General features: G+C 45.3%; 2 protein-coding genes, 1 long non-coding RNA gene and 2 pseudogenes across 3 annotated transcripts; 2 read left to right on the top strand and 3 right to left on the bottom strand.

Moving 5' to 3' along the window:
* Positions 1-38,058: 38,058 nt before the first annotated feature.
* Positions 38,059-39,713, bottom strand: LOC148759139 (midkine pseudogene; annotated as a pseudogene).
* Positions 39,714-44,620: 4,907 nt separating this feature from the next.
* On the top strand, positions 44,621-78,345 carry LOC148759138 (transcriptional enhancer factor TEF-3-like). The gene is given in 12 exon segments (XM_088802092.1): positions 44,621-44,704; positions 57,276-57,340; positions 57,843-57,905; positions 61,001-61,129; positions 62,201-62,244; positions 62,724-62,779; positions 65,255-65,394; positions 66,476-66,649; positions 76,780-76,920; positions 77,787-77,845; positions 77,847-77,937; positions 78,053-78,345. Coding segments are annotated over 12 exon segments (1,134 nt in total). The 5' UTR covers positions 44,621-44,646; the 3' UTR covers positions 78,167-78,345.
* Positions 78,346-100,887: 22,542 nt separating this feature from the next.
* LOC148759136 (uncharacterized) lies at positions 100,888-217,191 on the top strand. Its single transcript, XM_088793015.1, has 20 exons — positions 100,888-101,351; positions 106,362-106,428; positions 115,876-115,949; positions 163,342-163,456; positions 163,612-163,785; positions 169,419-169,525; positions 170,850-170,987; positions 173,085-173,155; positions 175,621-175,654; positions 178,132-178,204; positions 183,259-183,298; positions 186,144-186,237; positions 189,937-190,007; positions 192,924-193,655; positions 195,028-195,180; positions 198,403-198,473; positions 198,814-198,907; positions 212,358-212,406; positions 213,529-215,486; positions 215,775-217,191. Exons 1-12 carry the CDS (start codon positions 100,888-100,890, stop codon positions 186,176-186,178), a joined length of 1,392 nt encoding a protein of 463 aa, XP_088649141.1. The 3' UTR covers positions 186,179-186,237; positions 189,937-190,007; positions 192,924-193,655; positions 195,028-195,180; positions 198,403-198,473; positions 198,814-198,907; positions 212,358-212,406; positions 213,529-215,486; positions 215,775-217,191.
* Positions 136,546-144,484, bottom strand: LOC148759137 (uncharacterized). Its single transcript, XR_016022868.1, has 3 exons — positions 144,437-144,484; positions 138,819-139,015; positions 136,546-137,639 (listed from the first exon to the last, which is right to left on the bottom strand). It is a non-coding gene; the product is annotated as an uncharacterized LOC148759137 (long non-coding RNA).
* On the bottom strand, positions 157,787-160,800 carry LOC141570013 (patched domain-containing protein 3-like; annotated as a pseudogene).
* Positions 217,192-256,115: the final 38,924 nt, after the last annotated feature.

Here is a 256,115-nt window from a genome sequence, read left to right as displayed (position 1 = left end):
CCACCCCTCACACAGTTCTGTAATAATTTTCATAACGTGGCTACATGGAACTGTTCAGTTCTTTGAAGCCATGGAAGTGTCACCATAAGCTTTCATCCCAGGGTCGAACCAGGAGCCTGAGAAGTCTGATTCCGGAGACTGCCTACACTCCCCACACACATTTTACCAAGAGTTCTGGAAGGATGACGGAGCCAAGAAGCACGCAGAGAGAGGGCTGCAGAAGGATTGATCTGGATGCCTGCACTGGTCAACCTTCTGCGTCATCTTTCCTGGTACTCCTTACTGATTCAGCAGAAAAACAAATACCTCCTAGTGAAAAAGACCCTGTCTCTTACCATTAAGTGTTCAGGTTTTAAAGCTACCTTATATGGACAAGTTGAAAGAAGTATGCGTTCACAAGTGTGCGTTTATTTACTGGGCTTTGCTGCTCTTACTAGTGTGATACTCACAGTGATGAGTCACATGGAAAGAAGCAGGAGGAGCCTAAAACTCATGGTGAGAGCTGGAGTCAGGGTTTACTTCTTACAGCTTGATTTTGCTTTTCACATTCTTTGTGGCTAAGATGCATGGCTGGCCAAACAAGTTATTTGTGACATAGTTTTATTCATGTTTCAGTGACCAGAAATAATATCAATAGTCATTGACATGAAAGATATCATCAAGTATTATTTAAAAAAATCTAAAACAGATCTTGCAAAAGGCTTTTTTAAAAAATTTTTATTAAGTTTCAGGTGCACAAGACAAAGCAATACTTAGACGTTTATCATTTATATCCCTCCCACTGTGTGAACCCCCCTCCCCCCACCCACAATCCCTCTGACATCGCATAGAGCCATTACATTTCCACTGTCTCTATTCCTAATGCTGTACTCCGCTTCTTGTAAGTATATACATACATATATATATATATACATATATATATATAAAATTATAGTTGGCATTCATTATTGTTCAGCTTCAGGTGCACAGTGCAGTGATCAGGCATCTACATCATCCCTGAGGTGGTCTCCCTAATCAGACAAGTGTCCATCGGATACCCTACAAAATCTTTACATTATTGATTACGTTCCCCAAATTAATTTCAAAACCCCGTGGCCATCTTGTGGTTACCGACTGCTTTCTAATCCCCTCACCTTCCCCCTTATCCCCACCCCCCCGCCCATCTAGCAACCCTCAGTTTTTCCTCTATGTCTCCAAAACTGTTTCTGATTAGTTCATTCACTTATTCTTTTCTTTAGATTCCGCATATAAGTGAGATCATATGGTATTTGTCTTTCTCTGTCTGACTTATTTCACTTAACAATGTTCTCTAGGTCCATCCATGTTGTTGCAAATGGTAAGATTTCTTTCTTCTTTATGGCTGTGTAATACTCCATTGTATAAATGTACCACAGTTTCTTAATCCAGTCGTCTACTGATGGGCATTTCGGTTGTTTCCAGGTCTTGGCTATTGTGTATAGTGCTGCAATAAACATAGGAGTGCATAAAAATTTTTGAATTGGAGTTTTGGATTTCTCTGGATAGATACCTAGGAGTGGGATTGCTGGATCATAAGGTAGTTCCATTTTCATATTTTTGAGAACCTCCATACTGTTTTCCATAGTGGCTGCACCAATCTGCAATCCCACCAACAGTGCACCAGCGTTCCCTTTTCTCCACATCCACGCCAGCACTTGTTTGTTGATTTATTGATGATAGCCATTTTGACTGGGGTGAGGTAGTATCTCATGTGGTTTTTATTTGCATTTCTCTGATGGTTAGTGAGGTTGAGCATTTCTTCATATGTCTGTTTGCCATCTGTGTGTCCTTTTTAGAAAAATGTCTTCATATCCTCTGCCCATTTTTTAATTGGGTTGTTTTTTTTGGAGTTGAGTTGAGTGAGTTTTTTGTAAATTTGTGATATTAACCCCTTATCAGATATATCGTTGGCAAATATTTTTTCCCATTCAGTAGGATCCCTTTTTGTTTTATTGATGGTTTTTAGTTTGATGTAATCCCACATGTTTGTTTTTTCTCTTACTTCCCTCGCGCGAGGGGATATATCAGTAAAAATCTTACTCCGGGTAACGTCTGTGAAATTTCTTCCTATATTTTCTTCTTGGAATTTTATGGTTTCAGATCTTACATTTAAGTCTTTAAGCCATTTTGAATTTATTTTTGTATATGGTGTAAGGAGTTGGTCCAGCTTCATTTTTTTGCATGTGTCTGTCCAGGTTTCCCAGCACCATTTATTGAATAGACTGTCTTTACCCCACCGTACATTCTTGCTTCCATTGTCATAGATTAAATGGCCATGTAGGCATGGATTTATTTCTGGACTCTCTATCCTGTTCCATTGATCTGTGTGTCTGTTTTTATGCCAGTACCATGCTGTTTTGATTACTGTAGCCTTGTAGTATAATTTGATGTCAGGTATTGTTATACCTCCCACTTTGTTCTTATTTCTCAAGATTGCCGAGGCTATCCGGGGTCTTTTATGGTCCCATATAAATTTTAGGATTATATGTTCTATTTCTGTGAAAAATGTCATTGGTAGTTTGATAGGAATTGTGTTGAATACGTATATTGCCTTAGGCAGTATGGACATTTTAACCATATTAATTCTTCCTATCCATGAACATGGTATGTGTTTCAATCTATTTGTATCTTTCATTTCTTTCTTCAGTGTCTTATAATTTTCTGAGTACAGATCTTTTACTTCTTTGGTTAAATTTATTCCCAGGTATTTTATAGTCTTTGGAGCAATTGTAAATGGGATTGCTTTTTAAATTTCTCCTTCTGATGTTTTATTATTGGTATATACAAATGCAACTGATTTCTGAATATTAATTTTGTGTCCTGCTACTTTACTAAGTTCATCTATCAGCGTTAATAGTTTCTTGGTGGAGTCTTTAGGGTTCTCTATATATAGTATCACATCATCTGCATATAGTGACAATTTTACTTCCTCCTTACCGATTTGGATGCCTTTTATTGCTTTTTCTTGTCTGATTGCTGTGGCTAGAACTTCCAGCACTCTGTTGAATAGAAATGGAGAAAGTGGGCAACCTTGCCTTCTTCCCGATCTTAAGGGGAATGGTTTTAGCTTTTCCCCATTGAGTATGATGTTAGCTGTGGGTTTATCATATATGGCCTTTATTATGTTGAGATATGATCCCTCTATTCCCACTTTCTTAAGGGTTTTTATCATAAATGGCTGCTGGATTTTATCAAATGCTTTTTCTGTGTCTATTGATATGATCATGTGATTTTTTATTTTTCATTTTATTAATGTGGTGTATCACAGTAATTGATTTGCGGATGTTGAACCACCCTGGCATACCAGGGATGAATCCCACTTGATCATGGTGTATGATCTTTTTAATGTATTGCTGAATTCTGTTTGCTAATATTTTGTTGAGGATTTTTGCATCTATGCTCATTAGCAATATCGGCCTGTAGTTTTCTTTTTTTGTGGTGTCTTTGTCTGATTTTGGGATCAGGGTGATAGTGGCATCGTAAAAAGTGTTTGGGAGTCTTCTCTCCTGGATTTTTTGAAAGAGCTTGAGGAGAATAGGTGAAAATTCTTTTTTGAATGTTTTGTAAAATTCACCTGTAAAGCCATCTGGTCCAGGGCTTTTGTTTGTTGGGAGATTGTTGATTACTGATTCAATTTCCCTGGTGGTAATCAGTCTATTCAGGGTTTCTGTTTCTTCTTGAGTTAGCTTTGGAAGGTTGTACACCTCTAGAAAATGGTCCATTTCTTCCAGATTGTCAAATTTGTTGTCATATAGTTGCTCATAGTAATTTCTTAAAATTTTTTGTATTTCTGCAGTGTCTGTTGTCACTTCTCCTCTTTCATTTCTGATTTTATTAATTTGGGTCCTCTCTTTTTTTTAATGAGTCTGACTAAAGGTGTGTCGATTTTGTTTATCTTCTCTAAGAACCAACTCTTGGATTCATTGATCTTTTGTATTGTTTTTCTGGTTTCTATTTCATTTATTTCCGCTCTGATCTTTATTATCTCCTTCCTTGTGCTCCCTTTGGGCTTATTTTGTTGTTCTTTTTCCAGATCTCTTAAGTGTGAAGATAAACTGTTGATTAGTGATGTTTCTTGTTTCTTTAGGTATGCCTGCAATGCGATGAATTTCCCTCTTAGGACTGCTTTCGCGGCATCCTATAGATTTTGGGTCATCATGTTTTCATTTTCTTTTGTCTCGAGATATCTTTTGATTTCCTCCTTGATCTCCTGCTTGACCCATTCATTATTCTGTAACATGTTATTCAGCCTCCATGAATTTGTGTGTCTTCCAGATTTTTTCCTGTAGTTAATTTCTAATTTCCTAGCACTGTGGTCAAAGATAATTGGTATGATTTCAGTTTTCTTAAATTTATCAAGACTTGTTTTGTGGCCTAACATATGGTTTATCTTGGAAAATGTTCCATGTGCGCTTGAGAAGAATGTGTATTCTGCAGCACTGGGGTGAAATGCTCTGAAAATATCGATTAAATCCAAGTGGTCCAATGTATCATTTAAGTCTGTTGTTTCCATATTGATTTTCTGTCTGGAAGATCTGTCCCTTGTTGTCAGAGGTGTGTTGAAGTCCCCTACAATGATAGTGTTACTGTTGATCTCTGTCTTTATGTCAGTCAATATCTGTTTCATATATTTAGGTGCTCCTATGTTGGGTGCATAGATGTTTACTACGGTTATGTCCTCTTGTCGGATCGATCCCTTTATTATTATATAGTGCCCATCTTGTCTTTTAATATATTCTTCATTTTAAGGTCTATTTTGTCAGATATAAGTATTGCAACTCCAGCTTTTTTCCTCATTTCCATTTGCATGAAATATCTTACTCCAACCCTTCCGTTCAGCCTGTGTGTGTTGCAAAAGGCTCTTCTTGATCAGAAGTTTAGTAGACCATAAAAGAAATCAACGAGAATCCATTCCCTTCCTTTAGATAGCATCAGAGGTGCAGAAATAAAGCGATGGTTTGACTGAGGCAAGACCCCTGGGCCCTTTTCCTGCCAGTGATTAACCACATGCCGCTTTCCTCACCTGTAGATGGAGAGGCTTTGAATTGCATCATCTTCAATTTTTGAATTCCACGATTCTCCCCATTCACACGGGCAACGGTCTGGAATTCCTGTGTTTTGAATCGAGCTTTCTGGTTACCCTATGGACAGCATCTCGTTCATGGCTGGAGATTACTGCTCGGAGGAGGACATACAGACCTCCCGAAAAGATCATGGATGCTTGAGCTAAGGAATTAGAAGGGAGATTCTGAACATGTGTTTTGTTGGGAGATTTTGGGATGGTGGGAATGCACGATGTGGGAGAAGTACGAGCTTATGCTGAGGAAGCACAAGACCTCAGAGCTGCTTTTTTTCAACCACTGGTGACATCTCGCTGCATGGAGAAAACCTAGGAGTGTTGCAAGCTGCCCTTCTCCTCAGCCTCTACTGCTCCTCTGCGGGGTGGCTCCTGCCTGTGTCTTCGTCATATGCCTGATATCTGCTGCTTTCCAGTCCATGGCCTTTTTCTAAACTTCCTCGTGTGGACCCCAACTAGGGCTTTGCCAAGCATTGGGCCAGATTGTCCACCCTTCAGGCACATTTCTTGACTAACAGCATGTTGGGTTGTTTTGCCTTCTTTACCCACTTTGGTCTCCTAGTTATCATAATCAATGTATATTCTTTAAAAGTCTCACAGCCTTCTTTATAAACGCATAATTTTTTGTCCACAAAAACCTAAGGATACCACCATAAATGCTGGATTTTCCATTGCTGCTGTCAGAACTTCAGGCAAGCCCTTAATTATACCACAGATGGTTTCATTGCACCACCTACTGACCAAGGATACACATTACAAGTGCCTTAAAATGAAAGAGCACAGATTGTGTAAAACATGGAGTCACAAAGGGCTCGGGGTGACTTTGGCAACGGGACCGGGTAATGTACCTACTAAGCACCCCTGTGCTATGGTATGTCTCTGTTATGAAGGTCTGAGAACTGTAATATTTCTGGAGTTTAGAAACTGAGGTATTTCAGGTAAAATGCCTGGGATCTGGCCCATATTAAACATTCAGTATCAATATTATCATTTTTATTAATATGCTTTTAAAATAGGATAAGGCATGTATCAATGGACTTTTTCACTTACACAGACTGGTTTATCAATGCTCATAGAGCAATTTTAGATGGTTTCCAGGGACTATGATGAGAGGAACGATAAACAGCGTGGCTTGTCTGGGTAACTAAACATCTGTGCTCTAGCCTCAGTCCTGACCCTACCTCACAGTCCTTACTCTGTACCTGTCTCTGTTGCTACTTGAAGGAACACCTGGGCAAAAAACAGCCCTGATGTTAATGGAAGGTTTTAAAATACAGAATGGGCCTCCCCGATTGGTTCTGGCTCTGCCTGGTCTTTTGGTTCATCAGGCCCTAGCTCTTCTGCACGTTGCCTTCTAGCATGGCTGTGGCTCAGGAGTGGGGGTGCAAGAAAAGAGAGTGAACCACATAGAGGGTGAAGCTGGGGGTGGGGGGGAGAGCAAGGTGGGAGTGGCAGTAGGCGTGCTCCTGGTCCGTTACCATCTTTCATTACACGTTTTGGTTTGATATCGTGGTTCTGAAGCCTCAGGGTTTTAACAGCTAGTTAAGCATTTTCTATCCAGATTTTGTCCCTTACAATTTTCAAGGATTCCAAGAGTAATAATCCAGTAGTTCTCTCTCTTCTGTATTCTGGGGGCAGGCAGGAAGGTTAGGAAGAATGGTCTGAGAGGAAAAGAGGCTGACAGGCAGAGGAGGGCTAGGAATTAGATCAAGATCTTAAAAGTGGGGTCTACGTGTCTTCCTAGGGTATTAATGCGTGCTCAGGACAGACTACGTCAATGTAAGGTAGGAACATGACCTTAAAAAGATGTCCTGATTTTGCCTTTGACTAGTCTTTTGTTCCGTATCAGATATATAGATAGATATGAATTTTGAATAGTAATAATTTCATATGGTTAAACATTTTTTTTAAACATGTACTTTTATAGCCGCCTTCCTCATCTGTCCCCTCTTCTGTTTCCCTTCCTGTGTCCTATTCTTATAGTTAACCTTTTAGTTTTTTTACAGTGTATCTTTCCAGTTTCTTAATGCAAAAATAAAAATGTTTGCATAATTTCCCACCCTTTGTGCACAAAAGGTAGCATATCAGATACTAGGCTCCGTAGCTTGCTTTTTTCAGTTAATATATCCTGGAGACATTCCCATGTGAATAAACAGCCCTTCCTCATACTTGTTTATGCTCCACAGTATTTCATTGTGTTTTTAACTAGTCCCCTACACATGGACAATTCGCACATTAAGAAATTGTATTGTGTTTTGAGTATATATAGAATTCTAGAGACCCGTGTTATTTTCCCCTCCTTCTTCTGCCTTCCCACCCCTCCAGTTCAAGCCATTGTTTCTCAGTCTAGGTGTGTGGGACACAGCTCCCTGGCCCATGCTGGTATTATGAGCTTGCGTTCCCCCGGCTGAGATAATTGGTCTCCAGGTGTTGGTCGGCCGCTCTCAATAGCTCACGGCAGCTCTCACCAGCTGCCGGCCACTCATGGCAGCACACAGTATCCCACAGCAGCCCACAGCTGCTCAGTGCTGGCCGCGGGCCACTCACACTGGCCGCCGGCCCCTCCTAGCAACACACGGTAGCCCATGGCAGCACAGCAGCCCTGCGTGGCCTGGGCAGCTCACTGCAGCTCAAGGCAGCCCAGCTCCAGGGAGAGCCGTTGTTCACAATTTTAGCTGTAGAGGGCGCAGCTCATTGGCCCATGTGGGAATTGAACCAGCGACCTTCGGCATTAGGAGCACAGCGTTCCAACCACCTGAGCCACTGGGTCGGCCCCCTTGTTATTTATTGTAATGCTCTTCTTTTTCACTCTTCATAACAACTCCCACAACATTGCACCTTCACACTTGATGTCTCCCAGAGTTCTGAATTCTTCCTTACCTCTGCAAGTGGTCCACAGCTGTGCTGTCCAGCGCCACAGCCACTAGTCACATGGAGCTATTTAAATTTAAATGTAAATGAATTAAAACTCAGTTCTTCAGTCAGACTAGCTAAATTCAAGTTCTCAATACCCACATGAGGCTCGTAACTACCACATTGGACATAGTAGATAAAGAACATTTTGTCATTGCAGAAAGTTCTGTTGCAGAGTGTTGGTCCACAGAAATCTCAACTTCAGGTTTTCAAAACTTAACTATCTTTTTACCAATTCTCCTCCCACGTGGAAGTTGTTACTTCTCTAGTTCCCCCATTAGACTGTTAATTTGAGGGGCAGAGATTGTGACTTTTCTGTTTATCCCTGGTGCCCACCTAAGCACATCCATCCACGCTCAATAAATATGGGATGAACAGCTGAGTGATGAGAAAACTGAGGCTTATAAGTGTCCCCAAGGTCATAATTAGTGTGTGGCCAAGCTGTTATTTGAACCGAGTTTGTTTAACTCTCGAGTAAGGTTATAATACATGACTTATGTTAACTTTTCATTTTTAAAAATATTGTATCAGTTACTGGAAATGAAAATTTTAAATAAGGCAGGAGTAGGAAGCCTTTCCTCTTTTGATATTTTTGTTTTTAGGAAGCTCTGAGATATCTGATCCCAAAGACCCCCTGGGAACCTCAGAGAAACTCTGGGAATCATGTGGAAATTAACCGCTGGGATCTGGAAACCAATCGTTTTGTTTCAGTCTGGAATATACTGTATTAGTTTGCTAGGGCTGCCGTAACAAAATACCACAGATGGGGTGGCTTAAACAGAAATTTATTTCTCCCAGTTCTGGAGACCAGAAGTCCAATCATGGTGTTGACAGCTTTGGTTCCTTCTGAGGCCTCTCTTTGGGCTTGTAGATGGCCCTCTTCTCGTGTCCTAGCCTGGTCTTTCCTGTGTAAGTTGTCTGCATCCTAATTGCTGCTTCTTCTAAGGACACCAGTCAGACTGGATTAGGGCCCACTCTAAAGATCTGATTTTAACTTAATCACCTATTTAAAGACCTTATCTCCAAATTCAGTCATATTCTGAGGTCCTGGGCATTAGGACTTTAACATAAAAATTTGGGAGGGGGCACAGATCAGCCTGTAGCTTATAGTGTGCCCTAGATAGTAGACCTAGAGTCCCCTCTCTTCCACATTTCTCTTTGATGAAGAGACAGCAGAACTAGTATTATGCTTATTAAATTACAGACTGCTTTTATTTTAGAGGGGAAAAAAAACTCCACACAACTTTGATAAAAGTCTGTCTTATCCTTCAGAGCACAAGATACAGTTCAGTTTGATGGAGTGAAGAGTCTTAAGGAAAAAAGCAAATGGAAATACAGTCTGGGAGGTTACACAAGGAAGCTGCGAGTCACAGACGACCAAGACTACAGTGGTCGGCATCACACTTGTGAAAGTGGGGCGGGCAGCTTGGGGAATCTCCAAAGCAGATTCGCCTTCTACCTGAAGGCTAGGAAATAATCTTTCTTTGACTCTGTCTTACTCTGCTTCTTGTTAGGCTATTTAATTCAGTTGTAGGTGTTTCTTTTTTTTTTTTTTAATGTGGAAAAATTAGGAAAGGGTTAGATATAGAGTTCTAGTCACAGTTTCTTCGTCTGATTATAAAAGAAGTTTGTTATAGAAAATAAATAATAAAAATGGGAAATTAAAGAAATCCTCTTGGGGCCGGCCTGGTGGCTCAGGTGGTTGGAGGCCATGCTCCTAATGTTGAGGTCACCCTGAGCGGCTGGCGGCCCGTGTGAGTGGCCGGCAGCCGGCAAGAGCTGCCGTGAGCTGCTGTGAGCGGCCACTGATGACTGGCGACCAACTGCCTCAGCCGGGAGCGCAAGGTTCCTAATACCAGCATGGGCCAGGGAGCTGTGTCCTACACAACTAGACTGAGAAACAAAGGCTTGAACCAGAGGAGTCGGGGTGGAAGAAGGGGGGGGAAATCCTCTCAATCTTCAACCTGTGAGAGATAAATCACTCAACTTTTTTTTCAATTTATTTTTCAAAAACAGGATCATCCTATACTGTTTTTTAATTCCACTTTTCCACATATCATGAATGTTTGGTTTATTAAAAACATCTTGTTATTACTAGCTGCAAAGAATTTTATCACATATATGTTGTTGAATTTGTTTAACACAGTATCACATGGATAATTTGTTTAACTATGACCATGGAGATTGGAAAAACAAAATTAAAGAAAATACAAAAACAATACCTGATAAAATTAATATGATTTTTGACTTTCATTTTGGAGTACAGACAACACAAATACTCTCCGCACATCAAAATGGGCTCTGACCACACCCCTGTCCTCCATCGCTCATCATCAGGCTTGAGTGGGGATCCATTTGTAGGACTAGGTAGTGGTCTGGATCACTAGGAAGTGAGGGGAGTTGTACATTATATGGAGTCATTTGAGGGGAGCCATATGTATATGTTCTAGCTTGATCCAGAGAAATGAAGTATCTCCGCCAATAGATTCATTCCTGAGGGTCAATGAATGCAAGTCATGTCCCTTAAGAAATGTAAATGCCCCTGGTGAGAGCAGGATGTGTCAGTCTTTAACCCTCCAGAATTTCCACATCTAAGAACTTTCCCCAGAGGGACCTGAACAGCTTAGGAACATGACAAGCCTGAAGGCACAGAACTCTCTAGAAGCTTGTAAGGGTATGGACCAGGAGGCTGACGTCCTGAAGTCACACCATTCCAGCTGGGATCATTTATGGTCTTGGATAGTTAAACTTTGGAAGGAATAGCCAGTCTCATCTCCAAATTTCCTCTCGTGAGTCTGTGCTGAAGTGACTGACACTCAAAGGTTGTTTTGTCTCCATGTTGAAGTCTGTCCTGCCTTCCTCTCAATCCTCCGAACCTGGCTGGGCCCACCTTCCAACTCAACCTCTTGCTCCTTTTGTTTGAGTTCGTCTTATCTCAGTTAATGGCACCTCCACTTGTTCATTTGTCAAATTTAGTGATTTTTGTTTCCTCTCACCCTCACAGCCAACCTAGTCACTAGTTCTTGCTGATTTTGCCTCAGGACTGTTTCCTAGACCCTTTCCCTCATCCTTAACCTCAGGACCACTGCCTGAGTTTAGGGCCCCTGATTCTCCAAACCAGCCCTAACACTGTGGCCACAGGGATCCTTCTGATGCTCGTACTGATTGTGTCACACCTGTGTCTAACGGGCCTTCCTGATGTCCAAACTCTTCACGGGATCCAGTGATCTTCCCAACCTGCACCACGTACTGTAACCTATTCTCCCCATGTCCCGTTCTCCTGCCGTACCAGTTTACACGACTTCTCTTAACCCCTTGTGTACACGCTATCACACCTTTGTGAGTAGTCCAGTCTTAATTTGGCAAACTCTCATTTATCCTTTAAGAGCTAGTTCACATGTCACCTCCGTGACTTGGATTTTATTGTTCCTTAGGTTTCCCACTGAACTTTGTAAAATTGTCTCTGTCTTCCCATCTGATGGCAGCGCAGGGACCTACCCCCACACTTAGCACGGTGCTCAGTCAACAGACACAACAAATGATGGTTACAGTAAACAGCAAGTGCTTACAGTTGGTACTTCATTTGGTCTGTATACTGTCCTGTACTGCATTCTTTTCATGTATATGAGATGTTACCAGGCCCTGGTGAGTGTGACTCATTATTTAACAAGCATACCAGAATTTATAAATGCAAATGAGCTGCTGCCTTCAAAGCCTTCCCCTTTGAGACTGGATACTTCCTCCAGTGATGCTGTCATTGTTCAAAACACCTTTGGAACACCTCTCTTGGGAACAACGTCAGCATTTCTTTTCAGTATCTTCTGTGATAGCGATTTTTTTTTCATATTTTCAATATTTTTTATCCACTTATCTACCTGAAGCACCAAGCTGGTGCTGGGTGCAAGATAAAATGCGTCAGGCATTCCTCAGTCTTCAAGGAAGTTTCTGTTTGGTGAAGGAGATAAGAGCTGGACAACCACTGCAAATCAAGGTTAAGAGATAACACTCCATAGATGTTGGATGTGATTTTTGAAAAAAGCCCAAAGTCCTTCGGTTTCAACTTCCCAACAAGGTGGATGACAGATGTTTGTGATAACACACTGCTTTAAGCCAGTGGGTTCTGGAGACTTCCAAACGGGAGCCCAGTACGTTTCTAGCACCTCTCTCCCCCCAAGAGACTAAACTCTTCTGTTTGTTTAAAACCCAGACGTCCACTTCACAGCAACGCTCTTCATGTACAATCTTCCCAGCTAAATGTTAAGCTCTTTGAGGGTAGATGCTGAGGTCTTATCCTTCATCATCAGGGTGGCGGTTTGCACGTGCTGGCTGGATATTAGAATGAGCACCAGAGGCTTGTTGGAAATACAGACTCCTAGGTCAGCCCTTGTAAGACCTGAGTTATTTGGAGGTGCCGCTGCTGGGGCCACGAAGAGGCGTCAGCCACGGTTTCTGATCTCAAAGACCTTGCTTTCTACTGGGAGGCTCCAGAGGCTGTACCCTACATGCCACTGTGACCATGGAGTTGGGGATGATGTGTCTGAGTCAAGAACCGGGGAGCACAGGATTGAGGGACGTCCTTTGTAGATGAACTCCCTTCCCCGAGCTCACCTGTTCACAGTCAGGGAGGATGGGGCCTAAGCCAGCCCACCCAGAGGGTGCTGCCGCTGGGTCTGCCTCGTCCAGTTGAACCCCTGAACTTCAGCTGGGTGCTGGGGCTCAGCCAGACTGGTCTGTTCCACCCACACATCTCACATCAGGCCCCCTGTAGTCTTGGTCCTGATATGGCCCAATCGTTGGTACCCTTGTACTGTTGTCATGTGAGTCCATTTCTCAGGCCCAGTGCCTGTCGCACTGGCCCCACTCCAGCCGCCAAGTGTAATTCTAGCTCCTAGTGGAGTACTCGACATGCGTTGGCTCATGTGTTTCTCACAAAAAATTTATGATAGGCTGTTGCAGGTATTAAGCAGCAGTGATATGTGCAGGTCACCTCAGGTCACTGGGCTTATTGTAAGGCTGCAGAAGGAAATAGGCCATGTGGGCAACAATCTAGCTCGTAGTCTCATAGAGAATTGGACCATCGTGGGAGCCCAAAAGGGCCCCCGTGACCAAACACCAACTCTAACCACGAGTTTGGTCTCTATATGCTTCTAACACTCGCTGTCTTTTTAATTTTTTATGGCTTAATGACCCCCCCCCCCCCAGTGTACCTTGTGGCTTCTTTGCTCTCCTGTCAATATCTCTAAGTTTCTTCTAACTCCTTACGAGGGTGGATAAGGTTGGGCTCTCAGGGCAGGTCCCCAGCAAGGCCCCCACAAGGGCTGCTCTTTAGCCTCAAGGGGGCCACTATTGGCTCAGGCATGAATAATTCCAGGCCCAAACTTTCGCAGCCAGGGTGGTGGTGTCACAGGGTACAAAGCATGGTGACCAGTGTGCAAGGAACGGCCTGTTGGCTGCTTCCTTCAGATCTGGGCATGTACTCGAGAGGGAACAGAGGTTTTAGGAATAGCCTGCCCGGGGGCATGGTGAGAGAGCTGTGGCCTAGGGCCCGGTGCAGAGCCTATCTGACGCTCTGCTCATAACACCCACCCAGTCCTGAGAGGTAGCCATCCACACCTCTCCGCCTGGGTGTGGAAAAGCCTCAGGACATTTCCCCACAGGTTAGGAGAGGTCCTCACACATGCCCACCAAGGGCCCTTCCCAGACTCGCAAAACATGGAGCTGGAAAGCATCGCAGTCGCCACATGCAGTAACCCTCCCCGTCCCATGTCACGCTGCCTCCAGAGCTTCCAGGACCCAAATGCCTGCATCAAGTCCCCTGCTCTCCCCCTACCAACTCTGGCTCTTGATTCAGATATGGGCTCACTGACTGAGGCTTCTCCCACTTGCCTTTTAAGGCCTCGTATGGGGGTGGCAGGAGGCAGCAGGAACCAGAGAGGCGAGGCTGCCACGCCATGGCTCCCTTCAAAGTCAGAATTACTCATTCCAGAGGGGAATATTTAAAGTTTGATGGGAAATGAATCATTGATCTTAATGAAAGCCCACATTGTGTGAAGGCGCTGTAGAGGGGCGGGTGAAGGGGGCTGGAAAGGAAGAGAAACCCACCACAAAGGAAGTCATTCATGGCTTAGCATTTGAGGAGAGGGGAGGACAGGGGGAGGAGAACATTTGACATTTCTCAAGTGGGAAACCAAGTTGCAAGGGAAAGAATGGCTCCCAGTCCCTCACCAAAACATTGGGATTAACCACATCCCCCCTTGTGGCTGGCAGGATAGAAGTGGAGGATGGAGGTGGGGAAAGTTGCCTCCAAGCCTGGGGCTGGGGGATGGAAAGCAGGAGCCGATGAGGATGCTTGGGCAGGACAGAGGGAGAGGGTGAGCTGTTCAGAGGTGGGGTACTACCCTTACTTCTGCTTCTGCCCTCCTCTCCCTCCCCTTTGTCCTTGCCGCCCTGAACAAAAACATTGCCACTCACTTAAGCAGTGAGGAGGCTTTCACGCACGCCATGTGAGCGCTGTTCGGTGGGTGTGTTAGTGTAGCAATTGCACCTTGCAATCCGCAGCCTTTCTCCTCATTTGCATCTGAACCACCGCCCCCATTTACAGAGGGGAGGTAGTGACATCACCTGCTCTCTTGGCTCTGTGCTTACTGTGGGCACACCTGGCCGGTGGCCTTAACCTTCAGCCACTCTTCTGATGGTGGAGGGTGAGGGGAGGGATGGTGGAGCCGAGCCTGCTAAACTGAATTTGGCCAAGTCCTCTGGACTGCACCCCCTTAATTGCTGATTGACAAATAGCCAGACAGGTGGAGGGGAAGGAGGCCAGACTGAATTTCCAATTTGCCCGTACGAGAACCTGAATCTCCAAGAGGTTAGGTGACATGTCTGTGTCCTCCCCACACCCTGCTAGGGACACAAGAGATGTGACAAGGCTGCAGAATATAGTGGAAAGAGCATGACCTTTGACCATGCCGTCCTCGTTTTGAATCCAGTACTGTCTCTTGCCAGCTATGTGACACAGGGGAAGTTCCTTAACTTCTCTGAGCCTGTTCCCTCATCTGTAAAATGAGGATAATAAGTTTCACCTCACAGAGGATGTGTGAGGATGAAGCAAGAAAATGTATGTAAGCTGTTTGTTCCAGCTCCCGGCCACGTACTAGTTGCTCAGCAAATGTTGGTTTCCTTCCTTCCTTGAACCACATTTCCCAATGACCATGTCAAAGTATGCTAGGGCTCTCATAGCACACCCCACCCCCAGGAAGGGATGGCAACCTCCCTTTGAATGTCCTCCCTCTGGCTTCACCATCCTCCTGGCCCAAGCTACAATTTCTGCTGGGATGGCTAATCTCTGTCTAACCTGGGGGACAGAGCCATTAGATGAAGTGTTCTTGACATTTTTCTGGATCATGGACCTCTTTGAGAAGCTAATGAAAGCTTTGGAACCCCCTCCCAAGAAAAAAATAATGAACAACCACACATTCACCCATGCCAGAATCTCTTGCAGTCACACGCAAAACTTCTCTACCAGTTGGAAAATCAGGACATGGAAGCATAGACTCAGCCTCATGAGTGATTAGTTGAGTAGCCCAGTCATTCCCTAGTTCATAGAAAGTCTTTCCTTCGTGAAATGGCCAGGGTGATCCTTCTGAGTCTGTCCAATGGGGTAGGAATAAAAAGTCAAGAAATGTGAGTGGATGGTCAAGAAGGTGACTCCAGAAGGAGCATTGAGTTGGTTTGGCCTGGAGAAGAGGGAGCAGTGAGGACAAGATGATAAGGGGCTGAAAAACTGATGGCGGCCACCACCTCTTTCCCTTGACTGAGGATTGAATGAGAGAGAGAGAAATATATATAAAGGAATGTTATCAGACAGAAAGAATTGAAACCCTCTGGCCGGGAAAGTAAGTAAACAACAGAACACAAGCCGTGGGCTCTCTTAACTTTTAAAAAGTAGGACAGACTTGTATTTTCTTGGTGTTGCTCAGGCCCCAACCATGTGAGGTGAACTGGCCTCGCTGACCATACCTGCCATGGAAACACTAAGGCCAGAGAAATAGAGTCCCGGTGGGACTGTGCCAACACATTTTAGAGAACAAAGAAGCCCTCTCTAAGCTTGTTTGTTTGTTTGTTTGTTTGCAGAGGAAGTGTCTCATAAAAATGGGATGCTATTCGATGTCTTTGTTACCACTATCTGAGTGCGCTCTGCAAGGGAAGGTGGGGGCCCTCGAGTCTGGCCAGCACTGCCACACTCCTGGAGCTGCAGGAGAGCAGAAGACAGGCCTACCCGGCTCTGATGGAGCCCCTGGCTCTGGCCAGCGTGGGTGCCAGACTGAGCCGTGAGCTCTGCATTCTCAACTCCTGTTCTAGGAGCATGTCCCGATTTTTCTAAGCGCACGTCCCTTTGGCTCTTCAACAGCCACCTTGCCCGTGAGCTCATCCTTGTTGCATCACAAATTCTTTTTCAAAAATATAATTTCAAAACCACACATAGTAGAAAAATTGGAGAATATAGAACACCGTTACAGGAAAGAATAATACAGAAAACCAATACAGAAAATACAATAAAAATCACCTGTAATCCCACCAGCCAGATTTAAGCACTGTTACCCTTTGCTCAGGTCTTTCCAGTTAGCCTTCTCCTCCCCTGCCCCCCCACTATTCAGTAGCATTTTAATCATATATTCCCCAATTTACTGGGGTTTGGGGCTCAGTGCCTCAGTTTTCCTGTTTAGAAAATATAGCTACCTGCTAACAAAATTACCCAACTGCTTTCATGTGTTTATCTCATCTATGTAGCCACGAGGGAGGCATATGCATCCATTATAGGCAAGGGGAATAATGGGCACAAAGCCACATAGCAGCCGGCAGAACCCCAAGACACCAAATAACGTAGGTGTACGATGAATGTCAACTGTAATACATACATAGTCACAGGATGTGGCTACAGTGTAGGGAATAGAGTCAATGGAATTGTAACAGCTACATATGACGTCAGAGGGGTAGTAGATTGGGAGAGGTTATCACTTTGTGAGGGGTGTAAATGTCTAGTACATTGTTTTGTACACCTGAAACTAATTTTAAAAAAAAAGTGTCACTGAGATGAGAGTGGGCACATACACCAGCCTGCTAGGGCCATGCATGACAGATCCACCCAGGATTTGTCCAGACCATGCCTCTGTGAGACAAAGGAGGGACAGCAGATAACCCCAACAGAGAGTTTACAATGTGCTTTTTGAGTCAATCAGAAGTTCAGACAAAGCTTCCTCTTGTCCACACCATTTCTGTCTGGTTCCCCTTCAGTTTGGCCAGTCTTCTTGACCTTTCTTAATGGCATGCGACACTCTCCTTGTTTGGCAAATAATAAACTCAGCGTCTGCTTTAGACCACTTTGCTGGTCTTTGTGGATATTTTCTTTGTTGTGGGTCTCACTCCACGTATCCCTGTGGTCAGTGGATACTTCCTTTCTTTCCAAGTTGTAATCGGAACCCCTCTTCCTGTGTGGTCATCACAGGAAGTTTTCCTAAGCCTCCTGGGGGAAAGTCAAGGCCTGGTTTACTTTCCAGGTTGCTCAGAGGGTCTCTGCGTGCACATGACTGGCCCCACTCGTTTGGCACTCATCCACTTGCTTTTCTAGTTGAGAATTTTTCTCTTCTTAAATTATGTATGTGTACAGTATGAATGAGCATAGTAATTCACTTTTATTAAGGTGGCCTGAGAGCTGACGGCAAGGGCAACTGTTCTAACCTTCATATTTCAGTCAGATACCTTCCTTTCCTGAACCGTTCCGGGATCGGTTATTTTGGAAATCAGAGCCTGGTTTGACTGTGTAGAACCATAAGAACCGGGGTAGTCACCAATGACTGAGTACTTGGAGTGAACACGTCTGGACTTGGGCTCTCGGCTGTCCTTCAGGGCTTCCTCTTTGGTGGAATAGATGAGCTCTGCACTCCTCCCCCCTCCTCATTCTCTCTCCACGGCGCGGCAAAGCTTTTCTAACCTATTAGGCATGACTTCAAGCCAACATTGAAAGAGCTGCAGTTTCCTGGGCCTCAGTGTTGTGGGGTGGTGCAGAGCGTATGGACTGCTGCTGGGGCGTCCCGCCTAACACAGGCAGTGAGCCTCCCCCAGGACTCCATAACAAATCAGGGGTGCTTTCCCAAAAGCAAATGCGGTCATTGTGTTTTCTGTTGCACAATTGGAATCAGGGCCTTTTGAACCCTACCTGCAAGTGTATGCGAACAATATGCAAAAGTTTGTGACAAAAATTGGCAAAGGACCTTTTGCAGATGAAGTGCAGCCAACACTTAATACCTGGTGGGAGACTGGGGTGGGGGTACAGGTGAGAGTCCAAGTTGAGGAGAAGGGGCAGGGGCTTGATTGGTGTACACAGCAAAGGAGGAAGACCTTAGTGTCTCCCCCCTCCTATGCCTTCCAATTTTGGAGTGGCCAGTGAAGGGCCAGAGAGAGTTGGGGTTCCATTTCTTCTCCCTATGGAGGCATCTTCAGAGCTGGAGTAGGGGTGGAATCTCCTGGCCTCCCCTCAGATTATTCCAGATGCTACGTCTGGTGCAGAGAAAGAGATTGAGAGGGCCGAACCCTCTGACCTCCCCATGCCATTACATTTTCATTAAACTACACCACTTTATAATTAATTCCAAATTAACACCTTTTTATTGTTCCTCTGGGCAGTGGAGCTTTGTGTATTTTACTTTTCCAACTTCCCTCTCTATCATAGAACCATTTAAACCTTAAGTCTTAAAACTTGAAGGTGCTTTTAGCGAGCATCTAGTCCAACCCCTTCATTTTACATATGAGGGAACTAAGACCCTGACAAATACAGTGGCTTTCCCCAGGTCACAGACCTGGACTGTCATGCACCTCTCCAGGTGACATTACTGATTTCACAGCAGGCTCTCAGCAGTCTAGGTGCTGTTTGAGATATCCTGGGTGCAAAAAATACTTGCCTTCTTTGAAAGGGTCCTGAGTTACTTTATGAATACACATCTCTATCATTCTTAGTAATCTATGTGGGCTGACGGACATCACTAGCTTCTAATTGTGCTTTTCAGAAGGCCAGGCAGTGGGTCAGCCTGCAGGGCTTGCTCTTACACTTGTCAATAACTTCCTTACCGTCCAAAACTACTTAGGTTTTCTGATCACTCTACTCTAGGCAATGACGTGATTAGAAGTTATGGAGAAGAAGAGAAAGAGGGGGGTGCAAGATTAGTAGAAACAAACACTTATTGCACACTAATGATGTTCCTGATATTATCCTTAGTGCTTTACCCAATATTATCCCCATTTTACAGATTGAGGAAATTGAGGTTTAGAGAGGTTAAGTAATTTGCCCAAAGTCTCAACATCTAATAAGTAAGAGGACCCAGGACTCAAATTTGGGGCTTCCTGGTTTCAGAGCCCAAGCTTGTCACTACCCCACTCATGGGGTGGTGGTGTAGGGACAAAGCCAGGATTCCAGGAAACTTCTCAATGGCCACAGCAAAGAATGATTCTTTTATATCCTGCTGTTTCTCTTTTGATGACTGGCCTTGATGGGATTTTTAGCACCACAGTGGAAGGGAGGGGAAGAAGAGAAGGAGGGAAATTCCCCCATATTAGCCTTGTTTAGGGCTTGCTTCCTCTTGCCCACTTTCCCCTGGGGCTGAGAGACTGGCATTTTCCCTGAGGATGCTGGGGCTTTCTTAACTTTAGTGCTGATAAAGACGCTTTTTAGGCTCAGAAAAAATTTCATTCCGTTTTTTATTTATCCATCCAACAAGCACTTATTAAACACCTCCCCTGTCAACTCTTGAGGTAATAAGTTAGCGAGGTCACTGACCCAACAAACCTAGCTCAGATTCAGAGGTCCATAACCTAATTCCAACAAAGCTTCTCGCAGATTCGCTAGGGCAATTTTGATAACCCTTTATCTTTCCCACTCCTCAGCTATTGCTTTACCAGCAGGGACCTCTAGCATGAAGGAATGGGAAAGGACGGACAGTTGGGCTGCTGAGCAAGTGGGAAGGATATGGAAGCCAAAGGCTAACAAGCGGTTTTGGCATTATTTGTGAATAACCTTCCGCTGCTATCCCATCTCCTTGGGCACAGACTAAGCTCGCGATGTAAGGGCCAACTGTTGACTTATAAACCCATCCCAGCATCCTCAGCTCAACCTTAGAACTCACTGCCAATTGCTCGCCCCAACTGAATTAATGGAAGCTGCCAACAGCCTGCCCTGACCTCACTGGACAGAACCACGTCCTTAGCCGACATGAGTCCCTTTCTTCTGAGATCACCTCCCTCCTTCCTTGGACAGGAAGTCCTCTCATGTACAATCTAAGTTTCAGAACAGAAGGGAGTCGAGGCCGTCCATGTGTTCTTATCAGGAGTCCCATCGTGTGCTTCAACATGAGTATCTATGGGGAGCTCCCCGCAGGTACAGAGAGACGCCAAGGAAAAGGTGTGGAAAGCCCAGGGTCAGCAGGCCCCTGACAGCGACCAACATCAAAAAGCACTGTAACTTTGGGCGGAACTGGTAGAAGCCAGTTAAGTCACACAAATGAGTTAACAGTCATTTGTCTAAATGATTTAGACAGATCTGGCTAGTCCTTTCCCCTGAGATCTGGTAACATAGCTGCAGGCAAATGGAAAAGACCTGGAAAGCCTTAATCACAGCACACGTTCAGGCATCCGTGCCCCTGGGAGGGAGCGGTGGAAGTGCCCGGAAAGTGTGCATACAAAGAGCGAAATTAGCAGAAGAAAGGTCCCAGCATTCAGGGTTTGGTTATAGCAGCATCAGAGACACCTGGGAGGATGGAGAAAAATCCAAATCATAAGTGGCCTTAAAAGTGAGACTTCATAACTGAGACAATGTTACCCTGAGAATTTCTTTCTAGTTTCTGGCTTCAGATTTAAGGTTATGATTGATGGGTGAATGCATGCACACGAAGGTATGCACGTGTACCTGTCTGTCTTGGACTTTTGGAAGGTTTTCTGTCGGCTGAGGATTGTTAGTGAGGTTAGGATATCAAGGAAGGTTATAGCTGCTTTTCCTCCATGTTGTCAGGAAGTTGAACTTCCGTAACACTCTAGTGGGGGGGCTGCTGCATCACAGAGGAAGAAGCATTGGATTTAAGTTTTAATCTCGGCCCTTCAAAGCTGTGTGCTCTAGGACAAGCCATCTAACCTTTTTGGCTGTGCTCTAGAGGGTAACACCTATCTTGCAGGACACTGTGATTGATTCTGAGGGAGAATAACCAGGAAAAAGCTACGTGAAGTGTAAAGAGCTGTCCTTACCTTACGATGGTGATGGTGGTGATCTTCATACTCCTGGGGCATCGGGGAACAATCTCGTCTAGAGCGACTGAATGCTCAGACGTGCTAGTGTTAGGATTCTCACAGTAAGGCTAAAGGATGCCCTCATACCTGGTGTTCACCACAGCCCGACCCACACCTGCTGCTCTATCCCAGAAGCTATGGTGCAGAAGGATCCTGCGTTAGCAGCACTCAGGACCTTGGTTACAAATAAGCAAGTTAATATGAATGGCAAGTTATTTTTGTTCAGGAACAGAAAACAAACAACAGTAGCGGTGAAAAGAAGGCCAACCACATCTTGGCTATTTAAAGCAATAAAAGAAGTGAACAAAATTACACAGGCAAAGAGGTTCTTTTGTTTCCTCAGCCACTAGTTCTGGTTAAAAAGTGCACACAAACCACAAAGATAGCACCCCCTCAACTCCTAATATAGTGTGTTCCTTATTCTTTAGTGTACTCCTTCAAGAAAAAGAAACCCTAAAAATCAAGCAGTGCCACGTTTTCATCAACTTGCTATCTCATTTGAGCTTTATGCTTATAGTCTGTTGAGAAAAATCTCAAGACATTATCTGTTTTCTCTTCAGTAGTAGTTGATTCTCCCCAGGCCTGGTGGGGGAGGGTAAATGTAGTTTATCTAAGCACACATTGATTTACTCAATATGGATTAAGACCTTCCACATGCCACGCTCTCTGCTAGGTGGGGATAACAAAACAAGAGAGCTTTCCCTTAAGGGAAGAAAAAACATATATCCCAGTATCTGTACTTGGGTTGAAAGTGCTTTGTCAAGAGAGAGTTAACATGTTGGGGGTTCAGAAAGAGGAGTGGTTATTTCCCTTGAATCTGATTTGCGGGAGCTAGACTGAGTGCCTGAAGAGGAAATAGTGGGCATCAGCACTAGAGGTAGATTTAAATCAGACCACAGGTAGCCTTGGATAATAGGTTAAGGATTTGTGACTTTATTTGGAAGGAATAGGAAATAATCAAAGTTTTGTTGTTGTTGTTGTTGTTTTTTTTGGGTTTTTTGAGCAGGGGAGTAGCATGATTATCTAGCTATGAATAGATCATGAAATTTGGAATCTCAGTTTTGAGAATGAACTTAGAAGAGAGTTGCATGGGTGGATTTAAGGATGACATGAGACTGTTTAAAAGGGAACAGCAGTCTTGGCTTGCCCTCCTGCTAATGTTGAATTTGCTGCTTTCTCACTATTTAGCAGGGAGAACTATGCACACAGGAGAGTTGAATTGTTTCGTAATTTATCTCTGTGGCCGAGATAGCCTCATACACATGAGAATTCCACAGGATGCTTCTAGCTAAAATGCCAAGAGAGAAATTTCATGTGGTGAAAGGAAGAAACTGGCCTCTCCAGTGTGGGGCTGTTTCTTCCTACGTGGAAGGGCTCTGCAGCAGAACACAAAAATATGCTCCAGCAACCAGGAAGATGACTACACCTGCCGCTGAGGAGGGTCGGAAGTTGCAGTAAACCGAAATACAGTGATCTCGGTTCCAGTCTGGATATTGCCATTAGTTTGCTGTGTGACTTTGAACAAGTGTTGCCATTAGTTCGCTGTGTGACTCTGATCGCTTTTCTTCTCTGGGCCTGAGTCTCCTCATTTGTCAACTGCGAGGTTAGACTGGAGAGTCTCGAAAGTTCCTTGGAGCGCTGACATTCTGTGGGTGTATAGGATGGAGTGAGGCTGCTGGTTGCTCTGGCATGGCAAGAGTGATGATTCCCGTTTCTCTTCTTTCTCAGGGATGCTGAGGGAGGCAACTCTATAGGATGCACTTTTCTCAGATCCCTGGCCAGGTCTTACAACCTGAGTTCCAAGTTCTAGCCTTGCTATAGGTTAGCAGTGTGAACTTGGGCGAGTCGCTTAACCTCTATGAGCCTCTGTTTCCTTTTCTAAGAAATAAATTAAAATGTCAATGCCCTCCAGCCAAAGACTCTTTCTTTTGGCCAAGAGAGACACAGTCAAGCCGTGGGACATTAATCTTTGACATCCAGATCTTTCCCATTGCTGAATTTTTGCTAATCAGGGTCCAGAAGGGTATTCAGAGAATGCAGTGTATAGTTGGACTAAAAGTCAGTCTTCACTCTGGTTCTTTGTTGCAAGATGAGTTGTTGGCTCCTGTGACTTGACAATGGCTACACAGTAACATCAGAGACCCTGGTGCAAAATATATCAACCAACTGCAACACAGACAATCCTTAGAAACAAAAGGATGATTAGTTCTTGCAACAGGCCTCAAAGCCAAGGGGCCTAGATTCTAAACCTCAGACAATAAAAACATGTCCCAGAATCCATCTGGGTCTGCTTTAGAGAGCCAAGTGGCTTTCTCTTTACCTAGTCACACTGTCCTACTTTTCCTGTGGTACTGGCATGGGGAGAGCAAGACATGTTTGCTATACTATAAATTTCTCTCTGACTGTCTAAGAAGAAATTCAGGGCTATGTGATTGTCCATGAGTGGCCAACTCTGGCTAATGAAGTTTCAATTGATCTGCTGGATTTTTAGAGCAGAAGTCACTGTCATTTGTGATACCTGTTAGGGTCAGAAACAAGGTTGGACTACCTTTCTCGGCTATATTCATCTCCACCATGGGAACTGTAGCTCTCAGAGTAAGCATGAAACGCTTTCTGCCTGCCTCTTTTGGAGGTTTCTGAGCATACTTTGCAGGGAAACTTGATCCAGTGGAAAGGTGGTAATTTGAAGCATCTGAAAGTCTCTAACAGCTGTCCTGAGTACCTAGGGTAAGTAAGTGTGTTGGCAGGGGCTGAGCCTGATGTCTGCATAAGAAGTAATCCTCTTGTGGGGCACTGCATTGGGAGAATCAGTATCATTTAGCACAACAGGAGTGGGCCAATGTTTTGTCCCTCGAGGCGGGCAGATTCCAAGAGTGGAGTCAAATAGCTCCCGCAAAGCAAGAACAGACTGGCTCTTGTAGCTGGAAGAGCCTCAATATTAGTTCCCATTGCCAATAGGCTAGGTTTCACTGACAGGTTTGTACTAACCTGAGCAGAAGCATCTTGTTGAAGTGTGGGGTCAACGCTCAATTTTTAAAGACTCAAGTTTGGAATCGTGAGGGAAACTTAAGAACCACAAGCGACCTGTAGGAGGAAGTCTACCTTTTTAAATGTTTAAAGAAGAGTTATTTTGTCAAAAATCAGTTAAATTTATAGCAGTAGCTAAGACCAAAGAAAAACACAAGAGTTTTGTTTTTTCTTAAGCGGCGGAAGACCATGGGGAGTCAAAACAAGAGAAAGGTGAGGGGGCTCATATGGAGAAAAAAGATGTGTCCAAGTACAGCAGTCAGCAGTACATGACACGCACTCGAACCAGGGTCTCCAAGTCCTGCACCGTCCACCAAATGAGCCAATGGCATGATTCTATTCAGTTGAATGTCATTTCACACATATGTATACATAATTTTTATTTTTAAACATGTATGGGAACAGTGTAACTTACATCACAAAACCAAAATAGAAAATTTAGGAAGTTTGAATCATGAGAACTTTAACTATGACCTTGTTCAGAGCAAAATCTTGTACTGACATCATCTGAATATGGCAAAATAAGTTTTTAAAGACTGAATCAAGCCCAAGACTCTTCATCTTGGAGCTAAAACCTTTTCTTACTATCTCAGAAATGCAGTAAAAAAACACAAAACAAAAAAAAAAACCACACACACAACTTCTCAGTGTCCACAAGAAGAAACACAATTGAATAACTTCCTTTTCTGGCAATTTTGACAATGTATCTGGACGGTAGCTCCTCCTAGATAGCGCACACAACAACTGAGCGGTACTCAGTTTGGTACTGAGTACCTTGGATTTTGGCATGTACACTGGAAAAAGAATGACATTATCCTGTTTTTAGACAATAACTTGGGCCCTTGGCAGTTTTATCAAGCTGTATGATAGAAAAACCAGCACTCATTAAACCCCAGAGTAAGAAAGCAAAGGAGAAGAAGTCGTCTCCTACATTAAACGGAAAGGCCTCTCTTTTAGGCAAGACGAGCTTTTCATGAGCATTTCTTCACCTTCTGCATGGTAATCACTAAAATGAACAATCTTGTTCATGTCAAATTCCCCCAAGTAAGTGGCCATTGCAATTTCAAATTATCTCTTCAATTGTGTTAGAGAAATAAAGGGATGAGTTCACATGACAGAGAATAAGAAAGCAGCAGGCGCGTGGCCCAGAAGAGTAAGAAGACTCCACGAGGACCAGCACGGCCTGTAAGGGGACTTTGTGTCTCTGGAGCAGAGAGAGGCTAAAGGCTGATTGTTGCCGGTCAGAGGCCAGCCCCATGTCCTCCAGATTCCAGGCAGATAGAAGTTTAAAGAAAGCTGTTCCCTGGAACATGAAGGCAAGACTGGGGAAGAAGCCTTTGTAAGGTTTTGAAATGGTGACCTGGGGTAAAGCTTGTCCCAAAGTGTGCTGCTCTGAGGAGAGCTCCTGAATCCCTCTACCCAGAGGCCAGCTGGAGGATGGACTTCTTGGCCTGTGTCTGTGCTGTTCCTATGTACTTTTCCACCTAAGGACTACAATTAAGACCTTAGACAGACAGACAGACATAGGAACAGTTATTAGAAGGCTAGACAACAATTTCACCAAGAAACAATCCAAATTTGAACAGATAACCAAGTCCCATAGGACGTCATTCCTAGGAAAATAAAATGAGCGGAAAGCTGCAGGGCCTCAGGGAAATACTGGAACTCAGTTCGCCCTGTGCTTACCTGCTAGGTATGGGCCACGCAGTCCCCAAACAGGCAGCAATTCAAGAGATTTCAGATGTGTGCACCATAGTGGAGGGGCGGGTCTCTTGGTTCAAGGCCGTGAGGGTTTCTGCTGACTCCCGGTGGAACCTTCATTTCTGCCAACAACTTCCAGTTAAAAACCCAATAAGAACATGCCTGTCATCAAACAACGTTGGGTTTATGAATTTGTTGCAAGAAGGAAGAATACACATCAGTAAAGAGGGTGTTAGAAAGAACTTAAGGAATTTGAGCTCGTGCCCGGTGATTTTGGGAGGGTATAGGAAGGCAGGGCCTTTTTCTTGGTTGAATATTATCAGTAAGCAGGGGTAATATTATGGTTGTGCATCTTAATTATCTAGAAGGTGGGAAGAATGAAGCAAAGCTCAAGCTGTGGTTGGTAAAGAAACAGCACTGTATATGAGCTAGGATGGGGAGATGCTGGAGGTTTTTGTGATTTGCAGGAACCTTATTTTTGTCCATTCTTAGGTTATGAAGTAGTCTTGTTTCTTGTTTCCCTTGTGGTCGCGAAGTGGCTGTGTCCAGGCTTGGTGCTCTGTGAGACTGCATCCAGGACAACACAGTGACCTAGTGCCCCAGGCAGTTTCAGCATCGGGCCATTGCCTGGATCAGGGGCCACTCTTCTCTTTTATATAAATAGATACCAGTTCTTCGGTTCTGCTGGGGGCTTAAAATAGAGAATAGTTATGAAAGGATTTGTCAAAATATACAGCACCATGGAATTGAAATGAACAGTTCTTATCTTGACACTTTTCTTCTCTGGGACCCACTTATCCAGCAGCCTTGGCCATTGAGAAAATAGCCAAGAAACTGGAAGCTAGTGGGCAACACTTCCATGCAGCTGAAATCAAAGCCCTCAACACCCCACATTTTACAAGAACTCAGGGTTTTACACAAGATCTAGCTACTCCATTTTGCACACACTTCCAATACATTTTGTTATCATGCACACAGAAGATTAAACTGCAGTGGAGAAGGTGAGGGGACGTGCAGAAGCAGGATTAGGAAAGGGTAGCAACAAGTCGTGACACATGGATGGCCCTTGAAGACATTGTATCAAATGAAAGAAGCCAGATAACAAGGACCACAGAGAGTTTGATTCCATTTGTAAAAAGATCCAGAAGCGGCAAATCCAGAGAGACAAAAGTACATTAGTGGTTGCCAGGGGCTGGGGGAAGGCAGATGGGGAGTGGCAATTGATGGGTATGGGATTTCTTTTTGGGGGTGAGGAAAATGTTTAGAAGTCGATAGTGGTGATGGTTACATGACTTTGCAAATATACTGAAAACCACCTTAAAAGGGTAAATTTTATGACATGTGAATTGTATCTCAATTTAAAAATGTTTAAAAGAAGAGCATCTGACAACCTGGTACCTGATAGCAAGAGAGGATTCCGGTACTAACGGAAGCTTTACTCCACCCAGTGGCAAGCTCTGCCTGCCTCGTGACCTGTGACCTCTGTCGGCATTCGTCAGTGCAGTCCCTCCTGGGCTCCATGCCACCCTAGGTGTGAGGGACACAAAGACAACTGAGACACGTCCCCTGCACTCTGGAGGGATTACATCTCCACACGGCGATGGGCAATCACAGTAGTGACCCCAAACAAGTGATCATGAAAGGGTCACATTATTTTCAAAATGCTTAGTTTAAGAAGGCAGAGGAGTGGGGCATAGGAAATAAATTTGTCAAAAATATTTTTTTTTCTATCAAAATTGCCAAGATTTTAAAGAACTATTAAAACCTCTGGTGTGAAATTTCAGTTAGCTAGAACGATAATGCGTGTGGAGCAGCTCATTTCCCAGAGAAGCCAGAAAATGAGACGCTGCTGAATCTACGTGAAGGCAAATGTCCCCACACACCTTGGTAGCCCTGGGAAGTGGGTGATTCAGAGTGTTTCAAATCCTCCAGTCTCCTGGGCATCTGGGATCTCATGGCAACTGTGCCATGAGATTTAGTTATGCTAAATTTGTCATTTTTGTAGAAGACTCAATGTGCCTCTTACTGAGAGGGCTAAGAACAGCAAGTACTAAAGCTAGCATGGAGGGAAAGGGGCCACATGGGGGACGGGCTGTGGTTGGAAGCAGGTCAGGAGAGGCCTGATTCTACCTGCCGCTTTCCAACAGGCTCTTGGTCATAGCTTTTTAACTCAGTGACGGGCAGATATGTGTGTGCCTTACCTCCATGTTATGGCTGGGAAACCATCGCTGGCAGGGACGTATCTACTGGCATTTTCTAGGTGGAAGAAGTGAGCACCCATTGGTGCAAAAAGAATTGTGGTCTTTGCAATTTTTAACCTTTAAACCACAATGACTTTTGCACCAACCTGATAGAATTGGAATCTCAGAATGTAGGAACTATGCACAGTTGTCAATCACTTCCTCTGGTGGACTGCTGTGCCCAGGGCTGGCTGAGGAGGGAGCCTTAGGGGGAGAGGGATAGGAGAATGGAGGCCCTCTTTCAGCTAAGCATCAGCTAGTGATTTTGGATAAGCTCCTTAGCTCTCAATCTCCATTTCTATACTCAGGGTACTTCAAGGGATCTTAGGTTCGGACTTGCCACAGGTTTTGGGACACAGAGCCTGCTTTTTAAAATAAGCATTTAAGAGTTTTTAAAGACATGGGTTCAAACTTGCTACTGGAAAAGATACATGTAAAGGGAAGAGCTCCCCTTTAGTGCTCTGGCTTTGCACTGGGGCCATGCTTGGTGAAGCCCAGGGGTTGAAAACAAGGAGATGGTGACTTATGTCTTGAGTTCTGGGAGACTAGAACTAAGTTGAGTGTCCACTTGGGGAGTGAAGGAATGATGGTTTATTCACAGAGAAGCACGTGGTAGTGACGGAGGGACTTGGGGACGGTTTCAATGGCTGCACTGTCAAGACACTGGCCAGAGAGCTGAATCCTCGGCCTGGCTGGTGCGTCCTGCTGTGCTTTTGGAAGGAAGGATGAGGCAGAATGGAGTGAAAAAAAATTGTCAAGAGTCTGGGTCTGGTGACTTCCCCTTGCTCCCAGCCCTGCTCCATCCTCTGCCTGTGAACCCCTATAGGGTTAGAGACCTTCTCGGGTTACCGTCAGTAATGGGGTTTTATTGTAAGGACACTTCTGGAAATTGGGAGGCCACCAAGCCTCAGGGAGGGCAGATTGCCTTCTAGGACTTCGGGACCAGATTCTGGATCTGCAACAGCAGCAGGGGGCTGGTCATCCGGTCCCCTCAAAGGCCAGATGAGGTTCCGCAGTCATACCACTTGGCTCTCCAGCCCGTCTCGGCCTCTACAGATCCTGCTGTTGTCGGCCAGCATGTGGCTGCTGCTGCTGCATGGCTGCTGCTTGCTTGTGGCTTCTCTCAGTGTGCCTTTTAGCTTCTAGGCACACACCAGCTGCCTTTTATCTTCTTGAGAGAATCTGATTAGACCATTGTCACCATGGCTCATGTTCATAGCCACTCCTGGGCCAAGTGGGCTGTCCTTAAGTCTGATGCCATCCAATCAGTTACAGCTTGGATTGCAGGACAGCAAGTGGCAGCCTCCTTTCCTAGTGGAAGAGGCCTGTTTGTGTTGGTGGTTGGATATGTGTGTGTGTGGGTGGGGTGAGTGTGTGTGGGAGGGGTGTGTGTGTGTGTGGGGGGGGTATAGCACATCTAAGACTTGGTTTGTCTGAACTTTTATCCCAACAATAAAAGCTATGAAGCACTTGAGGGTCCCTTGAAAAGATTCCAAAGGCCTCTACAGTGTACGTGGGAGAGACCCCAATGCACTGTTTACCTGGAGTCAGGTCTCCCACCGGGTTTCAGAGTGGTGGGCTTGGAAGGCACTGCCTCGTTCCTCCTCCCCGCCCCCCTCTCTGCCTTGTTTTGGTTCTGTAAATGAGAACCAGAAAAGGTGACTGGAACTGTGTCAGAGCTCTTTGCGGCTACAGGAGATGCTCTGCACGTTGCCCTAAGTAAGACATGGGTTTCACTGTGCCCCCGCTTACCTGACAGCTCAGCTCATTCGAACCTTCTCTTCTTATGCTGAACTTCTAAATTTTGAAGTAGTGTTTGGAACCTAGTAAGTACTGAAATGTTTGATAAATAAATGAATAGATAAATGAATGAAAACATGAATTTGCCATCAGCCCTTTAAGGAAGGCTAGGAGAAGGTTCAGGTGCGTTGGAAGAAGAAAGACCTACCTTTGAACCCTGGCTCTGCCTCTTGCCAGCTGTGTGACATCAGGATAAGTTACTTAACTTCTCTGAGCTTCCCTTTCTTCAACTGTAATACCCGCTTCAAAATTCTCTGGGAAATCCAAGTGACTGTATTTCCTAGCACAGGATCTGACACAGAGTGCTCGAGTTTTGAGAGCTATGATTATTAGGCTGGCTCATGGGGACCGGGACGTAGAAGCAGCTCATTCGCCACATGTAGACACGGGTGCAAAGGTCCGTTGGGAAATAACTGCTTGACCGTGGCTATGGAGATGGGACACGAAGGGCAGGCCCACACCTTATCTGCTTGTCTCATCTTCACCTTTATGAGTTAGCGAGGCCGCATGCCAGGACTAAGCTACAAGTCTGGCAGGCAGGGGCTGTCCCAGAAGCCCAGCCTTGGAGCCTTGGGACAGAGCTGGGCAAGACCAGGATCGAAGATGATGGTAACAGCAGCAGTGTCAAAATCCACCAGGGTAGATGAAGGCATAGAGTCAGAGACCAAGCCTGAGGCAACAGCCGGAAGCCAGCAGGACCTAGAACAAGGAGCCCAGGGATGGGAGGGGGAGGCTGCCATGTTGCTGGGAGGGTGACCTCTGACTGGAGGCCAGGAGCGTTTCCTTCCTGTCTACCCCTCACCCATCTGCAGTCCAGCGTGTGCCAGCTGTTGCCAAACAGGTTGTTAAGGTCTGAGTGTGTGATGCAGTGTAGACAGGGGTGTGTGAAAGGCAGGTTCTGGGTGGGGAAGGCACTGGTCCCCAGGCAGGCTCCAGGGATGACAGCTTGCTGAATGTGAGTGCCTCCTGCTATGCGCTGCTGGAGACAGCACTGCCCTAATTGAGACTCTATCACGCCAGTAGGCAGCACTCTCTTCCTCCTTCATACCCGACACTGCACGCCTCTCAAAGCTGATCAGTTAGTGTGTGTTCCAGCCCAACATCTTGTCCTTGCTGTTCTCTGCCTTGTGACCTTGAGGTCTCACCCAACATCTAGGACTTAGCCTTTCCATTTCCTCCTAAGAGTCCCAATGAGTCCCCTTGTGTCATCACTTGCTTCTTTATGACCTAGGGTTTCCAGGCGGGAATTCCTGCCCGTTCTCAGGAATTTTTTTCGATTTCCCTTCCCCAAATCCCAAGATATAAACTGTTTTCTGGTCTCCACGATGAATCGTTTCCACAAAGTGACAACCTGGGTTCAAGGAGCCGATTTTCCTGATTTCCCGACCAACTTTTCTCGGGATTTGGGAACGGAAAAGCGAAAAAAATTCCTGAGAACGGGCAGGAATTCCCGCCTTGAAACCCTATATAACCATCATATCAACCGCTCCTGCAGTATTTCATCCCCTTTGCGCCATTGTCTGCCCATTTAGGCTATCAGTGCAATCAGTGTACGTGGCTCAGTCCACGTACTTGACTCAGTCTAGCTGGATGCCTTCTCTGCTCCTACTTGGGACGCCTGCGAGCTGCGGAAGAACCCTCAGCTTCCCGGACTCAGGCCAGCCCCGGACTAAGAAGCACCTTGCTGCTTCCTCGCTGCTGCCCCACAAGCTGTTCCCTCCGCCCTCGCCAGCTTTACATCCTGCCTCCACAATAGCTATGGCAAGCCCTCACCCGTCTCCTGCAGCTTTCATTCCTACTGACGCAACTATCTCCAACCCCAGCTCCAAGCAATCTCACCTACTTCAAGGTGAAAGTAAAGTTCAATCTATGTGTGAATCTTTCCCACACTCCTGCCCACTCTCCCTGGCAGCTCTCCTCCCATGACACTGGTAAGGGCTCTTCCTTTTGAGGAAAGCTAATATATGCCCCCAGCTCTGAGTCCCATCTCCTCCCTGTTCTCGAGGGAGCTTATCCCATGTACGGCCCTTTTCTCACAGCCTAAACCTTTTCCTCACCACCAGCTCTTCCCCGGAAGTATTTAAACATGCTGCTGGCTCTTTCAATAACGATTACAACAAAACCTGGGTGCCTATGAATCTATGGCCTCGTCACTGCTTCTCCTTAGAGTCAATACTCTTGAATGTACTGTATTCATTTATTGTCTCTATGGCATCCCTTCCTGTCCACGTACGTCTCTACCCCACAATCTGGCTTTCACAGACTCCCCCCTCCATGAACTTTCCGTGCAACCCATCTGGCTGCAATCCCTTCTGACCTCAGGATCATGAAGCCCAGTGAACACCGCGTTCAGTCAGTAGCGCTCAACCTTGAAGGCTCCTCAGTGTGAGGCCACTGATCACCCCTCCCCTAAGATGCTCTCCTGCCTTGCCTTCCCTGACAGTGATGTCTCCTGGGTTTCCTTCTGTCTGTCTAGCTGGCCTTTTTCAGGCTTCTTCCTTGAGACCCTCTTCCTCTGTTCCACGACCTACACATGGGGGCTTTTCTGGAGTTCCATGTATACTTTCTGCAAGTCCCATTCATCACGTTCTCCTTGGGTAAGCTGACTCTCTGCAAGGGTTCACATGCTCCTGGGAAGCTGATGAGTGTCAGCTGGAATGGAAGCCCAGCCTGATCTGTAGAGCCACCTGTCGGTGGGGTATCTCCTCTTGCTACCCCCGCAAACTGAATTCCTCCCCTCACCCCCAATCTGCTTCTTTTCCTTTATTCCCTATCTTGGGAAATATTGTCTCCAGCCACCCAACTGGCTAATAGAACCATTCCATGAGGCCCAACTCTGACTCAATCCAACTGGGTGCTTCCTCTGCTCCTACTTATCTCTGCTGGTTCGTTCTCCTTTAGATCCCACCCCAGTCTGTCACCGAGTCTCGCTGATTGTACTCTTCCCACCTGTGGAGTTCATCCTCCTCCTCCACTCCTCTGCCTCGACTGTCCTCCAGGCCCCATCATCTCATGCTGGGACCTACGCAGCAGCTGCCTTGTTGGTGGGCCCCTCTCACCTGTTCTCCAGAATGAGCTTCCAAAAATGCGAATTTTCTCAGGCCATCCTCCTGCCTAAAATTCTCAGGGCTTCCTGCATGCCTTTGGGGTAAAGTCCAAACTCCTTAGTGGGGTGTCCAAGGTCCTTCACGTCCCGTGGTAATTATGAGCATGACTCGGATAGACTTGTGTTCAAATCCTGGCAGCATTTCTGCTGTGTGACTTTGAGTAAGTTACTTACCCTCTATGAACCCGTTCTTATGTATAGAATGAGGGTAATATGCCTGCTTCACAGGGTGCTGTGAGGATAAAATGAAGTAATGTACACGTGTTAGTTTTTGTATTTGTCTCTTTATCCCTAGCAAATTGCCTTGCTCAGTACAGGCACGCAGCCAGTGGGACCGAGTCTCCTCCCTATAGCACTCCACACTGTGTCTCGGCTGTCACGTCCCCCGCCCCCACCCCAGGCATGGCCCCCGCTCCTTAGGCCTGAGCTGCTGTCCTCCCCAGAAGACCCACACTTCCGTATCTCCACCCGTTTACACTGTCTGCAGCCCCTGTGCCCACCCGCACGCCGCCGCCTCTTTGTCTGACTGACGCCTCATTACTGTTGAGGGTTCTTCTCAGGCATGATGTGTTGGAAGTTTCTCCCGAGCATGCCAAGACTAGTTGCTGCCCCTAAATGCTTCTGCAGCAGTCCTGTCACGCTCCCATCAAGGCTCTCTCTTCACCACCTTGCCATTACCTTCTCTCTCAAGTGTTCTTCCCTTTGCCAGTCATCTCCTTGAGATAAGGATCGTGTCTTATTTTTCTTTATATCCCTAGGACCTGGCACAGGCTCTTGGGAACGCCAGGCTGTCAATAACCACTGGCTGAATGAACAAATTTAAACATGGAATTCTATCCAGGTGGTATTCAAATTCTTTCCCTCATTATTTACTGGTTCACAATACTCTTCTTCTTGTTTATTTTTCTGTTTCTCTCTGGAGTAGGGGCTGTCACCCCATCAGAGTGTAAGCTCCCTGAGGGCAGGGTCCCTGGCTGGCAGAGTGGTGCCCTGTGGAATTATACATGGATAATTGCCTGGTCTCTGTCAGAAGGTAACTGACATGAGTGAACGAGAAAAAGTGAACACATACACTGGAAAGCTGGAATCCCTAGAGGAGAGGTGTTCTCACCTACAAAGTGAAAATACATTGCTTCAACAGCAACGGGATGATGCTCGCAACAAAAGTCACAATGAAAAGAGAGTAATTAGTATCCAAGACCAGTTTCAGGATACCATAAAAATATTTCAAGCTCAAACTGAGAAACTAGATTGTATGCTGGTCGCAGGGTCCTCTCCGTCCCCTCTGGCCCTACACACATGCAGGCCTGGCCCTGGCCCTGGCCGACCCCACCGACTGGCCCAAAGCCACGGGGAGCCACCCATGCCACCAGGGTACAGCAGCTCCAGTCTGCCGCCACCCTTTGTTACACAGCCTTCCATCTGTGTTTCTTGGTGTCCTCTGCCCATTTTTTAATAGAGTTTTTTGGTATTGAGTTGAGTTTTTAAGTAAATTATGGCATTAACCCCTTATGAGATATATCATTGGAAAATACCTTGTCCCACTCAGTAGGATGCATTTTTGTTTTATTTATGGTTAAGATTCCCGTGAAAAAACTTTTCAGTTTGATATAGTCCCAAATATTCTCTTTTCTGTCTCCTGACTGTGTTGGAATACAGCAAGCTGTATTGTGATGGAATAAGAGAAAACAATGGTAAAAACATTACATCAAGCTATTCGTATATGATATGCTATTAATAGATATTCAGATGATGCTGTTAAATAAGAGAACACTGAATTTAGAGGACAAAGGAATTTTCTTTTAGTTTGTTTTTTTTTGAAAAATTTAAATAAACCTCCAGTAAATGCATACACACACACTCACACACACACACACACACACACACACACACACACACACACACACAAAGTGGTTTCTTAAGCAGTTATAATGTGGAACCTGAAACCACATTAATGAACTCTTTCTATTCTGTGACATTAAAATATATTAGTTTATCTTAAATTTTAAATGGATCTTTTACTCATGTGAGATTTTTGTAACATCATACGGTACTTATTTGGAAAATGTTTATGCAGGTCTTTTCAATGTTGATACATCTCAGTATACAATATAAAATAAATTATATTTGTTACTATTAATCTTATTGAAAAAATTTTCAGTACTGGGAAGTTATCAAAGTCACAGTGGCTGATCTGGGTTTTCCAAAATTCAAATTTCTTTTTGAAAGTTCAAATTTTGTCACTGGCAAAAAATACTATGAATTGTTTTCTTTGAAGTGACCGGCTCACTTATTTTGGAAAAAATGGCTGCCACATACCAACGTCTACATAATCATAGACTATGAATTGTTCTTTCAAGTAAAAGTAATGTTCCTAGAAAGTGGTTAGTGCAGCCTGTACCTCACACAACTGCACAGGTGTTTTTCCTCAAGGCGACAGCCTTATACTCATAGGCACCTCGAAGTGCCTTACGTGTACTTCCCTTTTTGTCACAGAATAGTTTAAAAAGCATACTCAGGAATTGAGACTTAATGGAATTAATGTCTGCTGCTTCATCCAGGACGTTGCTGAGCGGAACTGGCTTCCTTTTCTGTGCCCGGGCCCCCAGCGCGAGGACGCGGCGGCCAGCGCCGGTGGCTCAGGCTCGGCTGCATCCGCGCAAGTGTCAACAAAGGCCAATGACATCTCAATTTTATTATGAAAATGGTTGTGCTCCTGCTGACCCCAGAAGGGCTTTGGGACCCCAGGGGTGACAGACCACATTACTGTTCTATACCAGTTTGTTTTACTTCCATCACGAAGGGCAACTGCTGCAAGCGACAGTCCTGAGAGAACAGGAGCTCTATGTGATGAGCTCGTGAGCGCCAAGGAAATCCTCACGGATTCCCGATTTCAGGCTGGAAGGGCCCGTGGAGATGGTCGAATCCAGCCCCTTTAGTGTATAGATGAGCGCTCGGAGGCCCAGGGAGGGGGAGTAACTCGCCCAGAGTCTCACAGCCAGTGGTGGCAGAACCAGACCTAGAACCCAGGTCTTTTGATTCCCAGTCCAGTGCTCTTTCTACCTCACCCCGGAGCTCTCAAGCTGGCAAAAAGATCCTTGTTACACTCAGGGTAGACAAGGTTTTACTATTGTTGGCTCATGAGTGTGTTTTTGCCCTGCCACCATTCAGCAGACTGCTTATTTTCTCAAGTTGCTTGGCCTACAACTATTTTAATTGGCTACCAGGTGTACAGAGGTGCTTAGTCATGCCTTTGTGTTAGACCTCCAATACAGTTGGCTAACCAGGAGAAGTCTGTGGAGTTTTCCAATTAGGTCACATTGCAATTTGTGATTACTTAAGGACTCCACGTTTCCACCTGCACCTTGACTCACTTAAAAGAAGCCTCTGGAACATTTTTCACGGGAACTGCCTTAACTGGGTTGCCTTGACATTGCTATTTCCTTGACCCCTGTAATCACATTGATCTATTGTGCCTTATGGAATTTCGGAAGAAAACTGTGGCCATTTTTCTCTGTCTGGCAGCTGGCAGTAGAGAAGATGTCACCTCTCCACATAAATAAGATGCAGAACACCAAATTGGAATTATTCATGATGGTTAAGATGAAAACCTCTGCCCAATGGCCTGCAATTTTCCTCAAGAAGAAAGTGCCAGGCCTGCTTGACTTTCAAACAGCTGAGCTGAGAATATGGGGATCCTTTCTTTTAGGTTGCATTCAAACACCTTGAAGAGAGAACATACTGGCAAAATGCAAGAGCACACCATATTTTTAAGAGTCTGAAATGGAATTTGAAAATTATTTCTAGCCACATTTTTCTTGTCTCTTCCTCACCAAATAGATCCGAGACTAATACCATGACTGGTGTCCTCAGAAGCTGCCCTGCGCTGGGGTTCTCCTGCCCAGCGCCAGAGCCTGGACCTGGCGGTTGCTTCCAGCACTCTGGTCTGTCCACCACATTAAGGGCCCACATCAAGGATTGTAACACAAGGGGCAGCTAAGTGGCTTATTTCACAAACACTTGTGCTGCAGTTTTCCCTTCCATGGTGTCCCAAATCCCCCAGGCTTTGGAATGAGATCTGCTGTCTTCTGGGCCTCTTCCCGGGACTCCTGCCTCTCCAGGTTGGACTTCCCTGGTGGGGCAAGCCTCCCAAAATGGTGAAGCCTGGGCCGCAAAACTGCCTAAACTTGGCAACTGTGAAGAGCAGGGGAGAATTAAAGGCACAGCCTAAACTCAGAAAAGACCCGCAGTCTTGGGAATCAAAAACATACAGCAGAAGTGTAAGCCATGGATGGGCATCTCCCATGGGGTATGTACAGCACTGAAAAAAGAGAGGTCAGGTCATAACCCTCATGAAGACATTTATGGAATGGGTCTGGCAAAATTCGAAGCCAGGGAGAGGAAAGGAAGAGTGAAGACGATTTAGACAACTTGAGAACGGCCTTGGGTCTCCCATGTGTTTTGAGAATCAGCTTTTTAAGTTTTGTGAAAACCTTATGGGATTTTTAATTAAAACTTCATTGAATTTATGATTTATTTGTGGTGATTCAACATCTTTATATTTTCCCAATCATGAACATGCAATTTCCTCTCCATTTATTTAGGCATTGTAACTGTCTTTCAAAACAGTTTTCTCTGTAAAGATCTCAACTATTGTTCTATTTATCACTAGATAATTTATGGCTTTGGTTTCTAATGGAATATTGTTAAATATTTTATTGGTTTTTATAATTTGTAGAATCTTTTCAATCTTCTATCAATTCTTTAGAATAATGACAGTTTTACTTCTCCCTTTCCAATCTTCAGATCTCTCTGTCGTTTTTTAACAGTAAAAATGTTTATGTTTAGAATTAGCCTGATGGACTCGGTTTAGAGGATCCCATTTTGTTGGCAACATCCAAAGCATCGTAGTCAGGAGCCCGCCAAACAGACGTCTTCTCTCCGTCAGGCCTGATCCGGGTGTTGACCTTGGCCACGTCAATGTCATAGAGCTTCTTCACGGCCTGTGTGATCCGGTGCTTGTTGGCCTTGACATCCACAGTGAACGCATGCGTTGTAGTCTTCTGTCTTCTTCGTGGCCGACGTGCTAGTCAGGGGAGCTTGCTGAGGGCAGGGTGGTCAAGCTGGTTTCTCCTGGGGGTGCTCTTCCCAGGATATGCGGGCTGCCTTCTTCGCTTTCGGCGCCGTCTTAGTGAAAAGCCCAAGCTTCCCATCTCTTTATCTTGTCCTACTCTGTTGGCTAGGACTTCTGTGACAGTGTGAGCTTAAATGTTGAAAGGGAGATGATTTATCTTATTACAGAGGTAATACTTTTGGTGTTTAATCATGAAATGTTGCATAGACAAAAGTTCTGGTCAGCAATTCCAACGTGTGTGTGTTGGGGTTCCCACATCAACGAGTGAGCCTCTAACAGCAGCTGGATGGACTGTAATTCAGCTCAGTCCTGACACTAGCTGCTCAGAGATGGTTCCTATCCCACAGCTTAGGGGCTCAGTCTCACAAGACTGCTTCCCCCTTCAGATGCCAATCGCAAGCCTAGGTTATCACAGGCTATAGATTAGAGGTTCCAACAACCCCCTCCTTGGGTTCAGTTACCTTGCAATTACTTTGCTAGTGTGGCTCACAGAACTCAGAGAAATGTGTGACTTACTGTGTTACCAGTTTGTTCTGAGACTATATCTCAGAGACAGCTGCATGGAAGAGATGCATAGGGCAAGGTTGGGGAAAGGGCGTGCAACTTCCATGACCTCTCCAAGTATGCACCGCTCTCCCCAATCCCTACGTGTTCACCAATTTGGAAGCTCTTCTTTTTTTTTCCCCCTTTAATTAAAAGAAAAGCTTTTATTGGGAAAAAAAAGTGAGAGTGTGTTTTGTTTCTTAGTAATGGCATCATTGTGGGGAAGAACAAAAGGGGTCTGGGGAATCAAATCCCTTTGAGGAGAGGCTCAAGCTACCCAGAATCCCTCTCCCTCCACACTTTGGGCCCTGGGGGTGGGTGGGGGTGGGGGAGGGGAGTGAAGGGATGAAGCAGGGCATGGTAGAGAAGGCTGAAGAGCAGACAGAGGCAGTGGGTTACATCTTGGGCCTGTGGGACAGAGGCTGTGGACCTTGGCTTTGATCTTGGGGGTGCAGGGCTTGGTCACCCAGATGGTGTCCTGGCACTACACATTATATTGTGCCTCCTTCAAGGGGTTTGGCAGGCTTTGGTGCCTGTGCCACTGTCACACACTCCCCAACTCTCCAACTTCTACTTGCAAAGGTTCCAAACTCTTTCTTCCAGTTGCAGGGCACCCTGCACTGAATGCACTGAGTCAGGGCCCTGCAGGTACCCTCACAGAAACCCACATACAGACCTTGCCGCTGGGAGTGCAGGACTGCCAGGAACACTCTCTTGCACTTGCTGTCTGGGCACCTTCCTTCACTTTGTCTTTCCCTTTGGCCGTTACACAGGTGAGCGCCAGCAGGATGAGGAGGGCGAGAGAAGGAGGAAACCCAGGTGCTGCATCTCACTTGCTGCCCGTGTCCTCCCCCAGGCTGTCCTTTGGGTTTTTATGGAGGCTGAGGCATGACTGATCAAATCATTGGCCATAGGCAACTGATTGAACCGTCAGCTCCTTCCCCACCCCAGAGATGGGTGGGGGAGCCCGAAAGTTCCAGCCCTCTAATTGCAAGGTGGGTTCTCCTGACCACCAGACCCCATCCTTAGGTGCCTTCCAAAAGTCACCTCCTTCACATAATAGGACACCTCTGTCCCTCTCGTCACATAGGAAATTCCAAGGGTTTTAGGAGCTCTGTGCCAGAAACCCGGACAAAAGACCAAATATCTATTATTATAAATCATGGTATCACAGTAGGTTTTTGGAAGATACCTTTTGGCAGATTAAGGAAGTTCCTTTAGTTTCTAGTAGTTTGCTAAGAATTTTTATTGTGAATGGGTCTTGAATTTTATCAAATTCATCTTCTGAACTTACGGTCAGAAGTACGGTTTTTCTATGCGTGCTGCATGTGTATATCGCGTGGCCAAATGTCATCGTCGTCGTCGTCCTTATTGTTTTTATATAGTTAGTATTGTTGAGCTTCATTCTTATTTTTACCAGTTAACGTTTCTCACCATTCTTCCATGTGTGTAATGCTTTCTTTTCATATCAGTTCCTTTTATTTAAAAAAAATACTTCCTTTACTGTTTTTTTTTTTTGTTTTTGTTTTTGTTTTTTTTTTCCCAGTGAGGATCTGTTAGTACCAAATTCTTTCCATCTTTGTCTGAAAGTACCTTTATTTAATGTTCAGTCTTGAATGATATTTTGCTTGGGTTTTAAATTCTGGGTTGACAGTTATTTTTCTCTCAACAATTTGGAGACGTTATTTTGTGTCTTCTAGTGTTACTGTTGAAAAGTCTATTAGCAATATATGCAATCAATATAATAGTCCTCTCTTTTTTGGTGCTCTGTCCTTTTTCATTCTGGATGCTTTTAAGATCTATTCTTTATTTCTGCAGTACCTCAGATATGTGTTTATTTCATTTGAATTTATTCTGGTTAGGATTCAGAATGGTTCCTGAATTGGAGGATTAATGCATTTCATTAATTCTGGAAAATTCCCTGCCATTATTATTTCAAATGTTCTACTTCATTTTCCATATTCTCTCTTTCTGGAATGCTAATTGGAGGTATGTTGAACTGCCTTATTTTGTTCTCCTTGCTCTTTATCATCATTTAAAAAAAAATACGCATCTCTGAGTAATGTCCTCAATCTATCTTCCAGATTGTTAGTTCTTTCTCTAGCTGTATCTAATTTGCTGTTAATCTTAACCGTTGAGTTTTTAATTTCAGTGAGTACAAAGTTTATTTCTAAATGTGTTTTTTTTTGTTCTTTTTACAGTCTGCTTTGTGTGTGTGTGTTTTTTTTTAATAAGATTTTATTATTGGGGAAAGGGAACAGGACTTTATTGGGGAACAGTGTGTACTTCCAGACCCTTTTTTTTTTTTCCCCAAGTCAAGTTGTTGTCCTTTCTATCTTAGTTGTAGAGGGTGCTGTTCAGCTTCAAGTTGTTGTCCTTTCAGTCTTAGTTGTGAAGGGCGCAGCTCAGCTACAAGTCCAGTTGCCATTTTCTAGTTGCAGGGGGCACAACCCACCATCCCTTGCGGGAGTTGAACCGGCAACCCAGTGGTTGAGAGGACGGGCTCCAACCAACTGAGCCATCCGGGAGCTCAGCGGCAGCTCAGCTCAAGGTGCCGTGTTCAGGGGGCGGAGCCCACCATCCCTTGCGGGACTTGAGGGATTGAACTGGCAACCTTGTGGTTGAGAGCCCACTGGCCCATGTGGGAATCGAACTAGCAGCCTTCGGAGTTAGGAGCATGGAACTCTAACTGCCTGAGCCACTGGGCCGGCCCTGCTTTGTGTTTTGATAGTGTCCAATTCTTTCTCATGTTTCCAATTCCTTGTTAATAGTTTTTAATCTGAGATTTCAAATATCAGTAGTTCTTGGGGATCTAATCCTGTTAAATCTGGATCCCAGTGGATTGTTTTTTATATATGGTAATTTGGGATTTTGAGATCCTCTTTAGCAAGTTATTATTTTTGGGAATTCTCTGCAGTTATTCTCTGCAGGAATTCTTTGGGTTAAGATTGTCTTTTCGAGATTTTTTAGCCTGGGACCACTGTTTATTTTTGTGGTTTGGCTGGGAGTTCCTAAGTAATATAAAAATCATTTCTGCTTAAGGGTAGGCCCTTTGGTACAAATTCTTAGGAAAGACAATTCTTTTCTATACCTAGGGCTTAGACCAAGACAGGCAATCTTCCCTCTTTTATGTTGTTGGAGTCTACCTTTTCTCTGAGGATTGAGGTATATAGTTCCCTGTCCGAACCTCCTTGTATCTCTTATGTCTAAGGTCTCATCTCTGAATGTCCATTAAAACCAGTGGCTTTATGACTAAGATTAGCTTCACTCTGGCCTCCCAGAGCTACTGTTGTAACAGCTCATTTGCTTATTGCTATAGCTTAGAGTTCTCTCACATTGGGCCTCTAGGCGTTTACTTTCTTTTGAAGTCAGCTATGCATTTAAAAGTGTATTTGTTATATTTTATTTATCACTTCTAAGTTCCTTTTATAGAGTGAGAGTTTTTAGGTCATCTTTATTTACTATATTGTCAGAAATTAAAGTTGACAACTCTTTCAAAAAGTTTATTTTGGAAGGTACAGAAGAATGCTTCAATGCTATGGTAGAATCAAGACCAGAATTTCTGGTGGAGAATAAACTTCATTTTTTTCAGATCAAGTGATCCCCTAAGACACACTTTAAGGAAACCTTATTTTAACAGCCACAGAGAGGAAGCCATTTGTTATGCTAAAAGTCCTGGGACACTGGGGGACAGCGATCAAGACCCAGCTGCTTTGTTGACTTGCTATGTGACCTTGGGCAAGTCCTTAGGCCTTTCTGGGCCTCAGTTTCCTCATCTGCAAGCTGAGGAAAATGGGTTAGGTTTCCCTAGTTTTCCTGCTTTCAATTTCAAGGGTTTATCCTCCTTCCAACTAGACACCTGTGCCCGCAGTCTGGCCAAGCTCCTTGGCACCTCCACTCCCTCCCAGTATGTGCCACCCCCCACTCGGCTCCACCCCTCCCTTTGCTGGATATTGACCACACTGACCCTCATGCCCACCTGTCTGTGAAAAACTGTTCCTATAACATGCCTAGTTGGGTGAGTGAGAGGTTTCGGGCATGAGGAAGGGAGAAAAAGCGAGGAATGCTATGGGAAGGTCTTATCTCAGAGGGTCCTGGGTGGAAGTGGGTTAGAACTCAGGTGTTTAGACTCCTAGTCCTGGGTTTGGGCTTCTGGGGGTGTTCCTCGTGGCTACGGGGGGAGAAGGAAAGGGGTGATATGTGAAGTGCGTGATGGGGATATGTGCTCCGTGGCTGGGGGCCTCGGGAGGGCTGTGGGAGGTAAGTGGTCCCCACCTGGTGTGCATAATCCACAGGCTGCTTTAAGGTTACTAGGATGTCCTGCTCCTCCCCTAACCTGCTCCTCCCATGTGTTCAGAAATTGGCAGCTTGGACAGTTGGAGCCAGGAGGTCACTGCATTTGTCTCATGCTGGTGGCAAGGACAGGGCTGTGTGGTCAGCTTCTGGAGACTAGCAAGTCCGCGCTGCCATGGCCCCAGCATGGGAGACTCTTCCAGGCCTAAAAGTTTTTTCTTTAGAAAGAGCTCAAGCTGGGATGGAAGAGAATAGTGAGCCGCATTTTATTTTGCATCCTTTTTTTTTCCTTTTTAAATTAAAAATTTTAATGGTGGTAAAAACCACATAAATTTTGTCATCTTAACCATTTTTAAGTGCACAGTTCAGTGGTGTTAGATGTATATTCACATTGTTGTGCAACAGAGCTCCAGAACTTTTCCATCTTGCAAAACTGAAACTTTATACCCATGAACACCAACTCCCCATTTTCTCCTCCCACCAGCCCCTGGCAACCACTGCTTTCTGTCTCTATGACTTTGATGACATTAGATACCTCAGATAAGTGGAATTATATATTATTCGTCCTTGTGTGTCTGGGTGATTTCACTGAGCATTATGCCCTTAAGAGTCATGTTGTAGCACGTGACAGAATTTTCTTCCGTTGTTGGCATAGACCACATTTTGTTCTCTGTTCATCCATCAGTGGACACGTGGGTTGGCCTTGGCTGTCGTGAGTAATGCAGCTGTGAACGTGGTATACAACTAGCTCTTTAGGGCCCTGCTTTCAGTTCTTTTGGATACATACCCAGAAATGGGATTGCTGGATCATAGGTAGTTCTATTTTAATTTTTTGAGAAATCGCCATACTGTTTTCCACAGCAGCTGCCATTTTATATTCCTGCCAACAGCACAGTGTTTCGCATCCTTTGTGTCCATTGTTGATTTAACGCCAGACCATGCTCAGGCACTTGGTGCTTGTCTCCTACTTCCCAGCCCCATCTGGGTTCTTAGAGCCACGATCCGAGAGTGTCCAGGTCACTGTGACAGGCGGGAAGCTGAGGTCTGCAGAGTGCAGATGGCCTGCTGGTTCCCAGGCCTCCTGACCGTCCTGGACCTTTCACTTTGCTGTTGGTCCCCTGCAGTCCCTGGCCTTTCCCCTCCAAGCTCCTGTGCCGTGAGTGGCCAGGCAAGGAAGAGCAACTGGTTCTAGGGCTTGGTACCCCCTGGGCATCCCCCTTCCCACAGTCCACATAGTTCTTCCAGCAATGCCATGGTTTCTTCCCACTCAGGTCCAACGGGCGCTCCTCCAAGCGGAGCCTTGGAGGGCAAGGCCGGCACCATTACCTCCAACGAGTGGAGCTCTCCTAACTCCCCTGAGGGGAGCAACGTCTCTGGGGGCAGCCAGGCATTGGACAAGCCCATCGACAATGACGCAGAGGGCGTGTGGAGCCTGGACATTGAGCAGAGCTTCCAGGAGGCCCTGGCCATGTACCCACCCTGCGGCCGGCGCAAGATCATCCTGTCGGACGAGGGCAAGATGTACGGTAAGCAGCCTGTTGGGCAGGACAGCAGGCCCCTGACCTCAGGGTCCTGCTCTGCAAATAGAGCCCCGGCGAAGGGCGAGGCACAGCAACCTCGGGGGTCCCTCCAAGGGACGGAGGGGGAGAGATCTCTTGGGGCTTCTAGCAAGTGGACCCTGCTTTCTTCTGAGCTGGGTTCCCAAGGATGGGAGGACATCTGAGGAGAAGGCTTTGAGTGGGTGAGGAGCTGCGGCAGTGGGAGATTAGGGAAAGTGGTAGAAAACTGGACAAATCCACAGGCCGTTCCCCAGGCAGACGCCTCATCTTCTCCCTGTTTCCTACTGGGCTGTGAAGGGAGGTCCGGAAGGTGGCTGCTGGCCTCATTCTCTCCTTCATGAGCCTTCTGGGTGCCAGGTTTGGGAGAGGAGGGGGCGGGCAGATCTATCCTTGCTCATATTATGATGGGTGAGCACACAAGTAACTGACTGCAAGGCAGGCTGAGGGCCCGAGGAAAGAGCCAAGCAGAGGGCGGTAGACCTCACTCAGGAAAGATCCCCTCCAGCTGAGCGTGATCTGGAAAGGCTTGGTCTCCCGGAGTGGCTGAGGATGCAGACATACAGATACAGAGATACTTTATGTGCAGGAGCCATGCGGGAAGACCAAGAGGTCTGCCTAGGGCTGTGCTGACTTTGGGATGGAAGAGATAGTATCTGGGAAAGTGAAAAACAAAAACTGAACAGCTAGTGGAAGGCCCAGGTCAGGTTTCCATTCCCATTGGAAAGTCCCCTGGAACCTGCAGCTTGAAACACTAGTCTTGGGCAGGAGCTAAGAGTGTCTGTAACTGGCTGAAGCCCCTGAGAACAGAGAGCCCCCCCACTGCCCCCACCCCCAGCTCCCAAGAGGATGACTCCAGGCCAGTCGCCTACCTCCAGGAGTTTCCATTTAGCTTCTCTCCTCCCAGTCAACACTGGTGCCTCTCCCCCAGCACAGATGCCCTGTCAGCTGTTTAAAGAGCACCGTGTGAGGGGCTGACTGTATTCATCTCCTAGGGCTGCTGTAAGGAATTACCACAGACAGTGCGGCTTAAAACAACAGATGTTTATACGTGAGGCCAAAAGTGTGAAATCAGACTGTCCTTGGGCCACTTCCCTTTGGCTCTGAGGGAGAATCTGTTCCATGCCCCTCTCTTAGCGTCTCGTGGGTGCTGACCGTCCTTGGGGTTCCTCAGCATGTAGCTGCATCACTCCAGTCTCTGACTCTTGTCACATGGCCGTGTTCCCTCTGTGTATGTCACTACATGTTCCCCTCTCTTCTAAGGACACCAGTCGTTGGGTTAGGGGCCCACCCTAATCCAGTATGACCTCATCTTAACTAATTACATCTATAGACCCTATTTCCAAATAAGGTCACATGCTGAGGTTCTAGATGGACAAGAATTTTCGGGGGGCAACTATTTCACTTAATTGAACTGACTAAACTCAAATCTGGTTTGTTACCAGCCCAGGGAGTCAGAGAGGTCTCACAGCCCCTCCCACTTCATCCTCCACCCACAGCCTTCTCTGCAAGGCCAAATGAGGCCGCCTTTTTTGCTTGTTGGGGAAGCAAACTCCTTTGGAGCTAGACCCTGGGTCTGCTCCTCCGTCACCATTAAAACTGCTCATCTCTCCTTACGACCCTCTGCCGTGGCTTTGCTCGGTTCCCACGGTCTCGCTTATTTCTGTGGGCACCCATGCCCAGGGTCGGCCCCCTGTACCATTCCTACTGTAACCACTTCATGTTTGATGGTTACTTCTTACTCCTGGCTCCAACGGAAGCTTCATGGAGGAGACAGCTGGTGTGTATGGAGCACCTGTTGGGTACCAGGTGTGGGACGGGTGCTTTACACAGGTCATCCCCGTGGGGGTGGTGAGAAACAGGCTTTTCCTGCTACTTTGGTGTAAAGTGGGGTGGATATTGACCATGAGCTGAGGTGAGAAAGGCCCAGGGGTGTGCAGGGGAGGGCGAGTGGTTCAGCTGCGAGCTGGCGGGGTCCCTGGCTGGGAAGCCATGTGTGTGCCCAGGACACTTTGCAGGATAAGTCTTCTTGCTGCAAAGGGACAAATTGTCTGACAAACAAGTGTGCAAGTGGCATTTAGCAAAGGGAGAGAACTGAGGTTGCTGAGGGGTCTGGGAAGGCCCGTAGATATGGCAGAAGGTGGCAGAATCAGCAGACATTTATTTCAGTGCCACTGTGCCCCCAACTCCGGTGCTGAGCTGCTCCTTTTTGTGTGTGTGGCAAAATATATGTAATATTTACCCTTTTAGCCATTAGTGTACAGTTCAGTGGCATGAAGTACATTCACATTGTTGTGCAACCATCACCACCATCCATCTGTCTCCAGAACTTTTTCATCTTCCCCAGCTGATGAACTCCTGGACCCTTTCAACACTAACTCCTCATTCCCCCATCACAGCCCCTGGCAGGCACCACTCTTCTTTCTGTCTCTTTGGATATGACTGCTCTAGGCACCTCATATAGCTGGAATCCTACAGTATTTCTCTTTTTGTGACTGGCTTATTTCACTTAGCATAATGTTCTCATGGGTCACCCATGTTGTCACATGTGTCAGAATTTCCCTTCTTTTTATGACTGAATAACATTCCATTGTATGGATAGACCACATTCATTTATACATTCATCTATGGACATTTGGGTGGATCTTAGTTTTATGTAGTTGTTATGGGCAAATATTTCTATCCTCACTTTACCTATCAAGGAATTGGGTTAAGAGACTATCTTCGGTCACCAGAGGATTGTGACTGAGCCAGGGTTTGGGAAGTCCGAGGCTGTGGGCTTCCAGCAAGCCTGGGGCTGGAAATTCTGTTTGGCAGGAGGGGAGCTGTTGGGTGTGTGTGTGTGTGTGTGTGTGTGTAGCAGGATGGAACGGTGCTTGGCAAACTGTCCGGACCATGTTGGTGTCCCTGTGCAGAAAGCCAGGGAAGGGCACAGGGTGAGGGGATGGCGCAGAGAAGGACCTAGGAGGAGGAGCGGGGAGAGGGGCTGAGCCAGGAGTCTCTTACGTATTATGAGTGAGACAGGAGTGCCCAGTGGCCTCTGACATCCATCATCTCTTCAGTCTTTTTGAGGGAGGAATTATAACCTCTGCTTGCAGATGCAGAGAGAAGCTCAGAGAGGCCGAGTTTCTGCCAGAATCTCTCGGGTAGTAAGCAGGAGAGCTGGGCCTACAACCCAGTTCTCCTGCCTCCTTGCACAGCGCGTCCCCATTGCTGAGTGGCCTTTGTGAGCTGTGCAAAGCCTCCCACCTGCTCCTCTCATCCCCGCAGCCCCGCCTTCTGCTTGGGCCCCAGCTCCAGGTGGGTCAGGCTCTGGGCAGGGGGCTGGAGGCCGCTCCACTGTGTTGATGACTCGCCCAGCCCCCACAGCACCTGTCCTGTGTGAGTACAGAGCCTGCTGAGGTCCAGACGCTGGTTTATCCTCATCTCTTCTTACCAGGCATGGGGTCTGGGCCAAGGCAGGACTGCACAGGGAGTGGATGGAGGGGCTCTCAGCAGGGGCTCCGGTCCAGCTGGGAGGTATATATAGCTCTGAGCTCAGCCCCAGTGTGTGGGAGGGACCCCAGGGAGGGAAGGGAAGAGGGCCAAGCTGCCAAGCTGACTCAGACCTCATCTCACACTTGCCATCCTCCTGTGCCTGAGCCCCCGAGAGCCCCGGTCTTTAAACTCCCCCTCCTGCTGCATCCAGAGGCTGTCGTTTGTTTTCCAGGTGGGCCAGCCTGCTGGGGCCCAGGGTGGGAACCAAGAACAAGCAGGCAGGTAGCAGGCTCAGGCCGGGGAGAGCAGAGTGACTCCAGTGTGCCCAGAGAAGGAAGGGGATTAGACGTGCTCTCAGCCGCGGTCCAGTGCACACAGAGCAGGACACACTGATGGTGGCCAGACAGACATGCACATGACAGGCAGAGAGCTGCACAATGGATTAGCACCTGTTATTTCTGCGCCCAGCCTCCCACATTTGTGGACTGGCTCCCAGGCCGGGGCTGGTAGGCCTCTCTTGCTCATATCCACCTTCATTTTTGCCCCGTCACTGTGTGTCCCTTGCCCTGGCACTGACACAATGGTCATTCTGACCTCCTTGGGCCAGCCTGGCCTCTGGCCCCGTGGGCAGGTGTGGGAGGTGAGCATGGGGCAACTTCTCTCCCCCATCTGCCCTCACACACGGCCTAACCCTCTCCTGACGGCTCCGGCTGGGCCCTGCTGTCTTGCTTTCTCCCTCCTGCCTGCAAGAGGCTGTGGCTGGCTCTGTCTTCCGCTGTGCGGTCCTTTCTGCCTGCCATGCCGCTCGCCCTCCTAGAGCTTGCCCTTCAATCTCCCAAGTCTTTCTGCCTCTCTTCTCTCTCTGCTTCTCCTCTCATTGCTCTCTTCTTTGTCTCATGGGGTGGCTGTGGCCTGGGCTGCCCAATCCTGTTAACAGTTCTTATCAAGAGCCTACCATTCTGAACCAGGCTGGGCTGAGGGCTGTGGGCTCTGTTCTCTATGGCTTCACGGTTGAAGGGGAAAAACAGGAGAATTATCTTTGGAAAGGAAGCCAATGGCGCTTGTGTTGTAGACCGCCAGTAAACCAAAGGGCTGGGTTATCTTGGAAGTTTTCTGGAAGGAAGTGGAACTTGAGCTAGTAAAGGCGGGAAGCAAGGGGAGAGGGTGAGTGTTGGCCCAGAGGCGGGACTTGGCGTGGCGGTTTTGGGGATCTGGGCAGGGCCCCGTGATAACAGACTGTCAGAGGTGGAGGGGTCCTCGTTCTGGGTGAGTCACACAGCTGATGTGAGAGAGTAGGGGCTGGCCTGGGGTCGGGGCTCTTGTCACTGAGGTGATGGGACACAGGTCAGGGAGCCTCCTCCCAGCTCCTGTCCCCACCGCACCATGTTCCCTGCGTCCTCCGCTGCCCTTGGCACCCTGTGCTTTCCAGCTCCTTCCATGCTTTCCCTTCTGGCCCAGATCCCTGACTTTGTGCTTCCGGAGGCCTGATGTGAGCCTAGTTTCAAATCCATTCTCTGTCCCAACAGCCAGTGTGACCTTGGTCAAGTTGATTTAACCGGTCTCAGCGTCAGTTTTCTCATTTGTAAAACGGGGATGATAATGACACTACCTTTTTGTTGTTATGTTTATTTGTTTTATGTGGGAAAATATACATCACATAAATTTTACCATTTTAAATATTTTTGGAACCATTTTAACCATTTTTAAGTGTATAGCTCAGTGGCATTAAATATATTTACATTGTTGCACTGCTGTCACCACCATTCATCTCCAGAACTTTTTCATGCTCCCCAACAGAAACGCTGTAACCAGTTAAACGCTAACTCCTCGTCCCTTCCTCCCCAGCCCTGGGTAACTTCTGTTCAATGTTCTGTCTCTGAGTTTGCCCATTCTAGGTACCTCACAGAAGTAGAATCGTACAGTATTTGTTCTTTTGAGTCTGGCTTATCTTACTGAGCATAATATCTTTAAGGTTCATCCATGTTGTAGCAGGTGTCAGAACTCCACTCTTTTTCATAGTTGAATAATATTTCATTGTAAGGATATATCACATCTGGTTTATCCATTTATTTATTGACGGACATTTGGATGGTTTCCACCTTTTGGCTATTGTGAATAATGCTGCAGTGAACAAGGGTTTACAGGTATCTGAGTTTCTGTTTTCAATTGTTTTGGGGACATGCCTAGAGGTGGACTTGTTGGAGCTCATGGTGATTCTATCTTTAATGTTTTGAGGCACTGCCAAACTATTTTCCACAGAGGCTGCGCCATTTTACCAGCAAAGCACAAGGGTTCCAGTCTCTCCATCTCCTTGCCAAGACTTGCTATTTTCCTTTTTTTTTTTTTAAATAGTCACCCTTATGGTGTGAAGTGGCATCTCATGGTTTGGACTTGCGCTTCCCTAATGACTGGTGAAGTGAGCACCTTTTCATGTGTTTGTGGAAGAAGACACGGCCTCGTAGTGGCCCTGCCAGGACGAGCACCCCGAAGAGGTGCCCAGTGGGCAGCACTGGATGCAGAGCTGAGTGGCCATGTCCTGTGCCCTCAGGAGCCCCTAGTGCGCTGAGGGGGTCCGATAAGGACAGTGAGAAAGGCACGGCCCTGCGCCCGGGGGCTCGGAGGCAGGAGTGGGCTCACCCACGTCGGTGGGCATCAGGAACCTTGGGGTGGTGGCCTTGAAGACTGGGTGCGGTTTCACCAGCAGCCTCAGCCCCCCAGGGACAATGGTGGTAACAGTTCAGATGTCAGGCGTCACCACTGCCTTCTCAGGCTTTAGGCAGAAGGTTCTTCCCCACAAATGGTCTCCTCCGCCAGCTGCAGGTATTTGGAGCTTCAGCGGATCCCTGATATCGGGATTAGCGCCGGGTGTGGAGGGAGGGGTGGCCTCCGCCCCATCCCAACCTGCAGGGGTGACATGGAGAGCTCGTGGAAGGGGCTCGCTCCCCCTGTGGGGCGTGCACATCCCTCTCCTGCGGGTGGGGAGGCTCCTGCCCTCGGGTCTTAGCCCGTGCCACTTTTTCAGACTAATAACGTCCATTATCACAGCAGCTTATTAACGATGTGAACAATAGCTGACTTGGCTGACCTGCTCGGTGGCAGGCAGGTGCGCCACTTACTTTACACCATTTAATATGTTTGTGGCCCAGAAGGAGGGCTGGGGTAGAGATGGAATGGGTACAGAGAGAATGGGCTACAGAAGTGACCTGTCCCAGGAATTTGCAGAGGGGATAACAATTTTGTGGTACTGCGTGGCTGAGGTAAAGCCTGGGGTGGCTGGCAGGGTGAGAAAGTGATGGTGACCTCTGTGGGCCCTGCTCTAGAAAGGCCCCACCCTCAGCCTGTGCTTGGGCCAAGGCCCCTTCTCCATCGGCAGTCGTCCCCCTGGTGGGCTGGGGTGGGGCTGTAGATGTGAGCTGGGGGCTGTTGGACACATGTCCCCTGACAGATGTGCCAGTTTGGCAGGGGTGTCCTTCCCAGCCCCACCCAGTCCCTCTCGGGTTGGCCGAGGCCACCTGCCACACTGCGATGTCCAGCTGCCCAGCTAGCCTCCAGCAAGGCCCAGGCTGGCCTCCTGCTGCCCCAGCATGTGATCTCAACCACCAGACGGGAGAAGGCCTGGCTTTTGACAGCTGGTGGCAGAGCTGGGAGAAGGATACGGGTGTCCTTCCCTCCCACTGACTCGTAGATGTTCTGTTAGCCCCTGATGGCCCTTGCTGCCCTGGCTGACTTTCACTGTGGTTTTAGGGCGCACACTCCCCACTTCTCTCCGCTTCTGCCACTGACGCTTCTGCCTGATCACTCAGGGCCCATGGGCTTCCCTCAGCTCTGGGTACCACTGTGCGTGACAGTGACAGCAGGTCCGCAGGCTCTTGGGCCCAAATAGTTGTCTCTCCCTGCAGGACCTGGGTCAGGGCGAGGGGCAGTCAGACGTCACCAGGACTGGCTCATGCAGGGACCCAGGGGGTCGGGGTTGATCCAGAGAGGAGGAGCAGAAAGATGTTCTGCAGAGGAAATGGCCAGCCCACTCGGAGAGCATCATAGGAAAGAACAGTCCTTGTGTGATAGTCACAAAGCCTTAGAAATGGAGGTTTCGTGGTCCCTGGGACACCAGCAAACTGTGTGACTTTGAACAAATCACTTGCTCTCTCTGGGCCTCAGTTTCTGCTTCCTTAGGTTAAATAGGACCTGTGGGGTCAACTGGTCCAGCCCCTGCTCTGACAGAGATGGCCCCAAATCCCATGTGAAATACAAGTCATGCTGTGCAATGGGAGGCTCTGCAGCCACACTGCATGGCTTTGAATCCCCAGCACTTGCTGGCTCGTGACCCTGAGCAAGCTTCTGAACCTCTCCGTACCTCGATCTCCTTGTCTGTGGCGTGAAAATGACGGTACCAGCTGCGTAGAGCCATTGTGTGGATTGAAAGAGTGATGCAAATGGAGCCGTTAGAGTGTACATTCTGTTTGCACAAGTACCTGGCACATCTAAGCGCTCCATGAACGTTCATTACTGTTACCGCTGTTGTAAGAGTGGAACAAACCACAGCCGTTCCCTGTGTACATGTAAAGCCCGGATCAGATGCCAGCTAGCCTGGAGGCAGTAGAATGGCCAGGTTGACCTCTGGAAGACCTCTGGTTGTGGGAAGGAAGCTGTTTGGTCCCTCTTGGCTTAGTACACCCACAGAAACCTGGCATTTCACTCCCACTCAGGAGGGAATTCTCAACTGCTGGCATCACCTCCGATAAGCAGAACGATGGATGGAAATGATCTGAGATGAACCAGCAAGGGAGAGGAGGGTGCAGCTCCAGAAAAAGGGAGGGAGGAAGCACAACCTGAGAAATACACAGGCAGCGGAGCCAGCCTGACAGCCCGTGGCCCCACTGCCGGCCTCTGGCCCAGGGCTAGCTGGCCTGTCTGGTCCGGAGCTGCCAAATGCTGCAGCAGAGGGCAGAGGAAGTTGTGGGGCTGGTGGGGGGCACTGTCCGCATGATCCGGGGCTCGTTGCACAGGTGGTTTGTCAGCAGGGATGTCTGCGGAGGGTCTCAGCCCGAGGTGGGCACGGGCCTCCTCAGCTGCTGCAGAAGGAACACCACTCTCTGGAGGGCCAGGACGCCGCCCGCTCTGGGAGTGGAGCTCCCATTCACTGAGCGTCTTCTCCGGGCCAGCTACGTGCTGCGTGCAGTGGCTGGGCTGGGATGCAAACCCATGCAGCTAGTCCTTGATCTGCGGTGGGTGATGTGGGCGAGATTTTCTGACCTGAGCTTCCTCGTCTGGCGAACAGGCGTCATCGCCTTCCTCACTGGAGGAGGAGGTGCCTTTCTTGTGAAGTCAGTGAGGCTCAGTCTTCAGGACCCCTCCATGCACGGGCCCCTTCCAGGTCCCTGGACTTCTTATTTAAATTTGTAAAGTAGAGTTATTGAAGTACAGTTGCCGTACAATGAACTATACGTACTTGAAATGGACAGTTTGAGAAGTGTTGACAGATGTATTCACCTGTGAAGCCATCACCACCATCACACGTGACCACCTCCATCTCAACCTAAAGTGATCTTAACCTAATTTTGTAGTTTTAATTCTTTTTCTCAAAAAGAGCTTTCCAGGGCCGGCCCGGTGGCTCAGGCGGTTAGAGCTCCGTGCTCCTAACTCCGAAGGCTGCCGGTTCGATTCCCACATGGGCCAGTGGGCTCTCAAGCACAAGGTTGCCAGTTCAATTCCTCGACTCCCACAAGGGATGGTGGGCAGCGCCCCCTGCAACTAAAATTGAACGCGGCACCTTGAGCTGAGCTGCTGCTGAGCTCCCGGATGGCTCAGTTGGTTGGAGCCTGTCCTCTCAACCACAAGGTTGCCGGTTCGACTCCCGCGAGGGATGGTGGGCTGTGCCCCCTGCAACTAGCAACGGCAACTGGACCTGGAGCTGAGCTGCGCCCTCCACAACTAAGACTGAAAGAACAACAACTTGAAGCTGAACAGAACCCTCCACAACTAGGATTGAAAGGACAACAATTTGACCATTGTTCCCCAATAAAGTCCTGTTCCCCTTCCCCAATAAAATCTTTAAAAAAAAAAAAAAAGAGCTTTCCAACTTTCAGATGCTTTAGTCCCCATAAGAATCCGGATTTGGTCCTGGATAGGGAGGCTGGCGTGAGAGGAGGGCAAGGAAACACTTTCAGAATTCTGTTGTGCGGATTAGAGGAGCTGTTGCCCTTACTTAACTCGCGTCTTTCCCATAGCAAGCTGTGGGACGTCTGACAACATGTTTTCACTCCCTTGTCGTTTGTTTAACAAGTATTAATACTTATTGGCAGCCTACTATGTGCTGGTGGTTTCTAGGTATGGGGTATAAATAACTAAATAAGCAGACAAAACCCCCTGTTCTCAGGAGCTTTCCTCTGATGGGGCCGGGGTGTAGACAGTGCTCTAAATGAGTGAATCGATCATGTGGTGCGTTAGAAAGCACTACGGAGAACAGTGAAGGCGCTAGGCCGTAAAGGGTACATGGGAGGTGATCTCAGCTTTCAGTGGGGTGTTCAAGGGAGGTGTCCCCAAAACAAAGGCATCTGAGCAGAGAAGCCATCAAAGGTGTGCAGGTGGTGGAGTGGGTCATGTGGGTCGCTGGGCAGAGAACAGGACATGCAAAACCCGGGGTGCGAGTGAGCCTGGCACGTTCCCGGAGCAGCCAGAAGACCCAGTGACGGTAGTGTAAGATCAGAGAGGGGCTGAGCTGGGACCAGGTACACAGATCCCCCAGCCATTACAGTGGCTTAGACACTGTGACCTGTGGGAAGTGGGCAGCCACTGGGCAGTGTCTGAGCCACAGGATCACTGGCCACTGTGCTGAGAACAGACTGGGGGCAGGGAATCCAGAGGGAAAGCTTTCATCATAGTCCAGGCCAGAGAGGAGGGGGAGCTTGGCCCATGGAGGGTGAGGTGGTGAAAAGTGGCCAGATTCTAGATATAGTTTGAGGACAGAGCCTTCAGGATTTGCTGGTGGACTCATTCATTCATTCGTTCATTCCTTCATTCAACAAATAGGTGCCAGGTTTTGGAGATGCAGACCTGAGTGAAGATGTGGCCCCTTCCTCTGTGGTGTTGAGAACCAAATAGGAACAGACAGACAGAGAATTGATAAGCTGCTCCCTGTGTGCAAGGTGTGGGCTGGGGGAGCACCTCTGGAACCATATCTCAGGGGGTCTCTCAGGCCCCTCCAGACTAAAGTGTCCCCCACTTTCCCAGTCCCTTCAGCTTTCCCGCCAACCCCAAGACTCCCCAACTCGTCCTTGCCAAGACACCCGCCAGCACTAACCAGCCTTCTGGCTCTCAGGGACCGCCTCTCTGCCCTCACGCTTCCTTATGCCCGGATTGGTCTCTGAACTAGACTGCTTCCAGGGGCCTGGAGCGTGTTCATTTTACTGAAAGGAAACTGAGTCACACAGAGCTCTCATTGAGCCAAAGTTAAGGTCTGTTTCCTAAGTCTAAAAATTAGGTTGGAAAAATCTGGTGCGAAAACCTTTAAATGGCAGATTCAAGGAGTGAAGGCTGGCTGGAGGTCCACAGAGGAAACTGACTTGCCGAGGTCCCATAGCTCACATGTGGAGAAACTGGCTTCCAACTGCTAGTTCTGTGACCTGTTTTCAGGCACCAATGGTGATGACGTAGACTCTCTTGCCAGTGAAAACAGCATTTCATAGCTGCAGCCTGAGCGCCTCGACTGAGACATCGGGACATTCCCTAGACTGTGAAAGGAGCCTGTGGAATCCCTTTCCTTGGAAAGCTTTGAAGACACGTCTTGCTGGATCATGGTTTTGGGTGCAGAACAGCGCTCAGGCCGTGTCCCCAGGGTCTGGCCCTCCCCCACTTCTTCTCCTGTCGCAGGCCAGAGCTCCCAGGCCAGCAAGCCTGTCTGGCAGATGGAGCCTCCTGAGTGTGGCCTCTTAATTGAGCCTTGGCAGTGGGGAAAGGTCAGCTGGGGGGCCAGCATGGCCTTGGCTGTGCTCTCTTTTTACAACCCAGGTAGGTGGCAGAGAGCCACCTCCCCCTGCCCATCAGCAGCTTCCTTGCTCAGCCACAGCCCTGCAGGCTCAACAAGGCCCAGCAGGACAGCACAGGCTGGTGGCTGTGCCCTTTGGCCCAGAGACGGAGCAAGGAAACGTTAGCTGCCACTCAAACCCTCTCCCCGACCCAATACCCTTGTCTATGGTTGAATCCTACACAGTGGTCAGGTCCAGCTGAAGGCTCACCCGACTGCCCAGCCTGAACTGACCCCTCATCCTTAGAACACACTGCATGTTGCCTGTCTGTAGCACACGCTGGAGCCATTGTGTGGGTACATCTCACCTCAGCTAGGTGGTGAGCTCTGAACACCGGGAACCCCTTCCATAATCTCATTTATGATAGAGAGGACATGGTGGCTCCTTATGGCTTTCCAGGATCTCAGACACGGCCTCAGCCTCTCGGAGGCGGGGCTGGGGAGCATAGCATCACCTGTCAACTCATCTGGTCAGAGCCATGCAGCTGGAAGTGTGGTTGGCCTGGGTTTTCTTTATCTGAGTTAAGGCCTCAGGCCTCCTCTCTGGGGACACTCGGTGTCTCAGCCCTGATGTCCCCCATTCCCCCTGCCGCTCAAGACAAGACATCTTGTACGGGCCTCCTCACTTATGGCAATAGTGGCACTGTGGGGGTTGCACAGGGGAAGGGCCAAGGCCAGGCACTTCCCGGCAGCCTCTAAGTATGTAGAAGGCCCCGCAGAAGATGGGAGCAGAGAGGCAGCTGTCAGGCTGCTGTGGGGCAGAGGTGTGTCAGGAGCTGGTGTGGATGAGGAGGGAGGCTCTGGGGGGGTCTCTCAAGCTGGACACCAGCTGGAGGCCTGTGGCCCGGTCACCTCTTATTCTCAGGTTACCAGTCCCCCAGCGAGGCCTCAGCTTCCTGTTGCTGCTGGGAGGTCCCTGGGATCCAAGGATGGCAGGAGGGCACAAGGACCCACTCAAGGTGGGCAGAGGGTGTAGGCAGGGACCGCTCAGACTGCCTTTTGTCCTCCTCCTCCCGCTGATGGCTGTTGGTGTCTCCGCAGGTCGGAATGAGCTGATCGCCCGCTACATCAAGCTCCGGACAGGGAAGACCCGCACCAGGAAGCAGGTGGGCCCTGGCAGATGGGCATGGGTCCCGGGGGCGGGTACCTGCCACCAGCCTGCTCCCGAGGTGGGCCAGACCTTTCGTAGCACCAAGCATGGGCTCTCGGTGGTGCCGGCTCAGTGGGTTATCTCTTCTGGTGCCACAGACAGTTCAGTTTCCCTGCTGCCATCACCTGGGAGGAACCCCCTCGCATTCCTGGGGAGTCAGCAGCCCCCTCCCCATTCTTCTCCAGGATGCCAGAGAACATAAAGCAAAGCAATGGCACTGTGCTTTTGTTTATTGCCAAACTCTGGATTAGCCAGGACTGAGGGCCCATCATTGACTGGCCCATCCATCCATCCATCCATCCATCCATCCATCCATCCATCCAGTCAGTCAGTCAGCCAGTCAGCCAGTCATTCCACAGTGTGGATTGAGGACTGGGGGCACTGAGGGTAAGGGAGCCAGCGTGGGGGGCACAGGCCGTCTGGAAAGTTGGGACAGGAGCCCTCTGTTCCTACCATAGGTCTCCAGCCACATCCAGGTGCTGGCTCGTCGCAAAGCACGTGAGATCCAGGCCAAGCTAAAGGTAAGGCCGAGGGCAGCAGTGGAGGAAGGACCGAGGGCCCAGGGGGGGCTGCTTCCTGGAAGCTGGGACTGTTTCTCCAGCAGGAAAAGCCTTCCGTTTGGGTTTAGGGGCTGGTTGCTTGTGTGTGGATCCAGCATGCTTCTTGGTGTTGATGAGAGTGGTGTTTAAACTATAACCTCTCCTGTCCACGCAGCCGGGGACACTTGACCTTAGAGCCATGTGTGTGACTGCCAGCCGCCATAGAATCCTGGGGCCACGGGCCAGTCTCCTGCTGTGCTCCCTTCCCCTGCCGTGCCCTCCCCAGATCACAGCGGGTTTGCCCTCCAGACCCCGTTCGTTGAGCCGCTGGCTAGTGCCATCAGCTGCAGCCTGCCGGGTGGTCTGCTGTGGGGGTGGGTTGGACACCACTGCGAGAGCAGGTGGAATTCCTTCCCACGCCCTGCTCTCCGGGACTGGCAGTTCCTTCCTCTCCCTGGATGAGCCCCACCTTGGAGACCGCCTGACAGGTGATGCTCTGTGGAGGGCCAGCTGCTAACCGCATTCCCTTCTGGCCAGCCCTGCTCCCACAGGACGCAGGCCTCTCAGAGTCTGGAGCCAGAGGGCCCTTTTGGTGAATACTAGGAGGGAGCGGGCTCTGTATCCTGAAGCTGTTAACAGCAGAGCCTGCCCAGCTACCTGGTAGGAAGAGCTAACATTTGGGGACATTAGACTAACAGCAGCCATTTATAAACATTTTTTCTAAAGCTGTTTTCTAAAGGCAGCCCCTTTTGTGTTTTGCCCTCAAACAAAATATCACCCCAATATGTTCTCAAAGGAGCTACGCTGGTCAAATCTAGGTGGGTGAGAAACAGGCCAGAGGCCAGAGGCTAGAGATCCCCGCTCCTAGTCTCCTCTCGCGCCCATGGCTCTTGAACCTGAAAGTAACCCAGACCCCAATTGAAAAGCCCTGGATTGGATGACCTCAGAGGTCCTGTCTGGCCCCTGCAGTCTCATGGTCCCGGCACTGGAGGCTCCAAATGAGTGGGTGGGAACTCCCAGGAAGCCACAGCCCACTGCCTGCTGAGCTGTTCCTTGTGCCATCGGCCCAGCTGTCCCCTACCCACTTTGTCCCAGGACAGCTGGCTGGCCCTCAGCTGTTGATCCCTCCCTCTTAGGCTGGCACATGTACTTCGAGACACCCCGTGGGTGCTGGATCCCTGCTTCCTCTTCATTTCCCGTCTCTTTCTGCCTCTGACTCACTGGGACCCTGGGCGGCAACCAGAACAGAGAACAGACTTTGCAGTGTTCTGTTTAGAGTCATCAAGGGGAACTTTCAATTCTGTCGGGGCCCGACTGCCATGGCTCATACTTGCTTCAGTGAGTTGCACCGATCCTTGCCCACAGGCTCTAGCTTGGTGCCTAGGGACGGCCTGCAGTAGATCACTGGACAGACAGACATCAGGGGGATTTTCATGTATGTGTGTTTTCCTGCTGCGATTGGTTTGGTGATTTTGTCATTCTCCAAGGGGTCTCAGAGTGAGGTCAGGGAGAAATCCTCTAGGTCCTGGGTTTGGTGTGGCCTGGCTCTACCCTTGTACCCTGTGGGCTTGGCGAGTCACTGCCCCTTCTTGAGCTTCATTAAGTCTCCCCATCTGTAAATGACAGGGCTAAGCGAGGTGGTATCTGAGGTCCTCTCCAGCTCCTAAATTCATGGACTCCCTGGCTCTCTAGCCACGCACTGATGTCACTCCCTATAATGGCCTTCCCACTTCCCCTGATTCCTGTTCCACCCGCTCATTTCCTGAGCCCCAGTGGCTTGTTTAGATCAGCTGTCCGGGGAGGGACGCAAGTTGCTTGCACTGAGCACACCGTGCTCTCCGGCCTCATGACGTAGCTGTAACCGCAGACTTTGCGGGCTTTCTGGGGTACCTCCTGCTGCATCCCTCATGGCCTCCTGGATGGGGAGAGCCTGGACTGGCTGTCCTGGGTGGGTTTGGCTTTTCCCTCTGAATAGTTCAAGGGTCCTTGGGAAGAGGCACAGCTTCTGCTGACTAGCTCCCTCTGGTTATCAGACCACCTCTGAGACCAACACCCAAGTGCGGCCCCACGTGGACAGTGGGTTGGGCCTGACCCCACTGCTCTCTATGTTGGACACCCGTGCTATCCAATCCCAACATACCCCATCCCTGGTTTGCTCTGCTTCCCCGGGCTTGCAGAGGCCCAGAGGTGAGCTGATGTCCAACCTGGACCGAACGCGCAGGGCCGGCCATCACCGCCATCAGCACCCCAAATTCTGTGCACCTCAATTTCTTCATCTTGAAATGGGGATGCTACTGATCCTGCCAGCCTCACATTGGAGGGGGAATCTGACAAATAATTGTGTATCATCTGCCACAAGCCAGGTGCCACACCAGCTACCCGTGGTGTGGAGTTGAGCAAGCACTAAAAGGTCTCTGTTCTCAGCTGGTGGTCGCCAGAGGGGTCGGGGGTAGGGGGACGGGCAGAAAAAGGTGAGGGGAAATAAGAAGTATAAGCTTCCAGTTATAAAGTGAATTAGCCACAAGGATGGAGGGTACAGCACAGGGCATGTAGTCGATGTCAGCCGGCCTGGGACAGGTGGGTACTAAACAGGTGTGGGGATCACATCGTAAGGTGTAGAAATGCTGAGTCACCATGGTGTACCCCGAAACTAGTATACTGTTGTATGCCAACCGTACTGCAATAAAAAGAATTTTTTAAATCTCAAACATTAAGTAAGTAAGTAAATACATAAACAAAAGGTCCCTGTTGTCAAGGTATCCCCGTGGTTAGTACTTTGAAAGACGTGGTCTGGCAGATGGTCTCCAAAGTCCCTTTAGGCTCTAATAAAACAGGCAGGGCAAGTGTTATGCCTCTTTGACAGATGAGAAAACTGATCCAAGAAACCGTGTGACTTGCTCACTGTCACCAAACAAAACAATATCATTGCAGGGACATAAGCCTGGTCCCCTGGGGCCCAGTCCAGGGCTCCGGCCGCTGGCCGTGGGACAGCTTCCCTGAGCACAAGCCCGCCCCGCCTCACCTCAGCCTGCCAGCGAGACCAGTCTGAGGTCGTCCCTTCCGCTGTCTCCCCCCAGGATCAGGCAGCTAAGGACAAGGCCCTGCACAGCATGGCTGCCATGTCGTCCGCACAGATCATCTCCGCCACAGCCTTCCACAGTAAAATGGCCCTCGCCCGGGGCCCTGGCTGCCCAGCAGTCTCAGGGGTAAGTGGGGCAGCCTGGAGCCAGAGGCCACACCAGCCCGCCCCTTCTCACTCCTCCCCCGCCTGCCGGGCTGGCAGCACTGGCCAGACCACATTTCTCTCCCTCATCCTCTCAGGCCAGGAGAGCCAGGGGGAAGGAGGGACCAAGGACCAAGGGGCCATGCTGGGTCACGGCTCAGCTGGTATTGGAACCACCTTCCTGGGGGCCTTGGCAGGGACACAGCAGACCTTTCACAAGGGACAAAGCTGCCCCCAGTAGCCGACTACCCGTGAAGCTCCACACAGTTGGCCCAATTTACAGATGGGAAAGCTGAAGTCCCAGGGCCGGGGGCTGAAGCCAGGGCTTTGGTGCAGCACCACGCATGTCCCTGAGTGTCTCCCACTCGGCCTCATCCCCACTCCTCCCTCGGGCACTCAGCACTGCCCTCTTTCCAGTGGGAGGGCTGCCATTCGGAGCAAACTTCTGTGTCTCGTCTTAGCCATGGCCAGGGTAGTCACACTTTCAGAATGGTCCAGAAAGCTCCTCCTTTCCAGGGCTCTGTCCTCACAGGGTTTTCTTGGCTGTAGGGACTAAACGGGTCGTCAAGATGTACCTGCAGTGCTGCCCTAGGGGCAGTGACAGGCTCTGTGCTCGGTGAGCCTCTTCTCTAGCATGTTTTTCAAAGTGTTCCAGAGAACACTGGGCTACAGGATGCTAAGCAAATACGACAAATCGATTCTGTGCATACGTAAGTTGGGGGCACTTAGAACTCAATAGGTTTCCTGACTCTAGGACTGCTCAGCCTGACGTGGTGCTGCTGTGCTCCGCGTCTCTGCGGGAGGGGTATGAGATGCTGTGGCTACCAGACCTGGGTGTTTCTCCCATGGGGAGCCTTAGCGACAGACTAGAGTTCCTTGAAACACACTTTGGGACGCTGCTGTACCTCCGTACTAGACAGCAGCATTAAGCCTCTCCCCCAGCCACTGGGCCAGGCTCCAGCCTCGCCCGCCAGCCTCGCCCACTGCACTGTCCCCGTGCCCCAGGCCTGCATGCACATGGGCTGTGCTGATGCTGCACTTTTTGCCTCCTCAGTTTTGGCAAGGAGCTTTGCCGGGCCAAGCCGGAACGTCCCACGAGTGAGTATGGCCTGCTACCAGTTTGCTCCCCGGACTGAATTTGAGCCCATAAACATGCCGTTGAGCTCGGCCCCCAGGACAGCCTCGAGCTTGGGGATCAGGTTCTCGTGTTCTCGGGCAGCAGCTCAGTCTGCAGTGTGGACACCCTGGGGTGGCATTTGCCGAAATGCCAGTGTGTCCAGCGTGTAGCAGGGCCAGAGCTTTGGAACCCAAGGGAAGGGGGCTAGGAACCAGCCTCTGGGTGTCCTGGGAGGGAGGGCCGAGGGAGGGGTGGATTTTCCCTACAGACGTGTTGCTTCTGTGGGTCAGTCAGGGAACCTGAGGGAGTTGGCAGGAAAGGAGTGGGAGGCCAAAGCCCACCAAGGCCATCGGTGGCCAGACCGCTAGGGCCTGCCGCACAGAGAGCAATGGACACTGCTTGAGGCTCTGGGGCTGCACCCTGCCCAAGGCTCACACTTCCTCTCTCTTGTCTCCTACAGTGTGAAACCTTTCTCTCAACAAACCTACACTGTTCAGCCTTCGCTGCCTCTGCCAGGTGGGTCGTCAGTGCACGGCTCCCTCGCATGTCGCACCCCTGCAGCCCCTGTCTCCGGTCCCAGGCCCCTGACAGCCAGACACCTCCTGCCCCTCTTAGATGCCACCTTGGCATGTGCTGAGACCGTGCATCCGTCTCCTGGCTCCACCCCATTCCCTGCCCAGCAGGCGCACCTTTCCATGTGCAAGGCCCTTCCTGCCCCTCAGATTGCCTGCCACCTCCCCCCCAGCCTGGGCTCAGGCTTGCAGGGGTGCACACAGTTCAGAGGCAGCGCCTGTGCTCAGGGCACCTGCTCCACCTGCCACCCCTGTGTGCAGCATATACCTTAGCTCCTGAGAAGGCTTCCCTCTTGGTGACCCTGTAATCCTCTCCTTCAAACTTTCCAGCCTGGAAAGGGAACCCTCCTTACAAGAGGGAACCCTCCTGGGAAGAGGCCTGGAGCATGAGTAAGGCAGGTGAAAGTCCAGCCACCTGGGCCAGCACAGGAGCTCCCCTCCTTGCACTGCCAGGTGACCGGCTCTGTCCTTGGCTCTTACTCAATGAGGGCCCCTCACCACCTTCCATTGCATGGCGACACAGGATCCTGCTTTTCACCACCTTTCCTGGCTTGGGGCATGACCCCTGCCTTCATCTGGCCTGGCTCTTCCTGCCCTGGGAGCAGCCCTGCCACCCGCCTCAGTTCCTGATTACTGCTTTCTCCCAGCCCCACGCAGAGCCCCTCCTGTCGATCCTCACCTCACTGGCCTCCCTGTCTTTGCTCAGGCCCCTCGATCTTGCCTGGATCACAGACAAGAGGCAGCAGCCTCTTAACCGGCTCCCCATCTCCAGTCTCTCTTCTTCACCCTGTAACCCACCTACTCACCCATCTCACCACGTTGCTTCTAGGCTTACAACCCTCTAAGGGATCCCTGGTGCCTTCAGGATACAACCTAAACTCTGTGGTAGGACCTCACCTTTCTCCTCTCTCCCTTCCGTCCGTCCCTCCCTCCATCCTCGCCTGTCCTGCATCTGGGCTGTGGCTCAGGCTTCCCTGGTCTCTCAGGTTTCTCTGCCTTGGCCCTGCCCAGGTGTGGCCCCATGCTGCTGGCACCTGGGTGCTCTGTGCACCTCACTCTTCATTGTCATTTGGGCGGATGGGGCAGCGTGTGTGACCGATTTGTCTGTCTTCCATGCACCCGATGCTGTCTGGCACTCAGTAAGCAGTGTTTGACTGACTGACTGAATGAATGAATGAATGAATGAATGAATGAATGAGTGAATGATGACTCAGCTGATGCGTTAAGCACCGGCTCACGTGTCCTGCACGGCCCTCTGACTACTGTCTGCCGTCTCCTTACTCTGAGTCGCCTGAGTTTCTTCCTCAGCACATGGGGCCTCCGTGCACCGGCGGCGTCATCTGCAGTCCAGCCTCCCTGCTCTCTCCCATGTCATCTGTCACCAAAGCCTGGGGTTTTGCTCCCTTCATATCCCTCCTGTGTCCCATCCTCATCGCTGCTGTAGTTCAGGTCCTGCAGGGAGCATGCTGGCCTGCCTCACCCCTGCCCAGTCCTTCCTCAAAATGGCACAGACCTTTCGGAAACGCACATCGGAGCATTAAGCTGCTCTGCGTCAAGTCCTCAGTCACTCCCGAACTCTCGGGCTCAAGTTCATCGTGCTTGCGTGGCGCCCGCGGCCCATCGCTTCAGCCTGTTTCCTGCCACTGGCACACACCTGCCCTTCTCTCTGTTCTACCGCAGACTTGAGCTTCCAAACTCAGGGAGCCCCTCACAGCCCCTGGACCTTTACCTCTGCCACATCGTCTGCTCAGAATGTCTTTTCCCTGGCTGCACCTGCTGCCTCCTACTTCATAATTTCTTTCCAGCATCACCTTCTTCGGAAAAACCTTTCCTGGCCGCTCCCGAGTTAGACTAGAAATTCCTCTTTGGTGCTGAGTGCATACCTTGTCAATTTTTACCCCATTCATTTCTTCGTTTATTAACAAACCTGAATCAAGTGCCTGTTCTGGGCCAGGCACTGTTCTAGGTGCTGGAGAGACAGCAATGAACCAAACAGGAAACTTCCTCTTCTCGCAGGGCTTGCATCATTGTAATTCATGATTTGTCTGGTCATCTCCCCCACCGGACCAGAAGCTCCTGGAGGGGGAGAACCTAGCAGTTGGTGCCTGCTCTAGAAGCCCTCAGCTCGGCAGGATCTGGCCCCCCATCCAGCATGCAGTTGCCCTTGAGTGTAGCTCTGGGGGGCGCCGAGGGGACTGAGTTGTCCCAGGCTAAGTAAGCCCTCCCTGCCAGGGCTGCTCCTGGACACATCAGCCAGTGCTTTGCACTCCCCTCCACCAACCCTGTTGGGACCCCTTTAGGGGAGAGAGGAGAGCCCGTAGCCAGCATGGTGTGTCACTGGTGGGCCTGGGGTCCTCAGGGGGTGTTGGCAGGGAGGTTGTGTGTGAACAAGCTCCCATGTGCCTCCCACTGCATGCAGGGTTTGAGTCTCCTGCGGGACCCGCCCCATCACCCTCAGCACCCCCGGCACCCCCGTGGCAGGGCCTCAGCGTGGCCAGCTCCAAGCTCTGGATGTTGGAGTTCTCTGCCTTCCTGGAGCAGCAGCAAGATCCCGATACGGTAGGTCCCAGCTCCCCTCTGGCCGGCTCTCATGCCCTTTCCTCATTCCTGGATGCTCCAGCTCCCTCACCTTGGGAAGCTCTTTTCCCACTTGCTTCTGGCTTTCTCGCCCTGCCCTTCTGCCCCGCTCATTCCTTTCCAGCCTCCCCCTTGACCCTCCCGCCCCTTTTCCTTTCCTCCCTCAAGCTGCCTGTCCTTGCCTCCTTCACCTTCCCTCTCTCCCTGTGTAGCTATCGCTCCCCTCCCAAAGCCTCCCCACGGTTTCCTTGCCTCGCCCCTGTTCTCTCAGGGCCTCTCCTTTTCCTACTCCCTCCCTGACCTCTATTCTTCCCTCCATGTTTTCTTTCTACCCAACCCAGCCACCTCTTAGTCCAGTCTTCCCAGCCCCACCCAGGCTGTTCCGGCCTTCCCCCTGAGCATCCTGTGTCGGACGCACATCCTGGGAGCCGAGCGGAGCAGAACCCTGCCCCCACCCGTCCCCGTCCGTGTCCTGTGTCCTGGGTCAGCAGCATGACCTGCAAAAGTCAGAGTAGCACTTGGGCATTTGGAGGAAGCTGGGCCAACGGGACTGCATGGACCATTTCACTCTGACATTTCCAAATTGGCTTTTTAGCTGAGAAACCCATTAATGCAACAAGCTCTTCCTCAGAAGCCCAGTGTGTACAACGAAGGAAGTATATTTAGTTTGGTTGTAGCAACAGAGGCAATCAGCCCCCGTCTCCAGGGGTGGAGCACAGTTTGAAAACACGGTATATAGGTCAGTGGTCTTACCTCACAGATGAGATACAGAGGCCCAAAGGTAGAGTGACTTGCCTAAGGATATTTAGTGACAGAGGCAGGACTAAGAATAATACAAGCAACTACAATTTGTTGAGCACCTACTGGGTGCCAGGAACTGTATCAGGTGCTTTATAAACCATTACCTTTGCTTTACAGTCAATCCTTGTACTGTCTCCATTTTACCAGTGGGGAAACTGAGGCCCAGAGAGGTGAAGGTGCCTTGCTCCAGGTCACGTGGCTAGGACCTGAGCGCTGGCCTGCTGCCCCCACCTGCCCCTCAGACCAGCTGTTCTCTCCACAGTACAACAAGCACCTGTTTGTGCACATCGGCCAGTCAAGCCCGAGCTACAGTGACCCCTACCTCGAAGCTGTGGACATCCGCCAGATCTATGACAAGTTCCCAGAGAAAAAGGGTGGACTCAAGGAGCTCTTTGAACGGGGACCTTCCAATGCCTTTTTTCTCGTGAAGTTCTGGGTAAGCCTTCAATAGACTCTGCCTTCCTACCGTACCCCTAGTCTGTCGATGCAAGAGGGGAGAAAAGAGGACGAAGAGGCATAGGTGCCCTTGCCATGGCGGAGACCTGGGGAGGGCAGGCCCATTGACAAGGGGAGGAGCAAGCATCAGAGGCCGCCCACTGGGGGAGCTGAGACCCAGCGGGGCCAGAAAGCTGGGCTGGTCTGAGGCCCTTTTCTGATCAGGGTAATGACAGCCACGCCTGGGCGGGAGTTCAGCCTTAGGAAGGTGTAGTACTGGAAGCAGACATGCAGGCGACACGGGTAGGTGAAGAGCGGCGTGGATCCCCCCGAGTGTTTGAATGGCAAGGCCTGAATTGGTTTCAGGGCCTCAGGCACGGCAGTTGGTCCATTTTAAAAGCTCATCTGCAAGTCAGGGCTTGGAGAAGTGAACCTGTAGAGTTAGGAAAGGTCATCCCAAAAGAAAGAGCTGCCCAGCTTTTCAAACAGCCCAGCCGGTAGATTTGGTCTCACCTCATCCCTGGCCAGGTGCTATGTGAGTAGAGCCCCTCCTTTCAGAACCTCTCCTCTAAGACCAGGACGCATAATTAATACCTGCTCTGGAGCTTCCCTTCCAGGGGGCCCAGTACACACCGAAAAGGGCTGCAGGGAAGAGAGTCAGACACGTGCAACGTAACCCGGCAGCAGGAAGTGCAGGAAATCCTCTGGCTGGTGGTGGATCCTTGAATATGTCCGCGCATTGACAGGCCTGGGTGGCCCCGCCCACGTGCCTCTCCCTGGCACCCTTGGCACCTTGCAGCTCTGTTAACACCCAAGAGGCTGCATGCGCTGAGAGTCTTACCCTTCACATGGTTCCAAACCACTGAGTATCTGAAAGCTGTACTTTTCCTAGAAGTAAACGTATTCACACAAAATTTTATGTGTGATTGCAGGTGGCGTACCGGCCCCTGGCTGGGAATCGCTAGCCTCTGTAGCTCTTACCCACAGCCACACTTGTGGGGCTGGCTCTCTCCAGAAGAGGCAAGTGCTGGAACTGAGACCCAAGGCCCCTGAGCTGTAAGGTGCTTGTTTTGCACTGTGCAAGGCTTATTCTGTGAGCAGGGGGAAGTGGGACCTGGGCCTTTCGGATGAGCAAGTTCTCTTCGGCAGAGATGGGGAGAGGCTGTGACAGCCTGGCGGGGACGCCCTACGGAAGTGGGCTCTAGAGGGGAAAGTCCTGGGTACAGGAGTGTGAGCGGGAATAACGGAACATAAAACTGCAAAGGCCAGTTTGATCCTGGAAAGCGCTGCTCATACAAACGTCGGTGTTGATCTATGCTGGGTGAAAAATTGGTCATCGTTTCTTTTATTTGGCCTTATTTTTAAATCAGTGCAGGTTCATAGTTATGTTCCTCATTAATACCATGAGGCTCATAATGAAAGCATCAGGTTCTTGGCCGCTGCCTCATGCTTGTACTGCTGTCTGTACCTTGATGACGTAACTAAGACGTTCGTTCTCATGGTAGAAAAAAATTAACTCTGTTATGCCACTTGTCCCCTCATCATCCCAATAATAGCATACCTAATAAGTCACATAATTTATTCAGAGCAATAAAAGTTTATATATATATATTTTAAATATTTATATTTTTGACAATGTATGTTGACCACCAAAGAGCCAAGAAGTGTGTTGTGATTACATTTCATTTCTTGTGCAGCTTTTTGTTTTTTCCTACAAAAAATGAATGGCCTTCTCAGTTACACATTTTTAAATAAACCTATTATTAAAATGTTATAGATTGCTCCATTGTAACTACCATATAAAATTAAAAAAATTTTCCCCCCAGATATTCAAACCTATCAGATAATTTGTCGATTCCCCCATTCTCCTGGAGACCTTTCTCCTGATGTCTCTGTTCTGCTCCAGTTTAAACTGCTTGTCCTCCAGGACTTTTGTCACCCTGAGACCTCCTTTATTGAAGCTCTTCTTCATTGACTCTACAGTTTCCTAGATCTTGTATTTCTCTCTGTTTTGGTGTCCCCCGTCATTTTGCTGGAACACATTGTCTAGTATCCTCCTCAGACAAGATAACATGGTAGATAAATATTCTGTCTTTGTTTGAAATGTCATATTTTTTGTACTTGATTGATAATTTGGGTATAGAATCTAGATCATAAATCATTTTCACTAGAAATGATTTTCAAGAATCATTTTTTAATGCATTGCTCTATTGTCTTCTAACAGGGGTAGTCTAGTAGCATTTTAATTCTCTACCCTTTCTTATGTAGCTTGTATTGGTGGGTTTGTTTGTTTTTTGTCTCTAGAAGTTTTGCATTTTCTCTCTATCCCTGATGTTCTTAAATTTCACATTGATGAGCTTTGGGGTATGTGTTACTGACTTCTATTTTTGAGCTGGGCACTTAGTAGGCATTTTTAATAGTGAGATCAGAATCTGTTAATTTGGGGAAATTTACTTGTATTATTTCTTTCCCTTTTTAAAATCTTTTCCAGGATCCCCTATTTGTCTGATGTTGGATCTCCTGGACTTTTATATTCTATGACTTTTACCATTTCTTCATTTTCCAACTCATTTTATTGGAGATTTCCTTAACTTTATCTTGTAATTCTTCTGAATTCATTAAAAGTATATCTGAGTGCATATTACACAAAACTCAAAGTAACAATGGCATAAATTGGTTTTCTTTCATGTAAAGTAAGTCTGGAGGTAGACTGTCCAGGGCTGGTCTGACAGCTCCATGAAATACCAGGGACCTGACTCCTGTCTGACTATCTGCCATCCTAAGTGCATGGCCTCCGTCCTCAAGGTCATGGCTGTTGGAGTTCCAGCTACCATAATCACATTCCAGGCAGCAGGAAGGAGGAAGCCTACTTAGTTCCTCTTCAGGGGCCATCCTAGAAGTCCCACACAATACTTGGTGGTACGTTGCACCGAGCTACAAAGGAGCCAGGGAAATAGACTCCTTTCGTTGAATAAATTGCCATTCTGAATAAAATCAGGGTTCTGTTAATATAGAAAAAGATGGATGAGTCTTTCAGTTGCTGGTGTGTAATGATTCAGTTGATGGCATTTTTTTCTTTTTAAAAATTTTTTAATTGGGGAATATTGGGAAACAGTGTGTTTTTCCAGGATCCGTCAATTGTTGTCCTTCAATCTAGTTAGTTGTGGAGGGTGCAGCTCAGCTTCAAGTCTGGTCGCTGTTTTCAATCTTAGTCGCAGGGGGCACAGCCCACCATCCCATGTGAGAATTGAACCGGCCACCTTGTTGTTAAGAGCTCGCGCTCTATCCAACTGAGCCATCCAGCCACCCCTCCGGAAGCTGAGCGGCAGCTCATTGTCTTCAATCTACTTCTGAGGGTACAGCTCACTGGTCCATGTGGGAATTGAACTGGCAACCCTGTTGTTAAAAGCTCAGGCTCTAACCAACTGGGCCATCCGGCTGCCCCATTTTTTCTTTCTTAGTGGCTCATACAATCACGGTGCATTGTACAGTTAACGGCAAATTAGATTAATGGGATATGGTAGCATTCTCTGTCACACCTTTTGTCCAATATTGGATTTTGATGATTTTTTTTTTTTTAATTTTTAAGAGCTCCTTTTATTCTTTGATTACGTCCTGATCTTGTTCAATGCATACAATTTTTATCTTTCTGGGACTATGAGGTAAAGGTTATTTTTTAAGTTTTCTTCTGCTCCCTTCTTTGTCTTTGTTTCCCTTTACTCTTTTTTTTTTTTTTTTTTCCTGTCTGTTTTGGACTATGTCTTTCAAGTTGGAGGGTTTTCTCAAATATCTATAATCCTTGGCCATATTTTACGGCCCATATTTTTTAAAAACAGCTTTGTTGTCATACAATTCATTTACCAAACATTTCACCCACTTAAAGTGTAGAATTCAATGTTTTTTTAATATAGTCACAGAGTTGTGCAGCCAGTCAATTTTAGAACATCTTCACCACCTTATAGGTAAACCTGTACCCCAACCCCCACTCCCTCAGCCTTAGGCAACCATTAATCTACTTTCTATCGCTATAGCTTTGCCTTTTGGGGACATGTCAATAAATGGAATCACATGTGGTGTTTTGTGACTGGCTTAATTCATTTAGCATGATATTTTCAAGGTTCAGCCAGACTGCAGTAGGTACCAGCACTTGGTTCCTGTTTAAGGCTGAATACTATTCCATTGTGAGGACACACCACGTTTTAGTTCTCTGTTCATCAGTTGATGGACACTTGGATTGCTTCCACTTTTTGGTTATTATGAGTAACGTTGCTGTGAACATTCCTGTACAAGTTTTTGTGTGGACATATGTTTCCAGTGCTTTTGGGTATATACTTAGGTGTGGACTTGCTGGGACATACGGTACCTCTGTGCGTACCTTTTTGAAGAACTGCCAGACTGTCGTCCAAAGTGGCTGCACCCTTTTACATTCCCACCTGCAGCACGAGAGGGTTCCAGTTTCTCCACATCCTCCCCAGCACTCGACATTCTCTGTGATTATTGTATTCTTATATCTTCTTTGGAGAAGTGTCTGTTCAGCAACTTTGCCTATTTTTAAATTGGGTTATTTGACTTTTTAAATTGGGTTGTTTGATTTATGAGTTCTTTAGAGTTTATAGACACAAGCCCCTTATCAGATGTATGATGTGAAGATATCATCTCCCATTCTATGATAGTGTCCTTTGAAGCACAAAATTGTTCATTTTGATGAAGTCCAGTTTATTCTTTTGTTGTTTGTGCCATTTCTCCACGTTTAATAGTGACGGGAGCTCTGTGTATGAGGCAGGATTCGTCACCTGGTGGGCTTCTCTTGAAGGTGATTGGGGTTGGGGAACCAGCTCTTTTATTGGGGAAACCAATAAATGTCAGTATGTTGACTAGACTTTTCTTTTTCCCCCTGAGGTGGTTCAGTTTCTCCAGAGAAGACTCCGTTCATCCCCTGCCCCCTGGAATGGCTATACTTGATCAGTAGAATTCTAGGAGTGGGGCAAAGGAGAGAGCTAGGGGGTCCCACCATCCTCATGTAGGTTTCACTTAATTGTCCTGTTTTCATCCCTGTCTCTTCCCATCTTCTCAGCCTGCTGTTTAGTTTCTGCAGATGCTTGCCCTTTGTCCTCTTCTGAGGGGCAGCGAGGTCAGCCTGGAGGCACGCCCACCCTGTGTCAGTCTTTCAGCCAGTTCCTGTGTCATATCCTGTGCGTCCCCTGGCCCATTGTCCTGGTCCCTCTAGTCCCAAGCCGCTTAGGGCTTCTCTCAAGTACATCAGCTCACTTCTTATCTGTTACCCCTCTCAAGGCACATTTGGATTGTAATTTCCTCTGCTTCCTTTCCCCGACAGAATCCATTCTAGTTCTGACCAGACTTCAGTCTTCCCGAACCTGAACTCTCTGGTCATTTGGTCTCTTCTCCATCTTCTTCGCCTTTGTGGTGGGCAGCACGTTTTTAAAAGTTCTTTGCTATCATTCCAGTTGGTTCTCTGGAAGGGGAAAATGAACTTGAATGGTCAGTCTCCCATGTTATCCAGATGGCCAGGAAAATGGGTTTTCACCTGAGTGCCACCTGCAGTGGACTGGTAGTCATGGTTTGGAATGCTGGGTTGAGAGAAGAATCTAGAGGGAGAAAGCTGGATTGACTGGTAGTGTCTGTCTTGGCTGTAGCAGGGGATGATAGTGGCACATTTACTGCATATTTGCTGTCCCTTCTCTTTAAGTAATGAGGAATCATTGAAGTTTTTTTGAACAGGGCATGACATGGCCAGAGCTGTGCTTAGTTGGAGAAATCAGCCACCCAGACTGGAAGGAAGTAGAAGGCTGCTATGATACAGGCCAAGTGAGAGACAGCAGCCTTCTGCAGGACCGCAGCCAGAAAGGGCTTCAACAGTCTCCCTTCCCTTTTTCCTCTCCCTACTCTCCCTTGCAGCCCTGGCCCTGGGAATTGGAACCAGGAGTCAATTAACATTGTTACTGTCCAGCCAGCAGTGGCAGCTCCACTTCCTGCTGTGTGCATGGGGAGGCTCCTGGCCTTGACTTTGGGGAAGCCGACACCCTCTCTTGAGTCCTCCTTCCCCTCCCCTCAAACCTGTCCAGGTTTAGCCTTGAGTTGGAAAAAGGAGCTTGGGTGCGGTGATTTGTGGCTTTTTCCCGGCACTGGCTCAGCTACCCTGAGGGTGTAATTTCGGGTCAGAAGGGAGGACTTCTTGGCAGGAGGCATTTATGGGAACATGACCCTGGAGTGGGGTCCTTTTCACTGGCTCCTGCCTTTTAGCTGGATAATATTCTGTATTCTTCCAGTCACCATACAGATGTGGACCATTTTAGGCCCCTAGTTTCACAAATGGGGGGCAACTGAGGCATGGGGTAAGGAAGGGCCTGGCTTGTGAGTAAGGTGAGCCGCTTTTCCATGGTTGTTCCTGTTACATACATGCAGTGAGGAGCGTCAGGGCGGTTGGTGAAAGAGTAATTACATCAGGCGCTGCTCTCACCACGTTACATGTATTAGCATGTTTTATCCTTCCCACACTCCCAGCCTCATTCCATGGAGGGGCAACAGGCACAGAGGGGTAAAATGACGTGCAGGGGTCACCGAGTTCATAGTGGCAGAGCCAGGGTTCAGACGTCTGGCGGCAGCATGTGAGCTGGAAACATTATACTACTGTCTACCTTGCAAAGCATGTGGGGTTCCCTCCAGGCAGGATCCTGGTGCTCCCCCTGCTCCTGTTGGAGAAGGCTCTGGATGGCCTGGAAAAGGATCCCCAGTCCCCTGAGGAACGGCAGACGTGGTGGCATGGGGAGAGCAGACTTAACTCGATGCTGTCAGTATGGAGTTGGGCGGTTGGGCTTCTTGGATTTTCTAGAGCCCAGACTTCTCTTCCACACAATGGAAGAGATTGCCCCCCATTTGTGAATCCCCCATTTCTCTTCCTGTCGTCCAACCTTGCCCGTGGCTCATGTGCTCTGTCATTCTGACTCTGTGGGTAGGTTGGAGGTGGAGACTGATGGGAGAGGAGAAGGGGCGGAATAGTGGGGGCCGAGGAAACACGATCGGGCAGGTTCCAGGTACGGCCTTTGTGCGCTGGCCGTGGGCTCTGCACACCACCTGTGCCGTGTGGCCCCAATGTCTTCCAGGGGCTCATGTTCTGAGTGCAGAATCCAGAGTGGATCTCAGGGCCCTGGGGCAGAAACCCCAGGGGTGTAGGAGTGTGGCCGACGGGCTACCAGCCAGGCCCTCCCAGTGTATCCAGGAAGCACAAGGTGGGCAGCGGGGGCCCGGCTGGGACGTGGAAGCCCCAGTTCCAGAGCTCTGTCCTGAGCCAATCTCGGCTTCCCGGACCTCTTCCTCCATCTGAAAACTAAGCAGTTGTTCTCGCGGGCTTGCAACAGGCTGTGTCTCGGAGGCACTGATGTGCGTGGGGTCAGCTGGCAGTGCAGGGAGGCTGTGTGCCCGCTCCACCTGAGCTGGGCCCTCTCTGCAGGGCAGAGGCTTGGACAGGAGGCCAGGAAATCAGAGATGGGCATGTCTGCGGCCAGGGCACCTTGGCGGGCATCTCGTCTCCTGCCTAGGTTGGGCAGAGGCGTCAGGGAAGTAAACTCTGTGATGTGGGGAAAGAAATGCTCCTGTGTGCTCACCATGAGACTTCTGGTCACACACGGGTCCTCACAGGCAGCTTGGCCACTCCCTCCCCGGCCATCCGCTGGTGTGAGACTGGCCACACGCAGTGAGGAAGGCGAAGAAACAGTGCCGCCCGAGCCGAAGCCTTCCTCGCTTCTGCCTGGCCATTTTCTGGGCGTGCTGGGATTTAATCACAGCCCCCTTGGAGTGGGAGGAGGACTTTGATGTCCCCAATCCAGCTGCCCGGTCCCCCCTCACTGCAATTACTGTCCTTATTGGTGGGATTGCAGTGGTACCTCATAGGCTCGTGGACTCCAGGACAAATTGTTCCCAGCTGGAAGCGGCATCTGGGTGCAGGAGAGGTTGAGTTGTGAGGCTGTGCTCCGTCTGATTTGTACAGTGGGGCTGCAGCAGGACTGAGAAGCTGAGACCCCTTCTCTCCTCACCCAGAACATGAGACCAGCAGAGGCCACCTCTGTCCTTGGGGGTGGGGGGAGAGGGCACCCTTGGACACTGATGGCCATTAATGCATCTGCCAATTTAAAATGCTGGGCAGAGCTGAGCTGAGGCCATGGAGGGAGGAGAGTGCTCCAGCCTGCACCCCCTCCCAGCCTGCCCCCCCAACTTGCCCCCCTTCCCAACTTGCCCCCCCTCCCAGCCTGCCACCCCCTCCCAGGCTCCTCCCCCCCAGCCTGGACTCCCCTCCCATCCCAGCTTGCCCTCCCTCCAGCTTGCCCTCCCTCCCAGCCTGCCCCCCTTCCTGCCCCCCTCCTGCCCTCTCTTCCCAGCCTGCCCCCCCAGCCTGCCCTCCCCCCCCAGCCTGCCTCCCCTCCCAGCCTGCCCTCCCCTCCCAGCCTGCCCCCCCCAGCCTGCCCCACCCCAGCCTGCCCCACCCCAGCCTGCCCTCCCATCCCAGCTTGCTGTCCCCTTTTGGGCCTGACATTTCTCCCAAGCACATACCAGCACATGACAATGAATCTGAGCCCCTCTAGCCCCCACACCCGAGCTAGGGCTGTCCTGGCTCATCTGTCAGTCACCCGATCCCATACACCTGTTCCAGGCACAGCCTGTGAGCTGCCCACCCGCACCACAGCTATGAATAGGGTGGAGGATGGGGAACAAGGGGGCATTCTGAGGGCAGGAGGACAAGTGGGGGGGCATCTCTCAGGGTAATATGGGGGCAGCTTTCCTCTTAGGATGAGAAAGTAGAGAAGCAAACTTGTTTGGGGGAGGCGCTTAAAGTGGGGGGATACATGGTGGAAAGGAGTAAGGACTGGGTTATAATTAGAAGGCTGGGACACTGAGGCACGATGAGGCACGGGGGGTGCACTCGGCATCACTGGCCAGCATCCCTGGGTCTGTGCAGCATCACCACAGGGCAGCTTTGGGGGCAGACTTTGGATTGTCACTTGCGGGATATCCGTCTCCCCCAAACAACCAGCTCACTTATTCTACTTGCTCTCCCACAAGTTATAAATTCCTTGAGAGCAGAGACAATGTCTCGCCCTCTGGGCCCCCACTGGCCCTAGCGGTGCTGGGCTGGGGCAGGAAAAATGGGCGATTGACTGACTGATGGGGAGGGCCAGGTGAGTGAGAGGGGGTCAGGGAAGCCCGCAGAGTGTGTTTGAGATGGGGGCAGAGCCAGGTCCTTCCTGGGGACCCAGGGGCCTCTCTCGTCTCACCTGGCGCCACCCAGAGGTGAGAGGCGCAACCGCCACAAGTGACCTTTCCTGCAGGCCCATCCTGTACGGGGCACTGTCCAAGCCCTGGGGAGAGCTTAGTTTTAGTGTTTGCCTCCAGAGTGCTTACCATCTGGAAGGGGCAAGGCCTCCTGAACAGCTCCTGCCAGAATGGGGTGGTGAAGGGCAGATCAGTGTACTGGGAAGAGCCTGGGTGGGTTGGGCCGGTCCCACCCAGGCCTGGTGTGTAGTGTTCTTTTAGGTGGAACATGAATAAACATTTCTTCTGTAATCATTATGTAATTATTTTCATATATATATTAGAAAAGTAGAATCCCTGATTTCATGGCCGTATGGCTTAGAATGGAGTTAATGAATAAGAGTGAGTTGATTTAAAAGAAACCGTCAGGGACATGGTAGGACGTGGTAGTGGTACGTGGATGTGCATTAATCACGGGGAGGCCAGCAGTGGCTGACGTCTGAGAGGCCTCATGTTATGACCTGGCCGGGCCCCTTGGATGTCCACCCCCCACGTGCAGATACCTGCCCTTCCCAGGCCGCTGAGCTGCCTGCCAGCTTTTTTCCAGGCACTGTCCAGTTTCTGCCCTGTACCTAGTACAAGTCCCAGTGTTCTCGTTTTCCATTACGTAGGTAGCACAACCTGATTGTATACGAGGCCTGGCTGTGGAGAAGGGGGGAGGTTTCCAGGACCCTGCTGCCCAGGTTCTTTGTAAGCCCTCCCGATGGCGTCCGGGCCCCAGAACCTGGATGTGTGGCCCTTGGCTCCACCCCCAACAAGCTGCCTGCCGACTTACTGTCCGGTCTTGGCTTCCCCCTGTCTCTCCAGGCAGACCTCAACACCAACATGGAGGACGGAGGCAGCTCCTTCTACGGGGTCTCCAGCCAATACGAGAGCCCTGAGAACATGATAATCACATGCTCCACCAAGGTCTGCTCATTCGGCAAGCAGGTGGTGGAGAAAGTGGAGGTAGGGGCACCCGTGCACTTGTTGAACTAGAACTTTCCACGTTTGAAGCTGGTCTGCGTTGCTGTCCTCCGCTTCCCCCCAATTTGTCTGAATCAATGAAGCCTCAGTCTCACAGTCTCTTAGTTATCGATAACCCACCGCATGTCAAACATGGGCAGGTGCTGGGCTGGGGAGGAGACAGAGAGGACACATCCCTTCCCACTGTTCTCAAGCCTGGCTGCACCTTACATCACTGGAGCTTTCGAAACACACCAAGGCCCGAACCCCACTTCACAGCCCTTAACTCAGAATCTCAGGATGGAATCTGGGCAATAGCTGTTTGTAAACAGCTCTTTTAGAGTTACTTATTTTAAGTTAAACTTTTATTTTGAGATAATTGTGGGTCCCATGCAATTGTAATCCCATGTAGCCTTCACCCACCCAGTGGCAACATTTTGCATAATGGGAGTGTAGCATTGGCAGCCAGGAGGTTGACGTTGATGCCGCTCACCAATCTGATTCAGATTTCATTGGTTTGCACACACTCAGTTACACGAAGCGTGTGTGCAGAGGTATAGATACAAATACGCGACAGTTCCGTGACCACAGGGATCCCTGTGCATCCTTCCCTCATGTGTGTTAGTGTGCAGCCAGGACTGCGTCATTGTCTGTCCCTCTTGCCTGTTGCTATTACTCTCACGTCTTGAAGCTCTCCTCTGAGACCCAGCTTCTGCCTGTCGCTGAGAGTTTGTTCTCAAGGGTGTCCAGGCTTCCTGCCTTTTCTTCCCACTTAAGACTCAGTGGGTCATGGAGCTTCCCCGCAGTTGGGCCTGGGCTGGATGTGGTCAAAAGAGATTCTAAGCCCTGCTGCCCCCTGGGTCCTGCAGACAGAGTATGCCCGCTATGAGAATGGCCACTACTCCTACCGCATCCACCGCTCCCCCCTCTGAGTACATGATCAACTTCATCCACAAGCTGAAGCACCTGCCCGAGAAGTATATGATGAACAGCGTGCTGGAGAACTTCACCATCCTGCAGGTAGGGGGACCGGTGCGGGGGCGCTGCAGGTGTGGGGCGGAAGTGGATTGGTTCCGAGAGGAAATGGCATGTCCTCTTCTGGGGCCTTGACCCTCAGCTTTTCTCTCCCCTGCAGGTGGTCACCAACAGAGACACGCAGGAGACCTTGCTGTGCATTGCATATGTCTTTGAAGTGTCCGCCAGCGAGCGTGGGGCTCAGCACCACATCCACCGGCTGGTGAAAGAATAAGAGACTCGGGGAGCAGGGAGGGGGAAGAGATGTCGTGTGCAGGGACACGGGGCGGGGACCGGCAGGGGCAGCCCCCGGAAATGCCAAGACAGCTGAAAGGTCATGACTCTTCCTACCCAGGAGCAAACTGTGCCTGAACCTACAATGCCCCCAATAAACCCAAGATTTGTGTATTTTCAGAGGACCTGATCTGACTGTATGAGCCTTGGCAGGGGCTGTGGGAGAAGGGGGGGCAGGCTGGGAAGCAGGCCGGAAGCAGCCCCCGAGAGGCATCACTGGCAGTTCTGAAGTCATTGCCCTGATGGACTCAGCCAGGAATGTTGCCAGACGCGGAAGCTCAAGATGGGACGATTCCTCTGCTGCCACTCGAGTCCCTGCACCCTGAGGGGCCTGAGGCTAGGCGTGTGGGTTCTCCGTTCTGTGCGTGCTTCTGTGTGCGCCCTGGTCCTTGCGCGTGACGCACCTGCACTCCCTGGCCACCTCCGCTGCCACTGCCACAGGACAGCAAACAGGGAGGCCAGGGGCTGGATTTTAGGTGTGGAGGTGACTGAGTTGTTGGAAAGGTTGGAAGGGGGCACAGTCAGAACTGGTTAGATAGTTTTTATCCATCTCTAGTGTTGTGGTCTCTGTGGCCCTGCTGGCTTGTTGTGGACACTGGTTCCAGATCAGAGGAGCCCGGGACGGGGAGGGCAAGAGGGGCAGTGCTGAATGCGGCCTGCGGAGTTGAGGTGCTGAGGCTGGCGTCACGCAGCATCCTTTCTGGTGGGGAAGGCCAAGCACGTTGGTCAGGGGTCTGTGGTGGACCAGTGCTCTCTGAGACCATCCAGTGCTGACGTTCTGTGAGCCTTACCTCAAACTGCCTCGCAGCCCAGATGCCTGTTAGGGGGTGACTGCCTGAGAACCAGCTCAGGACATCCACTCCCTCCCCAAACAGTATTATCTGTGCTCCCTGGGGATGGAGGAGGAGGGGCATGGAACCCACTCTAGGCCTAGAGGCAACCACGGAAGGGGTTCCCTATATTTCTCCTGCGAACTGGCAGGGGCTTTGGGTTTCAGCCGTCCTCGGTTCATCCTAGTACCCATAGCTGCCTGACCTGGGGCAAATTTCTCCACCTGTCTGAGCCTTTGAAGAGGGCAGGTGATGGCACCTATCTTAGAAGGCCTTAGTGAGGAGGAAAGAGAATGTCTGCAAAGCTCCTGGTGCAAGATGCAGGATGCACTAAAACATTATGGCAGTTTGTCTACCTCCCTCAGCGAGTCCTGGGCCTGGCTCTTTGCTGCCATCTAGTGGCTCTTTGGTATCATCCCTAATGGGAACCACAATCCCGGGAGCCTGGGTTTCAACCTATAGGTGTGGGCTGTGTCCCAGCAGAGCCCTCAGGGAGCTAGTGTATGGGAATACACAGATGAGGAAGGCAGCATCTAGGATGGGGTACAGAGTGCTGGGTAGGAGCAGGGGCTCTGGCATCAGACCACTAGGATTGGAATCCTGGAGCTGTGTGGCCTGGGGGCAAGTTACTTAATCTCACTGTGTCTTGGTTTCCCCATCTGTAAAATGGGTATAATAATAGTACCTACCTCGTAATGTAGAGTGCCAAGCATAGTACCGAGCACATAAATGTGTTCGATAAATATTATGAATATTAGGAGCTTGTAGTCCAGGGAGTCAGATTGGAAAACTTGTACGTGGGCCTGGCTGAGCCTCAGAGCAGCTGGAGCTCAGAGACAGCAGAGAGTGGGCTGTGGAAGATTCAGGGGAGGTGCCACAATGGAGAGGGGCTGCCCTTTAAAGGATGGGCATGGTTTAGATAAGCAGACAGGAAGAAGGCTGGCCGGCATTCCACGTGGGGGAAAGAAGCCAGCTATCCAGTCGCCCTCTATCCTCTATAGGCCAGCACCCTCTCTTCATAAAAAAGTAACTTTAGCAAATACCTCTGGATTGCTGCTAGACTTCATGCCAAGTTGCTTAACTCTACTGTACATGGTGGGTCAGCTCTCATCACAAGATGTGATGTGGAGGTGGGCGGTGTGGTCCCTGTGTTCCTGAGTGGGGTGGCATGTGCTCACATGTCTGTGGGAGTCTGTGTCTGTGTGAGGCTGCCCCGCCCCTCCCCCAGTCACCCGCACAGCCCTCACCTTTGCCCCTCTCCCCTCTCCCCTCCCCCCTCCGCCTTCCCCTGTTCCTGGGCTATTTGGATGAAGGAGCTCATGATGCCTGCGTTGCTACTTTGAGAGCCTCTAGATCAGGGGTGTCCAAACTTTTTTCAACGTTTTTCACCAAGGGCCATATGTGGTAAAATACACAAACAGCCGGGCCACTCACTGGAGGTGAAGTACGTATTGCTTCACCTGGTTTTTTTAAGTAAACTAAATATATTTTTGGAATTTGCTGCGGGCCAATTAACAATGGATCATGGTCCGCAGTTGGCCCGCGGGCATCAGTTTGGACACCCCTGCTTTAGGTGCATGCTCATGAACGATGTGTGAGCAGCCCCTTGGCCATGGGGCAAACGCACCAGTTAAGGAGATGATGTTTTGGTGTCATGGGTGGGAAGGAGTCTGCAGGTGTTGTTGGGGCCAGGTGTTGGCTGTGAATTTTCCCTTCTCTTTAGGAACTGACTTCAGTGGCCTAATGGAGAGTCACGTACTTATAGCTGGAAATTCCAAACCAGTCAGCTGTGGGGGACACATGACACGTAGGTGCCTGTCCCACTGGTGTAGTGCAGACTGCGACCCTCGAGGCAGATGGGAGCCCTGCCCTCCCCTGCTACCCTCTCCAGCAGCCTCAGCTGACAGCCCTGCGCTTTCTGAGCCACTTACCCTTCCCAGTATGTCCCCCTGGCCGTTCAGCCTTGGCACTGCATGTTTCCCTGGCCCTCTTCTCCCAGTGGAGAACTGTTTCTCATTTTTCAAGAGCCAGCAATGGAGTCACCTCTTCTCATGAAGAGGGTTCATCCCTCCTGCCCCTGTGTGGCAAAAGCGCTCCATTCATGCCCTGTGAGAGCACCTGCTCCGTGGTACCAGAATACGGCACCTGTCATCTCTGCCAGTGCTCACCTGATGGGTACTGTGTGGTCCTCGTGTTGAAGATGAGGAAAGTGGAGGATGCAGCAGGGAGCTAGCTTTCTTGGCGTATTCATGCATTTATTTACTCACGTAGCATGTATGGACTTTACTTCTGCGTTGGGCCAGGCCCTGGGAGCGTACTGATGACCAAGATGGACAGGTCCTCAGGAAGCTTACATTTTGCTGAGGAAGAAAGACAAAGTGAGCAAGGAAACAAGACGTGTCGACTGTGATACATGCTGTCAGGTTGATGAGAGGACGCTGCCGTTGGGCGTCCCTGGGGACGGAGGGGCAGGAAGGTGACTGGTGTGTCCCAGGTACAGAGAGCAGGGTGTGTCAGGAATACAGAGGGAGAGGCGAGTGGACTAAGGTGTGGAGGCAGGTGGGGGCTAGGTCCTGCCCAGGTCAGCCGTCCAGATGGGGAGGACCCAGTGATCAGCTCCCTCGCCCACAGGCCAGCACCTCCTCACTCGGGAAGGACTCTGGATTTTGCTCTGTGTCCTGGGAAGGGAGGTCCTGGAAGTGTTTTAAGCACGGGAATAAGTCTGATCTGATCTTTAGAAGACAGCACTGGGGCTGCCGTGGACTACAGAGAAGCACATGTAATTGTCTGCCTCTGAGTCTCTTTCCTCCTGGACTCAACTTCTGTGGGTGGAGACTATGAATTTCCTGGTCTGTTACTTTCTGTAGACCAAACACCACGTCTGGAGCCTAGCGTGCTCAGGACACGTGATGAATGAGTACCTGTGCACAGGGCTTGGGGTCCCTGGGAGGTGAGGAGGGGTCCCTGAGTCCTCTGGGATGGAGCCCCTTGCCCTCCTGACATGATCTAGAACTGGCAGGCAGCGTCATCGAGATGGGGATGTGGAAACAGATCACCTGTGTCGTGGGGTCTGATGATGGCCAAGCGGCCTGTGTCCCAGTGGCCACCAATGAACGTCCATAGAGTGGGGTGATCCTCTAATGAAGGAGTTAGAGGTGCGTGTGCACGAGTGTGCTTGCGTGTGCACGGGCTCTGCCCTTTCAGGACTGAAGCCGGGGGGTGGAGCCGGGGGCCGCCGTGCTGTGGCCTGACTCAGCACGCTGTGTGCATTCGTGCATCCCATGCTCCCTCTCCCTGACTGCAGAGTTCAGAGGACAGTGGGCAGGGTGGTGACGGGCTGGAGGTTGGAGGGCTAGCGTCTCTTGTGAGCAGGAGTGGTGACAGCAGGGAGCTCTGACAGCCACAGGCTCGGGCTGACCTGGCTTCTTACAAGTTGTGTGATCTTGGGCAAATGACTTACCTTCTTGAAACCTTCATAAACCCATTTGTGGAATGGAAACAAAATGGCTTTGACTTAAGGTCGTTGGTGGGAGGAAGAAAGGTGGTAGTACATATGAAAGGGCATCTCCATTCCCAAGTCAGTGAGCGCTCAGTGTTACTTACGGGTATAAGCACTTTCCGGACTGCTCTTCCACCCCTACCACACACACACACTTTAGACAACAAAAAAGAAATCAGTTAAGGAGGACGCCTCAAGGCTGAGAAGGGTCCCAGGGCCCCAGGGAAGGGTCGCGAGAGTAAGGACAGGACAAATGGCGGGCTAAGCCACTCTGAATAGGAAACTGTCCGGAATTCGGGTTTTGTTTACTTCCTAAGGGCGGGGAGAGGTGGTCACATGCCTTTGTGGAAGGGTGGACGGCTGGAGTCCAGTTAGTGGAAATAGCTACGGGTCTTTTTAATCTCGTGGATGTCTAACACTCAGCTAAGGTTTTGTGTTTTTGCTGTGAAAACCTCCTTTATCGCTCTGAAGCCCCAGTAAAGTCGGCTATGTACACCAAGGCCTTTGTGCGAGTGATTTCTTTTCACGGAAACGAAAGTCTCACCTGTTGGTCGAGCAGCAAAAGCAGCCGCAGCAGCATCCGAGTGGAGCCTGCAGGCACGTCACGGAACCAAGCCTGGAAGCAGGAGCGCAGACACGTGAGTCGCCTGCCCGCCAGACCCGTCCTTCCCAAGAGAACTGAAAGCACTTGGGGGTGCCTGCAAAGGGATCCAGTACAAGCCAGTGTCACTAGCCTATCAGAGAGCAAGTGCCTTGGCTGCTGTCTGGTTACGTAAACTCCTTAACCGCTTTTGAAGTGAGGAAGTTCTGGTTCTGTGAGCACTGCAGTTTTAGAAGCATGGCATGAGGTACTTCAACAGAGGGACACAAAACCACTGGATTTGAAAGTGGTCAAAGCGAGCGGTTCAGGCGGGGCTGGTAGGATGTGGTCCCTAGCTTGGCATCTTACGAACTTGATTTTAGCCCTGGGGCAACCCAGGAGTGAGCAAGCCCACAGGACTGGCGTGCACACCAAAGTCAGGGCCCTGTGATCAGTAAGCCCACGTGCCACTTCATTAATTCACATTGGGCACTGCCACGTCCAGGTCAGGGGACACCTGTGTGTGCTTGTTAGCACGGCCTTTCCTTCGTAGGGAGCCCTTCCTCCGTGGGAAACCAGATCGCTTGCGTCTGGTGGCTTGTGCATGTGTTCAAGCTTTGCTGGGCCAGCTTAAAGGACTGTGCTTGCAATGTTGAGAGTCTGGTGCCCCGTCTCCATTTGGGGGACCTGAATTCTCCCATACAAAGATCAAGGAATCTCTTTTTTCTGGACATTCGTTAGAGATGGCTCCTTTTTGTAACCACGAGTCCCATAACATCACGTTGAAAAGTTCCAGTGCGTGTGGATATTCGCCCAGTTGGCATTCCTCAGACTACTGAGCACCTAACCATATTAGCTACTGTGCTACGCTCACTCTTACTCGTTTGTGGTTCAGAGAGGCATAGGTCTAAAGCTCCATTTACCTGGCGCAAATCCCCCTCCTCCTCCTCTCCCTCTCAGCGTGGTGAGCAGGAGACCCCGCCTCGGTGACAAGGCCTGCCTGTCACAGGCTCAGTGGCCTGACACTACCCCCTTACGTTAGGTCTAGGGGCACAGAGGACAGGTAGCCTTAGACTGGGCTTTTCTTGGCTCCCAGGTTTGTGGGGAGCCCTGGGCATCACAGATGGACTTACAACTTGGGATTGAGGAAATGAAGGAAGAAGGAAAGAGCAGGAAAATGTGAGAAAGGGTAAGGCAGGAGCCATGTGGGAGTGGCATTACTGTCCCCCGAGCTTGTTCTTTCAGGCCCTGCCAGCAATCGTTGCAGTACAGAGAGAACACTTATTGAGCACATGTTGTATGCCAAGCACTATTCTAGGTGCTAAGCTGCCAGGGGAGAGTGCAAAGGTCCTCGCTCTTACGGAACGTCCATTCTAGTAGCAAGCCTGATAATAAGCAACGAGAAGAGGTATATAAACAAGAAAACAGCAGGAACTGATTAGCGCTTTGATGAAAATAAAACGGGATGATGTATCGGAACAGGGTTTGGCCATATCCAGCGCCCCACCTGGTTTCTTATTCCCAGGAGCTAAGAATGGTTTTCATGTTTTTAAATGGTTGAAAAAAACGTCAGGAGGAGAATAACATTATGACCTGTGAAAATGATACAAAATTCAGGTTTCAGTGTCCATAGAGTTTTATTGGAACACAGCCACCGTCACGTGTCTGCGTGCTGTCGGTGGGGTGGCTGCCTTCCTGCTGCAGCGTGGAGCCGGGGGTGGTGACAGACCACGGACAGCTCGCAGTGCCTGAAGTACTTACTGCCTGCCCTTCACAGACTCAGTTTGCTGGTGGCTGTCAGTGGTAGGCAGTGGCCACAGGGGCTTCTTCAGAGTGGGTGGTCATCGAGGGCCCCCTGAGGTGACAGTAGGAGCCAGCCAGGTGAAGACATAGGGAAGGGAACCCTTACTTTGAGGGTGCTGAGGTGGGGAAGAGCTCCGCGTGTTCAAGCAGCAAGAAGGACCGAGTGCGGCTGGAGGAAGGTGCTGTCCGTTTCCTGGTGGCCATGTCTTCCCTGACTTACCTGAGGATCGTCATGGTTTCGGGCATGTGGTTCATCTCCCAACCGGCTGTTTCCTCCCAGGTGCTTTCACCTTGGCTGGTTTCGGTCTTGTCCTTTGTGTTAAAGCTTTTCCTCAGAAGCCCGGTATTGCCAGTTGTCTGCTTCTACTTACGAGGGTCACTGAGAGCCCAGGGGAGGCACTGACCAGGTGGGCAGGTGTTGAAAGCCGGCTGCGCTCAGACAGTTGGTGGGGCTCCTACTTTAGGATGTGGATTTTTTTAGGGCATTTCTTCCTGGCCTGATCAGATACCATGAAAAGTGTTCCTCCAGTTTCTTGCTGGAGAGAACTGTCTGGCCACCAGCATTCTGGGAACCAAGTGGGAGAAAAGTGCCAGGGACATCTTAACAGTCCTATGGAAACTCACCAGTTCTGTTTTCTGCACACTCCTCTTGTGTTCACCTGGACCCGGTGTCCCTGGCCTGGAGACACCCAGCTTCCCCTCTCCTGGGGAAAGAACTCCCGGCTTCTGGCTGAGCTGGGCGGTCCAGCCCCAGTTGCATGGAGTCAAGGAGAGGATTTGGGATCTCTCTTCTTTAACTCAATTTGAGCAGTCCCCTGTCTTTACTTCCATTTCCAAGGATACCTGGTGCCATCAGTCGTGACTGTGGGGGTGTTTGGTGGTACAGTAGTACCTTGGTTTTCGAACATCTCTGTTGACGAACATTTCTGTTTACGGAGGCCGTAAACCCGGAAGTAAATGCTTTGGTTTTCGAACACGCCTCGGAAGTCGAACACGTCATGCGGCTTCCGCTGAGTGCAAGATCCTGAGGCCTAGCTGTTGGCTGTTTTCCAACATTTCAGAACTGGAACCGTCTTCCGGAATGGATTATGTTCGAAAACCGAGGTACCACTGTATAAATCATGTTCCCTTTTCACTTTCTCTGGATTAGGATTCAGCTTTCTTGGGTCTGCTGTCAGTTGGCACTCGTCCTTCCGTTTTCCAGCCTCTGAATTTCTGTTACTATTATTTCCTCTCCTATTCTCTTTGTCCTTTAGAGATACCTTCTAAAAAATCCCTGTATGGTCATTTTAGAAGGGTTTCAAGAGGGAACAAAGTAGATGTGTTGAATCTATCACCTTTGTCATGACTTATTTAAAATATCACTCTTGTCATTGTGTACAGACAGATAAGAGGAGGGCAGGAGTGGAAGCAGGAGACCCAGTTAGGGGGTTCTGCAAAGGTCTAGGTGAGAGATGCCGGTGCTTTGGACGAGAGTGTAGTGGTGGAGATGAAAGAAAGTGGATGACCTTGAGATACGTTTTGAAGGTATGTTATGACTTCCTAATCACTTGGGTGTAGGGTGAGTGGGAAAGTGAGGCGATCAGAGTAACTCCAGAGTTCATGGCTTAAGTCATTGGTGTCGTTTACTACAACGTGAACGTCTTGGGGAGGAGCAAGTCTGTGGGTGGAGATGGAGAGTTAAGGTTGTAATACCTATTAGACAGCCAAGTAGACATGTCCAGTAGCAGCTGCATATATGATTCTGGAATTTAGGGGAGAGGTCAGGGCTGGATTTAGAATTCATTGGCATCTGCATTGGCATTTAAATCCTTGGGACTAGATGAGATTACTTAGGAGGAGAGTATGGATGGAGAAGAAAGAGGTGTCCCCAGGACTGCCCTGAGTCATTCCAACATTTAAGGGTAGAAGAGAGAGAGGAGGAGGAAAACCAGAAAGGTGTGGTTTTCTTCTCAGTAGTAAAGAGAAGAAAGTGTTTCCGCAGGGAGTGGTGACATGTGACTGGCAGGTAGATTGAGAAGAGGATGGAGACATGACCATTTGTGGTGGAGACTTCCTGGCCTCCCTTGATTCCTGAGTAATAGGGACCCCTCCATTTCAGCTGAGCACCTGGTCACTCAGAGTAAAAACCATAGTTCCTAGTCTCCTTTGCAGCTAGATATGGCCAATGGCAATACGCAGAAATACAGTTTCCAGAAGTGTCCTAAAAGGGAGGGGGCATGTTCTTCTTCATCTCTTTTTCTTTTCAGTTGACTGGATTGTGATGTAATGGCTGGATGTCCTGTCCTGCAGCCTTTGTTGACCATGAGATGACCGTGGAAATGGAAGTGACCTGTGGTAAAGCAACAGAAAAAAGGCTCTTGGGTCTTTGATGACAGACCACTGTGACAGATTTTATATGAGAGAAAAATAAACCAGCTTGTTTAAGTCACTTTTAGCCTGTGTTTTTTGTAATTAGTGGCCAAACTTAATTCTAACTGATAGATCGTTGGATCTGGCAACACGCATTAGAGGCATGGTGGATGAAGCATGAACAGCTGTAAAGAAACCGAGCTGCAAAAAAACGTTCACATTGTAGTAAATGGCACCAATGACTTAAGCCATGAACTCTGGAGTTACTCTGAACGCCTCACTTTCCCACTCACCCTACACCCAAGCAATTAGGAAGTCGTAACATACCTTCAAAACATATCTCAAGGTCATCCATTTTCTTTCATCTCTACAGCAACAATAATAATACCACTGCTGACTATAGTGCTTTCCAGTTTACAGAGCACTTTCAAATACGCTGTCCTGCCAGGTGTTTACAGCTTTACTGTGATACTGGAGACATTCTCCTCACAGATGAAGAAACAGGCTCAGAGAAATCACTAACTCATGTCACCTGGTTACTAAGTCGCAGGTTTTATACTACTTCTACCTGGATATTCTGGCTCCTCTCCCCGTGCTCATGAATGTAGGTGGATAAATATAAGCTTCTACCCCAGAGTTTGCCTGACACTGGGCAGGGCAGTTGGAAGTTAGCCCCCAAAAGTCCCAGAGTGCTGGCTTTAAGGAGAAAGCTTTTTTTTTTATTGTGCAGCAATCAAAGCTTTCTCACTTTTCAGGAAAATGCCTCTGTTTCTATCAGGGCAATGCGGGGTACAGGAGGTTGTGGAGAATAAAGGGAAGTGAAAGTTAGCCAGCCACCAACGCTGGAGGGAAAATGTGTTTGCCAGCTGACATGCCAGCGATCCCCGTTTGGAAGTAATCGGGTAGCGATCAGATGTTCAGGAGAGTCTGCTGAGTGTCCTGTGACCATATAAATGTTTTCTTCGTATCAAAGGGATCTGCTTCTCTTCGCAGTCTCCCCTCCTCAGCGGCCAAGCTGAGAACTTTGGAAGTTTGGCACGATTCTCTCCTTCTGCTTTTCCTCTTCAGTAACTACTTTGCTGACTTTTTTCCAATTTCTAAATCCCCTCCGATGCTCATGCAGACCCTTGGTGGGGGGCTGTGCCTCATGTCGTGTTGGGGAGCTGCAGGCTTTAAGCTGATGAAGGGTTTGTGCCTTCCTGACAGCAAGCAGAGGTGAGGTGACTTTTAGGGAGCTCGCTCAAGGTCACACAGTCAGGAAGTGGGAGCTGGGATTTGAGGCCCGCCTGTGACAGACAACTGTGCTGTCTCCCCAGCTTTGATCTTAGAGAATTAAGAGCTCCTTGGGAAAGACCATTCTGCCCATCCCCCCCCATGGCCCCCTTTAATCTTGTGTGACCCACCCTGCTAGCTCCTGGAGGCACATTAAAGCAAGCCTGCCATGCCGGCCTCAGGGAGGCCCCTCCCTAGTTACCACTTGCTCTTTATCTCCCTGGATTGTGGATTCCTGGCTGTAGTCCCTGGCTTTGATATTTGCTTCTACTTCTGTGGAGTTTGGCAACTCATCACATTCCATTTGCAGCTTTTCGGGCTTCAGGTTTTCTTTTTTCGTTAGCCCTCTGCTCTGTTCCTGCTTCTGATTTTGTCTCCTTCCATGGCCTGGGGTGAGGAGCCCTCTCCCTCTGGCCTGTGCTCTGCAGAACCCCGCAGCTGGGCCAGAGATGGAAGTGGCATCGAGATGGCATTATCACAAGGGGCATAAGAAGACTGCAACGCTGCCCTTGGCCACAGTTCCCCTCCCTCAAAGGAGACACACGCACAAGAGGATAAGAAGGCACTTACCAGTGTCTTTATCAGGTGAGACGTGGACCCCAGTGTCAAATTCCAGAAGGGTTGGCTCCAATGCCTAGAGCCAAACAGGCCTCATTCATCCCATAAACACTTCCTGAGCTCCTAGGACTGGCCAGCACTGTTCTCTTTCCTGGGGATGCAGAGGTGAATAACATAAAAATCCTGGCCCTCCGAGAGCTTATATCTAGTGGGGGGAAATCACACAAAAAATAGACAAAATTACGTCAGCCTCCTGTTCTGTCTCTTCCCCCACAGCCATACCCAAGCATCTTGGATCTGATCTCGGATGGGGGCAAGGCCACCCTCACACCGGAGATCAGCACAGGGAGGGTAAGACTTGGGGGGTGGGGGGTGGGGGGGCACAGCTGCCTCAACTCCCACATAGACAAAAACCCCCTACCTCCCACCCCGGGCCCTGCTACAGTATGACAGCAAAACCATTTGCTCTGTCCACAGAGAAAACGCAAGAGAGCGCAAGCACACGCGTGAGTGAGAGCTCTCTCCTCTGGCTTAGGGGGCAACTCCAGGCCTTGGCAACTGGTCACTGGAGCCCTGGAAAGGGCCACACACATGCGTGCACACGTGCAGAGCGTGTACTTCATGGGCTTCAGTGCGTGGTACCCAGGAGGGGCAGCAGGAGCTCAGCAGAAATGCATTCTCATTCCACCCATCCCAGTGGTTCCCATGCACATTAAAGCTTGAGAAGAAACAGGCTAGACTTTGACCAGGTGCAAAGAAAAGCTCCACCCCCAGATGTGACCAGTATTAATTCCTCTTGGAGCTGGAGTAGGAGAGGGAGCATGGGTGGAGTATAGACTGCTTCCTTCCCCGGGAAAGGTGTGTATTTGGAGCAACATACGTGCATGCGTCATTGTTTGTAATAATTAGTTACTGTAAATAAAATCATCAACATCAATAAAAAAAGAAGAAAAGAAAATTAACTTAAGTCCAAAAAAGGATGCTTCCTTTTAATTTGACTTGTAGTATTTGAATTGTAATATTTTCAACTGTCAAAATTTCAACCAATACATGCCATCTTCTACTTTGTATTGGTGTGTAAACTACTAAGGCAACATCGATTGAGTTTTTAATGTCTGGGGAACTTTTATGCATGGAAAAGAATACTAAAATTATTTGTGTGTATTAATTTTTTTCAATTGATCAAAATTGTAAATTTTAAAGCCTGATTTTATTAAGTTCAACTTACAAATCTTGCTATTTTGTTCATAGGGCTCGTAATTTTATGTTAAATGTCTTTTACGTGCTCCTTAATGTCAGTTAGCTTATAAATTCTGTAAACCTTTAAAATCACTTACAACCTTGATTAATTAAATGCTTAGGTGGTTTAAACTACAATTAAGCATCTAACAAAGCAGACTTACAAATCTAACAAAATCTTAGACGCTAAGAATTTAAAAACTATTCACAAAACATAGTAAGTCTCAACTTACAGATCTAATCAGATTTATTTAAGCATTTAACCTTTAAACTTAATGCACCTAGGATTACATTAACATCACAAGTCTAATATGTCACATGCTTTTATACTTTTCTGACACATTAAAAAGCAGTTAAAAATTATAAGCTTTAAAATGGTTAATTTAGTGTTATGTGAATTTGTAAAACAGTTAAATTTTTAAAATTACCAAAAAGAACAGATAAAGTATAAATTATCCCAGTGAGTACAGCAGTTACTACTACACATACCTTTAAACCTATCACAAGAGTGTTAATATATGTTTGCTTCATTCATCATCTTGATATTTATTTTCAAGCTCCTATCCAAACTTTCAAGTTTCTATCCAAATAAAGCAGGCAGAATCAGCCTCACTGGGCTACTATGACTACAGTGAAGATTTAGGACTTGTATATACATAAGATTGGGCTTTTGAGCTCTATATTTGGAGCTGCCATTCTGTTATAGATATGGAGAGACTCCAGGAGATTGGGAGAGTCTGGGCGTGGGGTCTGGAGGTGCCTTCTACAGTAATTTTGCCAGTCTGGCAATTATCTGTGGGAGTGGCTTTCTGTAGTCAAATTTGTGTGCCACAATAACAAAATTCATAAAACCCTCACTTAAAAATAATACAACCCATTGCATCTTTCATCCCGGATTGTTACCCTGCCTGGATATAAATACAAGAAATTCACAGCTTCATTACTAACCAGAACATGCCTGTGGTATACACATTGTTTGAATGGTTGACATTTAGGGGGAACTTGCCCAGACCTTTTATTGTCTAACCCATATTCAATATCATTAAGGGCTCAGGCTTTTCACAAGACTTGTTTTCTTTCTGATACTCAGACTGTTGCCACTTTGCCTTTTTTTTTCTTTTTCTGTGTTCCTTTTCCTCTTAACACTGTTTCAAACATTTTTAAAACTAACATGCTTCTGGCATCATCTGGCAGACTTAGGTCTGCTTTGACTTTTCTTGCCCTGAGTACGGAATCCCCTGGTCTCCAAGGAGCTCTGCTTTCCTTCAGTGGTGACTGTTATTAGGTAGCAATCTGGGTGCTTGTGGTGTGACTCAGATTATCCACATGAGAACGGAGGGCAAGGAGGCATGTCCACCCCGGGCCACGTCAGTGAGAGAGCCTGAAAATGAGTTCACTGTAATGTGTCCTTTAGAACTCCAACCCTAAGTCCTTTAGAAATGTATGGGCTACTGTAACAGCTTTTCATTTTATCCTTCCCTTTGTAACCGCCAGCTTTCAACTGCCAGCTGCTGCTGCTTTTTTAGAAACAGCTTTCATGTCATGCTATATATATTTTAATGATAATATTGATGAACCTTTCTGTGTCATAATGGACGTATATCGACTTAGATTCCAAACGTCCTGGCCAGGGCTGCAATGTGTCCCTCGTCGCTTTTATGATGCTTGTGTGTCTTATCAACCATCATCCTCTGGTCATTTTATTGACAGTCACACATTTCATTTCACTCAACTCTATTGAATTCACCAGGCGCGATTCCAATTTCAGAGCATCAGCGTGGTTCTCTCCTTTCTCCTGGAGCAACCTTTGCCTTCTGGCTTTCCTCTGCCTCTTATACTGGAGATGGGTTGTCACTTTTTTTCTCCCTGTTATCGTCAAGACTCCTCTCACGCAGTCTCAGTGGATGTGCCTCAACCATTCGCTCTTTAACGAGGCCAGCCTTTCAGAGGAAACAAGTCAAAATATTTTTGGCACCATTAACCTATTTAACACAACGTTTTTATAAGTAAGCAGATTTCTTTCCCACAGTACATGTGACAGAGAAAAGCAGAGAACCCAGTTTCCATCAGCTTGTGCCCAACGTCTGTGCCCCTCTCCCTGTCACTCCATCCGTTCTCTGCCAAACCGTCATCCTCAAGTGCTCGGCATTTCCTCACTCTGACTCAGCTCCCACCTCCCACCTCCACCCACCACGCTGCCCTCTGGTGACCAGCAAGCACCCCATATCCCCAACCCTTCTATGGAGGACAGACCCCAACTCTTGGTGTTCACACCTTTGTGGGCTGCCCTCCCATTGAGCACATGTGCACCTGTGACTTGCTTCTAATGGATGGGATATGGCACAGGTGGTGGGACGTCACACCTGTGATTAAGTTACGTTCTATAAGACTCCCGTCTCGCTAACACATTTGTCCTAGAGATTCTCTTTGCTGGCTTGATGAAATAAGTGGCTGTGCTGGGGGTAGCACACTTGGCTAAGCCCGAGGGTAGCCTCCAAGAGCGGAGGCCAGCCTGCAGCAGCCAGCCAGCAGGAAGCCATCCTCAGCCACACAGCTGCAAGGAAGTGGATCTGACCACAACCTGAGTGCGCTGCAGGGATTCTTCCCCATTAGAGCCTCCAGGTGGCAATCTGGCCTCACCCTGACGGCAGCCCCGTGAGGACCCAGCTAAGCTGTGCTAGGACTGACTCGTGGAAACCGTGAGATGAGAAATGGGTGCTGTTTAAAGCTGCTAAGTGTGGTCATTTGTTGTGCAGCCATAGATAAGTAGTACACCTGCAGACACTGCTCCTACTGTGGCCCTCCCACCTGGTGGCTGGTTCCGTTCTCCCATACCAGGCGTAGACGCTGGGAGGTAGGGGGATGCTCTTCCTTCCTTCCCTCCTCCCTCAGACCACTTTTCCGAGCCTCAGTGGTGTGGCTCTGCATCCTCTTCTCTTGAGAGCCTCTGCCATTTACTCACCCCCTGGTCCCTTATTCTTCAAAGATCTGAGCCACTGTCTCATATAATCCTTTCATCCTAGGTAAATTCAGGGTTGTTTTGAGTGGACTGTCAGTCTCTGGACTTGCTTCTCTCTGAAGACCATCTATCTCTGTTCTCTCTAAGCCACCCACTCCCACAATTACAACTGGGGCTTTGGCACCACTGGAAGCTGTTCCACTCTAAAATCGCTGAGGTGGTCTTTTACCTCCTCTGCCTCCCCTTTCAGCTCTCTGGTTCAGTTGTTCCCACTGCCACAGTTTCCCCCTTATCAGCACCTCTGCTCTGTTGCTCTCTCTAATTATCCCCATACTAGCGTACTACCTTCTGTCTCTCTTCAATCACTCTTTTAAACGGAGAACAGAAGCCATCAAATGAAAATCTCCATCTGGGGCATAATCGACCTGTTTGCTCCCATTCTATCCTCTTTTCCCTCCTATTGCAATGCGAGAGCTAGCATCTTTCTGCCTCAGTCAAATCTCTACACTTACAATTTGGATTCGATTCCCCTCCCTCCTTCTATAAAAACGTTTTGCACCAACCTACTATTTGTGTTCTCTTATCTTTCCCATATATTCAACCTCTTTCTCTTAACTGGATCCTCCCCATAAGCTGTTTTTCTGTCCCATCTTCTCTTTCTGGGATTTCAATTACCCACATATTAGACATTTTCATATTGTCCCATAGGTTCCTGTGACTCTGTTATCTTTTTTTCTTTCTGATGTTTTTTCTTTTTCTTTCAGATTGATTACTTTCTATTGATCTATCTTCAAGTTCATTTTCTCTTTGCACTGACATCTTTATTTGGCCATTAAGTCCATCCAGTGAATTTTTAAATTCCAGATATTTAGTTCTAAAATTTTCATTTGGTTCTTTTTAATATTTTCTATTTTTCTGTTGTAGTTTCCTATCTGTCCATTTATTATAAATGTATTTGTCTTTATATCATTGAACATAGTTATAATAGCTGCTTTAAAGACTTTGTCTGAGAATTCCAACATCTGAGTTATCTTGGAATTGGCCTTTGTTGTTTGCTGTTCCCTTGAGAATGGGTCGCATTTTCCTGGTTCTTTGTATTCTGGGCAATTTTGTATTATATCCTGAGTATTTTGAAGATTATGTTGAGGATTCTATTTTATCCTTCAGAAAAGTGTTGATATTTTTCTTTTGTCAGGTAATTAACTTGATTATGCTCAAACTACAAACTGTTTTACCTGTAGCACGCAATTGCTCGAGTCTCAGTTTGATTTTTTTATCTTTAGCTGGGATTCTGCTCATGTGTGGTTCAGGCATGAGTCAGAGACTTAGGCAGAGTTTATACAGAGAATTTTGGGTTTCTGTTCTCTTTCCAGGACTCACCCCTTATTCAGCTCTGGGCTTTATCTGCTGGTTCCTCTGCCAGAAAGACAGTGGGTTTTCTATTGGAATTTTAGGCATCCTATGCTTCGCTTCTTCCACATTTTGAATCCCCTCCAAAATCTATCTACTTGGGTTCACTCTCCAGAACACTCAGGTAGTTGAAGTAGTTCTTTTCTTTTCTTTTTTTTCAGGAATTTTTTTAAAAAAACTTTTTATTTATTTTAAGTGTGTTTTTCCAGGACCCATCAGCTCCAAAACAAGTAGTTATTTCAAGCTAGTTGTGGAGGGCGCAGCTCACACTGGCCCATGTGGGGCTTGAACCGGCAACCCTGGTGTTATGAGCATTGTGCTCTAATCAACTGAGCTAACTGGCTCCCCCCAAGTTTTGGTTTTTGGTGTTATTGGTAGTGGGGTTTTTTTTATGTTGTGCAGAGTGTATAGTATCATCTGTGGAAGGGTTGGTCCATTAGGAGCTTATTCCTCCATACCAGAAATAGGACTCTTCCCACAAGGTTTTAAATAGGCTCATTCCTCTCTGTTAAATTCCCCAAACTCTCCCTTGATCTACATTCTCCTTCAGCTATCTGTGTGCTGTATTTTCCCATCCACAGCCTCTTTTTTTTTTTTGGGAAAAAATTGTCTTACTGGCTCTATTTCTCTGCTCCACTCCCTTCTCAACTCTCTCCATCAAAGCTTCTGCCTCATCATTGCAAAAACAAAACAGAACAAAAAGAAACAAACAAACCAAAAAATCTGGCTCTTGCCAAGATCCCCAGTGACCTTAAACTTACTAAATCTGCTGGATACTTATTAGCCCTCATTTTCTTTGAACTCACAACCTTTGCCTTCAATCTAACCCTCTTCCCCTGTTGCCTGTCTCAGTGAATGGCTCCAACGACCATCCTCTCAGGCTGACCAGGAACATGATGACTCCTTCTTGACACCTCTTTCCCCCAAATCCGTCATATCGATCGCCAATCCGTACATTTCTCTTTCTGAATCTCTCTCAGGTCTCTCCATATCCCTTCCTTTGTCACTACTACCAACCTGGGCCAACCTAACCATCTCGTGCCTGGACCACTGCTAAAGCCTCCTGTGTGCATGCTGGTGTGCATGCTGGTCTCTGCACCCCTCCAATCTGTTCTCTATGCTACAGCCAGAGTGATGGTCTCAAAATGCAAACCTGATCCTGTCACTCTTATTTAAAACACTTCAATGATGATTTGCTTGTCTTAGGACATAGGGACCTGTCAAAGTCCTTAACGTGACCCAGCAGAGTCTGCTGCCGATGTGATTCTTTGCTCTTATCTTGTATTGTGTACCCCACCCCTAGCTCCCTTGCTCCAGACACACTAACATTTCCAGTACTGTGGCAAATTCATGTTTGGGTTTAATGCTTTTAATTGGTCCATCCTTTTACATGTGGTTGTGGTCTGCAAGGCAGAATTTGTTTGTTTGTTTGTTTTTCAAAGATTTTATTGGGGAAGGGGAACAGGACTCCTTCAGGCCTCCCCTTCAAGTCAAGTCATTGTCCCCTCAATCTCAGTCGCGGAGGATGCTGTTCAGCTTCAAGTTGTTGTTCCTTCAGTCTTAGTTGTGGAGGGCACAGCTCAGCTCCAGGTCCAGTTGCCGTTGCTAGTTGCAGGGGGCACAGCCCACCATCTCTTGCGAGCCGGCAACCTTGTGGTTGAGAGCCCGCGCTCCAACCAACTGAGCCATCCGGGAGCTCAGCTGCAGCTCAGCTCAATGTGCTGTGTTCAATTTTAGTTGCAGGGGGCGGAGCCCACCATCCCTTGCGGGACTCGAGGAATTGAACTGGCAACCTTGTGGTTGAGAGCCCACTGGCCCATGTGGGAATCGAACCGGCAGCCTTCGGAGTTAGGAGCATGGAGCTCTAACCGCCTGAGCCACCAGGCTGGCCCTGCAAGGCAGAATTTAAAGTGTGATCTTAAACCATGGAATTGCCCTTATCAGCATATTCTAGGATCATGAAGAAAGTTAATACAAATGCAGCTCCTATGGCTATTATTGTTACCTATATTGATTCCAACCAACCACGCAAACTCCTCAGTTGCTACTCACATGTTCAACTAGATGGTATACATGTGGCATACATGTGGCACGCACGCACGCACACACGCACAGAAAATGAGACAGTTACCACGTGCTCCCCAGTACTCTACATCAGGGGGACAAATGCCAACAGCTTGAGCTTCACCTGAAGGCCTTCTGTAGCGGCGTTCTGCTTTTCTTGGCCTCTGTACACTACGTCTGACTTCACAATGTTGCCTGTGCCTTTTGGTCTTTATACAGTACATGCTGACCACCAGTGATCCAGACATAGACTCTGTACTTCTTTAGACAGGGTCTGATCAAGGCTTTGTAAAACCTAGGCAGCTCCAAACCAGCCCCTCTGTTAGGCACAGCCAGAGGAATGAGTCGCGGGGAGACCAAAATTGGTCTATTAGAATTTATTTGGTGTGTTTGAGCTGCGGGAGATCAGGCTAGAAAAAGACCATAACCTCTTCAAGCAAAGAGGGCTGTGGAGTTTTATAGGAGGGGTTAAACGAGGCTGTTCCCCCTTCAATGACAAAGGGTTTCAGGGCATGACCAAGCCCTCCAGCTCCACACCCTGGCCCCAGGTCACCGTTGGGACTGCCCAGGCCCCTAGGAGATAAAGCAAGACAGGATCAAGGCAAGATGGCTTTTAAGATAAGGTTTCTGCTCCTGGCCTGAATATGGCTTAACACCCTCCTCAGAAGTGCATGCTTTCTGCAGGCGCTGACCAACCTTGGGTCACGCACGCACATGTGCACACCCACTCAGAGTTACTGGTGTTCATTATGCTCAGTGATTTTGATCAGTGTCTCTGTTTTTCATGCTTGAGAACTTGGATCCAACCCACTTTTGCCCCTGCAATACATCTGAAAATAGCCAGGAGTCTGATGCCCTAATTTGGTCCAGGGGTTGGCAAACTATGGCTAGATGCCCTGATGCCTGTTTTTGTAAATAAAGTTTTATTGGAACACAGTCATGCTCATTCATTTATGTATTGTCTGTGGCTGCTTTTGTGCTACGGTGGCAGAGTTGAGTAGTTGTGACAGAAACCATATGGCCTGCAAAGCCTAAAATATTTACTGTCTGGCTCTTTACAGAAATTTATAGACCTCTGATTTAGTCTGTTTTCCAACTATTTTAGCAATAATTGATAACAAAGTAGAGTTGCCAGATTTAGCGATTAAAAACACAGGACACGAGGATAAACAATGAATTTCAGATAAATGACGAATACTTGTTTTAGAATAAGTATGTCTCAAATATCATATGGTAACCTTTTAACAAAGACTTGTACAGCACGTCTATCGCCCGTTCAATCCTGCTACATGTACTTCACTTTGAGCTTTAGAAGAGAAAGAAGTTGACGGAACAAAGGGCCTTGGGATGATCTGAATTCTCTAGAAGAGGGAGCCCAGAAAAGAAGCAGAATAGTGGTCACTTCTGTCTGCCTCACCATGACAATGGTGGGAAGTCTGGGCATAGGTCCTCTGGGCACAGCTGGTAGGCTTCAGTGACCAGTAACTACTCTTCAAATTGTCTGAGTAAATATTATCGAGGCGGGTGGGGTAGGGAAGGGACTGCTTTATCCTTCACGCTGGAAAGTGCTTCTTTAAACTAGCAGCTCCACTGTGCATTTAACTGGTTTATAAGTCTTCCCATTGTCTGCTCTAATGCGCCGATTTCAATCCTGGGTAGAAACGACCACTCATTATTGGTAGATGTGGAAGCTGATCTAGTACACTCTGCTTCTCACTCTCCCTTCGTATCATCTCATCTTACGTCAGAGGGTTGGTGGAAGTCACATTAGATGGAAGACACCTCTGAAGTACCTTTGCACAAGGAGCTGATAGAGGCTGGATGAAGTGGCAGTTAAGTGCCCAGGCCCTGTAGCCAGACAACCTGGGGTTAGCTCCTGTGGGGTTAGATCCTGGCATAGTCATTCACTTGCTAAATGATGAGGTGTGTGGGGGGGATTACCTAACTTTTCTGAGCCTCAATTTCCTTTCCTGTAAAAGGGAAGACCAATGCTGGTAGCTACTGCTCGGAGTTGCGAGGATCAAATGAATTAGAACATGTAAAGTACTTAGAACTGTTTCTGGTACATAAGCATTTAGAAAATGTGAGCTGCTGTTTTATAAGTGGAAAAGAAACCAATGGCCAAGTGTGAAGTGTCCCGGAAACTCAGCCTCCGGCAGTGTGAGTTCTCCCCACTAGGTGTCACAATTCAGCAGGCATCCTCTCGCCCTTAGCTAGACTTGGGATGGCTGGCTGGAAACTTAATTTTTGCTTATTATCATTTTTGATTTGATTTGGTGATTTCAAGGGGATAAACTGAATACTATCTTTTGAGGTCTCTGGGGATCCAGAAATTCCAGCAGGACTGCAGACGTGCAGGTCTGGGAGGAGCAGTTTGGAGTACTGCCTTTGTTCATAGTTGATGCGACCTAACAATTTATTGTCCAAACCAACATATTTTGAGAGTGAAAGGCGGACTATTAATAACTATGCCAGGACAGGAGGAGAAAATGGGATGTGCTGGACATCCTGGACATAGTCACCCAAATAGGGTGGTTTTTCTGCAGCAATTTCAGAATCTCTGGGACACAAACTCACTGACTTTCCTTGGAAGTCCGGCACAGTCAACTTTGACCTCGTGCTTTTGAGAAGTTCCTGCCCTAAGGGTATCTTGCCTCCTTGTCAGGTCATTTATTTGGGTTTTGTCCTCAGTGGACATGGTGGGTATGTGTCTGCCTCACAGACTGCAAGTTACCTTGGCCTCCTTTATGTTAAATAATTCCATATCCTCTATGGCTTCTCTGCATGGGTTTTTCCTACAGTGGTAAACCCCTTTGGGGGCCCTGAGTCCTCCCTACCTGGAAGTGGGGTGAGCAGCATGGCCACTTCCTGGGTTATTGCTGAAGGGATTCTTCTGTTTCTTCCACCCTTGAGGCTTATCATCCTACTATTTTCAATTTGCTTATCTTCTTTGAAGAGCAGGCGGAAGCTAACATTCGTTGATCACCACCGCGCATCAAACGTTGTGCTTTTGCCCCCACCATCTTGGTCACCCCATCCACCCTGTGGCATTGGTATTATTAAGGTAGGGAAACTGAGGTCTAGAAAGGTCATAGCCCGTAAAAGGCAGAGCCAGGATTCAATTCCAGGTCTGTCTGGCTCCAAAGCCCTGTGGTTGCTGCCACACCAGGCTGCCTCCTGCGGTTTTTACAGTAAGTTTTTACAGTAGGACCACCAGCAGAGATTACTAGCAAGTCCCTTTCCCTCTCTGGGTCTCAATTTCTTCTTCTGGAAGCTGGGCAGAGTTAACAATATGTGTTAAAGGGCTGTCACAGTGACTGGGGCTGGTGGGGGCTAGCCTTGGAGGACTTTATGGGGGGGCAGTGAACAGGTTTTGAAGGAAGGGAACGGAGAGTCAGGAGATGGATCATTCGGTTAAGTCTAATAGACAAAAAGAAGGCTGTGTATGGGGGGTGGGGGGGCTGAGGAGAAGTGTGGAAACTGCCAATCTAATTAGGAGAGGTGAAGGGGACCCTAGTGATTATAGCTGGGTTTAAAACTTTGTCTCAAATCATAGACACGTGATCGTGCACACGAGAAGCACAGAACACATTCTGATGACAAGAATGAGGAGGAGAGATGGCTGTCAGTCATCACTGCAGTAGAGTCCAGGCCTTCGGGCTTCAAGAATCCAGGCCTGGAAAGGCCTGCAGGAAGCACTCAGCGGAGATGTCCAACTTGAATTTTTCCTGCTTCAGTTTGATTCTTTTGGGCTCACAGTGCCCTTTACCAACACTTAGAGGCCTGTAGGTCTTGGGGAGACAAATAGCCGCCCCTCTGGGCAGTATCTAATACACATCCGCGTTGTCAACATCTCAAATAGTCCGCCCCAAATACCAGGGAAGGATTTCTTAGGTGTAGGTGTGGGGGTGGTGAGGTCAGATAGCCAGGCCCGAGCGGGAAAGCTGAGATCTTGGCCAGCATGGCCCTTGGGGTGGTGTAAGGGGCTGAGCCCAGGAGCACGAACTCCCAGGCCCTGACTGCCCCCTCCCAAGTCTGGTTGGGGCCGCAGCCCAGGCCCGTGGGGGCGGGGAAAGGCATCGTATTAACGCCTCTGATGAACGGCCAATCCGAGAATCCAGGCGATGGGGAGGGGAGAGAGGCTTCCGGAGCCCCAGAGGGCGGCCACGCCTGGCCTAGGACACCCATGACCAGCACGGCCCTGGCCTCCCTCTTCGGGCTCCCTCCAGCTCTGACGCAGGGGATCCAGCCAGGGAGTGTTGGAGGGCCCCCAGCCCCTTCCCCACCCTGGGACCCGCCTTCCGCGCCGGCTCCAGCTCCCTCTTGCAGCCCTGTCACCCCGCCCCTTGTACTTAGATCCCGGGCCCCCACGGTCTCTCTGAGCCTTGCGGCCTCGCCCCGCCCCCGCGGCCGGCCCCGGCCCGCAGCTTCAGTATTCCCGGGTAGGCCCCGCCCCCAGCCCAGCGCCCCGGCCCCGCCCCCCGTTTCCGCTGGCGGAGGCAGAGGCAGCAGCGGTGCGGGAGCGCGAGTGAGCCGGGACCCCGCATTCCTGGGAGCTCGGTGAGTGCGGCCTGGGGCGGGCAGGCGGCGGGCTCCGGAGCGGACGAGTTAGCGGGCCTCGGCCTGCCTGTGGGCGGGCTGGGCGAGCTCTTCACCAGGTTCCCAGACTGGGGGAGCGCCTCGGGAGCGTCCCGAAGAGGGGGTGTCAGAGGGGCGGCAGTCGGGCGAGATGAGGGAGGGAGGGATGGGGTAGGTGCCTGGTGAGGGCCGGGAAGCAGCCCAGGAAGTGGAAGGTGTGTGCGGGTCCCGGGAATGGGACGAAGACTCCTGCAGGGGAGCGGCTCGGAGGAAGACCTTTCGGAAGTGGTGTTGCGGTCGGGTGAACCGCGGGATCCAAGCGAAGGGATGGGAGGTCTGTAGGCTGCCTCAGAAAGGGAGAGACCCGGAGCTGTCACGGGTTTCTGGCTGTGTGGCCCATAGATCCCAGTGGGTTGGGGGTTGATGCATACAGCGCCCCTAGGGAGGGCCAGGGGTGCTCGGGCAGAGCTGGGATACCGCCTGTAGGCCTCCGGTACCCCTGACCGCTCCTTGGGCCACCGCTGGCAGATCGGCACGCCGAGTGACAAAGCTTTGGCTCACCTCGAGGTCCTAGATGTAGTCCATCTGTGTATCCAAGTTTGGGACTTTAAAAAACTTCCTGTGACGGAAAAAAAAAAAAGTCCAAACAAGAAACTGGCTTGTTACTAGAGTACAGTGTTTGTACTTGGGTATCTCGGAACTGGAATCTTGGATCGCCTGTCTTTGAAAAAGATTGGTCTTGTCTCTACTTCTTCCCCAGATGCTTGTAGTGTCTGGGGAAGTTTGAAGCATTCGGGTCGTATGGGATTCCCTGGGCTGAGTCCACCTTTCCTCCCCCATCCCAAAAAAACGGGGATAAGAAGGCAGCTGCTCGCCTCCATTTGGTTCAGAGAACCAAGCTCATTATATGAGGTCCTTCTGACCTGCAACTATCTCCTTCTCTGACTTAGGTATTTCCTCTTCCAGGAAGCTCTCCTGGACTAGTGGAGAAACCTGGGGACTCATGCTCTCTGATCCCCAGTATACTAGCCAGCTTTCCTTCCTCTACTAAAAACACTCATAGAGAATGTTTTGTATGTATGTTCTGCTATAAAGATGTGCAGTAAGCTTGTCATTTTAAGTAATGGGGAGGGGAAGGAGAGGTATTATGGATAATTTCAAACAATGGACCGGACAAATCATTTATATTTAGCTAAGGAATGCAGCCAGGGAGGCAGACATTCACACAGGCTTCCTATCCTGCGCCTGGTTCTGGCATGGCTGATGCAGCTGGGCTGTGGGGTTAGGGGTGAGGGAGGATAGGGGAAGAGGATAGGGTTGGATAAAACTTGAAGGGTAATTAATTGTTCTCCACTCACTCATTGAAGACCTGCTGTGTGCAAGGCCCTGAATAGCTGAGAGTGGACCAAAATGGGATGGTAAAGACCTGCTGTGTGCAAGGCCCTGAATAGCTGAGAGTGGACCAAAATGGGATGGGATTTTTGTGTGTGTCTGAATTAATCAGACTTTAATCTTTAAATCTATGAACTGATATTGAATATTAATAACAGTAACTAGTGTTTATAAAATAGTTTATGGTTGGACAAATGCTTTCTCTGCACATTAGCTTTATATAATTTTATTTGATTCACATATAATCTTGTAAAGTGCATGTTATTTTTTTAAGTATATGTTATTTTTAATTGCTCTCTTATAGGCTGGGAAAATGAGGCTCAGAGAGCATAAATTACTTCACTGAGGTCACAGAACTCGTTAAGTAGAAGAAGCAGAACTTGAACTCGTGGCCTCTGACCCCTCATACCATGTACTTTTCCTATTAAATTGTCCCATTTTCCTCTGTTGAGCCTGAGGATCTTAGCCTTAACATCACTGTGTGCAACCCTGAGCAAATTGCCTCCGCTTTCCAACTCTGTTTTGGAGGGGTATTGGATTAAAATGTTTCTACAGTCTCTTCCAGCATCAGATAATTAGCAGTGTAAGATCATATCAGCAGCCAATCAGCCACTTAATAAGTGTGCTTTATTTTTTAAAGTTTTGAATTGTGATAAAAAACAAAATTTACCATCTTACCCATTTTTAAATGTACAGTTCAATTGCTGTAAGTATATTCACACTGTTCTGCAACAGCTCTCTAGATCGTTTTCATCTGCGCAACTGAAACTGGACACCCATTTAACAGTAATTCCCCAGCCCTTGGCAACCTTCATTTTGCTTAGTGTATTTTATTAAGCACTTACTATGTGCTTAATAAATGTTGCCCTTGAGGAATTAATAAGGAGACGCAGCTCCGCTTAAGTGGGACGCCTGTGAGCCAGGGGTAGCTGGCTGGAGTGCTGGTCCTTATTCCCGAGTCTCTAACTCCAGCCCCAGCTGGCCTTATTAAGTGAATGAGTGAATGAGTGAGGCCTTGGGCAACTGCCTTCACCTCTTTTAGCTTTAGCTTCCTGCTTGCAAAATGTGGATGACAATGCCAGGCTCTCAGGCCTGTTGAGGGACGATGAGATAATTAATGTATGTGAAGCTCAGCGCTCAGGGCCCTGTACACAGCAGGTGTGCAGTAAATGGTGGCTGTTATTTATACCCTAGCTGAGGAGACTAGACTAATATGCTCAGAACGAGAGAAGACAAGGCTTTTCTTCTACTCTTAGGGCCCACGCTGTCGTCCCCACTGACAAGGGAATGGATCTACTCTAAGTGTCCTAGCCTGGCACTTGACATCCTTCTTATCCATTCCCAGCCCACCTGTCTAGCCGTACCTCCCACTTCTCTCCCTCGAGGAAGCCTCGGTTCCAGCCAGACTGCTCTCCCAAGCCTGCTTTGCTCACTCCTTTGTCCCTTAGTTCATATTGTTCCCCCTTCCTGGAATGCTCTTCCCAGTCCTTCCTTCCTCTCTTTCAAGACCCTCCTCATGTCTGAGCTCTTTTATGGAGCCTTCCCTGGCCACCCATCCTAAAAGAACCCCTTTTTCCTTAGAACTCCTATGGAGTTTTCTGTCTCTCCTGGGTTTTATATCCTGCCTGAGGTGATTCTTTAGTGAATTTGACAAACACTTAGGGTGTGCGTGTGTCATAGCACAAGAGTCTGCTAAGTTATGATGATGCAAAAATGAAAAAGTAAAGGTCCCTGTTTTCAAGGGGTTTATAATGCAGTAAAGGGTTAAGAAAGGGGTTCAAAAAATGACAGTTCAAAGTACAAGGTGAGTGGCCTGTGAAAGGAGAATGTTATGTGGGTTCAAATAGGAGAATAAATCACCCTGAGTCTGGGGAACACTTCATGTGGCAGGTGGGGTCTGACTCGAACTTTGAAGGGTGGCTTGCATTTCAACAAAAGAGAGGAGGGACCAGCCTGAGGAAGGGCACCAAGAAACTATTGGGGTGTGTGAATAGCTTAGGTGAGTAGTGAGTGGGTGGTGTGTAGGGAAGCAGAGAGAAAAAAGGCTGAACAGGGAGACAGTGGCCATATTGTGGGTAGCTTCAAATGTCCAGCCAAGGAATTTCATCCATCCACCCATCCATTCAGTCAAGAGAAGGTGTACCCACCATGTGCGGGTACTGAGCTGGTGCTGGGGAGACAGCAGTCAACCTTGGGAGGCCCTGGGAACTCTGCAGGTTTTTGAGTAGGGGTTGTAGAAACAGGGACAGGCCTCAGGAGGGTGAGTCTGGGGTCTGTGAAGAGGGGAAATCATGGTGGGGAGAGTGGCTGGGCAGCTGTGAGGAAAGGAGAGGAGGGACTGAACCTGAGACATTGCAGAAGTGAGGTTGAGACCATTTCTGAATTGATGGGCTCAGTTGGTGAGGAAAGGATGAAGGGGGATTGAAGTGGATTCTGAGCTGGCTCATTGAGAAGATGCAGTGCCATTTGCTGTTTCCAGTGGCTATCATAGTTTTTCTAACCACATTGTAAGTCCCTTCAGGGCATAGGTTCTAACTGACTCTATTCTTCTTGGCCCAGTACTCACTTTTGTGAGATACAGAGTAGGCAGAGTGTGGACCCCTGATAAGAAATGAATCTTGTTGTGGGGATGTGATGTACAACATGGTAACAATAGTTAATAACGTATTATATATTTGAAAGTTGCTGAGAGAGTAGATCTCATCACAAGAAGAAATTTTTTGTAATTATGTATATATGTTGATGGATGTGAAATAGACATGTGGTAGTCATTTTGCAATATACACAAATAACAAATCATTATTTGTACAACTGAAGCTAATATAATGTTATATGCCAATTAATCTCAATAAAAATATGAAATATGGGTCCATTTTGTAATAAAAAAAAAAAGAATCCTTCACCTTCTAGAACCCCAAATTTGCATTCACAGCAACATATACATGGGCCTAGCTTTCTCTAGAGTCATGTTTCTGGAGAGAGCCAAATGTTTCCTGTGTATATCTTTACACCCCAAGTTAACTACCCTTTCAACTTCTGCTACAATTTTCTCTTTCACCTGATGGTCATTTTCCACCAAATTTGTATTGCTCCACAGAGTAACTCTGGATGTGGTAGAGAGGAAAACAACAAAGTGTCCTGTTTCTTTACCTCAGCCTCCTAGTAGGTATATGTGAGTCAAACTCTTGTCTCAGTGGAGTTAAACACTTTTACATATCTTGAAACTCGGGTCACTTGTGAGTGGGCAAAATTACAAATGTTAAATCCTTGGATGCCAGGACTCCAGGGATGACAAATATATGACACTGATAGTGTCACTTCCATAACTGCCCATAGCAGACATCACTAATCGATCACAGATGTCTTTCCTGTTGAGTCAGGGATTGGGTTCTGCTCATAAAGCTTTAGGCACCCACTACCAGCTGAGTGGAATGGGCACAACAGCTGGAACCAGTTTCCCATTTCTGGCCTTTCCACCTGTTGAATGAATGGGTTCTTAATGGGAGACGGCTGCCCTCCAAGAGTGGCTGCCGCTGGACAGCATTCACCCTAGAATGGCTTCACAGAGAAGTGATGACCTAATTTTTTATTTTCCTGCAGGAATATTCTGGGATCTTCTCAAATCTGTCAGCAGCCAAAGTGTTTGTGGGAAATTCAAAGAAAACAGGTCAGTGTCCATTTTGGTGGGGCCTCAGAAAGTCTGTGTTATACACTTTCTGAAGTCAAAGTTTCTCTTTCTCTTTCACTGTAGGTTAGGGAAGGTGGATGGCATGGGGTGCTGGTATATTCTAGATGTCTCTGCTCCAGCTCTTGACTTGGAATGGATAAGCTCCATAAATTGGGCTTTGGGGGCCAGGAGCGAATAACTCCCCCCCTACCTCCCTCCACCCCCACACACTGTTTCTGATTGGTGGCTGGTAGTATTCATTTCTTGGAGAGCCACCCTGATTGTAAAGAGGCAGCCTAGGGAAGGAAGCAGGAGAGGTTTGTAACTTCCTGCTTCCTGTCTCCTCCCAGCAGACTTGGGAGCCAGGGTGGAGGACCTCTCACCAGCGCTCAGAAAAGAGTCTGCAGGAATCTGGCCAGTTTTACCTGTCTGTGTTCCTATATACTGGCTGCTGTGGGAATGCCCGGCTGTGGGATGGCACCCTCTGCCAGGACCCTCGCCAGGGTCCGCTCTGCTCCTACAGGCCCCTGGGCTCTTGCTGATAGCTTCTTTGTTCCCAGCACTTGGGCATAAGGCCCCTGTGGAGCTGCTTAGGTGGAGGGTGTGAATGGTGCTGGTTGGGGTTCCCTGGGGCTGCTGCTTACAGACCTCAGCCTTTTTATCTTTTCATTTTGTGTTTTATTCTGTGGCTTCCTCCTGCTGGGTGATTTGTACATGTTTTACCTTCCAAGAACCCAGCAATGCGGTGGGGGTGTGGTGGGGTGTGGGGTGTGGGGTGGGAACCATGGTGCTGGCTGGTAGCTTATCTTGCCAAATGCTTCTTTTCTGTGAGTTCCAGTGGAAATTATTTGGTGTCTTAGGAGTGGGCACGAACTTTAGTGTCCTGCCATGCCTTGGAGTCAGGGTGCCAGGATTCACATGTGTCACCATCCTCATTTACCACAGTTTCAGACTCTACATATGTCCACAACTAATTTATTTAAAGTGTGTTACATCTGAATTTAAAGCTCATTTAATTTTCACAGGAGCCCTACGAGGTAGCTGTCATTTCCCCCCATTTTACAGAGGCCGCAGCGAAGGCTGAGAGCGGGTCAGACTCAGGGCTCCAACCTTGGCAGTCTGCGGGCCGCTGTGCCCCGCCCTCCCCGCCGCAGACCTGGGCCGTTCTCATGGGGTCCTGGGCACCCTCTGCACGGCCCACCATGAGCTGCTGCAGCAGGAATAGCGAGCTCCCATTTGTAGTCTCCCTGGCCCTGGGGCCTGGGTGGGTGTCGGCTTTCATTCTTGCTGCTCTGGGATTTGGTGCATCACACCTGTGGGTGGACGGGGCTCAGGGAAACTGGGCTGGTGAAAATCAGGTGGTGGGGAGTGAGGACTGAAGCCAGAAGATGAGAGTCCCTGCCGCTCAGCACATCCTCCCTCATGACAGAGACTCCGCGGGGCCTGCTCCTGGGGGGGCCTGCCAGGCAGAACTTGGTGGGAAGCTTCCCAGGAGCGCTGCATGGCCTGGTATCACTAGTCCTTTCAGCCAGATGGCCGTCCTGCTTCTGTGCATCTCTGTTGAAGCCGCAGTGAGGGCGACCTCACTGAAGGCGTTTCCAGGAAGGAAGTGCATCCTCTCCTACGGCTTTGGTTCAGCCATTTCTTGTCATGCTGTTGAGCCTCTGGCATGATGACCAGCTCCTGGCTGGGAGGTTCTCGTCCTGGCTCCTGCCTCTGCCTCTAGCGGGCTAGGTGACTTTTGGCAAGTTACTTGCTTTCTTCAGGCTGGCTTCCACACCTGTAGAAGGGGAGGTGGGGTGGTCGATTGCTAAGATTCCTTCCAGCTCTGATAAAGGTGGTTTCTGAGGTGGGATGAAGGCATGTGTCTGGGTTTTGGCTTCTAATCCTGCGGCTTCCCAGATAACTCTTCATCTTACAGTGCCCTCTCTGCCCCTGGCCTAGAGGCGGATGGAGGATAGAATGAAGTTAATGAGTAAACCGAGGCCCTGATTTCTGATAGAAGCTGGACGAGGGCAGAGGTTGTTTGCAGAGATGGTTGCCTGTCTGGCTAGTGGCAGGGTTTTCCTGCCCGACTTCCCTCCTGCACTGAGGACTCGCTGCTACTTATATTCTAACCGCCTCCTGCCCCCAGCCTAGAGCATTTGGGAGTTAGAAGGCTGCATCGCTGGACTCCAGCCCAACAAGTTAATAATTTCAACTTCAATTATAGCCACCACATAATGAAACAAGAGCGTCTGCCTGGGTGAAATCCAGCTTCCAAACCCATTTCCTCCTCTCAAACCAAAAACATACCAAAAACTTAGCCTGAACTGGACTCGAGCTTTGGAGAAACGGGTGGAGCCAGAAGGAGCGCTTCCGCTGCTTTCAGTGTCACACGCTGTGTGCTTCCATCCGTGTTCGGAGCGAATGCAGCTTTCGTTCTGATCATCCATTGTTGATTCTTATCTGTGCTTTTGAGTGTACCACACCCCTTCTACCCTCTGTCTTCCTTCCCGCTTCTCTACAGTGGTTGGAAATTAATTGGACTTTGAATACTCACTCACTTTCTGAGAATCTCATGACCATTTCTACACTCAATGGTCAGCATTTAAAGAAATATCTGACTTTGTGCTGGGAACAAGAAAGGACGGGATGGAGAACAGTCCAGGGGTCTGAGGAGTCAGGCAGCTCAGTGGGTCCCCTGGAATCCCTGCACTAACTGGGGAGGTGTGGCTGTTGCTGCAGGAAGCCGAGGGCCCCCATGGCCTCTGGTGCAGGATCTCGGTGAGTTCCAGGCCTTGGCCTTGGCGGCTTAGGGCCACTGCTAACCCTCATAGCACCTTTGAGCACATTTGAAAAAGTGCCCTTCCTCAGGTTAAAAAGAAAAAATCTGGATATGTTATTGTAAAACCTGAACAATGTCAACTCTGCCTGGGACGGCCATCTAGAATCCTGGAGGGCGGGGCACTGGCCGTGTCATACCTGTGCGCACAGCCCTCTGCCCACCATCATGGGTGCACATGTCGCTGGCGGCACACACATCTGTGCTCCTCTCACTTCCAGTGAGGAAAGTGTGTGAGGTTCAGAGTCGGGGAGAAGGCCAGGGGTGGGAATGGGCCTCTCAGAACAGTGGATAGCTGAGGGAAGTGATCTTGGGATGCTCAGAGCAAGGTGGGAGCAGAGTGTGGCCATGACGTGTGTGTGTGTGTGTGTGTGTGTGTGTGTGTGTGAGAGAGAGAGAGAGAGAGAGAGAAAGAGAGAGGTGGATGTACTTGCCCTAGCATGCACATGGCTAGGTGTGCCCCATATGTGTTTGTGTGGGAAGAGTTCTGCTTTGTTCTGCGACTCAGCTGAGAGCCCACCTGACCCTTTCGATAGTTAATACGTATCCGTGACATGACTGCCCCCTTCTTAGAGGGAGTATAAAACTTGAACCCAGTACCTGGCAGCCTGCCAGTGTGGAGCTTAGGGGCCTGACACTCTCCAGCAGCGCTGGGGTTGCGGGTGGTGGGGCCAGCGACAGAGGGAGCAGATTCTGCCTCAGCAAGTCCCTTGTCCCCACGTGGGCCAAGCCCTATAAAAGGGCTCAGAGGGGCATGGGGATGGGCTGGGTTTGAATGGGGGGGTGTATTTTGGGGTGTGCGAGCATGCAGAATGACGTGTTTTGTTTTAGAGAAAGTGAGGTAGAGGTCTGGGCTTGCAATTTTCCACTTGTCTTAATCCCGAGAGATTCTAAACAGTTTTGTTTAAAAACTGGACATGCGGATTGCAGAGACCTGAGTGAGGAAGAGCCGCTGGGTCCCCCAGGAAGGCAATTAGGTTTGAAGCCAAAGTCTGGATCTGTATGCAGTGCGTGGGACCTGGAGGGTGGGGAGGCGGAGCTCAGCGCATCCCTGAAGGCATGAGTCACTCTAAATTAGCAGCCACAGCAAATTGGCTCCCACTTGCTTGCTGCTGGAGATGCACAGGGTGGGGAGGAAGCGGCAGCCCAGGGTTACCACCCACCATCCAGGCTGCAGGCAGCAGAGAGACTTGGAATTACCTGTCTGGGCTCTGCCCCCTCCCACTGTTACACAGAGAAGCTGGAGATAGTGGTGGCCAGTTGGTGGTGTCCATGAAGGTCTCTTTGGAGGGGCAGGGAGAATAATTCAGGATCCAATCAAGGACAGGGCTGGGTGGAACTGAGGGCCGGTGGAGGAACAGGGGAGATGGGGCTGGATTCTCCTCGGGGTTCCTCCATGGGGAGAACGGGTGGACTCAGAGAGGCAAAGGTAGGGCCTCGCTGCGTGGTTGCAGTGGGGATGGCAAGCTTGGAGGTCTGGGGAGAGCTGGGCGTGGCCTGGGTAGTTGGACGGAGATGACCCAGGGGAGACGTACCTCAATGCCACCCAGAAGAGATTCAGATTTCAGGAGGCAAGCAGTGGGGAGCTAGGGTTGCTTCCTGAGTAGGGCGATGGCAAGATGAAAGGGGATGTTTTAGGACCAATTAGCTTGTAGCAGAATTCAAAATGAAAAAATTTTCAAAAAAGTACCTTTGTTTGTTGCAAAACGTAATATAAACTCATTATAATATTCAAATATTACATAAATTGTGGAAAGGGAAAATCTACAATCCTGGCCTTCAGAGATAATCACTGTTAATACTTTGATATTCTTTTCAGGGAGTTTTATGAGAGACTAGCACCCTATTACCCTATCAATTTTCATAAATAGAATTAGTTGTATTATACTTACTGTTTGGCAACTTCTTTAGCCATTTTTCCACATCAGCGCGTATAGAATGACCTCATTCTTTTGGATAACTGCATGGACTCACTGGATGCATTTTATGTCAATTATCTATTGCTGCATAACAAACCACCCCAAAATCTAATAAATAAACACAAGCACCATTATATCTGCTCACAGCTCTGTGGCTTAGCCCTTTGGGCCGGCTTGGCTGGTCTCCTTTCTTGGGTTTATGAATATGGCGGCTGGCGGCTCTCAGGGCTGGATGGTCCTGGAGCCTCTGTCATGTCTGGTGACTGGTGCTGCTCTCACCTGGGCCTCTCTTCCCCCATGGGTTTGTCATTCTCAAGGAAACTAGCCTTTTAGGTGAAACAGAATCTGCAAGACCTCTGTGAGATCTAGGTCCTGACGTCTTACCATGTAAAGTCTATCTACTGCTTGGTCAGAGCAAGTCACAGGACCGGCTGGCACTCCAGCGCTGAGGGAAAGACTCTACTCTTGATGGGAGGACCGGCAGAGTCACACCCAAGGCGTGCGTGTTTGCGGCAGGAGGGCATGGAGGTGCGTCTTCCATGCACCTAGGAGGAAGAGAATGAGCATATTTGGAAATAGACCCAGGTCTTTGGAAGACGCACAGGCTCCCTCCCCAGCCCACTCTTTGCCCCAAATGGTCACCCAGGGAAACTGGCAAGGGCAGGACACTTAATTATCCTGTTGGGTGGAGGTGGTATTAGAGGTGGATTCTGTGGTGTTTGTGTGGCTGCATGGGGCATATAGGGGCAGGTTTGGGGGGTCATCTAGGGTGTGGGCACTGTGCTAGACAGCTTCTCCTGCTAGGGCTCCCGCAGCTGTAGAAGGGAAGCAGGAGCCTTCCTCCCCCGGGAACTGCCAGGAGCCTGGCCGCTCAGTACTTGTGCTGATTGTCATGGCATTTCTGAGGAATGTGAGTCAGTGAGTGACAGGTCTTTAAGAAAGCCAGCTGGTCACTCCTGATCCAGGCCTCTGCTGGGAATTCATTCATCTACCCGGCAAATACTGCACCTCCTCTGCTCCAGACTTTACCCCGTCCCCTCGTAACTTCAGATGTGAAATAAGATGAATCAGGCCTGTATGATTTGCAGGCTTCACTTTTCCTTCTCAGGCTGCTCACAGTGGATTTAACATTTTGACTTCCCACAATGTATTCGTTTTATAGTTTTCTTATCACCTGCCTTGGTAGCTCTTCTCTCTGGTGAAATCACCAATGATGGGGAGGCAGAAGGAAGAGCCAGCTTCGGGTCCTTAACGGTCCCCCGGCCTGGCTGATAGGATGCTGCCGTGCTGGTGATGGTGGAGCGGTCCTCCCCGTGCTAGGCATCCATCAAACTTACCTCTCCCTGCAGAGCTCAGGCCAGACTTGATGAAATACACTTTCCTAGCCCAACAGTGTCTCTGGCCTGTCATCTGCCTGGTGCTTTGCGCATCATCAAGTAAGAACAAAGCTGAGTGGGCTTTTTCATTTGAAAATCCCTTGGCGTTTTATTTTCTCCCTGTTCTTTCTCGGCATTTCTTGGAAAAGAAATGTCTTGTGGCTGATAGTTCCCCTGCTTGTGAAACAGTGCCGTCCATCACTGCGTGGCTCCCTCCGCCCCTTGGCCGGTGTCCTTCTCCTCCGGGCGGCGGGAGAATTGGCCCAGCTCAGCCCGAGGCCGTGGTGAGGATGTGGGTGGGAAGGAGCACGTGGCTGCACCACCCTTGGGAGCTACCCTGCCACATGCGGGTGACTTTGGCGGCCAGCACTGTGGTACTGCTGCACAGTCAATGATATCTGATCGGCCTGTGAGCTTAGTATGTGCCCGTGCTTAGTGCCCATGAAAACGTGCACAGCTGACTCGGCAAACCTTTGAGCAATCGGCATCACAAGCAAGACAAGAAACGTCAGCAACTCCTTTTGGCCCAGGAATTGGAAAAACTGGATGGGGGCCCTCAGCCTGCTCCAAGTTTGCCAGTTTGAGGCATATAGTAGCTGAATTCTCCATAAGGGTGAGCCAAAGGCCCCTGTGTGACTCCAGACTTGTCCGCCCAGCCTCGTCCCCCTTCCTGGGTGTCTGTGGCTGTGAGGATGGAGTCACATTTCAGCACTCGGCAGTCGCAGTGTCCGTACATCAACAAGGAATGACCGAGCCCTCTGGTTCTTTAAGGGTCTGAGGCAGCTTTGGGGCCAGGTGCTCTATGTGATAAGAGCTTCAGCCAATGTGGGTAGGTGAGTCCCCAACCCTTGCTGTTCCTGGCTGCCTCCTGTCATCTCTGTTGTATCTGGTTTTCCCGTCTCCCCCCAGGGCTCGGTCCTGCAGCTTCCATGGCACTAGCAGTGGGCTCGGAAGGCCAAGTAGAAGGGGATGAGATTGCCAGTAGGTGCAGCCAGAGCCCTCTCTATCGGACTCAAAGAAGATGCCTCCTTGGCCCGGCTGAAGTGTCACTGCCTTTTAGTCACACCCAATTTGGCATAAAAACGATGTCACCTCAGTTTTAGCCTCCACCTTCCTCACTGCTTCTCCAAATGACTCAGTCGTTTCGCAAGCTCAGGTGTCCTGTAGGATAAGGATAGTTGCCCTCTGGGGTGCTCAGTGGACGATGCGTTGGACTCTGAGGACTGTTCTTTAAAAACAACAGCGGCAGTCGCATCTCTGGAACATGTGTGTGGCTTCCCCGAGGGGCCACCCTCTGCCAGCTGATGGCAAGTTAGAAATGGGTGCTCAGGCTTTGCTGCCACCGCGGCCCGGGCTGGGTGTGCTGCTCCATGCTTTGAGCCTGCTCTTGGCCTAGACACTGCAGGCTGGACATCGGGCCAGGTGGCCTCTCCCTCCACAGAGCGTATATTCTGACATTCCGGTTGCGTCTGACGCACGTGGGAAAGCAGAGTCCTGGCACGGGAGGACCTGACCCACACACGTTTTCTGCTTCTGGGAATGCTTTTGGGGCTGATGCTGATTACAGGACCTGCTTATGCTGGGAGGGGAAGCCACAGAATTGTCCCCCCTTCTGGGGGGCGGGCTGGCAGCCTGGTTCCCTGGGTCTTCATCGCAGCTGGCTCTCGTGGGGCTGTGGCCACCAGCGGAGGTGGGGTGGAGGCATTAGACCCTCTCTCTGTGGGCCGGGGTGAGGGAGGGTGGTAGGCTCGTGAGGGTGAGCCCCATCCTGACTCTGGGGCAAAGGGGAGGGTGGAAGGTGATTCTTCAGACTGCAGGCCCTTTCTTCTTTGCACCCCCACCCGATTCCCTCTCCCCTCGCGTTGCCAGTTATTGCCAAAAAATGCTTACGGGCATTCATAGGAAGGCTGGTGCACCTTTAAAGAAACACCTAACAAGGCACTCACTATCCGTTTTGTGGTGGTTTTAGGTCAAGGGTCTTGAACGCAGTCTTGCTTCATGTCAGGCATGAGTGCGGCCACCTCCTAGACCCCGTGTGTAGGGAATTGGTCTGTGGCTCCTGGTGTTTTTGAGACCCTGCAGCCACTGCACCCTCCCCACGCCCCAGGATTTCAAGCCAGAGAGCTGACGTACACACTCAGCACGTGTGCAGCCCCCACGGCGTCTCTGACAGACAGGGACGTTTCTAGTGGCTCACCTCAATCTCTGTCTCTTTGTTCCTTCTGAAGGAGCAGAAGCCTTGGTTTTCGCCTCCACTGATGGTTTCTCATTGCCTAGCACTTGGTGGCCACTCATATGCTTTGAATGAATAAATACTGCATTTGTAATATAGAAAGAAACATGTCTCTCAGCTAGCCGTGTCCAGGACACTTAGAGCACTTGCTTGGTTTAAAACCATCCACGTCCGCAGTCGCAGGGGCTTGAAATGCCCTGTGGCGGAAGGAGATAGGACTCCTTCTAAGGCGGGAGCTCCTTATTAGAGGGTCTGCAGCTCTGGGAGGAGGACTGAGGCTGCCCCCCCAGGAAGTGAGGAGGACAGGAAGATGTAGGGAAGAGGAGGCCCCTGCTTGGAAGTTTCACAGCTGGGGAAACTGAGGCTGGTTATCGTAGGACCTCTAGGCAGTTGAGCAGAGGAGCCCAGAGGCAGAGGTTGTGATCCCAACCCTGGATTCTCTCTTCTTCCCCCGTCCCCTCCCCTGCTCCCAGTCTCACGCCTGCTCCCATCTTCCTCGCTCACCCAGGGGCACCTCAGAGTTCCCAGCTTTGTAGGAAACCACGCACCCGAAATGGCCAAATCCGTGAGGACTTGAGAGGCACGTGTGGGGTTATTTTGGGTCTGGTGGGCCGGGCTCAGATCTCTCTGGCATTCCGGGCGCTGGCCTCTCAGAATTGACCAGAATGGAAGGATGATAAAAATCAAGGCTCCAGGAATAGCCCAAGAATTTGCTCATTCTTTACCCCTGTAAAGAGGTGCCGCCCAACCCAGATCCTGCAATGAATTTGGGGCTGAGGGAGGGTGCTAGCCTTGGGGAGGGGGAGAAGGAGAGTTCAAGACAATTTCCTCTTCCTCCCCTAGGGAGGGTGGGTGGCAAGCACTGTGCCTGGCTCAGGGCCCATCTGATAAGGGAGAGGACTGAGAGGCCAGGGGATGGCGTTTCCCCACCAGCCCATCTCTGCCTTTGGGGGGTCGCCTGCTGACTCCAGGCTGGGTTGGTTGGCTAGGCTCTCTCTGTCTCGTTGTTTCTCTGTCCCTGTCAAACCTAGACAGGCTCAAGACAGCTCTGGCCTCCGATCCTCAGGGAGCTTTATCTCTTCCTCCCTTCCCCAGTCAGGCCGGGTCACTATTGCTCAGTGCACGAGAAGGAGACACATAGGGAGCACCTGCCCCTGGAAGTTCAGGAGGTGAGTGACGCCAGGAACCTGTCACTGCCCCGAGGAGCTGGAGTGGCTGTGTAGAGATAGGCCAGTGCAGACATGCACAGACTCACTAACACCGTCCGGAGCGGTCCCAAGTGCTGGAGGGGCAGTGGGGACCGGAACAGGCAGAGGGGGCAGTAGAAAGAGCAGTCTGCTGGGAGTCAGGACACCTAAATGGCCCTGGACCAGTCGTGTCACTTCTCTGGGCCTTAACCTTTGTCATCGGTAAAGTGAGGAGTCTGTGATCCCTGAGATGCTTTCTGGCTTAAGAGCTGGTTCCAGGAAGAACCTTTTCAGATGGGTAGGATGCTTTTGTTGCCTCTGGTGTTTGTTCCCAACGGAGTCCAAGGGTGGACATCTCAGCTGGGTCATCTCCACGGAGGCAGGATAAGGGCTCAGACGTCACAGCCACGCCTCACACCTCCCTTCTGTTCTCTGGACCCTCCTGCTTAGGAGGACTGACTTTAAGTTCAGAACCCAGCTGCCCTTGTCCGGGATGAGGAGGTCCCCGGCCTCTGAGATGAGGTCCAAACGCCGAGTGAGGCGTGCGGGGCCCACCGTGAACTGGCATCTGCCCTGTCCAGCCTCCCAGCTTTCCACGGAGAGCCACTCTGCCCCTTTTGTTTCTATAATGCCAAGTTACCCGTGCCCCCTCCTCCTCCTGCCCACTGCGCAGCTTTGTTTCTCATTGTCCCTGGGAGGTCTGCCTGGCTTGGGGTGCCTCTCCCATCTGGCCTGGTTTTATCTCTTATCTGCACAGTTTTGGCAAGTTTGAAAATTTGTTCGCTGTTATTTTTTTAAGTATTTTTCTGTTCCCCTCTCTCTCCTCTCCTTCTAGAACTCCTATTACCAGTGTATTATCTGTTTGATATTGTCCTATGGGTTGCTGATGCTCCGTTAATTTTTTTCTGTCGTTTTTCTTTCTGTACTTCTATTCTTGTGTCTGCAAGTACAATGATCTTTTCTTTTGCAATGTCTAATCTGATGTTAATTAATTCCATCCAGTGTATTTTTCATTTCAGATATTGTATTTTTCATCTCTAGAAGTTCCATTTGGATTTTTTTATATCTTTCATTTTTCTCCTCACGTTTGTTTTCCTCTACATTCTCGGGCGTACGGAACATACTTATTATAGTTGTTTTTCTTCCTTGTCTACGAGGCTCAGCATCTCTGTATTTTGGGGTCTGTTTTATTGACTGATTTTTCTCCTGTTTATGGATCATATTTTTCTGCTTCTTTGAATGCCTGCTAATTTTTGATTGGGTGTCAGACATTGTGAATTTAATCTTGCTGGGTTTGGTTTTATTTCTTTAAATAGTATTGGACTTTCTTCTGGCATGCATTTAAATTGCTTAAGATCAGTTTAATGATTTTGAGGCTTGCTTTTAAGCTTTGTTTGGGTGGATCCAGGCTTTAGTTGGGGCTAATTTAACGTCGTTACTAAGGCATCACTCTTCTGGGGATTCTGTCTAGTGCCCCATGTGTTATGACGTCTCCCCACTTTCGTGGGTGGGAATGTGAACTCTTTCTGGTGCTGTGTGAGCTCCACAAATTGTTTGGCCTGTTGCTTTCCTTCCGTTGGTTCCTTCCTCAGCCTTGTGGAGGTTCACCCCACACATGTGCAGATCAGCGGAGATTCAAGGGGGCTCTTCTGTAGACCTCCAGGGCACCCTCTCTGTGCAGTCCCCTCCCCTCTAGTATTGCACCCTAAAAACTCTAGCTCTGTGAAGTCGAATTTCTGTTTCCTCACTTGGTGGGACCACTGGGCTCCATTTGGGTTCCTGCCCCTGTGCTGCTGTGTGGAAGCTGCCTCCAGGTAGTAGGCTGGGCGGTCATAGGATGCACCCTTTTGTTCTTTTCTCTCAGGGAGCATAGCTCTGTGCTGTCTATTTTCCATTGTCTGAAGTTGCTGTTTCGTGTGTTCTGTCCAAAATTTTAGCTGTTCAAGGTGGGGGGTATGTCCAGTCCCTATGGCTGTAGACAAGTCCTGTAATCTTGGAAGACTAACCTGAGGCGTCATCCTTCTCGCTGGGGGAGGTATCTCTCGTCAGCCTCCTGCAAGGCTGCAGCAGCACGTTCCTTTCCCCATGGTTTTATGTTTTTGGTTTTTAATCTCTCTGAGTAGGCTGTCTCCCCGAGCACACAGATGACATGGCTTTTCCTTAGTACCCTGTGTACCTAGCCCAGTGCCTAGCATATAGTCGGCAGCTCATGTTTATGAATTGAATATATCAATGCAAGAAAATACAAGCTAACCATGCCGTGAAGTTGCTGAGCAGTACTGTCCTGTGTGGGGAGCTCAGCTCCCGCGAGTGCAGACTAGATTCTGCCCTACGGAGCTCACACCACATCTGCAGCATCTGGTTTTGTTACTTCTGGTTGGGACACTGGCAAATTTGAACTCATCCAGAGGAGGGTGACTAAGATGGCAGAAACTGTACCACATGGGAAATGGATGAAGGGTTTGGGAATAATCATTTTGTCTTGAAGTTATTTTTATGGAATGTTATGGGAGGGGGACACAATAATGGTTTTGTAACACATTCGGGGTTGATGTGGAAGAGGAAGGATTAAATGTATCCTTTGGCTTCAAAAGGCCAAACCTAGGACCGACGGGTGGGGATTCCAGGAGGTGAGATTTGGGTCCAGTTCCAGGAGAACTTTCTCATGGCTAGGAATGGGCTATCTAGCGAGGTAGTGAACCCCCGTCACTGCTGTAGGTTAAGCAAAAACTGCTATTTATTGATCAGGGACTTTGGGCTTGGGATTGTAAGGTTGGGTATTTTGCATGTGATAATCTCTAAGATACCTTCCTCCTCAGTGATTTGAAATCTTACTCCTCTCTTTGAGCCCCAGGATTCATCCCCCCTTGCAACTGCCCATCCCCAAACTACACACACATTCAGAAAACGCACCTGGAACGTGTTCCTGACTGTTGTTTTGTGCAAACCCTCACCCCTTCATCCTGGCCTAACTAAAGTGGATTTCTTCTCGGGCCTTGCAGGCTAGCTGCCAATGTCTGTGCTTGTCTCCGTCATTCTGACTGGCACCCTATTGATCCGGGCTGGCCCCTGTGTCAGCACCTTGTCGCATTGTCTCCTGTGTCAGGACACACAGTGCCTTTGAGACAGTGGATGACTGGTTAGCGCGTTGTTCTCGCGCTGCCCCCCACGGCACAGTCTGGCAGGCTTGCTGCAGCCATTCCCAGTGCTCATGCACAGCGCGTGAGCAGACACTGCCACCCCTGACCTGCTTGTTGGCTTGTTTCTCTGAGCCTCGTCTCTTCCTCTCATGGGCCCCTCTCCTCTCTGGACTGGAATCTCCTAAGGAAGTGTCACCCCACGGGCCTAGGACAGGACACTGTACACTCTGGAGGCGCATTTAATAGTGGTCCTGGCAGAATCCTTGAGAGAATCTTTAAGCACCTGCCTTTGCCCATTTTTAAGATGTCCTCCAGAGAGCTTCAAATAAGATTCTGCCCTGGGGAGGGTCGGTGTGTGGGCAGCTCAGTGGCCGGAGGAGAGTGGCAGGGGCCACTTGGAAGGGGCTATGAGCCAGTGGCCCGTCTTCTGTTTCACTGAGGCTGCTGCTCAACCTTGCTGTGAAAGGAGCCTTTGCCAGGTAACTTATAAATCTTGGGGGTCTGCTAGGGAAATCCGAGGTGCCTCCCTAGCCGCCTCGTTGTTTCTGTAGCAGGCGGTTGGGCCCAGGGCGGTAAGTCACAGCTGGGTGGGCTCTGGGGCGAGGGCTTTGCAGAAAGCGGGTCTGAGATGAGAGCTTCCAGCAGCTGAGTGGCCTGGCTTCACCCCAGGGGCCCCGAGCCCTTGACAACCTCTCTCCTGGTGCTACTCCTCTCTCCTCAGCTAGCTGAGCCGGGCTGTCATGTGGAGGAGTGCTCCTGGAGACTCAGGGTGCTCTGTCCTCTTAGCCTTGTCCTCTAGAGCCTTCCTCGTCTACAAGTTTGACATGGGCAAAGCCTCAGTCTCTTCTTCTGCAAAATGGGAAGAATAAGGCCTCACGGAGGAGCTGGAGGAAGTGCTTATTTGAGGATGTCCTCTCGTGCGTGAGGCTCCTGACTTCCCAGAGCAGTGTTCACTGCCCTGAACATTGCAGATTTAGCCTTTTCCTCAGCAGCAGCACAGAACCCTTGGGAAACGAGAGTCCTTTCTCCTATGGAGGAAGGGGAATGTTATTTGGAAGCTGACGTACTTGGAGGGCTGGGGCCTGACTGCATTTGGCCTACAAAGTCAGCTGAAAAGGGCACTCCCAGAGAGTGAGGGGAGTTCCTGTGTGTATGCCCTCTGTCCATCCAGTGTCAGAAATGTCATCTGGTACAAAGCAGGCGTGCAATAGACATTTGGGGGCTGAACGGAAGCATCCTGGAGAAGGGAGAACCGACATCCATGTGGCCAGGGCTGTGCCATGTTCCCTTTCATTTTACAGGTGAGGAAGATAGGTTTCAGCAGGGAAGCAGTGTGCGCAGGCCACTGACTGTTAGATAGCATGCCGAAGTGCTTTGTCTCCTAGTTTCCTGCTTGTTCCATTGGAGGGCCGCCAAGACAATAATAAAAGCACTAATAGTTGTGCTAATCATAACATCTAATATTGACGGAATCCATTCTGTCACGTTCTGCAGTATTTTGGCCTAATTCTTAATGCACTCACTGCAAAGAGGTTTTCTGAGCTTGTTCTCTAGTCCCTGGGGCTTTCTTCACCAATTCCTTAGTGTCTACCTTAGAATACACTTGCCCATGATATGAAGATAATGAAAATATATGTTTCTGTCAGTCTTACCCATTGTAGCTGTTGTCTGCATGCTGTTGCAGGTCAACTAATATTTTATTCAGGATCTTAATATTGGTGAACTTTCTAGTCTCTATTTGGTTATCAGTATGGGATTTGCTCATTGATGTGTTTGTCAGACATTTATCGCACACCTACTGTGTGCATGCAGGTCTGGGGAGCAGGGCTTCAGTGGGGAAGAACACCGATGTGCCCGCTGATCGGAGGACCTCACACCTGCCTCAGCCAGCTCCTCGAAGCAGGAACCGCCTTTGTGCGGCTCCTCTGTGGTGTCCTCTTAGCACTCAGCCCCCTCCCGCCCTGGGACTGACACTTGTCCTGGGGATACTGCTGGAGAAGTAGATCTGGGGTCTTTCATTTCTGTAGGGCTCTGCACCGTGAAAGCACCAGAGTGTATTCCTAAGCTTTCTCTTACTGTCCTTTCCCCTGACAATGACCTTGAGAAGTGGCTGGAATGAGGCTCTTTTCTCCAGAGGAAGCCACTAAGCCACAGGGACTGACAACTTGTGAGTGGGTCCCAGGACTTTGTTTCCAGTCCTAGCCTCAGCCTGGTTCACTTAGCCTCAGCCTAAGTGTCCTGAGACTCATTCGTTCCACAGATACTGTAGAGGCTCCTCTGGGCCAGCTACTGTTCAGGCTCGCGGGTCCTCAAGAGCGTATATTTTGGTGGAGGAGACAGACAATAAATAAATAATTAAAATTTGTGGTATATCAGATGGTGACAGATGCTACAGACAAAAGTGAAAGAGGGAAAAGGTGGAGGGTGGGGCAGGAGTCAGGGGTTCCATACGGTTTAAACAGGGCACTTAGGGAAGGCCTTACTGAGGAGGCGACATTTCAGCAGAGCTGGAAGCAGATGGTGGAACAAGCCCTGTGGATCTCTGCAGCTGGTGCCTCCCAGGGCTGCGGGAACAGGATGTACAAAGGCCCTGAGGTAGGAGCGGGTAGGCTTGCTCACTCCAGTCTAGTTGGAGTGAGGTGAGCAAGGGGAAGATCATGGGATTCAGATCATATAGGGCCTTGAAGGTCATTTTGAGGGCTTTGGCTTCTATGATGGGAGAGGTGGGAGCCATTGGAGGAATTTGACCAACAAGAGACAGACCTGCTTTACATTTGAAAAGGATCACTCTGGCCCCTATGTAGAGAATTGAAAGAATAGGTAGCAGCAACAGCACTCATAATAATTGTTACCTGTCAGGTATTTATTGTGTGCCAGGCACAGCACAGACCCCTCAGGTGCATGTCCTATTCAATGACTTTATCTCGAAAACTCTATCTCCATCTTACGTAGGGTAGGGGGAAGCAGAGACTTGGCTGGGAGGGCCGGGAGGGCCGGCTGTCAGCTTAGGTTAGTCTGATTCCAAAGTTTGTGCTGTCGACTGTTGCCCAGTATTCAGAAGGAAAGGGAGAGATTGTTTAGCATGACACTGAACAAAAGTGTGGGTGTGACGGTCAGGCTGACTCTGTGCCCCTTCTTTGGCTGCTCTCAGGTGTTCAGCTGACCACCCAGGAGAGAGGTGAGGGGCAGGCTCTCTCCCTTAACTGGCTGATTTGGTGGCGGGCGTGGCAAATTGCTTCTACAGGAGGGAAGGCTGCTTGGGGAGAGGAACCTGTGCCCTCTCTGCAGACAGCAGTCTCTCTGGGCCTGTGGGTCTGTGTCTTTGTGTTGGCATAGTAGACAAGTCTTGTTACTTGAGGCTCCCAGACGGGGCCCAGCGCCCTGAGGCAGGCGGCAGGGGGCCACTGCCTCTCCCTGCAGACAGGACCTCCCTCTCTTGGTGACATGTGGTCCAAAATGCCTGTATTTTATCTACCCCCTTTCTCCCAAGTAGCTCAGACCACTTTCAGAATGTCACTTCCAGAACCCTTATATTTATCGCTCCCTCAGGAAGTAAGGCGATTTTTCCTTGTCTTAAAAAAACCTGCTTCAGGGTGGAAAATTGGGGTCAGAGTGTGAGGCTGGAGTGAGAGAGGGGACCCGGAGGCCCAGGCGTGGGCAGGGAGGGAAGAGGTGACTGAGGTGGGACACTGGGGATTCTGGGTTTGTGTTTGCCCTGTGCTGTGGCCTCTGGATTTGTGTGTGTGTGTGTGTGTGTGTGTGTGTGTGTGTGTGTGTGTGTGTGTTTGGGGTGGGTGGGTGAGGAGGGCTGGTACTCTCTGCCTTTACGAGGAGTTGTCTCAAGTTGCCCGGGGCCTGCTCTGTGTTCACGGCCACACACGCACTCATATTTCTTGTTCACAGACACTCACTCTCATGTTCTCACACAAGCTCGCTCACACATACTCACCTGCACCCTGCCCCCCCCACATGCACACACCATGCATACTCACTCTTGCACACAAACTCACTGCTTGTTCCTACTTTCCTGTTCGCACACGTGCTTGCTCACACACGCTCACTCGCCGCTGTCCTCCCCTCACACATACACGTTCACCATAGCATGCCCGCTCACTCTTGCACGTGGACTTACATGCTGTTCACACTCATGTTCTCACACACATGCATACTTGCTCGCGTGCTGGCCTGCTTCACCCATGCGCACACCCTCCCACACCCACAGTGTGCTGTTGGGGTGCCTGTGTCAGAGACGGGCACTCCCAGCTGGCGGCTGACTTGGCACAGGGTTTGTGACAGCAGCGCGGTGCCCACAGCACCCACCTTTGGCCCACCCCACCCCATACCTCCGCTTTTCCCTTTTGTGTAGTAAAGACTGACAGCTTGTGTAGCGGGCCAGCCGCCAGGAGTCGAATGGTTCCTGACAAGTGGAGTGGGAATGAAAGAAGGCACTCACACTTTGATGATGGCGATCGTGGACCCCAGTGTTCCTGGAGACGCTGAGTTTATTTTGTCCCCAGAATTTATACCTTCTGTGAACGTGCAGTTTAGCAAGTACAAAAATGCATTACCTAGTTAACAGTGAATCTTTAACTTTAACACAGGAGACACAAAATTTACTGAAACTCCCAAATGTAATTATCTTATCAATAGCCCTGATAGGCATCAGCCTTCTGTTCTGGGAACTGGCCACTCCCACCACATTCCTGAGCAGCATGCAAACACTCTCCAGATGCAGGCAGAGACAATTGCTTCAGTGGGAGGAAATAGGTTAAGTATAAACCGAGCCATTCTGTTAAGGCTTTAAAGTTAACTGCAACCATGGCTCCCCACAAGCTTGGAGACGGACGACGCGCAAGTGGTTCAAGTTCTGAGAGCCACAGACTGGGAAGTGTTACATCTGTGAAATGTGAAATGTCTGCAAAGTGAGCAAAGAAGGGCCCTGGCGGTGGGAAGCAGGAGATTCTTAACGTTAGAGAAGACAGCACCTCTGGCTGGGCTCCCTGGCTGCGTCAGGCCAGCCTGGGCCCCGGTTCTGGGAGCTGGAGCTGAGTGCACCCCTTGACGTTGAGCATATACTATCAGCAGAGCCAGACCTTGGCAGGCCCCGGGGAGGACGGCACAGTGTTCGGCGGCGTGGCAAAGGACCATTTGGGGAAGGAAAGGCTCCTTCTTGGCTGCTGAGATCACAGCAGGTTCCCAGCCACAGAAGCGAGGCAAACAGACCCTGACTGTTTCTGTTTCAGAAACCTCACTGCCACTGCCGAAGCCACCACTGCAAAGCACGAGATCATTTAGGGGCTGTGTGAATCCAATTAGACTGGAGCCCCAGCTGCCTCCTTCCACGGGTGGGGAGAGGCGCTGAGGGCCGGAGGCGCTATCTAGAAAGCTGCCTCCATAAATCTGAGTTAGACTGGTGGTGGGGCCAGACTGTTATTCATCCTTGGCTGTTTCTTCTTACCTTGAAATCCAGCAAGTGAAAATCTGCACGGAAACCTGAGGTCAGCCAGGCAGGACGGTAAGGGGTGGGAGGTGGCCTGGAGACCTGGATTGTAATCGCAGTGTTTTGGCTGCCGGCCTGAGGTCTTCTGAGCTGACAGCTCTGGCTTTCACAGGTTGGGGGAGGAGAGGAGGCCCCTGAGCAGAGAACTTCCCTGCCCCAGTCAGCCCGTGGTTCCAGGTACCCTTTATCCCAGGCCTCTGCAAGCTTGTTGTAAGGTCTGGTTTCCCCTTTCTGTTTAGGGCACTGGCTTCATGGTGGCCTGTGCCCTCTGGGCTTGCCAGATTGCTCCAGGGACCCCGAGGTCACATCCAGAGCCAACCTTCTGCCTCCATGTCTTCATTCTTCATGCTTAGATTGGTAGCATTTTATTGATTCGTATATAGCTTGTTCTGGAAAAGATGATTGCAACCAACCCAAATACCTGGTAACACCACGGTGCCACTTGAGCACAGATTTGTTTGTTCCTCACCTCAGTTTTGCCTGTCGACTAGGATTCTTGTCTGCGGTCACCGTTAGATGGATTGTGACGTGTCCCCAAGCCTTTGCATGTACTCTGCAGCCTGGACTTCAGGCTGTGTATCCGTTACTTGTCCTTGAGGATTCAGTCTAGATGTCACTTCCGTCCTCTAAGCATTGCATGCTCCCCCTTGCTGGGCTGAGTGCCTTCCTTAGGGAAGCCCGTAGCACCGTGTGCCCAGGTTATGGACAGGATCGAACCCGTCTCTACCCTAGAGGTGCACAGTGAGTAACCCAATGCGGTCAAGGCACCAGGGCCAGTGCACTGGACCACACAGGAGGCCTTGCGATAGAAGAAGTATTCACACTGCAGGATTCTAGGCGCTAGGGATCTTTCTGTGCGTGCAAAGCATTGCTTAATTGTCTTTTTTTTTTTTTTTTTTTTTAATAATTTAAACACTCAGTAGCTCTCCTAACAGTTTTTGTTTTGTTTTGTTTTAAATTTTTACTGGGGAATACGGGGAATAGTGTGTTTTTCCAGGGCCCATCAGCTCTGAGTCATTTTCCTTCAATCTAGTTGTGGAGGGCGCAGCTCAACTCCAAGTCCAGTTGCCATTTTCAATCTTTAGTTACAGGGGGCACAGCCCACTACCCCATGTGGGAATCACACCGGCAACCCTGTTGTTCGGAGCTCACATTCTAACCAACTGAGCCATCTGGCCGCCCTTAATTGTTTTTTAAATGCCAGAGTTACTGTAGAGAAGTCTAATGCCATTTCAATTTGAATCCTATGTAGGTAACATGATTTTTCTCTCTGGAATCTCTAGTGTCCTATGTAAAAGTCTTCTCTCTGCCTAGTGTTCTGAAATTTCACAAATGACATGCTTTAGTGTGGATGCACTTTCATCTGGTGTGCTCTGGAACCTTTCAATCTTGAAACACACGTTGTTTAGTTCTGGCAAGTTTTCTTGAATTACTTCATTGATATTTTTGCTCCTGCCATTTTCTGTCTCCTTTCCTCTGAAACGCCAACAATTTGAGTATTGAATCTCCTCGATTGGTCCTTTAATTTTATCACCCCTACTCCCTACCCCCTTTTGGGGGGCGATTTCTTCAGCTTTATCTTATAGGCTTCTATTGAGGTTTTCATTTTAGTTAGCATATTTTCAATTTCTAAGAGTTCTTATGTTTTCTAAAAATACACTTTTTAAAAATAGCATCCTGTTTTGGTTTTATGGATGCACTATCACCTGTTATTTCTCCTAGGCTATTAATGATACTTTTATTTTTGGGAGGAAAGATTATTCCTCATGATTTCCTATAGTGTGTGTGTGTGTGTGTGTGTGTGTGTGTGCGCTTTTCCTTTTCCTCTGTCTTTCCTATGACAGGCTTTCACCAGAAGTCTAATGGTCCTTGGTAATCTGCTTATATTTGCGTAGGGTATTAAGCTCTGTGTGTGTGTTTCTGTGTGTGTGTCTGTGTCTGTGTGTCTGTCTCTGTCTATGTGTCTGTGTGTGTGTATGTGTGTCTGTGTCTCTGTGTGTGTGTCTGTGTCTGTGTGTCTGTCTCTGTCTGCCTGTGTCTGTGTGTGTGTACGTGTGTGTGTCTGTGTGTGTATCTGTCTGTGTGTCTCTGTCTGCCTGTGTCTGTTTGTGCATCTGTGTGTAGTGCTGTGGACTCCGGGCCTCACATATAGGGTGACCTGGGTGGCCTGTTTTATTTAAGTTGGTATCTTAGGTGTTTTCTCTTGAGCTGTTCAGATTCCTAGAGGAATCTTGTCATCTGCTTGGACCGGTCTGAGGCTCACCCTTGTGCCCAGGAACCTAATGGGGAGAGGGCAGGGGTCTGGGCCTCCTGTACTTCAACTTAACCCCCTGTTTTCAGTGTGGCGCCTGCATTTCCCTGTGCTCAGTTCTCCCAGCACAGAGGCCTTATGCTTTACTTTCTTCAAAGCATACACCCCTGGGCTGGGGGTGGGACAGTCACCTGCAGAGGTGGGGGCTGGCACTCTTTCTGAAGCCAACACAAGCCATCCTGCTGCTGTGGTCTCAGCCCGGGGGGGGGGGGGGGGGGCTGGATGCTGCCTTAGGTTTCCTGTCAATTAACACTTGTTCTCCCTTCTGCTCTCCTTGAAATTGTGGGTCTATGCTTTAAAAGTCTTTCTTGTGTTAGTGAGATGTGGGGGCGGCAGAGGTGAATGTGTGTGTTCTCTCTGAGAGCTTTGGCCAGGCTGTAGTGGTTATTTAGTTGCCCTCATTGTTGTTTTTAACAGATTCTCCAGCTTTGGTGGGAAAGGAATGAAGTGTCATTGTATTTCGGTGCAGAGTCCCAGTAACTAGAACTGTGCAGTCACGTGCCGCGTCCTCATAATCGCTGGCTGAATAAATGAATGAACTGCAAACAGACTTGGAAACAAAAATGGAAACAGCACAGTTCACCCAGGTTCCAGCTCTGTTCTGACATTCAAACTCTGACCCCTGTTAAATATAAAACTGTTGAACATAGTTTGTGGCTATTGGTGGGGACACCACTTTTTTCTCATGTGGCTTATTTTCTCTAGCTAGTATGAGTTACTTCTACGATTTTTGAAGAGGAGTTAAATAAATATGAATAACGCATGTCGTTTAGCATGGAAGCGTCAGAACCTGCTGCCCTAACAGCCATTCACAGCGCAGGCTGGCAGCTCAGTTTGTTGTTCTGCAGCACAAGCGGTTGGACCGGATGCATCTAAGGTTTCCTCCGAGTGCCAGTCCTGTGATTCCACTATTGTCCTCTCTTGTTTGTATTGCCATAGTGTAAGGCTTTGGTGGAAAAGAACTGCCCCGCCTCCTTTTTTTTTTTTTTTTTTTTTTTGACCTAGAATGACTTTCGTTCACTCTGAGTCCCTTTACTCCTTCGGTGCAGGACTGAACACGCCCCACCTGCTCCAGCACACGCTGGTCTCCTGCCTCCAGCTTCCTTTGGCATTTTCAGTTTGCAGGTTGGCAGAGAGGAAGGAGCCCCATGGTGCTAGTTTGAATTTTAATTCTGCGGCTAACGCTGTGTGACCTTGGACAGCTGACCTAGTCTCTCTGAACTTTAGTTTCATCATCTGTCCAGAGGGAATTTGTAATAAAAGTTATCTGCTGGGGTTTGTATGAAAACTAAATGAGATAGATATGTGTTTAAAACTCCCCCTTTAACTCCCCCATAACACAAGATGATGGTAATAATGACAATAAACATTTATGTGACTTACCTTATTTACCCACGAAGTAGATACTTTTATTATTTTTATTTTAGAAATGAGACTGAGCCATAAAGAAATAACTTGCCCAAGGTTGTAAATCAAGGAATTTAGGCTTTAAATTTTCTTGAAGTGTTTTGTATTTGCATTTATTCCACCAGTATCTATTTGAGAGCTAACTCTATGTCAGGGCTTGGTGCTGGCAATACAGCTGTGAAAAATCAAAGGTCTTGCCCTCATAAGGCGTATATTCTAGTGTAAGAGCTGGCCAATGAACAAGCTAGTACATGTATAACAGGTAGAGTTAAGCGTGATGGAGAAAACTGAGCAAGGGGAGGGCGTAGGGAATGCCTGGGCACGGGAGGTGTTGGGGGAGGGGACGAAGGGAGAGGGGCCAGGGGGAGAGTGGGGAGAAGGAGAGAGGGTTAATGGATTGTTTTGTGTGGGGTGGGAAGGGAAATAAGTCACATTCTGTAGAGACCTCAGGGAAACGAGGGAACAGCCTTCTGGGAGACCTGGGGAAATACATTCCAGGTGTCGGGAACGGGGGTGCCATCATGTTTGAGTAGCAGAGCTGAGGACTTGGGCTTGTTTCCTCAACTGCCGTTTCCCCTTTGAAGTCAGGGGTTGCGGTTTCTTATTTTGTGTCCTGTAGGATATTGGGTAAAATGATGGGCGCTTCATTAGGTGATGAAGAAACATTTTTTGGTGGATTAACTCTCCTACGTCTGCCTTCACAGATCATCTGGCAGAGGGTTTGCACACCGGCAGTGCTGGCAGGTGGCTCAGCCCCCTCCCACAGTCTCCAGTGACTGGGCCTGGGGCTGTGAGGCCGGGACTGGCAGGGCAACACAGACGGGGAGCTCTGGCTGCCCTGCAGGCCCGGCCCTCCGCTCTGCTCTGCAGCCTTGGTCCTTCACCAGGCCGCGTTCCCTCCCCCTTTGTACATGTGCCTCCCTCCTGCTCCTTCAGATCTCAGAGTCAAGTCCATCTGCCAGAAAGCCTTCCCTGAGCCCTGGGCCGGGTCAGTCCCTTGTTCTGTGGACTCACAGGTTGTGGGCTCCTTCTTTCATAGCACTTCTCTCCATATATGGTTGTGTCTCACCTGTGTGTCCGCAGTATCTGATTGTCTTCCTCCCTGGGCCGTAAACCTCACAAGGAGAGGCCGGGCTGCTCTCACTCATCCCTTTCCTCCCCTACACCCCTGGCATCCAGCACGGAGGTTGGCATGTTTGGCCTGGTGGCTGGATTTGCCTGTGGGCTCTAGTTTATTGACCTCTGATGTCGTGCATTCTAAATTATGGCTTGTAGTAGGTTCTTGATAAATATTGTTTGAATGAGTGAATGACATCTTGGGCAGAGGTAGTGCGTTTGGGAGCCTTCCATCACTTAATTTCATAATTTCTATCCCTTACCAGATTCTCTGCAATCTGTTAAAATTAAGGAAGATAGCCAACTGGTTCTTTTTGATAAACAGCTTTGTTGAGATATGGCTCATAAGCATAAAATTCATTCATTTAAAATGTACAAGTCAGTGGTGGTTATCATGTTCTTAGTTCTATAACCATCACCACAATCAATTTTAGAACATTTTTGTCAACCCAGAAAGAAACGTCGTACCCATTAGCAGTTACTGTCATCTCCCAATTTCTCCCCCATCCTCAGTTTAGACAACTATTAGTCTAGTTTGTGTCTCTGTAGATTTGCCGATTCTGGACAGCTTATATAAATAGAATCATACATTATGTGGTGTTTTGTGATTGGCTTATTTCACTTAGCATATTTTCCAGGTTCGTCCATGTTGTAGCCTATGTCAGAATTTCATGCCTTTTTAAGGTTGAGTAATATTCCATTGTATGGACATACTACAGTTGTTTGTTCATCCATCAGCTGACAGATCGATAATCTGGCTTGTTTCCACCTTTTGATTGCTATGAATAACACTGCTATGAACTATTTTTGATGTAAATGTGTTTTCATTTCTCTTAGACCAATACCTAGGGGTGGAATTGCTGGGACACATGGTAACTGTATATCGAACCTCTTAAGGAACTGCCAGACTGTTTTCCAAAGCAGCTGCACGATCTTACATTCCCACTAGTAGTGTATGAGGGTTTTAGTTTCTCCACGTCTTTGCAGACAGCTCTTTATTTTTTATTTTTTGAACATCGGCCAGCTAGTTCTTAAATGGACACACCTTTGGTTGCGAGATGGTGGGCTGAGCTTGAACATCTAGATAAGTTTTGTCGTTTTCTTTTATGAGAGCAGTGCATGCTTATTGGATCATATTTGGAAAACAGACCCTGCTTCCTTTTAGCCATGTATGTGGTGCGTTGGGGTACAGCCAGCTAACTCTTTAACAGGTAGGTCTCTGAAGACCAAGGTGGTTTCCAGTGAGCAGTGCAGTGGGTCAGGTGCAGGCCCTGGGGCATAGCCCCGCTTCTCAGACCAGGTCTGGCTGCCCAGATGCTTAGCATTGCCAGATGTTGGTGCTCTAAGCCTCAGTTTTCTGCGGGGTAAAAGGGCAGAGCCCAAGAGAGCGAACCCGCTCCCCTGTCCACATGACAATCCAGGAGTATTTGACAACAGCTACCCTCTGTCGTCTCCGCCTCCACCAGCTGTCTCTCACATCACTTCATTTCTAGTCCCCCCTGCCTTGTTGTCACCTTCGGATGCTCTCCAGTTTGTTTGTTGTTTCCTATACTCAGCCTGAGCCCTCCCCATTGGAGATATCCACAGACAGAATGCCAGAATGAGTTGTAAGCCTTGAAGGGTGACAAATTTTCACCTTTATCGGCAGGATGGTTTTATGAAAGAAGGTGCTCAAGCAGGAAACATAACTTCATTTTAAATTATGGAAAAACTGAAATTCCAGGGAAAGTCTGTGTAGTTCCCCCTCTCGCTTTCCGGGCTCAGTCTAGAAAGGTGGCACAGACCGCCTCCGTCACCTGGCTCCCTGACGGGCACAGCAAGGACAACTCGGTTGTGAAAGGGTTTGTGGTTGTAAAGTTTGAGTTTCCCCCCACTGTCACCTCCTGTCTTGATGGGGCCCAGCCATTGATACATTTCGTGGGCTCAGTTTTATAAGCTGTGGGGCAGAGATGGTGACAAGCGGCCCATTGATAAAAGCATTTCAAAAAAACAGAATACAGGGAAGGGAGACTAATTAGAGCTTCATTTGTCTGTCTGCTTTTTGTATCCTAAGGCCTCTCTTCTGTTGGTGGGAGAAATCCAAATATGTTTAGCAATCCCTGTGCGGCTGCCCACGGGGTAAGACTTGTAGTTTTGTAATCTGGAACAGTCTAGACACAATCGGTCCAGCTCTGCCCCGAGGCGGGAACAGTGATGGAGCCCACACTTGGGCCCTTTCCCACCTCCTTAGCCTGATCCTCTGAGGCCATTTCCATTCAGAGTCACATATACCATACAAATATAAAGCAGGGCATTATCGGAACACATAGAAGGGACCTCCTGGCTTTGTGTCAATATTGTCTGCCTTTTGGTGGAGGTGATATGTATGTTCATATCTGAAGGACAAGGAAAAAGCATGCCACATAGAAGGAAGAAGCAGATGCAAAGACTAGAGTGGGGAAGAACAGCGTGGAATGAGAAGTAGTCTAGTTTAGCTATCAATAGATGCTAGAGCAAAGGGGCAGACTAGAGTTAGTAGCAAGAGACAAGGCCGAATTATTTGGCAAGAAGTAAATTGATTTGGGTGGTTTTAACCATGCAAAAGTATTTGATGTTTCTCCTGAAGGTAAAAGGTAAACCAATGACAAAGTCAATGACTGGAGGTTTAAATGTCACCGATCAGGTGACAGCTATATGGACTGTAATTGCCTAAGTATTACTAGATGAGCCTGGTTACTGGGCCTTATATCACTAGCAAAAACAGGATAGGTTGATGAAGCCCAGTTTTCAATGTGCAAGTTAAAAGTTCCATATGGGTGGTAGAGGAAAGGAAGGGGACGGCCAGAAATAAAAAGAGATACATGGACTTTGAGGTTTTCGAAAGGCTACACGTGATGAATAAATGAGGAAGAAATGTATTCTTCATAATGCTTGTTTATGCTTTCAACTTTCCCACTTGCAATGCATGAGAAAATAGTTATTGTAGTATCTATTATCAAAACATGGAGAAGGATGCCATATTCTTTATTGTTTATTTCAGAAATTAATGGTATCTAACTGGAATCAGTACATTTTGGCCACCTACCTTCTTCTACATCTCTAGTTATGCTTTCCACCAACTCCTGCTGCTCCTGAAATAAATCAAATCTTAGTTACAATATTTAAGTTAAACAAGAGGCTTTAATGTAGGAATGTGGCCTTTACATAACACCTTTAAAGAGTAGACCTTGCTTGGGCATTGTGTAAATACACACAAAAGTAATCACATAAATAAAATAAATTTCTACTCATTTTAATTTACTAGAGAACATATATAGGTGATGCTGTTTAGACTAATCCGATCAAAAGTACAGTTGAAATTGGTCTGCTGAATACACACAATTTCAGAAGAATGAGGTGTGATCTGATTCCTACAAAGATCAAACAAGTCATATTTTACAGTGAATGCATTACTTTTCAATCCTTAGAAAAACAGCCCTTTATAAAAGTTTAATCAGTTTTTTCTTAATGGATTTTTTCCTTTATGGGTTTTTTATCTTAATCGTTTCTTGCACTTTTAAAATTAATCTTACGGTGTGTTCTAGGCTATTGCTCAGCATAGAACCTTAAATACATAAAATGATGATTGTGGCCCTGTCACGTCACGTGAAAATTCTGCTGGCTGCAACAATCACAAAAACTATTTTCTTGTCTGTATTATGACTGAAACATTTATATTTGTATGGACACAAAGATTACAGGAAATCTGACTTAGAAAGTATGGCCTAGACCCAGTTTTCAAATTTAGTTTCTGATTCATGACTAAAGAATTAGTAACAACGAAAAGAATACATAATTATTTAATTGTAACTTTGTATTCTTTCTACAAATGAGGGAGGCCCAATTTTTGAAGTATTCGAGTGGTTGTAGTTAGTCTACTTAATTACGAAATGTATGGGAATATTTCAAACTCTATACTGCAAGTGTCCCAGTCTAAAGTTTTCTTATTTAATCCTTCCTTCTGAAAGGTATCCTCTCACTACATGACCGAAACGGGGCTTACAATAATGTCCAGAACATAATAGACAGTGTGGTGACAACGATAATATGACACCCAATGCCTTTACAAATTCAGGGGTGAAGACAAATCTGTTGGCCATCATGGTTTCCAATATTTGCAGAGACTGTTTTCCATAACACCTTTTTGTCAATAGCTTCATAGAAAAGGCTTATAAAATGAATAATGTGACAACATTACTAGACGGCCTTGTAAAAACAACAACCCAATACCAGGTGAAGGGAGAGGCCTGTCATGAAACAGTTTTAATTCCAATTAATCAACAAAATATAAAATGCAAATCACATTTTTACATGACTTGAAAAGGGGAACTACAAATGTAACATTATTTTCTTTTCCCCAAAGCCCTTTTCCTAGATATTTACTTCGATTATCTTTATGTTTATTTGTAGGTGAGGATTGTGTTCAGATAGTAGAAATAGCTTGAAGTCCAATATTAAGAAGGAGAATGCTTCTGCAAGTTTATTTATACTTTTCCATTATTCAAAAATATAGACAGGTGAGAAAATTATACACAGGAAAAGAATGTATCCACGAACTTTAATTCAAGGGGTTCACTAGAAGGGTTTTCTCATAACCGGTACTTCTCAGACTCTGTCCCGTAGAAATCTAAGGTTCCACTGGGGACCCCGCAGGAACACAAAATCTCAGAGTCTCCATCTCTCCGTTAGCTAGGCAGCTCTACTTGTCTATATTTTATATAATATAGGTTCGTGCAAAAATTTTTTAAAAGAACCGTATTAGACTGAAAAATAAATATTTTTCAAGTCAGAAAGTCACTGATTTAGTCAAAGTCCGTAATTTTACATAACATGCAACCAAGGCTCAGAGAGATTAGAGGTCACCTGAGGTCAGCAAACCAATGAGCTGCGGACCAGGAATGGGCTTTAGGACTTCTTACTGAGGCTAGAGTAACATGCCAGCTACTTCCCCATATTCAGGAAATTGCCATCAATTTCTGACTCAGAAAAAATAAATACATAAAACTTTGTCATGTAGTTCAACAATATTGAGGCATGAGAAACAAAATAGTAACTTTCTAAATAATTGGAAGCTTTAAAGTCATGAATAAAAAAAAAGAAACTGAGACTGATATCAGAACTCCGATTAATAGCAGTCAACACACTCAATATACAAAGCACAGACATTCCTCAACACAGGAAACAGAACTTGAAGGAGAAAAACTTTAATGATAGAAAGCAAACTCAAACTGAGGAAATTCTTCCTTAAAGGAACCTTTCTTTTCCTGAAAATAAAACTTGGTTGACTGATATCAACCAACTAATGCATTAGCCATGTTGTGGTTATATATAGCAAGCAAAACTTATACCACAAAAGAGATTTCTCTTTATCTCCTAGCACACTTCTAGCCAACCTCACATCATCACAGCTGGACCATAAGTCTTTCCAGCATTCTGTTGTGATTGGGAGACATCTCTGTATCTTGATGGAGTAGCGCTTTTTTATCTCTCTTAATCAGGCTTGCATGATTGGGCAAATCAACGCCCCACAAGGGGATAGTGTCTACCTTGGAAAAAAGGTGTTGAGTTTAAAGTAAACCATTTATCAGTTTATCTAGAAATACTGAAAAACTAAATACATCTTTCCTACCAAAAATTAATTAAAGAAAAATTGTCCACAAGCATATTCTCTTGCGTAGCTTCTGCAGTTACACTCTTTCATCTTCTGATTTTTCTGGAGATGACTAAGGAGAACATTTGAAGTATGTATCACGCTGAACAACTCACAAAACATTAGACATACACTTTCCTTTTGTACCCAGTATTCCAATGTCAGCACTTCGAAGCACTGAGATCCTATACGACCAAAAGGCTGTCTCAAAATACTTGGCTCTGCTATGCTATGTTATGATGAAGTTAAATGAAAAAACAAGGTTGAAACCTCATTTAGCACAGGCCTATGCTGTTTTGTTTGTCATTAAGCGGGCCATAAAAATACCATCAAAATTACAAACTAATCTGCATTGACAGAAATGGCTATCTTAGAAGGTGATGTCAACATTATGGCAAATGACACAACAACGTTGCATCTCCTCTAACATCTATAACTAGTTGGACATCTCTAGCCCAAAAGAGGTTCCTCTGTCCCACACACTAGGACGCCTAAAAGATCCCACAGCCGTAAAGGGAAGGAGGGTGTATGGGAAGTGAAAGGGAGGCAGGATGGGGGGAAGGACAGGAACAGGCCCACACCTGGTGCCAGGTGGACAGGCCGAGCCTGAAGCCCCAGCAAAGGCAGTAGCAGTGGAGGGGTTGGGGCGCAACCCCCACATCACAGCCCAGTGGAGGGTAAGAGGGGCAGCAGCAGCATCCCCCCACCTCCACAAGAATCCCAACCCTCCCCAGTTGCAGCAGTGCTGGCACCACCAGAGACCAGTAGCAGCAGCAGAAATACTTCTCCAGCCTCCAACCACAGCACAGTCCTACCAGGGCCACAGGGAACCAGGTGGGCTCAGTGGGCTCAAGACAGGCTCTCCTCAACCAGCGCTTTCCCCTGTTCCCTCCCAAGGTGCTGGTGCCCAGAGAATCTCGTGATCTGGATACAGCGGCAACACCCATCATGCTGGTCACCCAGGCCAGCACTCCCACACTCACAGCTAAGCCCCCACACTTGGACCCCGTAGGCACAAGTAGCACCAGTGAAAGAAAACAGAAACTGTGCTATTGCATCAGCTACTGAAAAACAAAACAGAGACGTCTAATTATCTACCTGCTGAATTGCTCACATCAAAATGTACATCAATAAGAAAGTGTTCACTACTTCAAATGAGCCTGCAGAGGAACAAGCCATCCAGCAGCATGAACAACCAGGGTAACAGGGTAACACTGAGACAACGACACTTCTCCAGAAACCAAGTCAAAGTCACGAAAGATTGTGATCTACGTGATAGAGATTTCAAGATAGCAGCCAGGAAGAATCTCAATGAGATACAAGAAAACTCACGAGGCAGTTCAATGAGTTCAGGAGTAAAATTAATGCACAGAAGGACTACTTTACCAAAGGTATGAAAACTATAAAAAAGGTCCAAACAGAAATCCTGGAGCTGAATGAGGAACTCAAGAAATGAGATCAAAATGGACATTTTAATAACAGTATTGCACAAAGAAAACAAGTTGCTAGTAACGACCCCATTTCATTGCCATCTCAGTCATCAATTATTCAAGTGATGCCGAGATATACAGATATAAGTGAACTTCATTTTAAAAGTTCAAATATTTGCTCAATTTACCTCTTTCGAAAATGTACTGTGGCTTAGCAAGACATTTTATTTTATTATTACTTTTTAAGCAAGACATTTTAAATCATCGAAATAAAAATGCTATAAGTAAAACAGAAATTAAGGATGTACTATCATGTAAAAAGATGACAACTTTTAACTTAGAAAGAGAAGTTAATCTTTCCAGGGTTACACGTTTGCCGAATTCATAAAAAGGATTTACCTCGGTTTCATTGAAATAAGAAACATCCACATTTAGTTAGTAAATGTCAATCATTCACTTACGCTTAGGGATGGCGAAACTGGGCTGTAGGAAAACTAAAATTGTTATAAACCATCGCCAAATTAAAAACAATGCAGAAGTAAGCCAAAGCATCTCAAAGCATACCGTTCGTTGTTAGGTAGTAATATTTCATTTGTAAAATCTAATTGAAAAGCAGCTTTTCCAGAAATTTAAAATGTGTCAGTTAATTACATTTATTGAATACAGTTAATGACAGGTAGCTCTTAAAACATGGGAGATGCAGGGACTTACAAAAGATGGTCAAATTTCTGTCTCCATTCTACATTAGCACACACAATTATGCCCTTTACGTTGTGTGCATTAGTCAATGAAACAACTCAGAATCTCACCAAGTTAAGAACAAGAATTACATCGCAAATCTGAAACCCAAAGGAAAGAAGGTAATATAACTAACCTTCATCAAGTTGGTGCGCGTGCCATTATTAGAAGTCTGTGGGGCTGACGTAGCAATCACCAACTGCTCTCTTGGAGCGAGATTTCCTTGAGGTCGGAACCAATCATTTAGCCTTCCAACACAAGGGAGGTGCAGGTCTGGCCTCCTGGGAGCCGTGCTGAGTAAAGAGTTCTGTGGTGCATTCATGAGAAGCTGGGTTCTCATCTCTGCCAGCGTGTCCTTAATCCTGTGAAGATTGTAAGAGCAAAGACTTAGTATTTTATTTTTTCCTTAATGATTTGCAGTTCTTAATGTTTCCATAATAGTAAGTGGAATTGCCCATGAAACGAACACTGAAAATATGTCAGGGCAGACCTACCAAGTACAAGGATATGTTTCAAATTGTTTTAAACCGGTACATATGTTTCTGTGGGGAAGCCAGGCTAAGAAGTAATTCAAAGTAGGGAGGGGAGGAAAAGGCCTATCAGTGATGTTGACGGCTTAACAGATAATACTTTCTGCCTTCTGGAATGGCTGAACCCATAAGATTCTTGAGGATTGCTAAGAGACATACATAGTAAACAAGTTTAGAAATTTGTTGAAATCCCACAAAGCTATTTTCAAGCATTTGCTTTCACTGCCCTTGGGTAATCCCCTCATTACCCTGAAGAAATTAACCATTTGGCACTGAGGCGTCATTTAGAACAACAGCCTCTGGGGGAGAACAAGAGAGCCTGGTTGGTGATCATACTGAACTGAAACAGCTCCAGGGGCATGTAGCTTATGACACTGTTACCAAGGCACTGGAGGTGGGATCTGCCCTTTCTGTCTTCCACACACCCCCTCAGGCTGACCGCCTTATTTTTATAGCCAGTTAGTCAGTTACACTACCCTTCACCCCTATGTTAACCTTCTCCTATATTTCACATGTATGCCTCTGTGTACATCCAAAAGACTAGAAAAAACAGCTTGTCCGAAAGCGACCTCTAGAGACAAAAACACAGAGCACAATCGAGAAAGTACATTTACCAAGTGCCAGAATATGCAGAGTACTTAACCCTTTGGGTTTAAGTTGTTATAGTAAATAGTTACCTCATATTTAGGGAAATTTTGACAAGAAATTTTATAATAAATAGCGCTGTCTAAATCACAAAGCTTCAAAAACACTTTGCTTAGAGACTGGTAGATCAGATTAAGGCTATGAAAAGCGTGAGAAGGAAAAATACAGTCATGTAAAACCAAAAATGGGAGAGATGCATCCTGAACTAACATTTTAAAAGTAATTTGTTCACTAACATCATTTTCCAAAATTATACTATTTAGTAAGCTTTCACTTCCTATTAATCTCGGGAATCTGCCTGGATAAAAAGTAGACTTTAGAGGCAAATTAATGAGCTCGATTGATTTTCTCTTTGTTTGGACTTACTTGTTTAGTTTCTTTTCCAAAGATGCTGTAACTTTTAATTCCTCTAGGTAGAGGCGCTTACATTCTTCCAATTCTATTTTAAAATGTTTCGCTTTGGAGAGTTCAGATTCCAGACGTTGAATTCTGACCTGCAGACGTTGAATTCTGTCACCACGGTCATTTAACGGATCTACGTTTTCTTGACATGCTGCTTGTTCCTAAAGCCAACGGAAAGGATACATTTTAAAAATAATTATAACCTGAATAATTATAGTCTATTTGTATTCTTTAGTTTTAAGTCAATGATTTAGAGGGCAATTTAAATGTGAAAAAAGCTGAAGTTTAAAATACTTATCATCAATATGGAATGAAATACATCTGAATTATGAAAATATTTCGAATCATCTCATCTGACTGTTCCAATAAGAGAATCAATTTGAAATTTTAAAAATTGAACAATATGACTTAATAATCTAAGAGTATGGTGCAGTTTTTAAATCACCCTTTTTCTTTATTTCCTAATAGTCTCGTTTTATATCAACTGGCCTTCAAAATAAAATCATTTTCCACAAAGAATGATTCTCAAAGATCAACTGAGTGATAATAGTGATGGGAACTGAAATATCAAGAAGGAGAGGCAAATCCCACCTTAGTTCCAGAAATCTGAAAATAAAAAAGTACCCGCTGTGAACGGAATAGGGGAATGACGTACAATACGTATATCCAAACGTCATCTGCAGTGAAATGAATTAAGGCATGGTAATCAGTGAATTAACCTGTAAAAACAGATTAAAAAAATGTTTTCTACTACATCCTGTCTTGCTCAGTCTTCAATATCCCAGAATTTTTAGTGTTCTGCTTCACGCTTTTCTACCTCATTCGTGACTATATGAATTTTGAGGCTCAATAATTTTTATCTCCTCTTCTTTTTATTCTCTAGTTTTTCACATGACTTTTGTACTCCTTTATAGATAATAACTCCTGTTAAGATTGATTTTCTTCAACAAGATGTAGACATCCTTTTTAAAAAACTGTTTAAAACAAATTGTGTTTGTTTCCAATCTAGTTGTGGGATGCACAGCTCAGCTCCAAGTCAAATCGTTCTCTTCAATCTACTAGTTATGGCGGGTCCAGCTCACTGACCCATGCGGGAAACGAACCGGCAACCTTGGTGTTATGAGCACTGCACTCTAACCACTGAGCCAACCGGCCACCCACCCACCGGGGGCTCAGCTCCAAGCTCCAGCCATTGTTTTCAATCTAGCTGTGGAGGGTGTACCTAACTGGTGCATGTGGCAATCGAACCAGCGACCTTGGTGTTATGAGCACGATGCTCTAACCATTGAGCCAACTGGCCACCCCACAGATGGAGACATTCTGAAGATGCAGTTTCCAGTTTTGCTGTGAGATCGTCATTCTGAATGAGTAAGATAGTATAATTTGGTTACGAAGGAAGTTGACTGAGAATAGTCTAACCCCAAACCAGTATCAACTTTTGAAATCAATTCAGTTGCAATAAAATGTCATCGATACTGTAGCAGAGTCTTAGAATGTGGAACCTTGAATTACTCAGAATGAAGAACGAACATAAAAGCACCAGGAGTCTCAAAAATGCATCCTTTACTGTCATCGACTTTGCCACACGACATCTGCACTTGATTTTCTACTATTTCTTGAATGCTTGTTTCATGTCTTTCTTCTATAAAATGACTATAAGTCACCTCCCAGTTGATAGTCTCTCACCTGTTCCCCATTTTAACTCTCCATAATTTCTTAAGAAGTTGTAGGGAGTTACAAGTAACTCATCCGAGTTACTTCGGCCTCTGTCAGCTACAAATGTTTCATGGCAATTTGAATTGCTTTCCAAGAAGAAATGATTCCCAAGGTTAAGGAGAAATCACATCTCACACTGTGAATGTTTAGTGAGATGAGCGCTACATTTTTTTCACCAACAACAAAAGTCTTAATTCGATAACGCTGTCTCGTAATCCTCTCTTACTTTCCAAGATATACGAGAACATCCTAAACAGCAATAGCAACAACAACAAATCTCCTGGAATTTCAGTGGAACCGAGCAGGGTAGAACTACTTTCCTGTAGATACAATGCTTATTTGGTAAGACGAGGTGAGTGGATATAGTGTTTTTAAAACATGCCTACAAATTCTTGACATTTCTCCATGAAATTCCCTCTCTTTTAATATGTGCTGGCCTTAGTGAGTAACTGGATTCTAGTGCATGGAATAGGGCAGAACTGCTGTGAGAATGCTATGTCTGAGGCAGGAAATGTGATACAGCTTCCATGTGACTTTGTCTCTCGAGAAGCTCGGCCTGAGAACCCAGCCACCAGCTGTGCAGAATGAAGAAGCCCAGGCCACACAGTCAGGCCTCCTATAGATGTTTGCGCTGAGACGGGCCCAGCGGACGTCCCGGGCAAAAGGCCGCTTCAACTGCTACATGTGTGTGTTACAGCCTTTAGATGATTCTCATTTGCAGCTTCATGGCAACCCAGCTGATGCCAAGTGGAAAAGAAATGAGCTGGTCTCACAGACCTTCATCCAACTGCATTGCTTTGGAACAAAACAGATGCTGTTTTGAGCCACTAGCTTTTGAGTTGGTTTCTTGAGCAGCAATAAATAACTGGCATTGTTACTGATATTCAAAATGGTGTGAGGCCACAAGGAATGCCATCTAAAGCCTGTAGGAGTGCCTTTGCACCAGGAGGGACTTGGAAGCCAAAAGGATGTGGAGAAGAGTGAGAATGACAACCACAGGGTCTCCAAGAGACGCTTCTTGGGGGCTTGCTGGCCCCTGAAGAGGCTGACAGCAAGAGCTTCTCAGCCAGTGAAGAAAATGAGTCTGAAATCTGGATGAAAGGGGACTCTTGCTATGAAGTAACAAAGTAAAATCCATGAGATACATGAGCTAACGAAAGACTATGAACTGTAAAGGAACCAGGACATATTGTGTTCAAATATCTGTTTCCCATTTACAGCCTCTCCCACAGGTCCCGTTTCTGTTTCCCATTTACAGCCTCTCCTAAGGTCCCCACAGGGCAAATCACGCTAAAATAAAGAAATGGCTTCTGGGTGAAGATCAAATTCCCTGTGCTCCCAGGAAGACATGATATAAGGATGAAGAGAAGACTGTAAAACTCTTTCTCGAGACCTCAAAAGGGTTAAGGTGGGGCCTTAAATTCCTGGAAGGATCTACAGAGTATAAGAATTTTAAAGGCATGGTCCTGCAACAACTACAGGAAGCCCAAGAGCTTCTCTCAAAACGATTTATGACGGTGGCTTTTCTAATGGCACGAACCCCAATAAACTCACACGCAACTCCAAGCTTTTAGGATAATCAAGTAGCAAACAACCAGCTTGTTACCTTGGACTAATAAAAACCAAGAGAGTGAAAACTAAGAGGAGGCCTATGGGTCTTAGGCATTCGCGTGGAGGAATGATGCTGAGGAAAGAGCTGCAAGCACAGGTCATTTCTTATGAAAAGCACAGAACAAAGAGCTCACAGGGCCCAGCAAAGGGCCATGGAGAAGCACTGGCAAGGTTACCACTGAGTCCTAATCCAAGAACGGACAGCACACATCAGGCTGTATTTCAGAATTGCTATGGACTAAGGTGCCTTCCACTTTCCATTTCTGCAGGGGAAACTTCAGCAGTCGAGCAGAATGTTGGGTGTGTGGGTGGTAGATAACTTGTCCCTTCCATTCTCATGTTTTCATATTGAAAGGAATTGTCCTCAAGGGGCTTTATCCTAGAAACCAAAAACCAGGCCCTTCATCCCCATTTGCACCAGACTCACATGGTAAAATCTTAGACTCGAACCTGAGCCTGATGCCATAAACTTGAGACTTGTGGGGAGTATTGTGTAGGGATGAGTGTATTTTCCATGTGGGAGGAATATAAAGAATTGTGGACAGTGGATAGATCAAGCTGGTTTTTAAATGTGTCCGTAAATTTTGAAATATTCATTGCATAAAAACAGTCTAATATGGGTCAACATTAGTGCCTTGCTCCTAATGAACAGAATATGTTGAAAGAGATTCCGTGTGAATTCCAAGACTCCTTCACAAAGGGCAACACCGCTCCTGTTGGTTATGTCTCTGAGGATCTGAACCTTGGAACCCAGCCCCGTGTTGTGGGGGGCTCGGGCCACACTGCGAGCCGGCTGTTCAGGTGTGGGTGTCCCTGCTGTCTGCCCCAGCTAGAGTGCTGACCAACAGTAGGCACCAACAACCGGACACATTGCTGAACAGACTTTCAAATGATTCCAGCCACCAGCCACGGAGCTGCCCCAGTTGAAGCTGAGGGGAACAGAGACAGACGGCCCTGGCCACACTCTTCTTAAGTATGGATTTGTGAACCAAATAACTGTGGTTTATTTCAGCCACTTCATTGGGGAGTTAAGGAAAAAATAGACACAACTTCTGGATTATAAAAAGATATAATAAGCAACATAACTTATGCAGTATAAATTACAGACATATCTTTTATTGCACTTTGCTGTAATGCGTTTTGCAACTATTATTATTATTATTATTATGTTTTACAAATTGAAAGCTTGTAATAATCATGCATAAAAAAATGCTATGCTTTAAAGGACACATTGAGAAACTAAAAAGCAAGCTAATGAAAGGGAGAAATATTTGAAAATCCTGTATGTGATAACTAATTTGTATCTAGGTTATACAAAGATTCTTACAATTCAGCAAGAAAAAGACTATCCAATTTTAATGGGCAATGGAATTGAATAATCAATTCTTCAAGGAAGATATATGAATGGATAATACGCCTGTGAGAAGATTGCTCAGGATCGTTAGTCACCAGAAAAAAATAAATCAAAACCACAATATGGAGCAGAGAGTACACTAGTGGTTCCCTAGGGCTAGGAAGAGTGGGAAGGGCAGACTGGCACACAGTGAAAGCTAACAGGTACAAGGATACTTTCCAGGGTGATGAAAATGTTCTAAAACTGATTGTGATGACGACTGCATAAAGCTTTGAACACACTAAAAGCACTGCACTGGACAGTTTAAATGAGTGAACTGCATGCTATGTTCATTATATCTCAATCAAGCTGTTACGAATGAACGGAAGGAAGGAAGGGAGGAAGGAAGGGAGGAAGGGGAAGGAAGGGAGGAAGGAGAAGGAAGGAAGGAAGGAAGGGAGGGAGGAAGGAAGGAAGGAAGGAAGGAAGGAAGGAAGAAAGAAAGAAAGAAAGAAAGAAAGAAAGAAAGAAAGAAAGAAAGAAAGAAAGGAAAGAGAAAAGAAAAGAAAAGAAAAGAAAAGAAAAGAAAGAAAGAAGCTGATTTGGAGCCAGTGCTTTGGGGGTCATGCAACAGTGTCCTTCTTGGCTTTAGATAACTAGCCAGGGTTGAGACATAGGAGAGGTAACAGAATGCCCTTTTAAAGAAAAATTATATAGAAAAATAGCGTTTTTTTTTCACTGCTTCTGTCTATGAAATTAAGGAAAAATATATCATACTGCTAAAAGCATTGAGTGGTTTATATTTCCCCAAATTAAGTGATTTCTGGGTTCCAAACGGATTATAAATTACCTTCTGTTTTAACCTATTTTTCTGAATATCCATTTCTGATTGATTGGGTTCTAAATCTCCAAGGACACTAACCTCTCCATTTTGATTGTCATGTAGCATCCTTGTATTCTGAAAGAGTGTCTTCAGTCTGCAGAATTGTAGAAAATGAGTAAGTCAAATTCTTTAAGACAAATATTTAATAATTATTTAAAGAGAGATTATGTCTATCATACAAAATAAACAAACCTATAAATTATGAACCTCTCCTATTTATTCCAGTATAATAGTTTGAGAGCATACTAATTAAATTGTATCTTAGGTAAGTAACATAAAACAATTGTGATACATATGACACAGACATCATATTGTAACGATGAAAGGTTCTTATAATTAAAGTATTATTAACATCCGCTTAAGATTGTTAGTATCAAACGTTACCCTATTATTAAATATCAGCTATAAAGCAGAGATCAGTATCAAAGGTGAAGAAGGAAAGTATAATATATGTGGGTGTTTCGAAAAGACAGAAAAATACCATTCGGAGCCTACTGACCACAGTCTACAGGAAGAAAAGAAATCATTCAAAATAGAAAGAGAAACCGGAAGGAAAAATCTGGTCAGAGTGGAAAAGAAAGGGGCAGGGCTTTAGAAGAAAGGACACTGGAGAGATAATGTGTAACAGTCTCTTCAAGTCTGTTTTAAGAAGAGATCTTTGCCAGCACAATTTAATAAAATGAGAAGAATCCAAAACAATGCAGAGAAAGACAGTGACATGAGGGAAAATAAACACTGAGGAGAATCAGAGAAAAAACTTCATTCAGTTTGCAGCAAGGGCACGCCACGTGCGGGCTTCCCAGATGTTGGGAAACTTCCATTATTATCTGAGTGAGACGATTACTCATCTCATTCTTCTTTAGGTTATACATCTGGTTTGGTATGTATGACATGCTTTATAACTGAAAAAAGTAGAAAGAACATAGAAGCCAAATCAATAACACTTCTGATGATGTTAAACAAAACCACAGATAGGTTTTTAGACATTAAACTGTTAGAATGCCGAAGGGAAGAACACTATTAAAGAAGGAAAGATTACCAAAGAGAGCAAAGACATCTTGCAGAAATAAAGATTCAAGGGAGACCAGGAAGAGCGCAGTTGACAGTATATGCAAAAGACACTGTCATTATAGTTACAGGAATCATTAAAGAGTAGGTATAACATTTTGGCATTCACACAAGTTTGATTGTGCTGTGAGTTTCTGAAGTAAATTTTTAAGTAGGATAATGTGTTTAACTATGAAAATTACAGATATGAAATACATTTGTACTTAGGTTTTCATCAAGGAAGAGTTACAGTTAAATAGTAATTAATGGTTGACATGATCTGAAATATCAAAACCTTACCTGGTAACCTCTTTCTCTAATCCATCATTTGTCTTCTTTTGTTGATTCAAATCATATTGCAGAGATTCTGTTAACTTCTTATAGTACTCTAATTGTTTCTTTCCATCCTGAGACTTTGAAAAACATTTTTAAAGAAAGTTAGTTTTGAAAATCTAGAGATTCACTTTTCTTTCTCTAAAATATTATTCCTCATGAGTTCATTAGTCATATGTGTAGACAGGTGTATAAAATGTAGTTTATAAACCTGATGCCAGTAAGGACAGATTTCAAAAACAATGACTTTTCTTAAAATAGCTCAAATTGATTTTACAGTGTCATCATTGGTTTCCTGGAATTTAAATTGCCAAACTTTCTTAAAAACAGAGGTTTACACATGTAAAAATACTAAGTGTTAAACCTGATTTAAATAGTGGCTTATTTACATTTCGGTTTGTAGAAATGCCCCCAGAGACATTTTCATCTACAGCTCAAGATTTTCCAGGGTTTATGGAATCACATTTTTCTACGATAATCACTGAAACTTCCCTGCAGTCCACCTTACATTATTGTGATCATCTGACATGAGCATCAGATGAAGACTCTCATTCTCTGTAAGCGTTCTTCCATAGGTTTCAATTTCTCCGTTTCTAGTAAATATTTTTCTCTTTAAGTTCATCTCCTCTATGTTATATGAAAACAAAACTGTTTCTTGATTCCTGTGACTTTTTCTGTCATCCTGTTTTTCTCCTTGGACTCTAACCCTCTTTAATGTGTGGCCTCATCCCCAGGTCCATATTTTCGCCACTTATTCTCTTCTTTTACAGAAGAATCTGACTTTCTGCCCTTATAACTGCGCTAAAACAGTTTTCAGGGTCATCTCTTTCTTTAGTCCTTATCCTGCTTTACTTCTTCGCAGCAACTGATGAGGATGCCCACACCCTTTCTGTGGTCTTCTCAGCCCAACTCTTTTCTAAACAGCAGCCCTGATAGTCAGTCCTTGACCCTTTTCTATTCCTCTTTTTAAATGCTCTCAGCTCCCTACATCCCAGTGCTTCAAACCCCATTCCCTCATCTACAGTGGCAGCCCTCACCCCCTTACTGAGGTCTTCTGTACGTTCCTTTTTCCCCTCGAATCCCTCATAGACAGCGCCCTCAACCACACACTCATAAACCATGACTTGCTATGGATCGGCTCATCTTGTACATTTTACGGGGATTCTTACCACTGTTACTGTGAGCGTAGCGTTATTTTCAGATCTTGGCAGCTCCTCACCCTTAGGATGCTGACCAGCATACTTTGTCCTGCTTTTCTCTCAGAATGCATAAGTTTTTCATAAGCTTCACATTGTCCGCTATTCGCCTTTCCATGTTTGTTTGCTCTTTTGAATAACTTCCTATTGCTTCGGACCTGACCTGACCTGACCTATGGAAGTGTTCTGAAATTCCTTTCACAAGTACACCCCTTATCTTGTTGGAAGGCTTGTCAGCTGGAACTACCCTTTCTTCCCAGTCCAGATGCTTCCTCTCAACATTGTGTGAATCAAATATCTTAACCCCGGTAATATCTCACCTGGGGGGAGTCCTGAGATGAGAGTCTTCTAGAGATAGAGGGCTATTGATCGAATTCGTTGAAACCTGTCGTAATTAAACTTTTGATTTACACGGTAGAGCTTATGGTGTCTGATAATTCTGTCGTGATCCGAATTTCTACCCCTAGGAATCTATAGTCCCTCATTATTTTGGTATAAGCTTAATCAGTTTTGGGTATGCTTACAAATTTTTCGCTTTTTTGACATTTAATATTATTTTACATTAATTTCATGTGTACAGCACAGTGGATAGAATTTACGTAATTTAAGAAAGTGATCCCCCTGACTCGTGCAGCACCCACTTGGCACTAGACATAGTTATTGTGACAGTATTAACTATATTCCCTATGCTTTACATTACATCCCCATGACTATTTAGGAACTACCAATTTGTACTTCTTACTACCTTCACCTTTTGCACCCTGCTCCTAACTCCTCTCCCATCTATCACCCTAAATTATCGAGTACTCATCTGATGCCATGCGTTGCTATTACAATATTATTAATATATTCCTTATACTATATCTTGGATCTCCATGACTAGTTTGTAACTACCAATTTGTACTTTTTAATCTCTCCCCTTTTAACCCACTTCACGAACCGCCTTCCAGCTGGCAAGCAACAAAATGTTCTCTGTATGTATGTTGCTTTCTTTTCTTTTCTTTTCTTTTTTTTTAAATTTATTGTGGTGACAATTGCTAGTAAAATAACCTAGATTTCACGTGTACAATTCTGTATTATGTCATCTGTAAATCCCATTGTGCGTTCATCACCCAGAGTCAGTTCTCCTTCCATCACCATATATTTGATCCCCCTTACCCTCATCTCCCACACCCACCCCCCTTACCCTCTGGTAACCACTAAACTGTTGTCTGTGTCTATGAGTTTCTGTTTCTCATTTGTTTGTCTTGTTTTTTTGTTGTTTTTGGTTTATATACCACATATCAGTGACATCACATAGTTCTCTGCTTTTTCTGTCTGACTTATTTCGCTCAGCATTACACTCTCAAGATCCATCCATGTTGTCACAAATGTTCCTATATCATCTTTTCTTACCGTCGAATACTATTCCATTGTGTATATATACCACAACTTCGTTATCCATTCATCTATAGAAGGACATTTTGGTTGTTTCCATGTCTTGGCCACCGTAAACAAAGCTGCAATGAACATTGGGGCACACGTGTCTTTATCTATAAATGTTTTCAGATTTTTTGGGTAGATACCCAGGAGAGGAATTGCTGATTCATATGGCAATTCTATTCGTAATTTTCTGAGGAAACTCCACACTGCCTTCCACAGACTCAGAGCCCAACTAGTTCCAGCACAGAGGAGGTAGCCTTGGGTGCAGGACTGGCTGTGCTGGTGGTCGCCGCCCTTGCTCAGAGCCACCTGTCACAGCCCACCTCGCCCCTGTTCTCACCTATCTGGGTGGAACCCTGCAAGAGTAAAGAGAGCCGCGGAAATACACAGGCTCTGAAACTGGTGCAGGAAGAGCTCTGGAACTTCAGAAGCTCTCCACATCCCCCCATAGAGGTGGTGCCTTGTGACACAGGTGACCCAGGCGTCTCTGCACTTCCCACTGCTCTCCTTCCCCGCTCGTCCAATTTGCTCACCTTTGGACGATTTCAGTTGCACGTCTCTGGTCTTACCTGTCTTCTGTGCAGGGACAACTTTGTGGAATTATAGTTGTTCAATTTTTTTGTAAATTCCAGGTGAGATTTCAAGAGACTCACCTCATGCTGCCATTTTTATGATGTAATCTGAAGAATGTATTTTTGAGACTACTGATGGTTTTATCTTTGTTGTTGATTCTGAGTAATTCAAGGCTTCACATCCTAAGACTCTACTGCAGTACAGATGACATTTGATGGCAATAGAGGAGAAGCCCGCCTTCTAGAGAACCCCCCCATCACATGAGAAGACAGAACAGTGCTGAGAAAATATAACATTACAGCATGACAGAGAATAAAAGGCTGCAGTCAGAGGTAAAAATAAAACATTTTACCAACACCTACTGAAAAGCAAAAGAAAGACCTCTTCCTATCAACCTGTTGCAGAAACCACTCCTGTAGATGCCTAGGAAGAGAAATAATAATTCATTAATTGTCATGAATAACTAAGGTAACAAGGGAGCTCAGAAAGAAAATGAAAGGTTTTCAGAAAATGAACTTAAGGACAGGGAAATATGTGACTTAAATGACAGAGAATTCAAGATTGCAATTCTTAAAAAACTCAACAAGATGCAAGAAAATACAGCCAGGTAGTTTAATGAACCCAGAAACACAATCAAAGAACAAACTGAACATTTCACCAAAGAGATTGAAATTTTAAAAAAGAACCAAATAGAATTGCTGGAGATTAAGAACTCAATTAAAAAAGAAAAAAAGAATGAAATAGTCAGCTTAGGTAGTAGAGTTGACCAGATGGAGGAAAGAATCAGTGACATCAAAGATAAAAATCTGGAAATGACACAGATGGAAGAAGAGGGAGACTTGAGAGTTAAAAAAAATGAAAGAACTCTACAAGAACTTTCTGACTCCATCAGAAAGAGCAATATAAGAATAATGGGCATAGCAGAAGTAGAAGGAGATGAAAGGGAGAAGGGAGCAGAGTGTATATTCAAACAAATAGTTGACGAGAACTTCACAAACTTGTGGAAAGAACTGGATCCGCGAATACAAGAAGCAAATAGAACACCTAATTACTTCAATCCCAACAGGCCTTCTCCAAAGCACACTGTATTGAAGCTGTCAAATATTAATGACAGAGAAACAATCCTTGGGGCAGCCAGGGAAATAAGACGGTAACCTACAATGGAAAGCCCATTAGGATATCATCAGATTTTTCAGCAGAAACTCTACAAGCCGAAAGGGAGTGGACTCAAATATTTAAACTATGGAAAGAGAAAAATTGTGAGCCAAGAATAATATATGCAGCAAAGATATCCTTCACATCTGAAGGAGGAATAAAGAACTTTCCACACATACAGAAGCGGAGGGAATTTTCTAACACACAACTGGCACTACAAGAAATACTGACGGAGTGGGCCACCAGTTGGCTCAGTGGTTAGAGCGCGGTGCTCATAACACCAAGGTCACCAGTTAGAGTCCCACATGGATCAGTGAGCTGCGTCCTCCACAGCTAGATTGAAAACAACGACTTGACTTGGAGCTGAGCTGCACCCCCCACACTATATTGAAAAACAATGACTTGACATGGAGCTGATGGGTCCTGGAAAAAAACGCGTTCCCCCAATATTCCCCAATAAAAACAAACAAGCAAAAACAACAAAAAGAAATACTGAAGGAGGCTGTTCAACCTGAAAGAAAAAAGCAAAAGAATACAAAACCATGAGTAGTATTACGAACAGACAGAAGCAAAAAATGGCAACCCCTACACCAAATAGAACACTATATCCTTAAACACAATACACAGTGTAAAGAAGGAAAAAGACAACCACAAACACTTAAAAAAAGAGGAAAAAGATAACTTGCTACTGCAGTGCAGAAATCAACTCACAGCTGAAATAGGGAAAATTTGTGACAACAAAAACATAAAAGGGGAGAGAGTAAAGGTCTGAACTGACACAAGGGAATGGAGAAAGTAAGCATGCTGAAGAAAATGGAACACTCTAAATATGAAACTTTCTTTTAAATAAACTGAATAGTAACCACTCAAAAAAAAAAAAATATCCAGAACTGAAATATATAACATCAAAAAAGGAGAAATAGAAGGGAATGTCATAGAATACCACCACACTGCAATAATAGACAGCAACAAAAAGGCAAAGAAACAATGGAGACACCATCCCACCAAGAACCCAGAGATAGAATGACAGGATATTCTCATATATCAATAATCACCCTAAATGTAAATAGACTGAACTCACTAATGAAAAAGTGCAGAGTGCAGATTGAATCAAAAAAATTAAACTCACCATATGCTGCCTCCAAGAGACACATCTCAGCTACAAGGACAAACATAGACTCAAAACGAAAGGGTGGAAGTTGGCGTCCCAAGGAAATGATATCCAGAGAGATGCAGGTGGAGCCATACTGATATCAGATGAAACAGACTTCAAAGTGAAAAAGATAACAAGAGACAAAGATAGACATTTCATAATGATTAAAGGAACTATACAACAAGAAGACATAACAGTCATCAATATTTATGCCCCCAATCAGGGAGCACCGAAATATACCAAGCAATTAGTAACAGAACTGACGGGAGAAATTGAGCAAAACACAATTATAGTAGTGGACCTAAATACATCATTGACAGCTTTGGATAGATCATCGAAACAGAAAATAAATAACGAAAGAGCAGCCTAAATGTTACACTAGATGACATGGACATAATTGACAATTATAGAGCACTTCATCCTAGAACATCAAACTATACATCCTTTTGTAGTATACATGAAACATTCTCAAGGATAGACCATGTATTGAATGTAAAAGTAGCCTCAGCAAATTTAAGAATATTAAAATTATCCCAAGCATATTCTCTGATCACAAGGCTTTGGAATTGGATATCAAATGCAAAAAGAAAGCAGAAAAACACACAAATATGTGGAGATTAAACAACACACTTTTAAAGAACTACTGGGTCAAAGAAGAAATAAGAGGAGGGATCAAAAGATACATAGAGGGTCGGCCCAGTGTCTCATGCGCTTAGAGCTCCATGCTCCTAACTCCAAAGGCTGCTAGTTCGATTCCCACATGGGCCAGTGGGCTCTCAACCACAAGGTTGCCAGTTAAATTCCTCAAGTCCCGCAAGGGATGGTGGGCTCCGCCCCCTGCAACTAAGATTGAACATGACAACGTGAGCTGAGTTGCATCCTGAATGGCTCAGTTGGTTGGAGCGCGGGCTCTCTACCACAAGGTTGCCAGTTCGATACCTCGACTCCCGCAAGGGATGGTGGGCAGCACCACCTGCAAGTAAAATTCAACACGGCACCTTGAGCTTAGCTGCCACTGAGTTCCGGGATGGCTCAACTGGTTGCAGAAAATCCTCTCAACCACAAGGTTGCTGGTTTCAACCTCTGCAAGGGATGGTGGGCTGTGTCACCTGCAACTAGCAACGGCAACTGGACCTGGAGCTGACCTGCGCCCTCCACAACTAAGACTGAAAGGACAATAACTTGACTTGGAAAAAAGTCCTGGAAGTACACAGTGTTTCCCAATAAAATGTCCTGTTCCCTTCCCCAATAAAATCTTAAAAAAAAAAAAAAAAAAAAAGAATACATAGAAACAACGACTATGAAAATACATCCTACCAAAATTTTTAGGATGCAGCGAAAGCAGTTTTAAGAGGAAATTTATATCATTACAGGCCTATCTCAAGAAAAACCCAGATAAATAACCTCGTGTTACACCTTAAAGAGCTAGAAAAGAAGAACAAATGAAACCCAAAGTCAGCAGAAGGAAGGAAATAATAAAAATCAGAGCAGAACTAAATGAAATAGAGAACAAAAAGACAATAGAAAAAATTAATACAACAAAGAGCTGCTTCTGTGAAAAGATAAATAAAATTGACAAACCCTTGGGTAGACTCACTAAGATAAAAAGAGAAAAGAAATGAACAAAATCAGAAAAGAAAGAGGGAAGTTACCACGGGTGCCACAGAAATACAAAGGATCGTCCAAGAATAGTATGAAGGGCTATATGCTACGAAATTCAATAACCTAGAAGAAATGGACATGTTCTTGGAAACATAAAGCCTTCCTAGGCTGAATCATGAAGAACTAGAAAATTTGAATAGAATGATCAACATAAGGAAATTGAACCGGTCATCTGAAATCTTCCCAACAGCAAAAGTCTGGGACTAGATGGCTTCGCTAGTGAATTCTACCAGATATTCAAAGAGGATTTAATACCTGTCTACTCAAGGTCTTCCAAAAATATTTAAGAAGAGACAGTACTCCCTGACTCATTTCATGACTCCAACATGACCTTGATACCAAAGCCTGGTAAGGACAACACAAAAAAAGAAAACTACAGACCAATATCTCTGATGAATACAGATGCAGAAATCCTAAACAAAATTCTAGCAAATCGAATGCAACAATGTATTAAAAAGATAATACATCACAACCAAGTGGGGTTCATCCCAGTGGCACAAGGATGGTTCAACATATGCAGATCGATCAATGTGATACACCATATACAAAATAAAGGACAAAAATCATATGATTATATCAGTAGATGCAGAAAAAGCATTTGACAAGATGCAATCTCCATTTATGATTAAAACACTTAATAAAATGGGTATAGAAGGAGAACACCTTAACATAATAAAGACCATAGATGACAGACCCTCAGCTAATATCATAATTAATGGTGAAAAACCGAAGCCCTTTGCTCTACGTTCAGGAACACGACAGGGCTGTCCCCTATCACCTCTGCTTTTCAGCATAGTATTGGAAATTCTCACCAGAGCAATCAGGCAAGAGAAAGAAATAAAAAGCATCCAAATTGGCAATCAAGAAGTTTAATTGTCACTTTTTGCAGAAGACATATTGCTATATATGGAAAACCCTTAAGACTCCCCCTAAAAGCTATTAGAAACAAACGAATACAGTAAAGTTGCTGGCTACAAAATCAAAGTACAAAAGTCCATTGCATTCCTATATACTAACAATGCAATCTCAGAAAACAAAAGTTAAACAAAATAAAGGAAATAATTTTTTTTTTGTAATTGCAACCAGAAGAATAAAATACCTAGGAATAAACTTTCTCAAGGATGTGAAAGACTTATGTACTGAAAACCATAGCACGTTTTTTAAAGAAATTCAAGAAGGCAAAAAGAAATGGAAAGACATTCCGTGTTTGTGGATTGGAAGAATCAACCTAGTTAAAATGGCCATATTACCCAAAACAATATAGAGATTTAATGCAATCCCCATCGAAATCCCAATGGCATTTTTTAAAGAAATAGAACAAAAAATCATCAGATTTACATAGAACCACAAAAGACCCCAAATAGCCACAGCAATTCTAAGGAAAAAGAACAATGCTGGAGATATCACATTCCCTGACTTCAGCTTGTACTACAGGGCAACAATAATCAAAACAGTGTGATACTGGCAGAAAAGCAGAAACACAGACCAGTGGAATAGAATGGAGAACCCAGAAATAAACCCACATAAATATGGATAGATTATTTTTGATAAAGAAATCCAAAACATACAATGGAGAAAAGACAGCCTCTTCAGCAAATGGTGCTGGGAGAATTGGAAAGCCTCACGAAAAAGGATGAAACTGGACTGCTATCTGTCACCGTGTACCAAAATTAACTCAAAATGCATCAAAGACCTAAACATAAGACGTGAAACAATACAATGCATAGAAGAAAACATAGGTACTAAACTTAAGGACCAGAGGTTCAAAGAACATTTTATGCATTTGACCTCAAAGTCAAGGGAAGTAAAAGCTAAAATAAATGAATGGGACTCTATCAAACTAAAAAGCTTCTGCACAGCAAAAGAAACCATCCACAAAATAAAGAGGCAGCTAACCGAAAGGGAGGAGATTTTTGCAAACAACGCCTCGGATAAGGGGCTAATATGCAAAATATGTAAGGAACTCATACAACTCAACAACAACAACAACAAACCACAAACAATCCAATTAAAAAATGGGCAGAAGCCCTGAATAGACATTTCTCCAAATAGGACATACATGGCAAATAGACATATGAAAAAATGCTCAACATCACTAATCATCAGAGAAATGCAAATAAATACCACAATGAGATATCACCTCACACCAGTCAGAATGGCTATCATCAACAAGACAAATAATAACAAGTGTTAGAGAGGCTGTGGAGAAAAAGGAACCCTCATACACTGTTGGTGGGAATGCAGACTGGTGCAGCCGCTATGGAAGGCAGTGTGGAGGTTCCTCAACAAATTACGAATAGAATTACCATATGACCCAGCAGTCCCTCTCCTGGGAATCTACCCAGAAAATCTGAAAACATTTGTCCGTAAAGATATATGTACTCCGATGTTCGTTGCAGCTTTATTTACAATGGCCAAGACATGGAAAAAATCAAAGTGTCCTTCGATAGATGGTTGGGTAAAGAAGATGCGGTCTATATACATAATGGATTACTACTCTGCCATGAGGAAAAATGAAATACTGCCATTTGTGACACTATGGATGGATTTTGAGAATATCATGTTAAGAGAAATAAGTCAGACAGAAAAAGTCGAGACCCATATGACTTTACACACATGTGGGATGTAAAACTGAAAGCAACAAAGGAACAAGACAAACAAAGAAACAAAACTCATAGACACAGACAACAGTTTAGTGGTTACCAGAGAGTAAGGGGTGAGGGAGGTAGTAGATGAGGGTAAAGGGGATGAGTATATGGAGATGGAAGGAGAACTGACTCTGGGTGGTGAACACACAATGGGATTTATAGATGATGTGGTACAGAATTGTACACCTGAAATCTACGTAATTTGACGAACAATTGTCACCCTAATAAACTTTAATTAAAAATAATACATTCTTTACTATCATCGACTTTGCCACACGACATCTGCACTTGATTTTATACTATTTCTTCTATGATTGCTTCATGTCTTTCCTCCATAAAATGACTAGCAGTCACCTCTTAAAAGTCTCTTAACTCCCCCACTAAACACCTCATAATTTTGAAAGAAGTTTTAGGAATATCATGTTGTGTTATTTAGGTCTCAGTCAATTAACGCCTTCCCAAATAAGACTGCAAGAAACACATCTTACAAAAATAAATTCTCATGTCATCAGCCTTTTACTGAACTACAAATGTTTTATGGTCATTTGAATTGTGTTCCAAGAAGAAATGATTCCCAGGTTAAGGACAAGTCACCTCTCCCAGTGTAAAATTTAGTGAGATAATGTCTACAATTCTTTCAACCAAAAAATGCCTTATTCAATAGTGTTATGTTGCAATCCTATGTCTCTTCCTACAAAATAAGAACAAAGTAAGAACATACTAAAAAACAACAACACCAACAACAAAAACTTGCCGGAATCAATGATACTGAGTTGGGTAGAAGTACTTTCCTTTCGATACAAGGCTTGTTTGGTAAGACGAGGTGAGTAGATGTGGTGTTTTTAAAACATGTCTACAAACTTTTTGACACTTCTCCAATGAAATTCCCTCTCCTTAAATATGTGCTGGTCTTAGTAAGTAACTGGTTTCTAGTGAATAGAATAAAAGAATTAAAGAAGACATACATAAACGGAGAAATAAACCATGTTCACAGATTGGAAGATTTCATATTGTTCAAGAAAACTGTTTCCCCAAATTGACCTGTAGATTCACCATACCCAAATCATGATCCCAAAAGGCTTCTATCGATAAATTGGCAAGTGATTTTAAAATGAATATCTAATTGCAAATAACCTAGAGTAAGCAAAAGCAATTTGGAAAGGACGAAAAATATTGGACAACTTATGCAGCCTAATTTCAAGAAACCATACAGCTTCAGTAATCAAGGCAGTGTGGTACTGGTTTTTATAGACAAGCAGATCAACGATAAAAATTAAGCCATAGGTAAATTGTCAACTGGCTCTTTGACAGAGGAACCAAGTGAACCCTATTAATTAGTGAAAGGACAGTCTTTTCACTAATGATGCTGGGACAGCTAGATAACTATTATGGAAAGAAAATTAATCTCTATCCATACTTCCCACCAAACACAGATCTATGGATCAAATGTAAAGTAAAAACCATTAGCTTTGAGAAGAATACAGAGGTAATTTTTTTTCATAATCTAGGAATAGGCAAAATTTTCTTAGGGCACAGAAAGCACTATCAAACACAAAGAAGAAAAAGAAATAAAAGAAGAAGATAAATTGGATTTCAAAACTTTAAAACTTGAGTTCATCAAAATACACCGTGAAGCAAATGCATAGCAAAGAGCCAGAATGGGAGAGAAATAAATTGAAATTTTACATGATAATGCATGTGGGAAGGTACAATGAAAATAATATTTCATTTGTACTATCACATGTAAAATACTTGAGTTCCAGGTATAAACATCGAAAGAAGAAATAGAAGGAAAAGAATAACTGGAAAGTTATACTTTTTACTTGATTCTATAGATCATAATAAAAGTGACACTTCCTAATTTAGTAAAGGTATTTTAATGTAAGACTAATTTTTCTCAGGATATTTTAAATAACATTTTAAAATGGGATTTTTCAAGTGAAGAAAACATGCCTTTGTTTTTAGTTTACTGACTATTCTTTGTTTTTTTAATTATCTATTTTTTTCCATTACAGTTGATATTCAATATTATTTATGTCAGTTTCAGGCATACAGCATAATGGTTACACATTTATATAATTTATGCAGTGATCCCCCTGTTACCCTATTCATAATTATGCGTTTTTATCAGAATGAATTGGAGGCAATCAGGAATTCTATACTTGGTCTTTGATTTGCTAGTTGATATTCAAACAAACCTTCAAAAAAAAAAAAAAGAGGCTAAAAATACTGGAATAAAAATTCGGCCACAAGCAACCTCAAATACCATAACAAGAAACAACATCTTCAAAAGGTCCTGCAGTCCTATGCTTTAGCTGCTGATAAAGCACTCACCCGGATTACTAGGAAAGTAGCACTTTGTAACAGTGGGTGGCCTAGCACACACAACACTCACTTCCTATGGTTCACCGAGGGCTTCACATTGTAGACTAACGCATAGGAACTGTGTGCAGAAAAATGGAAAGAGAATCTTGTATAAATGGCAAGATTAATCATGGGCATGGAAACAAGACGGATGCTCCAGAATGCCATGGAATTGGTTACTCCCACAATCACAGAAGCAATGGCAAAGTTACCCACAAGGAACACAGTGGAGGAGGAATTAACACTCAGGAAACAAGGGACATAGCTGTTGATGTGACAATGACATTTCGAATAGTGTTGTCTATTACTGCAGTATACTGATCAAAATACATGAATGCCAGTTTATACACCATTAAGGGAAATTCACACTTTTCGGCCAAGCCTTGTTAACTGCAATAGCGGTATCTTCTTTTGAGTTGAAAAAGAAATACCTGTGGTCTGAACGAAGGCCCGGGAAGAAATGATTTCATGTGATGATGAAATAGTAATATCATACGTACGAAATTGGAAAGTCTGTTTCTAAAAGCATTCTTGTCACGTACATCTTGTCTGTTATCTTCCATATAGTGCACATATTCTCATAACCAAAACTCTGCAAGAATTTTATCTACATAGTCTTTGTTTTCCAAATCGGCCAGACGTTTGTCCACTCTTTGTCCTAGCATGTTTATGCCAGTAGTCAAGAGTTTCTGTAACAATAACCATAACCCTGGGACCATAACTTCATCAAGAGTAAAATATTGTGTGATGTAGGAATCGTCACTTGTCAAATTTTGAAGGTCTAAAGCTTCCTCCACTTGGAAACAGCCATATATACTACCTGGCAGGTAAAAGTGTATAGAAGCACTACCCAAAACCTGGACTCAGTGCTTGTGAGCAAAGGGCCAAAATAGTCTCCTAGAGCCTCAGAAATAGTCTTGCTCTGCTGTAATCCATTTCTGAAAACTCAGAAAAACACAATAGCAAAAATTGGATTCTTTCCTTCTGAAATGACAGACCGGGAAGACAGTAGATACTTTTCTACTGGATGGCAAGCTTACATAGTTATTACGTTTACTAGGTCACTAGTTTACTAGTTCATAGCATTTTAGGTTCAAATGTATATGCAACTTAAAAGCAGAAAAACATCATATTAGTCTTACCGTGTTATAATGTAAGGGTTTCATCCCAAGAAAGTTGTCAAAGTTAGTACTGATTTATCCTTGATTTTCAGCTATAATCTCCCAAGATTTATTTCTAAGGGTTTCTATTTTTTCTTTAATTTGATTATTTCACTTGATGTAAGGATTTTGCTCAGAATATCTAATGATGTCCAAGTTTAATAATTGTATTACGTTTATATGATCTATGCTTCTCGGTGTTGGTAAATGCCACACAATTTTATAAGGACAAAAATATGATTAAATACACAAACATTGGCAAAATCATTGGCCAGATGAATGTTGTGACACTGCCAAAAATGAACTGTCAGTAGCAGTGTGGTTATTCATGATCTGATTAACTTTGGAAAGACAGTTGAAGGATTTAAATGACAAATTTAAGGTGGGTTGCAAAAAAAGTATACGAAAATCAAAGGGCAGCTGTAATAATACTGGTACAGTTGTAACAGACTGACAAGTGAACACACTGCCAACTAAAAGAATGGAAAGATAGATCTTTTCTGGCCATTCCAGATGGCATAAATTGGTGAAATCTCATGTCAAAAGGAACAAATCAATAGATGTCTGTGTTCACAGGCCTTATTCAAGAAGCACATAAATACAAATTATACTTTAACTTTCTAAAGTAGCTTTCTAGTCTAAGGTAATTATTTTTCTAAAGATGTTTCATAGATTAAGAGGTTCAAAATAGAACATTTGAAAAGACAAAAGGGTTATCTTTGGAAACCAAACTCTTAAGTGCTTTTCTATTTTATTGCTAGAAATCAATAGATTTCACACTTTTACAGTACATAAGTTTTTTCTTTTTTCTCATTTACGTTTTTTGCTTCTCCTAAGTTCTCTGCCTCTTACATATCTGGTTTTCTAATTCAGGAAATGAAATTTCCTATTTCATTTTCCCCACGTGACCCAGCAAAAGACTGGGCCAAAGCCCAGCAGGGTCTGAAGGGAACCCAGCGCTGCCTCCAAGTGCCTCTGAGATGTGAGACGCCTGGGCCTTGCCCGTGAGCTCTGGGTGCCCTTGCACCTTAGGCTTCTGTGCACCTGCCAGTGACATCAGCTCTGACCTGGCCCGGTTGCTCGGTTACAGGCATTCTGGGCCGAGAGGTTCCAAACCGCCTCACTGTCCTGCTGGGATCTGGTGGGAGAGGCAGTTGACTGCTCCTGAGTGTACTGCTGTTCGGGCTCAGCGGACTGAAAAGCATGAGCGGTGCTGAGGGGCTTGCGACGCCCTTAGGCTCGGCCAGGAAGGAGGGTGTTCACTCGAGGCATAAGACTCGCGTGGCGCCCTTGGAATCCAAAAACAGCTCGCAGCGCCATGGTGCTGTCAAGAAGACTGAGGGTAGCGGGAGCTACCAAATCGAAGGGAAGGATCTCAGGAAGATCCACAGAGCCGCCTGCAGCGGGGACGTCCCGGAAGTGCAGAGGCTTCTCTTGCTCCGTCCGGGACGCTTGAATGACAGAGACAGGCAGAAGCGGTGAGAGGGCTGCGAGGCCGGTGGCCACAGGCGGCCCCGGGGAGGCGGGGACCTGGGAGAGGGGCTCACCTGCCGGGGCTCATCCAGGTGATGCCAGCCCTCCTGTCACCCAGGGCGCTGGGCTGTCTTCCCCGGGGTGGGAACCCTACCTGGGGTCCAGGGCCCAGGCGGACTCTGCGGGCAGCAGAAATAAACACTTGGGACCCACTCATCATTCCCCTTACAGAGCGCTCTACTGACACGTTCAAAGGCATTGAACTAAATATCTGTGATGGACATCAACTCAGTATTCACAGCATTTTATTTTTGATGTTCACAATTTCAGACATAATGTTATATCCTATGGAAAAGTGCGTAACGGGAAAGAAACTTCCCATCATAGGTCGACTTGTGGGCTAAACATTCTTCCCATAAAACCCAACATCCATTTTGCATCAGTGTACAGCTATGTGTGTGTACCTACAAGTGGCCAACGGACATTGGGGATATAGTTCATGTTTATAGTGAGAAAAGGGATTTAAGGTAAAAGAGAAACAAAATTCCCCTTTCCGTCCACAAAGCGTGTGAAGGAGAGGAGCCACGGCACTTACACTGCTGCTTCAAGTTTAACTTGCTTTTGGCTTTTCAAGTGGGCCACTTGGTGATCAGGACCACGTTTAAAAAATATAGTTGCCTTTACCCGTCAATTCCAAATACTCAAGTATCTTTACGAAATAATTAGGTAAGTTACATACAATTTATTTTTCTCAGCACTACTTAAAAACAGCAATGCATTATAAATTACTCACATAAGCAGTGCATGCATACCGTGAAATAATATACAACCATTGAAGGTGGTATAGATAATAGATGTATGTTGACGTGCAAAGATATACTGGGATAGATCGGAAGCGAGAAAATAAATCGGTTTCATTATACACACACACACACACACACACAAACAGATTAGTATCTTATGTTAGCTGAAAACATGTGCAAATTGGGATAAAAGTGATAGCTGAGCATTTGTATTATAAGTGAAATTTTTGTTTCCTTTTAAAAAAATCTGATTTCTACAATGAACATATATAGAAATTCAAGAAAAAGCTTATTATTAGTGAAATAATCCAGGGGGACATTTCATTGATTTCAGGAATATGAATCTTGCGCAGATGAAAATAATTTCTCACTTTTCTATTTTATTTCGTTTTTTACATTTTTAAAGACTGGTATTTTCGGGCAACTTTTCGCCCCTTCAGGAGTAAAGGGAACCTTTTTCCTTGCCTTTTGAGTTCATGCATATATATTTTTATATACGCTTATGTTTTGTATTACATATAGTTTGATTGCCTATAATATGTGCATGATTTTTCATTACTCTTTTCAGCTGTGTCCTTATGAAAATCAGAAATCAAAAATAGCAAATAAAAGTGATTATTACTATTGCAGAAGTATTGCTTTACTCTGTAAATTTTTTCCTTAAAATTATTGAACTCTCCATTTGTAGTTATCCATTATTTTAACCCATTTGTTCATCAACTCTAACCTGAATACCTAGTATGTACCAGAAGTAGTCTACTCAGGCCCTTTTCAATCTGTCTCTCAGGCTCTTTCACCCTTAAAATGTTTCTGTTGACCTGTATGAGCCAAGTGAAACATTTGACGTGGAAGCATTAGAAGCTAATCTCAATGGAACCTTTTGCTTCCTCCTTTCAAACAAAGGATTTCTGCAGTTAGGACGTTGTAAAAGGTAACCAAACCGGCCACTTTGAAAGTGTACAAATACTAATAGTGATCAACGGAAACATCTGATTTTCATATAATCTATAACACTAAATATTGAATAAAATGAGCCCTCTCTGTTCATTTGAATCCTGAGTTTCCTTTGGCTTCAAGTTTCTTGAAAATCAAAATGAGAATTACTTTTAAAAACTTGTCTTCTTTTGTTTTGTTATTTGAGTCCTCTTTCCCCACAGTGGTTTTAAGAACCAGCGTTGATTTCAATGGGAAGTACAGGACTAGAACACAATAGGTCTTTTGTATGTACAATTATTTCCCTCCATTTAAGGTGCCATGGACGGCAGGGTGTCCACTCTTGTGTGTACCAAAAAGAAAGGTTTTAAGTGGCTGCCAATCATAGTTACAAGACATTCTGAATTATAAACTGTCTTCCAAAGTCAGAGGTGTTAAAATTGAGAAACTAGTATCTTAGAATCACTGCCATACAGTGTCCTTTCTAATCCTTAAAACATATCTGCAAAGTATTTAGAGTGATGTCATTTTGCTTAATCGACAGGTTGTCTTTGCGAAGTAGTAGTAATAGTAACCACTATAATCATATTATCTAACAATTATTCAGCTGTGTTTTGTGGTAGGAAGTGTGTAGCCAACTCTTTGCATAGATGTCAGTTGAGCATAGATGCACAACAAAGTCCTGTGTCCTGTGAGGTGACTACTGTTTTTATGCCCATTTTGTTGCTGAGGAAATCGAGGCCCACAAAGGCGAAGGGATAGCTAACAAGTGACAGAGCTGAAGTGGGATCAAACCCATGTTGAGCTGAATCCCCGGGTCATGTCCTCTCTCACTCACATAGGCTGCTCTTTCATTCAGGTGGTGAGTGACAAGAGCCAGTAAATATTGTCCTTGTGCAGAAGCAAACTCCACATTGGTTTAGAAGGCCTCGGAGTAGCATCTCACGTTCACAGTTACGTGAGGAATTGCATGTTTGAGACAGTGCCCTGTAATGTCCTTAAAAGCCTTGTCACCCTCATAGGACCGCTCTGCATCTGGCCTGTGACTGTGGTCGCCTGGGAGTGGTGACTCTGTTAATAGAGAGGAAATGCAAGCTGAATCTCCAAGACAACAAGAAGCTGACAGCTCTGATGAAGGTACGTGGTAGCCAGCTATGTCCACACCAGACGGACTGAATGATTTAGAATGAAAATGAACTTGTCCTGATTACTTAGAACTAATTGGGGAAAGTTGTGGAATATCTACTTTGAATTCCCAGAATTGACCGTCTATTTCTGGGTATAATCCACAGGCTGTACAGGCCCAGGAAGAGGAGTGTGCGAGTTTCCTGCTGGAAAACGGAGCTGATCCCAATATAAAGGACGAGTGTGGCTGCACCGCTTTGCACTACGCGGTCCTGGTTGGGAACACAGCCATTGCCGCAAAGCTGCTGCAACACCGGGCAGATATAGAAGCAACTGACAAGGTATCGATCAACAGGCGTATTTACCCAATATTTGCAATACACGTCTCTTTAGCCACAAGCATTGCATTTCTAGTAGGGATGTATTGCATACTGTACATCAGGCCCTGTCACCACGGAAACAACTCCAAAGCCAAGTCAGGGAGGCTGGGAAATGGGGTGTCTAAGGAAAGGGCCCAGCTCTGCCTCCCAGCTCCCATTCCACCCCAGAAGGAAGCACTTGCTGTTCTGCGTGGAAGTGGGTGCCAGGCTCAGAGCCCACCAAGCACTGAAGTTCTGGTGGGAGGGAAGTGATGAGGGGGTGGCTTCTGTGCAGGCAGGGCCTTAGGACATGGGCGCTGCTGGGGATGGGTGGGAGGAGGAATGGAGACCTGGTACCCAGCAGGGGGAGCTGGCGGTGTGCATGTGGGGGAGGGGTAGCAGCAGGCCACAGGCCCCTGGCACCCCAGGACCCCGGGTTTCTGAAGACTGCGCAGGAGGGTCAGTCACGTCTGGGCATCCAGCAAAGACAGCTGCCTGTGCTCAGAACCCCTCTGCCAGCCACGGCCCCTCTCAGGGTCTCCACCTCGGAGTGGGGCTCCTGCTCAGCCTCATGCAGGTCCTGGGCGGGTTGCAGGTGTACAGAGGGAGGAGGTGATGGGGCCGCGTTCACGTGCTTTTGCTCCTGGACGTACATCACCTCTCGCCACTGCGACCCCGGCAGGAATGCTCTAGGTTGACACCGGTAGGGTCAATTTCACTTGTTTGCAAGTCAGGCAGTTCCCTGAATGAAAACATTTTGAACTTAGTTGCCGAAGATTGCACTTTACATGCTGATACTACTAAAGAAGTCGTAGAAGGCACACCTGTCTTTTATGTGCTTATGGCAAATATTTGTAAAAACAGTTTGTCACAGGGAAAACTGTCTTTTTCCAATATTTTTTTCTGTCTGAGTTTTTGACCAACTAATGGAAAACAATGCAGGAAAGCAAAATTCGCCTTGGCAATAGGCTTTCTCTTAAAACTAAAACTAACAGAAAAATTTCACAATTTCACGGAAATCTTCATGCTCTTCACATGTTCCTATGTTATAAAAAGGTGATTTATATGAAGGTGATTTAGCTCTCATTGGCCAAAGCTTAAGAGGGAAAAGGAGAGAGCACTCAGAGGAACGGTGCAGACCAACTTGGAAATTTGGCCAGGGAGGGGAAATACCAGAGAGGTTCTTAGTTATTTTTCCCATTAATTTCTATGTTTAGGCAAGGGGCTGTCCAGTTTTCAGGGATAGTAATCCTTAGTTGAGGAGAGAGAGTTAGTGAGAGGTAAGCTTGCCTGGAGATAGATTCTAGGAGGACACTGAGGCCACAAGATTTCAGTGAATGGTGGTGAGTAAGTGGCAAACAGGAGGAAGGGACAGATAATTAACTGACATACAATCTTATTTTGGCGGAAAGAACCACCTAGATTAAGACTCTAAACTCTGCTGTGCAATCTAGATGTCTTGATGGAGAATTATCAATAATGAAATCCAGTTGCATTTTGAGTTGATTAGTCTTTTTTCCACTCCAACCCAGGAAATGATGTGCAGTTTGGATAATTGACATGTCTCTTACACTTTTCTGTTATTTGTCCGAATCCTCAAATGACCGAGGGAATTGGCCTCGTAGGCGAAAGAACAGACTGAAGTGATCGGTACTGCAGTAGATCTCAGCTAGAATTGTTCTGGCGAATCACAGTCACTTGAGGAACTGTGCAAACATTTACAGGCCTGGGCTCTTCCCTGAAAGTTTTGACTGAGTAAATCTAATAAGTCCTGGATCTAATAAATTCAGACACAACTCTTGGTTCAAAACCACTAAATGGATAAGTGTAATGTATCACTTCACAGATTTCAAAAACGTAAGAACTCTCTAGAAGAGGTTCAGTTTGGGATGGACACTTCCTTCAGCTCTCTTCTTTCCAACACTCTTGGCCTGACTTTGAACTGTCTTTACCTGTGGGCTCAAGCAGTGAAAGGGAGTATCACTGGCGATATCTGCTGGCTTAAAGAAGTTCACCTGTTTCCTTTCAGTCATTACTCATTCACTGGCGCTCAGAGAATCTTTAGAAATTTGCTGATGGGTAGTCTACTAACAAGTAGCATATGACCCTTTAAGAATTTAGCATCTTAGTGCATGCGCAAATCGTTTGCTCAATAAATGTTTATTACCAGCAGGGTTTTCCTGCAATAGTAGGAAATCGTGAACTTTCCTTTTAGTTGAAGCTGTGCGATAGACTGTCTCAGTATGTCTGTTAAGTTCCTAGAGCCCTGGCATAATCAGGATGGCAGGTTTAAACATCAAAACATCAAGAGCCTGAAGTTCGTACCAATATAGATGGGAACCATTTCAAAACTTTAGTTTCAGTGGTTCTATGAGTAATTTTCCATTGGATTAACAATCTGTGAAAAATAAGTACAAATAGACTGTGGTTTGAATAAGTATTGGGAAAATTATTCAAGTGGGTAAAATGAGTCTAAATGACAGTTTTCGTTGCATGTCGGTGCCCAAGTTTTTGATAAAGCATACGAGGATGATACCAAAGAAAGGAATTCTTTTACATACAAATATGCACATTATACACGACCATTTGGAAAGAGCAAATATAAAATCCCATGTCAGCTATAGACAAAATGTGTCCTCTGGGTATGTTTAGTTTCCTCCATATGTTGAGTCAATATTGACAATTTTGGAGACTCACACAGCAATCTGAATGTCAAGAATCTCTTAAAGAATCAAACCTAGTCCCCCTTGAGCCTTGACTATGCTGCACCTCTTACATGAGACATGTGTTCTCTCGTTCGCTACTGGCCTCCCCTGCGTTCTTCTCTTACTTGAGTCAACTACTTTGCCTCCGTTAGCACTGGAGGTTATGATTCCTGTCTTATAGTACACGAGGTCTGACAATTAAGTTCGCAAAATCATTCTAGAAAAAGTACTACATACCTCATTGCTGAATGTCACTATGGTTACACTCGAAGTACTATCCCTGGGAAGCTATGAAGCGACGCCAGCACCTAGTCAACCCTTCAAAGCAATTTTGGAACGTTTTGTCTGGATTGGCCATCAGAACTGTCATCGTATTATCCTTGATAAACTGAGTGTCATCAAAATGTCTTCCTTTCAATATTTTCTTTCACTTCGGGTAAAGAGAGAAGGCATTGGGAGCCACATCAGGTGAGTAGGGTGGGTTTCTGATACAGTTATTTGTTTACCAGCTAAAAACATTCTCACAGAAAATGCCCTGTGAGCTGGTGCATTGTCGTGATGGAAGAGCCATGAATTGTTGTCGATAAGTTCAGGTCGTTTTTGTTTTAACTTTTTCACGCAGCCTTTCAACAGTTCCAAATCAAGAACTTGGTTAACTGTTTATCCAGTTGGTACAAATTCATAATGAGTCATCCCTGTGATATCGAAAAAGGTTAGCGACATTGTTTTGACTCTAGGTTTGGACTGATGGAACTGTTTTGATTGTGGAGAATTTGCTGACTTCCGTTGTGCACTTTGACGCTCTGTTTCAGGGTCTTATTGGTACACTCATGTTTGTTTCCTCACTAGTGATAACACGGCCCAAAACATCATCTTGACTCTCAAAAATGTCTTGGCAAATTTGACTCTCCTTTGCTTTTGTTCATCAGTGAGCTCCTTCGGGACCATTTTTGCACCCACCTTTCCTATGCGAAGATTTTCAGTTCAGATTGTCCTAACTGTTTCTCTATTGATGGTTTCTTGCTCTGCTCTGCTTCTCACAGTCAGCGATCAATTTTGGTGCACAAGTCGATGAATTTTTGCAGTGTTTTCCTCAGTTCTGCTCGTTACTGGCGACGCTGATCTCTCTTTATCGGTGGTGCGTTTTCTCCCCTCAGAAAAACATTTAACCCATTTGTACACTGCCGTTTTCTTCATGGCATTATTCCCATAAACTTGGACTACAATGTCCCTGATTTCACTTCCACTCTTGCCAAGTTTAACAAGAAGTTTAATGTTTATGAGTTGCTCTAATGTGTGTAGCTCAGACATTCTCACGACAGCACACAAAAACACGCAACCACAATGATGAGCACCACTCAGCAAGACACCGCCACAGGTCGACACAAGCACATCTCTGAGACATCGGCATACCAAGGTTATGAAACCGTAGTGAACTGTTTGTACAGCGCTGCCAATGTAAATGCACGGTGGCAAATTCTCAAACTTAATTGTCAGAACTCTTATTTTGATAAACATTTCAAGATTGTCAAGACAGTCTATCTTGACTTATTATGTCTATTTATGTTAGTCTCTTTAGAACGATTGGATTTTTCAAGTTAGAGTTCCTAAGTTTTTTTGAAACCCTTTCTCTTTATATGTCCCATATATAATAACAGTCCCTTTACAATGTCTATATGTTTTATTAGTTTAATCGTAGTTATAGTTGGAGAGTTTATGCATATTGCAGATAGTTTTATATCTTTCTCCTTAAATTGTTCCTTAAAAATGCAAGTGATTTAGTCACTTTCATTATGCTAAAAATAATCTATATGAATCAGTACTAAAACGTTGATTGATAAGGTATGATAGTTTCATTTCTGATTTATATTTTTCCTAAAATATGAAATAATTTTAAGTAGCAATTGAAATGGAACAGGAGGTAAAAAGCATATTTTTTTTCAAAAAGTAGGTATCCGTTAGCGTCCCACTATTATCATTATAACGGAGACGAAAATTCATATTGAGCTTTCCGACAGCTAAGTTAAAAATCTATCATCTTCCTATCGCAGAGAAGTCCTGGGCCATTTAGTCATAAGCAATCAAAGTTCATTTGGAGCCTGAGTCTTTTTAACTTAAAGTCCATTCCCTTAGTGATCCTTTTGGAGCAAGAGAGCCTGAACGTGACATCTGGGTCCTGAGAGCATTGATTCAAGAGAAGCAAGCGCGTCTCTATAAGCTGGAGAAAACTTCACCTCTGTTGGAAAGCTCTCAAAACTGTGTCCCTGAAATTCTATCTTTTCTCAAACGTTTCTGTTTGCCACAGAAAAATGTTGTCAAATCGGAATTAAGCAAAAGTGAAATATTTCTTTAGTAATAGGCATATAAATCACAGTTTTGTAATATTTCTCACACAGAGATAATCTTCCTGGAATCTTCCTACTGGGGCTCAGTAGGAAGAACTTCTGGTGAAGTACATATTCTTTGGAATATAATTTAAAAAACACTACTCCAGAGATAAACATTTAAGTTATCAGTTCAATAAAAATACTGAACGCACTTACTACTGTGTTTTAGAGTTTGTAGTTACAGAAATGAAATATAGCCCCTGCCCTCAAAGGCTCTCGGTTCAGATGGGGAAGAATAAAATAACTGCAGTTATACTACGATAGAGGCTTTGATTGGAGCAAAGATTCTTGGAACGTTGGGCCTGTCAGTGTTTGAAGGGAGTTCTGGGGAATGAGCTTGCAGTTCATCTGCTGGGGACGTAGAAGGAGGGTATTTTAAAGGGAAGGAGCAGCTGATCACAGCACAGGGGGCTGCTCTTTATTCCCTATTCTTAGTGTATGTTTAAGTTCAGAGGATTTTTTTGAGTTTTAAAATTCAGCTTAGAAATATATAATTTCAATAAATTGCTTCTCTGTTTTACAGTCTGGTTGCACACCATTTATACGTGCTACACATACAAACAATGAGGAAATGGTGGAATTTTTAATAAAGAAAGATGCAAACATAAATGCAGGCGATCGGATACGAAGGTATAGTTGTTTCTTCTCTTTTTCTTAACCTTAGTATTATTCTAGAGTGGTAACAATCGCTCGTGTCAGATTCAACCAATAAGAAGAGGATTAACTTATAATTATATAGTGAAAAATACCAACACATCATCTGTTGGGTTGAAAAGCAATTATTCTGACTTGGCAAGAGGAAGAAGCGTATCCTGCAGGATTCATATTCATATTTATTTATAATATTCGCTGATGCTATTTGTCAAGGAGTTTTTGTTCGTATGATCGTATGTTAGCTAATGGGTGTTCATGTTAACTTTACTGGTTTTGTATAGTAAGGGCTCTAACTTTTAGTTTATGATACAACGTTGGACTTAGTCTCTCTGATAGTTTTTTTAACCTCTACTTTGCATACAATATTCCTGAAACGTTGCACATTAAACACAAATAGGAGTTGATTTTGTCTTTTGGATGACTCTGCTTTAAACCGTTTTCTTGGGAGAATACTGATGTCACTGGAATTTCCCGATATGACTATGAATGACCACTACCAGACATTCATCAGTTTTTTTCTTTTTTTATTTCTAGTCTATTTTGATGTTTTCATTTTTTTGGTTGAGTAGAAGGGAGAAAGACAACTTTCACCGAATAAACATTTTATTTAATGAACACAAGTCATAGGTGTGTAATGAAGAAAAAAGAAATGGGATTTCAAGTCACACAAGACGGGGTTTAACGCCTGTCTTTCCTATGTGTCACGTGCGTGACCTTGGGAACATTACTGATCATCGTTAAATATATTTCCTGATATGAAACAAGGATAATATTATATCCTTCAAGTGTGTTTGTGTGTCAGATGATCTAGGATTTAATACAGCGCCCAGCACATGCTTATCAGCATCATTAAGCACAATTCTGAGTGTTATTACTAGAATTATCATTAATATTATTCTGTCAAGCCTGCCAGGTAGCTTTAACTTGCCTGACTTCTAGCTGACTTGGAAGTACCAAATATCAGACTAAGGAAGAAACAGGAAACTCTTCATTGAAATCTTCACCCACTTCAGATAAGTGACCTCAGCATAGTTGCTTGTCTAATAAAGGACTTTAACTTAGCAACTTCTGTGCAGTACCCAGCTGGGGCAGAGGTTTTTGTTTGTTTTCTTTTTCTTTTTCTTTTTTCTGTGTCCCTTCATTTTAGCCTTAGACATAATTTACAAACATGATCACAAAAGAATGTAAATGGTCCATTCTACCCAGACAAGCAGTGTACTGAGCGTGGTAAAGTCTACCCAATTAGCTGTTTACATAACTTAAAGTTCCTAAGGGTGAAATTATCTCTCTGTTATTTTAGAACGGCCCTCATGTTTGCTGCAAGGAATAACTTCCCAAACATAGTCACGCGTCTGCTTCAGCAAGGTGCTGATGTCTCTGCTACAGATGTCTTTGGGCGGACTGCAAAAGATTTCGCTTGTTCAAAAAATTTGAAGATGTAAGTGTTTACATTAAAATGCTAGTTATCAGGAAAAAGGGCTTTAGAACAAGTTAAGTGTCACTTCCTGTGTAACAGGTGAGATGTCACAGTTTGGTTCAGGCAGTTGGGGAACGGCAGAGAGTGACTGGATGTCCTCAGCCAGAAACCAAACGAAAGGTCAGACGAGTTACAAGTAGCACACGGCACAGATTCCTTACTCCAGAACTTTGAAGACCTTTATCCCAGGGTTCTCAACATTCTCCATTTCATTCCAAGTACAACCCTTGTGCATTGGGTACAAATAATGTCCTTTCTCTGATTTTCCAACTAGTTGTTTGGGGTTGTGAAAGGTTCAGCATTGCAGGAAATCCTGTGTTTTCCGGAGGCCATCTGCTATACTCTCCCTCTTGAATGTTTCTAGAAGCCAAAGGGTTCCCTAAGGCTAAGGGAGACCATTGTCTTTCACAAGTCAGATGGAGAGGGAAAGAAGGTCGTTCTGATCATCTCTTGTTTCCGTCGATCTGTTGCTGCACGGTTGCTATAGAAATGAGTCCTGTAATCATGACTGACCTTTGCTCCCACGTTTCCTTGCTGATCTGGAATCCTCTGGGTCCGTGGTTTTCCATACTTGGACTTCAAAGTTCCAACATTCCTTAGTTTCCACCCACCTACTTGTGTGCTCAGCCCCTATTCCAAAGCACCAGCACCCTGGCCCAGCAGCTGGGCCTCCCAGCTTTAGCCACACAGAGCCTTCCCCCCACACTGGAAACCTATGCGGGGCCCGCATGTCAGCCCAGACCTTCACGATGAGTTACCCTTTGAGCGTCTTGTTGTGTCTTCTGCTAGCACATGTTAGTTGGCACCGTTCTGAGCTGTCAGAGAGGGTCAAATAACGTGCAGGAGAAGATCAGACTTTCCTTTCTCCTCTGTTACCAGATCTGTACCCCAAGGCCGCTTGGTGTCCCCCAGAGCCCCTTCCCTTAGGTCCCCGTAGGTCCCGTATCGCCCTTCCCAGAGTAGTGGGCACTAAGTTTCCTGAGATCCCTTAGTTAAGGTGGGGCCCTTAACTAACCTAGATCTGTTTTCCAAATAATGAAAATCTCCCAAGTGACTTGAATCTCCCTCAGGTTTCAAAATGGTTTCAATTGTGCTTCCCAGGGAAGCCAGTCAACAGAAAGCCCTGAATCTGAATCTCAAGTAGGTTATTTAACACTAGAATGGCTGAGCCCACCCATGACTCATCAGTATGCATGTGTGTCAGGAGGGTCATATCTTCCAAGTCAATGGGGATGGACAGGGAGGTTAAGCATCGTTCTAATGAGACCTGTGGGTTCAGCTTTTGAGGAGGTGGAGAAGGGACCGTAGCAGTCCAAGCCAGGTTTCACTCTGTTAGTTCTCTGCCTCTGGTGTGAGTAGCTACGGGAATAGTGGACTGTTATGTCATCTATTTAATGAGGTAATGTATTTCTAAATACACTTAGGTACAAATTGTATAATAGCTGAGAGGTCCTGAATTACAAACCAGAAAGGAAGAGGAGCTAATAACTAAAACTGAAAACATTTTCTGAAAACTGCAACATTTGAATGTTAGAACCTATGAAAAACACACACTGGGGTTTATTTGGGAATCCAATATAGTTCCAAAACTAAAGCTCGAGAAAACTCATTCCGTTGCCTTACTATTTCTCTGAGCCTCTTTTTGGTTCATTATTTCATTGAATCCTCTAACATCCTGGTAAAATAAGGCAGTGGATGCTTGTTTTATAGAGGAGGACTTTGAGCCAGAGAGAAGCACTTTGTCCGAGAACTGAATAGCTGTGGGTCATAGAGCTAGGACTTCTCAGTTTAAGACCCTTGCCCTTATGTCAAGCTAACTCCAATAAATTGAACACTAATGCCCTCAATTCATGACTGGTTCACCTTACTTTCTTTGTCTTCTTTAATCACACGCTTAATAAAAAGTTTGTAGAACGTACAAATTTGAAGCACATGGGATGATTAAAGTTTTATATTAGCTCTGATATTACCTGAAATGCTCTAAGAATTTCATGTCTTTGATAAATGTTTTTCATATCAGTATTAAGACAGTAATATCATCACCTTTTTTATACATAGCATCCAACAACAGATTACTGATTATGAGAAAGCAGTGAAATCTAAAGTGTTTTCTGAAACTAGCACACTAGGTAAGACTTCTGATAGTGAATTTTCCTGGTGGTCCTACCATAGATAAAGTTAGAGTAAAATATTTTTACTAATGAAAGAAATGTAAGAAAAAGAATGTGTAAACTGCATCTGTATGTTTTTCTTTCTTACTTAATTTTTGTAATAGTCCATCATTCAGCATTATTATAAAATTTTATTGTAAGTAATTAAAATCTGAGACAGCGTTGTGTGAAAAATTCATTTATTTTATCACGATCCCTAAAATCCCATATGATCTTTGTGTAAATAAGAAAGAAGATTTTTTCAGTTAGTATGCTGTGTTTCCCTCTATAATTACCTTGTAATGAATTGGACTTGTTATAAAAATGGAATCTTTTCTTTCTTTAACGTTTACTGCAAATGGATTACATCTAGCAAATGAGTACTTGTTATTACTCAGTGCTTGGTCTCACTAAAAATGTAATGAAAACTAGGAACTCAACAATATCCTCCCGGTCCTATAAACAAATTGCAAACAAGAACTACAAAACTAGCCAGTGTGCTGCCATCCCAGAAACATTTTTTTTTAAAGCTCTCTACTCATAGTATACAAGTCAGAAAAGCAACGCCTTTTGAGAAGCATAGTTTTTTCCACGGAGATATACCAACAAAGTCAGTATTGTCACCTTCGTTGCTCATAAGTCAAAACGGAATGAGACATGTTGACTTCATTAGAAGACGATCTTTCCCTGTGTTTGTTGGATAATTGTCATGACAGTGTAAGTTCTCTACAACAGGATGCCCTGTTGCCATCAGTCAAAGTAATAAGGATATTGTTGACATACTCCCTGTGCTGTGCGCTACATCCCTGTGGCTGTGATATTTTATACCTGGAAGTTTGTGCTTCGTGTTCACCTTCTTTGTCATCCATCCCCTCCACTCCCTCTCCCCTGGCATCCATCAGGTTGTTCTTCGTAGCTGAGGGTCTCTCTTGTGTGTTTGTTCGTTTTTGTAGTTTTAGATTCCACATATAAGGGAGATCACACGGTATTTATCTTTGTCTTATTTCACTTAACATAATACCCTCTAGGAACATCCACGTTGTTACAAATGGAAAGATTTGCTTCTTTTTTTGTGGATGAGTAATACTTTATATAAATGTACACACACACACACACACACACACATCCTGTTTATCCATTCACGCATGGAAGGACACCTGTGTTGCTTCCATATCTTTGCTATTGCAAATAATCTTGCAGTAAAGATAGGGGTGCACACTTCCTTTCAAACTCGTGGTTTTGTTTTCTGTGGATAAATACCCAGAGGTGGAATTGCTGGATCTCATGGCAGTTGTTTTTTCAATTTTTTTGAGGAATCTTTATACTGTTATCCACAGTGCCTGTACCAATTTACAATCCCACAAACAGTGCACAAAAATTTCTTTTCTCTGTTTCCGCGCCAACATTTGTTATTTCTTGTCAACTTGATCATAGCCATCTGACAGCTATGAGGTCCTATGTCACTGTGTTTTGCTTTGCGTTTCTTTGATGGTTAGTGAGGTTGAGCTCTGTGTTTCTTTAATTAGGGTGAAAACTGAGAGGCTCGCATTGGACCCCCCCATAACATTTACAGGTGGAGTACGTCACATGCTCATTCCTACAACACTTAGTGGTAAACCAGTGACTGTGATTAGCTTAGTACAATCATTTTCTTTCTGGAGCTGAGCAGAGGCCACCTTCTCTGTGTAGTGGGACAGTACATATCCACACAGAGTCGTGCTTATTCAGCGAGAATGAAGACTAAGGAATGGCCAGTGGGCAGGGAGCCAGCAGTGGTGACTGCAGTGGGTCCAGGCAGACTCTCTACCCTGGAAGGAAACGGTAGCAGGGGGTGTACTGATAACACTGGAGTCACAGAGTCTTTTCTATTATCTTGCAATTGGAGATACAACAGAAAGAGTCTGTTTCCTGTGTTGTGCGTTGCTGCAAAGTACAGTGCCCACCGACCCAGCTTCCTAATGAGAGGGTGTTTCATCCCAAAGTGAACACTCTTGGCTGAAGAGATGGAAACGTTGTACTGTGTAACAGCAAAATAAGTGTACATTGCTGTAACTGCGTGTCATGATGGAATGAGGAAAATCATGCAATGTCCTTTTCACATTGTCAGTTTATGATACTGATTCTACCGATGATACCATTGTCTCTCAATCTGATGGGTGTTGGTTAGTTTCATAATCATTGAAAACGGGACTTGACTTGTAGGTATGAAATTTTGATACACGCCGTTTATTTTTTATTTGATTTGATTTTACTCACATATATGTTATGTATATCTAAGAGAAGTAAAAATTCATAATATATTAATTTCCTACCAATAGTATCATTAATATGCACTCTACTATAGTCTCCAGAAATCTGTTTTATCACAGTATCAGTCTGATAAGTTAAAGTTCTGCATTTTTCTAGTGTGGATTTAAATGTATTTTAATTGTTTTCTTTAATAGTGGACGAGTGTTCTAAGAAAGATCCCGCAAGCAGGTAAGATTTTATGGATTTCTAAAAATGGCGTGTTCACTAAGGGACTGCAGAGAACCGAACAGTTATTGAGTGTCCTGCTCTGGGCCAGGCCCTGTCTTATCTACTTACCAGTTGTTAGCTCATTTGTCAACACAATAGCTTTGCAAAGTGGCTGTGCTGTTCCGGCTCCTTTTTATGAATTAGACATTGTGATTCCGGGAGGTTGATTAATTGACCCATGGTTCCCTAGTTAGCAAATGGCTGACCTGTGCTGTGACCTTAGCCTGCGTGGCTCCCAAAGCCATTCTCCTGTCCCTCAGCCTGTCCTGAGAAGTTCCTGGGCAGCTCTGGAGTCAGGATTCAGATGCAGGTCAGAGGAGCTCAGAGAGTCCAATTTAGTTATATGTTAACGCTGATTTAGAGTTTTTCCTAAGAAACCCGGTTAGTCCAAGCATTTGTCTTCAGATAGTGGACAGTGTTAGCAGTAATGAGAACCTGGTTTTCAGCATCAGAATTTAGCAAAAAGTGAGCTAGCTGTGGCCACAGAACTACAGGCTTTACATGAGCAAGACCTGGTCAGTCAGGTGGTTTGGGGTGTAATGCCATCTACCCTTCTGGAGATGAATTACTTTTCCGTAAGTGAAAAGTACCTATGTGTAGGCCATGTTGGGTTAATGAAATTCAGCATCAAATTAGAGGATATTTTTAATTGATATCTCAACTAACAGACTTCCCAGTCTGGGTTTCCCTTCAGGGTGGTTCCTTTACCTGGTTCTATCAAGTTGTTTTCCTTTGTTCCCTAAAGTCTTTCTTCTTCTTCCATGAGTTTTCTTGATTTTTTAATTTCTTTTCTGGTTTTTTTTGGAGTTTCTCTTGTGTTATTTTTTCCATTTCTGCCAGCTAAGTCATCCATTATTTGGTAGAAGCAAAAGCATCTAGAATTGCAGGGGTTTAAGGAAGGTTAGGAGTTAATTATTTAAAACACCCTCTGGTAATTTATGCTGTGATTAACGTTTTGGTCAAGTGGTTGTTCACATGGAGGGTTTGTAACTCAAAGAGATTAAAGTGACTTATTTGAGTCTAAGTGAGTGATGGAAATGAGCTTTAAATTCAGATTCCTAAGCCCATACATTTCCTACTTTATCATCCTGTTGGCGATTGTTTTGCTAATAGAAAGGTCTAATGAACGCACTGGAAGCTGATCAGAATGGAATTAGCAGGAGAATCCAAGTTTCAAGACACCAGTGGTTCGCAATAGAAAAACGGGTTTTAGAGCAGAGATCACAGATCCGATCAGGCCAAAGGGATCAGAAGAGTGGGCTTGGTGACAAGTTAACACAAATCAAAATAAGATTGACACAGGATGTTGGCAGTTGTGTAGAAAAGTAGATAAAAATAAGGCTTCCAAGGGCGTACTGCTCAGGTTGCTGCTTTTTCATTTGGGGAAACTAGAAAATTCAAAGTTTCTATCTGAAATATTAAAATAATTTGGGCCACTGGAACGGTTCTCTTTAGAGCAAGCAGGAATGTGGTACCACCTACCTGCACCCCAGCTTACAAAGGAGCCTTAGATCCTTTCCAGCCCTAGGTTACTGGAGAGATTGCGGAACTGCAGAGATCTGTGGCCCAAGGCAGGTGTCTCGTCACCTCCACCGCTTTTCCCAACTCCCTCATGTCCTTCCCATGTGCATGGAGGGTTGGGCAGAGGAAGGACTGACTGTCAGATCAGTGATGGAGATGGGGAGTTGGTAACATGCCTGCATTGGGAGTGGATGACCGAGACTCCGTTTAGCTTGCTTCCCAGGAGCAAGGAAATAGTGGGTCGTTTGAGGCCGTCCTTGTTTCAGGAGTCTGCGCCTTCATAGGCTGCAGATTTCAAGGTTGGAGGTTGCCAGGGAGCCCTGAGGATGAGAGAGCTGGGAGTGGGAAGGCTAACAACATACACATTTGTTCTTTGACTTTTGTGCTTATAACTTGCAAACATTTCAGGGAACTCACTGTATTGTTTTAGGATGAAAGGAAAGAATGGGGTCGTCTTAGTCAGTGCTTTCCATGTTAAAGAACCAAGACTGCCATTTCTGAGTGACACAGATGAGTCTCTGAAGCGGGGCAGACACTGGAGAAGTGCCAGCGTATCTTTCCACCACGATTTAGGTCATCAGATTCCTCGCAGTTCAGGTTACAAAAGTTATGTCAGTCATTAATTGGATTTTCAGGACTTCTGGTGAACACAAAGTAATCTCAGGCTTTGCCAATACATTCGCTGTGACTGTTTGCTGTGGAAACTTAGAGTGTGTATCTTCACACTCTTTCATAGGTTGGGAGAGTTGGAGGCAGAAATAGAGCACGGAAAACTGTTTTCAAACAGGCCAAATTTTAATTATATCAAGGCCCTTCATTTGATACGCAGATAGCTGATCTACCACACCGTTTTTGTTGTTGTTGCTTTTGTAAAGGAAGGAACTCACTTATTTTTCTTGTGTATCTTTACCCCGCAGTCTTCCCTGCAAACCTGGCATTGATGGTTCACGGTCTACACCACAGGATAAAGACTTCAATGTTGAGCCCAAGGTAAAGTGCACCTGTGTGAAATTAAGTTCCTTACTCTGCATTTGGTTTTGTGTAGTACTTTCTCTTACAGTTTAGTAGGGGTCCACCTATCATTGTTTTATGTTTGTATTAGAAATTGGTGGAGTAAACCAGTTTATAAGATAGGACCAGTTGAGGTGTTTTTTGTTTGTTTGTTTGTTTGTTTGTTTGTTTAAACCCTTCTAAGTACTGAAGATGGGGACGAAAAACCAGAATGGGCTGGGAAATACACTGTGATAGGACAATTATATTGGGAGGTTTCTCACAGCAGAGGAGATATGATATCTGATGAAAGGGAAAGATTCTTAATGCGACATTTATTTACACCAGCGTGAGTTTTATACACTTGCCTAAATGAAATCTTTAATGGATCCAGTTACTTATTGTAATAGTCCTGAAATCTTTCTGAAGCCTTGCAGTTTTAAAACTGCATAGCATATCTTATATAGGTTTCTTTTTTTACACTTTTTATTTTGGTATCATATAGTTGTGAGGAGGAGATGTTTTCTTGTTTCTTTCTTGTTACTAGTTCTTCAGTTACATTCATTTAACATTTGATATTATTTTATATTAGTTGCACGTGTGCTGGGTCCATCATTTAGATTAAAATAATAGTGGAAATTGCGGAAAGTAGAACTGAATTTCTTTATCTCAAAACCCATATTAAAAGGGATTCCACTGTATGCTAAATCATTGCATTATGAATATATTTAAATGTCTTCATCCGATGGAAAAGTACATGTTCTGCCTAAAATGATGATTCTAGAAGCAGTGATTCTTAATAACCGTATGGTAAAATGTCAGATTTCAGAAATTTTTTCTTGTTGTTTTTAATTTTTTTTATTTCCGTTTCTGTTGACATTCAGTATTATATTAGCTTCAGGTGTACACCGTAGAGGTCAGTCATTTATATACCTTACAAAGTGATCCCCTATCAGTGTGGTCCCCCGGGCCCCATACGTAGTTATTACAATATTATTGACTAGACTATGTTTGCAGTACTTCTCAGCCTCATGACTTTTTGTAACTGCCTATTTGGAATCTTAATCCTTTTAACTTTTCCACCCAGCCCCCCAAAAGCCCTCACAGCAGGCCGTGATCAGTTTGTTTTCTGTATTCATGAATTTTTTTCTCTTTTCTTTGTTCATTTATTGTGTTTTAGATTCCACAAATAAGTGAAATCATGTGGTATTTGTCTTTCTCTGTGTGACTTATGTGACTTAGAATAATACCAGCTAGGTCTACCCATGTTGTTGCCAGTGGTAAGATTTCAACTATTTTTAAATGTCCAAGTAATATTTTAGTGTATAAGACGCTCGACAGTTAAGTCCGCGAACTCATCCTTGAATAAATGCTGCGTATTTCATTGATGAATATCACTATTGTCACCTTCAAAGCCATGCACTAAGGCAGCGCCTAGTTCACCCTTCGAAGCAATTGTAGAACTCTTTCTGGAATGGCCATCAGAGCTGTTGACATATTAGCCTTGATGTAATGAATGTCATGAAAATGTCTACCTGTCAATATTTTCTTTGTCTTTGGCTAAAGAAAGAAATCACTAGGGGCCACATCAGGTGAGTAGGGAGGGTATTGCAAAACATTTATTTGTTTACTGGCTAAAATCTCCCTCAGACACAGTATCGTGTCAGATGGTGCATTGTCGTGATGCAAGAGCCATGAATCGTTCTCAAAAAATTCAGGTCGTTTTTATCTAACTGTTTCATGCAGCCTTTTCTGCACTTCCAGATAATAAACTTGGTTCACTGTTTGTCCAGTTGTACAGATTCGTAATGAATAATCCCTCTGATATCAGAAAAGGTTAGGAACTCGTTTAGACTGTTGATTTGGGTGACGGAAATTTTGGTCATGGTGCATTGGCTGACATCCAATGTGCACTTTGACGCTTTGTTTCAGGGTTGTGTTGGTACACCCATGTTTCATCATCAGTGACAACATGGCCCAAGACATCGTCTTGCCTCCCTAAAAGGTGTTGGCAAACTTCACTCTCTTTGCTTTTGTTCATCAGTGAGCTACTTCAGGAATATTTTTGCACACACCTTTCTCGTGCCAAGATTTTCAGTTCAGATTTTCCTACCTGTGTCTGTATCAATGTTTAGTTTGGTACAGAAATAAAAAGTCACAATCAGCCCATGATTCTCACGCACAATTCAATGAATGAATTTTTGCAATGTTTTCATCAGTTCTGCTTGTTACTGGCCACCCTGACCTGTCTTCATCATGGTGCATTCTGTCCCCTCAGTAAAACGTTTAATCCATGCGGACAGTCTTTTTCTTCATGGCATTATTCCCATGAACTTGGACTAAAATGTACCAGATTTCACTTCAACTCTTGCCACGTTTAACAAGAAATTGAATATGTGTTCATTGTTCTAATTCAACCTCAGACATTCTCGCGACAGCACGCAAAATCACACAACAACAAAGATGAACACCACTCAGCAAGATTCCACCCCATCGACACAACTAGAGCTGTGAGACACTGATATACCAAGGTTATGAAACCTTATCGAGCTGTTTGTACAGTGCTGCCTATGTAAGAGCTAGGTGGGAAGTTCACACACTTGCTTGTGAGACCGCGTATAGGTACCACTCTTCTTTATCCAATATTTCTCAATGGACACTTAGCTTACTTCCGTATCTTGACTATTGCTAATAATGCTCAACAAACCTATGGCTTCAAGTATCTTCTCGAATTAATGTTTTGGATTTCTTTGGAGAAATACCTGGATGCAGGAATGCTGGGTCTCGTGGTAGCTCTAGTTTTCAATTTTTGAGGGACCTCCGTATTGTTTTCCATTGCAGCTGCACTGATTTGCAGTCTCACCAACACCACACGAGGGATCCCTTTTCTTCACCTCTTCACCAACACTTGTCTGTTGATGTATTGATGATGGCTATTCTGACTGTGTGAAGTGATAGCTCATTGCGTTTTTAATTTGCATTGCTCTCATGATAAGTATCATTGAACATCTTTTCGTTACGTCTCTTGGCCACCAGTGTGACTTCTTTGGAGAAAAATCCATTCAGGTTCTCTTCCCGTTTTTTAATTCATTGTTGTGTTTTTGGTGTTACGTTTTTTGAGTTCCTTATATATTTTGGATATTAACCCTTTATTAGATGTATTATTTGCAAATATCTTCTATTCATTTGGTTGTGTTTTCATTTTGTTGAAGGTTTCCTTTGCTGTGCAAAACTTTTTAATTCGATGTCATATATATATGGGTCTTGTTTTCTTATCCATTCAGCCACCTTATTACCACCAGAGTATACAACATTCTCTCCGAGATGATTTTTTTCACTTTTTAAATCCTCTTCAGCAATCGGTTCATTTCATATTATTCTTAAGAAACTTTATTAACTTTGGTGTCCATAGTTGTTAAAGCTAAGTTGAAAATTCTTTCATATCTCAAACTCAGACATCCTGGTCACTTGATTTCTTAGTCCCTTTCTTCTTTCAGTCCTGCATGACAATCGTTGATGTATTTGAAGACTTTTAAATCTTCAACTTGGATAATCCTCGTTTTATTACTGTATTTACACTAGATTTTCCCTGCAGTATTTAACTACCATGTTATATGCAGTAGATAGGTAATTAGACTTCTACTGTACTGTTTGTTCTCAGGGAAATAAAGAAACCATGTGAATTTTAAAACGGGTTTTATATATCTTTCATACATATAGCAGTGCTTCAAAATGACTTGTGATTCTGGAATCACGAAAGAATTTCTCTTCTATTTTAAACTTATCTTTTACAAATTATTTTTAAATAGTTGTCTTCTAGTAGCATCATGAATTGGTGATTGACAATTTTTTTCATTAAACTTAAAATGTTTATTATGATAATATCCCAGAAATAAGAAGTTACATATATCCATAGAAGGGTATTTTATATTTTAGGTTTTGAAATATGTAATTGAAGAATTGAATCCCACGTTTCTATACGTCTGCTCTTGTTTTATTTTTAAAGTTTCACAAGATCTGTGTAGGCTTTACATTATTGAATGATATCAGCTGAGTATGTTTTATAAACATCTATCTCCTTAAATCATACGCTTTTTCTGAGTAAAGTCATCTATTTCTACTTAAATGTATCTATCCAGATTTTCCTTCTAAGTCCCCTGGCTGGCTCAAATTTGATATGTCGCAAAGTGAACTCATGCCCCGAAACTTCCTTTTTTCCTGACTGTCTCTAGTCTACTCTGTCATCTGTTTTCCCCAACCTAGCAGATAGCACCATTGAAATACCAAAGCAAGAAAAATCCTGGACCCCAGCTCTCCCTGGAATCACCACATCCAGTGACTCACCAACTTTCATATTTTCTACGTGCCTGCCATTTTTTAGGAATTACTACCGTAATTCACTTTCTCACATTTAATTTTGAAGGACTCTTTTGTAGCATTGCATCCCTTATGTTTCCGTTTAAATTGCAGCTGGAGTCACTGTCCTAAAATATATTTCCAATGATGCAGCAACTCTGCTTGATGAATGGCTGTCCATTACATGAGGGTAAAATTCATGTGCTACCTGACACTTGCCTTCTTTGGCTTGGTTCTGATCTTGCAGTTTTATCTCTCCATCCCATTCTCAGTGGTTCCGGTTTACCTCGTTCCTTTGGTGCCCTCCCTTCCTATATTGACTCATACCTCATGTTTTTGTTCCTGCTGTCCTTTCTAGAATCCCTTCTCTCGCCTTCCCTCTGTACTTAGCATAACTTTCAAGGTGCAGCCCAGCTTTGCAGCACCTCCTGAGCTGCACTTACTCTACTTTATTCAGTTCAAGTGTCCAAACAGCCAGTGATACTTTTCTAATGGTTCTCATGTACCTCTACCCAGACTAGAATTAGGACAACTTCTGGTATTTATATTTTCAGCTTCTCTGCAGTTGGCGCCTATGATTTGATGAATACGGTTAATGTTTGTGGTCTTGAAAACTGATGGAATGAGTGAGTTAATGAGCAAGTAAATGAATATGCTGTGTTGTTAAGTTGGGTTTTTGTTTTGTTTTGTGTTTATAGGACAAACCAACAAAACCGGCAATCAGAAAAAAAGAAAATGGTATGGATATTGTTGAAAGTGCTCCACAAGAGCACACCAAAAACGATAATTTGACTCACGTTGATGGAGTTCACCAAAATAATAGAAGTGGTATTTTAATGACTACCTATGAATTTTTAATAGCTTCAATGTTGGTAGAAAAAAATATAGCCTGTGTAGTTCCAAATGTGATATTCATTTCTATTAAGTACTTTTGTTGTTGCTAAGTTTCTTCAAATGTATCACAACTACTACCAACATTTCTTCTTACAAATATATCAACCCTCTGTAATTCTTCTCTACTATGGCTTTTATCTGATATTCAAGAATGGAGATAGACTTGAATGTGTATTTAAAATGCATAGTAATAAATATTCACATTAATGTTTCTGTGACTGCATTTTATAGTCCACATGTCAGCATTAGGATTAGGAGAAGAAGAAGATGTAAAATCACCCGGGGATTCTGAGGTACTATCTTTCATTATTATTTTTATTACCGTTATTACTTAAATATCAGCATTCAGTGATGTGGACACATAGGAGGTAGGCTTTGACTGTACTTCGTCACCTCTGCATTTCCCCATACAAATTGTTTTCTCATGGTTTAACCTATTATTAATACAAGAGCTATGTGCTGAATATAATAAGACTGCCTAGCACAATTCTGCTAACTGCAAGGTTCCCTGAAAGAAGGCCGTGTAGTACAATACAAAACACCGAAGCCTTCAAGGTCATAAGGAATCAGTTGGGGTTCTGAAGTTAACTTTCCCCGAAACTCAAGAATTGTTCCAAGTCGACCTATGGCCAGATATCTGATCGTGGTTTTTGTGGGTGTGTAAATGTCCTAATGAGATTCAGAACGAAAGCGTTTGGAGTGTAGTTGTTTTATAACTGGGAACGTGACAAGATAATGCGTGGTACTTCAAAGTCTTATTATATTTGTATTGTCAGGTAGATCTGCAAGGAGCTTTTCCAGGGCAGGAAGAACATGGTGCATAGTAATAAGTAGACAGGATTCTACTAAGAGCACTTTGGCTGAGCGCTGGTTTAATGTGCACGTACATCAGTATTGTGTCTGTGAAAGCATTTACTCGCTCCTTCCACGCAGTCTTGTTCAGTTAAAAGAGCAGGCATTGGGTAACTTTCTGCCAACCAACCTGTGGTAATATAAGTACAAAGTAATGATGAGCAAATCTGAGGTGAAAGCTGTGAAAAGAGATAGGAAGGGAGTGATTTTGATATATGCGTCTGGTGCCTAACGATACAAGCAGTTTATTTGAAGCCTGGGAACGTGTTAGCATCCTGGATTGGTCACCCACTAACTATGGGATCTTGGAAAACTTTTTAACCTGCCCATGTCGGTGATCTGATTCATACGATGGTAGTCACACCTACCTTTCAGGTATGTGTAATGAACAGATGTGATAGCAAAAGTGCAAACACTTTGTAAACTGTAAAGGGTGCTGTGGAAATATAAGACACAGTGATCACAGTGGCTTGTAGTGACTTATTAATATCGGGACACTTTCCGTAACCTGAAGGACAAGGAATGGCAGTGGTGACAAGAACAGAACGGGAAAGTTACAAGGGACATGTGGATTTCTAATTTGGGGGTGTTAAGGTTCAGGAGACTGTGACTGGCCATGTCCCAAAGGTCTGTAGTGGTTTGGGGCGTGAGGCCTTCTTGAAGCAAATGTCTATTATTGGATACCAACTGTGTGCCGGGCAGTTTGGCACTGAGTGTAGACGTTGAGGGGGTTAAGCTGTCGTGGTAGGTCCAGAAAAACAAGTACACAACGCAATCTTCCCATAAAGAAAATGGCGAATGTTAGGTAGAGAATAAGGGGGGGGGGGGGGGTTACAGTAGGAATGGGAGTGGGAGTTGAATTTAAGTGGTCAGAAAAGTCCTCTCTGAGTGTGACAGAGCTGCCAAGTGAAGCATGAAAAGTAGCCAGTCGTGTGAAGGTCTAGAAGCAAAACCTGCTGGACAGAGACAACAGTGGATCGCACTGCTCGTCATTTACTCTGATGTCTGAGAAAGGCCAGGAAGCAGGCAGTGTGGTAACCATCATGAAACCATCTTTATATCTGTTGTTTTGTGTAGAAGAGGAATACAATGTGCATGATTAGTGCCTGGCCCATTTTAGATGGTTACTAAACATATATTCTTATTTTTTCCCCTAATGGAAACTTAAACTGTAATATTTCTGAAGAGTTCATAACTACGGAAAAGTTTTGGCTATTATTTAAAGATAGTTTTTAAAGGAATATTTTTCTGACTTCCTTGCCATTTCATTCAACCACTTTTCCTATCAAAACATTTTATCAAATAATAGTTTGCTTTTTCCAAGCCCTTGTTTACCAAAATGAAGTAAGTTCAAAATAGTTCTGTTTATCCGCAACGTGATGTACACCAACGTTTCTTATCATGTCAGCCATCTTATTTTTGCACTAAAGCAGTTCTGTCAGTTGAAATATTTAAAACTTGGATTAAGTGCACTTCTTAACGTTTTTGTGCACATACTTATTTTCAAAGTGTCCTACCATGCTGGTGGGAATGCAAAGTAGATTTCGGGGTTTGAAGTTAGTTCCTTGGTGAAGTGAGCGTAGACAGCAGTGTTGTGTCTGTGAGAGCCTTTGCTCTGGTTCCATGTGCACTTTTGAGTCAGACAGGAGCCAAATGAAGACGAAAGAGGAGTCCGGTCTAGACATCGTCTCCAGGCTTTTCTTTTAGATGGTTTGGTTTATAAGACATGCTTGTCTTATCGTTCAGTCTAATTCCTTTTAAAGGGGGGAATTCAGATATGTTCTTAGGATGGATTAGACATCATTATACAACTCATGATGGATATAAATTTTAACAGAGTATTCCTGGAAGACATCCAAAGAAGTATATTGATTCTTTCCTGTTCGCTGACCATCAAAGAGGAAAATATGTCCTTCCTACACAAGTCGAAGGTAAGACCTGAATTGTGGAATAAAGTCATTCACCTGATTGTTGACTTGAAACATGAATATGATATAGTCTAATAGCCAAAGGACATCACCTATTAGACGCCTACTGAGGAAAATTAAGTGAAAAGGACAAAAGTTGTATAGTGCTCAGTTATCGGCAACAGATTCAAACGGGAGTGCAACCACAGGAGCTCAATTATTTGTTCCATTTCAAGATATTCCGTCACGAGAGTCAGGAAATAAAGAAAGGAAAAGAATAAAAGAGGACTGAAGAAGGACAAAGGCAGAAATTACTAGCATAAGCTAGTAAATAATTGTTTAGAAAAAGGAAGAGCAGAATTTTTGAAATATGGGAAGAATAGAAAGTGAGCTTCCAGTACCAAAACGTGTCCAAGCTTTTCTTCTCGTAGGGACGAGTTTGCGGATTGAGATACGTGGCCACGTAGAACTCTATTTATCCACCATCGATCAACTTAAGTCTATGTGGCCAGCTGTAAATGTATATAACTTAATGCCATATAAAATACTATTACTTCATAGGGTAGTGTCCTATAGAGCAAAATAAGAGCATTGGAATGAAGCAGAGAGCAGGATCAGTTATGGGCTATTCAGGGCGGCAATAACCTGACCAGATGTCCATGAGAAAGTCCATGACTCTGAATGCAGTTGCATTTCGGGGGAAATGATAGCAGCAGGTCTTGTATCCGCATGTCTCACAAGGAATGAGGGGGCACCAAGGTGCTGGTCCACAGACCATGCTCTGTGCAGAGAGGGGGCTGACTTCTCTTTAGAGAATTCTGGAAGAGGAGGCATCGGATACTTGAAGACATAACAGGATCGAGGAACAGCATTATTTTGCGTGTGTTTTTCTGACCTTGTTTACGACCAAAGGGAAGCAAGAAAAAGAAGAAAAAGAAGTGATAGCTGTAAGATACTAGCACTAAACAGAGAGGAAAGAAAAAGTTGTGGGGATAATCCACAGAAAGAATGAAAATGGCTTCATCTAGGTAATTTTGGAGTCGATGAGGCAATGTGAGAGACCTCATTTGGATGGCTTCAGTGTATTTGCTCTGAAACAGAAGGTGAGATCATTGCTGCTCCAGAGAATCCTGGAAGCAGGAGGAAGTGCTGGAATGGGATAAACTGTAGCCACTCTTTTATCTCCTCAGGATTCTCAGGCAGCCAAGATACATAGGTTACTCTGGTATTTGTTATTCCAACGAGATGAGTTTGAATAGAGCACATGGCTGTTGTTTTTTAGGAGTTAATTCTTTGATAAAATGGCTGTTTCATAAAACTCCTTTAAAGTCTAGCATGAGATACCAAAGGAAAACTAAGATTGGAAAAAAAAGAAATTAGAGATTTCATTCCCTAAGGGTTAAGATTTTTGTTTTCAGTAAATGTTACACCGATTTTGAAATGTAGAAGTTTTTTGATATCTAATATTTCTGTGTTGTTGAATTAATTTTTCCTCTTTCAATATCATATTTCATATTGAAAACTCATCCTACATCGTTTCTTGGAGAAGTTTGATACACCTTTTTGCATGAGCAGATCGAGAAACTTTTCGATGGCTGTAAAGCAGATGATACAAGAAGTGTAGGCACACTAGTAGCCCCCATAGGTTTGGAAAGAAGTGAATATTTTTATGAACTTCTATTCTATAATTGTATATCCCAGCTGATGGATTCATAACACTTTGTCCTTTTCAAATGAATTATGCATTCAACAGAACTCTTAACACAACTGTGTGCTTGTTCAATTACAGGTCAAATTGAAGACCATGATAAATACTTGTAGCGTGATGGTATCAATGTTTCTGATGTATTGCAGTCAAGATATTCTGTGGCATTCTATCCTCAGCTTTCCCATTGATCCATTCTTCAGATAAAAGATGTTATCTTTTACATGGTCACAGTCTTCTTCTTCCTCATTCCTTTTTTTTTATTTTTCAAATGTAATTGATTGATTTGACATAAATAATAGAGATGTCATTGTTGGTACCCTTTTTGAAACAAAAAGATATTTCCAAGAATAAGAAAAAGAGATTTAAAAAATGTGCCTTTTAACTAAGCACACATTTCTCCTTTTTTTTTGACACTCTAAATTTCCCAGTTTGGAATTCATGTATTTAATAGGGGTTCCCAGAATTTTATTATCATACACGAACTTTTTTCCAGTATTCTAAAATGCTCATTTGAATGTTGACGTTTCCCTAAAGGAAACCCCCAATTGCTAACATGTCAATGTATGTTTTCAATTTATGTCATCTTAGTGTGTTACACCAATGATCTTAGGCTGACTTGATGTTCTGATTAGCAGACTCTGTGTGTGTGTGTGTGTGTGTGGGCAGACGAGCTTATGGTGTGTTTGATTATTTAAACTGCCCGGAGAAATTAATCAGAATGAATATTTGATACACACCATCTTTGAAAACTTTGGGGTCTTAGGATCCTTTTTTACCATTAAGAATTGAAAAAAAAAAAAAAAAAGACAGAAAGAATTATTGAGATTCCAATTGGAGGTATGTTTCTGTTAGGATGTTCTAGGTTCTGTGACTCGTGTGAATCGCAGCTACCAGAAAACAGAGAGAGCAAAGAACATAATAAAGAAACAGAAAGAGTTCAACCCTACGCCACCTCTGTGCAGCTTCACCATTGTTTTCTGACTTACCAAAAATCATTTTGTGGCAACACCTACTTAATGTTCACCCCATTTATTCAACAGACGTCCAAACGGAATACCTTTCAGCAAGACATTTGCAGTCTTGCTGTAACCACAGCAACACTGATGTAAATAAGAATCAGAATGCGTTGACAGCATGATTTCCTTCAGAGTAACATTGAGCGGACACTGGGGAGTGGGCAGCAGGATTATGTGTAGAATGATTGAACCAGATGGGAAACGTAGGAAGAGGTCGAAAGATTGTCTATTGAGATGAAATGTGGTTTCTTAACTTTAGTTTTATAGCCCTGCATTAATTCCCAAGAATTAGTCATAACTCTATTCGGTGTTACTGAAAAAGCACCTTCTGAAACCAAATACTGAAGTATTGCTTGGATTTTCTATGGCTTTATGTACTTCAGAGGTGACTTTTTCGGTCGTAAGGGGATCGCTGAGAATATGCTGCATTGTACTTCCTTCGCAGCTGTGAACACGTAGCCTGTCCCCTCTTACCTCTGTTCTTCCTTAAAGCCCAGTGCTGAATCCTCAAAGACAAAAGGGACTTTGTCAGAATAGTAGAGGACAGCATTTCAGGTATGAGGAAAAGTGTACACCGATAAAGGCATAAACAGTAACACAGATTCTGGAAACCGTGAAAGATGTTGCAGTTGAATCTTAGGGTGTTGTGGAAAAGGTACTCTGAGGGGGTAGAGAACAGAGTACACTGCGACTTGATCTGTCTTCCCGTATTTATAAAATGTGTTTTGTGTCTGACTGCTTTTTCGTTGAAGTTGGGTGAATGAATTCGTGAGTGGATTTTGCCATGTTTGTATGCCTTCAACTTTTTGACATCAGTGATTTCCCAAATAGTTTGTTGCGGTTTTAGATAATCGGAAGTATTTTTCAGTCAGTGTTCAGTGAAAGACTAAGCTTAACTCTCAATTGATACCATGTTATTTTCTGTTTTTATAGAGACTACAGTTTGTATCACAGTGTCCTGAGTAGTTCATTTTAACTAATATATAGATTTCTCCACAGAGATACACTTAAGCACGGAATCAGAGAAAGAACAAGTGAGGCTTGATGGACGTGAAAATAACCACTGTCATGTACGTGAAAATTTTCTTTTAAATTTCTAGTATAATGTCATTTTTATGCATCAATAGTGTAACATAGTCCATTGAAGTTCACTTTCAAGGTAGCCTTTTCAGAGTCAAGAGGTCATAATGGAATATTATTTTCATCACATTTGCACTGCTTACGAAACTTGAAATATTGTTAGAATCTATAGCTACTTGTAAATCAATTTGATTCCTGGAATTGAGGCAAAAAGCAAAACACAAAACAAAAGTCCTGAATATTGTTTGCCTCTTCATTGTTATAACTTTCTTACCTGATAAAGAAGGTACCATCGACCCTTGAATCAGACGATTAAACAGTTGAAGTTATGGACACTGTACAAATGCTGACCACCGAGTCGGACTCATGTGAAAGGAGTCATCATTCTCAGTGGTTCAAAATTTGGAGTTTTGTATGGCTACTCACTAAGGCCGGGGTTAGAGATGGACTCTGCCTTGGGACCTCTGTGTCATTGACTTCCGAGTCTACATTGAGGGAGAGGACGGGGTCATGAGATCAACTCACCTGCCTATTAAGAGAATCACACCCTGCACGATGAGACCTTCTGGGTTAGGGTACAAGCATTCACTTTCGAGTTCCTTTCATTTTGGTGTAGGAAATGAGTCAGGGTTACTCATTGTTGCTATCTGCTCACCTCAGTGGGTATTAGAATCAATTGGAACAGGATGCAACAGGTAACTCTATGAATGCATAACCCATTCACAGTATATACTTTGAATTATTGTTTATGAATTTGCTTCTCTTTCTGTTTCATGTGAATGATTTTGGCTCCTAATAACTTAAAGTTTGCCTCTTCTCCAGGTATTAAGCTTTAAAAAAGTTGTTAGGTTCCCTGTAGGTACTCACTAATAAAGATACAGTGGGGTGAAATATTTTAAGGGAGGAAGCCTCTGTAACATTAACAATCATCTACTAATTCATTTTTGGGTGGATTTAACATCTAACGAATTGTTTAGTTCAAAGAGGGACAGAATTAGATTGGCAGGCTCATGTTTTTCTCTCACTTTCGACTGAGGCACTTTATCTGCCACTTCCTAGTTGTAGTCCATGAATTTGGGAGTAAGTAAACATCGATTAAGAAGTTTAGCAATTAAATTTTGATTATATTCTAATTTTACTTGGTTCATACTGGATTCGCTAGGTGGCACTGGAGCAAAATGACACTCAGAGGAGACGTTCTCGAGAGCAGAATGACAGAATGTTGCAAGACGCAATTCTGACTAACAACTTTTGCAAACAAAAGGAGAAAGAAATAGATGTTAAGAAAATAATTCTGAGATATTTTGTTTAGTCATTTTCAAACACATGTGTATTTGTGTGCGTATGTTTTTTAGAACCAACACAGTACATATGGGAAATCTTCACGATTTTAAAAGCATATGTATGTGTGTGTTTGTGGGTCTATGTGTGTGTGTCTGTGTGTATAAGAATGTTTGTGTGTGTGTGAGAGTGTGTGGGTGTATAAGAATGTGTGTGTGTGCGTGTGTATAAGAGTGCATTTGTGTGTGAGAGAGTGTTGTGTGTGTGTGTCTGTATGTGTGTGTATAAGAATGTTTGTGTGTGTGTGAGAGTGTGTGGGTGTATAAGAATGTGTGTGTGTACATGTGTATAAGAGTGCATTTGTGTGTGAGAGAGTGTTTTGTGTGTGTGTGTGTGTGTGTGTGTGTGTTCTATGTGCAGGGACATTTTTGGTCCGTTGCAGTAAATGATGTTCTTGATTCAAATCCATTTATGTCCAACAGAAAGTAGTGACATTCACAGTGGTCTCAGCCATACAGAAGGCTTTCAATAATTTTTGTAAGAATCTACGAGCTTTCTGTAATCTCAAAACTATTGCTATTATCAATAGGTGTTCCAGTGTTCGGCAGTGATTTTATCCCCTTGCTGTATTAATACAGAGATTAGTTTTCACTTCCACTGATGCTAATGTGTAGCCAGGCCGGAGACCATATTTTGCATTCATTCTCCTCCTTCTGAGAAAAGTCACAATTTGCTCCCAGTAGCATCCTATTTCAGTACAATGAACTTCCGAAGCAGATGATATGCCAGGATATATCCCATGATAATTTACTGATGAGAATTTTATTCCCAGTCTAATAGGTCAGTATGTTTCCCCCTATGTCATATTTATAACTACTTTAAACATTATGAAGAGGAAATCAAAGTTACTGAGCAGCAAATAACCTCGTGAATTTCTAAGACCCCTTCAATTTATGTATTAACACAAGGGGAAACACTGGGTTTGGTGCGAGAACAGTGTTGTAGAGTCTGAAGTCCTGGGGAAAATCCTGAACGTGCTGATCTTTTCCATCTCTCTGTGTCAGATTGTGACAGATACTGAGTTCATCCATGTATATAACAACTTAGTGTAATGCCTGGATTTATCAGTCATTACGAGATGTAATTTTCATAACTGACTATGAAAATATTGGGAAATTAGAATATCTATGGAATAGTCTCAGAAAAAAGAACTTTAGGAAATTTAATGTATCCGAACATATGCAGAGTTTCTACTTTTACTGTGGATTTACTATATTCTCAAACTGTAAACTCTATTTTAAAGTGCGTGTCGATTTCTTAACCATTTATGCCTTCTCATTGTGTATCTTTTCCAAATCTGAGACTCTTAAAATTCTCTTTGGATTTGAAAATTCTGTTTTTCACTTTCATGGATTCAGCATCTTATATTAAATTTTTGAACGTTGGGAAATTTATGCTTGTATAAAGTTGGAGATTTGGGATACCCATTTATTGCAATCAGTGGGATATCCATTTATTGCAAGCTTTTCATTGTACAAACATATAGGTTCTTCTGTAATTTGAGAGGCTATCACGATATGTCATTTCATTGAGAGCTAGCTACAAGTCTTTTTTCTTTTACTTAGGTTTCTGAGAGTCATGAAAAACAAAAAGATCTGATGCGTGAAATTGCCATATTAAGACTGGAACTAGACACAGCTAAAAATAAGCATCAGGAAATGGAAAAAAAGTATTTTGAGGACATGGCAGTTGTAAAAGGAAAGACTGACCATCTTCAAGACACAATAAAACTAAATGAGGAAACGCTAAGGGAAACAATGTTTGAATATCATCGACAGCTGAATGTTCTGACAGCTGAGAATAAAAGACTAACCTTCGAACTGAGGAGTGAAAAACAAAACAGAGAAAGACTGGAAACAAAAGTTGAATCCTACCGTTCTGAACTGGCTACTGCTATCCAAGCTTTTGAGCAGCGTCAAGAATCCGAAAGATACATACAGCTTTTTGTCCAGAGAGCAAGAAAGGAACTGTTTGGTTTACGGGACAAACTGAATTTCGATATGTCTCACCTCAAACATAACAATGAGATTCTTTCTCAACGACTTTCTAACATTGAAAGTAAATTCAGTAGCCTAGAAACTGAGTTCCACCACATAAGAGATGTTCTTAGAGAAGCTATGAATGACAAGAGAGCAATGACTATCCAAAACCAGCTTCAGGATATGGTAAAATTATGTCAAACTCAGTCTGAGAAACTAGACCGTGCGTTGGAGGAGCGCAATAAGGAGGTAATCAGTCGCTGCACTGACGTCATTGCAAGGCTGCATCGGCTCGGAAACCCTGAAGCAGGAAGAGAAGTAAGTGTCCACAGAGATACATAGTTTTCAAATTTCCTGCAAGAAAAGGCAATGTTCAGATCTTTGACGATGGGGAAATGTTGAATGTCGTTGAATGTTAAAACTATGTATATTACAAAGGTATTTGCTGTCGCAGCTTAAAAGCATACATTGTATCCAGCAAATAAAAATTAGACCTGCGAGGTGCTTCACTTTGAGGAAAGACATTGTGTTGCCCTTAAAATTCCAAAGCAGAATTTGTTAATACATATAGATTGATATTATCAATTTAGTCTTGTCCTGGTAAAATAATAATTGAATATTTCTGTCACCACAGTCTAATACCATTGTGAAGCAGATCAATAGATAGGCTCCTGTCTCCAAAGTTTTTGGAGATTCAGGTTCCATTCAGTGCATCACCTAGACAGTTAATCCTAGATTTCCCAGATGACCCAAAGTGTAGACGCTGTCCCTCAATATATTGCTTCTTTCCTTCAGTAGCATCCTATACATTTAAGTTGTTATAATCTGGTTGATAGTCATGTCAATTTGATTTACATATGGAAATATTTCCTTTTCAAATAATGTACTCTTATGATCGCTCAACTCTTTACAGGAAGATACATTTTCATTAAATCACAATTTGGGACAACTGTGCTGAGTTTTAGCGAAAGTATATGTGATTTAATCTTCCCACTGCTACATTTCTTTTTCTTTGAATGCTTTTTCAAATGATTTATTCATATTTCTGATCAGAAGGCCCAATTACTATCATTTGGACATAGGTTTGTCCAATTCAAAAAGAAAGAATTGTAGCTGTCTGTGGTTTATTAATTTGGCATTGGATCTCCATTTTCTGACGAGTGAGGGGTGGCAGGATTCACGTGTAACCGGCGGGGAGGTCGAGGCCAGGTTCCATGGGACCCTGAAGGCCGTCGAAAGGCGGTTGTTTTCTTCTAAGACATAGGAATCTCTAGGAAGGATGTGAGCAGAGGACTGCATATGTGAGGACCTCTGAAGTCAATCTCAGCCTGAGATAAAAAAGGGGCACACTTTCCACAATGTAGAATGTGCTACCACGAGTGCCACCGACGCACCCATTTCCCTTCGAGACGTCAGTAGACTGTAAAGCTCTGCAGACTCATCAGGGGAGCACGGCAGTGGGGCTGAATCGGTTGTTCAAATAACCTAACGGTGATTGGGGATAACACCTTCTGTGTCTCCTCGCGGATTCAGTAAACAGCAGACTGTCCGTGAGAGGAAAAGAAGGTGCATTGATGCATGCGGTGATCTCTTTCACGTTATGTGTTATATTAACACGTTAGACTTACAGCTTATCAACGTAATTTAGTATCACGTGAATATAAAATCAGTAACAGAAACATCTTCCTAGGTGGTTGGGACACAACTGCAACAAGAGCTAGCTGACAACCTAAACGAACAATCTCTGCCAGAGCCTTCACTGGAAGTTATAGCACATGATCGCATGAATCCAGAAGCTGAGAGACAGGATGTAATGACGACATCAGAACAAATGAGAAGACAGGTATGTATGAAACCTAACATGTCAACAGTTAAGCTCTAGCTGATTAAATATATAAAGTGTTTTAGGATCCTGATTTTCAACGGCGGCGTCTTTTGTATTTTCATTGCAATTAATTTATTATAGTTTTATGGTCTTTATAATGCACTTACTCCTTAAACTCTGGCTTTCATTCTGCTTTGTGTATTATTTTATTTATTTGTATTAGTTTATTATTATTGTATATTTTTTCTTATAATGTATATACTTGAGAAAGTTGAGAAATATGCAGCATTCCTCATAGAAGTCGACAGACTTTTTTTTCTACCAAACAGTATTTTGTAGTGATACTTCCATTACCATGATGAGGCAGCCATTTACAATCAGAGGACAATGTTTAATAGAACAATACGGAAAATTATCTTATTATTGCCACATTTGTGAATGGTTATAGAATCTGTATATATTTCATGGATATCAGGCTAACTTGTACAGAAAGGTCATGATACAAACCAACAAAGTCAGCATTTCCTTAATTTTCTTTCCATTTTAAAATATTGTAAAAGTATGGGAATGTGTAGATCATTGAGGCCTGCACACCCACAATAGACGAGATCTACATCCACTATTGGATTAAAAAAACAACAAAAAACTGACTTTATCAGGCCGTAATTCACATATTACATAATTCGCCCATTTAAAATGTACGATTCAGAATCTCATGCAGAGATTCAGAGAGTCGTGCAACTATCACCACAGTCAATTATAGAACATTTCCATCACCCCCAAAAGAAGCCCCGCATCACTGAGCTGTCACCCCCAGCTTCCCATGTCCCGTGGCCCCAGACAACCACCAATCTACTTTCTGTATTTAAAGATTTGCCTATTCCGATATTTCATGTAAATCACACAATCTGAGTTCCTCTATGTCTCGCTTCTTTCACTTAATATCACGTTTCCAGGGCCCAACCCTGTTATAACCCATGTCAATATGTTATTTCTACTTATTGCCCAACGTTACTTCACTTTGTGGATAAAATACGTATCCGTTCATCAGTTGATGGAACGTTGTGTTGTTTCCACTTTTTGGCTATTAATAATTCTGCTGTGAACATCAGTTTGCAAGTTACGGTGGGAGCCTATGTTTTATTCCCCTGCCCCGGGACGCCCGGCTCCCACGCTCTCCTCTCCGTGAAGCTTCCTGTGGCTGCTCGAACTCTCACTGAGCTTCTTCTCCTCAGCACTTGTCAGCCAGTCTGTGCAGAGCAATCTAGCCCTGAATTTTACATTGTTAAAATTTTCTTCATGAGCGATATCTTGTCTTTTACAGTATGAATTTGTCTAACGGGAAATAGTATTTGATATCATGGCTCCTATCCTTGTATAAATTGAAAATATCCGCTGAACAGTAGATAGGATAAAATCAAATATTCTAAACCACACCGATACTTTCCTCTTGGAGACATGGATATAGTTAAGCTTTTATTGAAAACGTATCTTAAACAGTTAAATAGAAAATAAAGCACTTAATCTAATAGAGAATTATTCAATCAAACGCTCAGTGCTCCCATGTGTAAAAAAAAGAACAGGACACCGGCCTCTCTTCACTCCTCAGTCGCACTGGGATGTGCAGAGATTGACAGCACGTGAGTAACTGGGAAGATCTGGGGACGGCTTTTCTGATTCACCCGAGCATGTTGCTTTCATCTGCTTCTCAGAGCACTTGGGAACGCAGCCCAGCATACACATTCGCTGCGAATGAAGTGATCCGGGAAGTTGGATTTAGCACTAGAGTCCATTCTTTCCATGTCAGTGGCTTTACCCTGCCTCTCATGGTCATGTGCACTGTACGCTCAGTCCCGAGGTGGTTTCTGCATTATAGTCCGTGGTCTTTGCCCACTGAACAGTCCAGAACGAAGTGTATTGGTGTAGAAGTAACTCATGGTCGTTCGCAGAATGAGAAAGTATTCACAAGATTCTGCAAAGTGAGAAAGCATTTATTGAAAGTCAGGCAGAGAGAGAGTTTTCTACTGGAACTGGCCAGGACAGTCTGACAGAGAGAACTGCTGAGACAGAGGGTAAGAGAAATACTGGCAAAAGGAGTTTTGCCAGGGCAGAGCCCGTTGGAGACAGATGCACCGAGGAGAAGTTGTGCTGGGGTTTTATATTTTTCCATGCAGCGTGTAGGATGATTGTCAGCTTCAGGGGGGCTGCCATTACAATTGTCTTCTCCCGGGAACTGTCCTGTTCCCATCTGTGATGGATGTCTGCTTGCACAGTGCTGCTCTTTGACTGGGAACTGTTCTCCTCGCACCTGTGATGGATGTAAGGAGCTTGTCAGCTTGCAGGTGCAGTGCCGGCCAGCGCCTTCAGAGCCAAGCGGTTAGTGATTAAGCTCGCTCCTGCCAGCTCACAAGCCCGCACCTGTTAACTCTTTACTTGTCTCAGCACAAAATAACTGGCAAATTATTACAAGCAGACAAAAATTACAGCTAGCTAGTGGTATTGGTAAAATTTTCATGAAGGATGGGGGCTATATTCTGGGCCTCACGCTCCCCATTTGCTGCCGTTGCCAATCGTATGAAGAAGGATTTCAGTGTAACTTGTGCAAGAGACCACTTCCATTGGCATACCATCTGTACAAAATCTCACATTTTATCAGAATATTAAAACCAGTGACAATAATGATGCTAATTTCAAACCCTTCAATTTTACTACGTGCCACGTCTTCTTCTAACTACTTTACGTGTCCTCCCTAATTTAATATTCCCAACACCCAGTGAGGTCAATGCCATTATTATCTCCATTTTACAGATGAAGAAACTGAGACCCAGAAATTTTCAGTACGTTGCTCAAGGTCACACAGCTAAGAACTGGTGGCCTTGAGATTCAAACACAGGCATTGTGGCTCCTAGGTAGACATTGCCCCTAAACTAGTCCAATAAATATCTGGCTGTCCCCAGAGCAGCCTGTTTACTCTCATTATCACAGCAATGACCATGGTCGTTCCCAAAGGTGAGTGTTTGATATTAGAATTGGTGGGGTGCTCGGAATACATCGTGTTAGACTTTGTAGGCCATAAGGTCTCTGTTCTCACAACTGAGCTCTGCTGTTACAACGGGAAGTAGCCATAAACCAAATGTAGATGAAGGAGTGTGGTTGTGTGCCAATCAAATTTCAGTAACACAAAGAGGTAGATTTGTACTAGATCTTCAATAGTTAAACCTAATTTCTTCTGTATTGTAGTTCCAAGAAGCACGAGATCAACATGCAGAGGACTCAAGACGTGCAGAGAAGATGCAAGATCCTGTGCCAAAGTATGATTTACAGCAGCACAGACAGTAACTTGAATAGTTATGAAGTGGACGTGTAGTAGAGCATGAGAATTACATCAGTTATAATAATAAATTCATGAGTGTTTACGTTGGTTAAAATTTTAGCTTTGAGCTACTTTGAAGAGCATAATTGGTGTATATTATTATCTCTAAATCTTACACATTATCCACAGAACACTACAAAAATTGCACACTTGCTCAATCACGTGCTTTTCAAATTGTAAGATTTTACACAATTGGAACTTCAGATGTTTGTCCAGAGATTATGTGGTATGTTTTTAATCAATGTGTGAAAATAATTATTTCCAAATGTACATTTTAGGCTAGAAAATGAAAATATGGATTTCCAAGTGACAACCGCAAAGGAAGCCGGCATAGTTAAACAGCTTCAGAGACTCCTCTTACGTATAAGTTCAGTAAGTCAATCTCCTGGTTTCTGTCATACTAAGGGAATGTTCACTTCGGTAGTAGTAGCACCTAAGACTATTTTGCACAATCAGAAAACTGTCATATTGACAGTCCTTGTTGACAGTAATGTAAATCGTCTTTACAGGGGTAAGCGTCTGAGTTCATAAAATTAATGAATTCTGTAGTAAGATTTTAGTAGAAAGAGATTGTGATAGTCTAAAAGCAGTATTTGATGTATACGACAATGTGTTTCTCCATTCGTTTCTCCAACATCTGGGATTTCCCAGCTTTTGGCTATTGTCACTAGTGCTTCCGTTCACACTGCACTACAGATGTTGTTTGAGTCCAGAAATCTGAGTAATGACTTCATCTAGAATGCTGAGTTTCTCTTATAATCTAAACTCTTCAGTGAGACTTGGAAAATGAATTCCTTATCGTAGTCTAATTTGTTTCCTTCATCAAGAATGAATGCGAGTTCATTATGCACGTGTTTCCTGAAAAGTACATTTCTCTTTGTTGGATTTTCAAAAAGAAAAGAGATGGCAGTGAGAAAGTAGACACGGCTGTTCAAGCGGGGCCTTACATAGTCACATAATGCTCCTAGCATTGCAAGTTTAGCAACTAAGATTTTCATTCACTTGCATTATCAGACTTTCGAAGATGTAACAATCTGGTCTCAGGAAAGATTGATGTGTCATCCAGGATGACGATTTCCTGATAGATAGTGAAACCCATACCACTGTTTCCTAAGCAGAACGACATTCGCCTGCCATCCTCCTGTGCCCTGTAGGAGAGGCCGCCTAGGATTTCCAGTCAGAAGATTGTACTGTGAACCCTGAGGTGGACTGCTGAGGTGGATGCACCTACCAGCTGGTGTCTTTCAGGCACAGTGGCCAGGTCTGTGCAAGTGCTTTAGACAGACATGCCTATCCAGGGAAAGAGAAGATTATGTTCATGGGTCTGCCTGTGGCTGAAGAAACTTAAAAACTGTCTGGACTTCGTATACCTTAGTGACATTGTGGTAGTGTACTTTTCATACAAATGACGTGACAATAGGTTGATAAGGAGCCTTCCGTGAATGTGAGTGTCGGAAGTTGTGACCTTACTTTTTTAAAGAGAAATCCATTGAGGAATTGATAATTGAAAATTTGGGGATTCAGTGGTTGGAGAGCGGTGCTCGTGACACCAAGGTCACCAGTTCGATTCCCACATGAACAAGTGAGAAACAATGATTTCAGCATGGAGCTGAGCCACGGGTGGATGCCCGGTTGGCTTAGCAGTTAGAGTGCAACGCTCATAACTCCAAGTTGCTGGTTCGAGTCCCACATGCACCAGTAGCTGCGCCCTCCACAACGAGATTGAGAATGATGACTTCACTAGGAGATGGGCTGCACCTCCCACAACAAGATTGGAAGGCAACTAATTGACACGTAGCTGATGGGTCCTAGAAAAATACACTGTCCCCCAATATACCCCCAACAAAAAAATTGGGGATTTGTGGTCCACATGGAAGAGTAGGTAAATGTTGTGCTTGCCTCCTCTCATGACCACATTGAAACTACAATTAAACTACAGAGCTGTCACCACTGAGAATGACCTGAAATACAGCGGAACCAAAGTTCTACCTCTAAGGATATGTAGAAAAAATTACCTCGAGACTGGTAGGAGAGGCAACAAAATGGAACAGGCTGGTCCCACTGCCCCATGTGACTGTTAAAAACATCAGGAGGGATATGTTGGTTATGACGAACATGTGCTGAAAGAGCGAAGGGTCCCACCCCACACTATGCTCCCTAGCCCATGGTTCCAGTATCAAAGAGAGATGTCCCCATTACTTCTGGCCGTGAAAACCAGTGGACATTGTGGTTGGGTGAGGAGGATGACTAGAGTCCCAGGCCATCCTCTTACAGGGCTTGGGCAGAGACTTACTCACTGACGGGCTCACTTGTCCTGAGCTCCAGCCTGGAGCAGCAGCTCAAAAGATGCCAGGGCCATAAGGGGTTGTCTGGCCTCAAAGCGAAGGCTGGAGGGGCAGCTTTGTCTGAGACAGAGGTACTGGGAGAATCCTTAGTTTCTTTCCTGATCCTTCACCCTTCTGCATGCAGATCTGGGTGGCCGACACATCTGAGTCTCCTCAACCTGAATAACACTGTGCAGTCCTTCCCTGGTGATTCCCTAAGACCCCACACCACCCACCATGCAGGCCCACCGAAGCCCCAAGCAGTGTCTTTCCACAAAAATGACATGTCTTTTTCATGCTACTGACATTCGTCAAATCTCTCAAAGGTTCACGAACCCAAACAAGCAGCATCTGCATTCAGCATATCCTTTACTTCTGAAGCAGCTGCGGCACCTGGCCTCTGTTCACAACTTGAATTCTCAAAGCCCATCCATACGCAGAGCATGCGGTGGCCATCTGCAGACTGCTCTGTGGCACAAGCCAGGTGGCCCCAGGCAGGGCGAGGCTGCCGCTGAACTTGGACTGTGGTGGGGCCCCTCCCAGACGTCCTCAGGGCAGGATAGTCAGATTGAGCGGCAGCATCTCCAAGTTGCCGACAAAAAGACACACCGAAAGGGCGCCCTGTGTAGGCACCAGAGCCCTGCTGAAGCAAATCCTGCTCTGTGGGGTCACCCCTGCACAACAGCTCCTCCACTATGGTCACAGCCAGTCCTCACAACCCATCAGTCCTAGGGTCAATCCCTCCCTTTGACATGCAAACAACCACCAGGGCTGAATTACAACAGGAGAGCACACGCAGTCCACACAGAGGACCTCCTTCCAGCATCCAGCTCTAGTGAAAACGGAGTATGCGCCACTGAGCCCCACAGGACACCTAATAGATAAGGCCACTCTAGTAGGACTGGGAGACATAGCCGCCCAACCTTATACATGGAAACAAATATGGGGAGTCAGCCAAAATTTGGGAGTTAAAGAAACATGTGTCAAATGAAAGAAGGGTACAACCTCCAGAAAAAACCTGAACAAGATGGAGACAATCTACCAGATGCAGAGTTCAAAGCACGGTTTATAAGGATGCTCAATGATCTCAGGGAGAACAACAACAAAGAGATAGAGACATTAAAATGGAGATCGAAAACATAAAAAAGAATTAGTCAGAAATGAAGCTACAGTAACTGAAATGAAGAATACCTGAGAGGGAATCAATAGTAGATTAGATGAAGCAGAAGTACTTCATCAGTCATTTAGACATAAGGTAACAGAAAACAGCTCATCAGAACAGCAGAAAGAAAAAAAAAAGAAAGAAAAAATCCAAAAGTGAGCATAGTCAAGGGGCCTCATGGACAACATCCAGCTCATTAATATTCACATCCGAGAGGTACCAGGAGGAGAAGAGAGAATGGAAGGAATTGAAAACCTATTTGAAGGAATAATGACTGAAATAACCAAGATAATTGGTGAAGGAAATAGACATAGGAACACAGGAAGTGCAGAGTCCCAAACAACATGAGCCTGAAGAGGACAACACCAGGACACATCATAATTAAAATGCCAATGTTTAAAGTCAAAGAAAGAATGTTAAATGCAGCAAGAGAAAAGCAATTAGTATTCTAAAAGGGAGCCCCCACAAGACTCTCAGCTGATTTCTGAAAAGAAGCTCTGCAGGCCAGAAGGGAGTGGCTACAGATATTCCAAGTGATGAAAGGCTAGGTCCACAACCAAGATTCCTGGACCCAGCAAAGCTGTCATTTAGAATCAAAGACCCAATAAAGGGTTTCCCAGACAAAACAAAACAAAACAAAACAAAACAAAACAAAACAAACAAACCAAAACAAAACAAAAACAAAAACCGAAACAAAAACAAAAAAGCACTAAAGGAGTTTCTCATCACCAACCACTATTACAAGAAATTTTACAGGCACACTTTTAAGGTAGGGAAAAAAAATTAAAAATGGGAATAATACAGTGCCAACAAGTATATATCTATCAACCGTTACTTTCAATGTAAATGGATTAAATGCTCCAAACTGAAGATAGGGTGGCTGAATGGGTACGAAAATAAAACCCTTCCATAGGAGTATGCTGCCTACAAGAGACTCATTTCAGATCGAAAGTCACAGAGACTGAAGATAAAGGGAAGGAACATAGATTTACATGTCAATAGAAACAAACAACAACAAAAGCTTTAAGAGGAATACTTACACCCCACAAAATAGACTTTAAAACAAAGGCTATAACGAGAGTCAAAGAAGGACGCAGTCATCCCTCTTCTGGGGTTTATCCAATAAAACCCCAAATGCTACTTGTAAGGGACATGTGCCTCCGTGTCATTGCAGCATTATTTACAATAGCCCACATACGGAGGCAGCCTGGATGTCCATGGATGGATGAATGGATAACGATATATGCATGGGGTACATATATACAATGGAACATTGCTCGGCCGGGGAAGGGAATGGGTTCTTGCCATCTGCGGCAGCATGGAGGGACCTGGTAGGTATTCTGCTGAATGGGGTATGTCACGTAGAGAAAGACACTTGCAATGTGATTTTGCTCATCGGTGGAATTTCAAGAACAAAATAGACAGTAACAAACTCATAGATACAGAGAACATTTTGCTGGTTGCCAGCTCGAAAGGGGGTTGAGGAAGAGGGTGCAAAAGAGGAAGGCATTACGAAGTACACATTGGTTGTTACAAGTAGTCATGGGGATGTAGGGTATATAACACAAGGAATGTAGTCAATAATACTGTAATGACAGTGCATGGTCTCAGGACGGTACTAGATGTATCTGATGATAGATGGGAAGGGAGGTGGGAGCAGGGTGAAAAAGGTGAAGGGATTAAGGAGTACAAATGGGTCGCCACCAAATAGTCATGCGGATATAACGTAAAGCATAGGGAATAGAGTTTATAGTTAACACTGTGCTCATGACTAGGTATAATGCTAGGTGGCTGTAGACAAGTCAGTGGTTCACTTCTTATATAAATATCTAAGCGCTGTGCTAGACACCTGAAATTCATATAAAATAATATCGAACATCAACAAAATTGAAAAATGTGTAAGCATACCTCAACTGATTAAGCTCATACAAAAATAATGAGGGACTGCCTGCAGGGTCCTATAGGAATGAGGTAGGACCTTGACATAGAATGATTAGCCACCGTAAGCTCTACCCTGTGAATCAAAATTGAATAATGACAGCTTTCAACCAATTCAGCCAATAGCCATCACTTCGCTTGAAGGCTCTCAAGTCGTGAGTCTCCCCTGGAGAAACATTACCTGGGTTAAGGTATTTGATCCGCACAATGTTGAGAGAAAGAATCTGGACTGGGAAGAAGGGATAACTCCAGCTTATTCAAGCCTGCAAATGAGATAGTTGAGTGTACATGTGAAAGGCATTTCAGAAGAAGACTTCCATAGGTCAAGTCACGTTTCTATGGAATAAAAAATTATTCAAAATAAACACACACAAAAACCCCATGGCTAAGAGTGGATAAACTGCAGCTTGTGAAAAACATTTGCATTGTAGGAGACCAACAGAACGGAGAGTGCTGGTCACCATCTCAAGAGCCAAAAATAACACTACACTCAAAAGTAACACTGATAGGAATGAACCTCAATTGGACAAGATGAGCTGATCCACAGCACGTCATGGATTCTGAGTGCGTGGTTGGGGACACTGGCCATGAGAATGAGAGGGAAGAAAGGAAAGTACAGATGACCTTAGCAAAGGGGTCAAGGCTGCAATTGTAGATGGGGAATCAGGTTGGCAGCATTGGGATTTAAGAAACTGAGAGAATTTCAAAGGAGGAATAGAAAGGGTCAAGGCCTGACCACCAGGGCTGCTGTTTACAAATGAATTGGGGTTAGGAGACCATAGAAAGCATGTAGGCATTCTTATCAGCTGCTGCTGAGAAGTAAAGCAGGATAAGGGCTCCAGAAGGAGAGGACCCTCAAAAACGTTTTAGTGCACTGATGGCATGGGAAGTCAGAAGCTTATGTAAAAGAAGAGAGTAAGTGGTGAGAATACGGGTCTGAGACCACACCTTAAAGAAGGTTGGAGTCCAATGGAAGGGGAGAAGGAGGATGACAGATAGGAAAAGCTGCAAGAATGCAAGAAAAGTTATGATTTTACGTAATATAGAGATAAAATGCTCTTTGATCCCAAGGTCCAACAGTTTACTACCTAGGTTTTCTTCTATGCAGTTTATTGTTTCAGGTCTTATGCTTAAGTCTTTGATCTATTTTGAATTAATTTTCGTACATGGTGACAGACAGCAGTCCAGTTTCATTCTTTCGCACGTGGCTATCCAATTCTGCCAGCACCATTTATTGAAGAGGCTGTCTTTTCTCCATTGTATGTTTTTTGCTTCTTTATCTGTCCATATTTATGTGGTTTTATTTCTGGGTTCTCAATTCTATTCCATTGGTCCATGTGTCTGTTTTTCTGCCAATACCATGCTGTCTTGTTTATTGTAGCCCTGTAGTACAAGCTAAAGTCAGGGAGTGTGATGCCTCCAGCATTGTTCTTTTTTCTTAGGATTGCTTTGGCTATTTGGAGTCTTTTGTGGTTCCAAACAAATCTGATAATGTTTGGTTCTACTTCTTTCAAAAATGCCATTGGGATTTAGATGGGGATTGCTTTAAATCTCTATATTGCTTTGGGTAATATGGCCCTTTTAACTATGTTGATTCTTCCAATACATGAGCACGGAATGTCTTTCCATTTCTTTGTGTCTTCTTCAATTTCTTTTAAAAATGTCTTGTAGTTTTCAGCATATAGGTGTTTCACATCCTTGGTTAAGTTTATTCCTAGGTATTTTATTCTTTTTGCTGCAATTGCAAAAGGAATTGTTTTTTGTATTTCTTTTTCTGAAATTTCATTGTTAGTACATAGGAATGCAATGGACTTTTGTATGTTGATTTTGTCACCGGCAACTTTACTATATTCGTTTATTGTTTCTTACAGCTTTTTGGCGGAGTCTTTAGGGTTTTCTATATATAGCATCATGTCATCTGCAAAGAGTGACAATTTAACTTCTTCATTCCCAATTTGTATGCCTTTTATTTCTTTCTCTTGCCTGATTGCTCTAGCAAGGACTTCCAACACTATGTTGAAAAGCAGAGGTGATAGAGGACAGCCCTGTGGTGTTCCTCAACGTAGAGCAAAGGGCTTCATTTTTTTCACCATTAATTATGAGATTAGCTGAGGGTTTGTCATATATGGCCTATATTATGTTAAGACATTTTCTTTTTATACCTATTTTATTAAGTGTTTTAATCATAAATGGGTGTTGTATCATGTCAAATGCTTTTTCTGCATCAATTGATACAATCATATGATCGTTGTCCTTTATTTTGTTTATGTGATGTATCACATTGAAGGATTTGAGGGTGGTGAACCATCCTTGTACTCTGGGGATGAACCCCACTTGGACGTTGTGAATAATCTTGTTAATGCATTGTTGCATTTGATTTGCTAGAATTTTGTTTAGGATTTTTGCATCTGTATTCATCAGAGATATTGGTCTGTAGTTTTCTTTTCTTGTGTTGTCCTTACCAGGTTTTGGTATCAGGGTAATGTTGGCCTCATAAAATGAGTAAAACAAAGTTTGATATTTAGAGTATTCCATTTTCTTCAGCACACTTACTTTCTCCATTCCCATATTCCGGTTGAGACCTTCACTCTCCCCATTTTTACGTTTTGGTCACGACAAATTGTCCCCGTTGATGGTGGTCAAATAGCCTCCTTTAGTATTTCTTGTAGTGCAGATCGTGTATTAGAAAATTCCCTCAGCTTCTGTATGTCTGGAAAGGTCTTTATTCCTCCTTCATATCTAAAGGGTATCTTTGCTGGATATATTATTCTTGGCTCATAATTTCTCCCTTTCAATAGTTTGAAGATTTGGTTACACTGCCTCTTGGCTTGTAGAGTTTCTGCTGAAAAATCTGATGATAATCTAACGGGCTTTCCTTGTAGGCTACCGTCTTCTTTTCCCAGGCTGCCTTGAGGATTCTATCTTTGTCGTTGATTTTAGACAGCTTCAATGCAATGTGCCTTGGAGAAGGCCTGTTGGGATTGAGGCAATTAGGTGTTCTATTTGCTTCTTGGATTTGAGGATCCGGTTCTGTCCACAAGTTTGGGAAATTCTCATCGATAGTTTGTTTGAATATATTCTCTGTTCCCTTCTCTCTTTCTTCTCCTTCTGGTATGCCCATTATTCTTATATTGCTCTTTCTGATGGAGTCAGAAAGTTCCTGTAGAGTTCTTTCATTTCTTTTAAATCTCGAGTCTCTTTCTTCTTCTATCCGTGTCATTTCCAGGTTTCTATCTTCAATGTCACAGAGTCTTTCCTCCATCTGGTCAACTCTGCTACCTAAGCTGGCTATTTCATTCTTAATTTCTTCTATTGAGTTCTTAATCTCCAGAAATTCTATTTGGTTCTTTTTTAAAATTTCAGTCTTTTTTGTAAAATGCTCATGTTGTTCTTTCAATATGTTTCTGAGTTCATTAAACTGCCTTTCTGTGTTTTCTTGCATCTCGTTGAGTTTTTTCAGAACCACAATCTTGAATTCTCTGTCATTTAAGTCACATATTTCCATATCTGTAAGTTCCTTTTCTGGAGACTTTTCACTTTCTTTCTGAGCTGTCTTGTTGCCTTGGTTACTCATGGCAATTACTGATTTATTATTTCTCTTCCTAGACATCTACAGGAGTGGCTTCTGCAACAGGTAGATCAGAAGAGGTCTTTCTTTTGTTTTCCAGTACTTGTTGGTAGAATTGTTTTATTTTCTCTCTGACAGTAGTCTTTTTTTCTCTCTCACACTGTAGTGCTATGTTTTCTCTGCACTATTCCAGCTTCTCACACATTGGGGGAACTCCCTGGGTGACGGCTTCTCCTCTGTAAATAGTTTGCCTGGGTCACAGGGTGCAGTGTCCCTGTGGGTATGCGGAGAGCTTTTGAAGTTCCAAAGCTTTCCCTGCACCAGATTCAGAGCCCATGTGGTTCAGCAGTTCTGTTTACTCCTGCAGGGATCCGCCCAGAGAGGTGGGGCCAGGGGTGGGGTGAGTTGTGAGACGTGGCCCAGAGCAATGGCTGCGACCACCACCACAGCCGGTCCTGCTTCCACAGCTCCCTCCCCTTTGCCGGAACTAGTTGGGCTACGAATCTGTGTCTGAGGTCCACAGTTCTCAGAACAGCAAATATTCTGTTCTTTTGCTCTGACACTGCTACTGTTCCGCTTTTAGCATCGGGCAGGTGGGACGGGGCGAGCTCTGGGAGATTGGGGAGGGGGCGGCTGGTCTCAGTGCCTCAGGATTCCGTTCTCTGCTCAGCAGTGAGGGCTTAAACCACTGTTTTGAGCCTTCTTCCCTCAGTCTTTTCTCCAAAGTCTCTGCCGTGAGCGTTGGGTTCAGCCGTGTTATATGCTGTCCCCTCAGCCCTGTGGAGCCCTAGCGGAGCCCTAGCAGTCCGAGTTCCTCTCTCTCCCACAGCTGCAGTAGCTCCGGGATGCAGCGAGCTCGGCGCACTGAGCCAGGTCTGCGTGCTGTGCCTGCGGGGCTCCGTCTCCGTGCTTCTCCCTTCCTTCCTCCCCTGTCCGGCTGGCGCGACTCGGCCACCTTTATGACCTTTAGGTGAATTCTGCAGTGGGCCTCTTAGTCTTGCCTGTCTGCTGTGCAGGGAGTCCTTTGTGGCGTTATAGTTGTTCCATTTGCTGTAAATTCCAGGGGAGATTTGCAGAGGCTCACCTCACGCCACCGTTTGATGACCATGACTTGCATTTTTTAAAGTTGCGAGAATAGCAAGTGGAATTTACCATTACACAGCATTTTAAAACTGAAAATGTGTTGGGGCACACCTACCTATAGGTTGAACACTGTTCTAAACTAGTTCATGTGTTTCTGTGGGGATGTCAGACTAAGAGTAATTCAAAGTAGGAGAGACAGAGAAAGGGCTATCAGCGATGCAGACGGCTTCACGGGTAGTACATCCTGACTTCTGCAATGGCTGAACTAAGAAGATTCCTGAGGACTGCACTGAGACATACTTAGTAAACCAGGTTAGAGATTTTTAAAATACCACAAAGCTATTTTCAAGCATTTGCTGTCACCACACTTGGACAATACTCTGAATACCCAGGAGAAATTTACCCTTTGGCACTGAGGCATCATTTTGAGCAACTCCCTCTAGGGGAGAACAAGAAGTCTGGTTGGTGATCAAAAGGCACTCAAACAGCTCCACAGGCTTTAGCTTATAACAGTGTTACCAAGGCTTTGGAGGTGGGACCTGCCCTTTCAGTGTTCCGCACACAGCCTCGGGCAGGCAGACCACCTTATTTTTAGCCACCTTGTCAATTATACTGCCTTTCACGCCTCTGTTAATCTTTCCCTATTTAACATGTATACCTTTGTGTAGAGTAGAAAGATTAGAAAAAAATAGTTTTTCTCAAAACCACCTGTAGTGATAATAACAAAGGTCTTAACCAAGAAAGTACATTTACCAAGTGCCAGAATGTGCAGGTTAAGTGGTAAAGGTTAAGTTCACTTACTAGCATCATTTTCCAAAAGTATATTATTTATTTTATTTTCACTCCTACTAAGCACATGAACCTGTCTGGATCAGAGTTATATTTTGGAGGCAAATTAATGAGCTTGTTGATTTTCTCTGACTCTTTGTTTTGACTTGTGTGTGTACTTTACTTTCCAATGATATTCAAAGTGTGAATTCCTCCAGGTAGTCTTGTTTATATTCTTCCAGTTTCATTTGAAAAGAATCTTGAGAAATTTCACTTTGAAGAGCTCAGATTCCAGACCTTTAATTCTGAGTTCCATTTGCCTTCTGATGGAAGCATTGTTATACACATTTAACTGTTCTAAGTTTTCTTGAGCACTGGGTACAAAAAGAAAGTGAATGTCCAACGCTTCTGTAAATCGTTTGTGTGATGCACGCTTAAAATGTTCTCATTAGTTATCACCAGAGAAATCAGAAGATGCAAGAGTGTAAAGGCAGAAGCAATGTACGAGAATATGCTTGTGGTAATTTTTCCGTTAGTTAATTTTTGGTAGGAGGGAGGTATGGTGTTTTTAGTATTTCTGGATAAATTGAAAAACGGTTGATGTGAAATTCAATGCCCGCGTTCCAAGGCAGACGTTGATCCCTTGTGAGGCATTGGGTTGCCCAGTCATGCAAGCCTGAATAAGAGATGAAAAAGCACCACCCTTTCAAGACCCAGAGATAAGTGTCCCAAATCACTACAGAATGCCTGGAAAGATTTATGATATAGGTGTGATGATGTGAGGTTGGGCACAAGTGCGCTACATGGTAAAGAGAAATCTGTTTTGTGTTATAAATTTTCCTACAGTTCACCCCCAACATAGATAATACCTGTGCTCGGTGATGTTGGTCAACCAAGTTTATGTGGAGGAATGGAAGACTTCTTTGAAGGAAGAATTTCCTAAATTTGAGCTTGCTCGGTTTAACTAAAGATTTTCTCCAATACGTTCCCTGTTCTGTGATTAGATATGTTTATGCTCTATAGTTGATTGTATTGACTGCCATTAACAGGAGGTCTGATCTTCATCTGTTTCTTTATTTCTATTTGTGACTTTAAAGCTTGTACTTGAATTAGAAGGCTACTGTTTTGTTTCTCGTGCCTCAACATTATTGAGCTACATGACAAAGTTTTACATACTCATTTCCTCTGAGTTGTACTTAGAAATTGATGTAATTTTCCTGAATGTGAGGAAGTAGCTGGCATGGACCTCTAGACTCAATAGGAAGCCTTATAGCCCATTCCTGGCCTGCAGCTTATCGGTTTTGTGACCTCAGAAGACCTATAATCTCTACGAACCTTGGTTGCCTCTTACGTAAAATGAGGGACTTTTTGACTAAATCCGTGACTTTGAATTGAAAAATATTTTTTACTCAAAGACTACTGATGTTCTTTAAAAAAAAAAAAGCATGTCTGCAACTCTATTATATAAAACAGAGACCATTAGAGCTGCCCAGCTAACGGAGGGATGGAGACTCAGAAGCTGTGCAATCCCGCAGGTGTCCCCAGTGGAACCTGAGATTTCTACGGGACGTAGTCTGAGAACTGCCAGTTCTGAGAAGCCCCTTCTAGTTAAAACTCCTTTGCATTAAAGTTTGCGGATGCATTCTCTTCCTGTGTATTGTTTTCTCATCTTTCTATATTTTTGATAAATGGAAAAGGATAAATAAGACCCCAGACGTGTTCTCTTATTAATGTTGGACTTCAAGCTACTTCCACCGTGTGGACAAAATCCTCACCTTAGAAATCAACATAAAGGTCACGGAAGGAAATATTTAGGAAAAGAGCTTTTTAGGGGGGACATAGTAATAATGCTACATTGGTAGTTCCTTAATTCAAGTCTTGTAAATATGTGATTTGCAATTTATATTGTGTATTAACGGTAACAAAACTGTTTCATGGAAGGATTCTCCGTTCATCTGGTATTGAGTTACTGATTTCACAAAGCCTGTCTAGTAAGGTTGATGTCACATTATTCTGTTATAAGCCCTGTCTGTCAAGCTATCGACAAAATGGTGTTATGGAAACAGTCTCTGCAGATATTGGAAATCATGATGGCCAACAAATTTGTCTCCCCCCCTGAATTTGTACAGGGGTGGGGTGTCACATTGTGTTTGTCACTGCAGTGTCCACAGCTTCTGGATATTATTTTAAGCACTGCTTTGAACATTCAGGGAGAGGATAGCTTTCAGACGAAACATTTAAGTAAGAGCACTCTAGACGAGGACACTTGTAATATAGTTTGAAGTATCCCCGTACCTTTCGTAATTAAGTAGTCACTAACTACAACTACTTGAATAAAGAAATGTTTCTCTCATAATACAGACAGGAAAATAGTTTGGGTTATTCTTTCTTTCGATAGAATTGGCATCTGACATCACAGTACCACTTTCAGCATTTTGTCTTTAACGTTCTACACTGAAAACTGATAACCTAGAACATACCTTAAGATTCATTTTCTAGAAGTGCAAGAATGGAAAGCTCATTTTAAGGAAAAGACCATGAAAGTAAAAACAAAAAAAGAAACTTTTATAAAGGGCAGTTTTTCTAAGGATTGCAAAGTAACGCATTCATTGTAAAATATGACTTGACCTGTTTAAACTTCTTTGTACCAATCAGGTCAAACATCTCCCTTGTGAAATTATGTGTATTAAGTAGACCAATATCAATCGTACTTTTGGTCAGATTAATTAAAATGGCATCACATACAGATGGTCTCTATAATTTAAAAACAAAATAAGGAGAAATTAATTTTATTTTATTTATGTGGGTTTTTTTTGTTTTGTTTTGTTTTGTTTGTTTGTCTGTATTTCCACATTCTGCACTTAGGTGTAGTCTCTAAAGGCATTATTTAAGGGCCTCGTTGGATAACCTATGTATCATTCCTACAATAAAGTCTCTTGTTTAACTTAAATACTATAACTAAGATTTGATGTATTTCAGATGGATCAAGAGTTGCAGGAAAAGATAACTAGAGAACAACGAGAAGACGGTATGATGCCAAATGTATTAATTCACGTTAGATATCATGGATATGTGGAATAAACTGTAAAGAGTAAATGGCATCCCTTTCCCTGTTCAGATAATAGATACTGCATTACATGTATTCTTGTGCACAGCAAATGAAAAAGGTGAAAGCAGAAACATTCATAGTGAAGAATACATCTCTTCCTGAGTATTTATCACATTGTGTATCTTTTTAAATATCTCAAGAGTCCATGTATCTCTTTTTATTTCTGGCTGTCCCCTTCCTTCGCTCTGTCATCCTTATGGAACTGTCGGCCTGCACAGTAAAAACTGGGCTTCGACAACTTCCCGTGTTTTTGCCAGTGATATGAGATGAGGCCCAATAACCAGACTCATCTAGTGATACTTACTGAGGCAATTTCAGTTCATATAGCTGTGACCTGCTGTGTGACATGTAAATCTTCAGTCATTGACTTTGTCATTGGTTTACCATGTACCCTCAGGAGAAACTCCAAATTGCTTTGCATGGAATAAAACACCCACATCAAGTTAGTTCTTGCCAAATAATTCAGACTTATGTCTTGCTTCGAGCCCGAGTCTGCCTCTTTGCTCTCGCATCTGGCTGAACTAGACAACTTCTCATTCCACAAGTGTTCTCCCCCACTCTAGTCTTTGCATCTGCGTCTTCCCTCTATCTGGCATCTTCTGTCCTTGTGCTTCAGGCATGTCACCTCCACCAGAGAGTGGACAATATTGACAGAGAACCGGGATGTCCCTTGTGTGTGTTCCAGTCACGTCCTGTTTTGTATTTGTGTGGTATATGTGACACTGAGTGGAAATTGCCTGTTCATCTGTTACTTCAATTTATGGTAGATGATGGGTCAGGGGTGGACCATGTCATCTTCATCTTGTAACTTCAGTGCTTGTCATGTTACCTTGTTACTAAACGAATGAAGGATGAGACAACCAGAAGCTCTGATACTTAGCCCTAATACCAGTTAAGTCAGGGTGCAGCCGTGGGCAAATTATATCGAATGGTAATCTCCTGTTGTGCACTGTTGTCTCATGTAGGTTTTTTCATTCTCCTTAACACTCATACTTACTTGTATTTTAGATAAACAACATAATGCTTTCTTTGCCTTTCCAGGTGCTGCTGTAGTTGAACCTGAATTCAAGCGAGCGTTTCCTCTAACTGCTCTTCTAGTTCAATATGCAAAAAACAATATGTCCCTTTTGTGAATAAGAAGTATATGATGTAAAACACATATAGCACAAATGTGTTTACTGCACTATTTACATGTAATAACAATGTAATCGCGTCGCATTAAACATAGTGCATGTAAAATCCTTGAGAAGGAGAATAGTTTTGTACCATATATGTGTAGGGAAATTTATACAGTACTTTGAACTATTTTTCTTGACATCTAAGTAACTTTGCAATGAGATGAAAACAAGCTGTATTGAGTGTTACATACTCAAACTGCTCATATACCAGCTGTTTACACAACACCCAAACAACCAACTTGTCATTCGTGCTTCGGTGGTGTTAACAGATAGCTTTTTTGTATTTTTCAGTTTTTGTCACTAAGTAGTAGCATTAATGTAAATGTTTCCTTTTCCTGAAAAGTTCACATACACAAGTGGAGGTGCTACTGAGCAGTGCGTGGCCTGTGGAGGTCTGGGACGTACCCCAGCTGCCAGGCTCGTGCAGCTCTAAGACCTTCCTCACCCCAGGGCCAGTGCACCCTTCCCAGGGCCCAGTGGGTGAGGAGCAGGGCACAGCTGCCTCCCGGGGCCTTCCCTGCTCCCTGCCCAACAGATCCAGGCATCATGGCTGCATTCTCCCCTGTGCCAGCCTGCAGGTGGGGAAGCCCAGGCTGGCAGTGACCTGGCCAGAGCCCGTCAGGTCTGGGATCCCCAGGTGGAGCCTTACCCCCCAGCCACCCCACCAACTGGTGAGGCCTGTGGCCCCTGTAGCCGTCCTGTGATGGCCAGCCTTTGTCTAGAGGAGGTGGGGTCTCTCCCCCACCCTGAGGGTGTGCTGGGAAGGAGCTAGGGAGCGCCTTCCCCCTCTGCCCCCCAGGATCCCTCTGCTTGCTGGGGTGGGGGAAGCCACACAGCCTGCACCAGTTGCACTGTGCAGGCACACTGGTGGTCCTGGGGAAGGGAAAAGCTGGTCAGAGCCTCAGGGGACAAGGGGCCCAGGGCATACCGGGTGGGGAGAAGTCAGGAGCTTGGCCCCAGATCCCTGTATGCTGACACCTTAAGATGCATCGACCCTATTCCTGGGACATGCTTTGCTATCCCTGGTGTCTGAAGGGGGGATTTGTCAGGGTGGGTGGTCCCTCCATGGGCCTGGTCAGAGCCTTCCTGATCTGCTCCAGGCCAAAGAGTGCCTGCCAGCTGCCCACAGGAGGGGAGTGGGCTGCAGGAGGACTCGTCCCTGGTGAGACGCCTGGAGCACAGAGGCTTTGATGATCTGTTCCTGGTGTGCTGCTTAGGGTGAGAACGGGGGTCTTCTGCAGGGTCCCCCGGGTGTCCACCCGGGAGGGGCTGGGTACTGGATGAGTTCCCAAACCCTGCCCCAAGTTGTGTGTGTTTGTGTGTGTGTGTGTGTGTGTGTGTGTGTGTGTGTGTGTGCGTGCATTAGGGGAGGTGCGCTTGCAGGAGCACCCGGAATCCCACCCGTGGATAAAGCAGCCCATCACAGGCCCCTGCTCACACCAGGGACAGTGGTGGAGGCAGAGTGATGCTCAGCTCACAGTCTCAGCCTCAGCGCACCCCCAGCTCCGGTCCCGCCAGAGGCTGACTGGGAACTTTCCTGGTGCTGCCCAGGCACCCACATGCTCCTGGCTTGCTCCCCACTGCCCGTTCCCACCACACCCCACACCCCACACCCGACCCATCTTCCAGAGGCATCTCCGCGCCCGGGCTGCCGCCCTCCGTGGGCCAGCCAGAGCTGTAAGGGGAACCGGGCCGGGGGCGCAGAACCGGAGCCGGAGCCGGGGCGAGGTGCTTCCGTCCAAGCCTAAAGCTGTTCTGCCTCTGAGATGAGCGCACCGCGGGGGCAATGCCCGCTGGGACTGCTTCGGGCAACCGAGGGAGGTAAGAGGCAGCGAGGACCCGCGCTGTCCTGCGCCCCCCAACTTCTCAGTCTGAGCGCAGCGGGCAAGGAGCCCCTCAGGTACCCTCCCCGCCCAGCCCTGCAGTGGGAGAGGGGCCGCCCAGTCCTGGCTGGGACGGGGGCGGGTGGGGTGGGGTGGGGTGGGGCACATCTGTCTCTAATAAGAACAAACACCGCCCCTGGGGCCTCTGGCGTTCCCATAGCTCCCCTCCTCCCAAGGTGGGCGAGGCTGTCATTCCCGGGCCCTGTCACCACCTGTCCCCCTGCAGGTGCTGCCGGACCCACCACGACCAAGGCAGTGCTGTCGCCTGAAGAAGTCCCAGTGCCCCTGGGCGAAACTGCCCGAGCCCTGTGGTGGCTACAGGATGTCCTGAGGACCCGTGGGGTGTCCAGGCAAGAGGCTGAGGCTGGGTGGGGGCCATAGTGTCCCTTCCCCGAGAGCCCAGCAGCCAAGCAGAGCGCGGAGCTGGGTGCTGAGGAGGAGCAGAAAATCCAGTACTCGGCACTGGTGGCCACTGTCTTCTGCAGCCTCGGGCAGACCACGTGGGTGGTCTGTAGGCCACAGCCTTCCTTGGAGGTCGGGGTACAGGGATTCCACCCGCAGACTCTCAGCGTGCGCCCCCGAGCTCATTGAACCGGGCTCAGGCAGGCGCCCTACAGGGCTCAGAGCAGAGGCGCAATGGCAGTGCCCTCCCCAACAGCTGGTCCGGGTCGCGCTGTACGTCGGGACAGCAGAGCCTCTTTGCTGACCGGAATGGGGTGGCTTGGGTCCAGAACTAGCTCAGGATGGGAGAGGGTGGAAGGGTAGCCGGAGACCACCACGGACTTGGAGGGGAGAGGGGTCGTCAAAGGAGCAGAGGTTGCAACTCCCTGCACACCCGTGGGTTGCGCTCAGAAGGAGAATTCTCCCCAGGCTCACAGACGGTCTGCCCTGAGAGAGGACCCTGGCTGGGGACAAGGAGGCAAGAAGGAACTGGAATAAAGGGGAGCTTTTTATGTGCCTTGTGCTTCCCGGCGCTGCAGGAGAGCCATGGGGCCCAGGAAGTGGTGCGAGTCCGCTGGTCATTTTTCACCTTCCAGGCAGAGAGGCAGTGACCTCGGTGGCGAACCGGCCTTTCCAGGCTGCACTGGGCACTGTGCAGGGGGCAGCAGGCACCACACACTGGAGCCCCTTCTCATGGTGCTTTCTCTGGCGGGTGAGGAAGGGACCACCCTTTCTTTCCCTGGCCATGCCTCCACAGACTTTCAGAGCAGGGTCCAGAATAGAGCTGAGTTTTGCCAGGAGGCATTTCTGGGATGCAGGCAGCAGGTTTGCTGCCCCCCAGCAGGTGGCCTTTGAGCACTTGCAGCTTTGGTTCACTCTGCCTCCTGGCTGGTTCTCCCCACTGGTCTGCCCAGGGAGCTGGTTGCCAGGTGGCCAGGCTGTGGGTGCTGAGCCTTCCCTGCCCCTGGACCTGGAGGCCTGAACCTCCTGAACAAGCAGCTGGGCAGGAGGGTGCGGCTGAGGAGAGGAGGTTGACAGAGGCAGGACCCTGGATATAAACTTTCCCTGTCAGAGTGGAGGAGACAGAGGTGAAATGAGCACCACGTGTATGTGTTTTTCGAGGTTGTGTGTTTAACTGTATAAACAGTAAACGCAAGAGAGGAGTCTGTACCAAAAAACTAATAAAACCCATGTTTCTCATTTCTCAAGTCAAAAAATGGGCTGAGTCAGACACCGTCTGGGTGGGAAGGAGGCCTTTGTGGTCCAGCAAGTGGGCCGTAGCCGGAGGGCCCACCCAGACATGGCAGCAGGCTTCAGTGCCTGCCTTTGTCCTCGCAGCCCATGGGTGGGCGTCTGTGGATGTTAGGGCTTGGGCCTCGGAGCACTAGCTGGCCTGGCCTTGCAGGGTTTCTGTAGGGGTGTCTTTCTCCAGAACTCAGCCTGGAGATGGTGGTCCCCTGATTTGGCGGAAATGCGGCCTGGTTGGGTGTGGTGATGCGTCCAGGGTGCCTGAAGGCCCTGGGAAAGATGGGGCAGGAGGCCAGCCCTCCTTGCATGTCAGTCATTTGCAAGCTCAGAGACTAAATAGGGAAGGAGCCCAGTGGGGGCTGCACTTCCTCCTGACAGCCCCTGGGTGTGATGCTCTGTCCCCTCGAGGCTGAGGGAATCCTTGAGCCTGAACTTGGTGTCCTGGATGTTCCAGGCAGGTCTGCGTCCTTGAGGATGTCTGACTGGGTTGTTTGTGTTACTCAGTGGAGACGAGGTCGTGTGGGCGGGGGGTGCGTCTCACAGGCCAGGTGAGGCCAGGAGGGGGCGGGGATAGGTCTGGCACGGCCACATGCAGCTGTCCCTGTCCCTGGGCTCTGTAGTGACCCAAGGAGGATTCCCTGTGGCCCCAGGAGCTGGAAGGCAGCGAGGCCTGTCACGCAGGGATGAGAGCTGTCCCCTCTGACTGGCCGGGGGCGGAGGAGCTCAGATCCAAAGATGGTTTTACTTCAGGTTCCCTGGAAACCCCTCATCTGTCTATGAGGGTGGGCTCATCAGGGCCCCCACCTGTGTGGGGACAGCTGCTGACCTCCAGCAGACGCCATACTTTGGCTCGGGATGAACACTGGCCTCAGGGAGAACGTAAAACAAGCTGGCGAGCCCAGTCAGGTGGGGATCACATCCCTTGGGGAAGCCCGTGAGGCTCCCCACAGGCTTCAGATTCCTGGGCGTTGGGCGGTGGGGAGGGCTTGTGCAAGGCAGGGTACTGGGAGGTGTCCCTGTGGCCAGGTTTTACAGGGACTTTGGAGGGTCCGGTATCTGCCATGTGCTTCCCAGGTCTCAGACTCCCTTCTGCAAGCCGCTGTCCTGTCAGGGCACTGGCCCTCCTTCCCTGGAGCCACCCGTGCCACGGAGGGTGACCTGGCACCAGAGATAGGATAACGGGGCTTGCTCTGGGAACCTACATGCATAAAGCAACACTTCGCTTCCTGGAGGCTGGCACAGTCCGAGCCAATGTCCTCCAGCCACGGTGCCTCCAGCAGCTGGAACTCAAGAAGGGGCCTTCCATAAGCCCTACGTCTTTCCAGAACCCCCAAGGGATTGTCCCCTGCACACGTGAACACCCATATTGTGGTTTTGCCTGAAGGCAGTCTCCCATTTAAGGGCAGGGAGTCTCTGAAGACAGCCCCTACTTTATTGATTTACTTTGCTGTTTGCAAAGAGCATCGCGCTGGAAATTTTGCAGAGTGCTGCTTCTCCTCAACTGGTTTATTTATAGCAGAAGCTGGATGGATCTGTGTTGTAGCCCATGCTGCTGGGTTATGTTCTCCACGGGCTCCCTGGGTTCCTGACGAGGTGCTTGCCTGAGTGCGCAGCTGCTGCAGCCCAGCACCCAGACTGGGCAGGCTTCCCAGGGATCCTGGGAACCGGGAAGGGGGCCCTGCTGAGGTCCCCTGGAAACATGGGACACTGGCTTTGGCCCATCAGGGTGTTCAGGGATGAGAAGGTGGCTAAGGCAGCCTGTGGGGACTCTGGAATGCTGGGCGCCCTAGGATGTGGCTCCAGGGGGTGAGGCGCCCAATGCCTTAGGGCTTGTGCAAGCGAAGGACAGCCCAAGGTTGTGCGGCTGCAGAGGCGAGCGCTGGGTGAGCCCAGCCTGACACTCAAGTCTCTGGACTCCGAGGCCCCGGGATGCCCTTCGGAGTGCTCCCAGGCAGGCACTGGGCAGCCTGGGGCTGGCAGATGGGAAGGCCATCGTGCCCTCGGCAAATTCTGGGATGTGAAAGCGGAGGGGCCGATGGGGACACGGGGACCTTTTTGGCTGACGTTCATGGCTCTCCCTCTGAGAGAAGAAGGAAGGAGTTATGGGACATGTGCTCTTGTGCTTCAGAAGCCCAATGTTACATCACAGTCTGGAAGGCAAGCAGCAGGCCGCAGGCCCCGGGCACCCCTGGACCCCGGGATTCGAAGACTGGGCAGGAGGGTCAGTCACGTCTGGGCATCCAGCAAGGGCATCCGCCTGTGCTCAGAACCTCTCTGCCAGCCACGGCCCCTCTCAGGGTCTCCACCTCGGAGTGGGGCTCCTGCTCAGCCTCATGCAGGTCCTGGGCGGGTTGCAGGTGTACAGAGGGAGCAGGTGATGGGGCCGCGTTCACGCGCTTTTGCTCCTGGACGTACATCACCTCTCGTCACTGCAACCCCGGCAGGAATGCTCTCGGTTGGCACTGGTAGCAGTGCCAATAACTAAAAACTGTTATTAGTTTTATGTGTTTGCAAGTCAAGCAGTTCCCCGAATGAAAACATTTTGCAGTTAATTGCCAAAGATTGTACTTACATGATGATACTTCTAAAGAAGCAGTTGAGGGCTCAGCTGTCTGTTATGCACTTATGGCAAATAGTTGTGGAAACACAATGTGTCAAACGTAAAATTTTCTTTTTCAAATATTTTGTCCCGTTGCAGTTGTTTTCCAATCTATGGGAGACAATACAGGATACAAAAATTTGCCTTGGCAATGGGCTTTATGTTAAAACTCAAACTCACATAAGCATTTTACAATATCATATAAATCTTCCTGCTATGAACGTATTCCTTTATTATACAAAGGTGATTTATAACAAAGTGATTTAGCTGTCGTTGGCCAAAGCTTAAGAGGGAAAAGGAAAGAGCACTCAGAGGGACTGTGCAGACCGACTTGGAAATTTGTCCACGGAGGGGAAATGGCAGGAGAGGTTTCTTTTGTTTTTCCTTCAGTTTATGTGTTTAGGCAAGTGGCTCTACAGTTTTCAGGGATAATATTCCTTAGTTGGGGAGAGAGAGTTGGTGAGATGTAAACTTACCTGGAGATATATTTAGGAGGGCTCTGAGGCCATGAGATTGCAGTGAATGGTGGCAATTAAGTGAGAAACAGGAGGGAGGGACAAATAGTTAAGTGACAGATAATCTTGTCCTGGCAGAAAGAGCCACATAGATAAGAGTCTAAACTCTGCTCTGAAATCTACATGTCTTGATGGAGAGTTTATCAATAATGACATCAAGTTGCATTTTAAGTTTATTAGTCTTTTTTCCACCCATACCCAGGAAATTATGTGCACTTTTGATAAGTGACATGTCTCTTACACTTTTTTTTATTTCAGGTGCACAAAACAATGTAATAGTTAGACATTTATCATTTATATCCCTCACATGGTGACAACCCCCCTCACCCCATCAACTACCCTTCTGACATCACACACAGCCATTACATTTCCACTTTCTCTATTCCTAATGCTGTACTCAGCTTCTTGTAACTATATGTATATGTGTGTGTATATATATATATATATATATATATATATATATATATATATATATATATATAACTGTAGTTGACAGTCATTATTGTTCAGCTTCAGCTTCAGGTGTACAGTGTAGTGGTCAGGCATCTACATCATCCCTGAGGTGGTCTCCCTAATGAGACAAGTGTCCATCGGGTACCCTACACATTCTTTACAACATTATTGATTACGTTCCCCAAATTAATTTTCAAAACCCCGTGGCCATCTTGTGGTTACCGATTGTACTGTCTAATCCCCTCACCTACCCCCTTATCCCCCCCACCCCCATCTAGCAACCCTCAGTTTTTCCTCTATGTCACTGAGACTGTTTCTGATTAGTTCATTCATTTACTCTTTTCTTTAGATTCCTCATATAAATGAGATCATATGGTATTTGTCTTTCTCTATCTGACTTATTTCACTTAACATAATGTTTTCTAGGTCCATCCATATTGTTGCAAATGGTAAGATTTATTTCTTCATTATGGCTGTGTAATACTCCATTGTGTAAATGTACCACAGTTTCTTAATGCAGTCGTCTACTGATGGGCATTTCAGTTGTTTCCATGTCTTGGCTATTATGTATAGTGCTGCGATAAACATAGGGGTTCATACATTTTTTTGAATTAGAGTTTTGGATTTCTCCAGATAGATACCTAGGAGTGGAATTACTGGGTCATAAGATAGTTCCATTTTCATATTTTTGAGATACATTCCATACTGTTTTCCACAGTGGCTGCACCAATCTGCAATCAATCCCACCAACAGTGCACAAGGGTTCCCTTTTCTCCACATCCTCGCCAGCACTTGTTGTTTATTGATTTATTGATGATAGCCATTTTGACTGGGTTGAGGTGGTATCTCATTATGGTGTTTCTTTGCATGTCTCTAATGATTAGTGAGGTTGAGCATTTTTTCATATGTCTGTTTGCCATCTGTACGTCCTTTTTAGAAAAATGTCTCATCATGTCCTCTGCCCATTTTTTAATTGGGTTGTTTGTTTTTCTGGAATTGAATTGAGTGAGTTTTTTATAAATTTGGGATATTAACCCCTTATCAGATGTATCATTGGCAAATATCTTTTCCCACTCAGTAGGATCCTTTTTGTTTTATTGATGGTTTCCTTTGCCGTGAGAAAACTTTTTAGTTTGATGTAATCCCACATGTTTATTTTTTCTCTTACTTCCCTTGCCCGAGGGGATATATCAGTGAAAACCTTACTCAGGGTAATGTCTGTGGAGTTTCTTCCTATATTTTCTTCTAGGAATTTTATGGTTTCAGATCTTACATTTAAGTTACATTAAGCCATTTTGAATTTATATTTATATATGGTGTAAGGAGGTGATCCAGCTTCATTTTTTTTGCATGTGTCTGTTCAGGTTTCCCAGCACCATTGATTGAATAGACTCTCTTTACCCCACCGTAGATTCTTGCTTCCATTGTCGTAAATTAAATCACCGTATAGGCATGGATTTATTTCTGGGCTCTCTATTCTGTTCCATTGATCTATGTGTCTGTTTTTATGCCATTACCATGCTGTTTTGATTACTGTAGCCTTGTAGTATAATTTGATGTCAGGTATCATTATACCTCCCACTTTGTTCTTATTTCTCAAATTTGCTGAGGCTATCTGGGGTCTTTTATGGTTCCATATAAATTTTAGGATTATATGTTCTATTTCTGTGAAAAATGTCCTTGGTAGTTTGATAGGAATTGCGTTGAATCTGTATATTGCTTTAGGCAGTATGGACATTTTAAGGATATTCATTCTTCCTATCCATGAGCATGGTATGTGTTTCAATCTATTTGTATCTACTTTAATTTCTCTCTTCAGTGTCTTAAAATTTTCTGAGTACAGATCTTTTACTTCTTTGGTTAAATTTATTCCCAGGTGTTTTATAGTCTTTGAAGCAATTGTAAATGGGATTGTTTTCTTAATTTCTCCTTCTGATATTTTATTATTGGTATATACAAATGCAACTAATTTCTGAATATTAATTTTGTATCCTGCTACTTTACTAAGCTCATTTATCAGTTCTAATAGTTTTTTGGTGGAGTGTTCAGTGTTCTCTATATATAGTATCATGTCATCTGAATATGACAATTTTACTTCCTCCTTACCAATTTGGGTACCTTTTATTTATTTTTTTCCTGTCTGATTGCTGTGGCTAGAACTTCCAGCACTATGTTGAAGAGAAATGGAGAAAGTGGGTAACCTTGCCTTGTTCCTGATCTTAGGGGGAATGGTTTTAGCTTTTCCTTATTGAATACGATGTTAGCTGTGGGTTTATCATATATGGCCTTTATTATGTTGAGATATGGTCCCTCTATTCCCACTTTCTTAAGAGTTTTTATCATAAATGGCTGCTGGATTTTGTCAAATGCTTTTTCTGTACCTATTGATATGATCATATGATTTTTATTTTTCATTTTGTTAATGTGGTGTATCACATTAATTGATTTGCAGATGTTGAACCACACTTGCATACCAGGAATGAATCCCACTTGATCATGGTGTATGGTCTTTTTAATGTGCTGCTTTCTGTTCACTAATATTTTGTTGAGGATTTTTGCATCTATATTCATTAGTGATATTGGCCTGTAGTTTTCTTTCTTTGTAGTATCTTTGTCTGATTTTCGGATCAATGTGATAGTGGCCTTGTAAAAAGTGTTTGGGAGCCTTCCCTCCTTCTGGATTTTTTGGAAGAGGTTGAGGAGAATAGGTGATAATTCTTTTTTGAATGTTTTGTAAAATTCACCTGTAAAGTCATCTGGTCCGGGGCTTTTGTTTGTTGGGAGATTGTTGATTACTGATTCAATTTCCCTGGTGGTAATCAGTCTATTCAGGTTTTCTGTTTCTTCTTGAGTTAGTCTTGGAAGGTTGTATGCTTCTAGAAAATTGTCAATTTCTTCCAGATTGTCTAATTTGTTGGCATAGAGTTGCTCATAGTAATTTCTTAATTTTTTTTGTGTTTCTGTGGTGTCTGTTGTCACTTCTCCTCTTTCATTTCTGATTTTATTAATTTGGGTCCTCTCTTCTTTTGATGAGTCTGGCTAAAGGTTTGTCAATTTTGTTTATCTTCTCCGAGAACCAACTCTTGGATTCATTGATCTTTTGTATTGTTTTTCTGTTTTCTATTTAATTTGTTTCTACTCTTATCTTTATTATCTCCTTCCTTGTACTCCCTTTGGGCTTATTTTGCTGTTCTTTTTTCAGATCCCTTAAGTGTGAAGATAAACTGTTGATTAGTGATTTTTCTTTTTTCTTTAGGTAGGCCTGCAGTACTATGAATTTCCCTCTTAGGGCTGCTTTCACTGCATCCCATAGATTTTGGGTCATCGTGTTTTCATTTTTGTTTATCTCAAGATACTTTTGATTTCTTCCTTGATCCCATGGTTGACCCATTCATTATTTAGTAACACGTTATTCAGCCTCCATGAATTGCTGTGTCTTCCAGTTTTTTTCCTGTAGTTGATTTCTAATTTCATAGCACTGTGGTCAGAGAAGACAACTGGTATGATTTCAATTTTCTTAAATTTATCAAGACTTGTTTTGTGGCCTAATGTGTGGTCTAGTTTGGAAAATGTTCCATGTGTGCTTGAGAAGAACGTGTACTCTGCAGCTTTGGGGTGAAATGCTCTGAAAATATCGGTTAAATCCAACTGGTCCAATGTGTCATTTAAGGCTGTTCTTTCCATATTGATTTTCTGTCTGGAAGACCTGTCCCTTGTTGTCAGAGGTGTATTGAAGTCCCCTACTATGATAGTGTTACTGTTGATCTCTGTCTTTACATCAGTCAATATCTGTTTTATGTATTTAGTGCTCTTGTGTTGGATGCATAGATGTTTACTAGGGTTATGTCCTCTTGTCAGATCGATCCCTTTATTATTATATAGTGCCCAACTTTGTCTTTTAATATATTCTTCATTTTAAAGTCTATTTAGTCAGATGTAAGTATTGCAACTCCAGCTTTTTTCTCATTTCCATTTGCATGAAATATCTTACTCCAACCCTTCACTTTCAGCCTGTGTGTGTCTTTTGATCTGAGGAGAGTGTCCTGTATACAGCATATACAAGGGTCTTGCTTTCTTATCCTCTCAGCCACCCTATGTCTCTTGATTGGAGCATTTAATCCGTTACACTTAAAGTGATTATTGATAGGTACATAGTTATTACCATTTTTTAATTTGTAGTTAGATTGTTTTCATCTTCCTCCTGTTTACAGAAGCCCTTTTAATATTTCCTGCAATGCTGGCTTGGTGGTAATAAATTCCTTTAACTTATTATTTTCTGGGAAGCTCTTTATCTCTCCTTCAATTATAAATGATAGCCTTGCTGGATAAAGCAATCTAGGTTGTAGGCCTTTGTTTTCCATCACTTTGAGTATCTCCTGCCAGTCCCTCCTGGCCTGCAGTGTTTCTGTAGAAAAGTCATTTGATAGTCTGATAGGAGTTACCTTGTATGTAACCCGTTGTCTTTCTCTTGCTGCTTTTAGGATTCTCTCTTTGTCTTTAACCTTTGCCATTTTAACTATAATGTGTCTTGGTGTTGACCTGTTTGGGTTTATCCTGGTTGGAACTCTCTGTACTTTCCGAGCTTGTATGTCAGTTTCCTTTACCAGGTTAGGGAAGTTTTCAGACATTATTACTTCAAATATGTTCTCAATCCCTTGCTTCCTCTTTTCACCTCTGGTATTCCTATGATGTGCATGTTGTTGCGCTTGATGTTATCCCAGAGGTCTCTTACACCATTTTCATTGTTTTTTTTTTTTTCTTTTTTCTTTCTGTTGTTCTGTTTGGGTGATCTCTGCTAACTTGTTTTCTAAGTTGCTGATTTGATCCTCTGCTTCATCTAACCTGCTGGTAATTCCTTCAAGTGAGTTCTTTATTTCGGTAATTGTGTTCTTTAGTTCTAACTGGTTGTTCGTTATGATTTCTATGTCCTTCTTTATGTCGTCTCTAAGCTCCTTAAACATTCTTATCAACAGTGTACTGAACTCTGTCTCTGATAGGTTGGCTACTTCTATTTCATTTGGTTCCAACTCTGGAGGTTTCTTCTGTTCTTTTATTTGGGACATGTTTCTTTGTTTCCCCATTCTGGCTGACTCTCTGTGTTTGCTTTGATGTATTAGGTAGATCCCCTAGGGTTCTTGGATTTTGCTGGGTTATCTTATGTAGTATGTGTCTTTTATATTTGACTTGCACCACTTCCTTATTCTCCTGTGCATTTGCTCCAAAGGTGACTCTTGTGTTGTGTATATTGTCCTGTTAATGTTGAACTTTAATTGTTTTTTTCAGTAGGTGGGATTGACTCCTAGGCTGACTAGTTTTGAGACTTGGCTATGCCCACAACGGATGTTCTGCTGTGTGAGAGTTGACCGCTCAAATGAGGTTTGGCCCCTATGGGCTCTTGTGCTTGTAGAGAATTCCCTTTGGTGTGTCACTTGTACGTCAAACCCGGTAATACTCTGGTTTGGTCTGGAGTTGGCCTCTGGGTGTTTTGAATCTTGTGCCTCTTGAGCTGGGCCCTGCTGTAGGGCAATTTCAGAACAAAGCAAATCACCAAGCACAACAACAACAAAGAAAAAAAAAAACAAATACACTCACATGTAAACACAAGCGATAACCCACACTCAACACAGGCAAAAATATCAAAACTACAAAAACCAAATAAAACAAAAAAAGCAGCATCAGTCTTGGCTTAAGCCCACAAGTAATCTCCAGGTTGTCCTCTGCTGCATGAAAGAGTCCTCTGCCTCTTGTGCAGGTAGAGCTGGTCACCTCATGCCCAGAGTGACCCTGGGACTGCAGTTCTACATGAGTGGGGCTATGGGGTCTAGATGGTAATTTTTACAGAGTCAGTGCAGTTTCTGCTCTTGTCTGCACATATGAGCACTGAGAGTAACACAACCAGCCCTGTGCCCAGGTCTCCTGAGTCTTAGGGCACTTCTTCCGTGTGTGTGTGTGTGTGTGTGTGTGTGTGTGTGTGTGTGTATGTGGTGGGTGGGAGATTTCTGAACTGCTGAAAGCCCAGAGCTGCATCTGCTGCCTACTGCTTATCCCTGGGAGTGTCTCGGCCGTTGTAATTGCCCTCCCTAGGCAGGCCAGAAAGGGTGGGGGCTGGGGATGCAGGAGTCTTTTCTCTCCCAGTCCCGCAGTGTCACTCTCTTCCCAGCCTCTTCCCTGGGTCAGACAGCCTGCCGGGTCTTCCCAGATCCTGAGTGCTACTACTCCTCAGTTCAGGGTCCAGCTTGAGTCTCTGGAGGGGCAGGGGTAGGATTGGGAAAGTGGGGGCAGGAGCCAAGTTATGATGTTTAAGTCATTTGTCTGACCTAGGGCCCAGCTGGAGGTCTCAGCTGAGGTTACAGCCTCAAATGCTGGATATGCTGCTCTCTCAGCAGGAGAGATCAGCTGTGGGACGCAGGGAAAGAGCCCACCTCCTGGCTCTTGTGGTCTCTGTTCTGTCCTAGGACCCCATGCATCTCTGTAGCCGCAGATGTGGGCCAGGTCTCCATTCCGCTCCTTTCCCGCTTCCCCTGCTCACCCAGTTTGCCCACCTTCAAATAATCCTCCTGAGTTTCTTAGCTATTCTGTGTGATGAGCAGAGCATCCTTTGATGGGTTATAGATGTTCAATTTGTGGTAAGTTCCGGAGGAGAACTCAAGAAGACCACCTCTCTGCCACCTTTCCGATGACATCACTCCTACACTTTCATTTGCCCAAATCCTCAAATGACACAGGGAGTTGACCACGTAGGTGAGAGAACAGACTGAAGTATCGGCTACTGCACTAGTTCTGAGCTAGAATTGTGCTGGCGAATCACAATCACTTGAGGAACTTTACAAACACTTACAGGCCTGGATTCTCCCCTGAAGGTTTTGTCTGAGTCAATCTAATAAGGTCTAGACATTGTATATTTAGAAATAGTTCCCGGAGATTCTGATACAACTCTTGGTTGAAAACTATTGAATGGATAAGAGTAATGTAAAACTTCACAGATTTCAAAAACGTAAGAAATCTCTAGAATAGGTACAGTTAGTGAGGGATACTTCCTTCATCTCTCTCCAACATGCTTAGGCTGACTTTGAAATGTCTGTACCTATGGGCTCCAGCAGTGAAAGGGAATATCATTGGCGGTATCTGCTGGCTTACAGAAATACACCTGTTTCCTTTCAGCCATCAGTCATTCACTGGTGCTCAGAGACTCTTTAGAAATTTGCTGATGGGTAATCTACTAATAAGTAGAATCCGACCCGTGAAGAAAGAGTTTTGCATCTTTGTTCACCCTCAGGTCGTTAGATCAGTAAATGTTTACCACCAGCAGGGTTTTCCTGCAGTAGTAGGAAATCGTGAATCTTCCTTTTAGTTGAAGCTGTGCGATAGACTGTCTCAGTATGTCTGTTAAATTCCTAGAGCCTGGCATAATCAGGATGACAGGTTTAAACATCAAAACATGAAAAACCTGAATGAAGTTTGTACCAATATAGATGGGAACTGTTTCAATAATTTAGTCAGTGGTTCTATGAATAATTTTCCATTTGATGAACAATCTGTGAAAAATAAATACAAATAGACTTTGGTTTGACTATGTATTAGAAAAATTCTGGAAATGGGTAAAATGAGTCTAAATCACAGTCTTTATTGCAAGTTGGGGCCCATTTTTTGGATAAAACATATGATCCTAAAGAAATATTTTACATACAAATATTCACGTTATACACAACCATTTGGAAACAGCAAATATAAAATCCCAAGTTGCCCACTTAGACTAAATGTGGCCCCTGGGTATGTTTAATTTGCGTCCATATGTTGAGTCAACACTGAAAATTTTGGAGACTCATGAAGAAATCTGGATGCCGAGCTTCTCTAAAGAATCCAACGTGGCTCCCTTGAGTAAATGGCACAATTTCATCTTTTCTTATGACAGAATAGTATTCCATTGTGTATATATACCACAACTTCTTTATCCATTCATCTATCAGAGGACATTTTGGTTGTTTCCATGTCTTGGCCACTGTAAATAAAGCTGCAATGAACATTGGAGGACATATATTTTTATGGATAAATGTTTTCAGATTTTTTGGTTAGATACCCAGGAGAGGAATTGCTGGGTCATATGGTAATTATATTCTTAATTTCCTGAATAACCTCCACACTGCCTTCCATAGTGGCTGCACCAATCTGCATTCCCACCAATGGTGATTATATAAGGGTTCCTTTTTCTCCACAGCTACTCCAACACTTATTATTTGTCTTGTTGATGATAGCCATTCTAACTGGTGTGAGGTGATATCTCTGTGGTTTTTCTTTGCATTTCTCTGATGATTAGTGATGTTGAACATTTTTTCATGTCTATTGGCCATTTGTACGTTCCCTTTGGAGAAATGTCTATTTAGGTCCTCTGCCCATTTTTTAAATGGATTGTTTGTTTGTTTGTTTGTTGAGTTGTATGTACTCCTTGTATATTTTGAATATTAGCCTTTTACCAAAGACGTTGTTTGCAAAAATCTTTTCCCATTCGGTTGGTTGCCTCTTTATATTGTTGATGGTTTATTTTGCTGTACAGAAGCTTTTTATGTTGATATCATCCCTAATCATTTATTTTAGCTTTCAGTTCTCTTGCCTTTGAAGTCAAATTCTTAAAATCCTCTTTGAGCTCTAGGTCCATAACTTTAGTACCTCTGTTTTGTTCTATGCGTTTTATTGTTTCAGGTCTTATGTTTAGGTCTTTTATCCATTTTGAATTAACTTTGGTACATGGTGACAAACAGCAGTCCAGTTTCATTCTTTTGCATGTGGCTATCCAATTCTCCCAGCACCATTTATTAAAGAGGCTGTCTTTTCCTGTAGTACGTTTTTGGCTTCTTTGTGGTAAATTATCTGTCCATACTTATATGGGTTTATGGCTGGATTCTCAAATCTATTCCATTGGTCTGTGTGTCTGTTTTTCTGCCAATACCATACTGTTTTAATTATTGTTATCTTGTAGTATAAGCTGAAGTCAGGGAGTGTGACACCTCCAGCATTGTCCTTTTTGATTAGGCTTGTATTAACTATACAGGGTCTTTTGTGGTTCCATACAAATCTGATGATTTTTTTTTGTTCTTTTTAAAAAATGTCTTTGGGGTATTGATGAGGATTGCATTAAATCCATATGTTACTTTGGATAATACAACCATTTTAACTATGTTGATTCTTCCAATCCATGAACATGAAATGTCTTTCCATTTCTTTGTGTCTTCAATTTCTTTTAAAAATGTCTTATAGTTTTAAGTGTGTAAGATTTTCACATCCTTGGTTTCATTTATTCCTATGTATTTTATTTTTTTGTTGCAATTGCAAAATGAATTTTTTTTTATTTTTCTGAGATTTCATTGTTAGTATACAGGAATGAATGGACTTTTGTACGTTGATTTTGTAATTCGCAACTTTACTATATTTGTTTATTGTTTCTAATAGCTTTTTGGTGGAGTCTTTAGGGTTTTCTACATATAGCATCGTGTCATCTGCAAAAAGTGACAATTTAACTTCTTCATTCCCAATCTGGATGCCTTTTATTCCTTTCCCTTGCCTGATTGCTTTGGCAAGGACTTCCAATACTATACTGAAAAGGAGAGGTGATAGGGGACAGCCCTGTTGTGTTCCTGAACTTAGAGCAAAGGGCTTTGGTTTTAAACCGCTGATTATGATATTAGCTGAGGGTTTGTCATATATGGCCTTTATTATGTTAAGGTATTTTCCTTCTATACCCATTTTATTAAGTATTTTAATTATAAATGGATGTTGTATTCTGTCAAATGCTTTGTCTATGTCTATTGATATGATCATATGATTTTTATCCTTTATTTTGTTTATGTGGAGTATCACATTGATCGATTTGCATATGTTGAACCATCCTTGTACCCCTAGGAGGAACCCCACTTGGTCATGATGAATAATCTTTGTAATGCATTGTTGTATTTGATTCTCTAGAATTTTGTTTAGGATTTTTGCATCTGTATTCATCAGAGATGTTGGTCTGTAATTTTCTTTTTTTGTGTTATCCTTACCAGGTTTTGGTATCAGGGTAATGTTGGCCTCATAAATTGAATTAGGGAGTATTGTCTCTTCAATTTTTTGGAAGAATTTGAGTAGGACAGATAGTAGATCATCTTTGAATCTTTAGTAGAATTCACTAGTGAAACCATCTGGTACTGGACTTTGGCTTTTGGGAAGGTTTCAAGCGACTGGTTCAGTTTCCTTACTGTTGATCAGTCTATTTAGATTTTCCAATTCTTCTTGATTCAGCCTAGGAAGGCTATATGTTTCTAAGAACATGTCCATTTCTTCTAGATTATTGAATTTGATGGCATATAGCCCTTCATAGTATTCTTGGATAATCCTTTGTATTTCTGTGGTATCTGTGGTAACTTCCCTCTTTCTTTTCTGATTTTGTTTACTTGTGTCTTTTCTCTTTTTATCTTAGTGAGTCTAGCCAAAGGTTTGTCAATTTTATTAATCTTTCAAAGAACCAGCTCTTTGTTGCAGTAATTCTTTCTATTGTCTTTTTGTTCTCCATTTCATTCAGTTCTGCTCTGATTTTTATTATTTCTTTCCTTCTGCTGACTTTGGGTTTGATTTGTCTTCTTTTTCTAGCTCTTTAAGGTGCAACATGAGGTTGTTTATAAGGGATTTGTCTTCTTTCTTGAAATAGACCTGTAATTATATAAATTTCCCTCTTAAAACTGCTTTCACTGCATCCCAAATATTTTGGTAGGATGTATTTTCATTCTCATTTGTTTCTATGTATCTTTTGATCTCTCCTCTATTTCTCCTTTGACCCAGTCATTCTTTAAGAGTATGTTGTTTAACCCCCACATATTTGTGGTTTTTCCTGCTTTCTTTTTGCTGTTGATATCCAATTTCAAACAATATATGTGATCAGACAATATGTTTGGTATAATTTCAATCGTCTTAAGTTTGATGAGGCTAGTTTTATGTTCCAATGCATGGTCTATCCTTGAGAATGTTCCATGTACACTAGAAAAGAATGTATAGTCTGATGTTCTAGGATGAAGTGCTCAATGATGTCCATTTCATCTAATGTGTCTTGTAGAGCCGATATTTCTTTCTTTCTTTCTTTTCTCTTTGGATAATCTATCCATAGCTGTCAATGCTGTATTTAGGTCCCCTCCTATAATTGCGTTTTGGTCAGTTTCTCCCTTTAGTTCTGTTAGTAGTTGCTTGGTGTATTTCGGTGCTCCCTGATTGGGGGCATAAATATTGATGACTGTTATGTCTTCTTGTTGTATAGTTCCCTTTACCATTGTGAGATGTTCCCCTTTGTCTCTTGGTACATTTTTTATCCTGAAGTTTGTTTCATCTGATATCAGTATGGCTACACCTGGTTATCTCTGAATACCATTTGCTTGGAGTGTCAATTTCCACCCTTTCACTTTGAGTCTATGCTTGTCCTTGTAGCTGACATGTGTCTCTTGGAGACAGCATATGGTTGGGTTTAGTTATTTGATCCAATCTGCTGCTCTGTGCCTTTTTATTGGTGAGTTCAGTCCATTTACATTTAGGGTGATTATTGATATGTGAGGATTTCCTATCATTTTATCTTTAGTTTTCTGGTAAAACTGTGTCTCCGTTGTTTCTTTGCCTTTTTGTTGCTATTATTTCAGTGTGGTGGTATTCTATGATATTTTTTCTCTGTTTCTTCTTTTTTTATGGCATGTATTTCAGTTCTGAATTTTTTTTTGAGTGGTTCCCATCGGTTTATGAAAAAGAAAATTTGTATTTAGAGTACTCCATTTTCTTCAGCATGCTTACTTTCTCCATTCCCTTGTGCCAATTCACACCTTTACTCTCTCCCCTTTTATATATTTGTTGTCACAAATTATCCCTATTTATACCGTGAGTTGATTTCTGTGATGCAGCAGCACGTAGTCTTTTTCCTCTTTTTTTCCTCCTCCTCCTCCTCCTCTTCCTCCTCCCTGTATGTTATGTTTAAGTGTATAGTGTCTTATTTGGTATAGGGGTTGCCATTTCCTGCTTCTGTTGTCTGTTCATAATACTACTCATGGTTTTGTATTCTTTTGTTTTTTTTGTTTCATGTCGAATAGCCTCCTTCTGTATTTCTTTGTAGTGTAGGTCTTGTGTTAGAAAATCCCCTCAGCTTCTGTCTGTCTGGAAAGGTCTTTATTCCTCCTTCGTATCTAAAGGATATCTTTACTGGATATCTTATTATTTTTGGCTCATAATTTCTCTTTTTCAATAGTTTGAATATTTGATTCCACTGCCTCCTGGGTTGGAGAGTTTCTGCTGAAAAATCTGATATGATCTAATGGGCTTTCCTTTGTAGGTTACCATCTTCTTTTCCCAGGCTGCCTTGAGGATTGTTTCTTTGTTGTTGATTTTAGACAGCTTCAATACAATGTGCCTTGGATTGAGGTAATTAGGTGTTCTATTTGCTTCTTGGATTCGAGGATCCAATTCTTTCCACAAGTTTGGGAAGTTCTCATTGACTATTTGTTTGAATATACTCTCTGTTCCCTTCTATCTTTCTTCTCCTTCTGGTATGCCCATTATTCTTATATTTTTCTTTCTGATAAAGTCAGAAAGTTCTTGCAGAGTTTTATCAAAATTTTTTTTTTAACTCTCAAGTCTCTCTCTTCTTCCATCTATATCATTTCCAGATTTCTATTTTCAAAGTCACTGATTCTTTCCTCCATGTGGTCAGCTCTATTACCTAAGCTGACTGTTTCATTCTTCATTTCTTTTATGGAGTTCTTAATCTCCAGAAATTCTATTTTTTTTTTTTTAATTTCAATCTCTTTGATAAAATGTTCATTTAGTTCTTTGATTGTGTTTCTGAGTTCATTAAACTGCCTGTCTGTGTTTTCTTGCATCTCGTTGAGTATTTTCAGAACTGCAATCTTGAATTCTCTGTCTTTTACGTCACATATTTTCATGTCTTTAAGTTCATTTTCTTGAGAATTTTCATTTTCGTTCTGAGCTGCCTTGTTACCTTGGTTATTCAAAGCAATTAATGAATTATTATTTCTCTTCCTAGGCATCTACAGGAGTGGCTTCTGCAACAGGTTAATAGGAAGAGGTCTTTCTTTTGTTTTCCAGTAGGTGTTGGTAGAATGTCTTATTTTATCTCTGATTACAGCCTTTTATTCCCTCTCATGCTGTAGTGTTATAGTTTCTCTGCACTGTTCTGGCTTCTCACACAATGGGGGGATTCCCTGGAAGGCGGGCTTCTCCTCTGTGAATAGGTCGCCTGGGTCACAGGGTACCACCTCCTTCAGAGTGGCTGAAATTCCAGAGCTCTTCCTACACAAATTTAAGCACCTGTGTGTTTCAGAGGCTCTGTTTAGTCCTGCAGGCATCCGCCCAGATAGGTAGTGCCAGGCATGGGGTGGGCTGTGATAGATGGCTCTGAGCAATGGCGGCGACCACCAGCACAGCCAGTCCTGCACCAAAGGCTCCCTCCCCTTTGCCAGAACTAGTTGGGCTGTGAGTCTCTGGCTGTGGACTGCAGTTCTCAGAACTGCAAATGTTCCGTTCTTTTGATCTGGCACTGCTACCATTCTGCTTCTAGCACTTGCGGCTAGGCTCTGTGCCTATGCATTCCGTCCTCTGCTCAGCAGTGAGGGCTTAAACTGACAGTTTCCCCCTTACCAGCATCAAAGGGTTATATAAAATTTTTAAAAAATGATAAAGTATGTAGAAGTTATAAAAGTATCTGTCCAAATAGTGCAAAGTCTAAGATACCATTATAAACAAACATCTGTATAAATCAATAAAATAACAAGTCTAAAGGGTACCTCAACAACTTGGAGGTGGACGTTCCTGCAAGACCTAAGATGTCAGCTCTTCCCTTGGAATTCCTGTATGCAGAGAGCCAACCTCTCGCCTGTTCTGTGTGGTGGCATTCCATACATGTCTCTCCCTTTCCTCTTCTGCATTTGGAGTCAAAGGAGAGGAAAAAAAAATCAGACAGGCAAGGATTAAAATATGCATTACCACAGAAGCTGTCAGAAAACATGGCTTAGTTGTGTGACAACAATGTTCTTTCTATGACAAACCCACAAAATTAGTGTCAAAAACCATTGGAATTAAGGCTTTGAAACCTCTTAGCCCTAGTAATCATGGCCAAGTCATACATCCTCGTTTGAACCTCAATTTCATTATCTGTAAATGGAAATAAACACAATACCAACCCTACACACACTCTTGTGAACCACCGATAACATCTGAACATAATCCATATATTTTAAGTGGTGTAGACAGTTTACTACTTAAGCATTAAAATAGCAATAATGCACTGTCAGATCTCTGAGATGATATGAAACTTAGTAGCTCAAGAGAGAGAGAGAGCGCGCTGCTGTGGGCACTTTATATGACAGGCACTCTCTCAGTGTATATGTACTCTGGTGACAAGCGTGTAGTTCCAGAATTTGACCCTTGGATACATTTATGTGTATTTGCTCATTTTTCTTCAGTGTTTTAGTCAACCATGCATGTGAGGCTCTTTCTCCCAGTCATATCATTTTATCATATTGCATAAAAATAATTCTCCTGGGTTGACTTCAGTTTTTTTCAAAATATGACCGTAATCCATTTGCTCAGCTAGAAATCTTTGATTGTTGTTGTGAATACTCTTTCTCCCTGCCTACATCACCCATTTTGTCTTCTTGTTTTGTTTATTCTGAGCTTCAGTTTACTGAGTAGTTAGCTAAGTTCTGATTTTAGAAACCATCATCTTCCCCCTCGTCCAGATAAGAAACAGTGTGCTGTGTAGGCCAGTGTGAACCGAAGGAGGTTTGTGTGCTGTCTTGTAGACAGGTCATTGAGGTGTGGGAATAATGGGACAGCTACACGGAAAACGGTAACATCCAGTTTTAGATTTGTGTGTGAATGTGGCGATAGATGTTAGAAATTAATGTAGTTTTGAGTGTCCTCAATATATACTTATTATTTCTCTACTTTTATTTATTATTTATCATTTATTTTAAGGAGGGTGCAGCTCATGGTGGCCCACGTGGGGATCGAACTGGCAAAGTTGGTGTTCTTACCACCACGCTCCAACCAACTGAACCAACCATCCACCCCTTATTTCTCTACTTTTAAAGGAATAGCTTTCCAAGGCTTACCTACTATGACAATTATGTTGTTTGGACCTACTTCCTCTCTACTTCTCTCTTTCTTAATAAAAGCACCTAGATTTTTATTCCAGGACTTCTCCAAACCTCCAAATGTGTTTGTTTCAGGAACACATGACTCAGGCCTGAACTCACATGTGTTCCCACGCTGCCCCCAGCCCTGCTCCAATGGACTGTCTCAGGGGTCTGGGCAATTACTCCTGTTTGGCCCTGTGAGAATGATGCCCAGGACTTTATTTTGTTATGGATACCAGGACCAGAAAGAACCCAAGCGGCACTCAGAGAGTTAGGAAGGTCAGCTTTATTACGCTGGCGGGCTCAGTGGGATCTCTCCTAAATACTGAGCCCCTAGTAAGGTTTTGAGCAGGTCTTTATGGGTTAGGGACTTCCTTGAGTCGGGGAAGGGGTAGGTGTCCTCAGGTGATTGGCTCAGAGTGTGGCTTGGAGGGGGTTATGCGGGCGTGGGCTGGGGCTTAGGCTGGGGGTTTCTCTCTTTGCTCGGGCCATCATTTTAAGTCAGTTCCCCCATCATGCCCCCCCTGTTGATGATCGTAAGTGATAACAACTTGGAGATCATCATATTGGCTAAGAGGACGATAACCCTGCAGGGCAAGGATCTGGGCTGTGGCCCAACGGGTGACGGAGGTCTCTATGAGACATATGACAGGGTTAACTATGCATTGCCCGATGGTAGCAAGGAGGAGGATTGTGAGGAGTGGGCTGGCCAGGGGCAGGAGCCAAGAGTACGCCATGAGTTGGGATTGAGTCCCCAAGAGCCGTGGAGTTCGTCTCTGCGTTTCTGGATGTGGTTGCGGAATTCGCGAACTTTAGCGGTGATGATCCCAGACTGGTTGACAAAGTAACAGCATTCTTCTCCTAGGAACAGACAGGTGCCTCCTGTCTCCACAGTGAGTAGGTCTAGTACATGCCTGTTCTGTAGGGCGACTGCTGTGAGGCTGTTGAGTTGGGACTGGAGGGTAACGAGGGAATCGGCTACTCGGTCCATGTCATTGTTGAGTTCTTGGGAGAGCCTGTGATAGAAACTGACAGAGGATCTGAGTTCAGCAGTCCCAGTAGCGACCCCAGTGAAGATGCCTGCCCCGAGTAGGAAAGGGGCTGTAGCAACATGTTTCCAGTGCGGAGTAAGCCTGACCTCCAGCTCAGCGTCAGTATACAGAGAGGCCTCGGGGGTGAGGAAAATCTGGATGCAAGGATTGGTGAGATCGGAATCAACACAGCGAAAAGCAAGTCCATTACAGAGGAGAAAGATGCCAGGCGAGGCACAGTATGGGGTACCTGAGGGAACTGAGAGGTTATGGGCGCCTAAGGAGGGCTGTAGTTTACCCCAGGAAGTGACATTGGGGGAAGCTACACAGGTATAGCTGGGTGCGGAGGCAATCGGGATTTGGGCAGCTATTGGCTCAAGAGTGCGGGTGATATTGTTTGGGCTGGTATTGCTGTGGGCTCCAGTCAGGGGGAACCGGGAATCCAATATAACTGGTCTGGGCGAGGGATAGACAAATCCAGCAGGCGGGGTGGAGTCAGGGTTAGGGATATTTAGCCAGGTGGTCGCCCACAAGCTATAGGTGCTGTTTAGGAGGTGGTGGGTGAATAGCGAAGTATCAGGGACTCAGGTTAGTCTCTGCAGGGAGGTTAGGTTGAGACCTTGGTAAAGGGGGTGATTCCTGGCAGAGAAGTTGGCAACCTGATGGATCTTGTCTTTGATCTGCTGGCTGAGGGCCTGGTCCTGGACTCCTCTCCCATCAGAGTGACCGATGTGAGTAAGGTAGGTCCAACATCCCTGTTGACCTAGCGTACCCAGGCAGTTAGAGCCAGGGGTCTTTGCTGTCCAATAGCATTTGTATCCATTGTAACAGAGGGAGGCTGTGGTGTAACACTCTGAGGGCATGAGGGTGAAGTACGAGAAGGTTGGGTGACCAGCGAATTTTCCCCGGAAGGCTGAGGGACAGGAAGGGGAGGTCATGACTCCTTCCCAGGGAAGAGATAGTTTGAGAAAAAGCCAAATCATGGTTGCTGCCTAAGACAGGTTAGGGAGAGGAGGCAAGCAGCCCAGAACAGGAAGTAGAACCCCAACAGTCCCTTTTCCAGTGGTGACCAGCTCAGTGGGGAGGATGCAATGAGACCAGCAAAGGCTAGAAATGATAGCAGTCCAATAACAGCAAAGACGGAGGCTGGGCAGACGACGGCGAGGCTCATCTGGGCTGTTTCTTGAGGCTCAGATGGATTGGACTGGCCGGGTCAGGTTGGACAATCCAGGCGTCATCCTCTGGCTGGGCTCTTTTAACCCGAGTGTGGTGGATCCACGGAGTAATGTCTGAAACTTTAAGAGTGGTGGGAGTAACAAGTATGACAGTGTGAGGGCCTTTCCACCGGAGTCGGAGGGGTTCGCGCTTCAAATCTTTGACCCAGACTTGATCTCCTGGGGTGAAGGGGTATACTGGGGCCCCGAGGGAAATGGGGGCCCTTTCCAGAATGTAAGCACATCTATGAGGACCTTGCCTAGCGTGGCGATCTGGTTTTGGAGGCTGGAGAACCCCAGCTGGTGAATGTTGCCAGGGAGGCTGGTTAACAGGGGAGGGGGCCTCCCGAACACAATTTCGAAGGAAGACAATCCAGATTTGCCAGGGGTGCAGCACGCCTGAAGGATGGCTAGTGGTAGGAGGTCCACCCACCCTAGGGAGGTCTCCTGGTGGAGTTTAGCTAATGTCTCCTTGAGGGTACGGTTCATGCGTTCAACTTTCCCTGAACTTTGTGGTCTGTATGTTGTATGGAGTCTCCAGTTGATGCCCATGACTCTGGTTACCATCTGGAGAAGTTCTGCTATGAAGGCTGGCCCGTTGTCACTGTGGATAGAAAGTGGAATCCCATAGCGGGGGATAATCTCCCTAAGGAGGGCCTTGGCTACTTCGCAGCTCTTCTCAGTCTGTGTGGGGAAGGCTTCGACCCACCCGGAGTAGGTACAGACCAGGACCAGCAAGTACTTAGTACCACGGCAGTTTGTCCTGTCAGTGAAGTCGAATTCAAGGTCCTCAAAAGGTGCGGTACCCCTTCTCTGAATCCCGGGGGTGGGGCTAGGGCCAGACTTTGGATTGTTCTTTACACAAGTGAGGCAGCATTCTCCGATGGACTTGCAAAGAGCTGACAGCTGGCATTATGTAGAAGTTTTTGGCTAGGAGGTCTTCGAGAGCAATTTTTCCTAAGTGGGCTAACTTGTGATATTCAGTGGTTACTTGAGGATCTAGTAGGGCTGGGATGAAAAGTCTTCCATCAGGCAGTTGCCACCACCCTTGTGGCAATCTGGTGACCCCTTCTGACTTTGCCCACCTGAGTTTTCTTTTGTGTACCGCGGTAGGGACGTGGTGGTAGTGTCAGTGACCAAGAGCAGTTCACTAGTGCTTCCCATCGCTGCTGATTTGGCCGTGGTGTTGGCGAGCCTGTTCCCGACTGCTGAGGGCTCGTTGCCTTTCTGGCGGCCCCGACAATGGCTAACTGCAACCTGCTGGGGAAGCCAAATGGCTTATAGGAGCTTAAGGATTTCTTGTTTATTTTTAATAGTTTTTTCCCTCTGCGGTCAGAAGGCCTCTTTCTTTGTATATAGCCCCATGGATATGGATAGTCACAAAGGCATACTGAGGGTTGGTGTAGATGTTGACTTTCCTGCCCTCAGGTAGAGTAAAGGTTCTTATTAGTGCCCATAGTTCTGCCCGTTGGGCCTACCATCCCGATGGAAGTGGCCCTGCTTGGAGTACCTCATCTGTGGTAGTTAACCACATACCCCGCGTGACGTTTTCCATCCCTCAGGAAGCTGCTGCCATCAGTATACAGAGTAAGGTACGGGTTAGGATGTGGGCTGTCCTGGAGGTTGAGTCTGGTGGCATAGACCTCGTTGATAACTTCTATACAGTCGTGTTCTGGATCCCCTTCCTTGGTTGGCAGGAAAGTGGCTGGGTTCAGGGTGTGCACAGTTTCTAATGAGATCCGAGGGTTTTCCAGGAATAGCCCTTGATACTTAGACGCGAATTCGACAGCCATCAGGGTCCTTGACTGTTCATTAAGGTGGTGACCGAGTGGAGTACTTTAACTATGAGTCTCTGGCCTAAGATGAGCTTATCTGCCTCTTTGACGAGAATCAGAGTGGCTAGGGCCCGCAGTCATGGTGGTCAACCCGCTGCTACTGGGTCTAGTTTCTTTGAGAGGTAGGCGATGGGACGGAGCCATGGTCCAACCGTTTGGGCCAGCAGTCCTAAGGTTACTTTGTCTCTTTCATGGACGAATAAGTGGAGTGGCCTCTCAGCATCAGGTAATCCGAGGGCTGGGGCCTGTCCAAGTGAGCTCTTGAGCTGCTGGAAGGCGTGTTCTTGATCTTCTGTCCATATAATGGGGGCCTTTTCTTGACCAGCTAGAGCCTCATATAAGGGCCGAGCTATTGCCGAAAAGCCAGGAATCCAGATCCGGCAGTAGCCGGCGGCCCTGAGGAACTCACGGAACGTCCTCTGGTTGGTGGGCCGAGGGAGAGAGGTGATGACTTTCTTCTGCTTGGTGCTGAGGGCCCGCTGTCCTTTGGAGATGACAAAGCCCAAGTATTGTACTTGTTGTCTGCAGAGCTGGGCTTTCTTCCAGAAGACTCTATACCCCGTCTCGGCTAAGTGGAACAGGGGTGCCCGCATCGCAGTTTGGCATTCAGTCTTGGTGGCACAGGCTAGGAGCAGATCATCCACATATTGCAATAGAGTGCAGCGGTATTCTTCTTGAGGGAAGGTGGCTAAATCTGAGGCTAGCGCTTCCCCAAAGAGGGTTGGGGAGATTTTGAAGCCCTGTGGGAGCCGAGTCCATGTCTGCTGGGGCTGCCAGCCAGTATCAGATTCAGTCCATTTGAAGGCGAACAGTGATTGGCTCTGGGGTGCCAACCGAATGCAGAAGAATGCTTCTTTCAGGTCCAGGCAGGTGAACCATCCGGCCTCTGGGGGCAGCTGACTGAGGAGAGTATATGGATTTGGGACTACGGGGTGTAGGGAGACTGTGGCTTGTTCACCTCTCTTAAATCTTGTACTGGCTGGTATTCTCCATTAGGCTTCCTTACCGACAGAAGGGGCGTATTCCATGGTGACTGGCACTCTATGAGTATCCCTGCTGCTCTGAGATGGGCGAAGTGTTTTTGAATCCCTGCCCAAGATTCCCTGGAGATGGGGTAGTGGAGTAGCCGTTGGGGTTGAGCTCTGGGTCTCTGCTCCACCAAAACTGGGACCTTATGTTTTGCTAGCCCAGAAGGGTTGTCTTCAGCCCAAACCTCTGGGAAATTGGCTCTGTAGGCTTCTGGGTTCTGTTCTACACTGCCGGTTCCATAGATCCTCCATTCTTCTTCCCTCGGGGTGGTGATAGACAGAATAAATCCCTCTGATGGGGGCTGCAGTGACATGGCTTGGCCTGATGGTTTGAAGGAGATCTGCGCCCCTAACTTGGTAAGGAGGTCGCATCCCAGGAGCAGGATTGGGCAGTCTGGTAAGTAGAGGAGCTCGTGCGACATGGTGTGTCCTCCTAATTTATAAGTCCGAGCCTGGCAGGACGGTGGGCTCTTGGCTTGATCTCTGGTGGCTCCCGTTATGGTGACTCTGCTGACCCCGAGCGGTGCCACCGGCATGGTGACTACTGAGTGTTCTGCTCTGGTGTCTACCATAAAAGTCACTGTTTGCCCCCTACATCTAAGTCAACCGTGGGCTCGTGGGGGCCGAGTTAGAATGAGCTCGGTCCTCTTCAGTCTCACTTGATTCCCACTAACCCTAAGAAGTCGGGCTTTGGGCTGGTTGGGTTGGGACCACGGGGAGGCCGAGGCTTTCCTTTCCGACGGTTGGGGCACTCATTCTTCCAATGGCTCAGTTCTTTACAGTACGCACATTGGTCTTCTTTTAGCGGGGCGCGAGGACAGGGGCCTGTCTGTCGACGGGAGGCCCTTTTCTTCCAGGCCCATCCCCTCCTTGTTGGAGAGCAGCCGTGAAGAGGGTCACTTTTTCTCTCATCCTTTTATTGGCCTCTCATTTAGCCACAACCTCACAGTTCCTTGTTAGCCACTTCCAGGAGCTGGGTGATATTCATTCCTGCGAACCCCTCGAGTTTCTGGAGTTTTCGGCAGATATCAGGTGTTGCATGAATGACGAAGGCTGCGTTTATCATCCTCTTTTTCTCGGGGGCTTCTGGATCAAACGAGGTGTAGACTCGGAATGCTTCACAGAGATATTCACAGAAGTCGCCAGGAGTTTCCTCCCCGTTTGGGGTTACATCAGCTGTTTTGGACATATTGGTTGGTTTTCGGGCTCCTGCCCGCAGCCCTCGTAGGAGAGCATCTTGGTATCGGTGACTCTCCCTGCTTCAGTATTAAAGTCCAATCAGGTCATGCATCTGGAGCAGCGTCCGTCGCCCAGGTGGCAGCATCCAGGACTCCTCCGGGGGACACTTCTTTTAGCCACTGCCTTGCCCCCTGTTTAGGTTTCGGGCTATTTCCAACCACGAGTCAACGTAAGGGAACTGGTCTGGATGTCCTGGGGTCCCTGTGACAACTATGTAGACTTGCCGAATCATGGGGAGGTCAAGATTGCCTTCTGGGGGCCATCCCACATCAAAACTTAGTCACTCCAGCTCACATAAAGTGTGGAGATGTCCGGGGGTCATTTTGACCCTGTAGTCACCTCTGAAACCTTTCCTGAAATTCTTAACATGCAGTCTAGAACTGTGGGCTTCCCGTGACTCCCATAATGTTCGGTGTCACGTAGACAAGGGAAAGGTCTCAATCAGGTGCCCGTCTGGCCGTGTCCCTCGCAGGTACCTTGGGTACGTCTTGGCTAAATGCCGATATAAGCCCCGGGCCCGGTCACACTCCGAGAGTGCGAATCACTGTTATGCCGTCCGATTACCACAGAACACAGATTGGGGCTCACTCGGGTTCTGTAGCTGACAGGCCGTGGATCCACACAGAATTCCGTTCAAAACCAAGCACACACACATTCATTCAAGGAGGAAAGACGCCCTCCCCCGGAACAGCCCTAACTAGAGTCCGAAGTGGGACTCAGTGGGAGGTGATCAGGCTCCCCTTCTGCCTATAGGCAGGACTAACTGGGTCCAGGCCCTGGGGTCTTACCGTGTCTGATGTCCTGGTTGACTCTCCATCCTTCTCTCTACTAGGGGTCCAGCAGGGAGTCACGGGCCGGAGCCGGTGGGAGGTCGTCTGTCCTGGGCCTGCTGAAATCAGCAGGGTGCGCCTAGCCCCATCTCAGCTCTCCAGCAACCCTATGGCCTGCTCTCGCCCAAACCGGTGGCTCAAGGTGCCAGCACAGTTGAGTTTCCTGGTCGGGGAACCAGAATATTATGGATACCAGGACCAGAAAGAACCCAAGCGGCACTCAGAGAGTTAGGAAGGTGAACTTTATTATGCCGGCAGGTTCAGCGGGATCCTTCCCAAAGACTGAGCCCCTAGCAAGGTTTTGAGCAGGTTTTTATGGGTTGGGGACTTCGTTGAGTTGGGGAAGGGGTAGGCGTCGTCTGGTGTTTGGCTCGGGGTGTGGCTTGGAGGGAGCTATACGGAATTGGGCTGGGGCTTAGGCTGGGGACTTCTGTCTCTGTTCAGGCCACCATTTTAGGACAGTTTCACATTGCATGGAACCATTTTAAGTCAGTGTCTCCATCAGCCTCATCTCTTCTGACTGGTAAAAGCCAGAAGAACCAACCGGCAGTGTGTAGTGTAGAATCCCCTCAGGAACAGATGTGAGACCAAATTCATTTCTGTCACCTCAGCTAATACATGCTGACCTTTGGCATGACAGTAGGGGAAGTAGATCCTAGGAGTAAGACGACATGGGGAGTGTTACTTCCACTTCCATAGGCAGGAACGAACCTTGGAGGGATCAGTTGTTCTTAGCTGTTATGCACTTAAATTCATACGTTGGGAGGAGGATATAAAACAAATGAACAACAAACAGCAAAGAACTCAAACATAAACTTTAACTTGAAGTATATAGTGTCTTCCTATGAAAATACCATTCCTAACATTGGTAATTATATAGAACTCTCATGTGCACACACATTACAAGGAATCTGGTTAAACGTCAATTCTGATTCAGTCTCAGGTGAGGAGTAAAATTCTGCTTTTGCAACAGCCCCATGTGATGCTGGGCCATGGACTTCACTTTGACAAACAAGGTGTAGAATACACACATGTAAATAGAATATTTTTATTTTGTTTGAAGGTGTTATGGGAGTCTTGGTTCTTGGCAACACAGGGGAGAATCAAAGGTCAACAAGCTGATTAGTATGCAAGCAGCGTTTATTAGTGATACATTCTCAAGGAAGAGAACAGGCCCAGCTGAGGTGAAGGAATGGGGGAGAGGGGTAGGGAGAGAGAGAGAGAGAGAGAGAGAGAGAGAGAGAGAGAGAGAGAGAGAGAGAGAGAGAGAGAGAGAGAGAGAGAGAAAGGGTTAGAGAGCTAGGGGAAGACAGTGTGAGTGCCAGAGAGCTCGAAGGCCAGAGAGAGAGCCCTTATGCCACGGACTTACAGTTTGCTGGGTGGGGTGAGGAGTTACATATTGATTTGGCGGGAAAGGTGGTGCAGGCTCTTTCATGTGAGGGTGTGACCTCCTAAAATGGGTGTGACTTCCTAAGATGGGTGGAGGTCAATTGACTCAAATCCTTATCTTGCTCCAGACCACCCCTTGTCATCTGTTATTGTAAAAACAGATACATGGCTGGAGGCAATTAATGGATGCTAGTTATGAGCTTTTTCTGTAGGTGCTATGGAACCCCTCCCATGCCTCCTCCTCCTACATTTTCTAACTTATACCTAACAAAGGTATAATTTCAATTTTAGAAAATAAAGATGTATCTAGGCAGGTAATTATGGTACTTGCTTGTACTGTGTTTCCCTGAAAATAAGACCTAACCCTACAATAAGCCCTAATGAGTCTTTTGGAGCAAAAATTAATATAAGACCCAGTCTTATTTTCGTTGAAATACGGTACCTCCTGGGAGGGCCAAGCTACTGTATTTCCCCGAAAATAAGACTGGGTCTTATATTAATTTTCACTCCAAAAGACGTATTAGGGCTTATTGTCTGGTTAGGTCTTATTTTCAGGGAAACACAGTAGTTTCTTTAAATAGGATGAATTAGGTAGCCAGCTAAATTCAAATCCTTTGTCTGCTACTTGTTTTCTTCCAATTCTCAACATTGGCTTACTCTCATAATATATCATTTCCACTTGGCTCAGACAGGATTCCTAAATGGCAACTATTATTGCTGATAAAAATGAAAAGAGAGAAATGTCAAAATGTAAATTAAGAAGAGAAGCATAATCTTAAAATTATTCACAGTATTTCTTTTTTATTTTGTCTTGTTGGATGGAAGAGGATATGACATTTTAAAATTATCAGAGAAGATTCAAAGGATTTGGAATATTACAATTTATTTACTAACCACTTTTTTTTTTTTACTTTTAGCAGCACATAAGATGCTCAATGGAACAAGGACATATTCAATTGTAATACTATTGTTCATGCCGGGTTAAAACTCAAACCCAAATGCCAAGACATTTAGAAAATTAAATTCTTAGATGTTATCTCAGTATTTTTTCCCCCCAAAGAGAGAACATTGTTATTGGTGCACTGACCTTTCTCCTAGGTCCTAGATTCAAATGATTATTTAAAAACCAGCATTTTTGCAGTCAAAGCACAAATTAACTTATTATTTGGATGCTTCTTAGCAAATCTCTTTTATAGATTTATTAGAATAAAAATGTTTTTTATTTTTTCAATATAAATTCTGTTGTTATCCTTATGTATAGAATGGAGAACGGAGGCACAAATTCCTGAGACATCCAAGATCATACTGCCAGTTAGGGAAAGGTAGCCCTTCGGCTATGTATTTTAAAGATGAATCACCTAAAATCATACAGGAAAGATTAGAATAAGACATTAGATGCTGACTTTAAGTTTCTTCTCCTGGTATCCCAATTACACATATGTTACATGTTTTAAAATTGTCTCACCATTCTTGAATGTCCTGTTATTCATTTTTCTCCTTGCAGTTCAGTTGGGGATGATCCTATATGCATGTCCATGCTCGTTGACTCTTTCCTCAGCTTTGTCCAGTCTACTGATGACCTCTTTGAACGCATTGTTCGTGTCTGTTACTGTGTTTTTGACTTCTAGCATTTGTTTTTGATTCTGAAAGGCTCTATCTCTTGGCTTACGTTACCCATGTGTTCTCGCATGTTTTTGACTTTTCCCATTAAAGCCCTGAGCATATTAATCATGGCTGTTTTAAACATCCGAATCACAGATGTCTGATACTGATGCTGGCTTTGTGTCTTCACACTGTATTTCTTCTTGTCTTTTGGTGTGCTTGGTAATTTTTGGTTGAAAGCTGGACATGTATTAGGTAACAGGGACTGAAGTAAACAGGCTTTTCGTTGGAGGATTTATGGTGCTCTGGCTGAAGACGGCTTAAACTAAGTGTGCCAAAAGACTCAATTTGTTTGGTCCCTTGTGCTTGTCTCCCCTTTGACTTTGGGGTTCCCTAAGAAGTCCTCGCAGACAGTAAGTGTCTTTCTGCTCTTTCTGGGATAATGCACCGTTAGGAGAGAGGAACCCAACATGCTGGTGCTCACACATGGGGGATAGGACTGAATCTCAGTGTCTTGTGGGCCTGTGTCTCTGAATCTCAGTGTCTTGTGACCTTTACAAGTGTTCCTCGTGTGGTTTTTCTCTTAGTGTTCCCCCTCCTCCTCCTCCTGTTCTTGGCTGTCCAGCTCCTGGTCTATTCCTTGAAGCTTTAACCTGTGTTATTTTCATTTTGCCCCCTTGAGTGAGACATAGATGTTAGAGGAGGCTGGAGAGGAGGGAAATCCTCCCCCAAGCTGAAGGAAGCCTAGCCATGTCTTTTCTTTGGAATGGTAAGCCTTTGATAGAGAAGATGCTGGGTTCGCCTTGATTATTCTTTCTCTCTCCATACTGGAGCCACGGGGTAACTGTTCTGTTCTGGGTTATGAGAACCTTCTGGGTTACCTTTAGGTTAGCAAGTGAAGTGGGGGCCCCAACCTCTCGTGCTGCAACCTCCAGGACTTTCTCGCTCTCCTATATTCCACACATCCTCCAGCAATTCATCAAAATCGTAGTTTTTTTTTTTTTTAATTTATTGGGGTGACAATTGTTAGTAAAATTACAAAGATTTCAGGTGTACAATTCTGTATTACATCATCTATAAATCCCACTGTGTGTTCAGCAACCAAAGTCAGTTCTCTTTTCATATATTGGATCCCCTTTACCCTCATCTCACACCGCCTACCCCCCTTACCCTCTGGTAACCACTAAACTATTGTCTATGTCTATGAGTTTTTGTTTCTCATTTGTTTGTCTTGTTCTTTTGTTGTTTTTGGTTTATATACCACATATCAATGAAGTCATATGGTTCTCTGCTTTTTCTGTCTGACTTATTTCGCTTAGCATCATACTCTCAAGATCCATCCGTGTTGTCACAAATGTTCCTATATCATCTTTTCCTACCGCCGAATAGTATTCCATTGTGTATATATACCACAACTTCTTTATCCATTCATCTATCGAAGGACATTTTGGTTGTTTCCATGTCTTGGCCACCGTAAACAAAGCTGCAATGAACATTGGAGCACACGTGTATTTATGGATAAATGTTTTCAGATTTTTTGGTAGATACCCAGGAGAGGGATTGCTGGGCCATATGGTAATTCTATTCGTAATTTTTTGAGGAACCTCCACACTGCCTTCCATAACGGCTGCACCAGTCTGCATTCCCACCAACAGTGTATGAGGGTTCCTTTTTCTCCACAGCCTCTCCAACACTTGTTACTATTTGTCTTGTTGATCATAGCCATTCTGACTGGGATGAGGTGATATCTCATTGTGGTTTTTATTTGCATTTCTCTGATGATTAGTGATGTTGAGCATTTTTTCATATGTCTATTTGCCATTTGTATGTCCTCTTTGGAGAAATGTTTTTTCAGGCCCTCTGCCCATTTTTTCATTTGGGTTGTTTGTTTTTTGTTGTTGTTGAGTTTCATGAGTTCCTTGTATATTTTGGATATTAGCCCCTAAGCAAAGCTACTGTTTGGAAAAATCTCCCATTCAGTTGGTTGCCTCTTTATTTTGTCGATGGTTTCTTTTGCTGTGCTTTTAAATGAAGCTTAAATTTCATATAGTCCCATTTGTTTATTTTAGCTTTTACTTCCATTGCCTTTGGAGTCAAATTCATAAAATGCTCTTTGAACCCAAGGTCCATAAGTTTAGTACCTATGTTTTCTTCTATGCAGTTTATTGTTTCAGGTCTTATGCTTAAGTCTTTGATCCATTTTGAATTAAATTTGGTACATGGTGACAGATAGCAGTCCAGTTTCATTCTTTTGCATGTGGCTATCCAATTCTGCCAGCACCATTTATTGAAGAGGCTGTCTTTTCTCTATTGTATACTTCTTTGTCAAAATTATCTGTCCATATTTATGTGGTTTTATTTCTGAGTTCTCAGTTCTATTCCATTGGTCTATGTGTCTGTTTTTCTGCCAATACCATGCTGTTTTGATTATTGTTGCCCTGTAGTACAAGCGAAAGTCAGGGAGTGTGATACCTGCAGTATTGTTCTTTTTTCTTAAGATTGCTTTGGCTATTCGGGGTCTTTTGTGGTTCCAAACAAATCTGATGATTTTTTGTTTTATTTCTTTACAAAATGCCATTGGGATTTTGATGGGGACTGCATTAAATCTGTATATTGCTTTGGGTAATATGGCCATTTTAACTATGTTGATTCTTCCAATCCGTGAGCATGGACTGTCTTTCCATTTCTTTGTGTCTTCTTCAGTTTCTTTTAAAAATGTCTTATAGTTTTCAGCATATAGGTCCTTCACATCCTTGGTTAAGTTTATTCCTAGGTATTTTATTCTTTTGCTGCAATTGCAAAAGGAATTGTTTTTTGTATTTCTTTTTCTGAGATTTCACTGTTAGTATATAGGAATGCAATTCTTTTTGTACATTGATTTTGTAGCCAGAAACTGTAATGTATTCGCTGATTGTTTCTAATAGCTTTTTGGTGGAGTCTTTAGGGTTTTCTATATATAGCATTATGTCATCTGCAAAGAGTGATAATTTAGCTTCTTCATTCTCAATTTGGATGCCTTTTATTTCTTGCTCTGGCCTGATTGCTCTGGCGAGGACTTCCAACACTATGTTGAAAAGAAGAGGTGATAGGGGACAGCCCTGTCGTGTTCCTGAACGTAGAGCAAAGGGCTTCAGTTTTTCACCATTAATTATGAGATTATCTGAGGGCTTGTCTTATATGGCCTTTATTATGTTAAGGTATTTTCCTTCTATACTTATTTTATTAAGTGTTTTAATCATAAATGGATGTTGTATCTTGTCAAATGCTTTTTCTGCATCAATTGATATAATCGTATGATTTTTGTCCTTTATTTTTTTTATGTGATGTATCACATTGATGGATTTGCGGATGTTGAACCATCCTTGTGCTCCGGGGATGAACCCCACTTGGTCGTGATGAATAATCTTTTTAATGCATTGTTGTATTCGATTTGCTAGAATTTTATTTAGGATTTTTGCATCGGTATTCATCAGAGATATTGGTCTGTAGTTTTCTTTTTTTGTGCTGTCCTTACCAGGTTTTGGTATCAGGGTAATGTTGGCCTCATAAAATGAATTAGGGAGTACTGTCTCTTCTTCAATATTTTTGGAAGAGTTGAGCAGGATTGGTATTAGATCCTCTTTGAATGTTTGGTAGAATTCACTAGTGAAGCCATCTGGTCCCGGACTTTTGCTTTTGGGAAGGTTTTGGATGACTGATTCCATTTCGTTACTGGTGATTGGTCTGTTTAGATTTTCCAGTTCTTCATGGTTCAGCCTTGGAAGGCTGTATCTTTCTAAGAACTTCTCCATTTCTTCTAGGTTATTGAATTTGGTGGCATATAGTCCTTCATAGTATTCTTGGATGACCCTTTGTATTTCTGTGGTGTCCGTGATAACTTCCCCTTTTTCATTTCTGATTTTGTTAATTAGTGTCTTCTCTCTTTTTATCTTAGTGAGTCTAGCCAAGGGTTTGTCAATTTTGTTAATCTTTTCAAAGAACCAGTTCTTTGTCACATTAATTTTTTCTATTGTCTTTTTGTTTCATTTAGTTCTGCTCTGATTTTTGTTATTTCGTTTCTTCTGCTGACCTTGGGTTTCACTTGTTCTTCTTTTTCTACTTCTTTAAGGTGTAACATGAGCTGTTTTATTTGGGATTTTTCTTGTTTCTTGAGATAGGCCTGTAATGATATAAATTTCCCTCATAAAACTGCTTTCGCTGCATCTCAAAAATTTTGGTAGGATGTATTTTCATTGTCATTTGTTTCTATGTATCTTTTGATCACTCCTCTAATTTCTTCTTTGACCTGGTCGTTCTTTAAAAGTATGTTGTTTATTCTCCATGTATTTGTGTTTTTCCTGCTTTCTTTTTGCCGTTGATATCCACTTTCAAACCTGGTGATCAGAGAATATGCTTGGTATGATTTCAATCTTCTTAAATTTGCTGAGGCTGATTTTATGTCCCAATATATGGTCTATCCTTGAGAATGTTCCATGTACACTAGAAAAGAATGTATAGTCTGATGTTTTGGGAAGAAAAGCTCTATATATGTCAATTATGTCCATTTCATCTAATGTCTCATTTAGGGCTGCTATTTCGTTATTTATTTTCTGTTTGGATGATCTATCCATAGCTGTCAATGATGTATTTAAGTCCCCTACTATAATTGTGTTTCAGTCAATTTCTTCCTTTAGTTCTGTTAGTAATTGCTTGGTATATTTCGGTGCTCCCTGTTTGGGGGCATGAATATTGATGACTGTTATGTCTTCTTGTTGTATAGTCGCCTTTACCATTATGAAATGTCCACCTTTGTCTCTTGTTATCTTTTTCACCCTGAAGTCTGTTTCATCTAATATCATTATGGCTACACTTGAATTTCTCTTGGTAACATTTGCTTGGAGTGTCACTTTCCACCCTTTCACTTTGAGTCTATGCTTGTCCTTGTAGCTGAGATGTGTCTCTTGGAGACAGCATATGGTTGGGTTTAGTTTTTTGATCCAATCTTCTACTCTGTGCCTTTTTATTGATGTGTTCAGTCCATTTACATTTAGGGTGATTATTGATATGTGAGGATTTCCTGTCATTCTATCTTTAGTTTTCTGTAAGGCTGTGTGTCCATTGTTTCTTTGCCTTTTTGTTGTTGTCTATTATTTCTGTGTGGTGGTATTCTGTGATATTTCCCTCTGTTTCTTCTTTTATTACAGTATATATTTCAGTTCTGGATTTTTTTTGAGTGGTTACCCTTTAATTTATGTAAAAGAAAATTTGATATTTAGAGTATTCCATTTTCTTCAGCACGCTTACTTTCTCCATTCCCATATTCTGGTTCAGGCCTTTACTCTCCCCCTTTTTATGTTTCGGTTGCCACAAATTGTCCCTGTTCAAAGTGGTCGAATAGCCTCCTTTAGTATTTCTTGTAGTGCAGGTCATGTATTAGAAAATTCCCTCAACTTCTGTATGTCTGGAAAGGTCTTTATTCCTCCTTCATATCTAAAGGATGTCTTTGCTGGATATATTATTCTTGGGTCATGATTTCTCTCTTTCAATAGTTTGAATATTTGGTTCCACTCCCTCCTGGCTTGTAGAGTTTCTGCTGAAAAATCTGATGATAATCTAATGGGCTTTCCTTTGTAGGTTACCGTCTTCTTTTCCCTGGCTGCCTTGAGGATTCTTTCATTGTTGTTGATTTTAGACAGCTTCAATACAATGAGCCTTGGAGAAGGCCTGTTGGGATTGAGGTAATTAGGTGTTCTATTTGCTTCTTGGATTCGAGGATCCGGTTCTGTCCACAAGTTTGGGAAGTTCTCATCAACAATTTGTTTGAATATATTCTCTGTTCCCTTCTCTCTTTCTTCTCCTTCTGGTATGTCCATTATTCTTATAGTGTTCTTTCTGATGGAGTAAGAAAGTTCTTGTAGAGTTCTTTCATTTCTTGTAAGTCTCACGTCTCTTTCTTCTTCCATCTGAGTAATTTCCAGGTTTCAATCTTCGATGTCACTCATTCTTTCCTCCATCTGATAAACTCTACTACCTAAACTGGTTATTTCATTCTTAATTTCTTTTATTGAGTTCTTAATCTCCAGAAATTCTATTTGGTTCTTTTTTAAAATTTCAGTCTCTTTGATAAAATGTTCATGTTGTTCTTTGATTGTGTTTCTGAGTTCATTAAACTGCCTTTCTGTGTTTTTTTGCATCTCGTTGAGTTTTTTCAGTACTGCAATCTTGAATTCTCTGTCATTTAACTCACAGATTTCTTTAAGTTCCTTTACTGGAGACTTTTCACTTTCCTTCTGAGCTATCTTGTTGCCTTGGTTATTCATGGCAATTACTTGTTTACTATTTCTCTTCCTAGACGTCTATAGGAGTGGCTTCTACAACAGGTTGATAGGAAGAGGTCTTTCTTTTGTTTTCCAGTACTTGTTGGTAGAATGTTTTATTTTCTCTCCGACTGCAGCCTTTTTCTTCTCTCTCACACGGTAGTGCTATGTTTTCTCTACACTATTCCAGCTTTTCACACAATGGGGGGATTCCCTGGGAGACGGGCTTCTCCTCTGTTAATAGTTCACCTGGGTCACAGGGCACAGTGTCCGTGTGGGTATGTGGAGAGCTTTTGGTGTTCCAAAGCTGTTCCTGCACCAGATTCAGAGCCCGTATGATTCAGCACTTCTGTTTACTCCTGCAGGGATCTGCCCAGATAGGTGTGGCCAGGGGCGGCTTGAGTTGTGAGAGGTGGAGCAGAGCAATGGCGGCGACCACCACCATAGCCGGTCCTGCTTCCACAGCTCCCTCCCCTTTGCCGGAATTAGTTGGGCTGCGAATTTGTGTCTGTGGCCCACAGTTCTCAGAACAGCAAATATTCTGTTCTCTTGATCTGACACTGCTACTGTTCCACTTCTAGCACCAGGCAGGTGGGGGCGGGGCGAGCTCTGCGAGGGTAAGGAGGGGGCGGCTAGTTTCAGTGCCTAAGGCTTCCGTTCTCTGCTCAGCAGTGAGGGCTTAAACCACCGTTTTCAGCCTTCTTCCCTCAGTCTTTTCTCCGAGGTCTCTGCCGTGAGCCTTGGGTTCAGCCATGTTATATGCTGTCCCCTCAGCCCTGTGGGCCACAAGCGGAGCCCTAGCAGTCCGAGTCCTTCCCTCTCCTGCAGCTGCGGTAGTTCCGGGAAGCAGCGAGCTAGGAGCACTGAGCTAGGTTTGCATCCTGTGCCCCCGGGTCTCCGTCTCCGTGTACTTCTCCCTTCCCTCCTCCCCTGCTCGCGTGATTTGCCCAGGTTTAGGTGAATTCAGCAGTGGGCCTCTTCGTCTTGCCTGTCTGCTGTGCAGGGAGTCCTTTGTGGCGTTATTGTTGTTCGATTAGTTGTAAATTTCAGGAGAGCTTTACAGAGGCTCACCTCACGCTGCCATTTTGATTACTTTCCCAAATTGTAGTTTCAATGTCACCCCGTTAGTGTCTCCAGAAGCTTGTGGTCCAGGTAAGCATGTTGCCAGTGGCTCCAGATTTCAGGGCAGCCCTTCCACCTCAGTCCTCTGATGGGTTCAATTTTTGTAGCTTTCCTGTAAAAATGGGAGATACAGCTTCTACGTTGTTTTCATGTCAAAACTGAAACTGGAAGCCAGGCACTAGTGTCTTCTATAAGTTTTCTCCAAAACTTCACATTTACCTTTACAAAGAACACAGTTTTACATGGGACAGTGACCAATTAGTGAATGCCTACAGGACGCTGGAGATACTCAACAGCGTTTTACACGACTCATCGTTAAAAATGCTTCAGATGTTTATTCAAACTCAGAAAGAAAGGGTCAGAACATTGTAACTGTCCTCAGATATTGAAGGGCTGCCTTTTGAAAGCAGACTCAGATAGGTTTGTGTGATAAACGGATTAAAATTTTGTGCCAGATTATCGAGAAAGAATGCATTTCTTTCACAAGTTTATTTAGAATGTTGAAGGTTGAGCACACACATGATTTTCCTGCTCTGGCTAACGCATCTGTCACACTGAGTTCAGCCCTCTGAGTTATCCACCACTGTTAGCATTTCTTAGTGGATAAACTTCAGGCTGCTGAGGGCTCAGTGTACATGCGGCTCTGTGTGGAATCTCTGGGTCCATTTCTTTCTGGATGGGAGAGGCAGAGTCACTAGGCTCTGGAGAGAGGAATCCTGGATACCAGCCACTCTATTCAAGCTGTCAATCACTCTTCACAATCTGAGCTGTCCATTTGCTGGCAGCACTTGGTCTTCTGATTCTGGGTCTTTCCCAGTTTCTTTATGAAAAATGCACTCAGATTCAGTTCTAAGTCAGTTTCCACTGTCCCTCTGCTTTCTCTCTTTCAAATATTTGTTAATGTCTCCCGTCTACTGCTGCCTGTCCTTTCATTCATTTTGTGAGTTTTAACTTCTCTTCTATCATTTTAGCAGGATTTATAGGAGCGCCCTAGATGAGTATGCATTTAATCTACTACCTTTAACCAGAATTCCAACAATTTATTAGCTTAGTAGTGTTATGGAGCTTATTTCTAAAACCTCTGACAGCCTCAGTGCATTATTTAGTAGAGCAGAACCTCGTGTTTTATGACTTTATCACTCATGCATGAGTGATGGAAACCTGAAGGAGACTAGGTCTTTAAAGGGTTGGGGCTGAAAAATGTCTAAATTATGGAACCTAAGAAGCTTCTGATGCCCAGGATAGAGACTGGCATTCCTCTTTGTGGCCATTCCTTGACTCGCTATGGTGTTGGATGATTTGGTGACACGATTTCGCATATGCTGTGTACTAGCTGTAGGAACGCATGCAGAGTTGAGGTGCCTCACCATCTTTGTCAGTACAGAGGACAGGCCCAATGTACTTTCTGCATTTTGAGATGCTGTGCTCTCACTTAGAAATGGAAGTTGTCTATAAACAAGGCACTTCCCCACTCCCTTCACCCCCGCCCCGTACGAGCATCTTAAACCTACCTTTGGAGGTAGACTACGCAAAGGTGAAAAATTAAGCTCCTGGTCTCAGAAATTTGAAGGCCATGAAACTGTTCGAAGGACGTGTCAGCATTCTCTCCACCCAATCCCCTTTGGAGGACTTGCCAGGACAAGGACCTGGCTTGGCTGATAACATCTCTAACCATCAGTGCCTCTGTCACACCTCCCTTTAGTGGTGCTGGAGAGACCATGGAAATTTTGAGGATCTGTCTAAGGGGAAGGTGAGTCAGGGATTCATTTACTCTGGGTTTAGTGAGAAGTATTTGTGAAATTCATAGTCACTAACATTTCTGTTGTGGAAATGGCTGCTAGGAGTGTCTTTCTCAAGGATCTGAAACCCAGTCCTTTAAAATGTGATCATTAGGAAGGACAGGGCATCTGTGTCGCAGTCTCCATGGGAGGACAGAGTCCTACCTTTGATAATCACCAGTTGCAAACACAGCTGTTGGGTCAACATTTGCACTGACCAACCCTTTGTGATTTCCCACTTCCCTGACTCCACTGAGGCCCCACTCACCCCCTCCTGACTGCCTTATTCTCCCTTTAAATCACCCAGTCACCTATGAACTAAGGGAAATTGAGTACGGTTCATGCAGGACCCTCTTCCCTACTGCAATAATTTATTACTGATTCAATTGTCCTTATCCTTTATCCAGTGTCCAACTTTATTTATCTTTGATAGTCCCGAACCGTCCAATCAGGCATCTTGTCTTCAAAGTCTCATGATTCCAGACTGCATGCATCAGCTAAGGCTGCTACAATAAATATATCATAGCTCGGGCAGCTTTAACAACAGACATGGAAGTTCAAGGTCAGTGTGCCAGCATGGTGGTGTTCCTGGTGGAGCCCTTTCCCTGGTTTGCAGAAGGCCATCTTCTTGTATCTTCACATGCGCCGTCATCTCCTTGTCGCTCTCTCTCTCTCTCTTTTTTTTTTAAAGATTTTATTGGGAAAGGGGAACAGGACTTTATTGGGGAACAGTGTGTACTTCCAGAACTTTTTTCCAAGTCAAGTTGTTGTCCTGTCAGTCTTAGTTGTGGA

This window comes from Rhinolophus sinicus, chromosome 1, assembly GCF_057876585.1.
Source record: "Rhinolophus sinicus isolate RSI-liver-muscle chromosome 1, RSI-T2T, whole genome shotgun sequence".
NCBI classification, from domain to species: Eukaryota; Metazoa; Chordata; class Mammalia; order Chiroptera; family Rhinolophidae; genus Rhinolophus; species Rhinolophus sinicus.
Note: the sequence above shows the minus strand (reverse complement) of the source record. Positions and strands in the feature narration are given on the sequence as shown.

Bases quoted from the DNA above. Each gene is read 5' to 3' on its own strand.
- LOC148759136 (XM_088793015.1), top strand. From the start codon at position 100,888: ATGAACGGCCAATCCGAGAATCCAGGCGATGGGGAGGGGAGAGAGGCT. The intron at 106,429-115,875 runs GTCAGTGTCCAT...TCCCTTCCCCAG, and splicing joins GGGAAATTCAAAGAAAACAG to TCAGGCCGGGTCACTATTGC. The intron at 183,299-186,143 runs GTATGGATATTG...AAATTTTAACAG, and splicing joins AATCAGAAAAAAAGAAAATG to AGTATTCCTGGAAGACATCC.